This window comes from Dipteris shenzhenensis, chromosome 20 (genome assembly GCF_047967505.1).
Source record: "Dipteris shenzhenensis isolate YYH24624 ecotype China chromosome 20, Dip_SZ_1.0, whole genome shotgun sequence".
NCBI classification, from domain to species: Eukaryota; Viridiplantae; Streptophyta; class Polypodiopsida; order Gleicheniales; family Dipteridaceae; genus Dipteris; species Dipteris shenzhenensis.
This window is the reverse complement of record NC_141615.1, coordinates 2,140,167-2,360,819: the sequence shown is the minus strand read 5'-3', so window position 1 is coordinate 2,360,819 and position 220,653 is coordinate 2,140,167. Positions and strand designations below refer to the sequence as shown.

The 220,653-nt window shown below is 42.9% G+C and overlaps 2 protein-coding genes and 2 pseudogenes across 8 annotated transcripts; 3 read left to right on the top strand and 1 right to left on the bottom strand.

Moving 5' to 3' along the window:
* The first annotated feature begins 35,689 nt into the window (after positions 1-35,689).
* On the top strand, positions 35,690-77,929 carry LOC147889125 (CDPK adapter, putative (DUF1423)). 4 transcript variants are annotated; one of them, XM_087391559.1, is made up of 7 exons: positions 35,690-35,826; positions 39,611-39,678; positions 40,175-40,291; positions 48,105-48,679; positions 74,074-74,143; positions 74,265-74,327; positions 77,218-77,929. In XM_087391559.1, exons 3-7 carry the CDS (start codon positions 40,264-40,266, stop codon positions 77,232-77,234), a joined length of 753 nt encoding a protein of 250 aa, XP_087247685.1. In that variant the 5' UTR covers positions 35,690-35,826; positions 39,611-39,678; positions 40,175-40,263; the 3' UTR covers positions 77,235-77,929. The 4 variants fall into 4 exon arrangements, with proteins under 4 accessions (XP_087247685.1, XP_087247687.1, XP_087247684.1 ...); XM_087391561.1 differs by having other exon boundaries at positions 35,693-35,903; XM_087391558.1 differs by lacking the exon at positions 35,690-35,826 and adding an exon at positions 35,934-36,021.
* Positions 49,402-52,273, top strand: LOC147889126 (uncharacterized; annotated as a pseudogene).
* A 9,291-nt stretch (positions 77,930-87,220) lies between the features above and the next one.
* On the top strand, positions 87,221-190,775 carry LOC147889123 (protein transport protein SEC23 E-like). Of its 4 annotated transcripts, none has more exons than XM_087391967.1 (13): positions 87,221-88,174; positions 88,399-88,572; positions 105,387-105,548; positions 108,946-109,088; positions 135,690-135,765; positions 136,007-136,182; positions 188,056-188,137; positions 188,260-188,337; positions 188,614-188,772; positions 188,883-189,146; positions 189,243-189,347; positions 189,471-189,619; positions 189,755-190,775. In XM_087391967.1, exons 1-12 carry the CDS (start codon positions 87,440-87,442, stop codon positions 189,615-189,617), a joined length of 2,301 nt encoding a protein of 766 aa, XP_087248093.1. In that variant the 5' UTR covers positions 87,221-87,439; the 3' UTR covers positions 189,618-189,619; positions 189,755-190,775. The 4 variants fall into 4 exon arrangements, 3 of the variants coding, with proteins under 3 accessions (XP_087248093.1, XP_087248092.1, XP_087248091.1); XM_087391966.1 differs by having other exon boundaries at positions 188,611-188,772; positions 190,132-190,775; XM_087391965.1 differs by having other exon boundaries at positions 188,611-188,772.
* On the bottom strand, positions 140,821-148,884 carry LOC147889124 (uncharacterized; annotated as a pseudogene).
* Positions 190,776-220,653: the final 29,878 nt, after the last annotated feature.

Genomic DNA, 220,653 nt, shown 5'->3' with positions numbered 1-220,653 from the left:
GAATGCAACAAGGATTGCAAGATGAGCAAATACAGTTTAAAAAAGGGAATTGGATGATTTACAATTTTGTATGTAAAATGGAAAATAAATGTGAGTTGTGCTAAAAAATTGTTAATGAACCTTTGATAGAATACAAAATTGGAAATGCATGCTACATATGCAAAAAACAAAATTCTTGCTTAGCAATTAAATCACTAAATAAGATACGGTTACATGCTTTTTTGTAAGCTAGTCAGAAAGAATATGCTTCTAATGTTAATTCATGATTATATAATGGTGTAAATTAGTATACTTAAGCTAGCATAGGAATATCATAGTGTTCTATTGGAAAAAATGATGAACGAGTCTTTCATTCAAAGAGCTTATATAGTACTCGTTTGAGTTTGCAAACTTGTCTATGTGAGAAAACACGTACAATATTGAATTACATAGTTTTGGAACAACCGATGTACCAATCCTTTGGGATCATTTTGTTAAGGTTCAGATATTTGACTATGCCAATAGTGAATCTTAGGCCTCTATTCTACATATTCAAATGCACTTTGACCGAGCCGGATGGCAATATAGTTATTCAAAACTAGTATTATGCAAATGATTGGCCTTACTAAAACTCAAGTTCATTTCTTGACATCATGTAAAAGTTATATAAGAAATCTTGTATGATATGGAGGCTAGCATGTAAGTGTGAGTTTCATCACCAAATCCCAAATTTACCCTCGTTGTGAACATCTTATAACTAAACATGTAGCCTTGAAATTAGCTCTATTATTAAGCCATCATATGTCTATAGACTATTAAAAAATGTGAGGCCTTGAAATGAATGAGAAAACAACTCACGATGAGAAAGATTGTCCATTTTGTCCTTATCCTGAAAACATTGCTTGTAATTTGGATGGCCAGTTAGCTATTAAACTTTTGGTTAAAGTCAAAGTTGGGTTTGTATTTGTAATTCCATAAAAAAGTGCTTTTTTTTTAGCACAGTAGGTTGATATGACAACAATTAGAACAAATTTTTCATTTACCAGTGTGTCATAATAATTATATGAAATTGGTTAATAAAGAGGACATAAAAGTGTGTGAGGACACTTTTATATCCTATTACCAAACAAGTGGTAAGATCTATTAGCTTTCATCTACCAACATACAATAAAAGACATACAAAGGTCTCACTTCAATAACAATATGTTTGCCTTCACACATCTTGACATCAAGGTCATAAGAGGTAGAACTAGCACGCCTTGCCTTATAGTTCCTCTCAATAATTCCCAAATATGCTTGAAAAGCAAAATGACTATGAAGAATATTACAAAAGGCAATCTTAGCATGCAACCTTACACATAGAAACCCATTCATGATCCTATTTTATGAAGACCATACATGGGACTAATAGCCAAAACCAAACCAAAATTAAAGACTCTGTTGTACCTAAACTGAAAATTTATATCCACACCATGAAGATGGCCAAAAGTAGAGCATAGGATATATATATGGGACTGACATCATAAAATATCAAAATGAAGGAGAAATATAATTTTTAACATGTATGATAGACGAGGTGGTAGCTATTCCATGAAGGTGCCCACCATTAGAGACCCTTGAGTAGCAATGCCTTCTAGCTATAAAAATATTTAAAGCAAAAACAAAATACCTTTTAAGGATGATCATATACAAGAGAAAGCTATATGATAAAAGAGTCACCAATAAGGTGAAGGATGATGGAGGCTAGTGAAGGAGCACCTTAAATTGGAGGAGTAGGCCATTTAATGCCACATGCAAAATGTTGCATACATTGTGGATGGTCTCACCATCATGTGTCTTGTTCTTTACTCATTTTTAACAAAATTCATATACCTTTGGTTGTATTAATATGTGTTGGAAAAGGGTTTGGCAATTTTCTTATTTGTAAAGGATCTATGAATTTCTTCATAGACCCTCAAAAGGCCACTTTTCTGTCCTACAGAAGTACCAAACTATTGTTAAGGGTGCCTTAAGATTAATACTATTGCATATTTTATATTTTGTAGTGTGTCATCATATAGCCTATGGGAAATTAAGAGCTTTGAAACTCTTAAGGGATGCCCTAGTATCGTTGTTGTCTATTCTAATGTGCTAATGTCTGTTTTGTGGCTTCTAATCCTTTTATGGTAGTCTCTCACTCAATGCCTATGTTTTTTTGTTGTTCCTTCTATGTTGGATGTGTATTATACTACTTTTGTAGATATAAGGTGTGCTAGGGTATAATTTTGCTTGTGTTGCCACATCCTAAAATGTTTTTTAAAAGGGATTGAGGCACATTCTTGTTTGGTGTGATGTTATATACATTCCAATTAGTACTTATTAGTGTCAATAATTTAGTGAAGAGAATATGAATAGTGATATCAATTCTGATGTCTTACATTTGATTGGCATAATGAATAACTAAGAACCTAAAACATAATTGAAGCTGTCTTACAAAAATGAGATCATCTGCTCACTCATCATCCAATAGTAATAATCTCATCAAGTTGAGGCTTTTAAGGTGACATTGACAAGTAAGGGTTTTCCATAATATTGTATTAACTAGGTTCATATTGATAATATCTTTACAATGACGATTTGAATTTGGAGATGCTTGTCTCAAGGAAAGATAAAGGTTCAATATCAAATGTAATCATCTTTCCAAATTGATTTGAAAGGTTATAAGTAGAATTGTCTCCATGAATTCTTTGATTTTTTCTACAAATTGAGAAATTAATGATCTAGTCACAATCTTGTAGCCATTAAAAAACATGAGTTTTGTATTAACACCAAAGGATTGAAGGAATAAACTTTCTAATGAAATACATTGAGTTAATGTTTATCAATTGGAGTAACAAAGAATATATTAAGTGGACATCACATAGGAACTCAAGCTACATAAGACAATTTACTAGGAGAAAGTAAAATATTAAAAAAACATTGTCAAATCCATGCAATTTGATCAAACCTATCTGAGATTAGAAACCCAATGGAGGAACTAGAAATAATAACAACGCTTGCAATGATGCAAGACGTCAACAAAAAGTAATACTTCCCAACCTTGAGTAATTATTCAATTCACATATGATACATAAAGATGCTAGCACATACACCTATCCATGCATGTCTTGTGTGCATGTGTGCTATTAAATAACCCTAGCCTTTAAGTCGAGAAACGCATCCATGATTGGTTAAATATTTTAAAAAAACATGGTGGCATTCCTATAGGATTGTAAGCAACTTTAAACATGTAGAGAATGTGTGCCCAATTTAGAAGAAAGCAATGTTAAAGCGCATGTTCCCACTTCAAATCTCCTTAAGTGCATTTATCATAAAGGTGTAAAAAATAAGTAAAGCTGCTAAACATATTGTTGCATCTCGTATAGCTTTTACACAAACTCAAGAGCTTCAATTTGAAGCACAGGGTATGGTTGTATGGAACTATTATGGAACTCTTTGGTCCGATCTAGGCAGCTTCTCAGAGACATATATAGTTAGAGACCATGACCTAACCTCATCATCTACAATGGCCTTCAGAGATGGCCATCATATGAAGGGTTCACTTGTTTCCCACATGGCGGTGGGAAAACATAGTGGACTACTAGTTGGACCCATTAGCTTTCGCTTTGCAAATACATGACCTCACAATACCTCCTCCTCCACTCAGAGATGACCACTCATATATGTCGTTTCATATCTTAGTCCCCATTCCACCAGTCACAGAGAGAGCTCCTAGTCTTCCTCACACAGAGGATGGATGAGATCATCAGATAATTTTGAGGTGGGGACCTCACCACTGTATGGGGACTTCTTTCAAAAGGGAGGCCGCCCATTACCATCACTGATCCAGGATTGTGGCACACTTATGCATGCTCCTTATATGATGTCTTGATGCAGGCACCACCGGGACATGCACTCTATGCCCAGGCCCACAATCTGTCACTTATTTACCACACATAATGCCCAGGTCCAACGGCTACACAATCGAAATGCACAGGACCATGAGGGCCTACGGACTGAGCACTTCCTACATGGGTAGGAGGTTTTAGCCTCAATTCTTGCAGAAATGTTCAACCATGTTGTATGCCACGGCTTCCCACCAGCTTGGAACACCACTACTGTTGTACCAATACACAAGGCAAGAGACCCCATGGACACTGGGAACTATTGCACCCTCATGATTGACCACACACTAGCCAAGATCTATGGATCGGTATTGGAGAGGAGATCAGCAGTCACACAGAGGCACAGGGATAGTGGCAAAGGCAAGATTCAAGAGGCAACACTTTACACTAGATCACATCTTCACTCTGAGGGCTATTATTGAGAAGGCAAGGTCCAGACACCAGAAAGTCTATCATGGCAAGCCGATGGGGATACTATAGTCATATTTTTTCAAAGGACGAGCTGTTGTAGTTGCAAAAGGATGTGGAGCTTGAAAGCTCTACCACTCTCTTCGCACACATCCATGGGTCCCACCCTTCTAGATCACAGGTTAGGAACTAGATGCTTGTGGCCCTATTGGAGGACCTCATGATTGATGTTCGTTTATTGGGACAAGGTTTCTTTCAGGTGTCATTTGACATGCCTAGAGCTACTAGCACTGTGCTCAATCCCAACGTCTTAGTGCTCAATTCTAGGAGGATCTTTTGATGATATCAGTCGTCGTTATCAATTTTCCAAGTCTGCCCCAAATGTACCATTGACTCCTCGCCATGATCGGAGCTACTTTTGGAATGTTGAGATACCCCCCTTCCTGGCCTCCCCTCTTCAACAATAGAGGCGGTTAGGTTAGATGGGGTGCCTAGAGTTAGGGTCATTGTCTCTAACCCTAACATTCCAAATGACCACATCATGCTCCAGGGATCAGGTCAGACGGGGTGCCTAGAGTTAGGGTCATTGTCTCTGACCGTAACATTCCAAATGATCACATCATGCTCCAATGCTCGAATGGCTCTCTTTTTTGGTAGCGAGGAGATAGCATGCAGGCAACGCCAATGTCAGATTTGCAGGGTCTTTGAGCGCTTTTCTAAACATTTCCAAAAGAAGAAGAAAAGACATGAGAAAGCTTCTCATGCGGCCCCCTCTAGGACTCGTTAGAGTGTATCATCAGCACTGCCTCATTGTTCGGAATCATTTGCACATTTTGTACTTGTCCGACCTCATTGGGTACCTATTAGGGTGAGAGTGAATTCTCCATCACCTATAGATCAAGAGGGGCCTTCATCCACTTCGGACCCTATTGACCCCTAAGGGGTTTCTATCACTAAGGTGGGTATGCCATCCCACTTCCACCCACCGATGAGGATAGCTAGTTGGAACATTTAGGGCCTAGGTGTTGTGCCGCACCACCTTTGTAGGTAGCTGATTTGCAAATAGCTTCATCTAGGTGTCATTAGTGGCAATACTAATATTCTTTTTATTTAGTAACATAAGCTACATGCCAAAGATTGCTCAAAGTTTGGTAAATTACTTTTAGATCATATTTTGGTCTCCTACTTTGGGCCCTAAGGGGAACGTGTATTTTAATTTCTGATTCCCTTCTCCCCCTTGTGAGTGGACATGGGGTCATCATACCCTCTATATCACAGTGGATTATGGTATTGATTGGTGGACATAAGGTTGGTCTTTTTAAACTCTATGCCCCTAATAACAAAGCGGACCGTGTCCTTTTCTAAAAGCAACTCCTTTCTTGGGCCCCACTATAGAGTCATGGATTATTAGAGGTGGACATAAGGTTGGTCTTTTTAAACTCTATGCCCCCAATAACAAAGCGGACCGTGTCCTTTTCTAAAAGCAACTCCTTTCTTGGGCCCCACTATAGAGTCATGGATTATTAGAGGTGACTTCAACATGGTGGAGTTGCCTTTAGACAAAAAGTTGGGGAAAGAAGGTGGAATTCACTTTTTGGAGAGAGTAGCTTAGGGTGTGTTCCTTTTTCGATACAGTGACAGAGATGCTTGGACTAATGATGCCTTTCACACTTTACCACATTCTCTCCTATTCTGTTAGTCGAAAAGAAGGTTGTAGATGCCCATTCATGCATGGATAGATGGATTTTATATTGATGATTGGGCTCTTGACAAAGGAGGTTCAATATGGACTGCACTTAAGGTAAACACTTCGGATCATTTTCATATGGTTTTTATGATTGTTGAGCCTTAGGACAGACATTGCTTTGCTAGTGTCAGGATTCCATATGCATTGTATGCAAAGGAGAGCCTTAGGGAGGATATTTTTTAGTCATGGATTTCTCATCTATAGGGTGGGGGTGGAGTGTCATCTCCTTCACATGTGGTAGTAGCCCTATCTAGCATTCGCAATTTTTACCATACTATTGCTAACACAAAGAGATATGGGATTCTCAGGCAGGAGAGGGACCTCCACTGACAGTTAGTAGCCCTTCAAAGGGAAGGGTAGAAAAGGCCCACATATGCTTGGGTCCAAGAATTCCTTGCTAGAACAAGGGCTCATATGCAGATCTTGCTATGAGAGCAGAATTTGCCTTTCATGCACGGAAATCCTTCTGGATTGAGATGGGAGGAAGAGTCAATAAACACTTTCTCCACTCTTGGTCCAAGACATGGTATTGAGAGTGTGTCCTAGCTTATTAACTCTAATGGGTTTCGTAAACAAATCTTGATGCCATCATGCAGATTGCCTACAAACTTTTATGCCTCCTTGTTATTAGCATATCGCAATTCTCCCACTAGAGATCATGCTAGAAACTTGGTTTGGTAGTGTATTCCAGTATTGGATATCATAGTTTTACTCGATGTCCCTTTCAACAATACGAAATTCAGGACTGTAGTTCGTTCTCTCCATAAGGAGAGATGCCGAAGCTCAGATGGATCGATGACTTCCCTTTTTATTGCTTTCTGGGAAATCATTGGGGACCATGTTACCTCATCCCTATAAGAAGTTTGGGAATCTGCTACGATGCTTGATTCACTTATGGAGGTTCTCATTCATCTTATCGAAAAGGGAGGCTATAGAAATCTTATCACCCCATGGAGACCCTTCACTTTGCTGGGAATGTTTTATAAGACCAATAAGTCTAGTGTTTGTAGCCCATTCTTCTAGATCTTATTCATCATACATAGACACAGACTTTGTGCATGGCAAAAGCATTTTTAATATTATCGTTTCTTTCTAAGAGGATTTAAATTGGGCTATGCAAAATGGCCAACGTCTTGCCATCCTACTCTTGGATTTCAAAAAGGCATATGATAGAGTAGATTGAAGTTTTTTGGAAGGCACCCTTGCATGCTTTGCATTCTCAGATGCATGGATTAGAGGGGTCTCCTCGTTATAGAAATCAGCCCACAACCAGGTGCTCATTAAAGGAGAAAGGGATGAGAGGTTTCAGATTTCGAGGTTAGTTCATCAATAAGGATGCTCTCTTGCCCCCTTCTTGTATTTATTTGTGACTGAAGTAATGAGCAAATTTTTGAGATCATAGGAAACATTGTCGAGCTGAGACTTTTGCTCAAACAAGATGAGCATACATTGTCGGGCTAAGACTTTTTCTCAAGCAAGAGGAGCTCTTGGATAGTGAGTTGGATGATGACACAGGTATTTTTTTGGATGCCAATGCACATAATTTTACTTCCTTTAGAGTAGCCTTGGATTTATTTTTCACTGCAACAGGTGCACACATTAATTGAAACAAATCCAATGGCTTTTGGATTAGTGATCAAGATATTCTGGCTTGGGGTGGTGACATTGGCTTTACTTAGATCCTGAGGGGTGTCCCTCTATCAAAGGTATCTAGGCTACCAGGTCAAAGTGGGTATGTCTCCATTGCACCAATTCGCCCGTGTGTTGGAGAGTGTCAGAAGATATCTTATCTTTTAGACCTTAGCAAAACTTGACCTTGCTTCCATGGTTGTGGTGGTCAATCAGGTATTGCTGGCTACGTTTGGTTTATTTGTTCTTTTTGATGCCATACTACATTCCTTAGCTAACAAGATCAATACGGAATTGTGTTTGAAGTGGTCTCCATACCTACAAAGTAGTGTTGTGGTGGTGGTCAAAGGACTCTTGCTAAGACAGGAACCTTGGAAGTTATTTTTTATTAAAATGTATACACTTTTGCACTCCTTCCAATGAGGGAGGTTGGAAAGATAGTACCAGATGGACTTTTACTTCATTAGATCTCTTTCTTTCCCTCTTATGGTTGCTATCCTAAAAGCTTGGACCAGATTTAGGAGCACCCTTCCAAGAGTCCCACCCTCCTCTCAGGAAGAGATTGATAGGGAGCCAGTCATGTGGAATGATAGCATACTTGATGAGCATTGCAGAACCTCAGGTACCTCCCAATATATATAGTGGTCTTCTTGGGAGAGAGGTGATGCTTCCTCTATAGGCTCATGTAGGATCTTCAAATGCCTCCTAGATGATCATAGATTGGAGTTGGAAAAGTCACCTCAGAGTAAATGTAAGAAGAATCCAACAAATTGATGTAATCATACCCTTGGACTGGGTTCTCTCATGAGACATGTTTCCCCCTAGGGCACTAAGAGAAGAGCCTTTCCTTCTTTCAATACATGCTCATCAGTAATGCCAAGAGGTTTAGATTAGCCTTACATGCTAGAAGCCCACCAAATTTCCTCATTCGGAGAATTTTTAGATTTTTGCTGATCTGCAAAATTCTTTTTGGAAGACTTTTTAAATCCCTCAAAAAATGTAAAAATCACTTTTCTCTTTTGGCTTTCTATTCATCGAGGGATTGCCATGAGCAAGTAGGGAGGTCTAGGTTTGGGTCTAATTCCACTTGTTATCATTGCCTTTTTATGGATGAGTCTATTCAGCATTGCCTATGGGATTGCAAACAGGCAAGGATCATTTGGATGGGGATCGCAAAGCGGTCTTCTTTGTTTGTGTACTCTGCCTTGGGCTGTTTCCCAAAAATGAATTGAATAAATGATGTGTGTTGAGTCAGTAAAGGTTCTCTGTCTTGGATAGTCCTCCTAAAATGATGTACTTCTTTTATATTTATGGTGTGTGGCTCCATGTTCCTAGTTAGTTCTTGGAGTCAAAAGGGGGATGTACTATGGGAGCCATGTATTGGCATTGATAGGGTCTAGTTATCAGGCCTGGCATATGAGATCCAGGATGTTCGTGCATTGGTTTTCTAGATCGCTGAGTTGGCCATGCATTTATGATGAGACATGAGCTTCTGAGTCATGTTTGGGATGCAAAGCCATATGAATGCTTAGTTTGACCTCTCAACCATGCTCAAAATTCATCCTCTAAGTTAGCATGAGAGCCAAGTCTAGTTCAGACATTGCACAGAGTAGTAGATACCAACATTGTCATGTTCTATCCTTGGTTCCATTCCAGTAGTCACTCACCTTTCCTCTAGGGGGGGTGCTAGGAAATGGAGTCAAGATGAGTCATTTTGGTGTGTTCTATTGTGAGTTCTAGTCTAGTGCATCCTATGGATGCTATGTGTCACATTGGGAGTTATACCATAAACATTGGTGTTCATATATGTGTGTGTGTGCTCTTTATAAGGGTTGTACTTGTCTAGTGTCAAAAATCAAGTGTCAAGCTAACCAGCTCTTTGGTCTACATGTGAGTACTTTCATTTTGGTTCATTGCTCTAGTCATTTCATTTCCATTTCATTATGTCTCTCTTTGAGTATCTCTCTCTCTCTCTCTCTCTCTCTCTCTCTCTCTCTCTCTCTCTCTCTCTCTCTCTTTCTCTCTCTCTCTCTCCCCCCACCATGTGCCTTCATTTAGAGAGTCTAGTTAGCTTGAATCCCTTAATGGCTTGTTAAAAATGCTTGTAAATTTAAACCCCCAAAGAGGTACGCTAAGGACTTCTGTGAAGAGAAAGAATTGGAATGTAGAAATTTAATGGTTAAGTTATGGATGAGTAGTGAGAATACAACTTTAAGAAAGACTTTTATTAAGACATTTTCATGGTTAAGTTATGGATGATTAGTGAGAATACAACTTTAAGAAAGACTCTTATTAAGACATTTTCATGGTCAAGATCAACTCAGAACTATACAACATGGGTTACTTGTTTGAAAGTGGGCTCATCACCACTGTAGCTATGATTATTACAGCTCAAAATCCAAAGGCTATGGCTTAAAAACCTATTGGAAGACTCGGGTTCAAATAGGAGCCTACTGGAATCCTAGTCTTCTGACAGGAGGGTCTCTTTCCACATTATGACAACTTGACAGTTAGGATGCATGATTTCCCTGACTACATTGATCATAGGTAGGGTGACACTAGGATAGCTACTTAGGATTGCAATAGAGAGCATCTTGGTAAGTACATGAGCACACCAAGCATCTAAGCGCTAGTCAAATGAGGAGGAAGGGTTAAAGATCATCAACATTTTGGCACTCCCTCCGTGACCAATCCATACCTCAACCAAAAATAAAGACAGTAGTGGTAGCGATTGATTTTTAGTGATTCCTCTACCTCTTCCTTCCCCTTACTTCTCTTCCTCCAAAATAGTGCCCCTATGACCGACTCACTCTCCACCTCGCTCACAAATTGCACTTGCTAGTATCCCAGGCCATCCCACAATCTTTGGCCAGTACGTGCACTCCTTACTTCCTTGTTTGCCTATCTCACTCTACCACACACACTACTTGCACTAGCTTTGCCATGTCCTTCGCATCGGCTTTGCAACATATGGATGCAAGTGCACCTTAAATGACCAGTAGAATAAGATGAGTAATTTATGGAAATATGGGAAGTTCAAGGCATCAAAAGGCAATGAAGCAATTATGCAAGAAGTAAAATAGCAAAATAGAACTCAAAAAGTAAATAATGAAGTAGCAAAATAGCCCAAAGCAAAGTGAAGCAAAATAGGAGCATCGAGAAGCAAAAACAAATTCAAAGACCAATGTAGAGCAAGAGCAAGAAAGCAAAGCAAGTAGCAGAGGAGAAACAAAGGTAGCAGCACAAGTAGGACCACCAATGACCAATGGCAGCTAAAGTAGGAAAAGCTCAAAGAAAAAGAGCCAAACACATGTGCTGAAACACATAGTTACTTCTCAAAGTAATATTTCCCATCAGATCCGAATTGAAAACTATTTATTCCATTGGATGCAAATGAGTTTGAAACGTTTTTTGTGAGCCTCAAATCTCCTATTAAAATGGAAGAAGAGGCTACGTGAGGGAACATACTCTTCAAAGTTCCAAATCTTTTGCTCAAAGGGGAGAAACATATAATCCAGAGTATGAGAGTTTTGATAGGTGGCAAAGATCCTTACCTCTTTAGCATGTGCACACACACAAAGGCACCCATTGACAAAAGAAATGAAAGGAAGAGAAAAAGCATTAAAAATGACGTATTTGGCATAGAGACGACAAAAAGTTTATAGGGATGCAACGTCAAAACAACCACAAAGCATGAAAGCATTGACATCACATACCGTTGCATGCCTAAGGCCAAAATAAGGCTAGCCACAAGGATGTTAACAAAAGGTGACTTCATGATTTCATGTTCATGGAAAATACAAAGCACTATAAGAAGTCCATGGGCATTTGGACAAATGTGGGTTTATTGTTGATGGTCAAAAAGCCCCAAGAGACGAAGAGATGAAGACTAAAGAATGTACAAAACAACAAAGTGCAATGTAATAAAGTTAGATAGAGTGCTATATCAGACACATGTATGGGAATGGACTTAAGACTGAAAGGAGTAGTGGGATAGTGGATGCAAGGAGTTAGAGTTTTCTTGGGAGTTAGAAGGGTCTCCTTGAAACATGCATTGGATTGTAGTAAAAGGGAACGACCCTTAATATTGTAAAGAGACCCTTCCTTGATGAAAAAGTTGCTCTTTCTTATGGATTCCAATTTTTTATTCCATTCTCTTACTCTCCCATTAGCTTAGCTTTTTCCCTCCCTTGCACAATTGTTGTCTAGGAACCAAGAGTATTTTAGGACTACATTTGGTAATCAAATGGGACTCACTACAAAACATAAGTAGGCTCTAGCCACGAGAGCATAGTCATTGAATGCATGAGTTCATGCTAACAAGCACTTAGCTATGGGGAAACATTAGGGGGGTCAATCCTTGATTCTAGATGCATACCCAATTGTGAGGCTAGATTGAATGTACAAAGGAGAAGCCTCATTTCTAGTCGTATAACTAATCATGAGCAAGGTATTAGACTTGAGAAACTAAGAAAGATCCCCAAGTCATGAGCATCCAACTGAGAGCAATGCACAAGACCAAAGGAAGAAAGAAGCCCGAGGTCGAGGCATGCACATCCCATGAGTACAGGCACATGTGACAAAAACCTTGGCAAATCCCATAGCAAGGGCATGCCAGAAATCAAGAAAGACTAATAAAATCAAGAAGCTTGGGAAACTCTTGATCTAGAAGTCTACCAAGAGGATCAAAGGGCAATGCTTAGCAGACTAGAGCACAAAACAAAGTTATATACTTACCTTGAGCATAAGCCTCTTGGGCAACTACCAATGGCTTTGACTTTGGAGTAGGTGCAGATGCGCTTTTCTCCATGTAAGAACAAGCAGACACTGTAGCAACGCCTAGAGAAAAGCGTAGGCGACTCATGCGTGGAAGAAGCTGGAATAAAGGAAACGTAGTAAGTGAAGACATGGACGTCCAACAATGCCATGGGATGGACAGAAAAGAAGAGACGACAACAACCGCAAGGCAGGAAGAACAAATTTAAAAATGAATCGAAATATACGATTCAATTCTAGTTCTCCTCCTTCATCGCTTATCTGCTTATTTTATCGTTGATATGCTTATTTTATCGTTCAATCGATATAGGATTCAATCAAACTGAATCGCAAATCCTGCTTATTTTATCGTTGATATGCTTATTTTATCGTTCAATCGATATAGGATTCAATCAAACTGAATCGCAAATCGTTTTACATGCTATTCAATTCAATTCAAAAATATTGAATTCCATGTCGAAATCTTAAATTGAATCGCAAATCGTTTTACATGCTATTCAATTCAAACAGCATTTGTTTGGGAAACCGAACTGCAGATACACAAAAAATGCAAACATGAAAGTAATTCGGTAACGCAAATCGTTTTACATGCTGATAGCGTTTGTTCAAAAAACAGAACTGCGGACACAAAAAAGATGCAAACATGGAAGTATTTCGGTCTGTACCATCGCCACCATTAGCTTCGTTGAGATCATTCTCCATATGTTCGACAACAACAGGTTTGTCTGAGATTGGTGTTCTATTGCTTCAGTACATACTTTGGCAAGACCTGTAGACAACGAAGTCATGAGCGATGAATGAAGGACGTCCAAAAGGAAGAAAGGACGAATTCGAGTAAAGCAAAGACAGTGGTGCGACACCTTTCATAAAAGCACCACCATCAGTCTCCATGAAATCAGTCGAACCCTCCATAACGGCCATTCTCAGTACGCTGCTAATGTATCACGGAGAAAGTGCAGTCCCCAATTGCTCAGCACGTACTGTTTTATAGCCTACGCACAAGCTTCGAGGCAGAGGAGAAAACGTGTAACGAGTAGAGTCAGTAGACCATGCTCTCCAATGTTGTCAATTACCATGCAGGTCCTATTCACTTGCAAGACGACGAAAAAACGCCAAACAAACCTTTGATTCGCCCTGTGTAGGTTCATGCTCTTACTGCGCAATCAACGAGCACACCTTATCAACTTGCAAAACGACAAGATAGCGCCGTAAGAAGATCAACATTGGTGCTCTAAAATTCTCTCCACTGCGGCTCTAGATTTCTATGCGCTCTTGCACAATTGCATCGATCAATCCACTCCCTTCGTCACCTCTGGCACTGACCTAATCAATTTCAGCATTAAGTTCTCTCAGCATTTTTGGAATACGCGTAATCAATTGGTGTTGTCGCGAGGGAAGCTTGCCGCGTAAGTTGAATACAGGGGTGATCGAGTTGATGTCTAAAGGTCAGAATAGAATTTTCTCGATCAATTCCACTACAAGGTGCTACCTAAGAGCTGGTTCCCGCGTCACGCCAGCTCTCGAGACCGCTGGACGTTAGCGGGTTACGTGTGTCAAATGTGGGAGAAGTACGCCAGTCGGTACTGCACGTGCTATTCGACGTTTCATCCTGCCTCTGCATACGAGGTACACACACGATTGAGAAATGAGCAGTAGCATACACGTTAACACATTACCACTATTAACACATTAACACAGTCTACTACATATTAACACATTACCAAATATTAACACCTAGAGTCAATATTAACACATTACCAAATTTGAACACACGAACAATATTAGCACTACAACAACATAACAAACATTCGTACTCGACGTAAGAAAGACCTTCAACCAGGAAGGACAAAATAGATACAAAAGCTGAGGAGCTAAATGGCTAGCTGTTGCATAAAGCTTATGGTAATGGATTGATGGAAACCACATACTCCATCAATGCATAGAGAGGCCTCGGGTGAGTCTTCATCTATCATATGACACATTCATGTTCTCTATCAACGGATCATTCATATCAAGCTCCGGAACATCATCTCTCTCATCATCGTAGTCCAAGGTTAAGTTATGAAGGATGTAGCATGCGTGTATGAGCTTTGGCAGATATGGCACATCCGGACTCTTGATTGGGTCCATCAAGATCTTCCACGTGTTCTTTAGACGCCCAAAGGTGCGCTCCACCACAATGCGCATCAATGATAGAAGAAAATTAAGGTGTGCTCGTCTCGGGTCTCCAAGTAAATGATCCTGCCTATAAGGTATCATAAGCCAAGACAACAGTGCAAAGCCACCGTCTCCCACGATGTATTCTCTAAAACTGTGTCCTCTAACGACCATAGCTGCACCTGCCAACCATTCTCCCCCTTGACACTGCCTAAAAAACCCACTATTGTGCAAGACACGCTTGTCATTAGTATCGGGCCATCTTGCCATGATGTCCATGAACCTCTCATGTGTGAGTGTGAATCCACTATAGCCTGCACCACCATACTATAGTTCTTGTGTTTATCGTATCAATGTGTACTATTCTCCTTTGCCAATAGGTCTAAAAGGATGTGTGTGCAATCGATTGACCTGCAACAATTTGAAAACCCGCGGAGAGAATGGAACCCTTCCTTCACCTCATCCATCTCTAACTGTGTCTCTAGCCATCACAACCGATGGGTTGCTCTAACTCTCAAAGCTTTGATAAACTTCCAAACAAATCGGCAGCAGGCAGTAGATCTTCCACATCCAAATTTCTCAGATATGTACTTGTACTTATGGCCAGACGCCAAATGTAGCATGCAAATTGTAACCTTCCTCTCCACATAAAACAGTCGCCCATGTACATCTCGCAAGCCAGTAGGAATTGGACCTTGTTCAAGATCATCTCGCAACATATCACAGAGGGCGGTAAATAGCCCAACGGGAAGGCTCAACACATCTCGAAACCTAGCATGATCAGCAGGGACAAAGAAGATATAGTGATTCTGCCAATGGATTGACCGAGGTTTGATGTACCAAGTCCCCACAGTCGGGTCATTGAGCTTGTGGATCAAGGAGAGCAAGCCTAGTACTTGCCTCACGTGTTGATGGTGGAGCAAGGCTACATTCTCCATGGTATCATCCTCCTCCTCAATTAGATGTTGTGATGTGAGTAGTCCCCACATGTTCCAACAGCTTGACAACACAAAAGCTATGGCAATCAAAATAAACTCATGACTAGTTTCATCGCTCCTACGAGCCTCTCGCATGTCTATTTCGGCTTCCATAAGTAATCTGCATGCGTTAACAATAGCCTATTAGTCTTGTATAAATTCTATCCATATGCAAAGCCTTTATCCAAGCACATTTGAATAATACTCCTGACTATAATAAACCTAAGCGAATATGCAAAACCTTATATTCGAAGGAGAGCGTATGATATAAGAAAAACCAGCTGAACATAAAAAACACACAAGGCAACGGTGGGCACATCAAATAATCATGCCTTAATATAGACTCTGCTTGCACAATACATAGAAGAATGAAGCCTCAACAAGCTACTTCTTATCGGCAAACTTCTCTATAGCTGCTGCTGCAAGCCTCTCCATTGCACCTGCAAACATAGTGCCAATTCGTAAATTGACACTCACGCTCTCCTTATTTACTTCTATTGCCTCCTTGTGTTGTTTGCTGCATCCACTCTCTATTTCTTTGAACGATTTCTTGAGGCTCACATTTCCCTCTTGAATCCATTGCTCAATAGTGCATCGCTTTGTCTTCTTCCTCAAACCTGTTCCTCGCCCATGAGGTACCCATCTACGTCAAGGTCATCTCAACCTCAAAGGTGGGTACATTCGGACACGACCTTGCTGGTGTGGTCTCCTTGGGGCCTGCATATGAATATCTAAAAGTTATGGGAGAGTTTGAGGAGACATATGCTTAGCCATTATAGGAAAAGGAACAAGCTCATACCAGCTGTCGAAGAGTCAAACACATCCGCAATTGGATCCACGAACCACTCTTTGTGGAAGACAGGATGCATGACATCCCATAGCTCATGTGTGAATCTCAAAACGCTCATTCCCTCAGCCACTCGTTGCTTTGGGGTCAGTGCCCAATATGAGGATTTTCCAGAAGGGATATTGGCCTCACAATCCACGAACCCATTGATATTGTGGCCATATTTTGGAATGTTTGTCGCGGGCTTGCTCCCACGTTATTGTCAAGCCAGCCTCCACGCAATCGCTGGCAATTCTATGCCATTGTTCTGCAACAGTCTTTATTTTTTGCATGAGTCCGCCCTCTTCGCGACGCTTGTCAAATATAAACTTGCATTTACACAATGTACTAACAGCTGCCATGGTCCAGGTCATTTTACCATCTCCATTATCACGAATTGTTGCCTTAATAGGCCTCGGTGCTCAACTTTTACCTCTGCTAGGCTGTCCTCTTTGACTCCCCATGTCAATAGAGGAAGAGAGAGGAGTGGGTGGTATAAGATTTGCTACATTGAGAGAGGATGTTGCAAGAGTGGGTGGTGGTATAATATTTGCTACATTGTGAGTAGGAAACTCAGATACTGTGTGTTGTGATGAAGGCACCACATCGATATCTGGCCAAAGAGAGTCCTTGGAGTCATTTTTCAGGTCCATTATGGGCATCCACGGAAGGCTTGCCAACTGTGGGCTCAATGAAGGCGAAGACAATCCGTGCGGAGGCATGGTGGAGTGGGCGGGCAATGCACTAGGCACCTAGCTTGATCGTTGGGTGTTCAAGTGAGATTGTCCATTGGGTTGGAACCCATGGAAAGATAATGGGTAGGAGTATGCCATGGTACTGGACCTACAAGACATTATGTCAATTATTTTAGACCTCCATTCTTCATATTCATCATTGTATAATATATCATTGCTTCGTATACATCATTGATATAAATTCAAATTCTATCCATGTACATCATTGCTCTATATATCATTGCTCTAATTTTTTGGCTAGTGACCATGTTCCTTTTATTTCAAAATGTAGCATTCATTTGCATAGGAGCCTGCACTAGGCATCATTCGCATAGGAGCTTGCACTAGCATTCATTCGCATAGGACCTTGCACTAGGCATCATTCGCATAGGAGCTTGCACTAGCACTCATTCTCATAGGAGCTTGCACTAGGCATCGATGAAGGACTGCAGCAGAGGGAGGTTGACAGCGGATATGAAAACAGAACTGAGAGAAACTTGAGCAAGCACGATGTGCAAAGTTCCACTACTAGCCATGGTGTTTTGCGAAGCAAGGTTGTGCATGGGACAGCCATGAATGATCATGTGCTGCTACTAGCAAGGAACGTACACCATCATCCTATCCAGCTCTCAACAAAGAAAATCTATGTGTCAATTTCACTTTAACTCGTGTGATCTGATGCGAAAGTGAAGGCGAAGCTGTAAACAAATCCTAGAAACGTTTGGGAGAATATGGCAACCCATGGAACGCAGGGATGCTACGAACCGTGAAGGAGAGCGGATCAGACGTTACTGGAATGCACGCATCGAACGAACAGCCTCCAAACGAGAAGCACTATGAAGGGTGGATGCTATGAAACACTGGACACCGAACATCACCTTCTTGACCTGCTTGCAATCGTTTCCGCCGATGGATGTTGAGATGCTTGGGGATGTAGGGTGCAACGCAGCAACAGTCCATGTCTAGAGCGAAGCAACATAGCTTGGCATGCTTGATATATGCGAAAGGGTATTGATGGCATCGTGGTGGTTGGCGAGGTACTGGATGGAATATCACCGGTTGCAGCAGGTGCAGGCGACGGTTGCACCTCAATGCCGGCCTGGAGAACCAAAATTGTCGTTTCCAGTGGGGAAGTGAGGTGCTGCTTCCTGGCGTGGCGTCCTCAGCATTGAAGGGTGGGAACATGGTAGGTGGTGGCATTCCGTGGCATTTCCGGGTGGAAATGCCATCACGGGAATGCACTCTAAGGCACTAGCTCTAATAGGGTGACATTTATATTGGGCAAAATTATTCATGCCAAGCAATATGGTTTCAGGATGCTATTCTTAATGTTTTACTTGCTGTTGATTATGCAATTACTCAAAATGAAAAGTTTATCATGCTGAACCTAGACTTGGAAAAAGCTTATGATAGAATAACATGGAATTTCATCCTTAAAGTGATGTAGAAGCTAGGATTTGGAGAAGGTTTCTCTAGAATAATGAGGATGTTATTCACTAATGCTCGTGCCAAGATTTCTCTCAATGGCTCTCTTCATCATAACTTTAAGATTCAAAGGTCAATTCGACAGGGTTGTCCATTGGCCGCTCTATTGTTTGCAATTACCACAGAGCCCTTACTATGTCAATTGGATTATTACCAGAACTTGGGAATCATTAGAGGTTTATCTTTAATGGTTGGTTTGCACTTTTGTTCACAGTTCTTCACGAATGACAATGCAAGTGTTCTTGTTAGTTCATAGGAAAATGTTTGAAATTTACTTAATGTCTTTGAAGAGTTCGTTGTCATCTCAGATTCAAGGATTAATGAAACTAAGACAACGGTTATAAATATGAGCTGGGACACTATTCTTGAGTGGTCGCCCTAGTTCAAGATTAATTAGTTTAATCCAAGGCAAATTATAAGATATTTGGGCTGCCCAATAGGTATGGCTATTGAATTAAAGGTTGAATTTGATTGGTGCATTCAGCGACACCTACTCAAGTGTAACCAAAATTATCGTCTCCAGTGGGGAAGTGAGGTCCTTTTTTTTTGTAGAAAAAAGTTTTTATTATATCATATCATCATCATAAATATTCACAGTACATGTTCTTTAGCATAGAACAGCCAGCCCCCCTGGAGAGAAGTTTCTTTAACAAAAAATTTCAGACAGACACTCATGAGCTTGAGAACTTCTGAAGTTGTCATAGCGGTAGCAACAGAATTAAAAAAGAGGAACATATGAATCATCGGTGTCATCATCATTAAAGTAGTCAGAGTAGTTGAAGTTCTCTAAATCACCAGAGCTATCAGAGTCATCTGTGGCAGCAACTTGGGCTTCACAGGGTGACACTGGCTCCTTCTTTACAGTTGGAGGGAGGACCTGCTTAAGAAAATCAGTAATCTCAGAGGGGATTTAAAAGGGTGTGGTGTTGTCAATCCCAAAATAGCTTTGAGTATGGTCTTGGAGGTCAGCATTAAAGAGGGCAGCTTCAGTTCTGAAATGGTTTATCATCTTTGTAATTTTCCTCTAGTCCTGTTCAACCAGTTGATAAAAAGCAAGTCAGCATGCAACACAATTTGATTAAACTAGAAATTGTTTTTGGTTATCGAAATAAGCCAAAGTGCATGTGCTCTGATAGGTGTCCATAATTCCTATTTTGTCCTTGCAGAGTCTCCTACTAAAATGGCCTTCCAATTTATTGGTTCCCCTATTTCAAGTTGAACTATTTTCCACACCATTCTAGCAACAAGACAGGCAAAAAAGAGATGGAAAATATCTTCATTTGTAGAGGGGCACCTCATGCATTTGCCATTTCCCTTTCCAATCCTCAGTCCTCTATTGTTAGTCCACACAGCTTTATGCATTATTAGCCAAAGCAAGGCAGTCATTTTGTCAGGGATTGAGGTTGACCAAATGGAGCAGAACTTGAATTTCCATTTGCCCTTAGAGTCCTACTGTTTCCACCTAGTATTAAGGACCATGCAGAGATCTCCAATGTCCCTGCTTGGAGTGGGGATAGGGAAGAAAGAAGTATTCTCTACCCAGCTGAACTCTCTACTGTAGACCAAGAAAGATCCACCTTTCCATTGTCGATTGCCCTTCTAGAGCTGAATTCTGTTGAAGACAAGTGTCTGGCTTTGGTTATTTAACTTGAACTCTCTCCTAATCTCACTCTAGGTTTTCCATCTTAGTTGCTCTGTTCCAAAGTTGACCTCAGCATTGCAGTCCCTTTTGAAGAGTAGAGCAGCCTTCACAAAGTCTTCATCAGAAAGAACAGCATCCTTGAAGATAACAAAGACCCAAATCGAGTCTAATGTCATAAAAGCTCCTTTGCTCAAAAAGACAATTTGGCTTTTAATTCCTTCAAAGGCTATCCATAGTGAGATCCAAAGCTAACTGCCTTTAGCTTTGCAGGGTTCAGGGTTACATTTAGCCGATAGCATAGGGTACTTTTTCCACTTGGGAGCTCTCAGAGGTCTGGGGAGTTGACATTCCTTAGAATGATTTGAGCCCAATCCTCAAGAGGGTGTAGGACTGCTTTAATTATCCAAGTTGAGGAGAGTTTCAGAGCAGCTTGTTCTATATCTATAACACATAAGCCTCCTTCCGGCTTGGGTTTGATACAGAAATCCCATCTGACCTTGGCTATCTTGCCACCCCAAAGAAAAGATCTACAAATTTTTATGAACCTGTCAATTCCAGTTCTAGAAGGGGACTAAGAAGTGAGGTAGAATATGACAATAGGGTATATGCAGTGGTTGAGCATAGTTCTTCTTCCAGCTAGATGAGCCTGGAACCCTCTCTATTTCTCAATCTTGTTTTGAAACCTGTTCAAGAACCAATACCATCTCTGTTTGAGGAAAATGTCAAAACCCATGGGGATACCCAGTAATCTGAAGACTGTGCCATGTTTGATTCTCTGGTAGCCCATCTCTTCCAAGAAAGCCTGTTCATCCCCTCTGAGAGTTGCATATCCAGTTTTGGAGTGATTGATTTTGGATTTCTAAGGGTTAAGTTTGTATCATCAGCAAAGTGTTGGCATATAAGGTGCTTGCCAGAGGGTAACTCAATGCCTTTCACCTTTCCTTATTGACTCTGATGTTGAAGTAGCCACCCTAATGAGTCTACAGCAATTGCAAAAAGTAGAGGAGCAATAGGGCAACCCTGTCTTATAAACCTTTTAAGGACAAAGGTTGACTCATGATCCCATTAACACAAATCTTGGTTGTAGCATTAGTGAGAAGGAGTTAAAACATAAGAGATGAACAGGGGGCCAAGGCCCATATCAAGTAGAGCCTGGATGATGAAGTCCCATTCAAGTCTATCATATGCTTTGTCAAAGTCAACCTTCAGAAAACATATGTCTTGCTTTGTTTCTCTACATACTCACATCCCTCCCAGATATTGATGATGGCTTCAAGAAGATGTATGCCCTTTTTGAAGCCTTTTTGTTCTAGAAGTATCCACTTGGCTATTCTATTCATAACTCTCAAAGCTAGTGCTTTAGCAAAACTTTTATTGTTGCAGCTAAGCATAGTCAGAGGTCTCTAGTTTCTTAGCTCCATCCTTATCTCCTTCCTTAGGAATAAGTTTAATCACACCCCCATTAATATAGTAGGCAGATTCCCATTAATGACACTCTCTTGCCATAACAGTAGGAGATAGGGACCAACAGTGGGGCAAAATTTTTTGTAGAATTCAATTGGCAATCCATCCTCTTCTAGTGTTTTGCGATCTGCCATCACCTTGATAGCTTCAAAGAGTTCATTAATAGACAAAGATTTTTCCAAGTACTTGTTATCAAAGCTGAGTACAGTGTTCTTTCTAGCTTCCTTGCATAGTTCCCTATCCTTGATCCCTTCAGTGTCTACTTGTATATAGTGGAAGATAGTAGGTTATGAAAGTGGAGATGGATGATATCAATATTCTCCTCAGTAGATATAGCAAAAGAGTTTTCAGCTTTTCTAAGAAGGGGAATCTCTTCATTAGATCTTCTCCTTCTAATAAGATTGAAATACTCTTTGGTAGGTCTCTCAGTTTTACCAGCCCACCAATGCCTGAAGTATATTTTGAAATCATTCAGAAGAATCTGTTCTTGAATTCTAAGTTCATTTCTTTTCAGAACCAAGTTAGCTTGGGCCTTTAGCTTGGGCCTATGGATCCCTCTGTCTGGCTAAGGTCTCTAAGGAAACAATCATGTCTTGAATGTTGTCCATTCTCTTAGCCCTTATTTTGGCTCTGTCCCTTCTAGCTTTTCTAAGCAGTCTTTGAGTCTGTTCAATTGTTGTATAGTAGGAGTCATTGACTGAGACAGAACCAGTGAAGGCCATCAGCCAGATTGCTTTCACACCTTCTTGGACACTTTTGAGGTCAAAGAATTTAGGATCAGCCTAAAACCATGATGTGGTTTTTTGACTAGGGCCAAAGTCACATTTGAGAAGGATTGGCTTGTGATCAGAAAGAAAAATAGAGGAGAAGACCTGAGTCTGGAGAGAGCTAGTTTGCCTTACTACTTCTTGAGAAGCATAGATCCTATCCAATCTAGCCTCTCTTCTGTTGGCTCCAACTTGGCTATTGGACCAAGTGAAGGTTCCTCTTATCCCCATGTCCACAAGACTGAGGTCTTCTTTCAGATCCTCCCAAAGAGTCAGTTCCCTATCTTTGATTGATATTCCTTTACCCATCCATCTGTTAGTGGAGCTTTCCACCATGTTAAAATCCCCCACCACAAAACATTTATCTCCTGCAAGCAGTAGTGATTCCCAACTCACCATTCTTTCCTATGTACTGTTAGGGGCATATAAGGAAACCACAGTGAAAGACTGACCCTGTATCTAGAGTGCACTTGAGCATAACCCATCTGTTCTGTGTATCTAGTTCAACACCTAATATTCCATGAGCATATTTAGAGAGTATCCCAATTGCTACTCCACCCTTTCCCTCCTCATGCTAAGTGAAGAACCATTTCTTTCTCTTGTCATAGCTATAAGTCTTTTCTCTAGAGAGGGTCCAGAGATTTTAACTTCTTGTAAAGTAAGGAAAGTAGGGGAAAGAGTGTTGGTTCTTAGCCAATAAGCTAACTCTTCTCCTCTGCCAGGGTCAGTGAGTCCTCTGACATTGAGGGAGCGGATGGCTATTGGTTTACTTGTGACATTCTTTTTGGTTCCCTTTCTGGCCCTGGGATTGAAGCTGTTGATCTGGGGGGAAGCACTTTTTCCTTGAGAGAGATTTCTCTTGCTTTGCACCTGATTAAAAGCCTTGCCTTGATCCACAGTATCGTTTTCCATACGTGTGACCATGTCTTGATCAACTTCTAGGTCTTCGTCACTGATCTTGGAAGAGGTCATCTCATCCTCTCTATTGATGTCCTCTTCACTCTCTACCAAGGAATCAAATGCATTGTTAAGTGCTAGGGAGTCATCTATCTTCCCTTTGCCTTTGTCAAGAGAGAGTAAGGGATTAGCAGGATCTTCCTTCTGGAGAAGGATTTCTTTAGGAGTAGTTGGGACCTTGGGGATCCTCTTTCAGTTTGCTTGCTGTTGATAGGTGCAGGAGGATCCTTGGGTTTAGCTTTGGCTCTCCTCTATGGGCAGTTTTTAACTGCATGACTTGACAGTCCACAGAGGAAGCAGGAGTTTAGGGTTTAGGGAGAAGAACCCTCCTCTAGCATCTTCAAATGTCAAATCAACAGACCACTTTGGATGGGATCGAAGATACTGACGAGTCAAGCCGTCACTTCTGTCTGCTACTTCCATGTCATCATCATAATCTTTTCCAAGGTCGTTCCCAATGTCAGCTCTAAGTGGTGGGTAGGGGAATCTAGTCTGAATACCTATGTCCTCATCTCATGCACCGTCATCTATCTCCATCGTCAAAAGACTAGTTGTAGCTTCACTTTAAGCTCATGGGCGCCGTTGCTATACTGTCTGGGAAGTGCAGAGATGCAAGGCTTATTGCCTGTGTCTCTCCTATAGTTTGGACCTTCATTCCTTTTGCATCTTGGGAAGCATATCTTGTCTTCCTTTGCTATATATGTTCTTTATATCTTCCTCTTTTCGAGTAATGCCTTGAGTAAATTTGATAAATGCATAAGAGATTTCATTTGGGAGGATAGTTGGCATGCCTTTAATTGGGATCTGATTACATATCAAGAATGAGGGAGGGCTGGGATTAGAATCAATGAAAGATAAATGTAGTTTGCTTTGCTCAAAGTGGATGCTGAAATTGTGTTGCAACCAGTCATGGGTGAAATTGCAAGGTATTGGATTTGTAGAAATGGGTTCCACTAGGAAGTTATCAGCCATGGTAGGATATTGTGCTGTCAAATACTTCTGTAAAAATACCGCAATCGGAACTTCTCTCCATATTAATTCTAACATGGAAGAAGAATGTTGATAGAATCTATTGGATGGGTCTAAGGTCTCTTTATGGAGATGGGTCTCTGGGAAGATCACTCTAGCTCTCTAATTAGGCATTTGATGATACCATATGCCATTAGTTTTTGCACTCATCCAAGGTTGGTGGTTAAAAACTTGCCAAAAAGGGTTTGACAATTTTTTATGATACATGGGATCCACCATAAAGGAGATCGCACCCTATAACTAAGATTGCTTGTTTATTCCAGCTCACAGAAGGAGAGAAGAATATGGGGGGTTTCACACCCGTCCGCCCGCAAATCGACAAATGGAGTGTGACCTAATGAGAGATCACATGAAAGCCATTTCACATGTGTGCACTTGACTTTGCAAGACAATTATGCTAGCAGGCGTGAGTCAACTGCTAAGCAACCTAGCCACGGTGCCCAAGACATTGTCTGCAGGCAATTGACAAATGAAGAAGCATGCCCAAGATTCAAACCTAGGGCCCACAGTCAGAGTTCTGAGAGTTTTATCACAGCTGATCCAACCAATTTCGGTGATCTATTGGAAAGCATTTATTGTATATTATTTTTTGTTTACCCAGGTGTGAATGAAGAATCGACCTGATGTAGATTCTGGCATCGTATAAAGGCACACACACAGAATGGGGGTTTCACTTGTTTGCAGATGGGTGTGAAGTCCCCCTATGATGAGGTTCCTTTTGGAAAGAATCGATGATAGATGGTCTACTAGCAGTACCTTGAGGAGGGATGATAATTTTAAGGGATTTGCACTAATGCCTATAGTAAACCATTGTAGCGTTGCTCTTTGAAAGATTTTAAAGAACCGTCAAGGCCTTTGGGTTGCATGGTTGGCTCAGGATCAATGGAAATATTATGCCCCGCTTGATATTGTCTCAGTTTGGAGGTATAGGTTGAAACATGTGTGAAAGGCGACTTTTTCTTATAAGCTTGGTGTACTTTTATAGAGGGTTATGCTGTAAGCTTAGTGTACTTTTATGGAGGGTTATGCTATGTAAACTACCTATAAGAGAAAGGCTAGCAAAATGGAATGAGAGAAACTCTCCAATGTGTCCTCTTTGCAAGATAAGAAAAGAAAGTCATATGCACATTTAATGGGAGTGTGTAGTTGTCAAAAATATTTGGTGGAATATAATTAGGAGAAGTTTTCCATACTTATTAAGCCCACATGGGAAATGCCTTAGTGGAGCAAAGAGCAAGATTGAATGAACTTTTAAGAGCCTTGGTGATTCAGCATATATGGAGCTTTCGATATGGCATTGTAATTTATAGAGTAAGAAGATCTATGCCCGTTCATGAGGAGGTGATTGCGGAGAATTGTGAAAGTTTCAATTTAAAAATATCAATGGTTGGGGCCAAGGCTTCGCTCGCTAGTTTGCATAATGGTCTGAGCCTACCTTTTTAGGAGGCTTCTCATTTTTGTACTTCCCTCTTTTTTTGTTAGCATTGGCTTGCCAGAGTCGAGTGCTTTAGGAATGCATTCCCGGCGTTTTGGGAAAAGTTGTGTGAAAAGCCATGTATTTATTTGATTTTTTGAAAATTGGCAACTGGAGTTCTTTAGGTCTTTACTGTAGTTGTGTGGGGTTTTGGTCAAGTTTGCCTTAACTGGTTGTGATTACTTTTGGGCAGGCTTTCAGCTACAACTACGTGTTCTTGACCTATGTTGGCCAGCCATTGCTCCCATTGTCAGCTCCGCATCTCCTACTGAGGCGAGGTCGCCACTGGCTCCGGTTGGGTGACAGCAAGCATTGTGAGGTCATTGCGAGATCGAGACATTGCGAGGTCCTATGCTCCCTACATTTTTTGCACCACGTGCTATCGTCGGTAAGCCTCACTACACAGAGACTTTTATCGACACTCGTTAAGGAACCGTGTACTTGCTACTTCATTTCGGGGGTGGCAATCAAGGTTTTTAAAAAGGAAGGGCATGTGCAAAGTCAATAGCATTTTCTTTCACGTCTTTTCTACTTTTTTTATTTGCTTTTTTGTTGATCGAAATGAGAGCGAAATCTATCATAGTGGATTACTAATCTGGTAGCTGGAGGGTGAAAGCTCCTTAGAAATAGCTAGTGATACTACCAAGTTCCAAGTGCGGAAGCTTAGGGATTAAACAGTAAACTCTGCGGATCTGTGCAGCTCTGGTGCTTTCTTCCTTGTTTGGACAAACCAGTCAATCAGCTTATTATGAATTGTTTCCTCCGAGCCCCATAGCTCAATATTGTAGCAAATTTGGATAACCTAGGCGATCTCATCTACCCCCTGCATCCTATCCTTACTCATTCCTTCTCATGAAAATTTTCATCATAGTCATGGGGAACGCATCCAATGCTTCACACACAGTTAAGCGTATCTCTATAGCTCAAGCCCACACTCTCTAGACTTTGCACATAGGCACGATCACAATTGTACAAAGAAATGGTCAAAGCCCACGATCACAAACACAAAGAGGACTTGTGTTGCTTCTAAGTTGCTTTTGCTCATTTCATTATGTAGAACCCATAGTCCCATCTTTTTTCTTCCCTTTTTGCTTATATTGTGATTGAGGTTCTCACTGCCATAGCCAAAGCTTCTACTTCTACATCTGCTCTCCTTCCGCCCTCCATGGCCTTCGGTGGATAGGCCCAATGGGATCCATGCTTCGAGCCCAGCCATTTCACTAGGTAGTCAAAATGTGACGCTTGATCTACGAATGCACGACTCATTTTTATTCTCGAAAAATATTTCCTTTACTTCTCTAAGGTTCCAAAGTTCCAAATGTATTGACACATGGCAGTTTAATAACCCCCCCCTTATCTCCTTGGTCATAAGGTTCTCTAAAGTGAGTCAACCAAAGGTATTGACCTCATTTTTGGGAGATTTTGACTTCAGAATATTCCACGTCGGTTTGCTAGTTGAGCCTCTCCAAAAGTTGGTCTAATTCTTCCTACAAAACGAAGCTCATCAATTTATTGCAATTCCGAGGGCTTGTTAAATTGAGAGTGCTCTCGAGATTCTGTGTAGCGCCACCCTCCTCATCTTGTCTCAAGGTTTCGTGGATTTTCACTTCTACCCCACTGACTCAGCCCTTTCCCCCTTCCTCTATAGCCTCATCTCAGTCTGGAGGAAGTTGCGACACAGCCTCTCTCAGGTTCCCCCTAGCTGCCAAGAGGAGATAGACAGACAACCCCTGATCTGGAGCAGCCAGGTGACAGATGATATAGGTCGGCAGCTTGGAGAGAGATCCCATATCCCTTGGGTGCTCTGGGCGCGTGGGCCCGCGCGCTCGCTCCAGGTTTGGAGGGACATCTGTAGCCAGTTGAGCCTAGGCGAGCTAGCAGCAGCAGTAGGTATGGCACGTGGGATCCAGGCTCGGTGAGCAGAGATCAATGCTGCCATTCCTGCAGGTTGGAGGATTCCCATGATCACCAGACAACTCCTCCCGGGAGATGAGAGGTGGCTAGGGCAGTTCACACCCCGTGGCATTCATTTGGTGTAAGCTGCTCAAGAAGCCAAAGAAGGAGACCGGGCAGCTCAGGAAGCAAAAGAAGAATGGGACCATCTCCTCCTCATCTCTCTACTTCACCCCAAGGAAGGAGAGGACAAGGAGCGAGTGCCGAAGGTATGCATGCACCCTCGCCACCCTCCTCATCTTGTCTCAAGGTTTCGTGTAAATATAACATCTTGTCTTAAGGTTTCGTGTCATGTATGCATGTAGTATTAATCAGGAAATCAAATAGCATTGACTTATCGATGATCCATCACCACATGCACTACCAATGGTGCATATTGGTGCAGGCTCCTCCCCATACATCCGCAAGTGGCGCATGACAATACGGCGTTGATGTCATACTTCTTGCTTGCAATGAGTGCAATGATAATACAACCTATATGTAAGCCACTCTGTGCTCCTGGGTGATGATGCATCATTTGACAAGCTTCCACTCGTCCCTTCCATCTACATACCTCCAAAGTCACAACACAAAATGCAAGGAAATCCATTAAGATCCAAAAAATAGCCACTTATGTTCTCCTTTCCTCTCTTGCTATATTTGGTTCTCTGAACTGTCGCTACATAGCGATGTTTCCCCCTGTTCCATTGCCACACTATGCATCACCCCCCGTGCGCCACCATGCAGTCCACGATCTTCTTCAATTGCCTCCAATTCACTATCAACATGCCTGCCTCATCGTACACACTGTCACTATCATAGCACTAGGCACATCTAGTGCTATGATGTGTCTAGTGTGTGACCTAAGTGATGATGTAAGCCAAAGGCCCCCACATGGGAGGTTCCTTTGATTTAGGCCAGTCCCACTGACGTAGGGGCTGATTACCACTGATGTAGGGAAGGTGCCACCTTCTCCCCATTTCTATAAGAGAGAGTCACCTCTCTCAATATCTATAGTGAACAACATTTTGGTTACATCTTGTGCTCTCACTCCTCTTCCAAGATGCATCTATTCTATCCCACGTGATTCTACATTTGGTATCAGAGCTTTAGGTTCTAGATCTAGCCTATCCTAGCATTAGATGCTCCCTCTAGCATGAACTAATAGTTTTTCAAAGATTCCGCATCATCTCCATTTTCCTCTTTCCTTCCAAAATTTTGTGTGAGCTTGTTCTCTACCTACAAGCAACCATTCTCCAAGCCCTTTGTGCTGTAGAACAATCTCTGTAGGGCACCCCTTTAGCTCGAAGCTTGTCGCGAAATTGTGCCTCCATCTCCTATGCCAACAAGAAAGCAGTCTACCGATGTATCACATAATGCCGCCTCTGTGGTGACTCATTTCCAAATTCCTCTGAGCACAAGTTGGGCGACACTACAAGAAAGCTGCTGATGAAGTTTGAGCCCGTTTGGTCAAGTATTGGAGGAGAAACAGACAAAAGACCAGTCGATTTTGCCAAGCTTCTATATGGCGACCTGGCGCAACATTGTGTCTCTTCTTGCTGGTAGCCCTGGTCTGGTATACTAGTGTTATTTCTACATAAAAATCCCCTTGAATAGAGCTACGAGCTATGCGAATTGTGGCCTCCAATCTACCTTGGTCTCTACTGATAGAACTCTGCATATTTTGGTCAAAGGGTGTTGAGCAATCACCATAAGTATGGGGCTTATATTATTTACTGCAAACTTTCATTGTTTTACTTGTACTTGAGTAGTAGAACTCAGTCATGGAGCTCATAAGTGTCCTTATACTTTGCATTTAGAATGATGACTATGTGATTCTCATGATTGATGAGTACTTGAATTGTAAACATGACTAAGCCCGAGCAAGTAGAGAAGTTTGATGGAACTAGTTTCCATACTTGGCAAACAAAAGCTAAGTTTGTGCTTATGAAAAAGGGGATATGGAATGTTGTGAATGGAAAGGAAAAGAAGCCTACAAAAGAAGAAGCTAATTGGTTGATCAAAGACAAGAAGGATCTTGCTATCATTGCTTTGGGATTAAGTAACTCATACATTCACCACATTGATGGCTTTGAAACTTCACATGAAGCTTGGGATCATCTTCATACAGTATTTGGTGCACAAAAAAAATGCTTCAAATATATCTTGCTTATTAAGTTCCTTTGGCTACAATTGGAAAAGGGAATGTGTTATTCCATGAAGAAGAACAACTCTAAAGAGAATGAAGAATTTCTTGTGAAGAAGGGCTACTTCAACAACAAAGCAAATCTGGCTGAAGGAAGAACTCCATCAGCAAATGAAGAATCAAACTTGGTGCTAGAAGATAAAGACTATGCTTTTTGAGCACCTTATCTTTTGAATTTTTGTTTATCATCACTTGGTCAAATTTTGAGATTCTCTGCCTAGAGTAGTACTCCAAAAAGAATGTCATATGTTTTGTCCTTTGTAAATCACCTCTGGTCACCATATGATGTAGGCCATGTGATATGTGTTTTGTCTATCCCATTTTTGTGAACCTCACACCCTTGGGAACCCTTGCTAGCATGAGATCCTAGCCATAGATTTATCCTTGACCACCATGAGATGGCATGAGAAACTATGAGACTAGATGTATCCTTGACATTGCAAGAGGCAAACCCTTGAGGGGGGGTATGTTGGGATAAGTGTGATCAAGGCCTTGCTCTATGGTGCATGTGTGCATCTAGGGAAGTCACATGTGTGTGTGTGTGTGTGTGTGTGTGTGTGTGTGTGTGTGTGTTGTAGAGGCACATCTAGTGCTATGATGTGTCTAGTGTGTGACCTAAGTGATGATGTAAGCCAAAGGCCCCCACATGGGAGGTTCCTTTGATTTAGGCCAGTCCCACTGATGTAGGGGCTGATTACCATTGATGTAGGGAAGGTGCCACCTTCTCCCCATTTCTATAAGAGAGAGTCACCTCTCTCACAATCTATAGTGAACAACATTTTGGTTACATCTTGTGCTCTCACTCCTCTTCCAAGATGCATCTATTCTATCGCACGTGATTCTACAGGGGACATCACAAGGCAGAGAACCCTTATTGACCACACACACAAAAATTCTAAATTGAAGATGTGGGGAAATACCCCCCTTTGATGGCGTATCTTGTCCTTTTCCTCCTATTCCAAGCTACCATAGTGTGAGGTACATTGTCATTGGAGAGGTTCTTGGTGTAGCCCTTCTTGTAACTCCTTTGCCCTTTGATCTTTCTTGCATCTTTCTTCATAAAAGAATCACTAGCTAGTATAGCTAGTATATCACCATTGAGGCACATAATGTCTTCCTTAATCTTCACATCTATGCTCATCAAATCACTACTCAAGTGAAGCACATAACCTTTCACCATTACATGCATTTTAGGCAAAGCCAAGGTAGAGAACCTATGAAGAGTATCCATCATATGTTTCAATGTTGCATAGCATAGTGTATGAAACATAAAGCCATACATAATTAACCTCAAGCTTTTGTAGTATGCACAAACAGGCTGTTGTGTAAGCACAATGTGTCGTTGAAACGGGTGGATATTTCCAGAGCCATAAAGACTAGCGACTGGTGGCTGCGAGTAGTCGGAGAGCCATAAAGGTGCATAGTTGTGGGGAGTGCTCAGGGCGGCACAATGTGGCAGGCCAGCAAATCAACGATGAGTAGAGCACAGAGAGAGAGAGAGAGAGAGAGAGAGAGAGGCTAGCAGTCCGTGTGAAGGACAAAGGGATGTGCAAAGCACTGTGGACTGAGGAGAAGATGAGTATCCAAAAGGCAGTAATAAGATCAAGTAAGGAGGCAAGTATTAGAAGGGAGAAGCAATTGCGAGCCCTTAATTGGATGCCCAGAAGAAAGGATGAAACCCATGCAAGTGTGGGAGTGTATAACTGTCGGGTGGGGGAGTAGTTAGGTTTAAAAAGGTGGGGATAGGAAAAGATAATCAGGATATCCCTCTAGGGTTTTAGAAAAGCTTGAAATCTACAAATCCATGTTGGTTTCACCCTTTATAAATTTATTTATGAAGACTATGGTGATAAGAATCTCTTGTGCCATTGTATAGAGACTAGGCAAACCTATCGATACATTGCCTTGTGGTAATTGTGGTATACACAAATAGGCCAAATTTTCCATAGTAAAAAATACAATTAGTTTGGATGATTCAAATGAATATTCTAAGGAGTTTTAGACAACCATATAATGTTTGATAATAATAATAAGAATATCTTTTAATGAGTGTGTGTGGGGGGGGGGGGGAAGTAATTTTAAATAGATCATAAGGGGTGGAAATTTGTATGATTCTTAAGTGGTAGGGGGGGGACTTTGTAATTAGAGAGTAAAAGATCAAGGTATGGAGATTTGTTTTATATGTGTATGTGGGTGGGGGGGGGAAAGGGGAGTTTTGTACAAACTAGAAAGTTGCTAATGAGCCAATGCTGCAGTGAGGCACTCTTGGACATAACCATTTAATGGCCTTCTATTATCTCCCCTTTGTAGGATTGCTGGTTGCTAGTGAATAGTAGTCTCTACCTAAGGATCTCCTCCCTCTTTATCTTGGCACAACAGAGTGATAGAACCTACTAGTATGAAGAAAAGCTACCACCAAAAATAAGAGAAGAGCACACACCATCCTACAACTAGGACTCCTATAAATGGACAACCATCACTGACAACTCCTCTTTTGTAGAGGACACCCATAAGATAGAACTAGTGTGTGGTTCAAAAGTAGTAATAATAAGTGGAGAGTAATATGACATAGAAACCCTAGGGGTAATATGAATAGTACCACCTCTATCCTGAGGGCCCAATCATCAACATAAGATTTCTCAATCCATGCATGGAATGTCTTTTATACATATATAAACACATACATATATATATACATACACATACACATACACATATATATATACATATACATATACATATACAAACATACATACATACACATATACAATATGTACATGTGTGTGTGTACACATATGCATATGTATGTATGTGTGTGTGTGTGTGGGGGGGGGGGGGGAGTTCTACATAAAGATCCAAAAGTAGCATTGCCTCGGTTGGGACACTCCAAGTCCTCGAGGTGGGATGGTGTCATGAGTCACTATATGAGTTCTTTGCTAAATTTTGGGATTATTTGAGCCCTATTCTACTTCACATGATCAATGATGCTTGGCTTTCTGACACTATGCCTTTGTTGTGGACAAAGGGATTACTAAGTTTGATTCCCAAAGATTATTATGCAACGATTAGTCAAAATGGCAGCCAATTACACTCATGCTTTGGTATACAAGCTAATTTCTAAATGTTGGTATATACAAATCATCTTGTTAATGGGGTTGCACCCTGCCCAATATGGTTTTGTGCCACATAAGAATGCTTGCATTGGAATCTGATATGCCAAAAGCATTTTGATACCATTCGATGAAATTTTATTGTAGATGTTATGGCTCAGTTGGTGCTTTGGACCCAAAATTACAAAGTGGTTTAATGGCAGTATGAAGACATCACAACATGTTGCTTCTTGTCTAAAGCCCTCCCTTCTTCTTAAAGCTTGGATGTTCTATTCATCAAAGATGTCCTCTTAGTGCCTTGGTATATCACTATCATCTAATCTTAATGCATATGGATGGCATTGACTTTCCTCAAGGTGTACCTTTTGTAAGCTAGGCTTATCCAAATGACTCATTTTTCATTTTATGGAATTTGCAGTCAAATGTTTGGCAACTTATATAGGCATTGGATTTGTATGGTCTTGCAGGCAGCAAGACCAAAGGTGACTTTACCAAAGCTCTAGCTTTACATGAATGTGATTGCAATCTACAAGATGGTATGTGGATCAAATTACAAGGTTAATTAACTATGAAACACTTGCTCTAACACGTTGAAGACCAAGAGCAAACTTCAAAGGAAAATTACTTATTGACTCTACCTCCCACCTGGATCCAAAAGACTCCCTTGCATGGTAAGAAAGCTCAACTCTCCATTTTGGAAGAAACTGCTATCGAACTCATGTTGTAGTAAGGTGCTTTTTGACACAACCATCCGCCGATAGTCTCCTTTCCTCTCCCCTTTTCAGGTTGTTGGTTGCTGCTAGTAGATGGTAGTCTCTACCTATGGACCTCCTTCCTCCATGTCTTGGCAAAATAGTGATAGAACTCGCTAGTATGAAGAAGAGCTACTGCCAAAATAGGAGGAGAGCACATTAGTATCTTAGAAGTAGGACTCCCATAAATCGAAAACCACCATTGAATACTCCTCCTTTGCATAGAAAGACACTAGAATCTTGACAACGGCAGAGATAGAACTGGTATGTGGCTCAAAAGTAGTAACAATAACTAGAGAGTGATATGACATAGAAGCCGTAGGGGTAATATGAATTGTGCCACCTCTATAATAAAGTTCCAATCATCAACATAAGATTTGTCCATCCATGCATGGATGGACATCTACAAATACATAGATACACATGCACGCACGTGCACACAGAGAGAGAGAGAGAGAGAGAGAGAGAGAGAGAGAGAGAGAGAGAGAGAGAGAGAGAGAGAGAGAGAGAGAGAGGGGGGGGGGAGGTCTAGAGAGAGAGAGACAAAGAAAGGGAGGGGGGAGAGAGAGAGAGAGAGAGAGAGAGAGAGAGAGAGAGAGAGAGAGAGAGAGAGAGAAGGGGGGGAGGTCTAGAGAGAGAGAGACGGGTGGGGGGTGGTTTAGATAGCAAAGATAGGGGTGGGGGGGGGACATACACACACACACACACATAGAGAGAGAGAGAGGGGGGGGAGAGGGGGAGGAGAGAGAGGAAAGAGAGCAGAGAGAGAGAGAGAGAGAGAGAGAGAGAGAGAGAGAGAGAGAGAGAGAGAGAGAGAGAGAGAGAGATGCACATGTGTGCAGATACACTAGGACCTATGTGCACACATAGGCAAACACACACATATGCACCAAGAAGACCCATTGAGATAGACCAAGATGGAAAACATCTAGATGCCTAATGGAAGTTGTCTAGACCTCTCATTCTTGTGAATGCTGCTTAGCTTGACCTCCAAAGACTACACATGTAGCAAAAATACCAAGACTCTATGGAAAGCATGTAGTCAGTTGTGCAATGCCACTACCAAAGGGTGGCCTCAATGACTACTATGTCTTAGTTTAACTTCCAAAAATATCAAATTGTATAAAAATGTTTTCGATAACATTGCACATCTCTCTCTCTCTCTCTCTCTCTCTCTCTCTCTCAATCTGAAAGATTGCAAATCTCAACATTTGTATGCTTGCAAATTTCAACTCAAATATCAATTAAGCCCTAACAGTGCCTTTATTTGGAAAAAGTATGTTTTAGACAAATACTCTTTCTCCGTGTGTGTGTGTGTGTGTGTTTGGAAACCACCTACTATATGCATATGTATATATATGTACACACACACACATATATTTGCATATCACACATGTGCGCACATTCTCAAGTGTATGCCTATATGTCAATATGCTTGGATGTCATGATAAGGCATCCAACAGTATAGCCTTGCATGATGGAGGAGGGGAAGCAAGTTTAAAGGAAGTTTAGGAAACACCTCTGAAGTTTTAAAGATTGGCTTTGAGTTTGACTTCTCTATGGGAACCATTGTGGTGGACATGTACACAAAATGTGGGAGCATTGCGTGTCTTTAATGTGCTTACATGGAGTACAATGATCTTGGGGTATGTCAAATAAGAAGAAAGCGAGGAAGCCTTTGGCTTTTATGTGCAAATGTACGAGCAAGGTCTGTCGCTAAGTAGCTATACCTTTGTTGCCATCTTGAAAGCATGTGGCAACATAACTTTGGATACCATTCTCAAATTAACAAGGTTGCTTTTGAGATCATGTTGAGACCTAGCGGAGCGGGTCTCTAGCGCGTCCTAGTCAGGTGAGGTTGGTGGTCCTGAGAAGAGTGCAAGCCCTTAATCGAGGCATCGCCTGGCAATTAATTTGTTTGTTTGAAAGGTGTGAATTTTAGAAGTATACTAAATTCCTTATTACCTCATGAATAAGTATCGTCTCCCTCACCTTCTCCCTCCAATACGTTTTTGGCTCTCCTGTGCTCTGGACCGACGGAAGTGCAGTGAGCTCCTGCCCTTTGTAATTGCCTGGTATCTCTTGGTGTTTTGGTATAGAACATGGATGGGGCGTTGATTAAGTATATGTAAAAAAGCGTTTGCCTAGTGTTCACGAAGTTGCTCATGACAGACATACTTACGGAGGCTGAGAGAGTATCATTGGGATGTCTTGTTATGCCAATGACTGGATTCAACTCTTGGTTTCATTACTTCCTCTTACTGACTACGTCTCTGTAATCAACACGTTTTCCTTTTGCGTAAGTACGTGCCACGGCTTGTGGATGATATCTTGATCTATGCGTTACACACAACGGATGAAGTATATGGTGATGAAGCTTCTGTTAACGTAAATAGAGTAGTCCTATCAGGCATGATTGAAATTAGCTGTTCTCCATGCTTTGCCTAGTTGTGTCCTTATTCTCCATGTTTTGCTTGGTTGCCTCGGAGGCTGGGAGCGAAGGTCGTCAATTTGCTTCATTGTTTGTCTGCCTTCTGCTTTTCAGCAGCAGTGGGAAACATCCAGGCGGAGTCAGGGCGATTGGATATGTCGATTGGGTACGTACATGTAACTGTGACGTTCATCAGGGGTCACAATAGCTTTTCGTGTACGGAAGACAAGACTGCAGGGTAACATCGACCATCTATGGATCGCCCCTTTCCCCCACCACTATCAAGTCATCGGAGATTCTGGTCTCAATCGAGCACATGCTGTAATTCTCGCACGAGTGGAAATGTATTGTACGACTTACTAGGGCCTATGTCATGGGACGGGAAAACGTCTAAAATACAGCTCCCTTTTCCTTCTGTTTTTCTGTGGGAAAACGCTTTTTCCCTTCTATTTCTTATGCTCCATGACATTATGCCTGCAAGCCTTAGAAAAGGTGGAAATCACAAGTCTTTTCAAAATGCACGCAGTTTTTATGGGGAAGAAGGGACTTGGAGGTAGAAGATGAGGGAGAGAGCGCACGAGGGTCTTGAGGGGGACGCAGTATCTTACAAAGGGAAGGACTTTTTGATGCATTTCTGATTGTCGTAGTGCACGTCATATGAGAGATGCATTGCCCCTACATTGGTTTCTCCCATGACACAAGCTCATTTGATGGGTTTGCAGTAAATTCAATTCAGTCCTTAAAGCTTGTCTACATCTTTCTGTGTTACTGGAGCTAGAAAGAAAGAAAGAAAGTTGACCGAAAGGTCTACTGAAAGCACTTGTAGAAAGAAAGAAAGTTGACCGAAAGGTCTACTGAAAGCACTTGTAGAAAGAAAGAAAGAAAGTTATATTAAAAGTCTATGAGATTGAAAGAACCTGATACAATGAGGTGAGAGGATGGAGCCTCTAAGTGGGCATCAACGCCACGACGAATACAAAAAAGCCATAATCATAAAGATACAAACACATAAAGAGAAATCTTTGAGTGCATGAGGAAGATGGGGGTTGGCAACATTGTGATGATCATTTGGAAGCTGGCAAAGAGGTCACGATCCTCTGGAAGTTGGCGAAGAGGTCAAGCCTAAGAGGGGGTTGGAGATGTATGAGGCCATGATTATCTATCTAGAAGCTGGCAAAGAGGCCTAAGAGGGGGTTGGCGATGTATGAGGATGTGGTGGCATAAAGCCTGTCGGTTGTTGGGCCATTGTGGTCTCCTAGCTATGGCCCTGCGAACGAACAATTGCCACTATCACTCCCATCGACTATGCCCTAGTCTGGTGAGCATGGAGGAAATGTCCTATAGTTTGATATGTGCTTCAATCCTTTGGCAAGTCTACGGTGTGGATATGGTTGAAAAAATGCAACGATCATGCTCTGTGTGGAGTCTGGTTGTATACCGTGATCTTTCCTATGTGTCCTCAACAAACACTCCCTATGTTGGACAGCCTCATGGATGAAGGTTGCTAGGCATCTCTGATCTGGGTAGGACAAGAAACTAGATAGGGGTTCGAAACCGTCTTTGAAGAGACAGTGATAGCGACCTCAGATCTCATCATATATAGGGCATCTGAAAGCAAAGCGCTTCTTCAGCTCGATTACATAAAGTGCAAATGCAACCATATCTTGGTGGATCAATGAAGCCCATTGCTGAAATCTGCAAGCCAAGCAGTGGTCTCTGTAGAAGTTGAGCTTCATAGGAAGCTCGTGAGGTACCAACCATATTTTGAGTGTATAGCTGTAAGAGATCCTCTCGCATAATTTGGTGTACCTTGTGATATGTAAGCGGGATGGAGGGTGCCTGAATGCTATACTAGAAGGAGGTTAAGTTGTCTATGTGGAACTCAAGACTTTCTAACCATCTGCCCTCAGTTGCCAAAGCCATGGATGAAGATAGGGCCAACCACGGCAGCCTGCATCGCTCCGTAGTGCAAGAGTGATAGTCCATGATGCGGTAGAGGTATGTGATAACCTAAAATACTGTATCAAGTTGTAGTGGGGATGCTCTGAACTTAGACGAGACCATCTTATGTGGGATTGAAGGCTTATTGCGGATCATATGTGAAATCAAGAGAACCTGAAGCCTCTCGATTGAGCCCATTTTGTCTTTGATAGGTTTGGCCTCTAACAAAGGCTGCCATACATACACTTTGGGCAAACTAAAGAGTCAAAGAGAAGACACTTGGTCAGGGAATCCTGGAAATGAGAGTGAAAGCGTTGCCACTCGAGTCTAGCAACCGTGACGTATCCCCTGCTCAATGGGCATGTTAACATTGGTTGCATCGTGAAGATCGGGCTAGAGAAAAGAACCCCTAAGTATGTATAGGATGAACCACCTCCACTGGTAACCCATCTGGTTTTACAATGGTTGACCTGCAAGTCATGTGTTCCGCAGAAAGTATGAAGTGCATCCAAGTACATTTTGAAACTGAGTGTCAAAGTCAAGTTTGAAGGCTACTTTTTTAATTGATAAACGCTCGTAAAGGAATAATGACTTTGTTTCAGCTGTAGTAAACGAATTGGATGTTGAAATGCGTATTCAATCTCCTATATTATCAAGTACTAGGTGCTATTGGTGTACCATTTTACTTCAACTTGCAATTTTGAAATCCATCTATTTTGGCATCTTGACACAGTAAATGTATGTTATCTGGTCTGATTAGAAGTCAGGTTGACATTAATTTTAGTAGCGGTTAGGTTTTTAATGTTTTTGCTAAGTTAAGCTGCCTTTACTTCGTACTGAAATGCAGGTAATTTGCAAATGCAGTTTGTTAAGTAATACATTTAAATGATGTCAGGTTGACATCAATTTTGGTAGTGGTTAGGTTTTTAATGTATGTGCTACGTTAAGCCGCCTTTACTTTCTATTGAAATACTGTTACTTTGCAAATATAGTTTGTAAACGTCCCACTTTGGTACATTTTACGCTGTATACAAAGTGTTATGTGCGAAATGTGAAGTCCTATATTCCCACGGAAGGGCATAATTTTTGGAGACGAAGCTTGCCAACTCTCCCCGTACACAAATGTGCTGAATACAAAGTGCTATGTGCTGAATTTAATGCTATCCGATTATAGAAACAACATCATGTGCTCTTGATTTCAACATTCAATTTCAAGCTCGTTTTCTTGCAACCTTCGTAATACCTTCCCACGCTTACTTTGCAGCTTGATTGAATAGGTGCAGCACGAGTGGTTGACACGCCTTGGGACCTCCAAGGACTTATCTGAAGCAGGTATTTTTAATTTGGCACTTGACTTGGTTGATGAAAAATGAATATGCAAATACTGAAAAGAGAAAACTCACTCCTTATAACAGCATTCACAAAAAGAAAAGATGATTGCGTTCGGGTTATTTTTCATGGCTGTTAATCTGTATATTTCTAGAAGCATGGCACACAAAATATTGTCGAGTTTTTGAAATTAAAAGTTTCACAACCTAGTTCCTAGCATCTACATGTACTTTGTACTATTGCTTTCGACAAAAAATATTATGATATAAATCCCTTAGAACCCTTTTAAAATTATAGCTGCGTGCTTGGATCTAGTTGAATTCTTTTCAATTAGGGAGACGTATTCTCTAACAACACAAAGATTGGTTGTATTGAACCAAGGAGGGTTAGAGTGGTGTGGGTATTATCAAGGGTTAGACAGCATATTGTGATTCTTGTGTAGCTTTGTTAACCCACTGGTATTGCCCTCTTCCATTCGATTGGGTGCGTCTCCATGCAGGTGTGGAAGGTTGTTTTGTGTGTAATCTTTGAGGGGCAATGGATGCTCTTTTCTCTTGAAGATCGTGAGAATAATTTGGTCTGTCATTGATGGAATTTGTACAATTGCACAACAATGGTAAGCTCGTCATAAAGTGTTTTACTGGCTATTTAATTTCAATTGTTTTTTCCCATGCTCTTTGGAAATAAGTGTATTCATCTTTATTTGTAAAACTTTTTCTATTTTTATGTGAGGATTAGTTTGGTTCAACCTTGCTAGCTAATATTGCTATGGTGGTTTCTTTGTTTGAGAATCAAGACTGCCAAGTGCATTCTTCTTTGATTTATTTCGGTGACTTCCATCCTGAAGATAAGGCATTGCATGTATTCTAGGCTACGTGAGGCTAGTTAGTGAACTCAAGGCTTCTATGTGGTAGTGGGTTTGGCTGAAATAACACATAAGGGCACTAGGTATGAGTCCATTGGTGGTTGTGCTACATTCAATTTGGGTTAACGTAGTTGTATGACAATGTACATGTCTTGTGCATTTCTTATATGAGAGAATTGTCCTATCAAGAATTCTCTTTCTATGTCTTTCCTGTTTTAGATAAATAGTTTGAGCGCTAAGTGCATGTGCGACCCATAGTTCAATGAAACGTTTCAGAACTTCGAAACGTTACAAAAAATGAGGGGGAGTTTCAAAAACTCAATTTGTATTTTTGTGACTCAAAAATGCAAATTTTATGCCCTGCATATATCTACTATGCTAAAAGTACGCAAAGAGGGGAACAATTTGGTGGCTCTCGTGTGCCAATATTGCTCATGTCCTTGGGTTGCAAGCTGCATTGACGATGAAATAGCCCTCCATTGCACTCTCTGTCTGCCCATATTTGACAAACATACCATCTTGCTTGATTGACATATGTGATAATGTGAAACAAACTGTTTGTGTCTTGTTGCAAAACTCTGCAAGCATGATATCATGTGGGTGCACTTTTTCCCTCGAATCTTGTGGCATAACATTGTGATATGTAAACGCTCAAAGGCTGTGAGGTCTAGTTCTTGCGCTGGTCAAACTAGAGAGACGATAAGGAGGGACTTTGTGTTGATATGATGCAAATGTGCCTGGAGCATTGTTGCTCCAACCTTGCCAGCCCTAGTCAAACATGTGCGGGCTGCTGATGTTATGGTGCAACTGACTCACTTGCAAGAGTAAACAACTCATGTTGAAGGTGAGCTTCATTGCTATTGACTTGTAGTATGAGAAGGTGGTACTTGCTCCCCCCTATGAAGAACTTTGGGGGGGGGGGAGAGAGAGAGAGAGAGAGAGAGAGAGAGAGAGTCTATTAACGTCCACGGAAGACCAAGAAGTCTATGGGACAATATGAAAACCAATTAGTACATCAGCTTAGGGAGGGTAGGTCCCAGGGAGTGCATAAAGCAGCTCCATTTATTTAGAGTACTTACATTATGTTAGAAACTCACTGTACCCACCTGTGAGCCCCTGATTTGAGGGGACAAGGGGCAGTGAAAGGTAGGAGGGCTGGGAAAGAGAGAGACCCAGGCTGACATCATAGGCAACCAGCACACGGGCTGGTTGCTGACTGCAACAGCAGAGAAATAGGGGGGGCCTTGTGCCTCCCTTGGAGGCGTCTACAGCCCCATGGACTGGCTGCACAGGGCACCCTTTTATAGGGGCCTGTGGCAGGCCCAGTTGGCCCAACCAGGGCCACCGACCAGGGCCAACCCTGGTCGGATTTCCAGGGCAATCTGGTCGGCCACCAGACAGGGTACCGACCCTGCTGGTCGGTCAACCTAAAGGGCCTGGGCAGTGCCTATAAAAGGCCCACTCCTTCAGTCATTCCAGCATCCAGTGCAGGACAGAAAGCCTCCTTCCTAGGCTGTGCTGTGCACTCAGAGCTGGTTCAGTTTGACAGAGAGTTCCATCAGTTTTCCTCAGCACTTCGCTGAGTTTTGTATTGCTCCCTTGGAGCCAGTTTCTGGCCACCTTCCGGTGGATGAATATACTCTTTCTCTCTCTCCGTTTAAGTTATCTCTGAGTGAGTGTTTATTGCATCTGTGATCAGTTATCTGAGTTGAGTGTAGAGAAGAGTGGGAGAGATCTTGGGTGGAGGATTGAGTGATTCATTCCCTCCTATTTTCCAACACATTATGAATTGGAAAGAAACATAATCGGCCATACATCAGTTTAAGACTTAGAGTCTTTTGGCTTGGATTTAAACTCTTTAATGCTACGCCCTCACGGTACACTACCCATTTTCCATCATTCCTTGCAGCCTTGACCTTAGCTAATTCCACTGCCTTATTTTTCAATTGATCTCGTGTAAGTTCTTCAGCTATCCATATCTTAGTTCCTTTCAGCTTGTAGGATTGTCGGAGAAGCTTGACTTGTAGATCCCGTGAGTTAAGCCTAATGATAGCATGACGACTGTAAGATATGAGTTGCTTTGGGTTCATCGTCATCATCAAGAGCTATCAACTGTCCAATCAATATTAGACATGGTTGCTTTGATATGTGCTAAGGTGTCGCTGAAAGAGTCCTCCTCTTTGCACCATCCTTCGAGGATCCCCCTATTCTAATCTTCAAAGCATTATCACACCTAGCTGCATGTTCTTTTAATCGCTTCCTGAATGTCAGCCTTGTTAACCTTTGCATCGAATTCCACGATCACTTCCTTCTTTGCGGACTGTACTTCAGTGTGAACTAGATCTTTGACTATGGAGACTAGCTGGGGCGTAGGGGGGGAAGCCTTGTAAGATTTTACAACCTCATCGATGGCAACCTGCTTGCCAGGTCCTTCTAGAACCTGAATTCTAGCTACTGCATCTGCCAATTGCATCTTTAACTCTCTTACCTGCTCTTGTAGATAAAAAATCTGTTCATGGTGCACAATGATGGGTCGGTTCAGCCCTCCAGACCTCCTCGTAGGTATGTATGTGCATATAGAGAGGGTGTCATAGCTGCAACGGTGGCATATCAGGGCCTATTGAGGGGGGGGGACTTCGAGGAGAGGCTCAGCCATTCCTTGTTGGCCATATCTTCTGCTGCCCCTTGGCTGAGCTAACCCCCTAGTTGGGATGGGGGTTCAGCCCAATTAGGGGTTATGTCGAGGTTCGATTAGGTCAGAGTTAATTGGTGCGGTGCTGGCGGCGTTGGTGGAGTTGACGACGGACGGTGACGAGGTTGAGGTGACGGCTGAAGCTGAGGTGATGAGCGACGAGGATGAGATGACGGGAGAGAGAGAGAGAGAGAGAGAGAGAGAGAGAGAGAGAGAGAGAGGTGGAGAGGCTGAGCGGTGAGGAGAGGCTGAGTGGTGAGGAGGGGCTTGAGGCAGAGAGGCTGAGCGACGGAGGTGGAGAGGCTGAGAGAGAGAGAGAGAGAGAGAGAGAGAGAGAGAGAGAGAGAGAGGTGGAGAGGCTGAGTGGTGAGGAGGGGCTTGAGGCAGAGAGGCTGAGCGACGGAGGTGGAGAGGCTGAGCGACGGGAGAGGGAGGCTGAGTGACGGAGGGGGGGCTAGCGACGGGAGAGGGAGGCTGAGTGACGGAGGGGGGGCTAGCGACGGGAGAGGGAGGCTAGCGACGAGGGAGAGAGAGAGTTTATGAAAAGTCTTTGAAAGATTGAAGGGTCTATGAGACTGAAAGAAGCAGACATCTTTATTATTTTGGCTTACCTCAACAAAGTTGAGAGGATGGACGTCAGGAGGATTCCAGGCAATGGAGGTTATGCAAGTCATAGGACGGCAGAGAGAGGATGAAATGGTTGGAATCATGGGGTATAACAGCGGCTGATATTCCAGAAGATGCATATGAAAAAAAAAATCTGCTAGAGCAGCCAGCCAAAAAGCTAGGAAGCTACTTAAAAGAGGTTTTGGATCTCCGCAACAAGGTAGTAGGGCTAGCACACAAACCAGCCCAACAAGTACTCGCTACATAAAGTTTGTAATATTTTCTTTCACTGAATGTAAGGGATCATTATGAGTTAATAGTGATTGCCAGTCCCATAGATCCTAAAGGGTCTCATGCAGACTTTCATAGAATCATATCATATCACATGTATCTATCTATCTGCTTATTTCAAAAATTCAATATCTCTCGACTCCGAAGTCCGATTCATCTTGGATTTTTCGCATCAGGTTTGTAATTTTGAGATCTGATGAATCTGCATTTCGTTTTGGCATTGCATCATCAACAAAACAAGAATTTGCAAAAGTTGTTTCTGAAATTTGCAAAAGTAGGGGAATGTCTGGTTTTCTGAGCAGCGTGGAAGTGAAGTCTGTCGATGTCAATGCGAATTCGAGGCTGTTGCAGGAGACTCAGCCGAGCAAAAAAACAGAGCCGAGGTGCTAGTGACGCAGAGGGTGAGGAAAAGGTGGCAGAGATAGGAAGCGAGAGAGAGAGAGAGAGAGAGAGAGAGAGAGAGAGAGAGAGAGCGAGAGAGAGAGAGAGAGGTAGGTTTGCAGCAGATTGGACTACCCGATTCGAGTCGTGGATGTTTCTGAGACACTGAGGCATCACAAGGGGATTCGTTTCAAGGAACCCAAGGATTGGGCCTTTCACATTATTTCTCACACATGGAGCGAAACACTTCGCGACTTGTCCGACGAGATGGCCGAATGGATGAGGGGGAGGTGCAGTACGCGAGATGCGCAGGTCCAGGACCCTTGCAATTCGGCTTTTAGAGATGCAGATCTGAGCGAGAACAAGTGTTATGCGCAGCTGAGGGATCTTCTTGGGTGGCTGCAGAGAGAGAGAGAGAGAGAGAGAGAGAGAGAGAGAGAGAGAGAGAGAGCTCTGAGTTGTGGAGGTTGGAATAACTTTCTAGAGAGGGGCCATGTGTCATATCCTCCCCCCACCCCAAATACCCTTTCCCCCTCCCCCCCTTTCCCCCCTCTCATGCTAATGGATTTTTGTCTCTCATAGCCCCCCCCTATCATGGGTTTCATGCCACCACAGCCCAGTACATCATTGGGACTTCCTGTGGACTCAACGACTCCGCTCCTCCTGCCATCATTTACAGGACCACCAAAGTCCATGGGTTCAGTTTGTCTAGTGCTTCTATGTTTATGTTGCACTCCCATTCAACTCGTTGTATGACATTGATTTTAAAAAGAAAAGATACACGAAGGTAGTAAGTGTTGAAGATGTTTGCTCTTGGATAGATTTTCTTTTAGATAATCTTTACATCCCAATAGGTGATTCTTTGCTTCAACAAATTATATGAATCCCTATGGGCACTGATTGTGCTGTCTTTTTAGCAAACTTTTATGTTTTCACTTATGAATTTGAGTTTATGCAAAGTCTTCTTTCTATCAATACATGCTTATCATTTTACATAAGCTTAGCCAAGTTAGGCACTTGATAGATGATTTGTTTGTACCAGGTGTTCCTGACTTTCAAGACTTATGTACAAAGATGCTTAGAAGGAATCTATACTTGTGACTCTTGTGAACTGAACTGCACTTCAAGGGGGGGATTCTCGTGTTTTCTTAGATCTTGGACTTACTGTTTAGGATTTTGAAGTTCTGGTCAGATGATGGATCACTGTTTAGAAAGCACTATTTGAACAGCTGGCCAGGACAGCAGATTCATTGCCACGTGGCAGATTCATAGATTTGCCCTTTGAGGGTTCGATGCAATTTAGGTATAGGCAGGATAGAATAGAGCAAAATTGCATGTAGAATTGAAAAGCCCCAGTTTCCAAGGTCTGTAGGTAGAGAAGAACCCTAAATTGTGGCACCTTGAACAAATTTCGAGGCAGAAACAGGACCAAATGAGCTGTGATCACTCTAACTTGGTACATGTCTAGCTGCAGTTGGGGCAGTCTGAATAGAATTTAGAGCAACTGATCTCTAGATCGTTGGATTTTTAGAAAACTGCCTGCAACACATAAACCTGAGCAATCCTAACCCAAATCTTGGAATTCCACTTCATAGCTTAGGGCTTATGATCAGGAGGTTATTGTGATTAGAATGATGTAAGAAATTTGAGATTCTGAGAAATTTGAATTTTTGGCTAACAGCCTGACACGTGGCATTTGGAGTTGGAAACATTTGTTCGTGACGGTTTTTGTCAGAGAGGTAAGAGCACATACTCCAATTTTCAGAATGAATGACAAAAATTTCTCCACTAATTCCCATGAAAAGTGCTCTGATACCAGTAGCTCAACCAGCCTACAACATGCTAGTTCAACCCTAATTTCACAGTCTAGGCTAACAGAAATGACAGCAGCTATTAGTAGACGGATAGGGCAGCAAAAAAACATTTGAATCCACGTGCTTACTTATCGAAAGTACCTGGAATCCTTGTGGAATCCTCAGCTTGTGAGGGGCGGGACAAGCAATAGGCTAGGAAGGGAATTCCTAGTCTAGGAGTCGTAGTCCTAGTTCAGTTCAGCCGAGATTAATGAGGTACAGCTGGAAATGTATGAGCATTAGATTGCATTTCAAGAATCAATACATGGTGCAGCCCCCCGCCCACGCGCCCCCTCCACGTTTAGTATGTTTTTTGCAAGCCTCGGTCTGTAACTGCTAATTTGAAACAGCCATTTCAGCTGATGCCGCTTTCCAACAACAGTTCGACCCCTCTCCTCTAGTGGGGGCTCACAGTAGCTTCAGCAGGGATGCACGACCATTTTCAGGGACGCATCCATCACTGACTGAACTATAAGGTAGAGCGTTCCGTTTAACATCGCTAAACAGCGCAACTTATCCAGTGTGCTGACCTCATCCTCTCGGCAAAAGATCAACAATTCATCCCAAGTATTTTTCTTTGACTCATATACCTCTATCAGGGCGTGACACCGCTAGGTTCTTGAACGCAGACCTAATAATCTGTTCAAGCCGGCTAACTCTCATTCTCCCAGAGGATTTGCCCCATATGGGGTGCGTGGGATATTCGATGGAGCTGCAGTTGTGGTACATCAGCTTCATCAGTTACGATGCTGTCTCAACAATGGCGGAAGAAGTGAGGCAGCCATCCAGAAATAAAATATGCTAATGGGGATCTCTGGATCCGTTCTCAGGGGGTTATTTCCAAAAGGTTCACCCTATGAAAAGAATGCATTATGTTCCTCTGGAAACAGCTCTACGAACTCTGGATAACCTATAGATTTCGCGTGAGCCTCACATTCATGTAGCTTTACAGGCCATTGATGAATTTGAGAGGTCGAATCTTTTGGATTTGAATGGGCGATCTTTTTGTGAGGTCAACATTGATAATATTGTAGGACGGGCTATAGAAATTTGGAAATCGTCTATGTTTGGGAGGAGCAAAGCATGCGTCAATGACAAGGTATCCTTGACAGACACGTCTTATCTGACAGTAAACAAAGGAAGGGTCGAAACAGTTTCTTGGGGGGGGTTTGTGGATCAGCCAGGGCTTGTTCCAGGAGGGGCAAAATTTACTACAATGCTTGTGGGATAGCCATCCTAGGATGCCACGTGGTAACTTAAGGCTTCCTTGCTAAAAGTACTACTAGTTTACAAGCCATTTAAAGGGTGGCTAAACTAGAAATTAACTAAGTAAAATTGACCTTTGTTACAATTTGTTTTCAAGGCTTATACTTTAAGTGCGTACTGTTGGACTAAGTAACCGTTAGTGTAGCCTTTGTACAAATTTATGCTCACAGTTGTGTATATGCGCATGTGTGAAAGCATGTCTGTGTGATGGCCTACACCCCATGTTGCATAATGGTGAAGTTGATGGGATGCGATATAGCTAGTCCTTGCTATGCATCATGGAATTGATATTGTAGTTTTAGGATCACTCTCCTTGGGTCAAAAGATCCATGATTTATTTATCTTTCGGATGAGCTTTTTGTTTCACGGTCAACCATCTTTAAATGCTTGGAACATTTTTGAATGCTTCTCTAAAATCCCTTTAATATATGTTCTTACTGATGTTCTTTGTTCGGTTGGGCATTGTGCGCACCAGTGGATTCTGGTTCAATATTGACCGCACCAAAGCGAGGCAGGCCTCGCAAATCAAAAAACATTGCTGGGGTGGCCTTCAGAAAAGAGGGAAAGCTGTGTAAAGTAGGGAACCCCAAGTGTGGTTTGGAGCTTGGCGGAAGTCTAGCTACAGGAGCCATTGGGGTTGTTCCCTGTGACATTTGCTGCAGTGAGTTAAATTTTTGCAGAGATTGCCTCTGCATTCTTTGTGGGAAGACAATCAATTGTGACTATACATCATACACCTCTATCAGATGCCTTGCAAGGCTATCAGGAGCAGGGTTTTGTGGACATGGAGCTCACTTGATGTGTGCCCTGGAGTGCCAGATGGCAGGAGTGGTGAAACAATTGGGTTTAGATATGCAGTATATTTGCAGACGATGTGACCAAAAGACAGATTTAAGAGAACATGTTGTACGCTTGCTCGATTCTTTAAGGTACACTAATTCCACCACTACAGTTGAGGGGAACCTAGGCATGGCTCTTCAAATAATGGACGAGACACAGCATGGTGGGGCAAAGAGTCTTCATTCTCTTGTTAAGATTGCCATTCAGATGGTAAATCAAATGAACTCAGCTGCCTCCTTGTTAGGAACCAGAAGAGAGAATGCTTTGCTGTATGTTTTACATGTCTAAATATAAACGTGGGGAATTCAAACTGTTAAAGAACAGTCTGAAATTTGGATGCAATTTATTGCGAATATGTAATGGTTTCTGAGATTTGTATGTCAAGATACATTTGTTGTAGTAATTATTCATGTAAATTGCAGAAAGAAATCGAATCAGCAGGGAAAGTTTTTCCTCTGTAGGGCAGATTTGATCTATTTGATGGATGTGCTTTTAATTTATGATGGATATATTTGATAGATTTGATAGAAACCAGATGACAACTTATTCTTGTGAACTTAAGAAGTCATAAATTGTGGTCTTTCTATTAAATAGTTTTCTTTTTAATTTCTTGTTGTATATGTGCCTTCTTCTAAAGACTCTCTCTCTCTCTCTCTCTCTCTCTCTCTCTCTCTCTCTCTCTCTCTAATTGTATTTGTTACCTTTTTTATTGTACTTTGTCTCATAGGCCCGCGAGGCTTCCCAAAGACGTCAATTCATCTTTCTCCCCCCCTCCGCCCCCCCCCCCCTCTCTCTCTCTCTCTCTCTCTCTCTCTCTCTCTCTCTCTGCCTCCCTGCAGTCTCCTACAGCAACATGATGCCTCTCTCTCTCTTTGCCTCCCTGCAGTCTCCTACAGCAACATGATGCCTCTTATAAGGAGGGGAATTGGGCAATGGTACGTGAGAAGCGATTCTTAATTGCTCCTAGGCAGGAGCCTGTTGACACCCCACCTAAGGGGGCAGGTTCTATGAGACTAAAAGGACAGATACTCTGAATTGCACCATTTAGAATTGTAATGAAACCTTATGGTTAGAGCTATGGAACGTCTCGGATTTAGGATGAGGCATTGTCTTCTACATAGAGACTGAATAGAGCCCAGAGCATCCAAACTAACCACCATTCTATGGGTATACATGAGAGTCAGCCTATTGCGACGAGATTAGAGAGAAAAGCAAGGAGGCGATGTTGTAGTTCTATATGATCATCTCTCACTCTTATAATCTTTATGGCATGACACGATCCACAAGCCAGTCTGCATGACACCTTCATCATAGTTTGCTACTTTCTTTCAGAGGCCTCACACTTTGCCAAGGAGCTTCGAGAGGGGTGTGAGGGTAGACTGCAAGATACCGATCATTATTTTCAAGCATACCTGGATCCTATTGCCAAACATGGATTTAGATGAGACAAGTTTAGATGAGATAGGTATTTCTTGAGTTTTCAGAGATAGACGAGCGCCCTCATATGGACACACCTTCATAGATATGGGCAAGATGAATGATTAGAATGGTTTGGAGAGATGGTCTTCTTTCGATGGGCTTACTTGTTTTTCGCATGAAGGAGGTTCTGGTGTAGTTGACCACCTCATGGGATCAATTCATTGAATTTTGTAAAGAGAAGGGAATGGAAAGATAGCATAGTAGTTCTCATACTTCCAAACAAAGGGTGTTAGTAGAACACCTATACATCTCTCATGCTAACAAGAAGAAACTTGATGATAAATAAATCAAATGAATATTTTTTGGCTATAGTGATAATCACAAGGCCTAGAAGATTTGGAATTCTAAGCAAGAAGGATCATTACTAGCAAATATCTTGATGAAGCAGGTACTGGATTGTCATGTGCACAGATTATCATCTGACGTGTATCGGGGTACACAAGACTAGCTTAGGTAGCCTGGGGAGGCTTAGGGCTAGGCAGGGTTGATTCTCGGGTTAAGTGGCAGGGGTATGAACCAGATAGAGGTCTCTGGTATTTTTGGCGCATTGGGCCCGAGTTTATATAAGGGGCCCCAGAGGTTCAGTTTTCAGTGAGTTGATGGGAGCAAGTCTCGTTTCCTAGTGCTAGGTCTGATCCTGAATTGAGTTGTGGACGCGCTCCTACATCTTAGCGTAGCCCAAGGCCCAGCAGCAGATCCAAGGCCTCTAGGCGCCACTTGGTGGTATGGGACATCAGGATGGTGAGTTCGTGCCAGTAGCTCAGCTTGTGGCTCGGAGGGGACATCTCCTGATTCAGGATCGTATCCCGTAGGTGTCATGGTTGGGTGGTGAGCAGCCTGCTCAGATTTCTCACGTTTGGCGTGTTTTTGTGAGGTTTAGGAGTGTTGGGGTCGTGTCAGTTGGTATCAGAGCCAACTCTTGAGATATGAATCTCTATTACGAGTGAAATTGGACGTGATTTCCTCCATGTATGTCTCAAATTCGAAATTCATGGTGGCACCCTGCAAGTGCTTGTTGGTTCATCAATTAGAGTTGTTGATTGCCTGAGTGGGATAGAAGGAAGGTGAGAGAGCGAGAAGAGGTGAATTTGCTGTTAGATATTGAAGGTCTAAGAGAGAGAGAGAGAAGGTGTAGTTAGGATGGAGTGGTGAGGATTTCAGGTAGGCGCAAGGCTGTGGCGGAATCCAAGAGACCCCGTGCACCTGACTGCCTACATAGAATTCGAGATGGCGTGAAGAAGGAGAGCGAGGAGAGGTGTGCGGTGGGTTGGGCAGGGTCGCGATTGAATTCGGGGGCTTGGAAGCTCAAAAAAGCACCATTCTTGAGGCTGGGCTTTCCTAGAAAGATGGGCTTTCTAAAAGCTAGGGCCATCGACTTTATAGCAGCTAGTACGGATTGCTGCAGACGATCGTATTGAACAGCCGCCATCATCATCGAGCTTTGTCAGCCAGGATGGGGGGGGTCTGCTGTTCGTCAGCTCGGAATCAGCCGCTTCTCTCTCCTCAACCAGCCTTGCTCTTGCTTCGCCTTCTCCTACTCTCGTGGCAAGCCTCCACTCCGCTCCATTCTCCTAGCTCCGAGTCCACCTATTGCTTCTATTCTCTAGACTGCTCTCTTCACCAAAACCGATTCAGTAGAACCCAGTTTCAGAGGGTGATCATTACCACGGAGGGGACGACCAGGGTCTCTACGATGATTTGATTACAAAGACTGCCTTTGGTGAATTCACCACCGCTCTTGACGTGAAGTTTGAGCTGGTTAATGTGAATCAAATAGGGTTGACACAGCAACTCCAAGGGATTCAGCCCTCTATCACGCTTTTGACCAGCACTGTTCAAGCGCTCACGCATGTGGATGCTTTGGCTTCAGTGTTGGGTCCGAATATTACAGCAGATCCCTATCTCGGAGATTAGAAATCCAGGACCAAGGAGGTGGTTGACACTTGGTTGCACAAGTGGCAAGTACACTTCCAGTTTCACCCTTATCTTGATGAGAAGAAGATGCAACTTGCAGTAGGGTATTTGTCAGGGAAGGCTTTATTGTGGTGGAAGAAACTTCGACTGAAGCCCTCCACATGGATCCAATTTGAAGAGGTCTTTAGGAAGGAGTTCTTGAAGAAGGAGGATTATGATATCGTAGGCAAGCTCAAGGCCCTCGATATGTCCAAGCTGAATTTGACTTTTGAAGTCTATCTTCAGAAGTTTTGTGATTTGCAAACCAGAGCTACAAAGATGGACCCCGTCACCTTATTGGGCTTCTTTGTGGATGGTTTGCCCGACTTGTATAAGCTTCAAACAAGTTTACCACTTTGCAAGAGGCCATGAATTATGTGTGCATCTATGATGATACTAGTAACAATACTGATTATGCTTAAGTACTTGGAATCAAGGATTATAACAATTAACTCGCAGTAGTAGGAGAGACTATGAATCCCGTAGAAATGGTTCATCTTGAATGGACTAGGAGAGGAATACGAGAATCTAGTTCCAACACTGGAAGAGCTACAATCAATGTTACTTGGTGAAGAACTCGGGACTTAATCCATTCACGCACTCAAAGGTCATTCCAATGATCAAGCATTCACAGCTTCAGATAGAATTAGACGAAGAGGTAGAGGCAGAGGTAGATCATTTCAGCAAAGTGGTCATAATAAACAACAAAGTCATCAACAAATCAGCATCAACATCATCCTTAGCATCAGCAGCATGAGCATCAACATCCACCAGGAAATCATTCCAATAGAGGAAGATTCCAAGGACGAGGAAATGCATACACCAATGGCCAGTGCAAAGGGAAACACTACTGCTGACATGAGAGGGAAGAATAAGAGGAAGTTCTTCCAGTCAACAACTGGTACAGGGGAGTCAAAGTCAATCGGCAACGTCTCCAAGAAGATTGCAACTCAAACGAAGAATGGTCAAGCCCATTTCCTACCCACCCTTAAGCTAAATAAAGGACGTTGTTTTATTTGCGAGTAGCGGAGCCACACTCTGAATGATTGTCGTAAGCGCAAGAACCAGATGCAACTGCCAGGGCCAAACCTCCATGCAAGCCAAGGAACCAAAGCTAAGAGAGCTAACCATGCATCGTTGACATGTATTTCTGTAAATGTCATTACTTGCCCACTTTCTTGTAATTGCACTTTTAATAATTCGTTATTTGGCCCGATGACCTTTTTCGAGCTTATGAAGAAGTAAGGGACCAAAGAGTTCACATTCTCTTTGATCCGGGCAGCTCTCACAATTTTGTGAACTACAAACTTTGTGTGAGGATGGGGTTGTCTACGACACCTAGCTATCACACCTATGAGGTGCAGCTTTTAGCTGGGAAGTAGTTTTGGGATCGTAAGGTCGATGAGCTTTCTATCCGGATTCAAGACTACACAGTTGCTCTTATGTGCTATGTCATGCACTTGGACAATGCGAACTTGTTGATCGGAATAGAGTGGTTTAAAACCCACGATATTCGGATTGGATGGAAAGATCATACATCCTCTTTTTTGGACAAGGACACCCAATTTTGTATTTAGTGTGATGATATTTTCTCTTCTCAGGGACCTATTGTATCTGCGATGTAGCTTCGGAATATAATAAACACATCTCATTATGATGTGTATTAGTGTGTTTTGATTCCACTTTCTTCATTTGTTGTATCTGTTAATGATTTATGCGTGTTTGAACACCGAGAATTGAGAACATTGTTAGATGATTTCATTGATGTATTCCCTGCACAATTGCCGGAAGGTTTACCTTAAGAACAGGCAGTAGATCATCTCATAGATTTAGTACCTAGGACTCAACCTATTAGTATTTCACCTTATAGGATGAGCCAACTTGAGGAGGACGAGTTAGCTTCACAGCTACAAGACTATCTGAATATGGGCTATATTCGCCCAAGTAAGTCACCTTGGGGTGCACCTGTCCTCTTAAGAAAGAAGAAAGATGGTTCGCGGAGAATGTATGTAGATTATAAACGATTGAATAAAGTGACAATTAAGAATAAATACCCTCTTCCTCGTTCAGATGATTTGATAGACCGATTGGCTGGAGCAAAGTACTTCACTAAGATTGATTTGCGTATAGGTTGCCACCAAATCCGTATCTATGCTAAACACATAGATAGAACCGCTTTCTGTACTAGGTATGGCTACTATGTGTTTCTCGTATTGCCTTTTGGTTTGACCAATGCTTCTGCTACCTTCGAGCAAATGATGAACAATTTGTTCATAGATTATTTGGGCAATTTGTTGTCGTGGTCGTAGATGACATCTTGGTGTATAGCTGATCGCTAGAGGATCACATTGGACACCTCCGGATTGTCTTAGTTATTTTAAGATAGTGTAAGCTCTATGCCAAGATTAGTAAATGTGACTTCTTTATGAAGGAGATCATTTACTCAGGATACAAGATTTCTTCTGAAGGTATCAGCATTGATCTAGATCATATCGAGAAGGTTTTGGAATGGCCCATCCCTCACACAGTGAAACAACTTCGTTCTTTCCTAGGATTTACGGTCTTTCTACGAAAGTCTGTGCGTGATTATTCGCACATCACGGCCCCCTTGACCAACATATTGAAAGGTCGTGGACGTAGGTCTACCCAGCCGATCCCTTGGAATGAAGCATTGAACAAGGCTTTTGAAACCTTGAAGGAAACTATCAAGGAAGCCCTTGTTCTTGCATTGCCTGATCCTACCCGGCCTTAAGTTTTAGAGGCCGATGCGAGTGATTTTGCGATTGGGGCAGCTTTATTCCAAGAGGGCAGACCTATAGCTTTTGAAAGTAAAAAGCTAGACGACACCCAATACCGTTGGCCCACACTAGAAAAAGAATTGTATGCAGTTATGTATGCTCTAAATGTTTGGAAACACTACTTGTATGGTTCCAAGTTTCTTGTATTGACAGATCATTAGTCAATCAAGTATGTGTGTAACGGCTCGGAATTGAGGGGAAGAAAGGCTAGATGGACAGAGTTAATGCAATACGTTTCAAAAGGGTTCCATGAAATACGTTATCAAAAGGGTTCCAGGATGCCTCAAGTCGAGTCAAGTTTGTAAATGCTATGTCATTTACGGAAATATCCTCAGACCTATTTCAAGCCTTGAAAGGGTTGTGCGCAACTGATAGTCATTTCAGTTCTTATTGGCAGAAGGTCCAAGATGGGAGCTCCATGGTTGACTAGACTCAGGGATTGTGCCACCTACGGTACAGGCGGTGGGAGGTTAGTGGATGATTAGGGACGGCTTGTTGTTTCAGAATGGAAAGATATGTGTGCTAGATGTTTCGGATCTTCAATCCAAGATTCTCTGGGAGTGTCATGATGCTCCTAGTGCTGGACATCCAGGTATACATTGAACTCTATCTCTTGTGAAACATATCTTTTATTGGCCTAAGATGCGTGCATTTATTGAGAGCTATGTGGTAGGTTGCCGGGTTTGTCAGGTTACTAAGGCATAACGCCTTAGAAGCTCGGGTTTATTACATCCATTGCAAATCCCTGGTAATAAATGGGAAAGTATTTCCGTGGACTTTATCACAGGTTTGCCTAGAATGCGAAAGGGTCAGCACTCCATTTGGGTCATAGTTGACTGTCTAACAAAGATGGCTAGATTTTTACCTACTAGATCGACCATATTAACTGTTCAGTTAACTCACGAGTTTGTGGATCAATTGTTTAAGCTATATAGTTTGCCTTCCGACATAGTTAGTGACAGGGACAAGTAACTTTTGGACCCTTGTTTTTGATTAGTTGATAACTACTCTAAGTATGAGTTCCTCAGATAATGCATAATTTGATGGTAGTACAGAAAAGGTTAACCAATTGGTTGAAGATATGCTTCGGGCATATGTTTCTAAGAGATAGTCTTCATGGGAAGATTATCTCCCCATGATCGAATGTGCTTATAATAGTCCAAAGCATTCAAGTACATGTTACAGTCCTTTTATGCTTATGTATGGGTTTCAACCTAAGTCACCAGTTATGGTTGGGTTCAAGGGAATTAATAATGATGCTGCAAGGACGTTCTTGCAAGACATGCAAGAAATGTTGCAGTTTGCCAAAGAGTCTATTAGAAGTGCCCAATATCAGGATAGATTTTATGCTAATAGACATTTTTCACCCAGAGAGTACTCTCAAGGGACGATGGTATATTTATGTATTTTCAAGGAATCCAAGAGTCCAAGTACTAATTTGGTTCCGAAATTATCACCCAGATACTGCGGTCCGTTCAAGATTATTAAAAGAATTGGACCAGTTGCATATAAACTAGAATTGCCTCCTGATGTTAAAGTCCATCTAGTCTTTCACTTTAGTAGATTGAAAGAGTTACTGGGTGCGGTTAATCAACTCGTTTCTCCTCAAGAAATAATAGAAGTTACATATTCGACTTTTATTCCACACAAACCAGAGAGTATTCTTGAATTTTGTGAAAGACGGATTCGGAATAGAACTATCACGGAATACAAGATCAAGTGAAAGGATCGTATTGAGGAGGATGCAACATGGGAGTCATTACTTAACCTCTAGAGGACATTCCCAGGTTTTCTAGCGAAGAGAGTTCTTAGAGGAGGGGGAGTATGTCATGTGCACGGATTAGCATCTGACGTGTATTGGGGTATACAAGACTAGCTCAGGTAGCTTGGGGAGGCTTAGGGCTAGGCATGCTTGATTCTGAGGTCAAGTGGCAAGGGTATGAACCAGATAGAGGTCTCCGCTATTTTTGGCGCATTGGGCCTGAGTCTATATAAGGGGCCCAAAGGTTCAGTTTTCAGTGAGCCGATGGGAGCAAGTCTCGTTCTCTAGTGCTAGGTCTGATCCTGGATTGAGTCGCGGACGCGTGCCTGCATCTTAGTATAGCCCAAGGCCCAGCAGCAGATCCAAGGCCTCTAGGCGCCACTTGGTGGTATGGGACACCGGGCTGGTTAGGATCTGGTTGGGAGTTTGTGCCAGTAGCTCAGCTCGTGGCTCGGAGGGGACATCTCCTAATTCGGGATCGTATCCCGTAGATGTCATGATTGGGTGGTGAGCAGCCTGCTCAAATTCCTCACGTTTGGTGTGTTCTTGTGTTTGCTTGCAGATCAGAGGTTTCAGGAGTGCTGGGGTCGTGTCATGGATGTCCTTCCCAATAAGATATATCATTCTATTAAATAATTTGCCAAGTGGAGGAGGAGAAAGACAAACCGACTGAAAAAGAACCCGAGTCAAAGACCTTGCCCAGATGGTTGTATGAAAAGGTGAAAGAAGCTCATGTGATAGAAGAACCTTCAAGAAGTGAGGATGGACTCATGAGATCTGTATATAAACTAAGCACATGGATTTGAGATTAAATATAAGAAGGAAAATACCTGCAAGTTACGGACTGCTTTGTATGGGTTCAAATGCTTGAAAATTTAAGATTAATGAACAGTTTTAAGAAAATGGATTTAACAAGAGTTCATCTGATATATACAAAGCATGATGACAAACACAATATAGTTCTCATTGTATTATATGTTGATTAAATGATGACTTTACTTCTAAAATGTCAAATCAGATCTGAATAAAGCCTTTGACATGAAAGATCTTGACTATATGCATTATTGTTTGGGAATTGAAGTCTAGAGAGACAAGGACAACAACATTATATTCCAAACAAAGGATGCGAATGAAATTCTCAAAAGATTTCAAATGGACAACTGCAAACTGATAAATACATCAATGACTCCAATTGAAAAACTATCAAGGATCTGGGTAGTCTTGGTGTGAACATTGGCAACTTGTACATAGCCTAATACACCTGACTACCACCAAATGGGGCATACCTTTTTTAGTTAATGCAGTGTTCCAATAAATCGCTAATATCAAAGAAATCCATTAGAAAGCAACAAAGAGAATTCTCAAATATGTCAAGGAACACTGACTTACGGAATAAAATCTAAGCAACATTATGGAAATATTGAGGTTTATAATAGTGATTAGGCTAGACGTTCAAATGAAATATCTACTTCTGGATATTGCTTCAGTATTGGATGATAGTTGGGTGTTATGGAGCAGCAAGAAAGAATGCACTGTTGCTCTATCATCAATGGCTAATTAGACCGATAGAATGGTGCTAGGGTCTTTGTCTTCTGCAGACAGTCGCTGTAGCAGCCACTGTTACGCTCTAGTTGAGGTGGCATGACCTCGGAAGAATTAGTTGACATTTCCCTTAAGGATCTATGTTTGTAATATATTTGTTTGCGCTTCATGTAAATGATCGAGAGGGAATTAATGTCAAGGTCCTAGGTGAGGGTTGATAGCACCAGACTAGGTGGGTCTAAGGCTAAGGGCCTAATGCAAGCAATGTGCCTAGGGGCAATTGGAATTAAAGTATCCCAAGAGAGGGGTGAAAAGATGCATTAGGAAGGCCCTATGATGATGACATGTGGCATCTAGATCCATCTAGGGAGATGGGGCTTGTTGGAATTAGAGAGAGATGAAGAAGGAACTTTTATGTGATTTTTGATTTTGATTTCTCTGTGAGCTCTCACGCTTCAACAGGAATTGGCTGGGTGGAATTAAGGTGGTGCTACTCCCGTGATCTGCAGTAGTAGGTTAGGAAATGTATGTTACATTTGGTATCAGAGCCCAGGCTAGGTGAGAGAGGGGATCTGTGTGATTGGACGGAACGTGAAGTGCATCGTGAGCGTGAGAGCAAGAGCACGAATGGTTCGTGGAGGGCGGAGAATTGCGTATGTTGAGCGCATGCTACTAGTGATGGCAGCGTAACCTGAAGCGGTCGGGTACAAGGGTGACGAATCGATATTGGTGGTCCTCCCGCACTGGCTATCAGGACTGTTGTGTATCCTTGGTGAAGGAAGACTTTGAAGAACGTATCAGTTGCTCTTTGGTAGCGGACAGCAGACTTAGAGCGCAGGGTGGCACGAACGGCCATCGAAAGATCAGAGCGCAGGAAAGGGGTGCGGGACTGTTCGTGGGCTTGACGGAGAGGTTTGATCGGCGCTGGCCTACGCAAACAGTGTTGAATTAAAAGACCTACGAAATTGAGGCTATACGTGGCGATGGGCGATGCACGGGGTTCGTGACAGTAGTGGGAGTTTCGAATTTGTTTCATCAGCGAAACTCCACCGATGAAGGAAGAGAGGTGACGGGAGGAGTCGTCAGCGCAGCAAACTCTAGTTGAGGAGCGTATCAATTGGTGGTACCAATCTGTTCACCAAACCAGAGCCAGTTGTCCAGTTAGGGTAACCAGACAGTTATCAATCCAATTACTGAGAAAAAAAACAGAGAGTTTTCTTTGGCCACCAGTTTCCTCTTATCTGCTGTCAGTTAATTTCCTGTCAGAAACACAGAGTTTTGCAGAAACCTAGAGACTTGCAAAGGCTTTGGCAGAAGAAGGCTTCGGGACATTTGCGCTATGTGAAGACTCCAGGGGTATTAAATCGGGTGGCAGGAGCAAGACCAGGGAGTACACCCATTTTCCCCTTTGTTTTTGTCATTTCTGTTTTGTTAGAAATAGATTAGGCTTTTGTGGTTGTAGCAGACTTGGGATGGACAGTCTTTGAGACTATGCCTGTGTGCTTCAGTCACAGTTGATTTGCAGGAATTTCCCTAGTATAGGGAAAAAGTGGTTTGGGGTATATTGTGATATATGCTTGTGTCAAATGCCTAGTTAGTGTGAATCTGGGATTGCAGGTATTCCCTAGTATAGGGGATTGTGTTAGAGTGCCAGTACACTGAATTTTGTCAGTTTGTAAGTACAGTGTTTAAAAAAAGCAAAACACCCATTGACCTGAATGGAAGCAGAAGAAGGAGCTTCCAGGAGTGAGTCAGGAGTCCGGTCGACCAAGCAGGTGTCGTGCCCAGTAGCTCACACCTTATCTGGCAGAATTGCATTACTTGAGGATGCCTTGCAGCAGTTATTAGCGCAACAGTTACAAGCAAATGCAGGGCAGTCTGAACTTAGAAGAGTGATACACAGTATGTCTGCCAGACCTTCTCGAGATGAGAAAGCAAAGGCTCCAATGGAACCGGAGTCCAGTATCCATACGATCGAGCCTAGAAAGGCTAAAGTACCTAATATTGCCAATTATAGGCCGGAAAGTATTCTGGTCGGATGAATGACCGTAGTTCTGATGTCATTGAGACCTGGTTACACAAATGGGACGAGGCGTTCGCCATTTGTGAAATCAGAAATGATATCAAGAAGATCCGCGAGGCCACCCACATGTTTAGTGAGGCAGCGGATCGGTGGTGGATTAAACAACAAAAAGATGGTATTGCATCCACTACCTAGGAGGGGTTTCAAAAGGGAATTCAGAAAACACTTCTTACCTCCTGACGAAGCATCCCGAGCTTGGGATTAGTATAGAAACCTTCGTCAGAGAAATTTGTCAGTGGCAGAATACACTGATAAGTTTCGAGAGAGCGTAATGAAGGTTGATGAACCCCTACCTCAGTCAATCCAAGTGAAAGATTTCATATTTGGATTGAATGATCGGATTAAAATGGAAGTTTGGGCTAAGTATGCGAACACATTGGATGATGCAATAGCCATAGTTTTGAACTATGAAGATGCCAAGGGCAGCAAGCCAAGTGGGTTTGCACAGGTCGGAACCCAGTATGGGTACCAGAAGAAATCTGGGTTTAAGAAGAAGTGGATTAGTAAAGGGAGTGGTTCTCAGCCGAGTGATCAAGCCAATCAGGCGAAACCAGCTGAAACTCCTAAATCAAGTATCACCATTGGAGTGAAGAGGAAAGTAACACCAATGGCAGCCCGGGCTTGGTCTAAGTCTTCCTTAAACCCAGAGCAAAGAGAAAAAGCGAGGAGAGAAGGCTTGTGTTTTGGTTGCCTTCAGTCTCATCAGTGGAAGGATTGTCCAGGAAATAAGGATCGTCGGATGGCTGAGATGGTAGTCTCAGAATGCGACGTGGAAATGGAGGGAAGTCCCAGAGCGGAACAGATGCAGATTCAGCTAGCGGGACCTTCTCAGAGGTCAGTACCTTATTTGTTATGTGTGTCTGTTGCTAAGCTAGTAAGAGTACACCTGATAACATCCTATCTAAGCCCGCAGCAACGGGGTATACAGCCTTTAATGATACGGAGTAAATTAAGATGAAAGGACAAGGGGCCAATCATGATGTCATTGTGTTTTTTGACTCGGCGTCAACGCACAATGTGATTAACTCCAAGCTCGTGAAGAGGCTAAAGTTAAAGACTAGTCCATCTGACTATGTGTATACAGTCAGGATGGCAGATGGAAGTTCAACTGAAGTATGGGACCAAAGGGTTACTCAGTTGGAGCTTCGTTTTCAGGACTATGTTGAGAAGCTTGATTTTGAAATAACTAAGCTTGCTCATGCAGATATAGCCCTGGGTATGGCGTGGCATTCTAGGAAGAATCCAGCCATTGATTGAAAAAAGCACGTATATCAATTCAAGATGAATGATGTGCTATATGTCTTACGAGGTGAGAAAGATGGACCTCAGGGACCGTTGGTTTCCGTGATGGAAATCTGAAAAGCTCAAGAAGAGTTTTTATTCCTTTGTACGGCATCGGTAGAGCCGGTTGATGATTCTTCGGCTAGCACTGATGTTGTTCAAAGTGGTGAGATGGCCAAGCTGGCTAATCTAATAGCAGAGGAGTTCTCTGAATGTTTTAGGGATGAGTTACCTTATGGGTTATCTCCAGACCGGAATGTTCAGCATAAAATTGAACTGATCCCGGGGGCAGAACCTGTAAATAGACCTCCCTATAGAATGAGTTTTACCGAAGAAGCGGAGTTGCGAAGGCAACTGGAAGAATACCTCAAGTTGGGGCAGATTCAACCAAGTTTCTCACCTTTTGCTTCGCCAGTGATATTAAAGAAGAAAAAGGATGATCCGTTTCGCCTCTGTATAGATTACAGAGCATTGAATAATATCACTATTAAGCACAGATATCCGTTGGCTCGGATTGATGATTTGCTAGATGCATTACATGGAGCCGTGATTTTCAGCAAGATAGATCTTAAGTGTGGCTACCATCAGATCCGGATTAGAGCCGAGGATGTGCATAAAACCGCTTTCAGAAGCATGTTTGGTCATTATGAGTTTTTGGTAATGCCCTTCGGACTTACCAATGCTCCAGCTACATTCGTCATGCTTATGAATGATTTACTACGTCCGTATATCGGAAAGTTTGTAGTACATTTTATTGACGATATTTTGGTATTCAGTAAAAGTATTACTGAGCATCGTGAACACTTAAGAATAGTGTTTAGTACTTTGAGGAAAGCCAGTCTTTATGTAAATAAAAAGAAAACTATAATGTGTATGGTTAGGCTTGAATATTTGGGATTCATAATTACTCCAGAGGGGGTAGAAATGGATCCAAAGAAAGTGGCTGCGATACTGACTTGGCCAATCTCTCAGAGTCTGACCACTTTGCGATCATTCTTGGGATTTGTCTAATTTTATAGAAGGTGTATCAAAGGATATTCCGAAATAGTATCGCCATTGACTGATCTGACCTCAGATAAAGTATCTTTTTTATGGGAACAGAATCAACAAGAAAGTTTTAACACCATAAAACAAGCTGTGGTCACAGGACCGGTGTTAAAAATAGTTGATCCCCAGAAACCGTTGTTCCTGGAAACGGATGCAAGTGGCATTGTGGTAGGAGCGGTTCTTCTTTAAGAGGGAAGGCCAGTAGCCTTTGAAAGCAAGAAGCTTTCTCTCTCTCAGCGAAATTAGCTAACTCATAAATTGGAGTTGTATGCTGTTATCCATGCTTTGAAAACATGGAGGCATTATTTGTATGGTTCAGAGTTTTATGTGGATGTGGATCATGATACTTTGAAACATTTCTGTAAATAGCCTGATTTGAGGGGCCGCCAAGCTAGGTGGGCATAGCTCATGCAGGAGTTTAATTTGACGATTCGGTACCGAAGAGGGAAGGATAATAAGGTTGCTGATGCGTTGTCTCGCATTATGCACAATATGAGTTTTACGGTATTAGAGAGTGCTCTAATGATCGAGATTAGAGAAACTCAAAAGGTAGATGAGTTTGTCCAGAGTCTATGGCCTAAGGCTCATGTGTTAAAACCCGGGGAAAACGAAAAGGATGACGTGGCATCCAGAAAAGGCCAAACTTATGCAAGATATACCATAAGGGATGGTATGCTGAAAAGAAATGGCAAGGTTGTAGTACCTAGTTAGAATGATCTCAGGTAGAGAGTCATTCGACAGTGCCATGATAGCTCATGTGCGGGACATCCAGGAGTCGAGAAGACATATGATCTCGTGAAGCGAGATTTCTTTTGGCCAAAGATGAAAAAGCATATTCATTGAATATGTGACACGGTGTTTTTCGTGTCAGGTAAGCAAGGCCGAGCGGGTGAAGCCACCCGGACTTTTACACCCCTTGGAGATACCACTAAGTAAGTGGGAGAGCATTTCCATGGACTTTATTGTAGGGCTGTCTACAATACAAGGTGGATATGATTCTATCCTTGCGGTGGTTGATCGTCTAACCAAGATGGCTCACTTCATTCCGACTAGAGAGTCTGTTAGTGCGTCGCAAGTGGCGGATTTGTTTATTAGACATATATTTCGTCTGCATGGATTGTCTAGATCCATAGTGTCGGACAGAGATGTCAGATTTACCGGTCATTTTTGGACAGCGGTATTTGAGACACTAAGGACTGAGTTGGGAATAAGTAGTGGGGATCATCCTGAAACGGATGGTCAGACGGAGAGAGTCAGCCAGATTTTATAGGATATGCTGAGGGCATATGTGTCATTGAGGCAACATACGTGGGACAAGTGGTTGCCATTGTTAGAGTTTGCCTACAATGATAGAAAACATTTCTCTACGGAGTTTAGTCCATTTGAATTGAATTATGGTTATAGACCAGCAAATCCAAGTACAGTTGGAATACCTCAGAGAGTGCCTAGTGCCGCGAACTTTGTGGTTCATATGCGAGAGATGCTAGCACTTGCGAGAGCTAATATCCGCCAGGCTATGGATAGAGCCAAGGAGAAAAAGTTTTTCTCAGAGTTCCTTCGCACTCGAAGTCTTTAACTTCAGGAGAGTGTGCTAAGTTATCACCTCGATACTGTGGAAAGCGAATAGGCAAGGTACCCTATAAATTAGAATTGCCACAGGGTTGCAAGGTGCATCCAGTGTTTCATGTTTCTCGTTTAAAGAAATTTTTGCATATAGGTGACTCACTAATTGAAGGTGTGGTTTTGTTTCAGGAGATAGAGGATAATGCAAGGCGCAAACCAACAAGAATCCTGGACCGAGGAACAATGCAAGTGCGAAATTGGAAGATACCCACGGTGTTGGTTGCATGGCATGGTCAGCCTCTATCAGAAGCTACTTGGGAATCCGTATACTAGTTGCGGAGAGTGTTCCCAGACTTTATCATGGAGGACGCTGATGTTTGAAGAGGGAAGGAATGTTACGCTCTAGCTGAGGTGGCATGACCTCGGAAGAATCAGTCGACATTTCCCTTAAGGATCTATGTTTGTAATATATTTGTTTGCGCTTCATGTAAATGATCGAGAGGGAATTAATGTCAAGGTCCTAGGTGAGGGTTGATAGCACCAGACTAGGTGGGTCTAAGGCTAAGGGCCTAATGCAAGCAATGTGCCTAGGGGCAATTGGAATTAAAGTATCCCAAGAGAGGGGTGAAAAGATGCATTAGGAAGGCCCTATGATGATGACATGTGGCATCTAGATCCATCTAGGGAGATGGGGCTTGTTGGAGTTAGAGAGAGATGAAGAAGGAACTTTTATGTGATTTTTTATTTTGATTTCTTTGTGAGCTCTCACGCTTCAACAGGAATTGGCTGGGTGGAATTAAGTTGGTGCTACTCCCGTGATCTGCAGTAGTAGATTAGGAAATGTACGTTACAGCCACTGTACCATGAGCCTAGGGCAGTCAACTGTACTTGTTACTGCCAACCATGCTACATAGCAGGCCCACCGCCTGACGCATGGCTGATTGGTCCTGTGTGGACTCTATCTGCTGCCACAGACATGCGAATGACAGTCCATATTGTGCATCCATCCTGACCGCTTCCTTCGGTCTGCCGACCAGTCCTTCCTTTGATCTATTTATTCCAGGCTCTAGCTGCAGCCCTACATGTGCACCCTTCTGCCCTCCACTTCGGACCTTCCAGAATTCCTTCATGTGCCTTTAGATGCTGCCCATGTGGCAGCCTATATGGATGCACGCATGGCAGCCATTGTAGGAACTTTTGCCCTTCTTTCTGATCTGCCCCTGTGGTATCATTCTCCTTTTTCCATGCGGCTTCCCTAAGATTCCAATCATGCTGCTGGTACACCTGCCCCTCATGTGGGGGCTCACTATTGGGGAGGTGCCCCAATAATCCCAACACTCCCGATCCTCCGCCCTTACTCCCCATGAGAGGCAGATGAAGACTCATCATCCTCGTCCTCGTCACATTTCTCAGTCAGCCTGCCATGTGAAGTAACAGTTTTCTGCACACAGTTCTCAACAGATTCTTTTCACACTTTTTGAGACAGCCTGCCTTCTTCGATACTTACACGAGGGAAGTATTTATTGCATTTTTGCTGAATCAGAATCTTCTTCTTAAAGCATTGGTTGAGTTGAGTGCTTGTAAACAGTGGTAATTGTGCACGCATCTTCCCTCAGGATTGGAGCCCTTGGAGTTTTGAGTACCTAAGTTAGGCTATCTCTGAGATGCTTTTTATGTACATAGAGTAGTCACTCATCCATAGGCTTCATTCCATGTCTTGTACATAGTTTCCGCTTGGGTAAAACTGACAAGTCTGGTCTGCCTGAAACCTCTGTAGTGAAGTTTGATGGTAGGAACTTCCCTTCCTGGGAACTTTTTGTCCAACTTCTTTTCATGGGGAAAGGACTCTAGGGGATCGTCTCAGGATCAGATAAGAGACCTGCTAATAACCAAATGGCCCATCGTAAATGCCAGTAACCAGAGGGCCCCTTGTCCGTTCTTTTCCCGAGAGAAAAGAACTATCTATTATAAAACTTTGAACAATAGTGATCAACAATCCATGAGGGACTGGCCAACAAAAAACACTGGTGTCCTAGACTCCTCTCTACCCTTCTCCAAGGTGGCTCATAGGGTATAGATGTTACCATGCTATATATTGAGAAGGTGGTTGGAAGACGTACCTGCTGCCCTTCCATCAGTAAGCTGCAATGTGCTACCTAGATATTCCAGGCAATGTTACTAGCAACTATCTGCTAGACATGAGGGCTTAGGTGTCTGCGGAAGGGTGGATGGACTGCCCTCACGACCATCCTCTTCGCTCACTTGCTGATGTGGATCTCTAGTGCTCAGCCATAGACCTTGGCCATCAAATGGCCGAGGGTAATCGGCAACGACCATACGGCTCCCTACCTTATGAATGAGAATGGTAGTATTAATATTCCAGGCCATGGGAAAGCCAATACAAAATGCTTTGTTAAAGAAATGCGGTAAGATCGGAGCAAGTATATCCAAGCTTGATTTAGGAGCTTTGCTTGCAAGCCTTCATGATCTTTAGCTTTACTATTGTGTAACTTTTTTATGGCTTCTCTTAGGAGTGAGGCAGTGAAAAGTGTGAGCTAAGGGGGCGAGGTTAGGTTTAGGCTGCTCTAGGACATCATTAAGAGTGCCTGCGAAAGCTTTGTAGAGGGGGGGGGGGGGGTGAAGAGATAGATGTAGAGATCTGGATGGAGGGAGAGGTTGTTAATGTTTGTAGAAGATTATTAGGCCAAGGAGGGAGGGGCAGGAAGAGAGAGAGAGAGAGAGAGATTAACGTCCGCGGAAGGCCTCACGGGCCTATGGGACAAAGTGCGGAAAACACAAAAGGGGAAAAAACTCATACAAGCCACAAAGGGCTGGAGCAAAGGGCGTGCTAAGGCCCTTGCTGAGTACTATGCAGAAATAAAGCGCTCGATAGCTCATGCAAAGTCAAATACAAAACATGTTGTATCATATCATATCATGTCATGTCTACGAAAGAGAGAGAGAGAGAGAGAGAGAGAGAGAGAGAGATTTTATTAATATCTACGACCAAAGGGTCTATGAGATTGAAGAAAACTAGATACAATGAAAGCTAAGAGAGGGGGGGGGCTAAATGCAGGCACCCATACCCAAGGCTGGTGTCTGTGATGAGAAAATAAATACATTGCGCTGTCACATCGAGAAAGAAAGAAAGGATGTATTAACGTCTCGAAAGGCCTCGTGGGCCTATGAGACAAAGTACATACCAAAGATAACTCATACAAGCCTCTAAGGGGCTGAGGCAAAAGGCTTGCTAAAGCCTTTTGCTGAGTACTAAGCTAAAATACTAAGTACTCATAACTCAAGTACTCAAACACAGAGTGAAAACACATAGATAGGTGCCATGGTGGCTACCTTATGGGTTGCGAGAATATCTCGTATTTGTATCTGTCGGGTTGTCTCCTGTCATGGTGGTGGACGTGGTCTCCGGGATCTCTGTATACAATGGCCATATCTAGCGTGACACCTCTGTTCGGGCGACCCTCTCCTCCTAGTAAGGCAGTGATGGGTTGGACCTATCATGCGTGCCTTGGTCCATCTCTATGTCGCAATTGATCTGTGGTCCCTCTATGTGGTTTCATCCCATTGGTCAATGTGGTCCTCATGTCATCTATCTCCTCATCCTCTACTCCATAGTTACCAGAAACGGCCGTTTCTGGCTTGGAAATGGAAACGGCGTTTCTTCCAAAAATGTCGTTTCGTAATCTTTGTTTGTTTGTTTTTTCTCCCTTTTTTTTTTTTTGGGTGTGTGGCCCTCTTTTGATTAAACTTCTTTTGATTAAAAGGTTTTTCGTCGATTTGTCGCCTCCTATCGTCGTTTTCGTTGCCTCCCGTGTTACTGCTCTCCATCTTGGTGCTTTCCAGCTTCTCCATCTTTGTCATTTGATTCCTGGCCCTGGCACCCACAGCTTGGTCTCCTCTCCATCGCTCTATTTTGCAGGTTGGTAGCTGCTCTCTATCCTCAGCCTACTCTCAGCTCTCCATCCCTTCTAGCTCTCTATCCTCCTCCTACCTCTCATCCTCCTCTTACTCCTACCTCTCCATCCTCTGTCACCTCCTTGTCCTCCTTCTACCTCTTCATTCTTTCTCACCTCTCCATCCTCTCTCTCACCTCTCCATTCTCCCTCTCAAACTTCAGATTGTTGTAAGTTCAAAGTTAGAAGTTAGAAGTTAGAATCATAGAAGCATGCATGATGCTTGAACTATAGATAATTGTATATGTAGAATTTGCACTCTATTGATAATTATATTATGTATAAAAAATAAATTTTTATACATAAATTGTATCATATTGCCGTTTCTTTCATTTTCGTTTTTGCGGGGCCCAAAAACTCCGTTTCTCAGTTTTTCCCATTTTCGTTACGTTTCGGCTGGCAACTATGCTCTACTCCTCCGTGTCTTGGGGCAGAGTCGAATGTGGGAAACTCTGTGATGTGTCACTGAGCACGATCCACCTCTATCCCCTGTGCCCTTGTCTCCTCGTATTGTCTGATCTGGCATAGTAGAGTCTCTTTGTGTCGCCTCATCTCCATCAGGCAGAGGCCGCCATAGATTTGGTCATGAAAGTGAATCAATTTGGTGGGAGGCTCAAAACCAAGTCCCTCCTAGAAGAGACATTGTTAGCATCCTCGAATTATACTAGGCAAATGCACAAGAAATGCTCCTTTGACTCCACCTCCCCTAATGTATATAGATCGCAAACCCGCTGCTCTCTAGGCGTACATGTGGCTCTCCTTGTCTCGATCCTAAGCTGATGGGATGAGACCCGTATCTGTCCAATAGTAACCCTCCGGGCATGTGAGACTTGTCTATCCTCTAGATACCAAGGTTTGATAATCATTGCATCCTCTAACACTGTCAGGAAGTGGTCTCGGTAAAACTCTGTCTTGGTGGGGAACTCCTGGCCCCCCCCCCCCCATGTCCGTGATGTATAAAGTCGGAGTAAGTCCAACCGTAGGATACAGTTGATCTCCTCGCGAGGTACCAACGGGTCAGGGGCATCCAAGCTGGTACTGAAAAGGAGGGAGACGGTCCATTTGGATACCCTGTCTGTCAAATCATCTGGACACATGTGCGTACCATGCTGTCCTGACCCCACTCTCGACTAATCATATAGATGACTCCAATGCCAACCTAGGTAGTCTCCATCTGGATAGGCCTAAACCTTGTGAAGGTAAGTGACCATCTAGAAGATGGCATGAATCTAGAACGGTGTCATGGTGAACTCTGTGTGAATGATTTGATGAGGGACCGATGGCTTACTCCTAATCATAATCACCTGAAGCCTCTCAAAGTTGCCATTAGGCTTCGATAGGTCACTACCCCAAAAAGGTGCCGTGTACATGGTTGTAGGCCTCACAAGTATGTCAAACAGCCACCCCTTCGTCGGGGGTCTTGGAAGTGTGCCTGGGAGCACTGCCGCTCAAGTCGAGCTAAAGCTCCCTCCCCTCGTGTGAGCTGTACCCTGGATGCATAGGTCAACGTAAAGATCGGCCCTGTGAAGATTGCCCCTAGATAGGTTTATGACTCCACAATCTCAACTGGCTCCCCTTGGTCGGTGAATCCGTTTTGGTGAAGTGCTACTGACAAATATAAAGGACAAGGGAAAGTCCTTGGCTGTTGATCTCATTGTCCTTCATTGTTGACCAACTAGTCAACGCTTGGTAAGGGCGGCTCGTGTCTTCGAGGATGAAAATTAGTGATGGATCATTGCTAATGCTCATCATGATGAGATGAGCCTATCCTGGTTCCTCCCTCCTCCTCCCTTGTAGTCTTCTGTGAGTTTCCACCCCTGGTCTGTTGAATCGTGCAATGTGGGTCTCTACTACGTCTAGTCCCCTGTTGCCCCTGGCTCAGGTCACTTGATAAATATTCCATGATCATCCTTTGATTGGGCTTTGATAATCCCTCATGTGCCCTCCCCTGTGGTCACATCACGTGATCTCTATGTCTTTGGGCCTTGAGGAGAATAATCGCCACATGTTGCTGATTGGAGAACTCTCTTGTGGGCCAAAAAAACCACCCACCACTAAATAGATAGTGATGCCATCCATGGATCTCATAATACATAATGCACCAGAATGCGAATTGCTCCTCAGTGTCAGTCTCTTGCATATCACATAAATTGCATATTTGTCTCTCACGTGGAATGCCCTCTACTCATCCTATTTGAACCTATAGCCTGTGAGTGTAGCCATGTAGTTTGGTAAACCTATCCTTTGAGATAGGCAAGTAATTATCTTTGTAGAAGCTGAGTTTTATCGAAAGCTCAAGTGGCGCTCGCCAAGTCCTGCATGTGGAGCTATAATATATCCTCTCTGATGACATGATTCAGCTCATGATAGATAGATAGATATGTATGTAATTATGTATGTATGTATGGAGAGAGAGAGAGAGAGAGAGAGAGAGAGAGAGAGAGAGATGTATGTGTGCATGTATGTATGTATGTATGTATGTATGTATGTATAGATAGATAGATGTATGTATGTATGTATGTAGAGAGAGAGAGAGAGAGAGAATGTTTGTGGAAGGCCAAGGAGGCCATGAGACCAAGCCATATTATATAATGTGAAAAGAGACTCTTGGTAGGGAATCATAGATATCAAGTACATCCTTACAAGTTGACAAAAGGGCATAGAGACCCCATGCTTGAGAATGTAAAACTTGTCATAAGTCGTCACCGATGACATGATGAATCTCCTGCTATGTTGGACACAAGGGGGATTCTAGATAGGACTGGTATGGTGGTTGGTAATCCATAGACATGCCATGTGAGTGGAACCATTTGGTGGCTCGTGTGTATCAACGTTGCTCCTCTTCCTCGGCAGGAGGCTATATAGATGATGAAAGCACCATCCGAACTCTATTGAGTATGTGATGATCTGAGATGAGGCATCAATTTGAAGAGGTCTTATTGCAAACTCTATAAATATGATATCAACCTCGTTCCCCAATCGTGTGGGAAAGCATTATGACTTATAGCCTCTTGAAGCCTATCCATGCATCCTTTTTGAGTTCTACTGCCCAGCAAGCTCTTGCATAAAAGGTTACTAGTAGCATTAGAGAGTTGAAAAAGAGAGGCTTTGTGTTGGCATGTTGAAGCATTCTCACTCCAATCTTGCTATGAATGCATCTACTTTAGTCAAGTTTAGCTGCATTGTCACTTTTATGGTGTACTTGGGGCTTGTGAAAATGCTTTCCAAGTATATGGAGCACTAGCTATCTCGATAGGTCACTACAAGGCTGAATGGCTCACATGAAGTGGCTTCATTGGTATTGAAGGTCATTATCTTTATTTGACCTCGTTCAATCTTCTTATCTCGGCTCCCACAAAGAGTTTGGAAAGATGTGAAATGCATCTATAGTCCCTTTGCTATGTCGGAGATTAGCATGACATCATCAACATAGAGTAAAACGAGGATGAGGGTTTGTGGTAGTGTCGATTGTTGTTGCAAACGGCCTTCAAGAAACTAAAGGGCAGTAATCCGTGTCTACCCAATCATAAACCTCATAAATAGCCACAATGCAAGCTTCAATCACTTCCACCACCTAACAATGTTTAGAAATAAACTTCAAAAACAACAATGGGGAGGCTTGAATGCCCTTGCTCAGTGAGAACAGTACACAATACACCCACTGGCCCCAAATGCCTTGATGCCCCTTTCGGTATTTATTTAATGCTTCTGAATGGAAATGCTTTACACGAGGGGCTCACCCTTGTTCTGTTCCTCTCTGCAGATCCTCTGTCTATCTTCTTGGTACCTGTTCCACAATGCGCCACCAGAATCCAATTGGCAAGGCAATCTTAGGCATCCACCTTTTGACCTGACCCAACTGAATGACATCCAAGCTTCCAAACCACTAGCAAACTGTGCTCAAAGCAGCCTCAAGGCTTTCACATGCAACACACTAGCCCTGTGGCCTGTAGGGACCAGAAAGGACTTCAAACACAAGAAATACACTGCATATAACTTCAAAATAAGAAATGACAATCGAAAGGAAGATAATAACCAAATACCCGCCGTCCGTGGTAGAGGGGTGAGCTCAATCTTGGCACCTATCCCCTGGTCAGGCTCCCAGTAGGGTGCAGGTGTCTTCCTGCCTCCGAGAGAAGAGAGAAAGAACAGATAGAAGGCAGAAGGTGGGCAAGCAAAGAGCTGTGGAGGTTTTGGGCAACAAATCTACCCCGAAAAGCCCCTAGAATGCGTGTCTTGGGGATAAATTCCCTCGGGGTTCGTGCCTCAACTACAAATACCTTGAAAACCCTGCCCAATTGTTCGTACAATTGCCTCGAAATGCGCGCTAGATGTTCGTACAGCTCCTTGGAAGGTGTGCATAAGATCCGTACTAATCTGTACAGCCTATAATAAATGCACCATATAGCTCGTACAATAGTCCGTACAGGTTGTACGGATTGCCTTGGGAAGCGAGGAGCAGGAAGATGCGTGTGCAAGAGTAGCAGAAATTGGCAGGGAGAGCAAGAACAAGCAACCAAAACAGCTTCAAGAGCTTTTGCCAACTGTGGATGCTCCAGGAGGGAGAGGGAGAGAGATGGTAGGTTGGGGGAAGCACATGCATTTGCATGGATGCCACTTGGCCCTTCATTAAAGTCCTGACCACCATACCAAGGACAACCTTGGGCCCCAACTTTAAAACCCCTCTTAGATGCCTATGCCTTTCCCTTAGGGCACTTAGAAATCGCCCCTAGGTGCTTCTAGGAAGTTTGCACTTTCTATAGCCAGTCCCTCACGGCCAAACTATTACTAGACTTAACCATGGTTAATCCGTGGTTGAGTTACATTAAACTTCACATCACGGTTAATCCCTGGTTGAGTTACATTAAACTTTACATCACGGTTAATCCCTGGTTGAGTTACATTAAACTTTACATCACGGTTAATCCCTGGTTGAGTTACATTAAACTTTATACGTCCTTGTGACATACCCTCCTCTTAAACAACAAACTACTCAAGCTGATGCTGACAACTTTCAGGAAAATAAAGGAAAATAGGCAGATAGCCCATACCAGAGTACACATCATCGGTAAGATACACCCTGCAATGATAATATGGGCTAGAAGAGCTCGAGAGTCCATCCATACATCAATGCATCCTCTGTGTAGAGTGTCGCGAGAACACCCATCATGGAGACCTCACGGTAGAAATACTATCAGCAAGCATCATCTTAGGTGAGACAATCGGCGTCACTAAGCGATCTCCAGATACGTGAGCAGTCTATATCAAAGAAGGGGAGGTGCTGTCGTGCTCTTGAGCACCAGGCAATGCTTCAGATCTCTACTCTGCTGAACCTGTAGGAGCTTGCACCGCCATGGGCTCAAGCTGAAATACGTCCAGGTAGAGTTGCTAAATTTGAGGTGACTCTGCCAGATCAACCTCCTCCATCCACTTCGCATCCTGTGCAAGATAGTTCCTGAACTTCACCAGGTAGCGACGGGAAACTCTACCTCTTACCTTTCTTTCCATATGTGCCAGAACCAAGATTTCATCCAACTCTTCAACCTCGGGCTGATCCTCATGAAGCAGGTCAGTAGGCACATCGCCATGGAAAGGCTTCAATAAACTCACATGAAAGGCATTGTGTATTTGTCCAATTTTCAGGTAGCTTCAGCTTGTAAGCTACATCATTAATCCTTTCAGAAACGTGGAAAGGACCATAGTACCTCATCTTCAGCTTTGTGTACACTTTGTCCTTGCCTTTCATCTTCCTGAGTCGTGCTTTCTGGAAATGCAGCAGCACCCAATCACCCTTTTTCAAGAGTACCTTGTGACGATGTTTACGTGCTGCCTGTTTGTGCTTCTCTTGGCTTTTCTGGAGGGCTGTTTTGACCTTCTGGTAAGCAACATCCAGACTTTCCACAAATCTGTCCGCTTCAAAAATCTTCTCTTTTGTATGCAAAATGGGAGGTACATCACGTTCTCCTGCCACAATCTCAAAGGGTGCTTTCCTTGTAGGTGAATGTATAGTGTTGTTGTATGCAAACACAACAAGTAAGGGAGTCTTCTTGTACGGAAATCAAATTAGGCTGAAGATAATGTGGAATGAGATGTAAATTTTTTATTGAAGTAAGCTAATCTTGCAGTTGAGGAAAGGGTCTAGTATTCAGGAGGTATTTGACATGCTGCACAATACAGGAATGGCGGCCTTGACAGGTGACTTAAGTCTGGCATTTTGCTGCAAATAGGTCATGATGAGATGCCTTTTCTAGTGTTTGTTTGATTAGTATATAATGGGTTTTTCCTCCCCCCCGTTTTGATGCATGAATGTGCGAAGCAAAGGATCATGGAACCACAGAGAAAGCCTCTGGCACAACTGATGCCATTATTGGGCAAGAAGGTATGAATTTGGTTTACATTACTAATCTTTATTCCCCCCAAGTCATATAATTCAGTCATTATAGCTGGCCAAGATAGTCAAAACGCAGTAAATCCTTTCAACTCGCTAACAGTCCCTTATATTGTCTTTGTGTAGTAACTTCTATTTTTTTGCAATTGTGGAGTTTGAAGCTGCTGACCAGTTCTCTTGTTTTTCATGGCCTTTTTTAAGGAATCTGAGTTAGGTTTTACAATGATTGTTGACTTTTGAAAATGAAACACACATTCCTTTATGGCCTGCATTTCCTCGAAATGTCATCGTATATAACTTTGTCCTATACTAGCATTACCTCATTGATCCGGTGTTATGAATTAGATCTTTGTTAGGGTCATTCTCTTCGAGAGGTGCAATAGAGCCATGAAGAGTTGTTCTTTCTTAATTTGGCTCCTGGTCTCTGTGAGTTGTTACACTCCCTCTGGTTTCTTGTGGTTTTTCTCCCTCTTTCTGGCCAGTTGGCCTTCCAGAGCACTAGGCAACCACATGCCGCTCTTTTACTTGCCTTCCTTTTGGGAAGCCTTGTATATAATTGTCTCTTCTCTCTTGGAAAGTGATGTGCAGACATCTTCTTAGGAGCAAAATTTGGAATCAATTACCCATATACCGCATTCTCTGAATTCTTTCTTAAGCTGATCAATAGCCTTAACTGAAAAGATTCCTTGTTGTCATTTGGATACTCTATTAGAGTACGATGTTGCATTCCCTGGCATCCAATGCTGATAATAATTCTTGGACTTGCCACGAGTCCCTTTCTGACAACAATATGCTTGGTACATCCTTTGGCACTGGTTCCATAGATTCCTAGCACCGGATAGATATAAACTCTTCCTGAGTATATTGGACACTTGCCCCTGTTTTTAGGAACTTCCACAATTTTCTTTGGTCCAAAACATCTTGCCTTTGTGGGAGATTCCCCTCGGCTTCTTTGGCGGGGGTTGCCTTTATGACTTATCCAATATAATCACAAGTGACCATAAGAATGTTCAAAGAATGCATAAAGGTTCTGAATTAATGTTCCCTACATAAATTCCAAGAAAGAAAACCATAAAATCATAGAATCTCTCAGAAGATATTAGGTTAATGATAATATATACCATTACCTTTGAACTTGCCCACGTATCCTTGGGCCACTATTCTTCTGAATGTAACTTTAAAACTTCAGGAATATGAGAGTCCTGATCCACTCACTTTGCATCATATGCTTCATGGAAAAATACTGCGACTGATAATGCACTAAAGAAAATTTCAGTTTGCTCGTTGTAAATTAAAATAGCATTCACGGAAATCCACTGCAAAAATGTATAGCAGCAATTGACAATCAACAGTAAATTTATAAAAGTTCAGACATGAATGAAATGAATCCATTCATATCACCAAATGAACAGAGAGTCAGGCACATTTAAGAAGAATAGCTTCCCTAGAGTAGTATTGCAAAATAGCTTCTGAGAATTTGTAATGAAAAGTCGAGACATCCTTTTAAACTATCGAGTAAAATGCGCACTCTTCTTTTCAAGAGAAAAGACACCTGCTTCACTCCAACATTTGTAAGTAGGCCTATCCATCTGGACCTGACTAAACGAGGGAGGATCTGAGGAGCCTTTATACACTTAGTAAGTTTATAACAGATGCAAGCACAAAGTGAAAATCACATTAAAAACGCCAAGCTTCAAATTGTGGGATGCAGATAGTAAAGCTAAATTTAAAAAAGGATCTTTGAATTGAGTCACAATTGCCAAGATTAAGAAGAGTTAAGACTCCTCTTACATACATAAAGTCAAGGAGGATGCAACCCAGTATAAGGCTAGGCATTTGTATCCATGGGCAAGTCAATACCATAAATCTAAGGCATACTACACAAAGCAAGGACAAGTGAAACCCTCCCACGGTGACATGATATACTTGCTAGCCATCTCAAAGCTGCATATTGAACACTCATGCCTAGGGAATCCTTTCAAAGTGATAAACTCTGGCTGAGCATACATTCCTGAGCTTGGAAGGCTATCTAGACAAAGCTGCAACTAGAACTACGCTGCAAAAAAGCAAGCAAGCAAGAAAACCAAGACTACTCTTAGTTAAAAAGCATTGTGCTAAGAACAACTAGGCCTTCAAAACAAGAAATGAATTGGACGTTTGTTTTGGCCTGCTTTAAGGGAATTTCAATGTAGGTTTGCGTGAGTTGCTTTGAACATAGTCGAGACACAGTTCTTTGCTAATATCTGATGTCATAATGCTGATTCTGTTTCGAGATGCACCTCATTGGTATCTTGGAAATCATTCACATGCAGCCTCCTTCATGACACAAAGGGTAGTGTCTTGGTGCTTTGCTCGACTGCCTTCTGTTTTTTGCCATTCCAAGATTGCACATCATTTATAGGCCTGAATTGGATTTTGATCAGTCCTTTTATTCTGCCCTTCAAAAGGACCTTGTAGTGCCCTACGTGCATTGATGTAGTATAAGCTGGATAAATGCAGTGCTTGACTTTCAGTATCTATGTTATTGTCCTTTTTTAAATCAAGCGTCCTTTTGTTTTCCAGACTTCAAACGGAACAGTGTCTAGGTTGCTAAGATGATTTGTTCTTTATTATGGCTTTTTGTGACGTGGGTACAGCTTCACTGAATTATGCGTACAAAAAGGCAATATATTACTTTGATATCTAGGATGAAAAATGATGGCTTCGTTTACTTTGCTGGAAGCCTGCAACCTGACCACCCCATAATGCATAATGTCCTCCTTTTATTTGCATGGTGTTAAGTTGTGGTTAACTGTGGGCAGGCAATATTATCAATTTTTCCTCAATGAGTGATAGCTGTAAATGGGGATGATTCTTAAACCACAATGTTTTATATTTACAGGTATAAATGCGGATTGATTTACAAACTAGCAATCCACGAAGGCCAGGGCACATGAAAATCATATCGGAAAGAGCTTCAACCTATGGGCGTACAATGGTGCCAGATCTCATTACAGGCTCATCTAGAGTTACGATCATGAACAAACTAATTTGCTATGCATTTCAGTGAAAGAATGCTCATACCCTGCTTTCTTTCACTGCATATAGGCCTTTTTTTTTTGGGGGGGGGGGGGGGGGGGGTTTGAAATGGAGTTTTTCTTTGTCCACCTTACTCTTTGAGTTAGTGCCTACTTTAGATGCTGGTTACAGTGTCTGCTTGTTTGCACGACACCTTCACTGAAACTGATCACTTACTGGGCCTCAATTTGTGCGCGCCATGCTACCCTATTTTGACTTTTTTTGTCTCACTCCCGGTACAAGTATTCAGATATGCCTCATTAGTGTTGTGATAGCAATAACAAATGGAGATGTTCCTTAATACTCCTCTTTTCTTTGGTTGGTTCTCACTTCATGATTGTTATAGGCAATAGTTACCTTTAAAAATGAAAGGATTGCCCTTATTTGCCTACAAAATGACAATGCCTTTACATGCCCAAGCCCTATAAACATTGTGCTCTCATTGACTTTCAAAGCTTTGTGATTTTGCACAATGCTTTTTCTTTTCTTAACTTTCCACCACCTTTTTTCAAGATTTTTTTCACCCCTTTGCCTTCCTCTATTTGCTAGCACGTAATACAACACCAATTTCCTAATAGCAGTTTACCCGATTAGTGTTGCTTGTGCTTAGACTCAACCACATCACATCCATCATGCTAGAAAATGTTTTCTCCCACCTAATCATGTGGTTTTCAGTAGCGATGCAAATCATTGTCTCAAATGCCTTGTAGCTTCAATTTGCTGATGTCTGTTTTAGAACATCAAAAGGAAAAGTTTGTCAACTTCAACATTGTGGCTCCAATGTTCCAGTGAGGGTTCTTGCCTTTAGAAGAATCGTTATGTGCGTAGTAATGGCTACTAAGGTTATGTGCAATTTAGGACACACATGCACTGATTTTTCTTGTTCAATGGCGTATGTTAGGTAGGTAGTAGAAATATCAAGAAGACTTTGAGCAAGACCATCGTGGTTATGTACCAAATGTTTTGCAAAAGACTTTCTTCTTGCTAGTAAAGTGGGGGGTTTCAATATAGTAAAGTGGGGGGTTTCAAAAAAGGAGCAATCTCATACATGCATATTATGCTTAGTGTCAATGGATGTACTAGTATGCCATGGAGCATCTTAAATGCCATCCTTGGTCTACTTTATGATATGAAGCAAGAATCCATGATCATCCATCTTAAATTGTATGCAAAGATTGACTCTTGACCTCCTTGATTAGCTTGTTGCTGCCAGCCATAAGGAGATCAACCATATAGAGTGCAAGGGCAATGAGGGCATTTGAATTCTTTTCATATACAATCGACAATCAAGTTCACTCCTTGTGAACCTTGAAGTGTGAAAAAGTTGTTAAACTTTCTTTAAACAAGCCCATGGTCCTTGCTTGGGACTATATAATGGCTTTTCCAATTGCATTTCAAATGTGTAGATTCATTCGTTATAAAATGTTGTGGCTACCTCATGTATGAATCTCATGGCCTATTGAAAATGATGAAATTTGTTTTAAGGACTAAGATTACTTGACTTACCATGAGGGACTTGCCATTGATATGTTAAAGTTTATCATTCTATCTGAGAGTACAAAATCGTAGCATCCATTGATTCTTGGAAACAATGTAGCATTCAAAGATAGTATACATCTACATATATCCCTAACCGAAATGGGGTGACTGCAGAAAAACCAAACCATATTGTATGCACCAGAACTATGCTCATAGTAAAGAACTATGTATTTTTTGGAGAGAGCACCAACTAAAGCTATCTCAGACATGGCAACTAAAGATGATTTACAGTAGGAAACCAATTTTTGAGCGCTCACTACATATGCTAATGTTTTAAGATGAGAAGAACAAGAAGTTGAATTCCAAATTTATAAAAAGTATCTTTTTGGTTATGTGGAGGAGGAGAAAGAATACACATTATGATGAGTCTTAGCCCTTAAAATAACAAAAAAGACGATGGCCACTGAAACTTGATGTTGAAGAAAAAAACAGAAAGCAAGAACTTGAAGTAAACTAGCCCAACTATGGCTATAAAGGCAACGGCAAGTACATAGAGAAAGACAAATAGGTTGATAAGGATAAGCAAATGGTTGAGGAGGAATCTCCACTTACTAGTCCTAAGAAGAATCTTGCTACATGGTACATGAATCTAATGAGACATACTCAAGCTTCTCCAATGCAACATTCACATATTAAATGAAAAATGGATCATTTGTGGGAGGGATGTAGATTAAGCCTCGGGCTTTTTGCAATTTCCCCACATGTCAAGGTCAATCATGTAAATCTTTGGTCAACATGATCTTGTTGTAGTTTCTATGCTGCACGTCCACTTTTGAACTGCCTACATCGAGGTCAATAATGCAACTCTCTCTCTCTCTCTCTCTCTCTCTCTCTCTCTCTCTCTTTCTTTCTTTGTGTGCTTTTTGTCTCCATCTCAAAGCTTGTCAACAAAAAGGCTTGTGTCCATCCATCAAAGTGCCACTAGAATTTCTTGCCTTGCCTAAGCTTACATTTTTACATCTCTAAGCAAATATGCTTCATACCAAAAGTATTTCCCCTCAGCTGTATTATTATCAATTTTTGAGAGCAATCATTTAGTGTGCAAAAATAGAAGAAAGTGCAAAAACAAAATAGTGAACTAAGCTACAAAGTTTTTGCATGTCACTCACGTATAACAATATAGGTCTAGGGCCTATGCATCCATACTCTTGTGCCATCATTAGGCAATATGAAGTTGTAAAGAAGAAAGAACAGCACAAAGCAAATTGAGGAGTTGCCAACCAGAACACATGATTGTTGATGTTGTCGATGAACAGACAAAACGGAGGATGTGCAGTGAAATGGTTAGGTGCTTCTATGAGAGGATAACAGGCATGGAAAGAGATGCCAAGCAAAACATTTTTTATCAATCCATTAAGCATCCACAAATTTTGGGGTTCCGGGAGAGGTTCAAGCAATCAAAATCTAAGGATGAGCTATTCCTACCGAGGAGCATACTGACCATGTTGATGAACTCAAACCTATCTGCACCTTGTGATGTCACTATAACAAAAGTTGAAAGGTGCACCTTGTACTCGGCAAGATCCCGAATATATGCTCGGCATAGTGGTGTCAGTGGATTGTTCTCATTGTTTGCTTATTGGAAGCAACACTGTAGTAGTCCAATTACTCAAGAAGACATGGATCTTTGTACTTCTTTTTTGAACTAAAACATGTATGTCCCCCAACATGGACATCTGTCGAAAGAGGATTGGAAGATATAGTTTCACCAAGTGCCCAATTTATCTACTTGACGAGCCACATGTATTACCTCGAATGTAGTTCTAGTATTTGTAGTATGGAGGGAGATAAGAAACATCCAACTAGCACTTTTAGTTCTATTATGAATGCTGAGTAGCATTTTCAATTCTATTGTGAGTGCTAAGTAGCAGTTTTAGTTCTATTGTGAGTGCTAAGTAGCAGTTGCGACTTCACTCTGAGTGCTAGCTTGCTAGCTTTAATGGCTATATAGTGATATTGACTAGTACTTATAGTTCTTAATTTAGAGTGCTAAATAGTGCTTACAACTATCTTGTGGGTGCTAAATAATACCTATCACTCTACTGTGAGCTAAGTTGTAGTCGGGACTTCACAATGGGTGATAACTAGCACTAGCAATGCCACTGTTATTGCTGACTACTAATTGCTTCTTTGACTGAGACTAAATAACACTTTAACCACCACTGTGAGTGTTAAATACCACTTAAAACTCTCTTGTGAGTGCCAACTAGCAATTCCATCCCTGTGAGTGTTAAGTAGCACTTGTGACTTCAAAATGGTGATAATTTAGCACTAGCAATTGTATTGTAGACTACCAGTTGCTTCCTAACTGAGAGTGCTAACTAGCTAACTAGCAATTACAAGACAATTCTTAGTGCTAAATAGCACTGGAAGCTCCAATGTGAGTGATAGTAGTACTTCCAACATAACTATGTGTGAACTAGCACTTTCAATTCTACAGTGAGTGCTGAGGAGCAATTTCAATTCTATCTTGATTGCAAAGTAGCACGATTATAAGTACTAACTAGCTAGGACTTACAACTCTATTCGGAGTGCTAAAACTCTATTGTGGGTGCTAAATAGTACTTCACACTCTATTCTAAGTGCTAGCTTACACTTGATACTTCATAGTAAGTGATAACTAGCATTAGCAACACGGATGTTATTCCTAACTACCAATTGCTTCCTTGATTGAGATTGTTGATTAACTGCTAAATAACACTTTAAGCACCACCGTAAGTGCTAAATAGGACTTGAAACTCTATGTGCTAGCTCTTTTTAGAGTGCTAAATAGTGCTTACAATTGTTTTGTGGATACTTAGTAGTGCTTCACACTCTATTATGAGTGGTAACTTGCAGTTGAGACTACACACTGGGTGATAACTAGCACTATCAACACCACTGTTATTGTCGAATGCTAGTTGCTTCCTTGACTAAGAGTAGTTACAAGGCTCTTTATACTACTAAATAGATCTTGAAGCACCATTGTGAGTGCTAAATAGCACTTTAAACTGTATTGTGAATGCCAACTAGCACTTTCATTCCTATTGTGAGTACTAAGGAGCATTAGAAGCTCCAATGTGAGTGATAACTAGCACTTGAAGCTCAGTTAAGAGTGGTAACAATCAGTACAACCCTATTTTTACTGCTAATTAGCACTTTCAGGACCACTATGAGTACTAAATAGTACTTGAAACTCTATTGTGAGCACCAATCAACACTTCTATTCCTATTGTGAGTGCTTAGTAGCACTAGAAGCTCCAATATGAGTGATAAAATAGCACTTGCAACTCCTTTGTGAGTGCAAAACTAGCTCTTGCACTTCTATCATTCTCCCATTCATCAACATGATTTGAAAGTGTTGCTATTTTTTTGCAATGCACTTTATAACACATAAATCAACATCTTCAACATTACTAGCATCAGCACACACTGCAAAATTATCTCCATCATGCAAAGCATCACTTAGCACATCATGATGACTTTCATTTGTCACTTCATCATAGGCATCTTCATTCTCAGTCCAAATCCCATGCCTGTATGCATTACAAAATCATGACAATGGTTTGGTTACAAGTCCTATTGAATCCTATGGGTTGTGACCATAAACAGAATGTAGTGAACATGATTTTTGGTATAGAACAATAGCTCCACTAACTCTTCCTATTTACATCTCCAACTTTGCTCTCCTAGAACACATGGGTTACTCTCCTTTTCTTGGATGGGTGGCAAGCTTCATCTACTTAAGAGAAGGTGGCATTTAGGAAAGATGCACGGCGGCTACTCTGGCACCATCTACCTTTGTTGCTCACGTGTTAATGCTTGCTTTATGATAGCATGAACACCATCATGTTCTCCCTTACCATGGTCAAATCTATAGAAGTTCCATGTGATCTCTATACCTATTATTCTAGCATATTTGCAACATAGTAGAAGGGTTTACAAGTCTTGAGTTGAGAAGTAGTCCCATCTGACTAAACCTAATGCAGCTTTGGCATATAACCCTATTCCTTCAACCACTTCTCATAAAAAACGAAACAATGTTAAACAAAGAATATGTCATGGAGTTTGTCATCTAAAATGCAAAAGTGAATTGTTTTGACGACTTCATCTTCCTTCTAATAGTAAGTAATGTGCACAAATATTGTCACTTGGGACGAATGCCAAAGCATAGATTGGATTTCATTCTACTCCTTAAAGGAGTAGTTTTTAATGAAGTCCACAATCGAGATCACCACATCATCATGGAATCTCAAAATGCACTCCTTAAAATGCAAAGCTTGTGAATGGCGCACATGGTTGGGTCTGATGAAGTATCACAATTTGCTCTTTAAAAGAACAAGAAAATCCCTACATTGCATCTCCTTGCACTTGAGATCTTTCCTTTTCTTTATGTTCCCCTTCTTTTGAAGTGCCTCCACGTTTTTGAATACCTTTTCTTTTTGTTCCCCCTCTTTTCATGTGCCTCCACATTTTTGAATACCTTCTTCTTATTTTCAAGTGCCTTCAAATTTTGGAATACCTTCATGGTAATACTCTTCCTTTGAGATGCTGTCTCAAGTAGGCAACATGGCAGTTCCTTCACTCCACATGATTTGCATTCACCGATTAGAAACTTTCAATGATGGAAGGTAGCGTAATTTTGTTTTGGTCACAATATTGACTCCCAAAGTGCACTGACACCTTTCTACATGTGGTATACCTATCCTTAAATTTGCAAGCAAAATAAGGCTTCAATGACTCGAAAGATCTTAGCTGAATTTAGCAGTTCAGATGTTGTGCTTTGAATCATAGAACAAATCGACCTAGAAAAAGCCAGCCAGCAGTCAATTCAAAGACAAACATTAACGTAGTTTTTATGATGAATCTTATTGCTCCTAGTTGTAAGTTTGTGATACTATACAGAGGTGTAAATCCTAGTTAAAAATCGTAGTATAGGTAGAATTGTTCACCACACAAATGATTTTAATGTGCATGTTGATAGTGTTTGCTAACCTGTTGAAAGCAATGATGTTGTTGACAACTATATAGAGGTGTAATTGCTAATTTAGCAATGTAGTATAGCTATAGCTACTCATCACACAACTAATTTTAGTGTGCTTTTTACCATTGCTCATGTAAATAGTATTGTTTCTAACATGTTGTTGTTAACAAATGTAATATTGACATTGGAGCTTACTGCTCACAGTCAAAAAGTGTTGCTCATAACATTGTTGCTGTTAATAGTGGAACTTAACACTGGTAACAATGGAACTGGAGGTCATTAATAATAGTAGTGTTGCAATTGCTAGTTATCGCCCAGTGTGAAGTCTCAAGTGCAAGTCAGCACTCACAATAGAGTGGTAAGTACTATTTAGCATGCACAAAAAAATGTATTTAGCACTCTAAATAGAGTTAGAGTCAATAATAAGAATTACCACTCATATTGGAGTTTCAACTATTACTTAGCACTCATGAAAATTTTGAAAATGCTACTTATCACTCGAGATAAACATGAAAATAACTTAGCACTCAACATAGAAGTGAAAGTGCTAGTCTAAACTCACAATGGAGTTGCAAGTGCTATTTATCACTCACATTGGAGCTCCCAGTGCTATTTAGCACAAACATCTTGCTAGTGCTACTTAGCATTTTATAGGAAGCAATTGGTAGTCAACAATAACAATACGATTACTAGTGCTAATTATCACTTACTTTGGAGTCAATTGCTACTTAGCACTCACAATAGGAGTGAAAGTGTTAGTTGGCCCTCACAATAGAGTTTCAAGTACTATTTAGCGCTCACAATGGTGTTTAAAGTGCTATTTAGCAGTAAGCCCAGGTGGTTAGCAATAACAATGGTATTGCCAATGCTATCAATGGTATTGCCAATGCTAGTTATCATGCACTATGAAATCTCAAGTGAAGTTAGAACTCACAATAAAGTGCAAAGTACTATTTAGCACCCACAACAAAGTAAGTACTATTTAACACTTTGAATAGAGAACTACAAGTGTTAGTCGAGTCCTACTTGTATTTACCCAACCAAGGATTTAGGTAGTGCATTCAAACGGGAAATTAATCTAGGTGTACATGTGGGATTTTCAACATGAGATATGCATACAAACATTGGAATAATAATAATGGATCATGGATTCTCTTGGATTGCAATGCCATCAACATAGCAAAGTTATAAATAAAATTTCCACATCGTGACATTTAAAGCCAATAAGTTAGTAATAGTTGGAAGTTGAAGCACATTAAAGAACAACTTGTTTTTTATAATGATGCTATAATTTTCTCTGCATTCTAAATGGAAGATGGTAAGAAGGAGATTGGAAGCAACAATAATTTTTGCTCGATGGGAGCCATCATATAAATTCCTCAATTTGATTGACATAATCAAAATAATTCTAAAGAACTATGGTGCTTTTAATTTTAGTGACATAATGTATGACATTGATGGTATATTTTTTGAAATAGGTCATTAGCATAAGAGTTGGTTATGTGAACTTATTTCTTTTATAAGCTAAAAGGAGCAATTGTGTTTAGATGATGTGTTATGATTATTATTATACTAATTAGTAGGCTATCCATGTCATCATTTGAATTTGAAAAGCATTCTAAGGCTGAGGTTCAAATTTACTACACATTTAGAAGGTTGAAAAGGGATGAGCTAGAGTTTATGAATGGCTATATTCAAGCCAATATCTAGTTTTATGGGATTTTTCAATAGTGTTAAAGAAGGGATCCAACATTTTGGTACAAATTGTATAGATTATGTAAGGGTCTTGGCCTATGCATCACTGAACTATCAAGAAAGGAGGAGATGAGTCTCAATATGGGGCCTACTAACATAAGTTTTTTGTCTTTTTATTTTTCATTTATTGTTCTTTAGAGATTCCATAATATCTCACATTTTGTAGTGGTACTGAAATAGTGTACCACTAACATTGAGATCAATATGTCCTAGCAATATCTCAATGCGTAGCTTTGACTCCCTTGGTGATCCTCTTGTATTCTATTTGCTCCATTTGTTGATTCAAAGCAATTTGGTAGAGGCGGTGCATGCATCATGTCCTAATTGCATTCCTTGTTTCTCTGCAATGGTCTGTGTGAGCTTTCTTTTAGTCTGCGACATGCAGTTAGCTTTAGATAGCTATATTACATGCCCAATTATGCTAAATATATTGCAAATCCTTAGAGTTTGAATGGGATCACGATTGTTTAACGGCCGACTACTTTTTGAAAACTTAGTTGTCTAGATATCTCCTTCATTTGTTCATAAATGCATTCTAAGCGTGTTTTGAGCTGGGCTCTTGGTTTCGAAAGTCTATGCTAATTGCAGCACTTTGCAATAGCTACCCTCTTACTCATGCTTTCAGAAAGGCAAGGGATCTGCTTTGCACCTCCCACAGATTTATTTCCCCTCTCATTGAATAGACAACTAGGCTTTTCACCATCACTTAAATGATTTCCACCATACCACCAAATCTCCCAAGAGAGTTCCACCATACTGGTAAGTCGAATGCTGAGAGTCGTTCTTTCTCTCCCTGGGGCCAAAAAGACGGAATATTCTGTTATGTTAGTGAAACCAATAGATGAGTGCTGCTCGCAAGTTCTAAGCCACCAAGTCTTCCAAGACATAGGCTAAACACCATTGCTCTCATAGGGCTGAGAGCATGGAGGGGATGCTTTTTTGGTCTTCTGCATTCCTTCTTCATAGAGAGCTCGATTCTACATTTGGGAGACTTTAACTTATCATTAAGGGAGACTTTGCACTTGAGATGTCAGATGCACTCACTAAATGTTTTCTGACACCAACTAAAGAGTGACAATGGAAGACATGTCTTGAGCAGGTGTTGAATCATAGCAATCATCTATTATAATATAGTTTGTTTTCTCGTATATGCTCTTTTAGTGAAAAGCTTGTATATGCATTATGCTTTTGAGTTTATGAAAGTGATGCTTAACATTGTGCAATATGGCCTAACGCGAGCTCAGAAAAGGGAAACTTCCCCTTAGGGTGCCTACCGTGACAAGAAACATACAAAAATTATGATAAGAACATGCCCATCCATGGTGTATTGAATGCATCTGGGCCTTGGGCTGAACATGGGCAGGCAATTTTGCCTGTCCATGATGCCCACTGTTAGTGTGTTAGAGCCCGTTCCCACGACAGCATTCCTACTACGTGGTGGCGTTGCCCCCCCACCCTAGTGTGCCATGGTCCACGTGGCTGGGTCCTAGAGGTGAAGAGTAGACACACGTGTGTGCATAAAGAGTCGTTGAAATCCAACACCCTCTTCACCTCTCGGAGCGCAGTCCGTCGAGGCGGCTGGCTGGCTTGGGGTTCACCAATCAAAGCAATCCGATTTCCCCTCCTTTTTTGCTGAGCGTGGTTGGAATAATTGGAATTCCACTGCGATCCTGATCTGCTTCTTCGATCGACTTTGCAGAGAAACCGACGGCCGATTTGTTTCGTTAGAATCAGAGAGAGAGAGAGAGAGAGAGAGAGCTGTTATCGGAGCCGCGAGAAGAAGTGAATCATGGGAGATTTCGCGGACATGGAGGCTGTGGATGGCGTTCGAATGACTTGGAACGTGTGGCCTGGAACCAAAGTGGAGGCAGCAAGATGCGTGGTTCCCATGGCAGCTGTTTACACCCCTCTGCACCCTTTGCCTAACTTGCCCGTGCTGCCTTACGGTCCTCTCCGCTGCAAGTCATGCCGATCCCTGCTCAATCCATATTGCAGGGTCGACTTCATCGGCAAGATTTGGATCTGCCCCTTTTGCTTCCAACGTAACCACTTTCCTGAGAATTACAACGCCATATCCGAAACAAATCTACCAGCTGAACTCTTTGCTCAGTACACCACTGTGGAATACGCTCCGCCGGGGCTTCAAGACTTGCCACCGGTGTTTCTGTTTCTGCTAGATATTTGCATCATTGAGGAGGAATTGGGTTATCTCAAGATGGCTCTGACGCAAGCCATTGGCTTGCTACCAGGTCATGCCCTTGTTGGGCTAGTCACGTTCGGGACTCAGGTTCACGTGCACGAGCTTGGGTTTTCGGAGGCTCCAAAGTCATATGTTTTCAAAGGCTCAAAGGACGTAACTAAGGAACAAATTCTTGATCAACTCGGACTCATCGATTCCGCCTCAGGAATGCACAAGGGAGCAAAACCTGTGGGAGTAATTGCTGGAGTTCGCGATGGCCTTTCTGCCAAAAGCATTAGTAGATTCCTGTTAGCTGCATCCGATTGCGAATTTACGCTTAATTCCGTACGCTCTTCTGCTTACTTAATCGAAGACTTAGCTCACTAAATGCTATGAGATGCTTGGATTGCCGATTTAGCCAAGGTGGTATATTTAAAATGTTTGTTTGAATGGCGTACGGATATCTCAGCTTCAGCCTTTTTCACAGCAACTCAGTCTTTACCTTTTTTGTGAGCAATTTTTTTTTTGGGTGAGCAAATACTCAATCTTTATCTTGCCTTCTGCTGCAGGTCCTGGATGAGTTACAACGCGATCCTTGGCCTGTTCAATCTGACAAAAGAGCTGCCCGATGTACCGGCACGGCACTCACTGTGGCAGCAGGTTTGCTGGGAGCTTGTGTCCCTGGTACTGGTGCTAGGATTTTGGCCTTTCTTGGTGGTCCATGCACAGAGGGTTCCGGCGTGGTAACATTCATCTGCCTTTTAGTTTGCAGCTAGATTTAGGTGTTGGAACTTTGTTCGAACGAAGGTTGTCGTGGGCATTTATGAGAGGAAGGCGCACAAGTTTATTGTCCGCAACTGTTGCGGGATAGTAGGCATAAAACAAACTTTCAGAATCGCAGGTGCTTGAAGACCTAAAGCTCAAGAAATGTCTTCCAGGATAGTAGGCTTAAATCAAACATTCAGAATTGCAGGTGCCTGAAGACTTAAAGCTCCGGGATAGTATAGAAGACCTAAAGCTCCGGGATAGTATAGCTGTTCTGAAAGCCAAGACTAAGCAAATGAGCATGTATCCTGGAATAGCCTTTTGCAAATGCCCATGAAGAAAAGTTGTCTTAATATCAAGTTGATGTACCTCCCAATGAAAGTGGGCAGCAAAGCCAATAACAATCCTGATAGCAGTGATCCTGGAAGTGGGGCAAAAGTCTCCTCAAAGTCAATGCCTTGTTGCTGTGCATAGCCCTTAGCAACAAGATGGGCTTTGTAATGGGCCATTGAACCATCAGCTTTCTGTATAATCTTATAAACCCACTTAGTCCCAATGGCATTCTTGCCAAGAGGCAAGTCACATAACTCTCAAGTGTTATTCTGATAGATAGAATCCAATTCATCCTTTCATAGCTAGCATCCAACATTCATTTTGAAGGGCATCCTTATGGCATAATGACTGTTCATTGCATGCTGTAGCAACCAATGCAGAAGCAACCGAATTATCATGCTCTTTCCGGACAACTGCTTTAGTACGGGTTGGTAGAGGGGCATCTTGTTTGCTGTCTTTTAGAGTGTCGGGGGACCTTTTTGGGCTTCTGTATTTCAGCTCTTTCTTGGTCAAGAGCCTTGTGCTCAATATCCTGATCAAGGGGAGGCATATCAGGCTGTAAATCATGCTGTATTTCAGATTGCACATGTGGATGCAAATGACCAATAGGAGGAGGAGGAGCAACCTCAAATGTGACATCATCATGAGAGTCTAACGGAAACAAAGGCATCAAGCTGTCAAAGAGATTTGAATGGGCTGCTTTGCTGCTACTTGGCTGCTCCCGCTGCCCCCCTCCCGCCATCTCCTCCTTCCCACAGCCCCTTCCGCCCCCTCGCCACCTCTCCCCTAGACCTCCTCCGCTACCTCTCCGCTCCCCCTTCCCGTCTCCCCTTCCCTGCCTTCCCTGCCTCTCCCGCCTTGTCTCCCCGCGCTGCCCCCCTGCCTCTCCTCTCGCTTCCCCGCTCCCCCTCCTCCTCCCCTCCCTGCCTCCCCGGCTGCCCCCTCCCGTCTCCTTCCGTTGCCTGTACCACCTCCCCCCTCCGTCTTCTCTCCCTCCTGCCGCCCCCACCTCCGCTTCCCGTCGCCCCCACCTCCTCCCCTCTCCGTCTTCTCTGCCTCCTTCTCTCCTCCCTCCCGGCTGGCTTCCTTCTCTCGCCTCTTTGCCTCTTGCCCTCGCCTTCTTGTTCCCCCCCTCCTTCTCCGCCTTCCGTCCTCCTTGCCTTCCTCTCTCCTCTTCCGTCCTTACCCCCCCTCACTTCGCCTCGTCTCTGCCTCCCCCTCTGATGTTGTAAGAAATCCTAGATTTACTATATTTAGAAATAGCATAGAATAAGGAATATTTATATTGCTTGAGTGTCTGTAGTATCTGTAGTGTCATCCATACAATTGGGCCTCTCTTATATAGAGAGTGAAGAGTCTCACATGAAAAGGTGTGTACTCCAAAATGTATGTGCATGAAGAGGTGTGTACCCCTTGTGAAGGGTGTGACCCTTGATGAGAGGGTACATTACAATAGGAGTGTCTCTTCCATAGAATGTCTCTTGTGAAGGGTTGTGCCTCATAGGAAGTGTCCCATCGAAAGGGCATACCCTTGCACAAGTGTCCAATCGTGAAACCATCCATAAGTCTAAGATATAGAGAAAGGAATACGTCATAGATTGTGACATCCCCTCCCACTCAAAATAAGACCCTGGTGGAGATAATGAACTGATGTAGAAAATATCACGGTAAATTATGAAAATATTGATGTAAAATGTAAGGGTACTGCTGTAAGTCTTCATCAGATTGCCAAGTAGCGTCGGAGCCGACCAGATCTCACCAAAGAACAAGGAATTCCGTGATAAGTCGATGTCGAGTCTCTCATTGTTGATGGTCCAAAATACGCTCAGGAATAAGGAGAACATAATCGTCTTCGATTTCTGGGACATAATCACCTGCAGGAGGAACTGCTTCATCGCCTGGAATGTACGTCTTTAGCCAAGAAATATGAAATGTTGGATGGATTTTACCCCATGATGGTGGTAATTCCAATTTGTAACTTAAAGGTGAATTTTTCTTGACGATGCGGAAAGGTCCATAGTATCTTGGTCGCAACTTAGGGAACACAGACTTAACCGTCTTATAGCGATGTGGGGCTACAAATAATAGCACCATGTCACCAGTGTCAAATTCCAGGTGACGTCTATGTTTGTTGGCAGACCGTTGATACCGCTCTTGCGCTTTTCGCATATGATCCCTGACTTGGAGTAGAATGTCTTGCATTTCTTGAACCAGTAGATCAGCTAGGGCCACTCGATGTTGAAGTACAAAATTTGTTGGTGCAATCGGAGTGTGTCCATAAGCTGCTTGAAATGGAGTCATGCTGATGGCACTATGGAAAGAGTTATTATAAGCAATCTCAAGGAGTGGTAGATACTCTTCCCAAGCTGCTAGGCGTGACTGAATATAATGTCGAAGCATTTCTTCCAGAACTTGGTTGACTCTTTCAGTCTGGCCATCTGATTCTGGGTGGTAGGCTGAACTGAACAATAGAGTTGTACCCAAAGATTCGAACAGTGAAATTCAAAAGTGACTGGTAAACTTAGGATCTCTGTCGGATATGATATTCTTGGGCAATCCATGGTGTTGGAAGATGTGTTGTATGAAGAGTTTGGCTATGTCCAGAGTAAAGAGAAACGATAGGGTTTGCAGTGGAGCGATAAAAAATAGACAATACTCAGACACAACTGAAGAACGGAACTCAGAAAACATAGTGCCTGTTTGGTAATATGAAAAACTGAATACAAGAACCTCAAGTTGTCATGTCTCAAGGACCGTGGCTGAGGTGAATCAGAAAGATGATTCCATGTAGAGAAACAGTAGAAAAGATAGCAGCAGAGAGAGCGAAACGCAGTCCTCCGTGTAGCTCGATGATGACGAAGATGATGAAGAAAAGGAGCTCATCTGGCTGTAGATTTGGAGGTATATGAGCAGCAGAGGATGAGGAGATGTGGAAGCTTGTCAGGCAGCAGTCAGGAGTAGATCTGGAGCAGCGGCTGGAGGTCTAGGGCTAGATCTGGAGGAGAGGAATAGAGAGACAGAGGAGTTGGGGTAGAACTGGAGCAAAAGGGGCTGTAGCAAAGGATGGAGGAGGTGAGGAGCAGCTGCAGGTCCTGTCCACTGAGAGTGAGGGGGTAGGGAGTCTTTTATAGGCCTGACCTAGGACGTCGGCCAGCTGGTCGGTGGGCTGGCCAGCTAGTCGGCGGGCTGGCCAGCTGGTCGGTTAGGTCTGGGTTGTGGCCAGACCAGCTGGTCGGCGTGATTCTGGCCGACAGCATGGCCCTTCTGGCTGCTGGTTTGTTTGCCCCTAAATTAGGGATTGTAGTTGCTTCACACCCCCTCTCAATTGCCAATTTGGAGGGGCAGACATTGTGTGCTTGGAGCTTCGTGTAGAGATGTCGACGGTGGCTATCCCTGCAAAATGCCCAAGAGATGCAATGCAAAAATGCAGAGGTCACAAGAGGAGTGCCCTTGCAAGGGAATTGTTCACTTTCTCAAGTGCCTTAGTTACACGTATGATCAGCAGAAATAAGAACACTGTGAAGCTCGAGAGAATAAGCCACCCCCTCTCACCGCTGAAAGGTGGAAGGAAAAGCAAAGGTAAGGAACAAATATGTCGTAGCAGCACTGATAATTTAGAGATGGTGGGATACTTCTAGGCAGGCTCTTGGAATTTATTGTTATGACTTGTGCATAGGCAGTGATGAATTTTGGGTTGATGCATCTCACATTGTTGATCTATATGTGCCTATTGTGAAGCTGCTTAACCGAGTTGATGGAGATGTGCCTTTTCTTGGTAAGGTGTATGAGGGGATGGATCGGATGATTGAGAATATTAGAGAAATAGAAAAGGATCCCCAAAGGTTGAGAGAATTGGAAGAGTTGGCTGTGAGTAGATGGAATCAATATTACTCTCCCATGCATGCAGCTGCCTTTGTGTTGGACCCGGAGTTTCAACACAAGGCAAGTGCACAACAAAGTGATGCAGAGGTTGTTCGTGGTTGGAACCTCACTCTTCAAAAGATGGTGCCAACTCTTGATGGACGGCGGAGGATAAAAGACCAGCTTGCCAATTATTGCAATAAGGAAGGCATGTATGGATGGCCAGATGCACAGCATGATAGGTAATATTAACTCATTTTAATTTTCAGATTTTAGGAACTTGTAATTTGTTATTTAATACAAAATTAGAAATCTGAAATTTATGAGTTTTGGAATTTCAGATTTCGAGTTGGGGCTGTTACATGGTGGGAGGATTATGGAGTTGATTTCCCCGAGTTGCAAAAGCTTGCCATCCACATTCTAAGCCAAGCTTGCACCTCCTCTTCTTGTGAGGGTTTGTGGAGTAGCTTTGCCCATATCCACACAAAGAAGAGCTGATTCCCCCGAGTTGCAAAAGCTTGCCATCCGCATTCTAAGCCAAGCTTGCACCTCCTCTTCTTGTGAGCGTTTGTGGAGTAGCTTTGCCCATATCCACACAAAGAAGAGAAACCATCTGCGAATGCAACGAGCCAATGATCTTGTCTTTGTTAATGCAAACTTGCGTTTGCTTAACAAGATGAGACACGAGTATACGCATGACAAATATATTGGATTTCATAGCCCAGATGATGCCCACTCACCTGATGATGATGATTTGTTAGTAGAGGAGAATGATGATGATGAGGAGGAGGAGGCAGAGGTTGAGTCTGAGGATGAGGATGAGCTTATTATTTGATCGTATATGATATCATCCTCGATGTAGCCTTTTTTGGGTTTCAGCTTTCTTTTTGTTACTATGACATTTGGGCTTTGAAAGCTGAATTACCATTTATGAATCATGATTGGTTTCTTAAATATCATGAATCATGAATCATTTTTCCATTTTGTAACTTGTTATAGGATTTATAAATTACCCCACCTTGCGTAATTGAAATTTGCATTCTGTGATTGGTAACTGGTTGAACAATGAAACTTGAATCTCCAAAGTTCAAAGTTACAATCAATATTAATGGTACTAGGTAGAACTATAGCTTATTGTGCACTTTTTTTGAAGGTAGAGCACTCTAAATGTGTGTAACCTCCTTGATGACGTGGCGTTTTCCCGTTTCACCCCCTCTCAAAAATCCCGAAACGTTTCCGTTTCTGTTTCCGTTTTCCGTTTCCATTTCCGTTTCCCGTTTTCGTTTCCCGTTTCCATTTCCCGTAACTCTATTTTCAATCTAATGAGTGACTATCGTGAGTTGAAACTGCACTATGTTGTGTTATTAGAGGATGAGTTTGGGAATGTTCCTGGATTCATCTAGGTGTGTGTATATATAGTGTATATATATATATATAAGGGCTCTCCTAACTGAGACAATTTTCTTCGGAGTCTAGTAGATTTCAGTAGAATTCTTTTCCTTAGCTAGGTTGAGGTGTAGAGGGCATTGAGCCAAATGCATTCCCATTAGAAGTAGCATGAGCCTTTCCCTTATCCTGTGTAGCACTTGCTGGTTTATTATCTTTATTTTTAACCACAAAAGACCCAGGGGCATCCTTGTTTTACACCGGAGGAAGCATGACATCGATGGGCATTTTATGCAAACTCAAGGGCATTGCTAAGCTATGTGCCCAATTTTTTGCTCTCAAAGCATGCTATTGCAAAGAGATCCCATTTTGACTTATAAAAAGCACTCTCCATAGACACATTATTACAGTTTGTAATAGGGTAAGCTTCTGGAGTGGGGACATTCGTGTCTGACAAAATGCAAAATCTGTTGGAATTTCCATTTGGCCGATGATACTGATGCAGAATCATCGACTTGTGCTATGGTAGCCATTGACAAGTCATCTGCAAAGTGCTATTTCCAAAATGTCAATGAGAGAGATGACTAAAGAATTAAAGTAGAGGCCCCAAAGGACGAGAGATCTCCTATGATCTTGTCCATAGAATCATCAGACCAAGAAAGCGCCGAGAGCGAGTACTCTCCAATTGATTGGCCCCTATTGATTGACGAGAAGGACTTGTCTGTCAAGAATGGAATATTCAAAGGGAAAGCTCCTAGCAAGTATGGCACATGGCCCTTATAGAATGTTGGTTACCCAAAGACTTTAAAGCTAGATCTAACTGATAGAGAGGGAAGTGGCTGCATCACCCTCGTGATTGGGGAGGTGTATTATGCGGATTTCATCAAGACCCTCAATGTTGGTGATTGTATCAAGGTAACTAACTTCTCTGTATGTAGTAGAAACACTCATAACGACGGGGGGACCGTTGATTTCACCTTGGTCATCACCACCTTTCCTAGTGAAGCTGCAATTTTTGGCAAGAGTGAAGCCAAGCATTGAGGAAAATCCACCACCTCCAACCAAACCAGGCAATGATGCCTGACGAATGCTTGGTAATTCCGGGTGGGCGACCAGGGTAAGACACGTGCATACAAAAGCGAAGAATGCTCCAATAACATTTGTTTATGCTGGTCATCCGCCATAATAACTTCAGAAAAACTATGTGGGTGTGTGGATTTGTATATGTGAGAGCATATGTTTATACTATGGTCTACACCCATTGTTGGGTGCTAATGATGTTGGTGGGGATGTCATAGTAGCTAGTCCTTGCTGTGCGTGATGGAGTTTTCAACCTTATAGATCACTATCATGAGATTGAAGCTACACTATGTGTTGTGTTTTTAAGGATGAGTTTGGGCATGATCCTGGATTCATCTAGATATAATCCACTTTGTAGACAAAATAGCCTCCTAGTGTCCTTGTCAATTAGTTGCCCTAATTTGCTGCAGCAAGCATACGACCTGGGAAGAAAATAATCACAGCATGCTTAGCATATTCACGTACGAGATCCACTATTTCATCAACCTCCACCATGATTCCAATTGTAGGAGGATCCTTCCAATCTTTGCTTGTCTCTTCAAAGCCATCATGCATAATATCAAACACCAACTGAGCCTCATGAGAGGCATAACCAGGATCATTTTGACCCATAGCCTGCTTTTGTTTCTTGTTTTGCTTGTCATATTCATAAGCCACCATCCTACCTGAGCAAGAAGAAAACTCCAAGTCTGGTGTTCTGCAGTAAAAAAAGAACTGAGCCAAAGGGGAGCCTTATGACAAGCAGTAGAGGGTGTGAACACAGCCAACGGAGAGGTATATGACAAGTGGGATACAAGGAAAGGGAAAAGCAGACCAAAAACCCAGAAAAGAGGTGTATATTTGCAGAGAAATCGGAATCAAATTAGAGAAAGGAAAAGTCTCTGTATACACAGGGATTCAAGGCCTGAAAGGTGCATGCCCAGCAGTCCTTGACCCTCACGCAGCAAATGACAGCAGACAGCAACAGATGCAAGAGAAAAGAGGGCGAGCAGAGAGCAGAAAAGAGGTACAGCAGGAGAGAGAGAGCATAAGAACAGCCCGCGACAGGCACGTGACTTCAGCACGCAGGAATTTGAAGGCACTCGGGGGTCTGGACTCTGAAAACAGGTCGCAGTATAGGTTTTTGGGTCCCAGCAGAGGAGAGGACACACTCGCAGCAGGGTGAAGAAACTCCAGCAGGGGCGCAAAAGGCAGACGACCTACACGAGGGCTCGGGGGGATGCAGGGCAGTAGGCTCTCACCACCATAGCCCGACCTGAAGCTCTCTCTTCTCACAACACACACACACACACTCTTTTTTTTTTATAGTGAAATCTTTATATTTCTGTGTGGGAAACCTCAAAAGAGGTAAAAACCCACCAATAAGTACAAGGAAAAAGTTTTTACAAGTAAAACCTCAGAGCAAAAGTCATAAGGTAGCCAAGTAAAAAGTGACATATCAAGCTGGAGGAGGATCAAACATGGCATCGTCCAGCTTCAAATTGTTGCTTTGTGAAAACTGATTTCCCGAATCTGATAGAGGGAAACCAGAGCCCCAGCAAATGAGAGACATGAGTGATCAATATCCGAGAGTGCGGGCAAGACCATAACAAATGGGGAACTGTCTCACGGTGATGAGAGCAACGGGGGCAGGAAGAAGAAGCAATACGATGTGCTTCCAATTTCACCCCAATGGAAAAAGCTCCCACTATACGTCTCCAAAAGAAAAGCCTCTATTTCAATGGCAATTTAGCTTTCCAAATTTTCTTGAGTTTTGATTGCCACCAAGATAAAGGCCTATCCAAATTCCAAAGAGTGTTGGCATGCTTATCAATCCATGGTGGTGGAAGAAGAAATTTGTAGACCATCGAGGATGTCAAATTATGCATTGAAAGTGAACAGATAGCAGGAGACAAGGAAGTCAGATTCCAGTCCAGTAATCTGTCCTGTACAAACAGCGGAGGAACAGGAACAAATGGCTGCAACATAGTTGTAAGTATTCTCCAAATGGGCCTATGATGCAGAGCCAAGGGGAATGTCCTGCAAGCTTGTGGAAATGAAAGCACATAACCATGTTGATCCACCACATCTCCGACAAATCTTATGCCCAATTTCATAAGATTATATGCTTTAATAGGTGCCTGTAAAGCAAGAGGCGATTCAAACACCTTGCTCCAATGGATGCTTTCCAAACGAAGAGAATTACCATGATGGGAGGAAGCACCTGACCATTTAGCATAAGAGAGAATTCTCTTCCAATCATGAATAAAAGCAGTAGAAACAGGACAGCCAGGAATTTTCCCCTGAAATGTAGTCATGACTGCTTCCCAGTGATCTGTAATCCAATGCCCATATGCGTGAGACTTCATGTTTCCACACATAGCTGCTAACATAATAGCCCATGGCTGTTTTTGCTGAAAAAAATCAGCAATCATAGTGCTCTTTCTTGCCAACATATGAAACTGAAGATTGAGAATATTCAGTCCCCCATGAGTCTTAGGAGAACAAACAGACTGCATGGGAAGTAGTCGCAAAGCCTTTTTATGAGATTTACTTTTCCAAAATATCTCCATAGCCTGGGACATATAGGAAGCCAAATGCTTAAAAGACTAGTGAAGAAGAGGTAAATAAAATTGCACATATGCCATAATGATAGACTGTACTATCCGAAGTCGAACATGTAAAGGCCAAGTTGACAAGTGCCATTCTTGTTAATCTTTTGAAGCACCCATTTAAGCTGTTGTTGAGGGGTAATATTCCAGCCAATGGGATACCCTAAATGCCTCACAATGGTATGGGAAGAAATAATGTGGCCTGGCCAGAGAAGTGCATGCCAATCAGCTTCTTTCAATGCTAGAAGATTTGATTTCTGAAAGTTGATATGCAGTCCAGCAGCTATGCCAAAATCATCCAATGTATGCATCAAATGAGAGAGGTCACGTTGAGAATTCCTGGGCATGAAATAGAAATCATCAGCATATGCCTGTGCAAGAAATGGCTGTGCACGTGGAATTTGCAAGCCATGAAGCTGCCCAGTATCTACAAGCTGGTCCATATGCAACAATAACGGATGAGTAGCAATGGCATACAGTAGCGAACTAAGAGGGCATCCCTGTCTCACTGAACGGGTCATAGTCCATGTCCTTGACAACCTACTACCAAGCAGACACTGCACAGTGGCATGAGAATACAACCAGTAAATAACATGTACCAGCCGAGGGCCAAAGCAATTTATGCATAGTCTGAGAAATAAAATCCCAATGGACAGCATCAAATGCTTTCGCAATGTCCACTTGCAGAATGAGAACATCTTGTTTAGAATATTTGGCACACTCAATCGCAAGCAAAGCATTGGAGATATTGTCAGTGATCAGCCTTCTGGAAACAAACCCATACTGCTTGGGATGAAGTCCTGCCTGCAGGATAAATCGAACCCTAAGGACAATCATCTTGGCAATGAGTTTGTAAATGACTGGCATAAGAGATATGGGCCGCCAATCAGCCATTGTCTCACACAACCTTTTTTTTGGGATCAATTTGACAAGGCCATGTTTCCAAGAAGGAGGAAAAGATTGTTCTGCCCAAGCATGATTGATCATAAGAAGAGTGTCCTTGAGATCACCCCAAAATGCACGGAAAAATTCAATAGTCAATCCATCCCAACCGGGAGAGCTGCCTTTACGTAAACGACTCAAAGCATAATAAAACTTTACACACACACACACACACACACACACACACACACACACTTTTTTTTTTTTTTTTGGGTAAATCCATGATCATATTATCAGCAAAATTTACATGAGGGTCTCAAAAAAGCAGAGAGCCTCAACAGGAAATCAAAAGCAAAGAAAAACTATTTCCAGGCATGACTGAGGAAGATCTCCTTGATAGCAAGCATCATAGATAGATTGCCGTAGGGAGAGTCTGAAATATTCATAAGATTGCAAGAACGGATTCCCAAAATATCGCATGTTGTGATCCTGCCAGATGGTCCAAAAGCCCAATATCTGACCCAGTTCAAAAATAAGGAGTAATGGACCATGGTTGCAGGAAGTCTGCCAAAAAGCCAAAAATGTTTCCCAAAAGGTGAGTTAGGGAAACGAAGGCGAAGCGACATGGAAATTTTGCATAAGAAGGTCTTAGTGCTGGAACACATCCAAAACAAATGAGACACCGTTTCAGAAGGGGCCATGCATCGAAGACAGGAAGCAGATGCAATCCTTCGTTGAGCCAGAGTGACCCCCACGGATAAGGTTCCTGTAAGACAACGCCATAGGAAAAGCTTTTGCTTGAGAGGCAATTTGCTTCTCCATAAATTGCGGAGATTCTTTCGCCACCAAGCAAGCGATTTTGCCATATGCCAAAGAGAATTAGCATGTAAGTGAATCCATGGTGACGGCTGGAGGAGAGAGTATGTCGTGCTGACCGTTAGGTTAGGAAGAGGAACAGGACGAGAATTTGAGCCCACCGGGTGTAACTGCCAATCATGTAATCGGTCCCTGTTAGATAAAGGAGGGATGGGAAGAAAAGGCTGCAGTAATTCAGCAATTTTTCCCCAAATAAACCTGTGATGCATGGCTAGTGGATAAGAAGCCATGGCTTGAGGGAAGGAAAGCATGTGCCCAGTAGCATCAACAACGTCATTTATACACCTGATCCCCAATTTGCTGAGATTATATGCCCGAATCGGCTCTTGGAGGGCCAATGGAGGATCAAAAACAGCACTCCAATAAATACTTTCTTGCCGAAGGGAATTGGCATGAGATAAAACGGAAGGGGCCCAATGAGCATGCGAAAGGACCTGTTGCCAATCGCTAATAAGTGAAGTAGCAAAGGGGCAACCCGGGATAGAGCCTACAAATCTGCCCAAAATAACCTCCCAAAAATCAGTGAGCCAGGTACCATGTGCAGTAGTACGTAAGGACGTGCACATGGTTGCAAGCATATGAGTCCATGGCTGCTTCTGACGAAAAAAGGTGAGTAGAAGAGGAATTTTCCTGGCCAAGACATGGTGCGCAATATTCAGCACATTCAATCCACCGTGCATCCTTGGGGAACAGACTTTTGTCATCCTCATAAGTCTTAGAGCTTTAGCAGAAGACTTTGTTTTCCATAACAGTTCCATGGCATGAGACATAAAGGCAGAAATGTCTTGAGAAGTCCAGTGCATCAAAGGCAAATAATACTGAACATAAGCCATAATAATCGACTGGACAATCCGAAGCCTAACATGGAGTGGCCAAGTGGAGAGCTTCCAATAATGGAGTTTGGCATGAAGCTTATCAAAAATCCATTTTAACTGTTGTTTCCTAGTGATGTGCCAGCCAATAGGGTAACCAAGATGGCGGACCACATCACAGGGCTGCATAATGTGCCCAGGCCATAGAAGAGTATGCCAATCATATGAATGCAACGGTATGAGGCTAGATTTATCGAAATTAACATTCATGCCAGCAGCCAGGCCATATGAAGAAAGAGTGTCCATAATAGTCTTCAACTGCCGTGGAGAATTATGTTGCATAAAAAAAGAATCATCTGCATAGGCCTGAGCAATAAAGGAAGGGGCTCCAGGAATCTGAAGACCAGTGAGAAGACCTTGTGCGGTAAGATGATCCAAATATGAGAGAAGTGGGTGAGTGGCAATGGCATACAACAGGGCACTGAGTGGACATCCTTGCCGGACCGAACGACCCAAGGACCAAGATTGCGAAAGATGATTTCCAAGGATGCATTGGGCTGTAGAGCCAGCATATAAACAGTAGATGACATTAGCCATTTTTGGCCCGAAGCCCATCTTAGCCATTGTTTGTGAGATAAAGTCCCAGTTGACCGTGTCAAAAGCTTTGGCAAAGTCCACTTGCATAATAAAAACATCCTGTTCAGAATATTTTGCATATTCAATAGCCATGAGAGCATTGCCAATATTATCATGAATCTGCCTCCGAGGGACGAAACCATATTGCAAAGGATGCAAGCCCTCATAGAGCACTTGATGAAGGCGGTGCACTAGCATTTTAGCAAAGAGTTTGTAAATAACGGGCATCAATGTGATGGGCCTCCAATCCATAAGATGCTCACACAATTTCCTCTTGGGAATGAGTTTAACTATGCCATGCTTCCATGAGGAGGGGAGTACTCCTGTGTGCCAAGAGTTATTAATCATTTGTAGGATGACACCTTTAAGATCCTCCCAAAAGTGTAAGAAAAACTCCACTGTGAGACCATCATACCCCGGAGCCTTACCAGGGCTAAGATGAGACAAGGCATCATCAAGCTCCTTATCAGTGAAAGGCATATCCAGTTTGAGAGCTTCCTGTGGGTTGATAATGGGATGCACTTGATGCAAAAGAATCTCCCGAGCTTGTAATTCTTGCAAAGAAGGAGTATCAGGGGGTGCAAATAGCTTCTGAAAATAAGAAAAGCATTCATGTTGAAGCTCTGAGAAAGACCGAGTCCATTCCCCATCCCGTTTGCGGACTCTGAGGCAAGATGTCTTTCTCCTGAAAGCATGTAACCCTTGAAAAAAGGATTTAGAGGAGCATCCTTTATCCAAAAATTGAGTCATCCTTGCTCGAACCTGCCACTTGGCCAATTTACGTCGGTCATTAGCTTGCAAAAGAGCTTTTGACTGAGCGAGAGTGTCCATTTGTTGGGAAGAAAGGGGCTGCATCTGAAAAAGTACAGTCAAAGATTGAACCGCTGCTTTAGCATGCCGAACTTTAGCTCTCCAATCAAGCATAAAATGACTCCCATATTCATGTATGGCATGCTGAAGCCTGTCCACAAGGCGTTGCCATGCAAAATTACTGTCATAATGGATATGTGCTGCGAGGGGAATTATGGCATGTCGGATCAATTGTTGAAAATGTGCATGCTGGAGATAGCCTTTATTGATATGTTTCATCCGAATGGAATGCAAGGGCATGTCATCCCAGGGCTGACCAAACTGAATGTGCAGGCATAAAGGAGCATGGTCAGAGAGACCAAGGGAATGATCAATCTCAATATGAAGGCAGAAATCTGTATATTGCTGAGCCTGCAGTAAATACCATCTATCTAGGCGAGCCCAGTAGTTAGTAAAGGCATTATGATGGTAGGTGTAGCCCCCAATTCCAGTGTGCATGGCTGTCCATAAATCTTGCGCATGTGTCGTGGTGAGTAATTCTTCCCATGATTGCTTTTCATAAGGGATCATATGAGATCTTTGAGTAGTATTGTCAGAAGACATGGGAGAGTTATTAAAGTCACCACCAAGAAGAGCACAAGATCGCCATGGGTAAGAAGCAATAGCATGCCACATGGAGGCTCGGGAGGCAGAAGTTTGTGAAGCATAAACCGAGGCAAATTCCCAAATATCACCATTGACATCACATTGAATCACCATCCATCTGCCATCACAGTCATTAAAGGCAAGCTGGGGCTGCAGCTCATGTCTGACCAATATGCATAGACCCGAGAAAAGCTTAGTGCCTGCATAGTGAATATCATAACCCCCAAAATGGCCAACTTGGCCTGCCATAGAATGCTGGTTATGTTCTTGCAAACAGAGAATGTCTGGCTGCCTGGATAGAACATAATTCCACACTAATCTCCACTTAGAGGGATTGCAGAGACCCTGTACATTAAAAGTAACACAGAGAAGTTTATCAGGCATGAGGATATATACAAGGAAAGGGCCAAGAATGTACAACCAAAGAGTGCTAATCATCTGCCATCATGGGCTGCAGCCCTTCCTTTCCTGGGTCAAAAGATAGCCCTTCCTCAGATTCACAGACAGGAATATGTTTTTTAAGGACTCCAACCCAATTGAGTAAGGGCGAGGGAGTGGCTGAGGTAGAGGCTTGGCCTGGAGTAGGAGTAGATGCATCCCAGTGACGAGATTGAAGGGGTCTTTGCCTGAGAACCCGCTTGGGCTGTAAAAAGCCATCAATATCAGGAGCCTTCTCTTTCTCTTTACCTTTGTCCTTGGCTTTGAATATGGCTGGGATTTGTGAAGCCACTTTTCCAGCTTTAGAGGCATTTTTATCCTGATTCTTAGACCCAATAGTCTCTTGCTTGCGAGCTGGCTGAACCATTGGAGGAGGTATGGCAGTGGCTGGAGGAGGATGCAAGACGGTAGGGCATTCAGAGGCCAAATGCCCGTACTTATGGCATGAAAAACAAGCGCCTGCGAAAATTCCCCATTTCAATTCAAAGTACTTTTGCCCCATTGGCAAACCTTCAACCTCCACTGCAATGGAGGGGAGAGTAGGGGTATCTGTGTCCCACAATATACAGAATCTATTACGATTCCCAGCAGGGCGAGGAGGGCAGATAACTTGGCCCAGTGCAGCAGCCAATCCGGGCAGTTCCTCTCGCATATAGTCTGGGAAATTAACCACCTCCACCCAAACAGGACAATGATGCCGAATGAGACTTTGATAGTCCTTGTTAGGGGACCATGGCATAGCATGCACCATTTGCCGGCCATAAAACAAAGGAGAAAATTCAAGCACACGCTGTTTCTGCAAAGCATCGGTGAGGTGAACTTCATAAAACCCACGAGAGGCAAAGTACACTCCCTCCACAAAAGAGCCTCCGAGGATGGACTGAATCCATTGCGCAACATCATTGGCAGATGGTATCTTGCCCGGAAAAAAGATAATGACTGCAGTGTGGGCAAGCTTCTTAAGTGGCTGCACCAAGGATGGTAGCTGCAATTTATAGGTAACCTGGGGAACAGGCTTGCTCCAATCCTGGCGAGATTGAAGGAAGTCATCCTTGAGAGTGTCGAAGACATATTGGGCCTCTAAATCCATGCTGGCGTCTGAAGCGAGATCAGGACAGCGTCTTTTAACCTCTGGTGTGCGCTCCTTGCGCACATAGGTAGTTAACGTAGCAGCGTCTGAAGCCATAGGGAGAAAGAAGAGACCAGAAAGTGAAAGGTAGGAGATATAAAACAGGAAGGAAAAGGAAGAGAGAGCAGGCTGCGTAGGGTAAGCAAACGGAAACAGGGTGGCACGAGCAAGGGCAGGGCAGCGCGAACTGGAGCAAGGCGGCACAGGGGGAGCAGGCGGCGCAGGTTGGAGCGGACGGCGCAGGCTGGAGCAGGCGGCGCAGGCTACACTCTCTCTCCGTCGCTCTCACACACACTCTCACTCACACACACACACACTACACACACACACACACACACACACATACACACACACACATGCACGCACATCTTCGAATCGCCCAACACTAACTATGCTTCACTAGCAACTTAATAGGAAAGTTGTCTCCCAGCCACCACTGCAAACTCGTGGATGCAACAACCTCCTCCCCTTAGCCTAGTGGCCAGCTTCTAATTATGCACAAGACTACTTCGGACACTTAGTGCACCTAGGACCTAGGACTAGTACTTATTGTCCTAGCTGTCATAACTAGGCACTACTAGGTCACCTTAACCCCACTAACCAAGGGCCATTGTCTTACTTCTATCTTCCTAACCCAAAGCTGTCCTCCCTTAGGGGTAATAATCCATCATATTATCACTGATGCACCCTTTGGTTGTGAATCTAGGTTAACTAGATAACAATTAACTTTGACCTTGGGAGTCGGGACATGCCCTTGCAAACATGTGTACCACACGCCCTTGCAAACATGTGTACCACACGCACATGAGCACACTCGTGCACACACACACAAAGTGCAAGATCTCTCTGATACGTTGTAGCCAGTGAACATGTGAGGTCTCGTCGATAGAAAGCTCTCACATAGATTAGTAATATTTGAACCCAAAATTTGGTAGCAGTGAACTAAGTTCATACTCTTCTTTTTTTCTTTGGGAAAGGTTAAAACTCAGATTGTGATGAAGTTTTTAGTATCCTTCATTATAATGGTCGCTTTTTTCAGTGATTCTTTATAGTCTTCATGCTATTTGTTGAAGAGATTTTTATATCTTCTTGTTGACATTGCATTTTCAAGTATTCAAAGTGTTTGGAATATACTATGGGTAACGGCATGTGTTATGCTTTGTTAGTATTAGTATGTCACTTTGGGTTAGAAGCTTTTGATGTTCATCACTGACCTGAAAATAGGTCCAAAGGGAATGTGTGGACTTCAAGGTTTGCTTGAAAAGATGTGTAATTTTAAGATAAAATTTCACTATGTTTTTATGACTTGACAGATCGTTTCCAAGGACTTGTCTGAACCAATTCGCTCACACAAGGATCTTGACAAAGGTGCGGCTCCTCATTGTCAGAAAGCTGTGAAGTTCTACGAAACACTTTCTAGACAACTAGTGAATCAGGGCCACGTTTTGGACCTTTTTGCATGTGCTCTAGATCAGGTATGCATTGTTCCTTCCAGTGACTGTAACAACTGATGTAGGTAAATTTGGCCAATGTGAAATTTTTGAAGAGGAGAATGCCCCTCTTTTCCTGTTGATTCTGTGAGATGCACTTTTAAATTCATGCTATTGTAGTGTACAGCTTGGAGTCATGGCTGCTCTTTATCAAAATGCCCATCTGATCAGCCTTTACATTGTAGGCTAGGTGATTTCTTCCATACATTCCAAACTTTAAAGATTTTATGTACAAAGATCCAAAGTATGTTGGTGGAGAAATTTATCCTTGAGAGTTTTGGGAACTTAATTGTACAGCTTTTGTAGTTTCTTGGATCTTAGCATTACACAATATTCTTTAGGTTCAGAAGTTGATATCTATGAAAAACGACAACAACATAAGTATGCTATGTTGACTATTATACCAATGCCTCACATTGACTCAAACCTCTCTGATATGTTGACTATGGAGTGATTACTTCCCAATTCTATAGGTTCTCTCATCTTTGCACAAATAAGAGTGCATTTATCCTCCAATTTAGTAATTTAATTCTATTACTTCTTAGAAAGGGCCATAATATGAGGGAAGTAATGAAGAAACTCTGATAAGTCCTACGTTGTTGTTGTTATTTCTTTGGGATTTCGGCTTTGGGTATGTTTAGGATTCTTAACGTGTAATCAAAATCCAAACTGGAGAGCTTCGTAGCCGATTTTTCTTGAGTTCTTAGGTTTTTCCTATTTTTGAAGTTCATCTACTCTGTGGCACCTGTTTAGTTTAGCTTAGTTCATTTTAGTTATGCTGAATGTGTATGTGTGTAATTTGTTGATTATATTTTTCCTCCAAGTTCCTTATTTTATTATTACTGTAAATTTAGAATGAACAAATAAAAAATAAAAGAAATGATAATAATTGTTTCCTTGTGTTCGCATTGGTGTTTCATTTGTTTTCTTATATGTACATCGGTTTATCTTTGTTCCCTTGTGTTAGCATTAGTTGTTGTTTCTTTCTTCTTCTTCTTCTTCTTCTTCTTTTTGTGTTGTGTTGGAAATTTTAGAGGATGAGTTTGGGAATGTTTCCTGGATTCATCACTCTCTCTCTCTCTTCACATTTCTTATTCTTATTTTCTGCTGCGTTTCTTCCTTTTTGCTGTATAAGTTTTTGTTGTTTGGTTGAGGTTGCAAAGCTTAGTAAGCATTGGGCTTAACCAAGTGATTTCGGAATCTTTTGAAAGCTTATGCTCGGGTACTGATGAGAACATAATTGTTCTGCTTACTAAGTTATTATTATTTTAAAATTTTCTCATTTGCTCATAAATTTGTCTAAATTCGCTTACAAACTCCCTTTCCTTTGTTCTTTCGCTTGTTCTATAAAAGCTTTTCATTTGTAACATTGGATATATTCCAGTCTTATGAAGGTATCTGTTACATAGTAGGGTATGCCAACAGACTCAATCTCTCGCGCAGTGGTGCAGAAATACACCGAAGAGACACTCTGCCAGCTTATTTAAGCTTCGGCTTCTTCTCTCTGGGTCTAGCCCCCACAATAAGGTGGTTTCTCCTTAAATAAGGTTCATTTTTGTGTATTCCTCCTTTGTCTATGGTGCGCAGACCACTCAGTCCGCTGTTATCTGCCACTTTGCTCGTACGTACCCGCTTTTTGAACATCTTCTTGCATACTTATGGTTCTCGCATGCTAAACTCCCGTGCACCACTCGCCTGCCACCTCGGCCATGTTCAATACCTTGCACATGCAAGTCATCTCATGTGCTTGCTAGGGGTCAATGCTTTCTTGGATTTAGCTTGAAATGAGTCCTTGCAGTCTGAATCCCGGCAGGAACTCGAGGGAGGGGCTGGCAGGGACCAGCCTTGATTCAAAGCTCGGGGGTTGTGATCACCTTCCACGGAGTGGTCACCTTAGTTCCGCTGTGCCCCTCATGTGAGGTGGTTGTGGGGCTCTAGGACATGAAAATGCCCGATTGTCCCGCCAATGTTCATGCTCAACGTGAGTGAAGAAATACTAGATCCGTAATTCACTTGTATGCAGATCGGCCTTGCTTTGTTATCTCATCATCATAAATATTACATTCTGGATTGTTCTTAAAGCTGTAAAAAAGGTGTGTACATAATTTGATAGCAAGCCGTGGGTGACTTGGGTGACTACTTCAATCCATACAAATACATCTTGAGCCGGCATACTCTTTAGAAACCCTGAAAGGTTGGGGATGTTGCAATAGATGTCCTATTGAAGTTCACCAATAAAAAATGCTATTGTTTCACATTTATCTGACAAACTCTCCACCCATAATGAGGTGCTTAAAAAGTGAGCTCCCGTGGTGGTGATCTTGGGGGCTTGTGCTTTTCAAAAGTTCCATGTGAATGCTACTTGCTTTTAAAGATAGGTTAACATGATATTCTTCTCTGTCAAGTGCCACTCTTCATGTTGTTTCTAGGCTCATATGCATAGTTTGCTGCCATCATAAGATTGAGGTTTTGCATTCATCTAGCTCGCTTATTGGCTTCTCTTCTTCCGGAACTGGGTTGAGAATGGCTGTCCTCTTGTCTGCATGTACCTTCTTTCTGCCATCTTCTCTTTCCTTGCTGTCCCATCAGGAGGTAACATCTGGTCAGCCTGTGGAGAAAGTAAAGGGTCCAAATCTAATAATGTATTTGGATTTTCATGCAGTATATTGCTAAACATTAGGCATCTTATTATCAATCTAATGGCATGTTCATTCGACAATGGAGTGGGCTCACTCTCGTGAAACACAACATCCTGTCTGGTCATAAACTTCATGGCAATAGAGATTTTGAACCATGCATCTTTAGTTTCAATATTGTATACCACAAAAGATGCATTTCACTCCTTGAGGAACCAAGGCAAATGCAACTAAGCCAAATACTCTGGAGTAATTTTGACAAACTATTTAAAGCATCTTCTTGGTTCGAAGAGTTAAGACACATCAATGTGCACTAGCTGCAGTTCTACTTGAGCTTTTACAGAGCCATCTTTAGGGAAGACAAATGGTGAAATTTACTAGTATGCAATCTTGGCATGAATCTAATGTCAGCTAGTCAATATGTTTCAGATGTCATGTTTCTGTATGAATGGACTGCAATGCAAGTACATCCCTTGTAGCCTCCCTTGAGATGATTGTTTGTGCTGCTCTGAAATGTTCCATGTTTCAATGCTATTGTCTTTCACTGCAGTATTCAGTGTTTTGCTTGTACAAAAAACGACTGATAATCACTAGTTTCTCCTATGAACATTCTTGCAGGTGAGCCAAACGACCCATTAAGTCTGCAAACTGGCAATTTGACAATTCTCCAGCCTTACATCTCTTTGGTCTTGCTTGCTTGCTTTCCCCCCATTTGTTTTTGGGGTGGGTGTGTTGAACATCGGCAGGTTGGAGTGGCAGAAATAAAAGTGGCTGTTGAAAGAACAGGTGGACTAGTAGTACTTGCAGAGAGCTTTGGTCATGCAGTGTTCAAAGACTCCTTTAGACGTGTTTTTGAAGCTGGTGATACCGCCCTGGGTTTATCCTTCAAGTATGTTTGCTCCAAAACATTTCACTTTGTTTTGAAGTTATTTTTAAATCCTTTTTCAGCTAGAATTTGATTATTGGAAGAGAGAAACTGGTAGAATTTGATTTGAATCGAGCATTGGTAAAAAATGGCCATTAGTTGCACACTTTTACTTCTATGCAGAATCCGTTTGTAAGTGACAATACTCCTTTAGGAAAGACTGTTTTGTGAAAGGCACGGTCCAGTTCAATAAATTTATGGATTGTCTCAGTCTCAGTAAGCTAAGGGATCACTAAAGTAATGTGAGTGCAATATATGCCATCATGTCTTACTCCTTAAATACTATAAACCCCTAATATAAATGCTCAGCTTGCCTTAAGCATGATAATTTCTTGAAAACTTCATATAAGACGAGGAAACCCTGTAATGCTGATTAGGATTCTAATGTTTCCTTAAGTTGTTTGTGCGTTCCTTAAGTTGTTTGTGCGTTTTCCTTCTGTAATGTAGGTGCTCTGTGACCTGTTATAGAACAAGACACTAGGCATCTGGATCACAAACTTCGCTAGTCATTCTGATGGCCTTGCTTTTTCATTTGGCTGCTTGTTTTGAATGCCTGCAAAAAGGACTGATAACAAGGAGAAGAACCATAACACAAGGTTAGAGCTGTTTGTAATTTGCTTGCCTTTTATGTAGAAGTCTGGTAGTAATGCTAGTGATCCTGTAATAAGTTTGGTAGGTCGTCTGTATAGCCCACCAGACATTATGAATCTGCACGTCTGAGGAAAGGTTTGCAAAACTGACATAGATTAGCATGCCTCAAGTTTTGCAGGTAGATTTACTTGCTAGTGATGTAATGTGCAGACTGCGTGCCTCCGAGTGAAAGGCCCAAAAGGAGTTTGCTTGATAGCAAAAGGAAATTGTTTTGCCAGCTACAAAGATGCAAAAGATGAAAGATGTGCCTGCAACAAGCTCAAACAGCCCCCGGCCCGCCTCGTCTTGCCTTGTACATCCCCCCCCCCCCCCAACCAGCCCTCAGTACGTGAGCTTTTGGCTTCACTTGGAGATGATGCAGTCCTCACCCATGCCTCAGACACCCTTGTCTCAGTGGTATATGCCGCCGCTACTAGATCTTTCCCCATGACTCGATCTGCAGCACATGTCCCAGCTGGTTGGTATGATGACAAGTGCAGAGAGATGAGATCTCACCTCACATGTGAGCGGAGCCTTAGGCCGTCTGACGTCATCCGAGGTGCAGCGTGTTATGCTCAAGCTGAGATAACATGACCACGGAAGGGTCGGGGGACATTTTCCTTTAGAGGGCCAACTATCGTATTTTATTTTATAGCGCGTCAAGTATATGGTTAAAGGAATCAATGTCAAGGTCCTTGGTGAGGGTGAACTGGCGCTGACTAGATGGTTCTAAGGTCAGGGACCTAGGTGCACCAAAATGCGTAATTGCCAAGGGGCAAATGGAATTAAGTGACACTCCAAGAGGGGGGTAAATGGCCTTAGGAATGTGACATGTGGCATGTAGAACCAACCATCTAGGCTTTGTGTACAGCTTGCAAGAGAATTAACGTATGATTCAGTATTGAGCTTGCTGTCACAAAGATTGGCTGGGAGGATTATCTAAGTGCCATCGCTTGTGATTAAAAGGAGAAACTGTATTTCTGCGTTTCACTTCAGTGGCTAGTTATGTTGGTCGTTTCATTTTGGTATCAGAGCGGGTGATTGGAATAGGGAGATGAAGCTGTGGAAGGACTATGCATGGAGCATTGGACTATGCTGAATTCTGACAGACGAGGCTGTTGTTTGGATTTTTCATTTAGCCTTAGCAAGCTATGACCGTGAAGCCATTAGAGGAGCAAGGATCTTGTCGTACGTGATCGGAGTAAAAGACTAAGGCCGTATGTTGTGCGAGTGTAGATCGTTCACGCCTGGTTCGTCAGCGTTGGGTCTGCGTTGGGGCATAGGACATTAGAGTGGCGCACGCGAAGGCTCACGGATTGTTGCCTTCAGGTCTCCTTGGCATCGCTGGAGCTGGGTGTGGTAGCTAGAGATCCTTTAGCTATTGCATGTGAGGTGCACTCCACGAGATGAAGCAAGCAGCCTATTTAGCTGGCGTCGTGCTTGGCGGGCGAGACTTTGGTTAACACCAAAGGTTGGAGCCACAACATCGTATGGTGTGAGAGGCTGTTGGAACAGAGTTGGCGATTGAACCGTGGGGTCAATTGCTCTGCAAAGTTCGTGCATTACGATAGTATAGCTGGCTTTGCTAGTCGTGGGCTCGGCTAGTGGGCCTGGTAGCCAGCAGAGCTATGTGCATTTGCTGTGAACTGTTCTTGGGGGAGCTTGGTTACATTTAGTCGCTGAATACGGGTTGAGACTATGCTCACAAAGATCTGCCTGGTCAACAGAAGCCAATTCGACGACACAGATTTAAATTGGAAAAGAGGCTAGTCTCGTGGGTCTGCTCATATGCATGATTTAGCTCAGGGAGCTTGGCTGGTTATTGGGAGTTAACTGTGAGCTCGTTCGCTTTAATGGTGATACGACTAGCGGTTGCAAACTAGAGGATTGTACAAGGTTTACGTTTGTTTCCTTGCGCACAGTTGGCTGGACCAAGAACGTAACTGGGTATTGGAGTGGCTTGCAGGGACAAATTCATCTCTCCATGCAGCATGAATGAGCAGGGAGCTTTCTATGCTTTTTAAAATCAGTTGTGGTTTATGTTCATTCATTTTGCCTTAGGATTTGAGGTTTCTAAGATTGCAGGAGTTTCCCTAGCTTAGGGAAAAGCGGTTTTCGTTTGTGGTTTGGTATATGCCTAGCTAGCTGTAATTTTGGGAGTTGGACTTTTGATTGTAGATACAGTTCAGATGTGTAATTACAAAAAAAAACTAATCGAAAATGTTCCAGAGCAGAACAGAGGCGGATTCAGCTAGCGCAATCTTCTCAGAGGTCAGTGCTTGTTTTGTTAAGTGTGTCTGTTGCTAAGCTAGTAAATAGTGCACCTGATAATATCCTATCAAAGCTCGTAGCAATGAGGTATACAGTCTATAACAATACGGAGTTAATTAAGATGAAGGGGCAAGTAGCCAATCATGATATCATTGTGGTGTTTGACCCACAATGTAATTAACTCCAAGCTTGTAAAGAGGCTGAAATTAAAGACTAGCCCATCTGACTATGCATATACAATCAAGATGGCAGATGGAAGTTTAATTGAAGTATTGGACTGAAGGGTTACCTAGTTGGAACTTCGAATTAAGGACTATGCGGAGAATCGAAATAACAAAGCTTGCTCACGCAGATGTAGCCTTGGGTAAGGCTTGGCATTCTAGGAAGAATCCAGCCATAGATTGGAAAAAGCTCATTTATCAGCTCAAGATGAATGATGTGCTATATGTCTTACGAGGTGAAAAGGATGTACCTCAGGGATCGTTGGTTTCCGTAAAAGAAGTTTGAAAAACTCAAGAAGAGTTTTTGTTTCTTTGTATAGCATCGGTAGAGCCGATTGATAGTCCATCAGCTAGCATTGATGTTATCCAAGATGGGGAGATGGCCAAGTTGGCTGATCAAATAGCAGAAGAGTTCTCTGACTGTTTTAGGGATGAGTTACCTTATGGGTTATCTCCAGAGTGGAATGTTTAGCATAAGATTGAACTGATTTCGGGGGCAGAACCTGTAAATAGACCTCCCTATCTCAAGAAGCGGAGGTGCGAAGACGACTGGAAGAATATCTCAAGGTGGGGCAGATTCAGCCCAGTTTCTCTCCTTTTGCTTCGCCAGTGAATTGAAGAAAAAGAAAGATGATACTTTTTGCCTCTATATAGATTACAGAGCACTAAATAATATTGGTATCCGATGGCTCAGGAGATCTTAAGTGTAGCTACCGTCATATCCGCATTTGAGCTGAGGATGTGCATAAGACCGCTTTTAGACGCAGGTTTGGACATTATGAGTTTTTGGTAACGCCGTTTGGACTTACCAATGCTCTAGCTACATTCGTCATGCTTATGAACGATTTACTATGTCCATATATGAGGAAGTTTGTAGTACATTTTATTGACGACATTTTTGTTTCAGTAAAAGTATCGCTGAGCATCATGAAGACTTAAGAATAGTGTTCAACACTTTGAGGAAAGCCAGTCTATATGTAAATAAAAGAAAACTGTGCTATACATGGTAAGACTTGAATATTTAGGATTCATTATTACTCCTGAGGGGGTGGAAATGGATCTAAAATGCGATATTGACTTGGTCTATCCCTTAGAGTTTGATTGCTTTTTGCAATCGCTCTTGGGATTTGTTCAATTTTATCGAAGGCATATCAAAGGATATTCCGAGATAGTATCGCCATTGAGTGATCTTACCTCCTATAAAGTACCTTTTATAGGAGATAGAATCAACAAGAAAGTTTTAACGTCATAAAACAAGCTGTGGTCTCAGGACCGGTGTTAAAAATAGTTGATCTCCAAAAACTGTTTTTCATAGAAACCGATGCGAGTGGCATTGTGGTAGGAGTAGTTCTGCTCCAAGATGTAAGGCTAGTAGCCTTCGAAAGCAAGAAGCTTTCTCCTTCTCAACGAAATTGGCCAACTCATGAATTAGAGTTGTATGTTGTTGTCCGTGCTTTGAATATTTGTATAGATCAGAGTTGTATGTTGATGTTGATGTTGATCATGATACTTTGAAACAGTTTTGTAAATAACCTGACTTGAGAGGCTGCCAAGCGAGGTGGGTAGAACTCATGCATGAGTTTAACTTAACGATTTGGTACCAAAGAGGGAAGGATAATAAAGTTGTTGATGCGTTGTCACACATTGTACATAATATGAGTTTCATGGTATTTAAGAGTGCTCTAATGGTCGAGATTAGAGAAACTTAAATGGTGGACGAGTTCGTCCAGAGCCTTTGGTCTATGTCTCATGTGCTTAAACCCGGAGAAAATGGTGACCTGGCATCCAGAAAAGGCCAAACTTATGTAAGATATATCATAAGGGATAGTATGCTGAAAAGAAATGACAAGGTTGTAGTACCTAATCAGAATGATCTCAGGCAGAGTCATTGAATAGTGCCATGATAGCCCATATGCGGGACATCCATGAGTCAAGAAGACGTCCGATCTCGTGAAACGAGATTTCTTTTGGTCGAAAATAAAAAAACATATTCATAAATATGTGACACGTTTTTCGTATCAAGTGAGTAAGGCAGAACGAGTGAAGCCACCCAGATTTTTACAGCCCTTAGAAATACGACTAGGTAGGTGGGAGAGCATTTCCATGGACTTTATTGTAGGTCTGCCTACGACACAAGGTGGATATGATTCTATCCTTTTGGTGGTTGATCGTCTTGCCAAGATGGCTCACTTCATTTCGAGTAGAGAGTGGAAATACCAATAGGTAGGTGGGAGAGCATTTCCATGGACTTTACTACGGCGCAAGGTGGATATGATTCTATCCTTGCCGTCTTACCTGTGAGGGAAAGGGAGAGGGAGTGGAACTAAGGAGACAGAGAGAGAGACACAAAATGTGTGGGTGTGTCAAAAAGTGTTGAGCCATACCACAAACTCACAGGTTTTATTAGGATTAGGCTTTCACCCTATGACTGTCTTAAGACAGTCATATGTGTCATAACTTCAAAAGGGTGGCAATGTGCCTTTACCCCAACAACCTCCCACCTAAAGGCCAATGTGCCTAAAAGGGAGAAAGGAATAAAAATTACAGGAATATACAGTTACTGTATACAAGACCATAAAATAAGAATGGTTTCATCCTAATGCCATGATGTGGCGGCCATGTGCAAACCGCTCTGTAGGCAAGCTCTTAGTGAGCAAATCTGCAGGATTATCATCAGTATGCACCTTCACAAGCTCAAGTCGCTTGTCTTCCAGTACCTCCCTGATGAAATGGTATTTCACATCTATGTGCTTGGTCTTCTGATGAAAGACCGGATTCTTTGCCAACATGATAGCACTCTGACTATCACAATGCAAAACTGGCATATCTCTTGTAATGCCCAAATCTCCCACCAGCTGAGTAAGCCATATTGCTTTCTTGCAAGCCTCAGTGGCTGCAACATATTCAGCTTCAGTGGTTGACAGTGCAACACATTTCTGCAACCGAGACACCCATGATATAGCACCTCCTGCAAATGTGAAAATATAACCGGTAGTAGACTTCCGGTTATCTGCATTCCCTGCATAGTCTGAATCTGTAAAACCATGCACCAATGCATCCTGCCTACCATAGCATATGCACAAGTCTTTGGTACCCTTGAGATACCTCAAGACACCTTTCACTGCTTCCCAGTGCCGCTTGCCTGGATTTGCCATATACCTACTGATGACTCCCACCGCAAAAGCAATATCCGGACGAGTGGCAACCATGGCATACATCAAAGAACCAACTGCAGATGCATACGGAACCTTGGCCATTTCAGCCTTATCATCATCTGATCTGGGGCTGTCCTTACTGCTGAGTTTTAAATGTGGAGGCAGCGGGGTACTAATAGACTTCCCCCCCTCCATTTTAAACCTCTGCAGTACTTTGTCAATGTACTCCTTCTGTGACAGAAACAAAAGTCCCTTGGACCTGTCACGAATAATCCACATACCAAGAATATGGTTTGCATCACCCAAGTCTTTCATGTCAAAAGACTTATGCAGTTGTTTCTTCAAAGCAATAATCTCCTGCTGAGATTTGCTGGCAATCAGCATGTCATCCACATATAGAATGAGTAGCATCAAACTGCCATCCTTTGCCCGTTTGGTGTACAAGCAGTGATCGGTCTCACACCTATGATACCCTTGGGAGTGCATGAAGGCATCAAACTTTTTGTACCATTCTCTTGGCGCCTGCTTGAGTCCATACAAGCTTCTCTTGAGCTTACACACAAGCTGCTCTTTCCCTTTAACAGCATATCCCTCTGGCTGACTCATATAGATCTCATCATGGAGATCTCTGTGAAGAAAAGCAGTGTTCACATCCATCTGACATAAATCCATGTCCTCATGAGCAACAAGAGCTAACACTTCTCTCAAAGTAGTCATCTTGACTACAGGGGAAAAGATCTCATCAAAGTCAATGCCCTTCTCCTGCTTAAATCCCTTGGCAACCAATCTGGCCTTATACCTCGGTAAAGCATTTGAATCCACTTTGACTTTGTAAACCCACTTGCATGGCAAAACCTTTCTGCCTGCAGGTAGCTGCACCAAATCCCATGTATCATTTTGAAGTAGGGAGTCCATTTCTGACTGCATGGCTTTCTCCCACTTCCTTTTCTCTGTTCTTCCCATAGCTTCCTTAAAGCTGGAAGGCTCACCACAATCTGTCAGCATGATAAAATCAGCCACATTATTGACTTCTGGAACAAACCTGTCGGGAGGCCGTTGTACACGGGTGCTCCTCCTAACAAAATGTTCCGGATTAGGCTGCTGTCTAGCCTGTTCGTCATGCATGACGGGTGGCTGTACCACCATATTTGGCTGTTCTACAGCCCCATTTGCTGGCATATCCAGTGGTGCATCATTGGCAAAATTGTCTGGCTGATTTTCAGCCTGTATACCCTCTTGAACAGGGTTATCTACAGCAGCCTGCTGCTGCATATTAATGGGCATTCTTTGCTGTCCGACATCATCATAAACAACCCTCCTGTATTCCACAGGTTGCACGGGTTCTTTGTGTACACTATCCTCTTTAAAGATGACATCATTGCTGCGTATAATCTTCCGTTTGACGGGATCCCATAACCTGTACCCCATTTCACCTTCGTCACCGTAACCCATGAAGATGCATCTGAAAGACTTTGGCTCCAGTTTGGTGCGCAATTCTTTGCGTATATGAGCAAAGCACTCGCAGCCAAACACACGTAAGTACTTATATGAAGGTGGCTTGCCAGACCACACCTCCTCTGGCACTTTCAACTCCAAAGCCTTGTTTGGCGACCTGTTAATTAGGTGAACTGCTGTTTGCACGGCTTCTGCCCAAAAGCCATGGGGCAATGCAGCATAAGACAACATACATCGAACTTTCTCCTGAATAGTTCGATTCATCCGCTCACTCACACCATTTTGAGATGCATTATGAGGGGCTGTGAGTTCCTGTTTAATGCCCTTAGCTTCGCAAAACTGTACAAAAGCATGCGACACATACTTACCCCCATTATCGGATCTGAGGCATTTCAGCCTGCGTCCTGTCCGATTCTCAACCTGAGCGACAAACTTCTTGAAGCATCTAAGGCATTGCTCTTATGCTTCAAGAAATAGACCCACACTTTGCGTGTGGCATCATCAATAAAAGTAATGAAATACTTTGCACCCCCTAGTGATAGCTGTGGCATCTCACACAAATCAGTGTGCACTAGATCAAGTGGTGCTCTATTTTGGGGAGTTGTCCTCTTATGAGGAGTCATAGAATGCTTGCCAAATATGCAATGATCACAAGTAGGCAAATCTGAAAATGAAGGAGACGGCAGATAACCCAAACGTGACAGTTCTTGCATTCCTTTAACGGACATGTGTCCCAACCGGCTATGCCACAATGAAACCTTTGGCAGCTCGGTTATGGCAACAACATGATTACCTACACTGGAAACATAAAGAGGGTACAAGGTATCACTCTTATAACCCTCAGCCACTACAACCTGGCCATCAGTAAGCACCCATTTGGAATCCCCAAATGTGGTGTGGTAACCACTGTCATCCAACAAGCCAGTGCTAATCAGATTTTTCTTGATTTGCGGCACATGACGAACACCATCAAGCATAAATGTGCGTCCATCAAGGAATACTATCTGTATACTGCCAATCCCTGCAATCTGACATGCATAGTTGTTCCCAAGGTGAACAACTCCATGAGTACCTGTGTAGGAAGTAAACCACTCCCTATGAGGAGTAACATGAAAAGAAGCACCTGAATCCAAGAGCCAGGTGTGCATGTCATGGCCATCAATAACCAATGTATGTGCAATTACAACAGAAGAGCATAAAACATCATGTCTGTCACTTTCACTGTCCTCTGCTGCAACATTCACTGCATCCAAGTCATCTGCCTTGGCCTTGCCTTTGCCTTTGCTTCCACTGCCTGCAACCTTTGTCTCAGCCTTCTTGGCTTTCTGATCCCGTATAAACTTGAAGCACTTAGACTTCACATGTCCCTTCTTGCCACAGTAAAAGCATTCAATATCCTTTTTGCCACGGGACTGACTGCGGGATTTGGACTTGCCAGCAGATCTCCCCTTCTGCTGAGTCCTACCTCTTTCCTGTACCTGCAAAGCATTGGAAGACTTGCTGCCCATATTATTCTTCCTGCTCATCTCCTCCATAAGGAGAGAGCTCTCCACATCAGCATACATAAGAGTGACATTTGAATTAGATAGGGTGGTCTTGAAAGTGTCCCAACTCTGGGAGGGTACACAACAAGAAAGTAGCCTTGAACTCCTTATCAAGGTTCAATCCCTGTGCAATAAGCTGTGTAAAGATGGCATTGAACTCACTCAAGTGTGAAGGTCATAGCTGTACCTTCCTTCATGCGAAGGTCTACAAGCTTTTTCAACCAATAAACCTTACTGGCTGAACTCTTTTGGGCATACAACTCTTCTAGCCTCTGCCATAGGCATAAGAGGTCTTTTCAGCCTGAACATTGAACACAAGAGAATCACTGAGAGTAAGCATGATAGCAGCCCTAGCCGACAAATCAAGCTCCTCCCACTCATCATCTGACATCCCAGATGGCTTGACACCCTTCACCCTTATGGGCTTAGAAATCTTCTTTAGCAGAAGTACATTCAAACACTGTTCTGCCCATAATGCATAATTGTGTGCCCCTTCCAATTTCTTTATGTTTAGAATTGAAGATTCACTTCCCCCTAATGCCATATCAGATAAGGAAAGTACCTGACTCCCTGTAAGTCAAAAAATGACTAAATAAAATTCTGATTTCTCAGAAAACCTGCTCTATCAAGAGCCAGGAGTACTCACAATAGTGCTGTTTTTACTGTCAAAAAATCTGCAGCAAAACAGAAAATTTTCCCTCCAGTCACTGTACCTTCTGACACATTGTACCGTGCTCAAATAGGCATAAAACAGTAACTTCAGAATGCTGCAGCTGTTCCACAAGTGCTTTATCAGTGCATCATCAGCTGACGAAGCACAAAACACTGCTGTCCTGGACACTTCTCCCACTTAGATGAGGTATTGCACTGATTTTATATGCATAAACCACTTGTCATACACTGTTTTGTCCACTGAAAAAGGCTCCAAACACCTCAGCCTGTCACAAACCTGCAACAAAGTATGGGACAAATCCCAAACAATCACCCTTCTGCCAAGGGGATAAAAGGCATCTGAAGTTCTCAAACAGTAACTCAAGTGCTCACAAGCAAAATCTGGGCAAAAGCCCCTTGATTTGACACCTGTACCAAGTGAAAAACACCCTCAACACTGAGGTAGCATACAAAATACAGCGCTCTTCTGGCACTTTCACCTGACAATGTAATCCATAAACGGCACTTTCACCTGACAATGTAATCCATAAACACAGTAACAACACAGATCCCAACGTACAAGCACTGAAGAGAAAATCTTTTGAGCACTGTCAACGATGGACAGTTAGGGACCGAGTAAACTCGATGCACCCTGGCCAAGCGTGGCTCAACTAAGATTTTTCAAAGTGTCGTACACAGAATGTGACCTGCAAGAAATGTCACTGAATACACTGTGGAAACAAGACCAATGTGGGCACCCTGGCTCCACACTGCCTCAAGGCATACTCTGCATACACTTCCAGGCAAAAGCCCTTTGAAATTGTCACCCGAAAGCTGAGATTTGCACTCAGCAAAAGCATAAAAGCCCTCTGCAAAATCAAGGCATTTGACCTTCCCGAAACAAAATAACTGTGCAACCACCACACACTGTGGCACTAGTCACCTCAAGCACGAGGGACACGAGGGTACTTGCTGTACCTCAAACACACAGTTTTGAGAACTGAACAAATTTCGGGAATGAAGAGCAGAGTGCTCTTTCTTTTCCTTCTTCCCCAAAATAAAATTTCTGTGCCTGCTGTACCTCTTGTACCTGCGCAGGGTACTTGCTGTACCCTGTACCTGCAAGGGCACGAAATCCCAAATTTTTTTTGACCTGAACCTCCTGCGCAGCGTCCGTACGGTACGGTTGCCTGTACGGCGTCCGTACAATCGGTACGGATGGCCGTACCTGTCCGGTCGACGAGTTGTGAGGGGCTGCACGCAGTCGGTACTGCGCGCTGCTGCGCGCGCCTGGTAGGCTGCTGCCGCCGGTGCTGTGCGGTGTGCAGCTACTAGCTGCTGCTGCGTGCGTGCCTGCTGCGAGTGGCGGGTCGCGCACCTGCTGCGCGCGGCGGTGCCCTAGCCTGCTGCTGTTGCGCTGCTGCGTCCAGGCCTAGCTCTTGATGGCACGAGGCCCGAGGAGAGAGGTAGAGAGAGGGGTGGACCGGAGAGAGGGGGAGAGGTAGAGGGTGCTCTGATACCAGTTGTGAGGGAAAGGGAGAGGGAGTGGAACTAAGGAGACAGAGAGAGAGACACAAAATGTGTGGGTGTGTCAAAAAGTGTTGAGCCACACCACAAACTCATAGGTTTTATTAGGATTAGGCTTTCACCCTATGACTGTCTTAAGACAGTCATAGGTGTCATAACTTCAAAAGGGTGGCAATGTGCCTTTACCCCAACATTACCAAGATGGCTTACTTCATTCTGACTAGAGATTCTGCTAGTGCCCCGCAAGTGGCGGAATTGTTTATTAAACAAATATTTCGTCTGCATGGATTATCTAGATCCATAGTGTCAGACATGGATAAGTTACCCCAACATTACCAAGATGGCTTACTTCATTCTGACTAGAGATTCTGCTAGTGCCCCGCAAGTAGCGGAATTGTTTATTAAACAAATATTTTGTCTGCATGGATTATCTAGATCCATAGTGTCAGACATGGATATTAACTTTACCAGTCTTTTTTAGACTGCAGTGTTTGAAATACTAAGGACTGAGTTGGGAATGAGTAGTGTGGAGATGATCTAGAAACGGATGGTCAGACGAATAGTCAACCAGATTTTGGAGGATATGCTTATAGCATATGTTTCGTTGAGGCAACATACGTGGGACAAGTGGTTGCCACTTTTAGAATTTGCCTACAATGATAGAAAACATTCCTCTACAGGGATTTGTCCGTTCCAGTTGAACTATGGTTATAGACCTGCAAATCCCACTACAGGTTGAATACCTCAGAAAGTGCCTAGTGCTTCGAACTTTGTGGCTCAGATGCAGGAGATGCTAGCATTTGCGAGAGCTAACATCCGCCAGGCTATGGATAGAGATAAGGCATATGTGGATGAAAACATATCTGTAGGGAATTTAAGGAAGGAGAAAAAGTTTTTCTTAGAATTCCTTTACACTCCGAAGTCTTTGATTGTAAGAGAGTGTGCTAAGTTATCACCCCGATATTGTGGGCCGTGGTTAATTCTAAAAAGAATAGGCAAGGTGGCCTATAAATTCAGGGTTGCGAGATACACCTAGTGTTTCATGTTTCTCGTTTAAATAAGTTTTTGCACATAGATGACTCACTAATCGAGGGTGTTGTTTTGTTTCAAGAGATAGAGGATAATGCAAGGCACAAACCAACAAGAATCGTGGACCGAGAAACAATGCAATTATGCAATCAGAAAATACCCATGGTGTTGGTTGCATGGCTCTACCTCTATCTGAGGCTACTTGGGAATCCGTATACTAGATGCGGAGAGCTTTCCTAGATTTTATTATGGAGGACACTGATGCTTGAAGAGGGAAGGAATGCTATGCTTAAGTTGAGATAACATGACCTCGGAAGGGTTGGTGGACATTTTCCTTTAGAGAGCCAACTGTCGTATTTTATTTTATAGCGCTTCAAGTATATGGTTAAAGGAATCAATGTCAAGTTCCTTGGTGAGGGTGAACTGGCATTGACTCGATGGTTCTAAGGTTAGGGGCCTAGGTGTACCAAAATGTGTAATTGCCAAGGGGAAAATGAAACTAAGTGATACTCCAAGAGAGGGGTAAATGGTACACCTAAGGATGGCCCTAGGAATGTGACATGTGGCATGTAGAACCATCTAGGGAGTTGTGGGCTTTCTGTACAGCTTGCAGGAGAATTAACGTATTATTCAGTATTGGGCTCGTTGTCACAAAGCTTGGTCCGGAGGATTATCTGAGTGCCATCGCCCGTGATTAAAAGGAGAAACTGTATTTCTGTGTTTCAATTCTGTAGCTAGTTATGTTGGTCGTTTCATAGCGTATCTCACGACGACTGACACGTCGTAAGAGGTGGGTGTTCCTCACTCATAGGATGGATGAGGTGATTTGATCATTTCGAAGGGGAGATCATGGGGACTTCTATCGAAGGGGATTATCTGAGTGCCATCGCCCGTGATTAAAAGGAGAAACTGTATTTCTGTGTTTCAATTCTGTAGCTAGTTATGTTGGTCGTTTCATAGCGTATCTCACGACGACTGACACGTCGTAAGAGGTGGGTGTTCCTCACTCATAGGATGGATGAGGTGATTTGATCATTTCGAAGGGGAGATCATGGGGACTTCTATCGAAGGGGAAGCCACCTATTCCCATCACAGATCCAAATGTTTGGCACACATATGCGTCTTACTCTAGGTCCCGAATGTGAGTGTGAGTGGAGAGAGCGCAAGAGAGTGAGCTGAGAGCTTAGTTGCAATAGAAGAGTGTGAGAGTTACAACTGAAGGAGTGAGATAAGGTTTTATCCTAGTGACAAAACCTTAGTAGTCACTAACCATAGTTAGTGGACTAACTACGGTTAGGGGGAAAAATCTCTTAAAGAGGGAAAAGTGCCCCTAACTAGCTTATTAAATTACATTGGTCACTGCTGAATTATATCTATAATTCTAACACCCCCCTACAGTGCCAATCTCATGTACAAGGATGATTAATCACCAACGGATATAAGTTCAGGGCACTGCGAAATGCCTCAAACTTTTCACGTGGAAGTGCTTTGGTGAAAATATCTGCAACATTGTCATGTGTGGACACAAAGATCATACTGATCTCTCCTGCATGCAACTTCTCTCTGACGTAGTGATAGTGAACCTCAATGTGCTTCGTGCGATCATGAAACACTGGATTCTTTGCCATTGCAATGGCACTCTGACTATCAGTGAGAATTGGAGAAGGACCCTCCAATGACAGATGAAGATCAGCAAATAGACGACGCAGCCAGACACATTCAATTGTTGCTGTGAAAGCTGCCCTGTACTCAGCTTCACATGATGAGGTAGCCACTGTAGATTGTTTCTTGCTCAGCCAAGAAATGCAAGCTTTACCCAAAAAGAAACAATTGCCACTAGTGGACTGCCTAGTGTCATAATCACCAGCCCAATCTGAATTACTATAGGCATGCATTTGCAAGTCACCCCCCCTGGGAAATAACAAGCCAAAAGACTTTGTGCCTTGCAAAAAACGGAAGATGCGCTTAACTGCCTGCCAATGCATAGTTTTTGGGCTGTGCATATACCTGCTCACCTGAGATACTGCAAACTGAATATCAGGTCTAGTGTTGCAGAGATAAATGAGGCATCCAACAGCCTGACTGTAAAATGTGGCATCAACTGATTCTCCTGCATCATACATTGTGAGTTTCAACCCCGGCTCCATGGGAGTGGCTATGGGCTTACAATCATGCATGTTAAATCTGTCCAAGAGTTTCTGAACATACTTGGACTGAGACATAACAGTGCCATGTCTCTCTTGAGAGAACTGGATCCCCAAATAAAAGTGAAGCAGCCCCAAATCTGACATGTCAAAGTTGGTCTGCAAATCAGCTTTGAAATCTGCAATATTATCTTCATTGGACCCTGTGAGCGGTAAGTCATCGACATAAAGAATGATGACTAAAATTTTCCCCCCATCCTTCTTGATGTAGAAGGTGCTCTCAGTAGGACTATTGTGCAGCACTTTGCTGGTCAAAAAGGCACGAATCTTGGCATAGCATGCACGAGGGGCCTGTTTCAGCCCATACAAAGCTTTATTCAGCTTGCATACTTGAAGTGCATTTTCTGAAATTTCAAAGCCTGGAGGTTGTTTGACATAAACCTCTTTTAACAAGTCTCCATTTAGGAAGCCTGTTTTAATGTCCGGCTGATGAACATTCCACTCAAAATGTGTAGCCATTGCAATAACAGATCGGATGGTGGTCATCCGGAATGTAGGAGCAAAAGTCTCCTCATAATCTATGCCCTTTTTCTGAGCAAAGCCTTTGGCAACCAGTCTTGCCTTGTATCTATCAATGGAGCCATCTGGCTTCCGTTTCACCTTGAAAACCCATCGTGTGTACCAATGGCATCTTTGCCTGGTGGCAAGTCTACGACATCCCAAGTCTGATTTTTCTGAATAGACTGCAATTCATCGTACATGGCATTCATCCAATGCACATTGTCCTTTGCTTCTTCGAATGTTGCAGGCTCCTCCTCATCGAGAAGAGTACGTGCATATGCTGATTCCACTGAATTAGCACCTTCCTGCATTGCGAGTCCTGCTAGGTAATGGAGCATCAATCTTACTCTCCCTGAGAGTCTGTAATAGCCAATTTGGGACTGTTTTTGCTGCGTGTATGTCTGCAATTTCTTGCTGAACCACCTGTTCCACTGCTTGTGGAGGTGGCAAGACATCCTATGGCTGAACTGGAGCATTGGGAGGTGGCTGTAAATTCTGATTTGCATCAGAAATATCAGCAAGGGAACCCAAGGCAATGGGTAGTTACCCCTCAAAAACATCCTCTAAAGAAGAAGGCATATGAAATGCAGCCTGAGTGTGAGCTGAATTTTCTGCAAATATCACATCTCTACTGACAATGATCTTGCGTGTAGCAAGATTGTAGAGACTGTACCCCTTGCTTTCTGCGCTGTACCCAACAAATATGCACTTAATTGCCTTATTTGATAACTTATGCCGAAATTCAACTGGCACATGAGCATATGCAAGGCATCCAAAGACACGGAAATGATCCACTGAAGGCTTTCTAACATTCCAGACTTCATAGGGACTTTTTGTTTTCAAAGCCTTAGTGGGAGACTGATTTAAGATGTAGTTGGCACACATTATACCTTCAAGCCAGAATTTGTGAGGCATGTGTTTGCTTGTCAGCATACATTTGTCCATCTCCATAAGAGTTCTATTTTTCCTTTCAGCTTTGCCATTTTGCTGAGGGATCAGCCTCACTATGAGCTGATTCACAATACCCTTGCCTTTCAGAAAAGCATCAAAATCTGCAGACAAGTATTCCCCACCTCTATCTGTGCGCAATGTCTGTATCTTGGGTCGAGATTCATTTTCAACCATGGCTGAAAAGTGTTTGAACACCATGAATACTTTTGATTTGCGCTTTAGCCCAAAGAACCAAGTGAAATTGGAGTAATCATCAATAAAAGTAACAAAGTAGAGATGACCACCCAATGATGGAGTCCTCATGGCACCACAGACATCACTGTGTATAAGCTGTAATTTACGGACAGCTTTAACTGAACCATCCTTTTTGAAGGGGAATCTGTGCATCTTGCCTAAAATGCACCGTTCACAGGCATGCGGAGGAGGTATCTCAAGAGGTGGCAATGCATCAACCATAGAGTGGTTCTGAAGCGTCATCAAGCTGTTGTAATGCATGTGGCCATATCTGGCATGCCATAATTCTGCATTCTGCATGGCAGCAGTAGGAGTAGAAACTGCAAGAGCATGGGTGCTCTTTTCTCAAAATGATCAAGCTGAAAAAGCCCACGCAGCAGAGTACCAGATAATCTCAAGGATAATCATTTTCTCTGTCTTGGACAGCACATTTGTCATTCTCAAAGATGACCTAAAATCCAGCCATGTTAAGAGTGGACACTGAAAGGAGATTCTTGGTGATACCAGGCACATACAAGACATCTGAAGGTCTGAAAACTGAGCCATCAATGGCGGTAAGCTCAACTTCTCCTGAACCACGTACTGAATATGAGGAGTTGTTGGCACAAGTGACTTTTTTACAAACGGGAGGTGGATGCAAGGAAGTGAAGAGAGACTTCCTAGAAGTGATATGCTTGGAGGCACCCTTGTCAAAATACCATGTATTCAGTGTTTCATTGACACTGAAAGCTGATGCATCCGTGGAAGGATCATAACTGCAAGCCAAAAAGGCATATGTATCATCATTACAAGTGGCTGTACTATCCCGAGCATCTGGAGCAGCCAGCCTAGAATCTAAAATGCAAGATAAAAAGGCATAATCCTATCCAACAAAGTTGGCTGCAGCATCCCCACTATGAGATGCATGAGGAGCTGAATCTGAAATAGCCATACCGGAGCTGTTTTTCTTCTCTTTTGCAAGCCTTTTCTTGCATTCTGCAATGTGATGACCTGGCTTTTTGCAGTAATGACTTGAACTTTGAGAGCATAGCTTGTTCACCTGCACGTGAAGCCAAGTTTTTCCTGGTCTGCTCTTCCTGAAGCAGAAGTCCTATCAACTCATGAAAAGTGAGAGGATTTGCACCCCCCCTCAATGATAAGTTCAACGAGGTATGAAAGTTGAGATAAGTCTCAGGAAGAAAATTCAGAGTGGTGGTAATCATCTCTGAATCAGGAATAATCTCATTAATGTGCAATAATTGCTCTCTGAGATCCTGTAGCTTTGTGAGGTGGACTGACATGGAGGCCCTCTTCCATATGTGTATTACTTAACTCTCTTTTCAAGAAAGATACCCTTGCATCATTCCGGGCTGCATACATGCTTTCTAAGATATCCCACGCTGCCTTCGAGGTCTTACACGACCGGATATGCGGAATGATAAATCTTTTCACTGAAAGAGAGATGCATGACAAAGCTAAGGCATCCCGTGAATCTCATCTCTTTTGTTCTGGAGTGGTGGCTGCAGCTGCACCAACAACCTGTCCTGCAACTGCACCCTGTGCACGACCTCTTCCACCTCCTTGCTGAGGAGGGGTATTAGGTGCAATACCTGCTGGTCGGATCTCACCCCCATTCACATAATCCCATAAATTGCGAGAAATCAGAATATTGCGTACCATAAAACTCCAGAGGGAGTAGTTGGTACCATCCAACTTGTCTTCCTGTGAAAGACCACCGAACTGGAAATCATTCTGATTTTGTTGGGCCATATCTGAGAAAGAGATTTTAGCAGATACAAAACTGAGTTCCCTTACTGGGAATGAAATGCCCAACTCCAAAAGAACACAGCCAAGCACTGGCTGTAAATGCAACTCAGATTTCTGCACTTGCACTGTTAGAAATCTGTCCAAGCATTAAAAACTCTCCAGAATCTGCCAAAAGTGCTGCAAAACACTTCAAGAAAGGCAGTATGAACTGAAATCTCCAAAATTGCTCTCCCAACACAAAAGCCGCAAAATAGGCGCGAAATTGCAACCAGAAAGGGGCAAATTGATCAAAAGCGCCAAATGTTGTAAGAATTGCGCTCTGTCTACAAAAGCCCCAAATTTCACTGTGAAATTGCAGTGTAATCACAAAATCCCCAAATTTTTGCAAGAAATTGTACCGCAAAACTGAAAGCCCCAAATTTCGAGCTTGAAATTGCAACCAGAAAGGGGAAAAAGCACAGAAAGCCCCAAATTTGTAATTTCGGCAGAAAGCCCCAAATTTTTGGGCTAAACCTTTGAATCTGCCTGCAAATGAACCTTGCAAGTAGATCCCTGCTCAGAAGTCCTGCAAAACTGTAAATTCACAAGCCCACCTGCAAACAGTACGGCAGTTTGTACTGGGCTGTGCAACTCAGCCTGTACTGTCAAAATCTGTACGGCTGTACGATTGTGTACGACAAGCTGGCACATATGTACGGCGAACATACGGACTAGTTGCATGTGTACGACTTGACAGATTGCACGAACTACGAGGCACCACACGTGTGGTATGGTCGACGATGTACGGTTGGTGACAACGACGAGTGGTACGGTCGAAGATGTACGGTTGACGTAGGCTGATAGTACAGATGGAGCACTGGTACGGACGACGAGCAGATGTAGTACATGCTGGAGTAGCAAGGCCGTACGGACCTGTACGGAATGTACGGCGACGAGCTGTACAGCCGCTCGAGCTGTATGATGCAGGTAAGTACGGGGCTGCAGGCTGTACGGTGACGAGTTGTACAGTCGTACGGTCGCGCAGTACAGAAGCAGCAGGTTCGAGCAGATTTGCAGTTGACAAAGCAATATGGGTGTACACAGGTGTACGGCAGCTACGGATGACGAGACTACAGCAGATAGAAGGTACGGCCGGCAAAGGGAGTTCGCGGGAGCTAGAGTCCGGGAGCAGGGAGCAGGTCCAAGAGCACGATCTGCTCTGATACCAAATGTGAGTGTGAGTGGAGAGCTTGAAAGCTTGAGAGCTTAGTTGCAATAGAAGATTGTGAGAGTTACAACTGAAGGAGTAGTGACAAAACCTTAGTAGTCACTAACCATAGTTAGTGGACTAACTGCGGTTAGGGGAAAAAACCTCTTAAAGAGGGAAAAGTGTCCCTAACTAGCTTATTAAATTACATTGGTCACTGCTGAATTATATCTATAATTCTAACACCGAAGCAGACACCACCTGATATGTCCTCTATTCCCAGGCCGACCACTTGTCATTTGTTCACTGCACGAAATGTACAGGCTACACTCCGTCAACTCCATCACTAGAGCGCTCAAGATCATGAGGGACTATGGATTGAGCATTTCGCTCATGGGTAGGAGGTCATGGCCCGATCTTAGCGCAAATGTTCAACCATGTTGTATGCCATGGATTCCCACTTGTTTGGAGCATCACCACCATTGTACAGATACACAAAGCAGGAGACCCCATGGACAGGGGGAACTACCGCTCTCTTATGATTGGCCACACTTTGGCCAAGATTTATCGATGAATATTAGAGAGGGAGATCAATGACTACACAGAGGCACATGGGTAGCGGGTCCTAGAACAGGCAAGAGTTTGGAGAAAACACTCCACCCTAGACCACATCTTCACCCTAGACCACATCTTCACTCTGGGGGCTGTTATTGGGGAGGCGAGGTTGAGACGCTAGAAAGTGTACAAAGCTTTGTAGACTTTCGGAAGGCCTTCAACACTGTCTCACGATCCCATACAATAAGGAGGTTACAAGAGATGCAAATTCTAGAGATTATGACTTGGAGGGTGGAGGGCCTATACAATATGATCCCCCTTAATTATAGCGGCTTTCAATTAATAAATCCCTACTCACTAATTGTTACTCTTAATGAGAATAAAAAAAGTTTTTATTCTCACCATCGGCGTGAAGTAGGGATGCCCCATTTCACCGACTCTCTTCTGGCTCTACATCGATGAGATCACATCCTTTATTGACCGCATAGGAGGTGAGGGATCACTGCTGGCTGATTTGATGATACAGGTACTACTATATGCAAATGACATAATCCTCATATCATTTTCTTCAGAGACAACTAGAGGCCCTAGAGGTATTTTGCAGCGAGAGAGAGACTTGATAGTTAACCTTGGGAAGACCAAGTTTATGATCTTCAACACCACACGTGTAGTGCTCCACCAACATAGCTTCACTTACCGTGGTATAGTGCAGTCCTACACATATTTAGGAGCAATCTTTATGGGGCGAGTTTTCACGATGACACATGCAGCCAGGGCACTACTCACATGAGGACTGGGTGCTTTGGCCCGACTATAAAGGTAGTGTTTTAAGGCGCAATTTTAGGATCCGCCGATGAAGGGCTGGCTTTTCAACACCCTGTGAGGCGACTGCCATGTATGCAACACTCTTTTGGAGGAGTGATCTCTCGGTGACAGAGTGAAGGAGATTTGAGCGGCTACAGGTGATTATGGGATCTAGGATGATTGGAGTAAGCCTTGAGTCCCCCATGGAATAGTATAGGCAGAGCTCGCCATGACACCTCTCCAAGTTGATGCTAATTTTCAGACATTGACATTCCTCCACAGAGTCTCCATTGGAGACTATCAAGGTTGGCACTACAATCATTTAGATGGCTAGTAGAGAGCAAGGTTGATATAGTATATAGTATGCATGCCTATCCACATGGTTTGCCAGTCATGGTATCGGCTTTGTCCCTTTCAGTACATCATGGATGCACCGACCTAGTTGATCCCATGAGATGAGATTAACCGTATCATATGGTTTATCTCCTCCACTCCGTATGCCTCGGGCTTGGGGAGGGGACTAGGAGCTCCCCTCGAAGACCCAGTTCTATCTATCATGGGCACTTTCTGAGAGTTTCAGAGGATGGATTCATCATCAGACCCTAGTACCTCGAGGATAGAAGAGTCTTACATGCACTACGAATTGCCATTGGATAGATGTGAATCTCGTCCCATCAGCGTAGAATTGAGGCAGGGAGAGCTGCATGCATACCCCACGGATCTGCAGAGGCTATGCACACTGGGAGAGATCAAGATAGAGGAGCATTTCTTATGTGTGTGCCCACCCTACTAAGAGATTCGGGGATGCCTTTATTAGCAGGAACACAGCTTCGGTTCACTCTCACGATTGATCCACTTCCGTGACCAGGTCTGCATCAAGCTCTATTTGATTGAGATGCAATGACACAGAGCGACATATTAGAGAGCAACATGATGTAACCGTGCATCAAGCTCTATTTGATTGAGATGCAATGACACAGAGCGACATATTAGAGAGCAACATGATGTAACCGTGCAACTGGAGGCTGAGGTAGGTTGTGCAAAACAACGACATGCCACGTAATTTTGTGCATTTGTGTCAGGTCCAAGACATATTGGGGTGGAGGAGGAGGAGCTAGCTGATATGAGGAAAATGCGTGTCAGTAGAGAGAGTTGACGTGATGTGGCTAAGCAAGGGACGCAGAGACCACACATTACACGGAGAGTGACGAGAGCACATATGATTGAGGTCTGTCCTATATCAGCTCTCCTGAGAGGAGACGCCAGAGACGAGGCGTCACTTGACATAGCCCATCGGATACATAGATGAGGAGACCACGTCTTCCGCCACATCGAGAGATAGCTCGATAAACACATATCTGTGATATCTTTGCAGCCCATCGGAGAGCCACCATGGTGCAGGGTTTCGGCTTTGAGTCCTAGCTTTCAAACTACATCTTAGTTTTATTTGAGCTCTTGAGCTCTTGTGCTTAGCTTAGCATAGCACTCAGTAAGGACCCTAGTGCACCCTTCGCTTCAGCCCACCGAGGCTTGTATGAGGTCTTTATTCTTGATGTACTTTGTCCCATAGGCCCGTGAGGCCTCTCGAGGACGTCAATATTTTATTCTTTCTCTCCCCCCCCCCCCCCCCCCCCCCCCTCTCTCTCTCTCTCTTTGATGACATGTGGTAGTAGTGAGGATGGAGATGACCATCTGGATATTGATATTGGTACGATGTTATCACTGATATTATTATGGTTATGTGGCATCTTTTAGTTTGTATGGGTGTTGGAGCTCGTTTTAGTAGCTTCATCCTTTCAGCTTGTTTTGTATCAGGTTTCTCATAGTCTCATAGACCAATCGGTCTTCCAAAGACTTTAATAGACTCTCTCTCTCTCTCTCTCTCTCTCTCTCTCTCTCTCGGCATTGTTGCTAAGGCTTCTTGGCATTGTTGCTACGAAGTAAAAAGCTCCTCTCTCTCATGTATAAGCCATCCTTCCCCATCAAGTTTTGTAAAACCTGCGTGGGTCTTGGTGGTTGAGGCTCTGGTTCATGTCGTGGTGTGTGTGTGTTCGATCCCTGTGATCGCTTTGGATAAGCCTTAACGTGATTCTATTTGCACTCAAAACCTGTAATGAACGTGATTCTATTCTCTCAAACTTTGCACAGAAACATTTGGCCAACTTAAGATTACTACAACTTACAAGGAAAATCACTAGCCTTGTTGACAGCATAGAAAACCACATGATATATAAGGCTATTATGGTACTTTATTGTTTTACAATCTTCGAGCCTTTAGTGACAATCATACATTATGGCATTTTGGTCCTAAAAAGGTTTTGATAGATTAGGTTCTGACACTATTATGGTGACTTTATGTGAAACATCCCCTAAGAGATGAGTTGTCACTAAGCTGGGGGTTCTAGGATCTCCTCTATCTTCATGCTAACCTGCAAGATCAACAAGCATTAGTGTACAAACACAGGTACGCCTTGGGTATAGGCTAGTGTGCCACCATCCCGACATAGAGGTCATGCAACCTCCTATCATAGTCCATCCTAGGTAATAGGACCTAAGATCTACTTGACCACTCTTTTTGACGTGTTATTAACCCCAACCCAAAATTGCCCCAAGGGTAATTTAGTGAACTAAGTCCATAGTTCATCAATTTTCCACTAATCCACCTTGATGAACAATGGATTAGGCTTCACGTCCATCAAGTTGGCAAACTTCTCTTGCTTAATTCTAGCAAGATGTTTTCTTAGGATATCAGCCACCTCATCTCCTTTTGGATAGTAGATAAGCTCAATTTCATTGCTTAGTGTCTTTACATGTATACACTGATGTTGCATCTCAATGTGCTGGTGGATGAAATACAAGATCTTTGGCCAATTCAATAGAGAGCTTGGATCATCAGTCAGTAATGGGGGTTGCCTTACGTTCTATCGATGTGACATGCAAAAGGACCACATAGGTCAATGTAGCAGTTGAAGGATATCTTTTATCCTTGAACCTTTCTCTGGAAACTTTTCGCGGCTGTGCACATCGCTTGCAAATCATCTTCCCTTGATGAAGATGAGGCAAGCAATTCACAAAACCTTTCTTGTTCATTTTGCATGTTCAAATGGCCAGATGCTTTATGCTATAGAATATCTTTCCTGCTTATTTGAGAGAGGTAGGCCTTGAAGTTAGGTATAGACGATGTCACTTTATAAGGCCTTTCTTCCTGAATTCCCTTGGCCATGACTTTGAAATCATCAGCCTTGTCTTGAATGAGACATTCCCCTTTATCAAATTCCACCTTCTTGCTCAGTTTAGTAATGGCAATATAGATAGAAGGTTTTTAAACCTGCAACATACAAAACATTATGTATGTCCCATATATCTTTATCGTTCTACACGGTCACTGTCACTTTTCTCTAAGTGAGAGAACTAGTCCTTGTGCGGAGTGAAATGATTGGAGGCTCTAGAGTCAATGATCCATGATTGGAGGGTCTGGAGACAATGATCCATGACTTCATCAGCTTGGCTAGACTTATTTGGTTTGAGATAGCTAAGGGTTTCTCAGAACTACTAGTCTAATGCATGGGCGCTGTCTTTATCACTACGTCTACACTTGTGTTTATTCATATCTACGATTTTCTTTCGACACTCGGAAGCAAAGTGGTCAGGCTCCGCACAATAGAAGCGAGGTCTTTTGTTCTGCGTGTCATTCCGTTCATGATGATCTTCTTCATCATGTTGAAACTGCAAAGTAAATTATGCTTTGGTTTAGGGCTGAATTGGGGTCTATAACTATGTCTTTTATTTTTAGGCATAAAGGTTGTATCATCCCAATTACCTAACTCATTGCTTTGCCTTTTGGTTTCCTTAGTGATGAGGTAATGATGTAGCTGAGTTATAGTGGGAGGATACTCTTTGTAAGAGAGCGTTGTGACCAAGTTGTCCCACAAGTCTGGAAGACTGTTGAGAAGAAGATCAACTGTTGTGAATCAGGCATCTTCCCACCAAGCATTGGTAGTTGATCTATCAGGTCTCTGAGCTGATTCAAATGGTCATTCACATTCTAAGCCTAGCATCTGTGGCCTTGCCACATGTCACACTTCACCACTGTAGGGCAGCCAATTAGATGCAAGTATTGCATCCAATGCATGTGCTTCATTCTGATTGGGTACACTGTGGCAATGTGCCACATAGGATGGGGCTGAAGCTCTAGCTTCTATGAGAAGCCACAGGAAGCTTCTCAAGAAGCTTCTCCCTCCTCACCTCCACACTGACAGTGTGTACTGTGTACCCAAATCAGAATGCACTGCAATACTTGCATCTGATTGGCTGCTATAGAGTGAGTGAGTGGTGAGTGAATGTCTGTGTGACATGTGGCAAGGCCACAAGAGATGGACCGATTAGAATGGTGCGCATGTGGCAACCGGCTTGCCACATCATGTGGCCCCTTAAAAATCTCTTACAACTTGTACATGACAAAACGTCATGGATGTCCTATCCTAGGACCTAAGGGTAATCTAGTGAATTAAGTCCATAGTTCATTACTTTTTTCAACATTTAGTCGCTTGGAGGTCAAGCCACAAGCTCTCATTATGGTTTGCAAGCCAGGGAGAGGCACGTTCTTGCTGCCTGAGTCTCTCTATGGAAGCCAAATCCTGTCTGAGTGCTCTCTCTTGCTCCTAAAGAGAGTATTGTATCTGAAGTGCTTGCAACTGAAGCGCCTCATTATTGCTTTGGATTGCATTTGCAACCCATCAAGCCTGGTACTCTTGAGGAGGATGTCCGACTGTTGGCAAAACACTGCGTACGGCATGTTGCACCTTCTCCTTTGTTGATTAAATGTTCTTCTAGATAATTTGTTCATAAATCTAGGAGACTCTTTATTCTAGCAAAGCATTGGTATTCTAATACTCACTAATTGTGTTGTTTTATTAGCAAACTTCTATCTTCTTTCTTTTGAATTTGAGGTTAATTTAATGATTGGTATTTTGTGAGACTTGTCTAATTGTTCTTCATAAACTTAGTTGGAAGTTTCATAGATGACTTGTTTGTCCCAGAGGTTCCAACTTTAAAGATTTTATGTGCAAAGATCTAAATTCTTCTGGGTGAGGGATTTATCCTCGAGAGTTTTGTGAACTTAATGGTACAGCCAATGGAAGCTATTGTAGTTCCTTGGATCTTAGTGTTACTCAATCTTCTTTAGGGCTAGAAGTTGATATCTTTGATTAACGACAACAACTTGAGTATGCTGTGTTGAAGATCATACAAATTTCTCACGTTGGTTCAAACATCTCTGATATGGAAATATGGAGTGGTATCTTTGCACAAGTGCCTTTATCTCTCAATTTAATCCTGTTACTTCTCAGAAAGGGCTATAATATAAGAAAAGTAATGGAGAAACTCTGTTCTCCTATGTTGTACTCGTTATGTCTTTGGAATTTTGCCTTTAGGTATGTTTAGGATCCTTGAACGAAGAATCAAAATCTAAAGTGAGGTTGCTTCAAAGCCCATCTTCTTTTTACTTCTTAGGTTTGTTTTATTTTTTGAGGTCATCTGTTCTTAGGTACTTATTTGAGTTTTGGTTGTTTCCCTATCACCCCTCCCACCCCCCCCCCCCCCCCCCCCGGCCGCCGGCACACACACACACATTTATTTTTCTTACTTTCTTCATTGTTTATTCCTCTTTGCTATTGAAGTTCTTGTTGTTTGCATTGGGACAAGCTCAGTAACTTATACTTTTGGTTAAAGTCGCTTACAAACTCCCTTCTTTCCTTTGTTTTTGCTTGTTTTATTAGAAAATTTAATTTGCAAGATTGGATGTATTCTAGTCTAATGAAGGTATACACACACGCACACATGCATCTGGATTTACATTTTTTATAGACCAAGCTTTAATATTCCTCGTTTTGTTTGTTGCAGTGGTATCTTTGAGGTATACTGTTCCAGAGATGTGAAGATTCAAGGTATCATTGGACCTTGTGCTTCAGTAGAGAAGGTTAGCTGCTTCACATCTTTGCTGCTTCCAGAATCCATATACATTGTGTTTAAAACTGTTAACCAGTGATATCCAGAAGTTTTGGGTGTATCTCAAGAAGACTGATCATCGTCATACGTTCCATTGCTTGAATTTTTTCTCTACAAGCCTTATCTTGCAAGAGTTAGTGATGGTGCAGTTCGATATAATGAAGAGTTCTGGGGTTGTTAATGGATAGGATATCCTGCCTCTTTTATTGCAGAAGGGATTATCCAGTTCAGATACTGTTATAGGTCAAGGCGATACAACAGCTTGGAAGATGTGCGGCCTAGACAGAAATACCTCGTTGTCTATTTTCTTTGAGGTTGTTTCAAAGGAACTTGCAGAGGTGTTATCTCAGCAAGGCGTACAGCAATTCTTCTTCCAATTTCTTACTCAGTGAGTAGTACAATTTCTCCTCAGAGTTGTTATTCGGGACTACGATGATAGCGTTGGTTTGGTATTTGTTTGATGGATTGTTTTTGCCTAGAGGAGACTCATGCCGGGAATCTCTTGTGCGGAGGAATCTCTCTTAGTCTCTCAATTCAAGCATGCCTTAAAAAAAGATTTCCCCCTTTTACTCCTTCCATTAATATTTTCTATGTGCCTTTCTTGATATTACTGAGGAAGACGTAATGGCATTGATAGAAATCCATTCACCATAAGAACAGTGAAGCCAGTGTTACAGAAATCTTAACGTGTAGTTCGCAGTAGTGGTGCCTTTTTCAGCTCTCTTCCGAGTTCTTCTTCCACTATTCCAACAGAATGTGAGTTGGAACTAGACATAACCAGTGGGGAAGACAGGCTTCATAGCAGATTTGCAGTGGTTATCCTTGGCACTTCAACTTTAAATGCAAATTTACCTTAGTTAATACTCCCAAATATTAGAAAAATATAATGTAAATTCAAATCGTTAATGCAAAAACTGAAGAAGAAATAATAATTCTTCAATGGGCATAGTGAATCCCAATTTAAAGTTCTTTTCCCTATTTTGTTAACATTTGATAGAAATCAAAGCGAGTTGCCAAGAAAGAGATCCAATATAACTAACGGTCATGAAGCTAGATCACACAACTTCCTCTCGTGCCATCGAGGAGGACCATAGCGGGGTAGGATGTTTAAGACGTGTTGTGAGAGTTAAATGTTATCATTAAGTATCTAGTAGTGAGTAAGGTACATTACATAACACAATCTTCTCATCTCATTGCATTTTGAAGGGATGCAGTTGGAACAAAGACCATGCCACATTACTAGGCATGAACTAATCGAGTAGATTGAGCAATCTAACAGGCAGAAATAGAAGGCTTGGAGTTTATTCCAAGTCCTTGTCAATTTGTATTGCTTTCCAGGTCAGGCGTGCTCATGCCTATCAGATCATTGAGGCTACAATCATGAGAAGACTGTGGTGGGGGCCTTAGTACATTTTCATCCAAGCACTAGACAGCCAAGCATTGATCACTTCTCATCGAGGTGGCCAATTAATCATGTTGGGGTACAAAATGTGTGTATTCGAGTAACGTGGTAAATTTTTTGGCAGTATTGCCTGATGCAGGAGGACAAAGTAGGTAATTCAACATTTTCTAGGCGCTAGTGCACTTTACGGTACGGTATTTTGTGATCTTCCTGTACCTTGTTTATTCAATAAAATAAAAATGTGAAATAAATCTTGAATGTGTAGCTGAGTTCTTGTGCGTAGTGGAAAATGCAATAGAATTTGAATAATATGCTCCAAGACATTATTGGAAGCATTAGAATGTACACATGAATGCTTTATGTAGCGTCGAATATGCCTCACTTGTACTCATGTCTTTATTAACCAAAATCCGGAAAGCAACATTATTTTATAAATAGATTAGAAACATCCTTTTCTAAGCTTTTAGAACTTTGCATGAGTTCCATTCCTTTTTCATTGCTCTCGACCTCTGCACGAGTTTTAACTGTGGTCTTTCCTGTCCATGTACACTTAGGTAAGAGCAGAACAAAGATATACAATGAAATATGTCAAAGAAAATATAGATGGACTTTAACTCATAGCCAGCCACTGGTTTCACGTGCTGAAGTATATACGTGTGCACAGCACATAAAGAAGACAACTATTTCCAATACACGACAGTAAATCTGAACCCACAAACTTTAAATAAACCAGAGAGAGAGAGTGAGCTGAAAAGGTGCTTCCAAAAAGTCTCAGTTTACAGTCATCACAAGGATATACGGAAATCCTGCCCTATAACTGGCCAACAAGTTGACAGAGTGGGTCTGGCCCAGCTTTTGCCAGGCCGACCTGCCTGGTTTGAAACGACCAGTCCAAAATCTGCCAGTCTAGGCAGTCCTTTCAGGCACCTACAAGACGACCCTGTTGTGGCAGTTCACCTCCTGAAAGGGTTTGCTACTGATCCACTGCCTGATATCCTCCTCAAATGGGGGCTCACAGGTGGGTCAGTGACCTTTCTAACACCCCCTCTTACTGACTCAATGTGGGCCAATCCCCATATGTTGAATGTGATGCTCCATCTGCTCACAAGAAAGAGCCTTGATGATTAAATCGACAGCATTTTATTCTGTAGGGCAGTAAGTCAGCTGAATCAACTTGTCCACAGTCAACTTCCTGATGAGGTGGTAGTAAACCTCCACATGCTTTGTCTGAGCATGGAACATTGGCTTCTATGCGATTGCAATCCAACTCTGATTCTCGCAGTAGATCTCCCTCGCTTCATTCCTCCTGTAGAACCTCCATGTCTTCGAGGATCCACCTGATCCTTAAGGACTCACATGGTGCCCTACATGCCGCCTTGGACTCTGTCTCCATAGATGAAAGAGACACCGTTGGTTGCTTCTTACTAAGCCAAGAGAAAACAGTAGGCGGTTGTGGAAGGTTGAGTGTCCCCATCTCTGGCTCAATCAGAATCACAAAGTGGAAGAAAATCAATCCTTGTGCGGTATGCGATTCCATATCTTGAGGTACCCATCAAGTACAATAAAACCGGCTAGCAAGCTTGCTAATGATTCTCATGCAGTTTTGATGAAAACTGGCAAAGTAGTCCCAGTGAGATTGCAATGTCGGGACCAATGTTTGTGAGGTAGAGTAAACTCCCTTGGTTGAATCCACCAGCTCAGAAGCAACTTCTTTGCTGAGATTGTTCCCAACTTCCATGGGCATCATGGCCTTCTTGCACTCTTCCATTTGGAACCGCTTTAGAATCTCCTGGGAGTACTTTTCTTGAGAGCTGACTCTTCCTTCCTTATTTCAATCCCCAAAAAGTAATGCAATAGACTCAGGTTAGTCATCTCAACTCTTCATGCAAAGAGAGTCTTGACATTCTTTATCTTGCTGTAGAGACCCCCTGATAGGATAAGATCATCCACATAGAGAATCACCATCATCCTCCTGTCCCCCTCTGGATGAATGAAGTTATAGGTTTGCATGTGACGAACTTCGAGAAAGACCAATCTGTGAGAACTAGTAATCGATGTATTGGTACCATGTTTAGGGAGGAGCACCTTCTTAAGCCTGCACACCATGGTACTCTTGGTTCAACATCCCTGTGGTTGCTCCACATAGACTTCCTTTTCCAAGTCTTCATTGAGAAAAGCAAACTTTACAAGGCTACTAATAGGGGGGAGCTATTGCTTTCAATCTCGGAATTGTTTCCATTTGGGCCGTTGGTGCAAAGGTCTCATCATCTTGGCCATAGCGTGTGAGTAGCCCTTGGCCACCAACCTTGCGTTGTACTTGTTGACCGTACCATTATACTTGTACTTGGCTTTGTAGATCCACCTAGTTCCAATCACCTTTCGCTATCTAAGTCTCCGTTGCTTTTAGCCACGAGGAATGTCCCTCGCTTCTTCGAAGGTCTTTGGCTCATGAATCATCTTGATTTGAGCCATTAGGGTGTAGTTCACTGAGACCTTCTGTCTCCATTTGAGCTTGCTTCAAGGATAGGAGTCACCCTTGTGTCTTCCAAGGTCTTCATGTACCACTGTTTTCTCCTTAGCAATTGTCTTCTTCTTTGGTGGCTCTTGCTCTGTCCCTTTGGATCCAATTTTGAACTTGTTGAACCTGCTTCTACTTTCTTTTCTTTGACTATTGGGAGTAATGCAAGTGCAGAGGCTGTTTCGTTGTCAAGATAGGACTCAAATCTCTTGAAATAATAGATTCTTAGATTTAGATGCTCGTTTGGGTGAGACTAAAATGAAATAATTTATATTTAGCTTCTCCTTTAGTGCTAGCCTTTGTCATGGTTGAGTCTGTCCTTCACCTGCGGAGTGCCGACAGAAACTTAGTACAAGACTTTGTATAAATGGATGCTTAAGTGTGTGGGGATGTGTGGATTTGTATGTGTGAAAGTATATGTCCCACCCTTACTTCATGAATCATCGCGCATGGGGCTGGCTCTTACCGTCTTTATCCGTAAGCATTTATCTCCTTGAGAGGAGTGGGGCTTTGCAAGTGGCTATTTGGATTGGAAGATTTGAAGAAGATCCCATGATTTTATCATCTTTTCGAGGGTTCACACTTGTCTAAAGTAGTGACCAGTGACTGTTTCTAAGGAAGTAAGCCAGTACCACTCCCCCAGTCCGGTATCTTCCTGGCACCGCGGCATAGTTCAAGAGGAAGAAGGAGCTCAAAGTACCGAACATGGTTGACATGTCTGATCACATTCGATACGTACCGTTCAATATTAGTGTGGTACTAAAAGAACTAAAAAATATTGAGCCTACCTTCGATACTAAAAAGAGAGACATATTTTAGAGTTTTAGAGTAAGTAAAAGCTTTTCTTGAATGGACATTCAATGCTTAGAAGATTTACATGACTTGATTTTTGAAAGTTGAAACACAAACTTTCTACATGTAGCATAGGTGCAAAACTTAAAAGGATCGGAGATATATCGTGATTCATGTCAAAAGGACTGAAGATATATCATTACAAATAGTAGCGAGTCATGACTCGTGACATAAAGTAGTGAGTACAAAAAGGGGGACCAAGGTCCAATATAGATGCAAAAAGTTTTACAAAAAGCTTTACTAGAGGCAAGAGCCTAGAGCCTAGGTCCTAGCCTCCAGGTCCTATCCTCTAGGTACTCAACTCCCATCATTGTCAAATCCAGAACTATGATCATTCTCACTAGAGGATGATGAGGATCGATGGTATTCCTCTTCCTCACTACCTCCGCATCATACTCTGACTCTCTAGCCAGAGGGGTGTCCTCAGCAACGGATGTGGTCGATGCCGCTCCTCGCATAGGTTCAGGGGCTGGTGGCATGGATGTGCTAATACGGGCTGTGGATGCTCTGTCACCCTGAGTGCCACCACCAACTGGTCTCCCAATGCGAGTGCGTGACACTCGTCGATCTATCTCCTCTAGCTATTTGGTCCTGCTCTGGATCATGCTCTTTGCTGACACTTCTAAGCTTATTCGCCAATAGCTTGTACTCATCCATATTTACTTGAAAATTTGAGGTGTGAATTGTAGTTAGAACTTAAGACCTACAACTTACAAGTGTCAAGTGGCAAGTACCATTGTGTACAACTTACAAGTATGGAGAGCAAATATGAGTTTACAATATAGGAAGTTGAAAAGTCTACATGTCTAGCCATAGGCATCTCATGCATGTTGTGCAACATACGTAAGTTAGAGCAACAATAAATAAGTTGCTCTAATTGTTTCATGCTAAGCCTATTGCGTATCTCAATGTGTATGAGAGAGTAAGCGGACCAATTCCTCTCACATGCACGTGATGAGCAATCCTAATGTACATCAGACATTAATGTTAAGTGAACGAGTTACGAGAGCCTAGAGGTATGAATTTAAGTATTAGAGTGTAGTCTTGCAGCTTTAGATTTCTAATTACATGTGCAAGAACCCTCATAGCTACTTTTTGTAGATGGGACAATTGGTAGCCAAGAGACTCCCACCAAAAAAGAGGTTTGACCAAGGAGTCCCTCTTCCAACACATGGTGGAAGCAAATGAGGTTCCCCTTTGGTCATTGTAGTTTATGAGTTCTTGAAGAAATGCGCCATGCTTGTCCTCATGCAATACTTTTGGAAGATATGCGTCTCTATCGGACGCCAAGTCCTCATCCGTAAAGAGAAAGGGGGCCTGTGAAAGCGGGATGCATGAGAGCAGCAAAACCATGGATGGGTCATTTCATCCACTTCCACCTCTTGTTGACATGAAAGAGGATGCCATCGTGCTTTGGTGTGGTATCCAAGATATCACTAATGTTTAAGAGGATGCCATCGTGCTTTTGGTGGTATCCAAGATACCAAAGAAAATAACGATAAGTTAGACTCGAGAGATTATTAATTAACATTCAAAATCAAAGAAACGAGATTCGATATTAGCATTGTAGGTTTATAAGCTACCATGGCGGCTACCATGGCGGAGTAATATGCGTATCTAGAATGGTGGAGGCGCTAATCTCCGCAATGGTTTCTTTCATAAAGTGATGGAGAAGCCCTAAAGTAGCCCCATCCATGTCGGTCATGCACAATACCTTGTATAGGGGCGTAATGACAATGACAATGACCTTCACCCCCTTGCCAAAAAGAGTCTCAAGCAAAGCCATTGAATGTCTTTGACTTGACTCTCCTTCCAACGATTCTTAAAACTCATCGGACATGACCGGCTTTTGAAGCTTGTTTTGAACATCATAGAGCCGCTCAAGAAGCAGCCACATAGCAACAAATCGTGTCTTTGATGGCTTCTTCAACTCCAAGTCGGAGTTGATATGAAAGATAGCAAGAAGCTTGTTTTTGGAGTTGATGAAGCTCACAATGGAGCAAGCATCACTCACAATGGTCTTTACCCACGGCAATTTACCTATGTCCTCCATGAGAAGGTCAAGGCAATGATCACCACATGGAGTCCACACTATGGAGCAAACTCTCTTTCAAGCATGCGACCCATGGACCTACAATTGGAGGCATTGTCCATTACCACTTGCACTACATTTGTAGGATTGACCTACATGACAAGTTTCAGCTTGTAAGATTCAAGAAGAAGAAGTAGATTGCTTGTGGAGATCAAAGAATCTATAGAAGTTACATGACTCTCAACATACCTCAAGTGTAGCTTCCTGAATGTGGCGATAGATAAAGGAGGCGGTGGTTTATCTTCCCCTCTCTCCCACATCCATAGCCCGCAAGAAGTATGTGCCAAGAGAGCAAGATGTAAGATTTGGGGGAGAGAGAGAGCAAGAGCTGAGAGCTGAAAGCTTGAAAGCTTAGTTGCAATAGAAGAGTGTGAGATAAGGTTTTGTCCTAGTGACAAAACCTTAGTAGTCACTAACCATAGTTAGTGGAGTAACTGCAGTTAGGGGGAAAAACCTCTTAAAGAGGGAAAAGTGCCCCTAACTAGCTTATTAAATTACATTGGTCACTGCTGAATTATATCTATAATTCTAAGACCCCCCTGCAGTGCCAATGTCATGTACAAGGCTGATTAATCACCAAATGGATATAAGTTCAGGGCACTGCGAAATGCCTCAAACTTTTCACGTGGTAGTGCTTTGGTGAAAATATCTACAACATTGTCATGTGTGGACACAAAGATCATACCGATCTCTCTTGCATGCAACTTCTCTCTGACGTAGTGATAGTGAACTCAATGTGCTTCGTGCGAGCAGGAAACACTGGATTCTTTGCCATTGCAATGGCACTCTGACTATCAGTGAGAATTGGAGAAGGACCCTCCAATGACAGATGAAGATCAGCAAATAGACGACGCAGCCAGACACATTCAACTGTTGCTGTGAAAGCCGCCCTGTACTCAGCTTCACATGATGAGGTAGCCACTGTAGATTGTTTCTTGCTCAGCCAGGAAATGCAAGCTTTACCCAAAAAGAAACAATTGCCACTAGTGGACTGCCTAGTGTCATAATCACCAGCCCAATCTGAATCACTGTAGGCATGCATTTGCAAGTCACCCCCCCTGGGAAATAACAAGCCAAAAGACTTCGTGCCCTGCAACTAACGGAAGATGCGCTTAATTGCCTGTCAATGCATAGTTTTTGGGCTGTGCATATACCTGCTCACTTGAGATACTGCAAACTGAATATCAGGTCTAGTGTTGCAGAGATATATGAGGCATCCAATAGCCTGACTGTAAAGTGTGGCATCAACTGATTCTCCTGCATCATGCATTGTGAGTTTCAGCCCCGGCTCCATGGGAGTGGCTATGGGCTTACAATCATGCATGTTAATTCTGTCCAAGAGTTTCTACACATACTTGGACTGAGACATAACAGTGCCACGTTTCTCTTGAGAGAACTGGATCCCCAAATAAAAGTGAAGCAGCCCCAAATCTGACATGTCAAAGTTGGTCTGCAAATCAGCTTTGAAATCTGCAATATTATCTTCATTGGACCCTGTGAGCAGTAAGTTATCGACATAAAGAAGGATGACCAAAATTTCCCCCCCATCCAGCTTGATGTAGAGGGTGCTCTCAGTAGGACTATTAGGCAGCCCCTTGCTGGTCAAGAAGGCATGAATCTTGGCATACCATGCACGACGGGCCTGTTTCAGCCCATACAAAGCTTTGTTTAGCTTGCATACCTGAAGTGCATTTTGCTGTAATTTCAAAGCCTGGAGGTTGTTTGACATAAACCTCTTCCAACAAGTCTCCATTTACGAAGGCTGTTTTTATGTCCAACTGATGAACATTCCACTCAAAATGTGCAGCCATTGCAATAACAGATTGGATGGTGGTCTTCCGGGATGTAGAAGCAAAAGTCTCCTCATAATCTATGCCCTTTTTCTGAGCATAGCCTTTAGCAACCAGCCTTGCCTTGTATCTGCCAATGGAGCCATCTGGCTTCCGTTTCACCTTGAAAACCCATGGTGTGCCAATGGCATGTTTACCTGGTGGCAAGTCTACAACATCCCAAGTCTGATTTTTCTTAATGGACTGCAACTCATCGTGCATGGCATTCATCCAATGCACATTGTCCTTTGCTTCTTCGAATGTTGCAGGCTCCTCCTCATCGAGAAGAGTACCTGCATATGTTGATTCCAATGAATTAGCACCTTCCATGTGCCTTGCTGCACGGCGAGTCCTCCCAGGTAATGGAGCATCAATCTTACTCTCTCTGAGAGTCTGTAACAGCCAGTTTGGGACTGTTTTTGCTGCATGTATGTCTGCAATTTCTTGCTGAACCACCTGTTCCACTGCCTGTGGAGGTGGCAAGACATCTTGTGGCTGAACTGGAGCATCGGGAGGTGGTTGTAAATTCTGATTTGCATCAGAATTATCAGCAGGGGAACCCAAGGCAATGGGTAGCAACCCCTCAAAAACATCCTCTGAAGAAGAAGGCTTATGAAATTCAGCCTGAGTGTGAGCTGAATTTTTTGCAAATATCACATCTCTACTGACAATGATCTTGCGTGTAGCAAGATTGTAGAGACGGTACCCCTTGCTTTCTGCACTGTACCCAACAAATATGCACTTAATTGCCTTATCTGACAACTTATGCCGAAATTCAACTGGCACATGAGCATATGCAAGGCATGCAAAGACTCAGAAATGATCCATTGAAGGCTTTCTCCCATTCCAGACCTCATAGGGAGTTTTTGTTTTCAAAGCCTTAGTGGGAGCGCGATTTAAGATGTAGTTGGCACACATTAGCCCGATTTAAGATGTAGTCGGCACCAACGGGTGGTGGATGCAAGGAAGTAAAGAGACACTTCCTAGAAGTGATATGCTTGGAGGCACCGCTATCAAAATACCAAGTATTCAGTGTTTCATTGACACTGAAAGCTGATGCATCCGTAGAGGGGTCATAACTGCAAGTCAAAAAGGCATATGTATCATCATTACAAGTGGCTGTACTATCCCGAGCATCTGGAGCAGCCAGCCTAGATTCTGAAATGCAAAATAAAAAGGCATAATCCTGTCCAACAAAGTTGGCTGCAGCATCCTCACTGTGAGATGCATGAGGAGCTGAATCTGAAACAGCCATACCGGAGCTGTTTTTCTTCTCTTTTGCAAGCCTTTTCCTGCATTCTGCAATGTGATGACCTGGCTTTTTGCAGTAATGACAAAAACCCTTCTTCTTGGGCTTACTTGCATCATTTTTAGCCTTTTGTGAAGGCTGTCTTGACCCACTGGACGGCTGATTTACTGATGTCTTTGCCTGTCCCTTTGTTTTTGACTTGAACTTTGAGAGCATAGCTTGTTCACTTGCACGTGAAGCCAAGTTTTTCCTGGTCTGCTCTTCCTGAAGCAGAAGTCCTATCAACTCATGAAAAGTGAGAGGATTTGCACCCCTTCTCAATGATAAGTTCAGCGAGGTATGAAAGCTGAGATAAGACTCAGGAAGAGAATTCAGAGTGGTGGTAATCATCTCTGAATCATGAATAATCTCATCTATGTTCAATAATTGCTCTCAGAGATCCTGTAGCTTTGTAAGGTGGACTGACACTGAGTCACCCTCTTCCATATGTGTAGTACTTAACTCTCTTTTCAAGAAAGATACCCTTGCATCATTCCGGGCTGCATACATGCTTTCTAAGATATCCCACGCTGCCTTCGAGGTCTTACACGACTGGATATGCGGAATGATAAATCTTTTCACTGAAAGAGAGATGCATGACAAAGCTAAGGCATCCCGTGAATCCCATCTCTTCTGCTTTGGAGTAGTGGCTATAGCTGCACCACCAACTTGTTCTGCAGCTGCACCCTATGCACGACCTCTTCCACCTCCTTGCTGGGGAGGGGTATTAGGTGCCATACCTGCTGGTTGGATCTCACCCCCATTCACATAATCCCATAAATTGCGAGAAATCAGAATATTGCGTACCATAAAACTCCAGAGGGAGTAGTTGGTACCATCCAACTTGTCTTCCTGTGAAAGACCACCGAACTGGAAATCATTCTGATTTTGTTGGGCCATATCTGAGAAAGAGATTTTAGCAGATACAAAACTGAGTTCCCTTACTGGGAATGAAATGCCCAACTCCAAAAGAACACAGCCAAGCACTGGCTGTAAATGCAACTCAGATTTCTGCACTTGCACTGTTAGAAATCTGTCCAAGCATTAAAAACTCTGCAGAATCTGCCAAAAGTGCTGCAAAACACTTCAAGAAAGGCAGTATGAACTGAAATCTCCAAAATTGCTCTCCCAACACAAAAGCCGCAAAATAGGCGCGAAATTGCAACCAGAAAGGGGCAAATTGATCAAAAGCCCCAAATGTTGCAAGAATTGCGCTCTGTTTGCAAAAGCCCGAAATTTCACTGCGAAATTGCAGTGTAATCACAAAATCCCCAAATTTCTGCAAAAAATTGTACTGCAAAACTGAAAGCCCCGAATTTCGAGCTTGAAATTGCAACCAGAAAGGGGCAAAAGCACAGAAAGCCTCAAATTTTGCAATTTCAACAGAAAGCCCAAAAATTTTGGGCTAAACCTCTGAATCTGCCTGCAATGTCTACTTCACAAGCAACAATGAACCCGAAGATACCCAAATGACTGCAAAAGACTGCAAATGTCTGTACAAATACCACCAAATCTGCTGGTACGGTGAGTAGGGATGAGCAGATTCAGGATGTACGGAGAAATATAGATGTATGGTGCAGTTACGTATGAGGAGCTATACTGAAGCAGGACTGTACGGCAGGTACGCGCAGGTACAGCATGTACAGTAGGTACGGCGACTAATCGTACGGTCGCAGGTACGGATGGGGAATAGTACAGTTCTAGGTACGGACGTCGAGTTTGCAAGTATGTTGGTATGAGCGTCAGCGCAAGTAAGGCTGGTATGGCGCTGCTGTAGGTACAGTACGTGTACTACAGTATGGACAGTGAAGTTGTACGACGAACGTACGGAGCGATCAAGAAAGAAGCGCAGGTACGGACGACGAACATTAGATTCGAGCAGGTACGGCAAGACTGTACGGAAGGTACGGAAGCAGCAGGTACGTACGGTACGGCAAGTACAAGCAGGTACAAGCAGGTACGGACTCAGCACTGATGGCAGATGCGAGCAGGTACGGTAGGTACTGACGACAAGACTGCAGCTCACGAAGGTACGAGTAGCAAAGAGAGCTCTCGGGAGCTTAGAGCAGGTCCTAGAGCACGATCTGCTCTGATACCAAATGTAAGATTTGGGGGAGAGAGAGAGCAAGAGAGTGAGCTGAGAGCTGAAAGCTTGAAAGCTTAGTTGCAATAGAAGAGTGTGAGATAAGGTCTTGTCCTAGTGACAACACCTTAGTAGTCACTAACCCTTGTTAGTGGTCTAACTGTGGTTAGGGGGAAAAACCCCTTAAAGAGGGAAAAGTGCCCCTAACTAGCTTATTAAATTACATTGGTCACTGCTGAATTATATCTATAATTCTAACACAAGAGACAAGAATGTTGATGATGCCTCTCTTCTTTCTATCACACCATCCGTTGGAGAGAATAGAGCATCCATACTTGACCCACCCGGCACGCACGGGCTCAAGAGACTTGTTGATTCTCTTCCTCTCTTCATCAAGCTTCTTGCTATGCATGCCATTGTAGCTAGCTTCATGCCACCCTTCACGTGGATCAACCGAGGCTATGGCTTTCACTGGTCTTTGCCATCGTTCACATCTAAGCACATGGAAAGAGAGGTTGAAATCAATGATGGTGTGGGCAATGTCTATTTCAGCTTGTCTTTCTCGCTCCTTGAGAAATGACATTGGACCGGAAAGACCACCCGTGGCTTGGGCAAGAGTGACTTGCCTCCTCCTTGGTATGTCACTTGTCTTTGTTCTCTTTGATGCCGTGTCCGGGGGCATTGCACCCTCGACGGAGGCAATGGAGACGGATTGAGAGGCCTCATCCTGCGCTTCGGATGAGGAAATGTCCGGGCACACCACCTCTACTTGTGCGATAGAGTTCTTCTTCCTTCGCTTTAAGGGTAGGTACTTTTGACAACATTCTTGAAAAATGTCATTGGGATCCCCGTGCATGGTTCGGATTGCGCACCTAACTTGCACAAATGGATAAGAAGGTGAGTCAAACTACGAGTTTGGACCTTGGGGCAATACTTGCAATGCCACTTGCAAACATTGGACTTCTCTCTCACTCTCTCAAAGTAAGTACAATGTAAGGAAAAGGCTTCATGAATGGCCGGTTGCATTGTGAGAGAGAGAGAGAGAGAGAAAGAAAGAAAGAAAGAAAGTGTATTATTGTCCACTAAAGGCCAAAATGGGCCCATGGGACATCAAGAACTCTGCGTACAAGATAGCACAAAATCAACGTGCCACAAAGAAGAGGCATCGTCGAATATCATCTAAGTGCTACGCAATACAATGCAAGTGAAAGTACATAATGTCAAATCCGAGCCTAAATACAAAGTAAGCTAGATGCAAGGAAACCGCCCCTGGGTGCAAAATGGGGGGATGAGTACAATATGTCAATGCAAAGATACAAGTCCATGTATCACGGAGTCTGAGAACCAAAATAATACTGGAAATCCTGTCCATTGACTCTGCCTCCTGCTATGAGAGTATAAATCTGAGCAAAAGTGAGGTGAGCGGCTGGTAGGGCGAGATCTCCATGAGTAAGTCTCCTCCGAAAAGCTGCCATCATCCTGGATCGTCTGGAGATGAAGCGGCGAGTACGTCCCCTATGTAACAAGATCCTGCGGCGCCTACAAACCATCTCATATGTACATCCACAGGGTGGAGGCATGTGTCCTGTGTGAGCTCTGACCTCCTCGTGCTCCTCCTGATACCTGTCATCTGGTATAGCGTGTGTCTGAGCTCTATCGGGTTGGGCTCTATCACGCTCCGGTCTGTGCTGATGGTCTCTGAGGTAGTGTCGTCGAAGCATAGTGGCCTCCCTGACATAAAGAGCTAGGCAATGCTGATCCTCATAATCCATCACTCGTGAGAGAGGTCCGAAGCCATCCGTGAAGAGACAGTGGAATCTCCCTCTGATCTCATAATATAGCGGGCATCTGCAAATGAAGTGCTCCTCTGACTCCACCTCTCCCATGGTGCAACAAGGGCAGATCCTGGTCTCTCGGCCTGGACGCCGTCCATCCTCCATGCGTCGCATCCTACCAGCCTCTATCTCGAGCTGATGCGAAGAGACTCTAAGCTGGCCAAGGGCAATCCTCAGTGAGTGGGACATGTGGATACCTGTGTAGCCTGGTGGAATGACAAATCCATCCTCTGAGATCCGAAGGAAGTGGTCACGATATGTGGCCATCTTCGTCGGAAGCTGCGTGGGATAAATCCAAAGTGCGGTACGTATGAAGTTGCAGCAAGTCTGCTCTCGTGACCTGACTAAGCTCGTGGCGAGTCAACTCGAGATGAGGGGCATCTATGCTGTATCGGAAGGGAGGCAGTCTATCCATGTCTAGTCCAAGAGATGTGAGCCACCTAGTGAGTCTGAAGTACCAGCAGTATCGGGCCCCAGATCGTGCCAACTCCATAGAAGATGCAAACTCCTTAACCCTATGCAAATACATGACCGACTGAAACGCTGCATCCAATGCAAGGGGAGTAGCTCCAAACTCTGCTAGCATGATCTCGTGCGGAACTGTAGCCTTGGCCCTAATGAGCCGAGAGAACATGATGATCTGTAACCTCTCTACTCGTCTCCAATCTGCAGCGCCAAGGTCTCCTGCCCAGAAAGGAGCTGCATACATCGCAACTGGTCTCACCAATGTGTCAAATAGCAGGGATTTCGTATCGGGATGCTGAAAGTGGGACTGAAAACACTGACGCTCAAGATGAGCCAACGAAGCATACCCTTTACTAATCCTATCTCGTGCTGCATGTGTCATGGTAAGGATCGGTCCCCTGAAAACTGCCCCCAAATAAGTGTACTCTCTAACAAGCTCAATGGGCTGTCCGTCATAAGTGAAGCAAAACTCATCCGTGCTGTAGATACGATCAGAGGTGTTGAAAACCATAACCTTGGTCTTGCCAAGGTTTACGGTCAATCCCGTCCTGGCAAAACCTGTGGAGTGCCTCAGTATGTGCCTGGAGGCCCTGAGCAGTAGAGGAAATGAGAACCACATCGTCCGCATACAGGAGGATAGGAATGGAGGATCTTGAGAGAGTAGAGCCCACACCGCCTGTCATCTGTACGAACATCTCTAGCTCATCAATATATAGTCCAAAGAGAGTAGGAGAGAGCGGGCAACCCTGCTTTACCCCAATCGTGCTGCATACCTCCTTTGAGAGCCCCTCACGTGTCCGAACCCGACCAGTGACCCTCTCATACAAAGCCATGATAGCCCACTGTGTTTCTCCACTGAAGCCCATCTCGCGGATCCTCTGAAACAATCTGAATCGCGGAACTGTATCAAATGCCTTCCTGAAGTCCACGAAGCAACAATAAAGCCGTTGCCTTCGTGACTTCGCCTCCTCTACTAGTGCCCTGAGTGTGAGAATGTGGTCAAGCGTCGAATGATCCCTGGGAAATCCAGCCTGTCCTCTGGCTCTGAGTCCTGTTGTCTCGGCATGGTCATTTATACGGCTTTCCAAAACTGATGCATAGATCTTGGCCATAACGTGGCCAATCATGATGGTCCTGTAATTCGACGGCTCCATAGGGTCCCCCGACTTGTGGATAGGTACTATGGTATTGCCTAACCAGGACTGTGGTAGGCCTGTACAAACAGACTCATTGAAGAGACGGGAGAGAACAAAAGCTAAGGTATCAATCCCATGGATTACATACTCCGCTTGCAATCCATCATGATCCTTAGCTCTCCCGTTCTTCAATCGGTGGACTGCTGCACGGACACTCTCCGGTGTGAAGAGACTAGATGAAGCTGGCCTAGGGGAGTGGGATAAATCGATATCTGGCTGATCTGGAACATCGTATAGAGCTGAAGTATATGCAGACCAGACACGTGGATCTGTGAGGGGGCTCTGAGACTTCGAGCGGAGGAATTTTCTCCAGAATTCCTTGGAGTCACAGCTGAAAAGCAAGCTTCTCAGCTCCTCCTCATTCCGGGCTAGAAATTGGCGTTTCTTGCACCTAACCAACCACTTGTAGTCTCTCTTGGTTTCGGCAAGGAGGGGAGACTTCTCCTTGGTCTCAAGGTTAAGTTTCCTGCGGAGTTCCTTACACTCCTCGTCATACCAACCGTTGCAAGGAACAAGACCAACCGGTGGGGGACTAGACGAATGACATGTGGCAGGGAACGACATGTGAGCGGCAGAAACGAGTGAAGTATGTACAAGTTCCCACCGGTCCCGCGTGGATGGTAGAGCATCTAATAGATGAGGACGGAGTAGGCGGCTGAGGTTCTGGCTATATACATCATCAAACTGGTGGTCGAAATGAACCTCGTAGTAGGGTTGGCGGTCGTGATAACGAGGGGGAGGTGGGTCATGGGAGACATGAGTCAAAGTAAAGTGGATGAGTGCATGGTCGGCAGAGGGCATGAAGGGGCTAACAGTAAGGCTATGGATGGAAGGGACTAGAGTTGGGGGACCTATGATGTAGTCGATCACGCTAGTATCACGCCCAGAAGCAGAAGAGAATGTAGGCATGGAAGACTGTGGCCACCTGGACAAGCTGTTATAAATGACCATACTGTGCGAGGTGAGGAGCTCCAGTAGCTGACGTCCCTGATCTGTGGGCTGTACTGTGCAGTCTGATGAAGTCCGACAGAGGCTATCATCGTGAAATGCTGGGAGTATGACCGGATCCTCCATGAAGTCATAAGTGAAGGCCTGTCTGTCTGAGGTCCTCGCGTTGAAGTCTCCTTAAAGGATGACTTCTCCGCGACGTGAAAAATCTGCAATGTCCGCTGAGAGATCCTCAAATATGGACTGGCCTGGTCCAGTGGAAGAATAGATCGACTGCGCCGGGGGGAAGTAGCAAACTGCAATAAAAAGATCTCGCTGAGGGGCCTTGCGGCAGATGCATACCCACAAGAATCGGGCATGTGAATCTGCTCTCTCCACTGTGATGATCTGATCGAGATGCTCTCTGTACAAAATGGCCACTCCTCCAGATCCTCTCACTCCAAATGTCCGGGCGTGCTGCCTGAAGGCAGATCTCCATGTATACCCTGTCACTCGTGGCAAAGGTCTCTCTGGACTCTCGTGTGTCTCCGTGAAAAAGATGATATCTCTCCCAAAGAATGCCCCCCGTAGATTGCCTGGTTGTGCTGTAAAAGAACCATTGCAGTTCCATACAGCGATGCGTAGACTATCTGACGGGTGGTGTGTCCCATGGGCCCTGTCCCGTCAAGCGGACGGGGCAGGAGGTGGAGGTGGAGGTGGGGGTGTATCTGCTGGTCTGCCATCTCTAAGCACTGTGGGAGCACGCCTCAAGGTGCCTGTGATGAGTCTGCCATCCCTAATCACTGCCCACTTACCCTGAGCTCGGGCTGCATCTCTCTGAGGCATGAGCGCCTTGCGCTCCTCAACCTGTATCTGAGTCAGATCCTCGTCCATGGAAATCTGTGGGTGGTCTCTGAGTGTCCCTCTCCTCCTGAGGGCAGCTAGACGTGCCTGGGCATCTTTGAATCTGATAATGAGGGGCTGCTCTCTAGTAGGATCCCTCCCGACTCTATATGCTTCTACTATGCCATGATCCTGTACTCCCAATGTCTGAGAGACAAAGGTCACAGCCTGTGTCATCGTGGACTCTGTCGCCGAGGGCAAGATACCACGAATGCGAATGTTGAGGGCCTTTGTGGCCCTCTGCTGTGACTCGACCAATGTAGCTGATACAGTAGATCTCTGAGGCTGTGATGGCTGACGGCGGACGACATCCACCCACTCTGTGGCTCTCTGGACCTCTGTCTGAAGGGAGGTCAAACGCTCCTCAACCGCTGCTACTGCTGTAGTGGGAGATGTATCCATGTGCTGAACGCGAGTCTCGATCTGCTGCACTCGCTCTGTGTGTCCATGAATCTCTCCAGCAAGAGTCCTATGGGTCGCCTGTAAGACCTGAAGATCTGTCCTAATAGATAAGACCTCCCGATCCTGCTGTGTCACTCGATCAGCAAGAGATGCAACCTGAGCTGTAAGTAGAGAAATGGTCTCGTCCTTTCTGTGAAGCATCTGAAGTGCAGCTCGGAGATGGGTCTCAAAGTGCTGAAGCTCTGGCAGGATGTGGCGGCAAGGACAAACAGTGCAAGGCATGGAAGGAGAAAGAGAGGGAGACAGGGGGGAAACCGGTAAGGTGGGTAGCGGGGATGAAGGAGAAGGCTGGAAAGGGGGAGAGAAAACGGGTACCGGGGAAGGAGAGGAGGGGATGGGTAAAGTGTGTAGAGAGGATGAGGAGGAGGTAACCTCTGGCAAGGTAGGTAAAATAGGCAACAAAGGGGAAGAAGTGACAGAGGGCTGTGAGAGGGAGAGAAAAAAGGGTGGAGAAGGGGTAGGAGAAGAAGGAACCTGAGAGGGGAGGGGTGAAAAAAACTGCGGGTACAAAGTAGCTATGGGCGAAAGATGAGATAATGGAGCTGAAACCGGTGAACCTGCGACTGGGAGTGCGGGCACTGCGCTGGGCGGAAGATGGGACAATGGAGCTGAAACCAGTGTACCTGCGACTGGGAGTGCGGCAAGTGCGAGCAGTGCGCTGTCCTTTGTAGAAGATGCGAGTCCTCTTCTACTATAGTGCAGCATCTCGGTCGTGGCGGCCATTGATGTTGCTGCTGTTGCTGCTTCTGTAACATGCTTGACGGTGTCGGCCATTTTTAATTACGGGAAGCCGGCAACATTGAAAAGCGGGAAGAAAAGTTGGGGTTGGGGCTGCCCCTTAAAAAAAAAAAAAAAAAAGGGGGGGGGGTGGGGCTGCCACCAAAAAAAAAAAAAAAGAGAGAGAGAGAGAGAGGCTTGAATCTTGATGCTTAGAGAAAGAGAGAGAGATGGAGATGGAGAAGGAGAGAGATAGAGATGGAGAGAAAGATAGATGAAGAGGGAGGGAGAGGGAGATGGAGATGGAGCTTGTTGAAGGGGCCCAAGGGAGATGGAGAGGAGCTTGATGGAGAGGGAGATGGAGATGGAGAGAGAGCTTAATGGAGAGGGAGGTAGAGATGGAGGGGGAGCTTGGGGATGAAGAGGGAGCCTGAGAAGTGATGGAGAGGGAGCTTGATGGAGAAGGGGATGAAGATAGAGCTTGATAGAGAAGTGATGGAGAGGGACTCGGTGTTGGAATATGGAAGCAAGAACTAGAACTAGAAACTGGAAATGAAATAACAAGACTGAAAGACTAGAAATACCTTGAGAAGAGTGTAGACAAGACACAAGCTAGACTGATAGATTAGAATGATGTGACCCATTGAATATATGGGCCAAAGTACAAGACATAATGCAAGAGTGTTTTGGGATAATTGTAGAAGTGCCACATGGCACACACTCAAGACATAAAGACTAGACTTAGACTTAGACTAGGAAATAGTACACTTAGTGTGCACTTATCTCCAACACCCTCCTTAAGTGGACACTAGGAGTAAGACAGAAAGACTGATAGACTGAGAGACAAGATAGAAAACATGACAGACAAAAGATCCTGAGACACCCCTCCTCAAGTGATATCCTCATATGGGTCCACAAGGGTAGGGACAAGATGGATCTAAAACACAGTCAGATTGATAGACAGATAGACAGACAGACAAGACTAGATAGACAGAAGACTAACAATAGACAAACAGAAAGACCAAGACACTAGAACCCCTTGACCTACATCATCGGTGGTCAAGGTGGTAGATAAGACATAGAAGTAATCAGAAAGCCCACTTCTCATCATGTGAGGAAGGAACAGCAGGATCAGCTGATGGAGATGTTGTAGCAACATGGGCTGAGGTAGATGCAGGGGTTGATGTAGAAGTTTTGGAGTAGCAGTCCCTCTCCCGGTGATTATCACGGCCACAAATGGTGCATGGATGAGCCTTGAAACAGTCCTTCTCCATATGATTAGTTTTGCCACAATGGGTGCAAGGCTTTCTTACCTTAGAACTTCCTTTCTTTGCTAAAAATGCAGTGTCAGTTACCTTTCGTTGTTGAGTTCTTTCTTCCTCTTGGAGAGCATTGATGATACCCTCAAGAGAAGGATTATTATGATACTTGAAGGTAGTGACAAGAGTATCATAGGAGTCAGGTAAGCTTTTGAGAAGCACAGCAATAGCAATATCTTCGGAGATGGGAGACTTAACTGACGCAAGCTGAACCATAAGACTGCGAAGATAATTAACATGAGAGGCTATAGTAGCTCCTTCCTGCATATGTAGATCAAAGAATGAGATCATAAGTGCAATTTTAGAGTTTTTAGATCGGGCTCCAAAAAGAGTATCCAGAGTGATCCATGCTTGAGGAGCAGACTGTATGTCGGAGATGTGATGAATGTAATCATCTCCAAGGCCGAGCAATATGATAACATAGGCTTTGTCGTTCTTGGCAGCAACAACTTGCTCAGATGGACCTTCGGGAGCATCACGGTGAACAATGTCCCAAAGGCCTTCTTTCATAAGATGGCACTTGATTTTGATCTGCCAAGTATGAAAGTTGGACCCATTGAATTTGTCGATAGATATGAGAGAATGAGAGGAGGATGCCATGTGGGAAGGTCTTACCTCTTGCTAGGATGCAAGGGCAGTGTCTATTCCCTTACAATATTGTAGAAATAAATGAGAAGAAGAGATCCCAGAAGCCAGTTCTCTCACCACTTTGTCAGGGCCATAGCATATGACAGCCCATCGAAGCAGGAGGAACCAGCAGTTTGCAGATATGAGGATTAACAAAGACTGCTCAACAAACTGAAAGAGACAATGTACAGTACCTTAGCAAGAACTGAATGCAGAACTGAATGCAGGTTGGGCAGAGATAAAAAAGCTTCAGCTCCTCCTTTATTTCGAACAGAAAAGGTACGGGCAGCAGCTTCAGAAAGTCGTGGGCAGCTCCTTCAGCTCACGAAATCAGGGCAGAAATGGCAGGCAGATCTGCAGCAGTAGAGGCCACCTGAACTGGGACAACGGGTGCAGGTACAGCACTGGTACAACGGGTGCAGGTACGTACGGACGACGTCGAAGTACAGGCGGCGTACGGTCAGCGGGGTACGGACGCCTGTACGGACGGCGCTGATCTGTCAGGAGCGACAGCAGGAGCGGGTGCAGACTTGACAGCAGGTTTGCACAGATCTGGAGCTCAGATCTGGCAGAAATGATGCGCAGATCTGGCGCAGATCTGGAGCAGAAACACGCAGATCTGTCGCGTAGATCTGGAGCGCAATGGCGGGGCAGAAAGAGGGGAAAATGTGAAGAGGGAGCGCAGATCTTGAGCGGGAGAGAGATCTGAGAAAAGGCAGACTTGGGGGGAGAGAAGAGGAAGAAGAGGGATCAACCTAGCTCTGATACCATGTTGGAATATGGAAGCAAGAACTAGAACTAGAAACTGGAAATGAAATAACAAGACTGAAAGACTAGAAATACCTTGAGAAGAGTGTAGACAAGACACAAGCTAGACTGATAGATTAGAATGATGTGACCCATTGAATATATGGGCCAAAGTACAAGACATAATGCAAGAGTGTTTATGGGATAATTGTAGAAGTGCCACATGGCACACACTCAAGACATAAAGACTAGACTTAGACTTAGACTAGGAAATAGTACACTTAGTGTGCACTTATCTCCAACACTCGGGAGCTTGATGGAGTGGAGATGGGAGGAGATGAAGATGGAGATGGCGGGAGATGAAGAGGGAGCTTGATGGAGATGGAGAGGGAAATTGATGGAGAGGGATGGGATGCTTGATGGAGAGGGAGATGGAGATGGAGATGGAGAGGTAGAGGGAGATGGAAGGGGCGAGAGATGGAGAGGGATATTCTTGGAGGGAGAGGGAGGAAGAGTGAGATGCAGATGTGGGCAGTGAGATACTTGGTGGCTAGGGAGATGGAGAGGGAAGAGTGCTTGGTGGAGAGAGGGGGAGGGGTGAGAGGGCAGGTTTGGAGGAGAGGCAGGGCCCAAACGGTAAAAAACGGGCAGATTTTGCAAACTCTAATCGGCCAAAAAACCCTATAATAGTTGACCGTATGGAACAAATACAGAGTAAGAAGCATTGCCAAAGATGCCCAAGTTCTAGCGGCTCCTCTTTCTCCTCTTGCTCGAACATTCTTGTCATGGACGGAAGACAAGGAGATCCAGATCTGGAAGCAAAGACTTCAAGAAAGAAAGTGGTAAATCCATCAAGTTCAACGCTTTTGATGGAAAGTATGAAGCAAGTGAAAAAGCTTTGCAATTTATCCGCCAACACGAAACATGGCACTACTGGGAGAAGTCAAAGTTGAAGATTGAAGTCTACATCTTACAGATAGCTCTAGTGCTTGGTGGGGAGCTCTTTTGGTCACAGATGAGGCACCAAATGTAGGATCGAATGAGACAGAGAGAGTGCAGATAGCAAAGCGTCGCACATGTCTTAGCCGTCACCTCAAACTTGGATAATAGAAAAAAGAGAAGTACAAGGTACAAGTACCTAGACCTAGGACTAAGTGTCCTAGGTGTCACATAGGACTAAGTGTCCTATGTGGCCTAAAAGGCACTAACTCTACAAGTGCCTATATTTATGCCTACAAGGCACATACCATGGCCTATAGGGCATCACTAGAACCACCAGGAGATGGCCTATAAACCCCCTTGCATGGGATGGGCTGAAGTATTCTGGAAACGTCTCAGAATACGTGGTATTTTCTGGTCATGGTGGCACATGTTCATCCAAAAGGATATAGCCACCTATGAATGTGCAAGGGATGTCAGATCATGTAACAAAGGGAACCAAGTGTAAAGCCTGTCGAAAGACTTCGAACTTGGGACGAGGAAGTGCGTTTGTAAACATATCTGCTATGTTGTCCTCTGTGGGAAGATAGGACAACTCTATGTCTCCTGCTGACAACCGCTCCCGAACATAATGATAATGAACTTCAATATGCTTGGTACGCGCATGAAACACTGGGTTACGCGCAATGGCCAAAGCACTCTGGCTGTCAGTGTAGACAATAGTGGAGGATGTCTGGCGAATACCAAGATCTATAAGTAACTGCCGAAGCCAAACACACTCTACTGTAGCAGCGAAAGCTGCCCTGTACTCAGCCTCATAGCTAGATGTGGCAACTGTTGGTTGCTTCTTGTTGAGCCAAGAGATACATGAATTGCCAAGCAAAAAACAATTGCCAGTATGTGACACTTTGGTGTCGGAACATCCTGCCCAGTCACTATCCATGTAAGCATGCATGGTAAGTGAACCTTTATCATTATAGAAGAGGGCTAAATCCTGAGTGCCTAAAGACTCTCTTCACTGCCTGCCAATGCTATGAATTGGGCATGTGCATGAATCTGCTGAGATGAGATACTGCATACTGTACGTCAGGTCTGGTGTGACATAAATAAATAAGGCATCCAACAGCCTGCTGATAAAGAGTGATATCACATGGTGGGCTCCATCATGAGCTGAGAATTTGAAGCCAGGGTCCACGGGAGTAGAAATTGGCTTGCAATCCTCAAACTGAAAACGATCAAGGAGCTGTCCAATATACTTGGACTGAGACATCATGATACCCCCCTCAACATGAGCAAACTGAATGCCCAAATAATAGTGGAGCTGTCCCATGTCTGGCATTTCAAAAACCTGCTGAAAATCAGCCTTGAAAGCTGCAATTTGCTGTATGCTGCCATTAGATTTCCTTTTTAATTTGTAGACCCACTGGGTTCCAATGGCATGCTTGCCGGGAGGGAGATCTACTAATTCCCATGTGTCATTTTTAGCAATGGAATGTAGCTCAGCTCTCATTGCATCCACTCTTTGCTGTCAAAAGCATCTTTATGGCACAGAGGCTCTTCATTGCAAGCTGTAGCAAGGAGTGCAAACTCAAGAAAGTGACTATGCTGTCTGTTCCCTGATCTTGTCCAGGCAGCAAAAGGCTGATCTTGTTTGTTGTCCCTCAATGTATCAAGAAGCCATCTGGGAACTTGCCTTTGCTGTCTATTGACAGCTCTTTCTTCAATGACTGCATCATGAATAGTGGGATCATTTTGTGCCGGAAGAGAAACTGCAAATCAGCATGAGGTAGTGGCTGATTATTGCTTGGTGGAGGGCCTGTAGGAGGCTCATGAACTGGTCAAAATCCTCTTCTGAGGATGGCAGAGGTAACCAAGATTCAAAGGCATCAAACATGTCAACATCTGGCTTAGCTTTGCAGTCCACAAGAGGAGAAGCTGAATGTTCAGCAGAGATTACATCTCTACTGACAATAATCTTCCCAGTATTTGGTTGATATAACCGATACCCTCTGCTCTCCTGGCTGTAACCAATAAATATGCATTTGATGGCCTTGTCATCAAGCTTATGTCTCAGCGAGATGGTACATGAACATATGCAAGAGACCCAAAATCTCTCGTGTGTGAAAGTGAAGGCTTCCTGCCTTTCCATGCTTGATAAGGTGTAACAGTCTTCAATGCCCGTGTAGGTGATCTATTCAGCACATAGTTGGCACACATTACTGCATCAAGCCCCAAAATTTATTGGGCAAAGACTTGGCCTTAAGCATGCATCTGGCCATCTCCATTGAGGACCTGTTTTTCCTTTTAGAAACATGATTCTGCTGAGGAGTGTAAGGAGTAGTACATGAGTGAATAATTCCCCGTGAAGACAGAAATGCATTAAACTCCTTTGACATATACTCTCCCCCCCTATCTGTGTTGAGGGTGACAAGCTTGCATCCTGATTCATTCTCAACCATATTCAGCCATCTCTGAAAGCATAAGAAAACTTCAGATTTGGCTTTTAAAGGATATATCCAGCAATATCTTGTGAAATCATCAATGAGAGTCATGAAATAATTATACCCCCCAATGGCATTTGTCCTCATTGGGCCACACACATCACTGTGCACTAGCTGCAATTTCCTTTGTGAGAGTTTTGGACAATTATTTTGTAAAGGAGCTGAAGGGAGTTGATACAAGTCCGGGTGCAGGAGACGAATCTAAAATGCTGCTTTGATACCAGTGTAGGATCGAATGAGAGAGAGAGAGTGCAGATAGCAAAGCGTCGCACACGTCCTAGATGTAAAAAGAGAAGTACAAGATACAAGTACCTAGACCTAGGACTAAGTGTCCTAGGTGTCACATAGGACTCAGTGTCCTATGTGGCCTAAAGGGCACTAACTCTACAAGTGCCTATATTTATGCCTACAAGGCACATACCATGGCCTATAGGGCATCACTAGAACCACCAGAAGATGGCCTACACCAAAGAAGTGGAAAGATTTGAACAAATAGTTCTATGAGCAGTTGCTGCCTAAAAATTTCAACGATGATGTCCGCACAGCTTGGGAAAGTGTATGATAGCTTCAGATACTATTTAGGCTTATAATCAAAAGTTTTGGACGGCTTATCCTTAAATCACTCCCTTCAAAGATGTCTAAGAAAAGACTAAGCTTTGATAGGGGTGGCTTACATCCTAGTATCTATGCGCGAGTAAGTATTGAACCCAAGACAAAACTTTGAGACTTGGTCCATTCAGCCTCATTGGTTGAGTAGGTGAAAGAAGATTTGTTGCGGACAGTACAAATGTCAAAAGGCAAGGATGGGAACTCCATTTGAAGAAATATGGTACCAACACAAAGTCAAAAGAAGTTTTAGCCTCAGAAGCTAAGGGGTTCAACAAAGAAAAATCAAAGTTCACTCCTGAAGAGTTGGAGAACTTCCTGAAGGAAGAAAATTGCTTCCGTTGCTTAAAAGAAGGGCATATGGCTGCCCAATGCTTTGAAAAGCCTCCAGTTTGAGGGAGTAGGAAACGCCTAAAGAACCGCCAAAGTCCTTTGGTGGGAGGAGTTCCGGATGTTTTGAGGAGTGGCAGACGATCCCGAGCCCTGCGAGCTTTGCCTTTCATGGGGTAGAGTAAGAGATTAGAATATGCTAAATTTGTTTGACCCAGGTGCAACAGATAACTTGATCTTGCATGATCTTGCCTTGCAGTTAAAGAACTCGGACAATCTTTTGATGTGCGACGGATCTTTCATGGAGAATCGGTACCAATAACTCCACTCGTTGGAAAGCTTAGAATTCATGTGCAAGATTACGTGGATCAAGAAGATTTCTTTGTTTAACCTTTGGAGCAATCTGACGTAGTTTGCCTTGGCTCCATAGAGAAGGGGTTCATCTTGTGATGCCAAAGAGAATGCTTATTTTCAAGCATAGAGACAAGGAACATCGGATTGTTGCCAAAGGGATAGGAGAGACCATTCCAGTTGTATCAAGTGTATCTATTGGAAAGCAATAAAAAGTTCTATTTCTGCTTACATGATTTTTCTTAGAGAAAAAGAAGATAAACTAGAAGCTGAATTAGATTCTCAGGATAGAGAGAGATTTCAGCTTCAAGATACTTTCAAAGATTGTTTTTCAGATTCTTTGCCAGGGGAGCTGCCTCCAGAGCGGCCCAAAGATCACACCAATGTTGTTAGTCTAGAAAACGAATGTGTATAGACTACAGAGCTCTCAACAAAATGACCAGGAAGAACAGGTGCAGAGGCCATTGGAGAGTAATGCTGTGGATTTTATCTTTGAATGGAAATGTGGGATATGGACCATAATTGACATGTTTAGCAAGCAAGCCCATTTATTCCAGTCAAAAAGACTATCAAGGCAGAACATATGTGGCCAAGTTGTTTATGGCACAGATCTTCAAGCACCATGGTATGCCTAACTCTGGAGAGCATTTTTTGATAATATGGGTACGAAATTGGAGTTCTCATCTTTATTTCACCCTCAGATAGATGGTCAAGGAGAGAAAGCTAACTCCACGATGCTAGACCTTTTAAATAGTTGTGTGTCTGAACAAAAATTTGAGTGGGAAATGTACCTCCCACTAATGGAATCTGCAAACAACAAAAACGCTGACAGCTCTACAGAAAAAGTCCCTTTTGAAGTAATATATGGGAAGGTTTTTTTACCACCTATTCTGAGGACCAAGGATGAGATATTTGCAGCTGATCAATATGTCCGAGACCTCGATACAACCTTCTCTTAGGATTGGGCAGCAATCGAAAGGTCACAGCAAAAGCAAAAGAAAGCTGCATATAAGAATTGGAGAGAGTTGAAGCTGGTGTAGGATCGGGCAGCAATTGAAAGGTCACAGCAAAAGCAAAAGAAAGCTGCAGATAAGAATTGGAGCGAGTTGAAGCTGGTGCTTCTCAAGTTCGAGAAAGTCGGACTTAGAAAGATGAAAGGAAAGAAAAGGAATCTCTAAAGCTATCTCCTAAATATATGGGCCATTCCGGGTCATGAGCCCATAAATGAAGCCGCATATCGACTAGAGCTACTAGAAACTTGGAAGACTCACGATGCCTTTCACGTGAGTCTGTTAGAAGTGGACTAGAACCCATAATCCAATTCAAGAAGAACCACCCGATGTGGAAGAAATGGAGGAGATCCTCCAACCAGAACATATTGTATATCACGCATAGAAAAATGGACCTAGATGAAAGTTTACAAGCAGGTACCTTGTTAAGTTCAAGAACTATTCGGTAATCCATGCCAAGTGGGTTAATGAGGTTTTTTTCGAAGTATCCTTGTATCAAGAAGCTTTTTAGTTGAGGGTAACTGATTAGAAGCCGACGGGATGTCACCAATTGGTTCTTCCAAGAAATAAATAAGAATCTTTATTATAGTGATTTCAGTCAAAGAAAGTTGACTTTCGTTAACTAGACTAAGTTTTATTTACTTTTCTTTGCCAAAAAGAGAACTCTGGGGACGCCCACAACGGACTAATCCTTTGCATTGGTAAAAGAGAACTGTGGGGACACCCACAAGGGACTAGGATTAGTCCAAGAACTAGAATGCATGGATTTGACTAACCTGGGTTGTTTCAGTCTAGCACATGCAAGGTGATCATCAATAGAGGTGTGGTTTTTGCTTAGCATTCCCCTTTACCTTGGGTGGACTGTCAAAAACAGCCATCAGTAGAAGCCTCTGATTTATTTAATGCCATGCCGCCCCTCACAGATTTAGATGTCACTTTGCAAAGTCCGGCTCCAAATGCTTCTAGCAGCTCACAGCCTCCTCCTGTTGCCAATGTTCAGCCTGATGTGCAGCCACATCATGATCATGCTATTGAGCATGCGGTCACAGAGAAGCGGGCTGTCATTGGACAGCAGAAATGAGTTCCAAGTTGGCTCTTGAATTCTCTATAGGACAGCAAGCAAGCTGAGCCCTTGGCTGCCTGCACCAAATGTGGTAGAAAACAGATGGATGCCAATTTGCTTCATGTTGCTTTGATGCTACTGCCTGCAATGAGGAACCTGTCTGTCATAAGGATGCATCTAATTGCAGAGAATGGATGGATGCCATGAAAGCTGAATTTGATTCCATTCATGCAAATGGCACATGGAAGTAGTGTGACTTGCCAGCATGCAAGTGTGCCATAGGCACTTAGTGGGTCTACAAATTGAACCGGAAAGCTGATGGCGGTGTTAACCGCTACAAAGCTCGCCCTGTTGTGAAAGGCTATGCCCAACAACATGGCATTGACTTCGAGGAGACATTCTCTCTGACTTCACGCATCACCACCATTCGGTGCGTGATTGTTTGTAATGAAGGGAAAAAAGGGGCAATTGAGAGGACATTTAGAGGTCTCTTAGGTGGGAAATGTGGAGGGACTATATAAGTCCCCATCCACTCCTATTTGTACACTTTTGATGTTGACATCCAATCCTATGTACTCCTTTTTCCTTCCTCCTCCTACTGCCTACACTCTCTCCCAATCTCTCTTTCTCTCTCTTCCCCTCACCCTCCTCTCTCTTTCTCTCTTCCTCTCCCTCTTCCCCTTTGCCTTGTCTGTTTGCACTGGAATCCCGAGTCGCACATTGGGATCCATCGTCCATGTCGAGCCGCCCATGCTAGTCCATCGCCCGTGATCGTTAGGCCGCCCCGCCAATCCGTTGTCGTCGTCGTCACGTCGTCACGTTTCGTTGCAGCCTAGGTCTTAGGTTAGACTAAACCAAGGCTAAGTTGGTTAGTTGGTTAGGTTAGTTACTTGGGTTAGGTTAGTTAGATCTAGTTAGCTAGGTTAGGTTTAGTTAGTTTGGGGCTAGGCTAGGTTAGTGCTGACTAGGGTTAGGTTGGCCTAAGTCAATGTCCTAGTAGTCCTAATAGGCTTAGGGTAGTGCTGTCATATCCGTCCTAGGTGACTTGGAGCCATTTCAATTGCATTTTGTAGCCTCTTCATCGATTGTCTTCTTGAGCTTCACCATCGGCCTTTTAGAGGTTTTACACACTCTATCAGGTGCTCATTACAACATGGTTTTTGCTATCTCTTTCTCTAAGTTCACTTCATCTCCTTGCTTGCATTCGAGCTTCTCTCTCTCGGACAGCCAGCATGCCACCCAAGCTTGCCCCTCGAGATACCTTCCATGATAGTGATGAGGCTGCTCAGCATGAGCAATTGCCTTTCACAGTGGGTGCATCCAATGGTGCTATTGAGATTCCTACAAGTCAGCCTCTCTCTCCTGTATCTCAAGAAGCACAGGCAATGTAGACACAGTTTTTGGGTACCCTTGGTTCTATGTCCAGGGTGCTTTCGCGAGAGGGGACATGAGTTCAACCAGCAGCTTACCACAGCCATGGCTATGGAGGATATGGCTCTTGCTGAGATGGGACAATAGCTTGAGCAACAGATAGGCTAGTTTATGCAGGACAAGGGCAAGCAGCCCGCACCCCAGCAAGGGGACCACTTAGACAGTTAGGCTGTTTTTTCTGCTCCACACAGGGGTTTTATGGCAGATGCCAGTCGTGCCTATGAGCATCAGTCTTCTGGCCCGTTGCATGTACCTCAGCATGGGGATTATTTGGACTTGGATGATGCATTCTATGTGCCACAGAGCACCTTCTTGCAAGATGTCAAGCCATCTTTTGGCTCACCGTTTTTTTGCATCCTTGCAAGCAAAGCCATCTCTGTTGGGCCGATTCGTTGGTATGCATCCGGTTAGTGCTCCTTTCACCGCACTAGCGAGTATGCTTGGAGCTGGTTTTGGGTTATATGGCAGCCCACACCCTTGTGAGAGAGGTCAGTCCTCTTCTTAGTCCTTTGGCATGCCATCATTTCGGAGAGATGCATTTTGCAGAGAGACCCAACGAGGGGTTCATGCACCTATCGCTCTGCCGGTGAGCACATACAGCCAGATGCATCCAGTGCATCAGATGGCAGCAGCTACTACGCGGCAGGGGGTTAGTGGTGGGCAGCAGGCCACTTTTGGTGAGATGCTGGCAGATTCCTTGTGTTTATATAAGGCCCTACTTGAAGCCATCAAACTGGAGATGTCTTTCTCCGATTATGTGAACCTCAAGCGTGATGATGGGAGGTTACACACACAGGAATTATGCAGCCATGGATGTCAAGGACAAACTCACAGTGCATAAGTTCAAAGGGGACACTCGCATACCTAATGATCTAGAGGAGTGGCTTATGAAGCTAGAAGATTATTTCTCCTTCTACCCAAAGCAGGATGAGGACTGCATAATCTTTGTGGGTATGCACACTTGGTGGCGGTATATGAGGGATTCACCTCAAAGTCCAACCACGTGGAGGAGTTTCAAAGAAATGATGGTTACTACCTTTGTATCCCCACTCATCTTGGATCAGTACTTGGCTGAATTCTATGCATTCTCGCAGATTGGTATAGTCCAAGAGTACTTGCAGCGCTTTTGGAGGCTTTCCTTGTTTGTACAGGATGTATTTGAAAAAGGGAATTTGCTGCGTTTCATCCAGGGGTTGAGTCCTTCCTTGGCTGCAGATGTGAAGGCACATAACCCTCAAACAATTGAGCGTGCAGCCCAATTGGTAGAGGTGTTTGAGCTCAAATATGCCAGCAAGTATAAGATGGCAGTGGGCAGCGCATACGGGACTGCAAATGAGGCTGAGAAGGTGTCTAAGGTGACTGATTGGCATGATAGAAAATCAGCACCATTTCCGAGGTTTCCCACTGTTACGGGCAAGTTGCCATATGCTAAGCCATACAAGTCATTTGATGCTAAGCTAGGAGCTAAGCCAACTGTTGGAAATGAAAAATCAGAATTTAAACAACACTCCAGGGCTAATTATGGATAGCAGAAAGCAGGAAAACTTATGCTTGAACTATGGTGAGAAGTGAACTCTTGAGCATTGGGAAGTTTGCAAAATGCGTAACAGTGGTACCGTAAAACTCAGCATGATTATTGAGATATCTGATGATGAGGATTTAATGGATGCTTCTGAGACCTTGGATGCCGCTCATGATGATTCAGAGGGTGCACAGGACGTGGAAGAAGCTCCAGATGCTAGAGCCACGAAGGGGACCGATTTCCCCTTTGATCCAAGTGGTGCTATTGAACATAATATGCATGGTATACAATCCAATGACACTCAGCCCACCTGTGGCATGCGAGGCTGTTGGCCTACAGTCTTTCATGTGGAGCATTAAGTTTCTATGCCTTTTCATCCGCGAGAGGCTGCTAGTGGAAATACTTTTGTGGATGAGGAGGATATCTATTGGGATGTGCAGCAAACAATTTATGCTATCTCTTTTCATGCCTTGATGGGTGCCAAAAGGTGCTGAAACTATTAGATTGAAAGGGCAAATTAATATCATGACTGTTCACATGCTTGTGGACAGTGGTAGCACTCATAGTTTCGTCAATTCTAAGACCTTACAAAAGGTGGGACTGATTGCTACTGAGATTGATCATGGGCTGAAAGTAGAGGTGGCAAATGGACAGCATTTGATCATTAAATTTTGTTGCCAAGATGCAAGGATCAAGTCTGAGAATTATGAATTTGCTGGGGATCTCTTGGCACTGGACATGGGTCCAATAGATGTTGTTGTGGGCTGTGATTGGTTGAAGTCATTGGGCACAATCAGCATGGACTTAAATGCCCTATCACTCAGCTTTGTCCACAAGGGTAGAACTGTAGCATTGCGTGGCATTGCCACTCCTAAATTGCAGGTCATTTCAGCAAGGCAGTAGGCTAGAGAGCTTAGGAAGGAGCATGCCCTCTATGCATTGAATTTGTCAGTATCTCAGCAGGGTAGCATTCCTCGTGTTGAGGATTGTGATATGCAGTAGTTGCTCTTGGAGTTTGCTGATATGCCATCCCAATTTTCTCCCAAGAGGGATGTGGGTCATGCCATTGTTCTAGAGCTTGGCAGTAAGTCCATAAACAAAACCCCATACCATCTCTCTAAGGTTAAGCTAGAGAAAGTGGCAGTACAGGTGTGGGAATTGCTTGAGAAGGACTTCATCTCTCATAGCACTTCTCTTTTTGCCTCGTTGGTGCTTCTGGTGAAGAAGAAAGATGGATCGTACTGCATGTGCATTGATTACATGAATCTAAATAAGGCCGCTATCAAGAACATGTTTCCAATCTCCAGGATAGATGACCTGTTGGATGAACTCAAGGGTGCTCAATTTTTCACGAAGATAGATTTGAGGTTTGGTTACCATCAAATCAGGGGGAAAGAAAGAGATGAGCACAAGACGGCCTTTCGTATAGAACGAGGATTGTATGAATTCAAGGTGATGCCTTTTGGATTGACTAATGCATCGGCCACCTTCGAGGTACTGATGAACAAGATATTGCAGCTACTTCTTTTCGGATGCGTGCTGGTTTTCTTTGATGATATTCTCATTTACATCAAGGATAGACAGAAGCATATTAAGTATGTGAAGCAGGTGCTGGAAATTTTGTGGATGCATCAGCTGTATGCAAAAGCCAGCAAATGCATTTTCATGGCAAAGGAGATTGAGTACTTGGGGCATACTGTGAGTAGACGTGGCATTCGGGTGGATCCCACGAAGGTGAAATGCATCAAAGATTGGCCACAACCACAAAATCCCACGGAGTTGAGAGGATTTTTAGGTCTTGCTCCCTTCTACAAGCGCTTTATTCACAAATTTGCCAAGAGGGCAGCTCCTCTTACTGACCAGAAGGATGCTTTTCGGTGGTCAAAGGAAGCACAACGCAGCTTTGAAGACCTGAAATTTTCTCTCACTCATGCACCTGTCTTGGTATGCCCTTTCATTGTGGAGGCAGATGCCAGTGGCAAAGGATTGGTGTCTGTTCTAAGGCAGGAACACGGGATAATAGCCTTTGAAAGTAGGAAGTTTGATGCCAAAGAACTCAATTACCATGTTTATGATCAGGAGATGTTGGCTATCTTGCAAGCATGCTTTCAAGAAATGGCATCACTATGTGTACGGAGTAAAATAAATTAAGGTGAAAACATATCATAGGACACTCAGATTCTTCCTCACCCAGCCAAATTTGTCATATAAGCACAAGAGTTGGTTAGCTCCAGTCCAATCCTATGATTTTGACATTGAGTACAGAAAAGGAAAATGTGGTTGCAGATGCCTTGTCCAGGATGTGGTCTTGCAATTTGTCTGCTACCTCTACTATATATCAGGAGTGGATTCATGGCATTCAAGAAGAGTATATGCATAATTCAAAGGCAGCTCCCATATATTCAGATTTGCAGAAGCCCTCTAGTGAGGGTCATCCGGAACTCAAATTGTATAGGGATGTTGTGGTGCGAGGACATAATTATTTAGTGCCAGATTCGAAATATAGACAGCTGGTTTTGCAAGAAATGCTCTCCCATGGTTGGACATGCGGGTGTCACTAGAACATATGAAAGAATCAAGCAGAGCTTTGCATGGGAAGGCCTGTGGAGGGATGTGGTTAAATACGTGGCTGAATGCTTGCCTTGCCAACAGAATAAAGTGGACAGTAAATTACCCACAGGTCTCTTGCAGCCATTACCCATTTTAGAGGGCAAATGCACGCACATAGCAATGGATTTCATCACAGGATTGCCTTCTACAGAGAGGGGATGGGACATCATCTTAGTTGTGGTGGATAGAATGACAAAACAATCCCATTTTATACCCACTAAGACCCGGTATTCAGTATCACAGGTTGCTTGGCAATTCATTGAGCATGTCTTTAAGCATCATGGTTTCCCTCATGAAATTGTCAATGGCAGAGATGTAAAATTTATGGGTCACTTTTGGCAGGAGTTATTTACAGCAGTGGGTACGTTACTTACACCTAGCACTGCTAACCATCCTGAGATTGATGGAGAGTTGGAAAGGGTGAACAAATGGGTGGGTGAATATTTGAGAAACTTTTGTCATGATACTCAGAAGTCTTGGGATAAGTGGTTGGCACTCGCTGGATTTTGCTACAACAGTACCAAGCATCTCTTCGTTGGCATGAGTCCGTTTGAGGCAATGTACGGATGCAAGGTCGGGATGCCTTCTACAATTGCTGACATGGTTGTGAAAAATCAGGAGATATTTGTCTTTCAAAGAGGGAGATTATGTGAATTTGCGCCTCCATAAGAACCATTATGCCTCAGCTGAAAGGTAATACCAACACAAAGCTTGGTCATAGGTATTACGGTCCTTACAGGATCATACGCAAGGTTGGAGAGGTAGCATATCAGTTGGAGCTACCCAGTACCTTCAAGATTCATGATGTTTCCCATGTGTCTTTGCTCAAACCACATTTGGGACAGCATGTCATTGTTCTTCCTGAGTTGCCACCTATGGATGAGGAGGGCCACATCCTCTATATCCAGAGCGCATCATGGGTTTCAGAGACTATGCACTCCGCAACAAGGTCTACATAGAGTATCTTATCAAGTGGCTCCCTGAGGATGAAAATTCATGGCAGCCAGAAAGCATTGTCCAGGACCACCCCTACCTCTTACCGGGCTGATTAGTAGTTGTTGTTTGCTGCACTTTTTTGAACAGTCATGCTGTGAAATTTTGAGGGCAAAATCCTATGGTAAGGGATGGCTGTAATGAAGGGGAAAAGGGGCAATTTAGAGGACCTTTACAGGCCTCATAGGTGGGAAAGGTGGAGGGACTTTTTAAGTCCGCATCCACCCCTATTTGTACATTTTTGATGTGACATCTAATCCTATCTACTCCTTTCTCCTTCCTCCTACGTGCTGCCTACACACACACACACACACTCTCTCTCTCTCTCTTCCCCTCACCCTCCTCTCTCTCTGTTCCTTTCCCTCTTCCCCTTTCTTCACGTCTCACTCCTTTTCCCTCTTCCTCTCTCTTCTTTCCCCACTCTCCCCCTTGTCTCTTCATTGCATTGCTCTTGCATCCCACGGGCATTGGGAGATCGCCATCTAGACATTAAGACCACTTTCCTTCATGGGGATTTACTGGAAGAGGTTTATGTCACCCAACCTCCAGGCTTTGAGGTTGAAGGTGCTGAAAACCAGGTATGCAGGTTGAAAAAGGTCCTCTATGGTTTGAAGTAGGCACCCCGGGCATGGTATGCCAAGATACGTTCTTTTTTGCTATGCCTTAGATTTCAAAACAGCCCTACAGAGGTCACTCTTTATGTTGAATTAGAATTTCTGATTTTACTTTTATGTGGATGACATGCTTATCATTGGGCCAGGCACTCAGAAAATTACAGATTTAAAGGCAGATTTGCAGAAATAATTTGCAATGTCAGATATGAGTCCGTTGCACGACTATTTGGGCATCTAGTTTGCTAATTTTGAGGGGAGAATAACGATGACTCAATCCAAATATATAGGACAGCTCTTGCAGCACTTCTAATTCGAGGATTGCAAGCCGGTTTCTACTCCATTGGAACCTGGCTTCCGAAGATGGGAGTGCCCCATTTGGTGCAACTTTTACCAGCAAGCAGTGGGTTGCCTTATTTACTTATGTCATACCTGGCCTGATTTGCCGTATGCCGTTTCCCAGTAGCAGGTACATGCACCAGCCCATCACACAACATTGGTAGGCAGTGAATCGAGTCTTCTGCTACTTGAGGGGCACACAACTTTTGGGACTGTTCCATAGTGATCAGTCTTTTTTTCATTTGCATGCGTTCACGGATAGTGATTGGGTAGGTTGTTATGTCACCTGCGTGTCACATAGTGGCAATTGTTTCATGCTTGGCTCTTCATGCATCTTGGTTCAGCAAGAAGCAGCCTACTGTTGCCAATTCTAGTTGTGAAGCTGAGTATAGGGCAGCCTTCATAGCTACAATAGAATGTGTTTGGCTCCGTAAGTTACTCTCAAATCTTCATGTCAGCCAAGACACTTCTACGATCATCTAGTTGGACAACTTGAGCGAGTTGGCCGGTGCACATATTCTTGCCTTTCATGTGCGTACCAAGCACATTCGAGAGCGCCTGTCAATTGGGGAGATTCAGTTATCCTATGCTCCCACGGAGAAAAACTTAGCAGATGTCTTCATGAAGTCTCTATCGTGACCCAAGTTTGAGGCTTTCTGACATGCCTTACGCTTGGCAACATTTATTACGTGATGTCGATCTCCTTGTACTATCGTAGGTTGCTACATCCATCTTGGACGAATATGTGCAACCATGATATAGTTTCTAGGCATACCTGAGATGTATCCAGGAAGAGCAAGAGCTATGTCTTTACGTGCACAACGTCCTCAAATCCTTGCAAGATCTCCATCCTGAAGCTAAAAATGGACCCGATGCATCCTACTTGTGTTAGTGGCCTCTTTCTATAGTTACTGAGGAACGGGAACATTTCGAAATTTCAAGTGCCGGAACGGGAACGTTCTGGGAAGGGGGAACAGGAACCGAAATGCCACGTCATCAATTCATATAAAAATATACCAATTATGAAAAGAAAACCACTTTTAGCAGCTCTAAACTTTCCATTTCAGCTTTTAAAGACACTCTTAGAATACTCAAAACTGAAATGTACACGTTTGCAATGTGAATAAAGCGTAGTAGACTGTAGAATACTACAGATCCGAGAGCATATAATATGCCTCGGGCCTGAAGGCCTCAATACAAAATAGGACTCGAGACTCTCGAGTCAAGTACATGGTGTAAAGAAAAAAAGAGAGTCAGCCCTAATGGTTTGAGGGTGGCACAACAATGGAGGCCTCTCCTTCCGCCTGCTGGGCCTCATCATCCTCATCATGGTCTTGGGTCTCATCATCCTCATGCTCAGGAGCATCCTCTGTTGCATCACTGTCAGAGTCCTCATCGGGTTTAAATCCAAGATATGGTTCAAGAATGCACTCTGCCCTGAACTTGTTAAGCAAACGCAAGTTTGCATTAACAAATACAATATCATTTGCCTTCTGCACCCTAAGCCTGTTCCTCTTTTTTCGATGCAATGTTTCAAAAATTGCTCCACAACTGCTCAACGGGTGAAGAGCTAGCTCCCTGGCTGAGTATACAAATGCCCAACGCTGCAACAATGGAGCATCTGCCCCATAGTCCTCCCACCAACGAACGCAGGAAATCTTGAACGTGTCATTTTGTGCATCCTCCAAACCAAACAACCCTTTTGCTTGCCTATAATATGACAGCTCCTCCCGCACTTTTCTGCTATCATCTTGACTCGAGACAAGTCATCTCAATATCTTCTCCCATCCTTGCACCACCTCTTTATCTGTTTCTTGCCCCTTCCCTTGAAATTCCGGATCCAAAACAAAGGCTGCAGCCTCCAAAGGTGATTGATATTTTGTCCACCGACAGGTTGCCAGGGTCCTCAACTCCTCCTTCCTTCTCAAGCATACAAAGCATCTATACTTTGAATGGTCTCAATCATCCTATCCATCCCTTCATACACCTTCCCAATACGAGGACCATCAACAAGCCTCAACATCAAAAGAATTGGCTTTGTAACTTGAAGAAAAAGGCGAACATCATCCCAAAAGTGGTCATCCAAGACAATGGACTTAAGTTTGTGTGCCCTTGCAGAGTTTTGTTCACGCCATGCATCCCACTTAGTAGAAACAACAAGCTGCCTCAATTGAGATTTCAGCTTAAAAAGCCACTTCAACATAATGAAATTATCAAAGAATACTTCAAGAGATTCTTTTGAGGGGATATCCTACGAAAAATAGCCAAAATTTAGTGATGGTGAGTGATGAAAGATACAACATGATTACCCATATCAATGGTAGGATCCACCCAATCCAACTTAACCAATATCCTTCAAGAGATTATTCAGCCCATATGCCATGCAAGGAGTGAAGGTAAGGTGAGGGTACTTCTCTTTCAATATCCACTTTGCTGCCCTGTTGGAGTTCCCATTAGAAACAAATTGAATAACCTTATCTGCCCCCACATACTCAATGGACTCCATCCAAATGTTGGCCAACCGATCGGTTGACTTTCCCTCCTCTGAATTATCAATAGCTTTAATGAAAAAGCTGGCCCCCCCTAGAGTATGCAATGATACCTTGAATAGAGCGGCTCCTAGTATCACTCCATCCATCTCCCATCAATGTGACACGACATTTCACCCATATGTCTTTGATGGGAGTCAAAGATTGCTCTATAGCGGTCTTCTCTGTTGCCAAAAGTATGGTGCGTAGGGCCTCACATGAGGGAGGAGTGTAAGATGGTCCAAAAGCTGCAATCTCCTTTACCATATCAATGAAATAAGGATTGCGGGCCTTTGCTGTGGGTACACCTGCTCCATAAAAGAGTCGGCCTACTGCAGCATCTACCTGTGCCCTCCTCCTAGAAGGCCATGATGCCACAAGGCTTGTAGGCCATCTTCTAGTGGTTCTAGTGATGCCATATAGGCCATGGTATGTGCCTTGTAGGCATAAATATAGGCACTTGTAGAGTTAGTGCCTTTTAGGCCACCTAGGACACTTAGTCCTAGGTCTAGGTACTTGTACCTTGTACTTCTCTTTTTTCTATTATCCAAGTTTGACGTGACGGCTAAGACGCGTGCGACACTTTGCTACCTGCACTCTCTCTCTCTCTCAATCGATCCTACAGTGGTATTAGAGCCATGTTCGACTTGTTTCTTGTCCCCGGATCTGCATTTGCTCCCTGTGCCACCATCCGTACAGTCCGTATGACTGTGTGGATGACCGTACAGATCTGTGCGCCAGAATCTGTACGTCTTCTACAAGGCTCCGTACCTTCGTCATGCGTTTCGTACAATCACAGTGCAGCCGTACTTACGTTGTACCTATGACGTCATACTTGCGTTGTACCTGTGCTACCGTACAGTCGTACAGATTAATATCTGCATCGCCTTACAACAGGCACCGTACCCGTCTTGTACTACAGTCCGTACTGGGCTCCGTACTGCTCTTCGTGCCTGTTCCGTACTACGATCCGTACACCGTAGTACATGGTACCGTACAGTCGTACAGTCTTCGTACCAGTGTACCAGCCTCGTACTTGCATCAGTACAGATCGTACTGTTTGTACCACACAGTCGTACGTTGGATTCAGCACACCTGATCCGTACAGCCCTTGTACAGTTGTACCTTCTCCGTACAACCACAGTACAGTCATACATTCTGTCAGTACAGATCGTACTATTCCCGGGATTTCAGTACAGGTGCACTTTTGCAGTCAATTTGTGGACAGCAAGTCCTAATTCTGCGGTTGCAAGCCTTGAGGCTATTTTTTTGGAGTTTGGTCTGCAATCTCTTGTTTGTTTTCAGTACATGGGGTCAGATTGCAGGACATTGAGTCACTTTTGCAGGACTTTGAGTCAGATTTGCATACATTGGGTCACATTTGCAAAAATTTCAGCAAAATTTGGCGCTTTTCTGCATTTGCCCTCCTTTTGGCCTATTTGCCCTCAATAAATTTGGGGCTTTTGCCAGATTTGCTGTCTTTGCAGTGAACATTGCCTGCCACAACATTTGGGTCAGATCTGCATTTGCCCTTTGATTTGGGTCAGAAATTTGCAGATATTTGCTGTCATTTTTGGACAGCCAGCTTTTTGTAGTGATAGCCTTGAGGCTTTTGGGTTTTCAGGTCTCTTTCAGGGTATCACATTTGCTATGGCTGGGAACAATCAAGATTTATTTGGAGTTCTTCGTGAAGATGATAAGTTGGATGGCACCAACTATCCGATGTGGTCTTATCTCATGAAACATACTGTTGTTGCAAAGCATTTGTGGAATATTGTTTCTGGGGTTGATTTGAGGCCAGCCAATGCGACAGTGGTTGCCTCTACTGCTGGTTCCTCTGCAGGAATTACTCCTTCTGATGCCTCATCTTCTAGCACTCCTGCTACTGCTCTTCCAACTGCAAGAGATGCAAATGCACATTCATGTATTGCTTTATCATGCAAGAGAATCATTATTCCACACATCCGGTCTTGCAGGACAGCAAAGGATGCTTGGGATAAATTGGCTTCTCTCTATCAGATTCGCTATGAGGCACGTGTTGCATATTTGAGAAGGCAATTACAGGAAGTCAGCATGAATAAAGGTGACTCTATGGATGCATACCTGACAAAGGTCAAGGACCTCATGGAACAACTTGCCAACATTGATGAGGTGTTGCCAAATTCTTAGCTTGTCAGTACCACATTGAATGGACTGCCAGATACATATCAAGGGTTTGCTACAACCCTTCGATTAGTGGCCATGCGTAATCCAGACCACTATTCTTTTGATCAGCTAGTGACTTTGCTTTTGCAGGAAGAGCAAAGTAGAGCTAATAGACAAGCCATTATTCCTGATCATGCATTTGCTTCACGGCAGACAGGAAGAGGCAAGGCTTCCAAGCCTATGGGCAAGCCAAAATTTTGTTGGGGTAAAGGCACATTGCCAACCCTTCATTAAAGATAGGACACCTATGACTGTCTTAAGACAGTCATAGGGTAAACCTAATCCTAATAAAAACAAATGAGTTTGTGGTGTGGCTCATCACTTCACACCCACACACCTTGAGTCTTCACTCTCTCTCACTCTCTTGTTCTTGCTCTTCTTCCCCCCTCAGTCCCCTTAAACTGGTATCAAAGCCTTCTACCCTTGACCTGCCTACCCACCCCCCTCCGTACAACGCAGTACTGACAGCGCCGTACGGACGTACGTCGTCCGTACATCCGTACGGACGGGCATCGAGCGACGGCACTGCATCGAGGGTTCGGGCGCTGGCACGAATCAGGGCGCGGGTGTGGGCACGAGCATCGAGCAGGACAAGGGAGCAGCTCGGGCGCAGGCGCGGGCTGTGGCGTGGGCACGAGAGCAGCTCGGGCGCGGGCACGGGCTGTGGTGCGGGTCGCGGGCTGTACAGCAGCTGCTGACAGCAGCACAGCGGCGCCGCATCACGTCAGCAGCCAGCAGCTGCTGCTAGCTGCAGCCCTTCGGGCGTCGCGCAGTCTACTCCAAGGGCAGCCGTACGGACGACCGTCGTACGGACTGTCGTACAGTCGTACGGATTGCCATACAGTCGTACGGACGACGCCGCCGCACCTGCAGGGAGTTACATCAGGGCAAACCTTTCGACATTTTCTGGTTTTTCCTCTTCTGGGATTCCGTACAGGAGCCGTACATCTGTACGGATCTCCACAGCGCAGGTACAGGGAGCTGCTTCCTATTTTTGCAGCAGGAAGGTACATTTTCTTTGTTTGGGGAAGAAAGAGAGGTGAAAGCGCACTCTGCTCTTCATTCCTCTTGATTCAGGGTCATTTTTTAGTTCACAAAACTGTGTTATCTTGAAAGTACAGCAAGTACTTTCATTCATCTCGTGCTTGAGGTGAAGAGAACCACAGTGTGTGGTTGATTGCACAGTTATTTTGTTCTGGGAAGGTAATGCCTTGATTTTGCAAGAGGAAATATGCTTTTATTGGGTTTGAATCTCAGTTCACAGGTGAGCAGATCATAGGGCTTTTGCCCGGAAGGTGATGCATTGTATGCCTTGAGGCAGTGTGGTGCCAGAGAGCACACATTTGTCTTGATTTCCGCAGTGTCGAGGTGACATTTTCTTGCAGGTCACATTTCTTGTGCCACACTCAGAGAACCTCAGTTGAGCCACGCTTGGCCAGGGCGCATCGAGTTTACTCGGTCCCTAACTGTCCATCGTTGACAGTGCTCAAAAGGTTCCTCATTGAGTGTTTGTACGTTGGGATCTGTGTATGTCATTTCTACACAGGGCAGTATATGCATTACATTGGTTGATGATTTGTCAGAGAGATTTTCATATTGCGTGCTACCTCAGTGTTGAGGTGTTCTCCACTTGATTCAGGTGTCAGATCAAGGGGCTTTTGCCCAGACTTTGTTTGATAGCACTTGGGTTACCGACAGAGATCTTCAGATGCATTTTCTCCCCTTGGTATAAGGGTGATTGCTTGGGATTTATCCCATTTTCTGTTGCAGGTTTTGTGACAGGCTGATGTGTCATTTTTTTTGGGGGAGTTTACCAAGTGGTTTATGCATATTAACTCAGTGCAATACCTCATCTGAGGTGGGAGAAGTGATCAGTACAGTTAGTACATCAGGGTTTACAGCAGTCTTTGTGCTTTGTCAGATGATTATGCACTGTTAAGCACTTGTTGAGCAGCTGCAGCAGTCTGAAATTACTGTTTTTATGCCTCTTTGAGCACGGTACAGTGTGTCAGAAGGTACAGTATTTGCAGGGTCATTTACTGTTTTGCTGCAGATTTTTCCTGACAGTAAAAAACAGCACCATTGAGAGTGCTTCTGGCTCTTGAATAGAGCAGGTTTTTTCTGAGAAATCAGAATTTTTATTTAGTTCTTTTTTACTTCCAGGGAGTCAGGTACTTTCCTTATCTGATATGGCATCAGGGGGAAGTGATTCTTCAATTCTGAACATAAAGAAACTGGAAGGAGCACACAACTATGCATTATGGGCAGAACAGTGCTTGAATGTACTTCTGTTAAAGAAGATTGCTAAGCCCATAAGGGTGAAGGGTGTCAAGCCATCTGACATGGCAGCTGATGACTGGGAAGAGCTTGATTTGTCCGCAAGGGCAGTTATCATGCTCACTATTTCAGACACTCTTGTGTTCAATGTTCAGGCTGAAAAGACCTCTTATGGTCTATGGCAAAGGCTAGAAGAATTGTATGCCCAAAAGAGCTCAGCCAGTAAGGTTTATTGGCTGAAGAAGCTGGTTGATCTTCGCATGAAGGAAGGTACAGCTATGACCTCACACTTGAGTGAGTTCAATGCCATCTTTACACAGCTGATTGCACAGGGGTTGAATCTTGATGAGGAGTTCAAGGCTACTTTCTTGTTGTGTACCCTCCCTGAGAGTTGGGACACTTTCAAGACCACCCTGTCTAATTCAAATGCCACTCTTATATATGCTGATGTAGAGAGCTCTCTCCTCATGGAGGAGATGAGCAGGAAGAATAATGCGGGCAGCAAGTCTTCAAATGCTTTGCAGGTACAGGATAGAGGCAGGACTCAGCAGAAGGGGAGATCTGCTAGTAAGTCCAAATCCCGAAGTCAGTCCCGTGGTAAAAAGGAAATTGAATGCTTTTATTGTGGCAAGAAGGGACATGTGAAGTCTAAGTGCTTCAAGTTCATACGGGATCAGAAAGCCAAGAAGGCTGAAACAAAGGATGCAGGAAATGCAAGCAAAGGCAAAGGCAAGGCCAAGGCAGATGACTTGGATGCAGTGAATGTTGCAGCAGAGGACAGTGACAGTGACATACATGATGTTTTATGCTCTTCTGCTGTAATAGCACATGCCTTGGTTATTGATGGTCACGACATGCACACCTGGCTCTTGGATTCAGGTGCCTCTTTTCATGTTACTCCTCATAGGGAGTGGTTCACTTCCTACACAGGTACTCATGGAGTTGTTCATCTTGGGAACAACTATGCATGTCAGATTGCAGGGATTGGCAGTATACAGATAGTATTTCCTGATGGATGCATATTCATGCTTGATGGTGTCCGCCATGTGCCGCAAATCAAGAAAAATATGATTAGCACTGGCTTATTGGATGACAGTGGTTACCACACCACATTTGGGGATTCCAAATGGGTGATTACTGATGGACAGGCTGTAGTGGCTGAGGGTTTTAAGAGTGATACCTTGTATCCTCTTTATGTTTCCAGTGTGGGTAATCATGTTGTTGCCATAACCGAGCTGCCAAAGGTTTCATTGTGGCATAGCCGGTTGGGACACATGTCTGTTAAAGGAATGCAAGAACTGTCACGTTTGGGTTATCTGCCGCCTCTTTCTTTTTCAGATTTGCCTACTTGTGATCATTGTATATTTGGCAAGCATTCTGTGACTCCTCATAAGAGGAGAACTCCCCAGAATAGAGCACCACTTGATCTAGTGCACACTGATTTGTGTGAGATGCCACAGTTATCACTAGGGGGTGCAAAATATTTTATTACTTTCATTGATGATGCCACACGCAAAGTGTGGGTCTATTTCTTGAAGCATAAGGGCGATGCCTTAGATGCTTTCAAGAAGTTTGTCGCTCAGGTTGAGAATCGGACAGGTCGCAGGCTGAAATGCCTCAGATCCGATAATGGGGGTGAGTATGTGTCACATGCTTTTGTGCAGTTTTGCCAAACTAAGGGCATCAAACAGGAACTCACAGCCCCTCATAATGCATCTCAAAATGGTGCAAGTGAGCGTATGAATCAAACTATTCAAGAGAAGGTTCGATGTATGTTGTCTTATGCTGCAATACCCCATGGCTTTTGGGCAGAAGCCGTGCAAACAGCAGTTCACATTATTAATAGGTCGCCAAACAAGGCTTTGGAGTTGAAAGTGCCAGAGGAGGTGTGGTCTGGCAAGCCACCTTCATATAAGCACTTACGTGTATTTGGCTGCGAGTGCTTTGCTTATGTACGCAAAGACTTGCGCACCAAATTGGATCCAAAATCTATGAGATGCATCTTTATGGGGTATGGTGACGAAGGTGAAATGGGGTACAGGTTATGGGATCCCGTTAAACGGAAGATTATACGCAGCAATGATGTCATCTTTAAAGAGGATAGTGTACACAAGGAACCCGTGCAACCTGTGGAATACAGGAGGGTTATTTATGATGATGTTGGACAGCAAAGAATGCCCATTTATATGCAGCAGCAGCCTGCTGCAGATAACCCTGTTCAAGAGGGTATACAGGCTGAAAATCAGCCAGATAATTTTGCCAATGATGCACCACTGGATATGCCAGCAAATGGGGCTGTAGAACAGCCAGATATGGTGGTACAGCCACCCGTCATGCATGAAGAACAGGCTGGACAACAGCCTAATCCGGAACATTTTGTTAGGAGGAGCACCCGTACACAACGGCCTCCTGCCAGGTTTGTTCCAGGAGCCAATAATGTGGCTGATTTTATCATGCTGACAGATTGTGGTGAGCCTTCCAGCTTCAAGGAAGCTATGGGAAGAACGGAGAAAAAGAAGTGGGAGAAAGCCATGCAGTCAGAAATGGACTCCCTACTTCAGAATGATACATGGGACCTGCAGGTAGAAAGGTTTTGCCATGCAAGTGGGTTTACAAAGTCAAAGTGGATTCAAATGCTTTACCGAGGTATAAGGCCAGATTGGTTGCCAAGGGATTTAAGCAGGAGAAGGGCATTGACTTTGATGAGATCTTTTCCCTTGTAGTCAAGATGACTACTTTGAGAGCAGTGTTAGCTCTTGTTGCTCATGACGACATGGATTTATGTCAGATGGATGTGAAGACAGCTTTTCTTCACGGAGATCTCCATGATGAGATCTATAGGAGTCAGCCAGAGGGATATGCTGTTAAAGGGAAAGAGCAGCTTGTGTGTAAGCTCAAGAGGAGCTTGTATGGACTCAAGCAGGCGCCAAGAGAATGGTACAAGAAGTTTGATGCCTTCATGCAGTCCCAAGGGTATCATAGGTGTGAGACCGATCATTGCTTGTACACCAAACGGGCAAAGGATGGCAGTTTGATGCTACTCATTCTATATGTGGATGACATGCTTATTGCCAGTAAATCTCAGCATGAGATTAGTGCTTTGAAGAAACAACTGCATAAGTCTTTTGACATGAAAGACTTGGGTGATGCAAATCATATTCTTGGCATGCGGATTACTCGTGACAGGTCCAAGGGACTTTTGTTTTTGTCACAAAAGGAGTACATTGACAAAGTACTGCAGAGGTTTAAAATGGAGGGGGGGAAGTCTATTAGTACCCCGTTGCCTCCACATTTAAAACTCAGCAGTAAGGACAGCCCCAGATCAGATGATGATAAGGCTGAAATGGCCAAGGTTCCGTATGCATCTGCAGTTGGTTCTTTGATGTATGCCATGGTTGCCACTGGTCCGGATATTGCTTTTGCGGTGGGAGTCATCAGCAGGTATATGGCAAATCCAGGCAAGCGGCACTGGGAAGCAGTGAAAGGTGTCTTGAGGTATTTCAAGGGTACCAAAGACTTGTGCATATGCTATGGTAGGCAGGATGCATTGGTGCATGGTTTTACAGATTCAGACTATGCAGGGAATGCAGATAACCGGAAGTACTACCGGTTATATTTTCACATTTGCAGGAGGTGCTATATCATGGGTGTCTCGGTTGCAGAAATGTGTTGCACTGTCAACCACTGAAGCTGAATATGTTGCAGCCACTGAGGCCTGCAAGGAAGCAATATGGCTTACTCAGCTGGTGGGAGATTTGGGCATTACAGGAGATATGCCAGTTTTGCATTGTGATAGTCAGAGTGCTATCATGTTGGCAAAGAATCCGGTCTTTCATCAGAAGACCAAGCACATAGAAGTGAAATATCATTTCATCAGGGAGGTACTGGAAGACAAGCGACTTGAGCTTGTGAAGTGCATACTGATGATAATCCTGCAGATTTGCTCAGTAAGAGCTTGCCTACAGAGCGGTTTGCACATTGCCACCACATCATGGGATTAGGATGAGACCATTCTTATTTTATGGTCTTGTATACAGTAACTGTATATTGCTGTAATTTTTATTATTTTCTCCCCTTTAGGCACATTGGCCTTTAGGTGGGAGGTTGTTGGGGTAAAGGCACATTGCCAACCCTTCATTAAAGATAGGACACCTATGACTGTCTTAAGACAGTCATAGGGTAAACCTAATCCTAATAAAAACAAATGAGTTTGTGGTGTGGCTCATCACTTCACACCCACACACCTTGAGTCTTCACTCTCTCTCACTCTCTTGTTCTTGCTCTTCTTCCCCCCTCAGTCCCCTTCAAATTTGAGCATAGCAGCTGCAATTCCTCCCATGCATCTAAAAATACAGCAGATAAGTCAAAGAAGAAAAGATGCAACTATTGTTGCAAGCTTGGACATGACATTTCAGAATGTAGGCTTCGGAGAAAAAGAAAGCAGGATTGGCAGTTAATGCCTCTCATGCTATTGAATCCCATGAGCCAGAAGATGCTTCACATGCACATGCTCTTCAGGATGATTGGGCATGGGCTGTCCGTTGCTCATTTGATCCCTCCAAAGCTGGTGCATTCTTTACTGCTAATGATGCTCAGTCCTGGTACTTCGATAGTGGTGCTTCCAAACATGTCACATCTTGCAGACAGTCGTTTCATTCTTTAGCTGATGCACCTCGAGGAGGGACTGTCACATGTGCTAATAATGCTTCATATGCTGTAAAAGGAATTGGAGATGTGCAGCTCGTTATTTTTGATGGCTACAGATGCCTAGTTTATGATCGTCGTGATGACAATGCCATAGTTTTTACTGGCACTTTGCAAAAAGGGCTTTATCATCTTGATCATCACTCAGCTGCACTTTCTATTGAAGCATTGGCTATTTCAGATTCACAGCTTGCCGAAACTCATCTTTGGCATGAGAGAATGGGCCATCTCAATTATAGAGCTGTTGCAAAGCTACATTCACAGCAGATGGCAAATGATGTATCTCAAACTCACACAGTTTCCAAACATGTGTGTGAGGGTTGTCTTTTGGGTAAGATGCATCGATTTTCTTTTCAAAAGAATTGTCCAAAACTCTCACAAAGGAAATTGCAGCTAGTGCACAGTGATGTCTATGGCCCAATGAGGACAAATGCCATTGGGGGGTACAATTATTTCATGACTCTCATTGATGATTTCACAAGATAGTACTGGATATATCCTTTAAAAGCCAAATCTGAAGTTTTCTTATGTTTTCAGAGGTGGCTGAATATGGTTGAGAATGAATCAGGATGAAAGCTTGTCAGCCTCAACACAGATAGGGGGGGAGAGTATATGTCTAAGGAGTTTGATGCATTTCTGTCTTCACGGGGCATTATTCACTCATGCACTACTCCTTACACTCCTTAGCAGAATCCTGTTTCTGAAAGGAAAAACAGGTCCACAATGGAGATGGCCAGATGCATGCTTAAGGCCAAATCTTTGCCCAATAAATTTTGGCTTGATGCAGTGATGTGTGCCAACTATGTGCTGAATAGATTACCTACACGGGCATTGAAGATTGTTACAGCTTATGAAGCATGGAAAGGCAGGAAGCCTTCATTTTCACACATGAGAGTATTTGGGTCTCTTGCATATGTGCATGTGCCATCTCAGCTAAGACATAAGCTTGATGACAAGGCCATCAAATGCATATTTATTGGTTACAGCCAGGAAAGCAGAGGGTATCGGTTATATCAACCAAATACTGGGAAGATTATTGTCAGTAGAGATGTTATCTTTGCTGAACATTCAGCTTCTCCTCTTGTGGACTGCAAAGCTAGGCCAGATGTTGACATGTTTGATGCCTTTGAATCTTGGTTACCTCTGCCATCCTCAGAAGAGGATTTTGACCAGCAACATGAGCCTCCTGCAGGCCCTCCACCAAGCAATAATCAGCCACTACCTCATGCTGATTTGCAGGTTTCTCTTCCGGCACAAAATGATCCCACTAATCATGATGCAATCATTGAAGAAAGAGCTGTCAATAAAGGCAAGTTCCCGGATGGGTTCTTGATACATTGAGGGACAGTAAACAAGATCAGCCTTTTGCTGCTCGGACAAGATCAGGGAATAGACAGTATGGTCAGTTTCTTGAGTTTGCACTCCTTGCTACAGCTTGCAATGAAGAGCCTCTGTGCCATAAGATGCTTTTGTAGAGCTGAGCTACATTCCATTGCTAAAAATGACACATGGGAATTAGTAGATCTCCCTCCCGGCAAGCATGCCATTGGAACCCGGTGGGTCTACAAATTAAGAAGGAAATATGATGGCAGCATAGATCGATACAAAGCCCGTCTTCTTGCAAAAGGGTATGCCCAACAGCAAGGCATTGACTTTGAGGAGACATTTGCTCCCACATCTAGGATTACTACCGTTAGATGTGTCATTGGCATTGCAACCCATCATCATTGGCAAGTGCACCAACTTGACATCGAGACTGTTTTTCTTCATGGGGATCTGCAGGAAGAAGTACATATTATGTCACACAACCTCTTTGCTTTGAGGTTGTTAATTCTGAAAATAAGGTATGCCGGCTTAGAAAAGCCCTTTATGGCTTGAAGCAGGCACCCAGGGCATGGTATGCCAAAATTCATGCACACTTACTATCCCTTGGTTTTTAGAATAGTCCTACAGAACCCACTCTTTATGTCTGTGGGAGTGGATCTGATTTTTTAGTGCTGATTTTATATGTGGATGATATGCTCATCATGGGCCCAGATACTCAGCAAATTGCAGCTTTCAAGGCTGATTTGCAGCACTATTATTTGGGCATTCAGTTTGCTCATGTTGAGGGGGGTATCATGATGTCTCAGTCCAAGTATATTGGACAGCTCCTTGATTGTTTTCAGTTTAAGGATTGCAAGCCAATTTCTAGTCCAGTGGACCCCGGCTTTCAATTCTCAGCTCATGATGGGAGCCCACCATGTGATATCACTCTTTATCAGCACGCTGTTGGATGCCTTATTTATTTATGTCCAACAAGACCTGACTTACAGTATGCAGTATCTCAGCTCAGTAGATTCATGCACATGCCTAGTTCACAGCATTGGCAGGCAGTGAAGAGAGTCTTCAGATATCTCAGAGGCACTCAGGATTTAGCCCTCTTTTATGGTGATCAGGGTTCACTTACCATGCATGCTTACACGGATAGTGACTGCGCAGGATGTTTCGACATCAGAGTGTCACATACTGGCAATTGTTTTTTGCTTGGTAATTCATGTATCTCTTGGCTCAGCAAGAAGCAACCAACAGTCGCCACGTCTAGCTGTGAGGCTGAGTACAAGGCAGCTTTCACCGCTACAGTAGAGTGTGTTTGGCTTCGACAGCTACTTGCAGATCTTGGTATTCGCTAGACATCGTCCACTATTGTCTACACTGACAGCTAGAGTGCTTTGGCCATTGTGCGTAACCCAGTGTTTCATGCGTGTACCAAGCATATTGAAGTTCATTATCATTACGTTCGGGAGCGGTTGTCAGCAGGAGACAGAGAGTTGTCGTATCTTCCCACAGAGGACAACATAGCAGATATGTTTACAAAGGCACTTCCTCGTCCCAAGTTCGAAGTCTTTCGACAGGCTTTACACTTGGTTCCCTTTGTTACATGATCTGACATCCCTTATACATTCATAGGTGGCTATATCCTTTTGGATGAACATGTGCCACCATGACCAGAAAATACCAGGTATTCTGAGACGTTTCCAGAATACTTCAGCCCATCCCATGGAGGGGGGTTTGTAGGTCATCTTTTGGTGGTTCTAGTGATGCCCTATAGGCCATGGTATGTGCCTTGTAGGCATAAATATAGGCACTTGTAGAGTTAGTGTCTTTTAGGCCACCTAGGACACTTAGTCCTATGTGACACCTAGGACACTTAGTCCTAGGTCTAGGTGCTTGTACCTTGTGCTTCTCTTTTTTCTTTTGTCCAAGTTTGACGTGATGGCTAAGACGTGTGCGACACTTTGCTACCTGCACTCTCTCTCTCTCTCTCTCAATCGATCTTACAAGGCTAGCTTGCACGACTCTCGGGGTGGGGGGTGATGAAGCGGGAGCATGTGCTTGTGAAACTGTACTTCCAAAGAAGGAGCTAGAACTGTAAGCAACAGGAGAAGGTGCTGCAGGTGAGGATGCCCTTGCTTGACCTCGAGGATCAAGAACCTTTTGCCATGCTTCCTCAGCGTCCAATCTATCTGCAAGTGCATGAAAACGTGCCATCTCTGAATCTGGAATATTCCCAGGGCAGCAGTTAATCTTTCTCCTCTTTACTCGCAATAAGTGATGTTGAACTTGGTCTGAGCCTCCATATTTTTAATCTTGGTAAAATTTGCATCTCCACTTGCGTGCTCCTCCTTTTGACTTGTTGGAGAGGCTTCCGGGCTCCACTTCCCTCCACCACGGAGATTTGTTGTCTCGGTTGATGCCATGGGGAGGAGCCATTGAGAGAAGGGGGACTGATAGAGTGGGCTGATGGCTAAAGGTGGAGAGAGTGGAGAGAAGGGGGTTGAGAGAGTAGGCTGAAGGGGAGAGAAGGGGGCTAAGCCTTGAGGGAAGGGAGAGGGTTTGAGCCTTGAGGCTTGAGGGAAGGGAGGGGGCTGAAGCAAGAGTAGATGGAGCAAGGAATGAGTAGATGGAGGGAGGGAAGGAGTAGATGGATGGAGGAGTTGGATGGAGGGAGGGAGTAGATGGAAGGATGGAGGGAGGGAGGGAGTAGTTGGATGGAAGGAGGGAGTAGGTTGAGAGCTGCTGGATGGAGGAGTCGGGCTGCTGAAGGAGGGAGAGAGCAGGTGGAGGGCTGTAGGTCAAAATGGCGGAAAACAGGCTGCCACCACTCGTGAAACTGGGTTGAGGAGGAAACCCTAAACCTGGAATGCCGGGTTTAGGTCCGGAACGCGTTCCGGGTGCCCCGGAACGGGGTTCCCTGGTAACACCCTGGCTGAAACGTTCCAGACAGGTTCCAGGGTTCCCTCTTCTCTGGAATGGGGTTCCACGCGTTCCGGATGGAGGAACGACGTTCCCTGGTAGCTATGCCTTTGTCATCCTTGATGAATGCATAGCTTACATAATCTCTATTCCTCTTTTATCTACTGCTTTCTCATTGCTCTTGGTACTGCCTCAGTGGACTGGTAGGGAGTGAGGAAAAGGAAGTGCAACAATGATGGAAACTTATTTGATTATGCATTTTTTTGGTTATAATGGCTTTGAATATAAGCATTTAAGAGTGTTGCTGGTTGACAACCAGTTCTTCTTTTTCTAGCATTCTTCCATGATGAGCAGCTCATGGATGACTGATTTTTATGGTTGGTTTCCCTTCAAGCATTTATTGGGGGCGGGGGGGTTATCCTCTCTGTTTGTGCTGCGCTATACTTCAATTGTATTTTAGCAAAGGTTTCCTTCCAATTAAAACATTCAAGTAAAGAGAGTGGATTTCTTAAAATCAGGTTGAAATATGTAACTACCGATTGTAAAGTGACTGCATATAACATGCTGGTATAACTGCTCTTTTGGGTTTTCTAATTCAATAAAAAAGACTTACTCTGTAGAAGGGTGAAAAGAGAAGCACCTTTGAGATTTGAGAATGAAGTTTTGCTAGTGAATGGTCTTAAGGAGATAAAGTTACACTGTAGAAAGTAACAGTTCCTTTGTTTCTTTGTTCTTGTTGTAAGCTATCAGCATAGTGATGGAAAAATGAGGACGCGTGCCACCACAATAACCAGACGGTGGGTTGATGGTGCACAAAGCACTGAGGTATATATTGGTGTGCTTCCCCGTATGTATTTCACATGTGGTTTTTTGTGCTCTGGTTGTGATCAGATTTTCCTTTTTCTGGAAGGGTTAGTAGCTCTGCTGTGCTTGTGTAAATCCTACAGGAATTAGTCTCAGGTTTTGATCAAGAAACAGCAGCTGTAATTATGGCTCGCCTGGCCTCATTCAAGATGGAAAGTGAGGTACTACTGGCCTTTCCCCTAAAACTCACGAGTCCGTATGGTTTTGACTGGTTTCTATTGCAATGTCATTTAGCTTAGTCATATTAATATTTGTACCTTCACTTTCAATTGTGGCTGTTCTCTGCCTGTCTCTCAATTGAGGGCAGGCTGAAATTCTTATAAGGCACTTTCCAAGCATGCCTTTCTTTAGGCAATGCTGCAGATCAATCAGTTCTCATAAGGTTGGTCGAGTGATTTGATCATAAGCAGTTCTAACCAATTTTAAAATTATAGGAGGAGTTTGACGCAACACGATGGTTGGATAGAGCATTGATTCGACTATCCTCACGATTTGGTGACTATAGGAAAGATGATCCATCCTCTTTCAGATTTGCATCTAGATTTGCTATCTTTCCTCAGTTCTTGTTTCACCTTCGGCGGTCACAATTTGTTCAGGTCCACCATCTTAACCATGAATTTGAATGACTGATCTTGCATTCTATGGATTAGCCAGGTGCACGTTTCAAACAATTTGTACTAAGCATTCTGTACTTTGGTTATCTCAGGTCTTCAATAATAGCCCAGATGAAACAGCATACTATCGTATGGTCCTGAACAGAGAAAATGTAATAAACTCAGTTGTGATGATACAGCCATCCCTAATATCATATTCCTTCAACTCACCACCCGAGCCTACCTTGCTTGACGTAGCTGCCATTGCTGCAGATCGGATCCTCCTTTTGGACTCATACTTCACTATAGTCATCTTCCATGGCATGACAATTAGCCAGTGGCGCAATGCTGGGTATCAAAACCAGCCAGAACATCAGGTGCTGATTTTTGGAATGCAAGTTGGAATATTTAGTTAGTCTGACAGCTAATGCATATTGATCTCGTTGGTGACTGCTGGCTGAAATGTGCAACAGGCTTTTGCTCAGCTGCTTCAGGCTCCTCATGATGATCGAGATGCTATAATCAGGGACCGTTTTCCAGTTCCTCGTACAGTAATATGTGATCAGCATGGATCTCAGGTCTCCAAATTCTGCCATTTGATGTGTTTTATTGGTCTCTCTCATGAATTATCCTCCATCTCTACAGTTTTTACTAAGGCTTGTATATTGTTATTAATCTTGTGGAATTTGTCTCACATGCAGGCTCGGTTTCTGCTTGCAAAATTGAATCCTTCTTCTACTTACAAGTCAAGTACTGGACCTGTACCCGGAGGGGACATTATATTTACTGATGATGTAAGCTTTCAAGTGTTTATGGAGCATCTTCAAAAACTGGCAGTGCAATCTTAGAGGTACGCTTTTTTTTTTTGGGTTTTGGGTTTTTTTTTGGGGGGGGGGGGTTGGTTTGTCCTGGAAAAGCTTTTTTTTTGAAGGCTTGGGATGTTAGCTTTTGAGACATCTATCAAGGCTTTTGTTGACATGAGCAGGTATGAGACATTACGGCAAATATTGCGGATAGCATAGCTGTATCTGGCACAATTGTTTTGTTACAGTTGCAATGTGCCTCACTGTAGTACAATTTGCATGAAAGTTCTCATGCACTGCATTCAAGGGGCATATATCTTGTGCAATTGTTTCCGTATACAGTTGCAAAATTTGCCACAGGTCTACAGTTGATGTGAAATATTTTCATGCTAGCACAAATTATAACCATTGTTCATATCTTTGAAGTGCTTCTGGCTAATGAGAATCACTGGTTTATGATAAGAGCTGCTCCGGTCATTAAATCTATGATTTATTCCAAGTTGCAATTTCAAGTGGGTTACAAAGATGCATGCAAAGGCATCAAGTGTTGTGATTACAGGAGTGTAACATTTGGGTTATTTTCCACATCGTATTCTATCAAAAGTAAGTGGGACAGTTTGTATCGACATGTGGGTATGCGCCTTCTGATGGGAAAACAGGAATGGGACATAGCTCTTTTGGCAATTACTTATTCAGGAGACATGCAAGTCCAATCCAACTGAAATTACAAGCACAAAGTGGAGATCTTCGCACAACAGAGAGCTTGACATAGGAGTAAAAGGTTAAGGTACTTTATTCAGCAAGGCATGTACAAGAGTCACTGTTTTAAGTCATTGCTTATATGAGTCTCTCATCAAGAACAGGTAGCTTAATCAAGAAATGAACGTAGTGACAGATAAATGCTGGAATCACGTGGTTCCAACGTTAATGATTTTTCCATTTAGTGTCTTGTGCAAGGGTACTTCTTTAGTTCATTGTTGGTTATTTCAAGGGACGTAGTTCTCATCTAGAAAGGTAGCTAATTTGAAAAATGAATGTGATGAAAATGAAAAGATTGGAACCGCATGTTCCCAGACTTGGTGATTTCGCCATCTAGGACTCTACTGCACAGCACCTAGGTGTGCATGGTCATCAATTTTTAACAAACAATTTGCACGGCAATTGTGTTACTATTGATAGGTATAGATGGCACTCGTTATTAGTTGAGGGAAGCTTAGTGCTACACGCAGCTGATGGAAAATATTGACGTAAAGGGATCTAAAGCAAGTTGGAGCTCGAAAGAGACTTTCCCATCTGTTTAGCTTGGGGCACTTGGAGCCTTTTGACCAGTACTGTCCAAGCCTACTGTGCTAGAGGAAGGACCACCATAGGAGGGATCCTATGGCATGGGACAGTTCTAGGGTTTGGCTTTAATGTGTAGCATTTTGAGCTCATATCTCTAGAATTGTGGTCAATATGAGGAAATTCTTGATTGGATGTTTAGCTGTTGATAAAATGTGTCACCTCAATTTCATTTCTCACACAAATAATACTCATAACGGTGGAAAAGAAAACAACTCTTTAAACTGTGTATTGAGAATGAGAGGCTGAAATGAAGTACAAGGATGTATACGAACCTAATATCAAACAACTGCCTTGATCAACTAACTCTACCACTCACTATGATGAAGGGGGAAAACCATAGATGAGGGAAAAGCACTCCTATCCTTAACACTCACCTAATGTTAACCATTGCCTTAATATTTCCAACACCCCCTTGAAGTGACAACGTCCTTATGTACAAGGTGTGATCCATATCATCATATGGAAACAAGTATAAAGTTTTGTAAGGGCCAGGGGATTGGCTTGGTGGTTGAATGTGTGGGTGAGTGGGGGGTGTATGTGTTCGATCACCAGCTAGGGCGCCTTGTGCATACTAGTCCAGGGCAATCTACATACGAGGGACTGGGTGAGTAGAGTGAAGGTGAGGTTTAAAAAAATTTAAATAAATGCAAAGTTTGAAGCTTGTGAAAATCCTCAAAACTTTTCATCTCAATCATCATATGGAAACAAGTTTAAAGCTTCATGGAAAGCCTTGAAACTTCTGTGGAGTTAGTGCCTCCTTGGTGAATAGATCGGCCACATTCTGATGTGGTGGATGTGGTCTGACAAAAAATCAGGCTAATTTCCCTTGCATGTATGTACTCTTTGAAATAATGATAGAGACTTTCAACATGTTTCTTGCGGGCACGAAACACAAGATTAGTAGAGTGAGAAACTCCAAAAATGCATGTAGATCTACAAGCAATCATTGCAATCAAATATGTTCAAGGTTGTGAAAGTTGCCCAATTTGAATCACTGTAAGCATGCAATTGCAAGTCAGCCCTTGGAAATCATCAATCCAAATGATTGTCTCGCAAGTATTGAAAAACATCCTTGATAGTTGTTCATGTAGTTTGTTGATGTAGTGTCTTTGGGGTGCGCATAAATTTGTGGGGTGCGCTTAATTTTGCTCAGCTATGACACTGTACATTGAATATCTGGCCTACTGTTGCATAAGCAGATGAGCCATCCAATTTGATTATAGATAGTGGCATCAAATGGTTCATTGCCATCGTGCATCGGTCTTGGCTCCAAGGAGTATAAATGTGCTTGTAGACTTGAAACTTGAATTGCTCATACTGCTTGTATGTCCTTTTGATTGTGTCATAAAAATATCGAGATCATTTTGCATAATTTGAATCCCCAAAGTCCCAAATTTTAAATATTAACTACATTTCTATTTTTGAAAATTTTAATTTTCTTTGCATTAGTGCTTCTGAGCAGCAAATCATCCACGTGTAATGATGGGTAGTAAATTCCTCCCATTCTTTTTGATGTAAAGGGTGCGTTTCGTTGGACTATCGTAAAGAGCATGTTGTAGCATACTTTAAGCCATATAAGGCTTTCCTTAATGTGCATACATACCTTCACATGCATCTCTTTCAAGAGTCCCTATTTAGAGAGGTGAATTTAATGTCAAATTGATGTATTGGCCAACCAAATCATGTAGCCAATGCAATCACACTTATTATGGCAACCATACTTAAAGGTGGGGGCACAACTCTCTGCTTAAATTATGTCGTGTTTTTGCATGTAGCCTTTGGTAACAAGCTATGATTTGTAGTTGTCAATGGTGCAAATACATTGCTTTTTAACTTGTATATCTACTATGTGCCAATTGTTTTTTAACTAGTAGGAAAATCCATCAAATCCCAAGTGTGGTTCTTATGAATTATATCTATTTCAGATTTCAGTCTGCATGGCTTGCACCCCGTTAGTGTTTGTGTCTAGTCTAGAAAGGAGCATAAAGCTTGCTCTGCGGAGAGTGCTAAGTAGGCCAACATGGGGTGATTCTTGTTTTTTACAAAGTTGAACCTTCCTATGCCACGTCATCATCAATATCTTGATGAGTAACAGGATCATCCATAAGCTAATTTGAGGCCTTGTGGTTCTTATTGTAAAATTTGATTTTTAGTAGATGTATTAGCTTTTGTACCAAGAGCTATGGGTAGCAACCCTTCAAAAAAATTAAAAGAGTCTTGATTTTTCTACTTATTGAGTTTAGCAAAGAGTTTTTTCAAAAAGAGTGTCTATAATGATATAAGTCGAGATTGTAGAGGCGGTGCTTTCTTTGCTAATAGTCCACAGACATGCAATGGACAGCTTAAAATCAAGCTTTCCTCTAAATTCTTGAGGTACATGTGCACAAGCTTAACAATCAAAAAGTGTGCGGATAATGTACCTAACACTAAATAAGTAAGACTCTCGAGAGGCATCATCATTGCAAGTGCTTAATCATGCTTTACAAAATTGTTACTTCGGATTGTAGAGGTGGTAGCCCTTGCTTTCTTCGCTATAGTCCTCAGACATGCATTGGACAGCTTAAAATCAAGCTTTCTTATAAATTCTTGAGGTACATGTGCACAAGATCAACAACCAAAAAGTGCCTGGATAATGTACCTATCACTAAATAAGTAAGACTCTTGGGAGGCATCATAATTGCAAATGCTCAATCATGCTTTACAACATTGGTAGTAGTATCATCCATACTCCTTTGCAACCTATAAATGTCATTCTAGACTCTCTTTTTAATTCCTTTGCAATCCTCACATAGAGATGTGGTAGCTGTCTTCCTACAACCATGGCATTTGTCCTTTTTTGGGGGCTTCTTTGCATCCTTCTTGTCCTTTCTAAATGATTTTCTTTCGCTAAAAGCATGCAAACTTTGGTTGCCCTTTGTACTTAGCAACCAATGCTTGCTCTCCACCATGAATATTAATTTCCATGTTTGCTCCTCTTGCAACAAAAGTCCCACAAGCTCCTGAAAGGCGAGTTGGTTTCCCTCGAGGAAAATTTGAGCAATGTGTGAAAAGACAACTTCGGTAAAGAGTGCAAAGTAGTGGAGACAAGTTGAACATATGAAATAGCTTGATCACATGTTTTGTGTTGTAATGCCATTGTGCTCTTTACTTTTCAGATCAAGGGTGCATATGTGATGATCGTGATTTTTTCTTTCCTTTCTTGGGAAAGTCTCATGCTTTGTTTGTCAAATGTCTATTGGATGAGTTGTTGCTTCTGCCAACCTCCTTTGGGTGTTACTCTGGTTTCGACGAGACCACTCCAATTCTAATTGTAGGATGTAACCAATTCCTTTTTTTAGGTACTCTTCACGCTTGGGCGCGTATCTTCTTCTTCTATCTGAGTGTGTGTCATCGACTAAGGAAAAAAGTATTTGAGTAGCAATCTGAATACTTTGTGTATCCAAGTAAGGTAAAAAGTATTCGAGTAGCAATTTGAATACTTTGTGTATCCCACACATAGGTCTTCAAGTACACCACCAGATTGCGCCACTCGTTTGGAGTCACTTGGAGAAATTTCCTATAGTAGCCCATGATTGTCAGCAACTGTTTCACTTCGTCAACAGGAATATCGACTTACACACAATTAAAAGAATATCGAGTGCAACTCATGAAGACGGAGATAAGTACATGGACAACATCATCATCTTGTATTGAATCAAGTCATGATGTTCTGAGTATAACCAATCTGCCTCTGCTTGCAATGAATACTTAGTTGCTCCCTATCCTAGCAAGCTTAGGTCAACGGAAGATAACTCGGCACATTGCTTTCTTGTTCTCTTCTCTGTCTGTTACAATCGTATCATCCACATAACTTAACCGCATGAAAGCGTAGACGCATTTGGTGCATCACGTCCCAACTGCTGATTAGTGGTGATGCCATTTTTGCATCTCTGGTGCAAAAACATGTTCGGTTAGGACTCCACCGCTTCCGAGGTCGACACTCGGTGATTGCACTTAACCTGTGGCTCCATGATAGCGTATTTCGAGGGCTAACATGGTTTGGGTCATATACTAGTTAATTTCTAAATCGGGATGGCTTGGACTTAATGTGAGTGTCCTAAACTAGTGCAGTGGTTGGAATTATGCACCGAGCTGGCTCAGGTCAAACAGGAGTTATGTGCTTGTCCTTAACCAGTGTGGTTGAAATAGAAATATATTTCACAAACTGAAATAATTGGATCATCTCCTTCTCCCCCAACCCCCACTCCCTCGCTTAGAGCTTCTTAAAATTTGCAGTTTGCTTTGCAATCGACATGTTCACCTGTAGCACGTCGGTTGTTGCAAGCCATGAACAAAACCGGTTGCCTCATGAGCCCCTCCTTGCGAGACGACGAAGAAGAAGAATTACTTTTATTAATGTCAAGCCACAAGGCAGGGCCCTCACGAGGTCATGAGAGAAAACCAAGAGTAATAAATGCTAGTGGGGGAGTTCTGCTCAAGCTGTAGGGTCTCAAACATCCGTTAAAAACTGCTTGGAAACTGCCTACGCAAGATCCTAGAAGAATAATTTTGCAACATGGTTTCTTTTAAAAATCTCCGTTTAGGAACTAGCCTTCACTTGAGAACAGGCCCTTATATTGTCCACTCAACTTTCCATTTTTGGGTTTTGGACAATTATTAGCTCACGTTATATTCATTCCCATGTTTAAAACTCCGTTTAAGGTGCTTGCTTGCCCCATTCATTACAAGATGTGGCCACAGTATTGTATTTGACTAGTAACATGCATCTCATTACCATTCTCAATTATACCAAAGAGAACCTCAATATATTTGGGTATATCTAATAGAGCCCCGAAAAAGTGAGAGAATGCCGTGAATTAGTGTACAGATGTAGTACGTTTTGCTTTTTGAAGCCATTGGAGGTCATAGTATTGTCAAAGTGTTTATGATGCCATGAAAATTGTGGATACATTCACACAACCCCTAGTCTTTGCACCCAAGAGGAGAGCGGACTTTGTGGAAAAGATAGTCGAGGCAAAGAAAAACAATCTTTTGTAAATAAAATCGAACTATATTGGTGTACAACACCAACATTGTATACATACATATAAAATAAACACAATTTTCATTGTCACCTCAAGAGGGCATGAATTTTCATTACACTTTCGAACATCCTTTTCATATTTACAATGAAATCTAATTTTCTGTGGTGAATTTGTATTTTATGATTAATCTATTTGATATAACAATTCATAGTAATCAAATTTATAACTAAGCAATTTCATTGTATTTTATAATCAATGTATAAATAAATAAATAAATATAACATAGGAGTAGAAAGCCATGCAAGCGAAAAGAAAGCATGCATAAAAGGCTGGCAACAAATGAAAGGTAGCATCGGGCACAAAAAATCTCAACAACTTTAGTGCAAGGAAGTGGCTAGGGAGAGGTAACAAGACGTAGAGGAGTACCTGAACAAGAAGAGTAGCTAATCGAGGGACAAAAGAGAGCTGCACAAAGGTGAAATACTACTCTCCATCCCATGGTCCATCACTTAACCACAATGTGAAGCAATCACCTGAGCAAAGCGAGCAGAGGTAGCAAAGAAGTAAAGACATAAAAGGGTGGGAAAACAAAAAGGAGTTGAGTCATTGTAATACAATGGCATGCTAGTTCATAATGGAGAAGGAGACAATCGAGAAAGTGTATGCACAAGATGCATCGTAAAGTAGAACGTTGTGAGATAAGAAATAAGTAAAGTTTAGCATAATAAATAAGTCATGAAGGGCATGCACATAGTCTATTGTAGCCAAATAAATAGAGACAACACTCTATAGCGTTCTAGAGTTATGAAGGAGAAGCATATTCATGGGTCAGACAGTGTCAGGGAGCTCTCAGGGAGTGGCAAAAGATTGAAACGCTTCAGTTAAGGGTGAGGCGAACACCTCCTACAAAAGAAGGTTGGCCAAGCAAATATAAGGGTAGCTATGGATTGCATCAAAGCAAGAAGAAAGAGCAAGAGGTCAATGGGAGAGTTCCTAAGTAGAACAAGCAATGAGGCAAACTCATAAAGTCTGAGTTTGTGGAAGCGAAATGTTGTAGCCAAATTAGTCCAGGCTCCGAGGTCAAGGTTGACTTACCTGCCCCAATCCATTTTTTTGAACCATATAGCATAATTTGGGTAGATAAGCAATGCCCGTGTCCTCTGGCTTGTTATTGCCTTCGCTAGGAACAAGCACAACCTTCTAGATTCTACATAAAAGTCATAGTTGGAAGAGTCCAAAACTACCTTTTCAAACATAAAAAAGGGGTTAGTCCCCACAAAGAAAAGAGAAGTTAGGAAATATTCTTTAAATCCCAAGGGGGGTAGTCCACACCCTTAAGAGGGAAGCAATTTAAACAAGGGAGGTGAATCACACCCTTAAATGAAAGTTAAGATCACTTAAATAAAATGATTAAGGGAAAGCAATGGGGGTTGGGTTAAGAGAGAGGTAAATTCTAGCTCAAGCACAACATTAGGAAAAAAAAGGGGCTACAAGGAGAACCAATGTTTATAGTTAGATCTATAATAAAAAGGACAAAGATTCCAAAAAATTGATTAAGTTTAATGTTAGGTAGAGCTACACTCTTAAGGAAAAGAGTTTTTAAAACCCCTTATAAATTTAATCAAAGCTGAACTCTTATGTTTAAAAGAAGACAAAGCACTAGGGATGCCAATTACATGTGAATGAATTAATCAATAACTTTAAATAAACAAATTTTGTTGATTAAAGCACTAGTGTTAAGGGTTAGTGGGATAAAAGAGTTAGGTCAAGTTAAAGTAAGGATTCTTTTGCAAAAGCTAAATTAACTTTAGCATAAGTGATTAAGTTCTTACAAGGGCACAAATGCAAGAGCAAGCAACTAAATGTATAAATAAATAAATAAATAAATATATATATAAAATATATAAAGTAGGTAACATAAGTAAACTATCAATTAAAGACAAGTAACTTATAATAGGGTATAAATATAAATATAAATATAAATATAAATAAATAAATAAATATTTATACATAAAAACACACACACACACACGCACGCGCACGCATGCACACCCCTCCCCTTGGGGATCCCTGTGATCCCAGGGTGCACATGTTGGTTCCACATGACTTTTATGCTATGGCTCCCCACATTGGTATGGGCAAGGAGTCTCTTGGCACTTGTTCAACACTCGGGTGACCCTTGATATTATTCATTAAATTTGCATGAAAATGTGCTTTTACTTTGTGGAATATTTTGGCCCTTTATGTGTACTATGATATTTCTTAAACTTGAAATGTTTTTTCTTATAAGTGGTTGATCAATGGGAATGAGTGGATAGTGGTTTCACATACATTGTTTCTAGTAATTTCTAAATAGGACAACTGGGTATATCTTTTTATATAAAAATATATCCATGAGTACCCAATGGGGACAAGGTACCCTTGGATACCCTTTGCATTGGACCATTGGATACCCTTGAGAACCCTTAGAGTCCTTGGAAAAAGGTTGAATATCTTTAAATTATTTTCTTGTCCAGAGAGTTGGACCTAGAGTTTTGGGCACTCATGATTCTTAAGGGGCACTCCTTTTGAGGGACATTTTTAATGGGTCCCTATATGTTTGTAATTCTTAGTCCCTTTAATTCTTAAGCAAGGGAGCTTTTTATTACCATTCTTATTACTTAATTGCATTATGGGTATAATTCTCCTAAGATTGTGGAGAAGTTATAAGTTGATCTTCATTAATGACATTGGTTGATTTGTGTAGGGGTTGATAAGGTTTTTAAATAGTTGAACCTTACTTTTTCATTCCTTGGATTTCAAAGATCCTAACTTGATGAATTTGCATGGATCTCTTGCAGGACCCTTCTTGGTCTGAGGACCTTGCCAGACTTGGCTAACGAGGATCCAATACTGCTGCCCCCCTCATTGGCATGCCATGCTTTCAAGATGATGTTCAGTGAAAATGTCCATGAAGATATAGTAAGCATGGACCACGCATGGACTCACAAGGATTTTGGGATCATTTGAAGTCTTTTTTAATCATTGCCTCGTCCAATTGGTCATAGGATTTTCACTTGATACACTCTATGGATGTCCTCAACTCACTAGGCAATGGGACTCAATCATGATTATGATAGCTTTGTTGCCCTCCACCAACTGGTTGGAGAGGATTTCTACTTCTACTTACCTTTCATACACCAAGTCTTATCCACTACCATGTGTGATGGGACCCTTTAGAATCCATGATCATACTTTAAGGGTACTTTGAAGACCCATTCATACTCATCACAGTGTTGGTGGGATATGGATTTCATAAGTACATATAAGTACATAAGTTACTTTTATTTTATATAATTAATTTGAATTTATCTAGGGCAATAGTCTGACCCAATCCATTGTGATGGACAGACTGCTGCCCTCACTTGGATTGTGTGCCGGACTTGCAAGAATGCGGTTGGTGGGACACTCCTCCCCTTGGGGACCCCTATGATCCCAGAGTGGACATGTTGGGTCCACATGACTTTTATGCTATGGCTCCCCACATTGGTATGGGAGAGGAGTCTCTTGGCACTTGTTCAACATGGGTGAGCCTTGATATTATTAATTAAATTTGCAGGAAAATGTGCTTTCACTTTGTGGAATATTTTGGCCCTTTATCTGTACTATGAGATTCCTTAAATTTGAAATGTTTTTTTTCCAAGTGGTTGATCAATGGGAATGAGTGGATAGTGGTTTCACATACATCATTTCTAGTAATTTCTAAACATGACAAGTGGGTATATTTTTTATTTAAAAATATATCCACTTACTATAGAGAGTTTGCATTGAATGTGATGGGGTCACTAACAAGCTTTGGTTCACGTTTCAATACACAGAGGGGAGATACTATTGCTTTAGTACCCAATTGGGACAAGGTACCCTTGAATACCCTTTGCATTGGACCATTGGATACCCTCGAGGACCCTTAGAGTCCTTGGAAAAAGGAGCTTGGAATTGTTGGATTAGTTATGATTAATTATAAGGGGAATAATATTATTATCTTGCATGTGATGTGATCTGACCATTGTGGAGAAGATAGATGGATTGGAATTATAATGGTCCCAAGGTATCCTTTGAAGCACCACTTTTCTAAGATATATATATACTCTCCCTTCCTATGTTTGGGTACGTGGAGAAAATGGAGGCTTTATGAAGGGGTTGGACAACCATGCTTGAAAACTAGTAGGGATCAATGGACCACTTATTGTAGTAGGGAGTATGTTTGTTCCCCCTTACTTCCAACCTTGGTGACCACTGACAGTTCGAGGAGTCCTAAGACAATCAGGATTCCATAACTCTTGGCCCAAGAACTACTTGGCCCTCCCATTTCTCTATGGCCTATTAAGGGTTAGGGGGATAAAAGAGTTAGGTCAAAATATATCTATACATTTAGTATCTTGCTCTTGCTTTTGTGCTCTTGTAAGAACTTAATCACTAAGTCTTATGCTAAAATTAATTTAGCTTTTTGCAAAAGAATCCTTTAACTTAATCACTTATGCTAAAATTAATTTAGGAACTATATACATATATGAAAGTAGGTAACATAAGTGAAGCATTACACCAAAAAGAGAAAATGCATGATTAAATATTAAAGGCAAGTAACTTATAATAGGGTATATACTTATATTATATTTATATTTAGATATAGAAACACACACACACACACACACACATGCACATATATGTATGTATTTATTTATTTTTATTTATATATGTATGTATTTATTTATATCTATATTTATACTTATATAAAATGTAGGAGCACAATGCCATGCAAGCGAAAAGAAAGAGGCATAAAGGGCTGGCAACTAAAACGCATCATAGTTTATAAAAGAAATCAACAAATAGAGCACAAGGAAGCAGCTTGGGAAAGGTACCAAAATGAAGAGGAATACAAGAACAAGAGGAGAAGCCAACTGAGGGATGAAAGAGAGATGCACAAAGGTGAAGAGACTACTCTCCTTCCCATCACTCAACTGCAACATGGAGAAGCACCCAAGCAAGGAGAGGAGTGGTAGCAAACAAAGGAGTGGGAAAAGAAAAAGGAGTCGAGGTGTTGTAATATGAGATGGACACAATTGGGAAAGGTTACACACAAGATGTATCATAAAGTAGAACGCTATAGTAGCATAAGGAATTAGTCCATGAAGGGCACATATATAGGCTATAGTAGCCAAATAAATAGGGATGACACTCTATGGTGTCTACAGAGTTGTGAAGTAAAAGCATATACATGGGTCGGATAATGTCAAAGAGTGGCAAGAGGAGATTGAAAGACTTTAGCTAAGCTAGGCGAACACCTCCTAGAGAAGAAAGTTGGCCATGCAAGCATAAGCACAATTGTGGATTGCATCGAAGTGAGAAGGTAGAGCAAGAGGTCACTGGGAGAGTTCCTAAGTAGAAAAAACAGTGAGGTAAACTCATAAAGTATGAGATTGTGGAAGCAAAAGTGAAACCATCCAAAGTGAAACCATCCAAAGTGATGGTTGGGCAATACATGAAAAGGGGACCTTGCAACAAGGAAGGAGTAGGAAGGAATGGGTGAGACCTAAGTTGCCAACGAGTCGTGTGAGTCTACAAAGGTAAGGTTGGCAGTGATAATTACATAAGGGAAATGAGCAAGTAGAGCAGGGAAGAATGCGAGTGAAAAAAAGCAAAGAGACCTTATAGAGAAGGTAGAGAACAAAAAGGGGGGGGGAAATTTAATACAACTTAATAGAAATAATGGGTTGGATAATGTCAAAGAGTGACAAGAGGAGATTGAAAGCATAAAAGCATATACATGGGTCGGATAATGTCAAAGAGTGGCAAGAGGAGATTGAAAGACTTTAGCTAAGCTAGGCAAACACCTCCTAGAGAAGAAAGTTGGCCATGCAAGCATAAGCACAGTTGTGGATTGCATCGAAGTGAGAAGGTAGAGCAAGAGGTCACTGGGAGAGTTCCTAAGTAGAAAAAATAGTGAGGTAAACTCATAAAGTATGAGCTTGTGGAAGCAAAAGTGAAACCATCCAAAGTGATGGTTGGGCAATACATGAAAAGGGGACCTTGCAACAAGGAAGGAGTAGGAAGGAATGGGTGAGACCTAAGTTGCCAACGAGTTGTGTGAGTCTACAAAGGTAATGTTGGCAGTGATAATTACGTAAGGGAGATGAGCAAGTAGAGCAGGGAAGAATGGGAGTGAAAAAAAGCAAAGAGACCTTATAGAGAAAGTAGAGAACAAAAAGGGGGGGGGGGAATTTAATACAACTTAATAGAAATAATGGGGGTTTTTAAGAGAAAGGAATTTTAACAAAAAGAGGGGGGGGGGGGGGTTGAAGAGGTTTTATTTAAAGAAGGAAAAATTCTAAATAAGTGTAAGCTAAGAAGAAGAAGAAAAATTAGAGATGATTAATTGGGCTAAGAAAGTAAAAGAGAAAATTAAAAAAGGGTGGTGGGGTGAAAAGTAATTTAATTGGGGGAGAGAGAAGAATTGGGATAATTGGGGAAGGGAATAATAGGGAGGGAGAAATGGGACGGTGTTTTGACATGACATTGGAGAGGAGTAAGGTTATATTAAGAAGGAGAGAAATGTGTGGTAGAGACTAAGGGGTGTAAAAGGACTAAATGAAGGAGAAATAAGGACTAGGAGAGAGTAAGAGGATAGGAATGTGAAAAAGGACTAAGAACCAAGGGAGAAGGAAGGGGGGGGAAGAATAAATAAAAGAGAGTACACTGGACTTGAGAGTCCATGACTCCAATGATGTGTCTGGGGAGAGAGAAAGCGGTGGCGAATCCGACTTTGTTGATTTGACTATCATAGGATTTGTGGCGGCATACAAGGATCGAGCTACAGAGGATCCCTAGTCTTTGGGCCTTTAGGGAGGCGAATAGAGTAGAGCCAGTAGACAGCAAACAATGAAGCAATTGGGGAGAAGAGGGTCGTGATTTTGACTCGTGAAGAGGTGAGCACAGAGTCACAGACTGTGAGCAGTGAGCATGGATGGTGATAAGACATAAAGATAGGGAGAGAAGGGGTACTGGGGTAGGAGTGATGTAAGGAGATGTTCTTGTTTTATAGCTATGTAGAGGCTAGATGGGCACAGGTAATGGGAGAGTCCGTGAGATGAGGCAGTGGGACTCACTGTGGAGCCCGAGGCTCTAAAAGTGCTACAGAAGGTGTGGAGCCCGAGGCTCTAGAAGTTGAACAGACAGTGTGGAGGGCGAAGCGAGGTATGGTAAGAGGCCTAGATCACGGATTGAGGCATGGATGGAAGAGGTATGAGTGAGGAGCGGCGTGCGTGGGGAGTAAGGAGGTTTGGTTTGATTAATAAAAATAAGAAAGGAGAAGGGGGAAGGGGGGGTAGGTTTCGAGTTAGGTTTGGTAGGGTGTGGGTAAAGTTTAGTAGAGCTAATAAAGAAATTAATAAATAAAGTTTTAGAAAAACATAGTAGAAAATGAAAAATAATTTAAAAAATAAGAAGAAACTGAAAAGAAATTAGAGAGAGACAGAGAGGAGAGAGGATAAATGGAGAGAATGAGTGAAGGGAGGGGAGGTAAATTAAGGGATAAAAATTAGTGGGAATAGGGATAGGGAGTGAAAGGTCAAAAAAGTGGTGTTAAAGGGAAGAATGTGTGCATGCATGCATGCATGCATGTGTGTGTGTGTATTTTTAGATTTAAAAATCCCATCAATAATTGAGCCATACAATTAATTCCATCAATTGGATAAAAAGTAAAAAAAGGGAAACATATAAGGAAAAATTGTTTGAGACATCTAGCTTGAAAAATGCAACAACTAGAGTTTGCAAAAAATTTGAATAAAACTAAGAATTTTAAATAATATTTTGACAAACATAATATTAAAAAAAGATGTCAACTCCTCAGGCGGTCCAGGTCCCGATGCTAGGTCCACTTACCAGCTACCATCCAAACAAACTAAGTGTTAGAACATCATAGTTACGTTTGGGTACACAGGTAATGTTAGTTTTCCCCAGCTTGTTATCACTTTACCTAGGAATATGGACAACCATATCGATTCTTAGATAGTTAAAAAAAGTTTTAAGTCACAAGTGAAGTTTAAGTCACAAGTGGAGTAAGGAGCAAATGAGTGCATGGGTTGAGAAGGGATTAGAGGAGGTATGTAATGATTAGTGGGCTTGGTGTATGGGGTGGTTAAAAAGAGAGTGTAAAGGAGAGATTTCACAGGGGTGCTACAAGAATAATTCGTATTTGGGGAAGTATACATGCGTGTGTGTATGTGTGTGTGTGCGTGTGTTTAGATTTAATAATCCCATCAATAAATGAACCATACAATTAATTCATTCATTTGGATAATTATTAAAAGATGGATATGAGAAATGGTTTGAATTTTTTAAAGAAGACTAAAATGAAGTAACTTTTGACAATATTGCAATCCAAAAATATGATAACGATCTAAGCAAGAGGATTGGCAATATAATTTTTATTTACATTAAGTTTGCAAAATTAATCAAAGAATTAGTACAAAAGTATCGAATCAGTCAGGTAGTCCAGGCTCCGAGGTTAGGGTCCACTTACCTGCTGCCACCATCCAGACAAAACAATGTGTTAGAACATCATAGTTTTGTGAGGGAAGATAGGTAATGCCTATAAACCCCAGCTTTTTATCACTTATACCATAGAGTAAGACACCTATCAAGATTCTAAAATGATTAAAAACATGGGGCATCAAAAAATTTAAATCAACAAGGGGCGATCCCACATCCATACAATAGATATATTCTTTTCTTTAAACAAGATACCAAGGGATGGTCCTCTTCTTTAAGTGAAGAAAATTCCAAGGGAGGTGGTCCACACCCTTGTGGAAAAGAGAATTGTCTCTTACTTTTTTTATTAAAACCAATTAATTTAGTGATGATGCTGATGATGATGATGCTAGGGGGTAATCCACACCCATGATTAGAACATAATGGTAAAAAAGATGGGAAAATAAAAATTTTGAACCATAAAAAAGAACGTGCAAGTAGGAAAATAAACAAGGAACTCCTAAGGGAACAAGAAAAGTGCTTAAGTTATGAAATAATTAATTAGACAATTAAATAACTAATTGGTAGCAATTTTAAGGTACTTAAGTAGAATTGCATATAAAAAGCGCTTGAAATAAAAAGGGAAATTTATATCGGTTAAAAGAGAAAAAGCAATTGATATGGAAAAATAAATTTAGTTAATAAGGATATTTAAATGAATAAAGAACCTAATATGGATAAATCAATTAATTTAATAAGGGAAATCAAGGAGGAAATAAGAAATTAATTTATAGAAGCTAAAGCAATGGATAATCAAATTTCTTACTAAAAATGAATAGAATTACCTAGAAATTTAAATAAAGTACTTATAAATTTGAAAGCAAAATTTTGCTTATACAAACAAGATTCACCAAGGAGAACTTAGAGCCAATGATAGAAATGAACAAGCGAGAGATAAAGGGTTACAAAGGAAACAAAAGTACTTATATATATATATATATATATATATATAGTCAAAGGATGCACATGCACCAAGAACTGTGAATGGAAGGGTGGCTAAAAGCACATCCAACAAAAAGTACTTATATATATATATATATATATATAGTCAAAGGATGCACATGCACCAAGAACTGTGAATGGAAGGGTGGCTAAAAGCACATCCAATAGGAGAATGCCAATACGGAGAAAAAATAAAGAAAGTGGTTATAGAAGTGTCAGTCAACTCTAAGGTTGACTGCCCAAAGCATCAAATCTTAGGGGCTAGTTAACAACAAGGTATGTGTCATCGGCACGCAAATGCAACACTGGTCGTCATCCACAAAACCGAAAGCTTCCACATTAAATCCATCGACTACAAGGAGCTAGTAATGCAATGTGAGCAAAGAAGGGACAAGTCAATCAATCAAATGCTAAAAGGGAAGCCTAAGTAATGCTAGAGAGTTGCGACCAGTAAGTAGATCTTGTAGGAAAGGAAAAGAAACCGAGGCTACATGGAAGAGGGTCGACCGGCAAGCATGGAGAGCAAAGGAGGGTGTTAAAGATAAAGAACTACAAAACGTGTGTTGTCTTTCACTCCCAAGCTCAAGGAAAAGGTGTAAGAGAGAAGCTCTTGCGAGAAGGTCAATGAAGTCACCAAACACAGTGGACAAGGTAGTGAGTCGGTGAGGCAAATTGTTAAAGGCAGACCTACAAGACAGGGTTATTTACAAGGGAGTAAAGTCGATGAAGGCACACACGGTGAAGGCAAGGAAAAACAAAGGTGCCTGCATGAAGCTGTGAGCCAAGAAAGTTCCTGCATGAAGTGGAAACAGAAGGAGGAGAAGGCATGAAGGAAATCAAGAGAGAGAAGACCGAAAAATATGAAAGCTTGCAAAGGCCTAAAAGGAAAAGGCGTAAAGACTAGCTATAAAACAAGGCAATGAAAAGGCACCTCTTAAACGTGACAAGGAGAAGAAGTTGCTCAGCTCGAATGGGCAGCAGAAGAAAGTAAAAAGCTAACAGAGTTGGACAGCAAAAGGTCCACAGGAATTGCTACCTCAAATGTTTGAAGAGAGGTCACAAAAGAGGGATGATAAGCTAGTCCCTAATAGTGGAAGGGAGAAGCCCCAAGGTAGTGGATCAGCAAAGTCTCAAGACGAAGGCACTAGACTTATAGTAAATATAGTTGCAAATGTCCTTCATGGCACGTTACAAGTAATGCCAAGGTGGGGGGCGGTGCTTTTTTTAAGGTTATGTTTGTTTGTGGTAGCAAGTAAGTAAGAGTGTGAGGCATAGAAACCATATGTAGCATATATATATATATATATATATATATAATGCCTTAATATGTTGGCATTTTATGCTACATATGGTTTCTATGCCTCACACTCTTACTTACTTGCTGCCACAAACAAACATAACCATAAACAAAGCATATATATAGTGCCATAACACTACATTACCTAATATAAATGAAGGAAGATGGAAGGTGAAAGTGTGTGTGTGAGTGTGTGAAAGTGAGAGAAAAAGGGTTAAGTGAGTCTGTACTTAAAACAAAAGATAAGGGAAACCATAGAGGTTATCCCCCCCAAAAAAAGAGGAGAGAGATTAAGGCCTATAACTACAAGAAGTCATTACAAATAACGAGGGAGGGATTAGAGTCTATATACCTAAAAAAGGAGGCTCACTAGAAAATTAGTGCAAAATTCTCCAAAAAAAAAAAAGGCGATGCATGAGTTATTAGAAAGTGAGGGGGAAAAAAGGGGGGGGGGGACTCAAAAAAATCCCTAGAAAATTAGTAAATTCTCAAAAAAATGGGTGATGCATGAGTTATTAGAATGTGAGGGGAAAAAAAGGGGGGGGGCGATGGAGGGGGAGGGGTTAATTAGAAAGAATTTAGTATGTGCCATAAAATGTATTTGCTACCAAAACAATTATTTAAAGAGAAGTGTAAGCATAAGGGACAAAAATAGCGGGATCTGTGGAAAACAATTGACCTAGAATATAATTGAGGATAAGGAAGGAAGGGGGGGGGGATAAGTAAAGGTGAGGAAGTTTGTGCACACATCATGAGTGCATGTAAGTAAGAGATATGTGTGTGTGTGCCCAAACATGCATGGGCACTAGGTTTTAAAAAAAAAAACATACACACATGCCAATCGACACACACACAAAAATGCTGCATATAGACCATATAGACAAAAATGCTACATGTAGACCATATAAGTTTAAGGTTGGAAAAAACGATGCCTTGAGGCGTGTATGTGCATGGGTGCATAGGTGTCTCTTCTCTCTCTCTCTCTCTCTCTCTCTCTCTCTCTCTCTCTCTCACACACACACACACACACACACACACACACGTGCGCGCGAGCGCACACACACGCGCACATGCACACGTAGATGCAGATGCACATGCAGATGCAGATGCAGATGCACACACAAATGCACACACACACGCACATGCACATGCACATGCACACGCACACGCACACGCACACGCACACGCACATGCACACGCACATGTACATGCACATGCACATGCACATTGCAATTCACATGCGCACACACACACACACACACACATGCGCACACACACACACACACACACACACACACACACACTTTTTTTTAAGTGAAAAACATGCACACACATGCACATGCACACAAGCGTGTGTGCACACACACACACCCCACATAGAACATGCACCAAATATGTGGACACAAAAATAATATAAAAAACACATGGGCGGTGATGCGTGCACATGCCATCTTAACCAAAAGTGCACCCATGTGCTTGTGGCACCCATGTTATTTAAAAAAAAGGCCTAGCCATGTACATCACATAGATACATTACTAGCACACACATTTAAAAAATAAAAAAGGAATGCTTGGGTGCCCATGAATGTGTGGGCATGCGTTTGGGCAAGATGGCAATGCCATTGTGCCCAAAGGTGCAATTATTATGCATACATGGCCACCCAAGTTCTTCTTTTCAAATTATTTGTAATAATTGTACACACACACACACACACACACACACACATACACACTATTAACTAGAAAAGAAATCAAGGCATGAAGCTAGACGCTAGGCATGGTGATGCTCGAGGGCCATGGGGGAGAGGGAACGTGAGGGGAGAAGCGTTAACATGGGTGGGGAAAGGAGATTAATATGGGTGGGAATGAAGAGGGAGACCATGGCACAAAGAGGAAGGGAGAGGGGAAAGAGGAGCATGTACATGATGGGAGGTGGAATATAGAGATAGAGACATCAAGGGAAGAGAAGAGAGTCATGCTTTATTTGAAAGGAAGGATGGGGGAAATCAAGGTACTAGCATGGTGGCTTTACAAGAATGAGCATGTCACATCAAGGAATAACCCCCTCCTTTTATAGCCAAGAGAGGGGGTCTCTCCCAATAAATGCATCCTCCCACGTGTGTGGAGGAATCTCCCTTGTGTGCTAGATGGGTACGCACTCTCAATTGTGTGCGACAACCCTTTGCCTCATTTTTCCACATAAATCAAACCCATATCCCAAGTCTAAGATACTCCCTTGGTCTCTTCCCGATTTTATAATACGTTCAAACATGTGGAGGGTTGGCACAAGGAATCTTGCCACCTCATCCTACTTTCCCCATTATTTAACTTGCATTCTTGGACTATCTACACTGCCCCCCACATGGGCCTATCCTACATGGAGGGAATAATCCAATATAATATCCATCTCCACCTATTTTATATTACTTCTCCCATGGTCCTTGGGCCATGTCTCACTAAATGTAGGCATGGGACCGCCTAGGTGGAGGGGTGACACATGGAGGAACCATGCCACCTTAACATTTTATAATATTACTACCATGGATTATGTACAACACACCTTATGGGTCCTCTTACGTGGAAGGGTGGCACATGGTCATGCCTTGCCACCTCAACCTTGGGCCCTATGCACACCATATTCTATTATACTATTGCCACACATATAAGCACACACACATATTTATGCCTTTTACATTGGTCAAATTTATCCATAACAATCCCCCCCCCCCAAGCAGGGAATACACAGCATTTCCATGCCTAGGACCATCATGCACAAAGAAGGGCTTGAGATAATGCTTGTTGATCACCTTCTTGCCATATGGCTCATGCAGCTCCTAAACTTGTATTGACCGCGATTGCTACGTTCCTTGATGACTTTGTATGAACCGGTCCATAGTGGAAGGAACTTTTTGTCCATTTGGTGGTCTAATCTGTTATCAAAGCATAGTGCAACATCCCCCTCAGCAAAGTGTCTTTCCCATCCCTTGTGAATCTTAGCATCCAAGCGGGCCTTTTGTTGATTCTTTTGGATCTCTGTTTGATGTAGTGCAAGGCATCAGGTTTCATCTAACTTCTCAAGTTGTACCAACTTGGCCTCTACATGTTCATCTTCTATCATCCTCTGCTCTTGTGCCAATCTCAAGGCCGGAATCTCTATCTCTAGTGGTAAAACTACCTCAATACCGTACACCAACTCAAAAGGAGTGTGACCTGTAGACGTTTTATGGGTGATATTGTAAGCCCACACGGCTTCAGTGACCTTCTGATCCCACTAGCTCCTATACCCTGTGGCCATTTTTCCCATGGATTTACGAAGGAGGCCATTGGTCCACTCCATTTGTCCCATGGATGCTGGATAATAGATGCTAGAAGTGCGATGATCAATACCCATGCGATCTATGAGCAACTCCATTGCTTCATTTAAGAATGGACTCCCATGGTCAGATACTATTTCCATGGGTGTCCCAAACCTTGTACAGATACGTTCAAATATGAAATTTGAAACTGCCTTACCATTTGTAGCGGGGAGGGCGATAGCTTCAGCCCACTTAGTGACATACTGAGTGGCTACCAGAAGATACTTCTTTTTGTAGGAAGTCATGGGCAGGGGCCTGACAAAATGTATTCCCTACCTCTGAAACGGATGGATGGACATCATTGGATGATGTTGCCCAGGACACAAATCCTTCCTACCAAAGAATTGGCATGGTTCACAAGTTTTGCAATACATAGGGACATCCTTGAACAAGGTCTGGCCAATAGTACCTAGCATGTAAAATCTTCTTAGCTATATAGTCACCGGCATAGTGGCCTCCGCAAAATCCATCATGATAATGCTTCACTACCTTATGTACTTCATCAATGGCCCGTCTTAGTACCCCATCCATGCCTTGATGGTACAACACCCCATCAAAGAGAGTGTAGCGCCTACTATCTCTATGGATCTTCTTTCTCTCATAGCTAGTATTTTTTGGAGGAAAGGAGAAAGCGGTCAGAAACCTGTAGATACCACCATACCATGGATCCCCAACTTTTATGGCTGCTACAAGGGTTACATCGAGGCACTCCTCTAAATCAATCAAAGCATTCTTCAAGTTGGAACAACCCCCCTTTACAATTTTGAAAGAAAAATCGTATTCTTGTAGAACTGCCAACCATTTGGCCAACCGGCCCATGGGATTTGGTGATTGAAGAACTTGCTTTGCAAGACCATTTCTAAAGATTATAATGAAGGACTTCCTAGCCACATAATGCTTAAATTTCTCAATGCAGAACACCAAAGACAAGGCATGCTTGTCAGCCTCAGAGTAGCGTCGTTCAGTTTCGAGCAATTGTCGAGAAGCAAATCGAATGGGATACATGAACCGATCCTCCCCTTATTGGAGAAGAATACATGCCAGAGTGTGCTCACCAAACCCAGGATTAATATAGAAAGTCTTTGACTAATCAGGATTGCATAGAATGGGTTCTGAAGCCAGAGCACTCTTGATTTGTACAAATGCATGATCACAATCCTCATCCCAAGAGAAATCAACCCCATCTTTTAGTAGCGTAGTCATGGGTCACATCAAAGTAGCATATTGATCAATGAAGTGGCGATAGTATCCTGCTAGATTGACAAATGAGCGTACCTGGCATTTGGTTGTTGGCGGGGAGAGCTTGAGGATAGCTTCTACCTTCTCGAGGTTAGGCTTGACGCCCTCAGATGAGACAATATGTCCCAATAACCTCCCTTGAGTGGCTCCAATGGTACATTTATCAGGGTTGAGGCCGCCATTTGCATCATTGACCCTTTGGAAGGCCAACCTAACCTTCATGACATGCTCCTTACGTGTCGGGAATATACATAAATCATCTAAAAACACCTCCAAGAAGACCCCAAATAAGGAGCAAACACCATCTACATAAATCTTTGAAAGGTAGCAGGAGCATTGGTGAGGCCAAGTGGCATTACTTTGAATGCAAATGTCCCCCAAGGTGTGGCAAATTTGGTTTTAAGCACATCCTCCTCGGCAATTCTGATTTGACAAGACTCGGAGTAACCATCACAGAAAGTATACATCTCATGACCACTTACCTTCTCAAGAATGAGGTCTTGAAAGGGCAGAGGATGATGGTCCCTCTTGGTGGCCACATTGAGTTTCTTATAATCGATGCAGACCTGCCACTTGTTGTTTTTCTTTGGGGTGACTACCACTAGTGAAACCCATTCAGTATTGTGAACCGGAACAATAAACCCAGCTTCTACAAGCTTCTGCAAATCTGAGCACAAAGCATCGGTCTGTAGGGGCCCTAATCTTCGATACTTCTGAGCCACTGGCTTAGCATCAGGCTTCAGCTCTATCTTGTGTTCTATGGCAGTCACATGGCGAAGGTGGTGGTAGCTAGTTGCAAAGAGGCTAGGGAAACCTTTGAACATTTCTAGGAACTCATCTTTCTCACTCGGAGTGAGGTCTGGGGAAAGCATAGATTCAAGTTGTTAAGGACTAGCTGTTACCTTTTCTGCGGGTGGCAGGGTTGGAGACAAACCCCATCATGTAAACTTCTTCCTCTGAGAACTCCTCTCCCGTTCTGAATCTCCCATTGACTAGCTGTTACCTTTTCTGCGGGTGGCAGGGTTGGAGACAAACCCCATCATGTAAACTTCTTCCTCTGAGAACTCCTCTCCCGTTCTGAATCTCCCATTGACTCAGACACCGAGAATGAGAGAGTATCATTGCCTTACTCCTCTTCTTCTTCTGGTTCAGTGGCACTTGGTTGCACCAGGATCTTCTCCTTTGAAGCACCAAAAGACATGTGTCCTATCTTCCAATAGCTGACTACATCACTCTTTCTCAACCACGGTCTCTCGAGTATGGCTGGGTAACTCCTACCTATATCTTCAATGTCCACTACATAGAAATTGACGGTGGTGGTCAACCCATCGACTGTGATGGGCAAATCCTCAATGACTCCCAAGGTGGCGAGTCTCGTCGACCATCTACTACCTTGATTCGAGTGGAGGAACACCTTGTGCATTTCAAATTCAACTTCTTCATAATACGAGGCACCATGATATTACATGGAGCTCCCCCATCAATACACACTTTTGATACGGCAATTATCTATGATGACATCCATTGTATGCGGGTGTCGATCAACTTCTTTAGAGATAGAAGAAATCTCTTGTACCTTTCCCTTTTTCTTGCTCCTCCTTTTTGAGAGCCCTTGCTGCAGCTCACGTCTCACCTTAGAGCTTAATGCTATTAGTTGAGGAAGCGTGATGCTCAAAGACTGATGAGCAAGGTCCTAAACGACTAAATAGTCTTCTTGCCCTGAGTCGATAGGAAAATCCGAGGGCAACCACTTTCTCCTGTGAGATCTTTTAGTCTTCTCTGTTGGTGGGTCTCCCATCTCAGCATCTGAGGGCTCTGAGAAGGACACCTTCTTCCTGGGGTGGCCCGATCCATGGTTTGGAGAGGGGTCTGAGGTGGTACGACTTCTCTTCCCGAGGTCGACCTCTACATCAGAATCCTCGGTGCTTGATTCACCCTTAGAATATTGGGACATTCGTACGATAATGACCCTTCTAGTGGCACTCGTAGCACACAACATTGGCACGTTCTCTTGGAGGGCGATTGGCTTGATTTTTGATGCCCACCATCTCAAGCTGAAGATCATTCAGGGCCTTGGCAAGGTCATTGACTCTGGGTTCTTTATCAGGAGGGGCCGGGGGAGTAGGAAGGAGGGGGGCTATGGGCGAGGCTAGGGAAATCTTCCAGGAAAAGGGTGAGGATATACACCTTGTTGAGGGTAAGCATCTAAGGGAGGACCATACATTTGAGGTGGAGGTGGTGGATACATCCCTGATGGCGGGTGGGGGTATGCCCCTGAATTGGACCCCCTAGGTTGTTGTTGCAAGAATTGAGGGGGTTGTGGAGGGACAACCGTCTTCTTTGAAGCGGGGTCAGATTGAACTTTATCAAAATTTTGAGCAATCTCTTGTGCTAGCACCATGGTCTCTAGATTCTCCCATTTAAGCTTGAGGCGGGGAATTCATCACTTGCTCCTGCTACAAGGTAGCCCAGCACATGCTCAATCGTTCCAACTTTGAAATTCGGTGTTGTCCTCCTACGTGGTAATTAAACGGTCCAGGAGCACGGCCGTTTGATCTACATATCGATGCACCGTCTCACCTTCTGATTGCTTCAGGTTTGCCACTTGCAGGTACACATTCTCCGACTCGTCTTCTTTATCGAAATACTCGATCATAGTTGCTGTCAACTTTGGTGAACGTCCTTGTCCTGCTTCTCACACCACACTTGAGCCAAACCCTCTAGAAATGTGGGAAAAACCAACAACTATCTATCTTCAGTAAGAAAGTTGAGAGAAACACAATAGCGCTTCAAGGCCATAAGATACTCATTTGGATTTTCTTCAACCCGACCACAGAACACATGAATGTCAGCCATGCTTGGAAAATGGAAAAGAGAGGCAAAATGAGGCTTATCTATTGGGGCAAACAATGGAAAGAGGTAGCTTGAACTGAAAATCAGGTGAAGATACATCCACAAAGCACACATAGGCAGGGTAGGGTGTGACTGGTGTATTGTGAAATGCTATGAGGGAATAATCTTCAGCATAGAATAGCTCATAGACAATCTTAAAAGGACCAACCCTTATTGGTCGAGGCATCATATTGCATCCATCTTTACAGGCAAGGGTTAGAGGCATGACGTTGCATGAGGTTGTTCATCAAGGCAAACAAGAATGCCATGACAAATGTCAGCAGTTGGAGAGCTTGCACATCACCTTTAGTTTCTTCCAGTTCTTGTAGTCACCATGCTATTTCTTCAAGGGGTGTGTGGTTTGGCATCGTTCTTTTGAGCAATGTCCTTAAGGACCTTTCTGATGATGTTTTGAAGTCGGTAAACTCGTATCAAATACGCACAACATTTAGTTTCATAATGACCACAACCTTTGCATTCCTTACAAATGATCACCCTCATTTGTGGCTTGCGGCTTTGTTGAGGTGGTGCTTCCACTCGTTCCATGCGTGATTGAAGTACAAGCTTCACGTGCTAAGAAATCAACAACTAAATTTTGAGCTTGAGGAATATGTTGAATTTTTACCTCTTCAAATTGTTTGCAAAGTTCCAATGCTTGTTGATATCGTGGAACCAAGCCTTTGCTTCGCACCTTCCACCTTCGGCTAACTTGTTCACACACGAGTTGAGAATCTCCTCGCACCTCAATTTGCTTGATGTGATGTTCTTGTGCCTTTTGTAGCCCAAAAATGAGTGCCAAGTACTCAGCTTGGTTGCAAGTGCTTGCAGGTGCAGACTTGCTCTATAACAATACACCTCACCCCCCAGTGAAGTGAGCTTCACACCCACACTAGCGGTCTTGGTCGAAGGTTTGTATGCTCTGTCAAATTGAAGGATCCAAGATGTCATTACACCAAGACCAAAATATGGACATCCCAGGTTTCTCGGTAGTCCAAGATAGGTAGAAGGAGAGGGTGGGGAGAATTCAATACTTGAGCAAGACGTTCAACACTAAACAAACTTAGAATCCTTTGTTGATAGTTTATCTTTCGACCAAAAAGAATTACAACATGAAGCTCAAAATGTGGCTCAAAGGGTTGATTAGGTACAAAGGGATTCCTTGGTTGAAACATTACCAACCATAGCCGAGCCCCAGAAACCTTTGTAGTGAGGTCGAGAAGAAATAATTCAAGACAAGCTTATCCATAGGAATTAATAAGCTTATGCGCCAAATCTCCCCCCAAGCTTGTGGATCATCCCACCCTTGGAAGAATGTCACCCTTTTAATTACCTCCGATGCAGCAAGTAGCTCGATCACCGCACAATGAGTAGAGTTGGAATCAAAGCCCTCCTAGTGTATCATTAGTTCTTCACGTCAACCATCCAAGGTGTATCATCCCACCCATCGTCTCCTCGAGCAATGCATTGTACAATCAGTTGTTGAAGATTGACATGAAGATCAAGAAAGAGATCTCACCAATTGGTAGCTGTAATGAGCGGAGGACCCATCACCAAATCCTTGAACTCGTCGAGAAGTGACATAAATATCCACACTCCTCGTGTGGCGTGCGTCCAAGGAGTGAACTTGAAAAAGTTTAGAATCTGCAATCTAGTATGAGATGTGAATAGATCACATAAAGTGAAGTACTTTGCTTTTTCCAGCAAGAGGAAACCCCACGGTTAGAGAGTTACAGTTCATGAGATTTCAACATATAAGCAACATCATTACATTTTGATCACTTCCTATTTACTGGCCCATTGCTAAGTCTTCCTTTTGTGAATGGGGAGGTCTTGGGTTCAATTCCCACTCCTTAATAAAAGGAGAAGAGAAGAGAAAGAGAAAGAGAAGAAGAAGAAGATAGAGGGGCGCGAAGTATTTTGCAACTGCGACCAAAAGACGCGCGGATGCGTAGGAACCGCGAGCAGGAGTTTTGCAGCCACGAGTAGAGGATGCGCAGGAACCACGAGTAGGATTTTTGCATATGTGAGTAGAGGACACGCAAGAATCGCAAGCAGGAGTTTTGCAACCGCAAGCAGAGGACATGTGGATGCGGACCACGAGCAGAAGACGTGCGGATGCGCAGGAACCATGAGTAGAAGACACAGATTGGAGGTGCAAAAACAAAGAAGTTTTGTAGCCATAGAAATGGAGAAATGTAGAACCACACGCAAAAGAGGCACAGATGTCACGAATTGGAGGCGTAGAAATAGAGAATCGCATGTAGAAGATGCCGTAGAACCGCACATAGTCGTAGGAGTAACAAATGTCGACGGATTTTATGCCACTAGCTGCAGAGACTTCGAATACCAGTAGCCACATCAATTCTATTAACTAGAAAAGAAATCAAGGCATGAGGCTAGACGCTAGGCATGGTGACGCTCGAGGGCCATGGGGGAGAGGGAACGTGAGGGGAGAAGCATTAACATGGGTGGGGAAAAGGGATTAATAGGGTTGGGAATGAAGAGGGAGACCATGGCACAAAGAGGAAAGGAGAGGGGAAAGAGGAGCATGTACATGATGGGAGGTGGAATGTAGAGATGGAGACATCAAGGGAAGAGAAGAGAGTCATGCTTTATTTGAAAGGAAGGATGGGGGAAATCAAGGTACTAGCATGGTGACTTTACAAGAATGAGTGTGTCACATCAAGGAATAGCCCCCTCCTTTTATAGCCAAGAGAGGGGGTCTCTCCCAATAAATGCATCCTCCCACATGCATGGTGTGTGTGGAGGAATCTCCCATGTGGGCTAGGTGGGTACACACTCTCAATTGTGTGCGACAACCCTCTGCCTCATTTTTCCACATAAACCAAACCCCATATCCCAAGTCTAAGATACTCCCTTGGTCTCTTCCCAATTTTATAATACATTCAAACATCTAGGAGGACAAGTGGAGGGTTGGCACAAGGAATCTTGCCACCTCATCCTACTTTTTCCATTATTTAACTTGCATTCTTGGACTATCTACACCCCCCCCACATGGGCCTATCCTACATGGAGGGAATAATCCAATATAATATCCAATTCCACCTGTTTTATATTACTTCTCCCATGGTCCTTGGGCCATGTCTCACTAAATGCAGGCATGGGACCACCTAGGTGGAGGGGTGGCACATGGAGGAACCATGCCACCTTAACATTTTATAATATTACTACCATGGATTATGTACAACACACCTTATGGGTCCTCTTATGTGGAAGGGTGGCACATGGTCATGCCTTGCCACCTCAACCCTAGGCCCTATGCATACCATATTTTATTATACTATTGCCACACATACAAGCATATGCATATTTATGCCTTTTACCTTGGTTAAATTTATCCATAACAACACACACACACACACACACACACACACACACACACACACACACACACACACACACACACACACACACACATACACACAGAGGTGCTCTTTTAGTATTTCCTAATTTCATAGAGCGCTTTCATTCCAAGCCTCTTGCGGTGTCTCCTTCCAGGATTTCCACCACGACCACCATCTTCACCTCCACCTCCACTTCCACCTCCATGATGTCTTCCAAGATTTGGCACTATTGGGTTTGCACTCTTGGTGAAGGTTTCACATGATCAATCTTCTTGCTTATGGAAATCCTAGATTATTGGTATCCCATGGCATTGGCAGTAGGGCTGGATTGTTTGCCTTGCCACTTGAGCCACAAGAATTCTTAGTTGTCTTTGTTCTTGTTGTCCTTACCCATGCCTGCAAATCAGGTATTCATTTCTCCACGCATGGTTTTTTCTGTAAGATTTATCTTGCATCTCTTGCCTCTAATTTTCTTTGGTCCTCATTGTCTTTGGTCCTATGCTTGTTCCTCTTCTTCAAAAAACTCATCAATATCTATCGCTTGATCTGTCGAGGTATCTATCTCTTGATTTTTGGAGGATTCTTTATCTATGTCACTATCTAGATTTTCTCTTCTCTCCTTTTGCATTATTCTTTGATAATCTTATCATATTATTTTATAGATTGCACTCTCCCCATCCTTGAGACCACTTCTCTTCCATTATTCTTCATTCTTGCCATGTGGGTGCAAGACGTGAGAGATTTAGCAATACTAGGCATGGAAGGAGAGATTAGTAATACTAGGGTGGAAGGAAAGACTTAGTAATGCTATGCATGGAAGGAGAAGGTACTTTGAAGGTACTAAGATGATAAAGAAGGTTTACTAATAATTTAGTTTTATATATAGCCATCTTTATATTTACAGATTTATTATGGGCATGTGAGACCCCATCTACTGCTTGAAACAAGTATGACTACAAATGTGCATGATTCTGACAAGGTTTGGATTAACAACATCAACGTGTTTTTTTTTTTTGGATCGAACACTTTCCTAAATGGCTTGTGGTTTTGCTAACCACCCTTTGTGCTTCTGGGTAGCTTCCAGAGATTTCGATCAAACCGTCCTTCTACTCATTTAGTTTGATGAACTTCTTGGATTCCATGAAAGCCTCCTCATTTGAGTTTGATGAACTTCTTGGGTTATTTGCAAAGCTTTATCCTTTGACTTATAGGACTCAATGATGCCATGATAGAACATGGATAGAACCAATCAAGAATTTCACAGAGAGCATAATTCCACCTCTATGCTTTGTACTTTTGAAGTATGCACCTTGTGCTCTATAATGCAAACTCTCCATTCCTTGGGCACTCAAAAAAATCAATGAACCATATTGTTGAATCAACCATGGATTGTGAGCATAAATAATGTGCTACATCCATAAGAAAGGTACATGAGGTTAATACCCACACACAAAAATTACAATTTAAAAAAAATGGAGACCAAGCTTGCTTACCATGTAATGAGTAATTTGTGATTCATCCATCCACTATGGTTTCAGTAAACTCTTTCATAACATAATATAATTGCACATCCTCATCATGTATAAAAGGCCTACTCAAGATCTTTACTAAGTTATCTAATGCTTTCCAAATATGTGCTCTCAAATTTCTCACATTCATCAAATTCTACATATATGGTACACTCACATGATTCCTTCCAAAAATGCCAATATATATTTAATCAAATTTTGCCATGATTGAACAAAAACCTTCAACTTTGCACCCCCTTAGACAATTTACAAAGAAGATTTCATTTATATTCCTGAGAGTTGTGTGTCTTTACATAGCTTCACATTTCCTTTGTGTAGTTCCATGCTCGTTAGAAGAGCTTCAACCCTTTCAAAACATGATGGAGCTTGCAGGTTTTATGGTCCATACATGCAAATAAAGCAACTTATCAATGAGCGCACCTTGGCATGCAGCACAAAAAAGTGTACTCTTTGTTTTAATTGAACATTAAATTCTTTTTGAACTTTTGCTTTGTTCAAAAGTGTAATGTTCACTCTCTGCATTTTGTGGCCTTTCACAATCTTGCACTCATCCAATTTTATCTATAATCTAAGAAATTATCAAATTCAAATTGGTAAGAAAGACCTTAAATAAATGGTAGCTCGAGTAAACAAGAGAAATATCATGTGCTCCATGCTTTCATGTTGTAAATTTATGCCATTATAGCTTGGATCTTATGTACGTTGTAGCTTACAACTTGTGTACATCCAAAAAGACATTGTTAAACTCTGTGTACTCAAAGGTGCTTGGTCTTTGATTTGTCTCCTTGGTAGCTTGTCTACCTTTCTTTCTTGTATCTTGTCCATTTGTCTTGTTTGTGCCTTCCAACATCACGGTATCTTATATGTGTAAAAATCCACCTAACAAACCTTGGATAGCTAGATTTTTCTTCTTCCTTGCAATCTAATATATTTCGGTCTCAGCAACAAAGGATTGTTTATATTAACCTGTAAATGCATTTACAAACACATTGTAAACAGTTAAGTACCCTTGGCTACTAATGCCAACAACATCACATGCATCAAATACTTTTTATGGGTCTACCATGTTTCTTAATTTTAAGCACTTTGTTAAAATTTTGAATGTTTCAATGCATACCAAATGACGATCCCTAAGAATGGGAACGAAAATCTCTCCTTGATTACACTCTTTACTTGCACAAAGTTTGTTAGATGCCTCTCTTCCAACAACCTCATTCATAAAATTCCTATAAAAAGTCACCAACCAAAAAGCATTAAAAATACAATAGCTATATTTAGTGTATGAAATGCTTCACAATTAAAAAATTATTAGAAGATAGATGCTGTGTAGCTTGCACCCCCCGCTTCCTTGATCCACCAACATATTCCGAGCTCTCAATTGGTTACAGGGCCTCGATTCTATGCTTGTATTTTAGAGCGGTTCTTTTTATTTATCCAATTTTCTAGTTAATGTATCAAGTTCTTGCTTGAGGGACCAAGTTTATTTCAACAAATTCACCTCCTCATTAATCAATCTTGTAATTACCTC

Excerpts from the sequence above, each read along its gene's own strand:
- LOC147889123 (XM_087391966.1), top strand. The coding sequence starts at position 87,440 with ATGGGAGATTTCGCGGACATGGAGGCTGTGGATGGCGTTCGAATGACT. Across the intron at positions 88,175-88,398 it reads GCGAATTTACGCTTAATTCC|GTCCTGGATGAGTTACAACG; the intron begins GTACGCTCTTCT and ends CTTCTGCTGCAG. Across the intron at positions 189,147-189,242 it reads AAAACCAGCCAGAACATCAG|GCTTTTGCTCAGCTGCTTCA; the intron begins GTGCTGATTTTT and ends AATGTGCAACAG.
- LOC147889125 (XM_087391559.1), top strand. The coding sequence starts at position 40,264 with ATGGAATTTGTACAATTGCACAACAATG. Across the intron at positions 40,292-48,104 it reads TGTACAATTGCACAACAATG|TGGATTCTGGTTCAATATTG; the intron begins GTAAGCTCGTCA and ends TGTGCGCACCAG. Across the intron at positions 74,144-74,264 it reads AGGAATGGCGGCCTTGACAG|CAAAGGATCATGGAACCACA; the intron begins GTGACTTAAGTC and ends GAATGTGCGAAG.